This window comes from Phyllostomus hastatus, unplaced genomic scaffold (assembly GCF_019186645.2).
Source record: "Phyllostomus hastatus isolate PE091 unplaced genomic scaffold, TTU_PhHast_1.1 phas_scaffold_1066, whole genome shotgun sequence".
NCBI classification, from domain to species: Eukaryota; Metazoa; Chordata; class Mammalia; order Chiroptera; family Phyllostomidae; genus Phyllostomus; species Phyllostomus hastatus.
The window spans coordinates 10,591,400-10,871,362 of record NW_025334004.1 but is presented as its reverse complement, the minus strand read 5'-3'; the positions used below and the strand labels follow the sequence as shown (position 1 = coordinate 10,871,362).

The window sequence follows — 279,963 nt, the reverse complement described above, 5'->3', positions numbered from 1 at the left end:
AGAGAGGGAGAGAGGGAGAGAGGGAGAGAGGGAGAGAGAACGCGCACGTACGAATGCACTGGGTCCTTCATCTTAAAGGGTTTTATCTGTTCTCCAAAGGCAGGGGCTTTAGGGGAGGTTTCAGGAGAGGATCTCAACAGAACATTCACCAGCTTTCCAGGGGTGTCCTTTCAGGGTCGTGGTCTCCACTGATGGGCCAGTGCCAGGAGAGGGGGTCACTAGTCACGGCAGCTGGTTCTGATGTCCGCCATGGTGCTGGTCTGGTTGTGCTGCTTTCGCGGGGCTGGAAGTGAAACACAACTGAACCCTCGATGTTACCTCTAGTTTGGCCAAAGCTCCATCTCTGTGGTCAACAGCCCCAAGGCTTTGTTCCTGGGGTTATTTGATGCCAGTCAGGGCTCAATACTTAAGGGAGGGGTCGTGCAGGGGCTCGTACGGGAGTCCTCTGGGGCAGTTCTCCGGCCCCCTGCTCCTCCTCTAAGGGGAGGTTCCCCATGACTAGTGATGCGCCAGGTATGGAACAGCCAGCGGGGGTCTAAACTGCATGACCTGTGACATGAAATGGCAGGGGTCTGAACCTAACATGCTAGGGGAGGAAAGGTCAACCTGGGGGTGAGGTCTCACCGCACAGTACTTGTGTTCCCCATGTTTTCCGTTGCTGGGTACCCTGGGCTTCTGCCCTAGTGACCTTCTGCACCGGCCGATCGTTCCTACCCCGCTCGTGTCTGTCCAGTTGCCTGCTGTGCCCACACCCCTCGTGTGCACTGCCTCCCCCAATGGCACCGTCTTCTCTGGTGCTGGATGTGCCTCGTGCTGCTCTGCTCCTCACGGCCCCTGAGCACGGGCACGACTCTGAAACCAGCTGACAATGCGTTTATCAGAATGTGTCCCCCTTAAGCATCTCGCAGGACAGGAAGCCCGCAGGCAGGGTTCTTCCAGACGATGTTAATTTAGAGGCTGGAGAACATCAGGGCTCTGGATCAGCTTCCCTTGGCCTCCCGGCTCCACCCCTCGCAGCCCTGGGGCCGGCTGCACTGACAGACCCTGCTCCCACACAGGTGACACCCAGAGACAGGAAGGCATCCCTGTATCCTGTCTTCAGGGACGTTAGAACTTCCCCAGGTCCCCCGTGATATCATGGGGCACAATAAGAAATACATGTTTGGTCTTTGTCCCTATTCCTGGCAGAGAGCGCAAAAAAAACCCTGGAACTTTCTACGTGATGAGAGCCATAAAGGGAAAAGGGGAATCTTTTGCTATTTGTAATAACGCCCTTTCAGCCCCACCTGCGTTTGTCAGTAAGGTGATTTTTGGAAAGCCCCTAGATTACCAACCACAAAATGGGGGCTTGTTGCGGGGGGAAGCAACCGTGGGATCAGAGAGGTGACACTGTCAGTCCCACCAACCACCCTCCTGGAGGGGAAAGGGCCTGGAAATTGAGGGCAATCACTAGCTGCTAACGAGTCAGTCGTGCCTACAGAGGAAGCCCTCCTTTAAAACAAGAAAAAAAACAGTCCAACCGGCGGGGTTCAGGGAGCTCCCAGGGAGCATGCAGCCGTGCCAGGAGGGTGGCTGGTGCTCGCCAGCCCTGCCCTCCACCTGCTGCTCCTGAGTTGTTGCCTCTTATAGCAAACTGGTAACCTACACAGGAACGTTTCCTGAGTTCTGAGTCATTGTAACAAATTAATCGAACCCAACGAGGGCGTGTGAGAACTTCCAGTTTATAGCCTATAGGCGAGAAGCATAGGTAACACCCTGGATTTAAGATCAGTGTCCACAGTGGGGGTGGAGGGGAGCCTCGTTGGACTTAGCCCTCTACCAGCGGAATCTGAGACGGACTCCAGGTAGACGCAGTCCGAACCGAACTGCACTATAGACTGCAGGAAAGGCGCGTGAGGCCTATGTAAATAAACTGCAGTCCAATGAAGCCCAGTCGGTGGCCGGCACGTGGGACCTGGCTGATCGGAGATGCAAGCCGACCATGAGGATCTTCCAGACAAAGAAAATTCCTGCAATACCTTGTAAAGGGCAAAGTTCATCCTAACGTTTTTCCCCACTCTCTATTTCCCCATGCCAGCAATTTTCCACAGAAACTATGAGCAGAAATAAGTTTAACCTCTTGAGACAGCTGGGGGCAGGGAGGTCTCTCTCCCCTCTCTTGTGAGGAGTCTGCCACTCTGCAGACTGGCTCTTCTTGCCTGGCCCCTCTGCTTAATAAGTTTGCTTCCCCTTTAACCTCTTGTCTGGCTTGAGTCTTGAATTCTTTCCTGCGTGAAGCCAAGAACCCTATCTGCTCAGGGCCCAGGTCCCCCTTAGAGACTTGCCCCCCTGCCCCCTGGCATCCGCAGGACACCCAGCTGGTGCCACGGAACCGCTGGTGTGGGAAAGCCACCGCAGAGGAGCGAAGTGTCGAGAGTGGAGCGCTCAGAACGGAAACGAAGAGGCGTTCCCTTTATATTCCCTACACGCTCGTCTCCTGATGCCTCATTGGCCCGCACTGCATCACGTGCCCGGACGTAAGGCGACCGCTAGCAAGAAGACCAGAATTCTTACAGTTTAACCTGCCCTGGGTGCACATTAGAATCACCTGCCTCTCCCCACTCGCACCTTGAAAATGTCTGATTTAATTGCTCCCAGTGCCTCTCCTTATATCACACGTATAAAACCTCCCTGTGTGAGGCTGTAGCAGTGGGAAACTGTAACCCACCCCACCCTTCTTCTGACATTGCTTCTTTAAGTGGGGACTCTGGCTAATATGGAGCTTGTAGATGAACGGCCTGTTTGTATAAGAATCCTAGGAACTAACTCCACAAGATACGGACTCGGACCTTCAGACGCCCCTGCTCCGGGAGGTCTGCTGACCTCCGACAGCGGAGCCAGGGTGACCGTGAAGCCAGGATGACGCACAGGGACCGTCACTGTCCTTATCGGAACACGCTGTGCTGATAAGGGGGGCACAGAACTTCCCAACCCCTGCCTTGATCTCTCTGTTCTGCCCCCTCTCCCTCCGTGCAAAAACCTCTGGCTCCACTGAGAAGGGGAGACGGCCTTTGAGATGTGAGTCCCCCATCTTTCATGTGACTTGCACCTGAAAATAAACCACTTTCCTTTACATCAGCACCTATTTTAGCAGTAGGCAGGCAGCCAGACCTGCTCCCAGTTAAAATGCTAATTTGCAATCAGGGGTGAGAGATTGGGATAATTAACATCTGGCCTTCGTTAATGAGGAAGGGGTCACGAAGCCCATGGCCACCCAATACCTGCAGGAAATCGAGTCTGTAAGGAAGGGGGGTTCACAACGAGCAGCCGGTGGTAGGATCAGACCCAGGGGCCCTCTTCTGAGTGTGCGGTAAGCTCTCAACAAACACCAGGGGCATTGAATGGCGCCAGCCATCCCCTCCCCAGCAACAGCAATTTCAGTTATCTTATATTTCAAGTTTGCAAATGTATTATCTTTGGTATAATGGGTATATTTTTCCATAAATGTATGTGCGACTACGTGCATTTCACATTAGGTAGGAGCAATGTCAGTTCTAAGAATAATATCGGTGATAATATTAACCTATGTTTCTTGTGGCTGCTTACCCTGTGCCTGCCAGCCCCAGTATTAGGCAACAGAGGTTCTGATATCAGCATGACTATTATATGGGAAGGCAGTATTGGTCAAAAAGATTAAGATGACAGGCTCTGAGCCCTGGCCAGGTGGCTCAGTCGCTCAGTTGGTTAGAGCACCGCCCTGACACGCCAAGGCTGCCAGTTCGATCCCCAGTCAGGGCACATGAGAAGCAGTAAATGTATAAATAAGTGGAACAACAAATCAAGGTTTCTTTCTCTCTCATCAATATATTTTTAAAATTTTTTTTAAAATACAGTCTCTGAGGTCATATCCCAGCTCTACCACTTGATGTTGTGTATTATAGGTAGGTTCTAGACTTCTCTAAGCCTCAGTTTCTCCATCTGTAAAATGGGAATTTTACTATAGCTCTGGCTTTGGTGTCCTAGCCAAACTTGGTTTCAAATCCCAGCTCTGGCACAAACTAGTCATGTAACATTAGAAAAGTCTCTTCACCTCTTGGGGCCCATATTTCCTCACCTGTAAACTGGGGATAATAAAGCCAACCTAAGGTGAATGCTGGGAGGAGCAAATGAGGAAGCAGCGCAAGCTCACAGCAGAGTCAGCGTTCAAGAGAGCGCAGTGAGCAGAGATCATAACACAGGGTCCCGCAGGAGCAACACCTGTGTGAGTGTGGTTGGGAGGGTGACGATACGGCTGTAGTAATTTATAGTTTTAATTTGAACATTTCACCTAAAATGTCATATGGTGTGCTTGAATGTGATATTGTTATGTCACAGAATTACATGCTAATGATTTTGTAATGAGACAGTTTGAAATTAAAAAAAGGGGGTGTTATTTGTGCCAGACCCTATAGATAAAGACCAGTCAAAACATTCAAGGATCCTGATGCGGCCGCGGTCTTCAGACGTGTGAAGAATGGTATCAGGAAGAACCAGGGCCCTAGGGCAGGAAGCCCGGGAAGGAAACGTAGCCTTAAATGGGAGGGACTCGCCCTGTCCACCAGGAACTCCAGCCTCATGGTAGTGACCATAGAGATGGTGCCACCAGCCGGCAGAACCAAGGTTCCACTCCCCTTGGGTGCTAAATGCATAAAGTCCAATCAAGAAAAGCTCACCCCAGGTACCCAAAATATTAAGGGGCTTCTGTTTCATGCAGTGGTCCTCACAATTTTACATACAGAAGAACCGCTGCAGAGATGGGTGTGCCCAGAAGGCCCCACTCTTGGAGATTCAAATTCAGGAATCTGAGATGCAGTCTGCATTGATTTTCAATAGGATGATGCCCGGGCCAAGGACCAAACTTGAGGACACCTGGTCACATTCCCACCTGCTGCAGTGTCAGAGCCCCCAGCGCTGGGGCTGAGCTCACCGTTAGAAACACTGTATACAGAGAATGACCTTGAGGAGGAGAAAGAGGGGCCCAGGGAATTGTCCAGGCTCTTGAAGATGCCCAGAGAGAGAACAAAGCAGGTGCTAATGAATTCTGGTCCTAAATCAGGAGGTGTGGTGTGTAGGCACCTAGGAAGGGGAGAAGTTTATTCAGTGTGATCGACAGAAAGGTTGGAGATGAGACAGCTTGTCAGGGCACCCCCCACGGCCACCACCGGCACAGCCACCAATGGAGAGACAGGAAGGACCATAAACCAGGGGACGAGAACAGTGGCAAGACACACCTGTAGAGGGCGCCACTCACCTTGACATCTTTGTGAATGGCTTCCCCTTGGTTGCTCACTACTGGGGTCGCCGAAAATGAGGCTATAAATGCCTCATTTACAGTCCAAAATCCTCTGCGCAGCATTCAAAGTCCTTTGGTGGCCCCAGCTCACCCTACAGGTGCCCTTTTCCCTGAGTGACTCCTCCTGGAGCTGATCTATTTGCAAAAAAACCTGGGGAGTCTGTTCCTCAACCCTGCCCCTGTGAGCCTTGGCGACTCCCAGTCAGCATCTGAGACCCCAGCAGATGTCTTTTCCCATACGAAGCCTTTCCCAGAGCACAGCGATCTGTCCTTCCACCTCTGGGTCCCCCAGCACTGCACCGTATTCCAGAGCAGAATTTAACCCTCTCGCACGGAGCAGCGGTCTTTTTCTGATTTGCTCGCTGGTGTATGCCAAGTGCTGCCAGCCACTTCCACCTGGTGAACCAGCAAATCACTTTGGGACCAATGTTCTCAGCAGGGGAGAAGGGGAAGACTCTCGGAACCCCTCTTGGTTACTCGAAGGTGAGGCGAGTAGACATTCACTGTCCCGGACTTCCTGTGGCCTGACTGAGACCGTGGCTCCCAGTCTCCCTGGGTATGCAGAAGGGCTTACTGAGCAGCAGGGGAGTAAATCTGCAAAGGAGGCAAAAAGCCTCCTGCCCAAGCCCTGCACCGTCCAAGAGGGCTTGTGGAAAGGAGTTCCCCAGTGAAGAGGTTTGATGCTGGCCAAGATCGGCCTGCTAGAAATCTCACCAAAGGCACCAAAAGGAGGGGGTAGAGGCATGCCCGGAGTCTAGACCTAACCCTGGGCCCTGGAGTCTCAAGAAAGAGGCACAGCCTGGGGCCGAAGCTGACTCTTACTTAGGATCCAGGCCCTTGGGCGCTGAGAGGATTAGAACTTCAAGAGCCTTGCAACCTGCAGGAGAACCAGGCCACAGCATCCCGGTGGCAGCAGGCAAGGACACACAGGGCCACCCTGGGGGAGGCCAACTGTTAAGGCCCAAAAGCTGGGGCCCCTGAGGGGACAGGTCACGCCCCACAGACACCCTCCCTCTCAGCACGACTCAGCTTGTCGGGTGGCGCGAGTGCCAAGGCTTCCTGGGTAATTGAGGAGCCGAGAGGAGGCCTCGCTAGGGAGATACCAGCAAATGGATTTTGTTTTGCATGATTAATTGGAAAAATAAGAGCCACAACTGCATTTTAGCAAGTCGGTAATTTAGCACCCATTCAAACCATTGTTTTAAACTATTTACATAACACATCTCTAGGGAGGGTGAGGAGAAACTGATCTTCCCTTGTAAAACTTCAATACCTTTCCTTGGGTTCCAAATAATGGATTTATTGCGTGCATTTATTATGGGCAATTTTCTAAACCAGACATCTTCCTGGGAAGCAAAGACACCATTTAAAATTTAGATGCTGGAATAAATCACTTGTTCCTGGTAAACAGCGCTGCTGTGACATTAATCAATTCACAGTCTCAACTGACTGGGGCTGGTAGCCCCCGTGGCCCCGCAGAGGGAGCTCGGCGGGTGGCGTGGAGTTGTACCCTGTGCCCAGCACATACCCACGGGGGGAGGGGGCACCAAGGCCGGCCAGCTGTGCAGCTGTGGCGGGAGGGATTTGGTTGGGTTTTGTCTCATTTCCACGTGAGCACACTTCTTCAGTCCGAGCCAACCCAATTAATTTAGGCGAGGGGTCGGCAAACTTTTTCTGTGAAGGGCCAGATAGTAAATATTTTAGGTTCCCCCAGCCAAGAGGAAAAACTGAACAACTGTTCTAGCTAAAAGGCTACATGGTCTCTTTTCACATTTACATTTAAAACTGTGAAAACTATTCTCAGCTCTCAGGCTGTGTGAGACCAGGTGGTGGGCTGGATTTGGTGCCGGGCCGCGGTCTGCAACTTCCGACTTAAATCGGGCACTTACCGAAGGGGAAGGGGCGCGGAAGCTGTGCTCCCAGGCCCCAGACGCACGGGCTATTAAAGGGAGGTTTCCGTCCCTTTATTAGGGCAATTCCATGGCTGATAACTCCTTACAACAATTATGAATAAAATAATGATACTACCTACTGTTTGCAGAGCCCTTTACGACTTCCTCGTCTTAATAAACGCCGTCACCAAGAAGCAGAAAAACCCAGGAGTCATTTTTACTTCGATTCCTGCCTTTCCTTCCTACTCTCGGCAAGTTCCGATGGTCCTCCTCCACATCACCTCCGAGCCCGCTGCTGGACGCAGACGGATACTTGCACACCCACGTTCATAGCAATTTTCACACCAGCCAGAAGGTGGAAACAACCCGAACGTCCCCGGACACATGAGAGCGTGAACAAAATGTGGTCTACACACGCAGTGGAACACTATTCAGCCTGCAAAGGGAAGAAGGTTCCCATGCTACAGTGTGGATGAACCTCGAAGGCGTGATGCAAAGTGAAAGACGCCAGACCCAAAGTGACATGTATTGTGTGACACTCCTCACGTGAGGAACCTGGAAAGGTCAAGTTCACAGAGACAAAAAGTAGGTTAGAGGTTATCAGAGGCTGAGTGGCGAGGGGGAGTTAGGGATTTATTATTTCATGGGCACAGAGTTTCTGTTTGGGATGCTGAAAAAGTTCTGGACACGGATGGTTGTCATACTTGCACAGCATTGTGGATGTACTTAATGCCATTGAATTCTAACATCAAAAATGGTTTAAACAATAATTTTATGTATGTTTTAACACAATTTTTTAATAAAAATTTTAAAACCACCCACCATGACCTAACTGGTGTAGCTCAGTGAATTGAGGGTGGGCCAGTGAACCAAAGGGTCACCGGTTCGATTCCCAGTCAGGGCACATGCCTGGGATGTGGGCCAGGCCCCCAGTAGGGGGCATGTGAGAGGCCACCACACACTGATGTTTCTCTCCCTCTCTTTCTCCTTCCCTTCCCCTTTCTCTAAAATTAAATAAATAAAATCCCAAAAAGAAAAAAGAAAACCACCCACTGGTACCATCTCCCTTGCTACCACCCTAACCCAAGGGACCGTGATTTCTGGGCCTTTAACTGGCCTCCCTGTGTCTCTTCTTGTCCCATAGAAATAAGGTAACTGTTTTCTTACCTAAAACTCTCCAGTGGCATCTGTGTTCCTCAAAGCGTGGGTGACAGAGTACCACATCAGCCTCTCTGGAGGGCAGCATCTCAGGCCCCACCTGGACCACGCTGTGCCCGTCGGTGACTGAGATGCAGCAGACACCGGCTGGCTCGCCCACACCCAACCTCCAGCCCCAGCTCTCCTTCCCGCCTCCCCTGCCTCCCCTCCGGGGCCACAGAAGCATATTCCCAAACTTGACTTCCTTGTCCAGTCCCCCTTGCAGCTAAGAATGGTTCTGGTTACTGAGAAGTGAGAAGAACCTCCCTCATATGGAGATACGATGCCTACAGCAGCCACACCCACTCACAACCAGCCGGGCCAGGCTGAAGAGTGGGACGGTGTCAGTCCTGACACCGCCAAGCCGTTGAACCGGCATCTATAGCCATCTGCCTGCAGGCTCCTCTACCACTAAGAACGATAAACTTCTATTTGTTTAAGCCATTGCCGGTCTAGTTTTCCACAACACGTGTTTCTGACTGATACAACCGGATTCGCATTGCCTCGAGAATAACATCCAGACTGCCCGCCAACGCCCACAGACTCTGCCTGACACTGTCTCCCTCCAGTCCCATTCTCCCCTCCTCCTCCAGTCTCTAGCCTCAGGCTGGAACTTTCTCACATCAGCAGGCTCCAACTCCGAGCGCAGCTTGCTCAGATGGCTCCTCCTACCAGCCCTGAAGTAGGGTGTGTCCCATCACGTGTCTCACTTTGTTCGGAGCACGGAGCACCATGAGAAATCACCACAGTTCTTCATCATCGACTGGTTTGTTTATGCCTCCCTACCCCACCCACGGGGGCACACAGACAGGAGCTTGCCTCTCCTGTTCACTGCTGTATCTTGGGTCCCTAGAAGAGCAGCCAGCACAAGAAAGGAACTCAGTAAATCACCATTGATTGAATAATGGAGGAACTTACAAATACTCATCACATCCCTTGTTCAATCAGTTCTAACCACTACCCTGTGATGTAATCAGGTGAAAGTATATTTAAAATCCTTTTGCCGATGAGCAAAAGGAAGTTCAGGGAGGTAAAGAGGTTCACATCTCACAAATGGCATGAACGTCCAGCCCGTGACCCACAGAGTGTGCACAGCAGGATCCAGGCCCAGCCTCTACCCTTCGCCTGCTGTGTGACCTTGAACAAGTCGCATAAGCCCTCACAGAGCTCCTCTTTGAGAACAGAACTGATGGTACTTTCTTTCCTCCGAAGACCAAGAGGATTAAAGAAGGGAGTTCATAGAGAGCATTTGGCATAGTGCCCAGCACGCAGTAAGCACTAAAAACAGTTATTCTCATGGTTAGTTCATATTCATTAGTCATTGGCATCTGTAATGAGTGCCATAATTATTGTTTGCTTAAGTGTTATACTCAGTACTAGTGAATGCAAGACCAGAACTGACCCTCTGATCTCTGACCTCAGACCCAGCACATCTGCCTCAACCCCTGCTGTCCCCCAGCCACCATCCTCACTCTCCCTCTCCACACCCCAGAGACAGTGAGCTGAGGGCAGGCAGGAGCAGGTGCTGTGAAGGGGGGTGAGAGGTGCACCAAATGGCATCTCTGTCAGCCTCGCTGAGTGCCAGCCTGGCCTGCTGGCCATCCAGACCCTCTCCACACTGTGAGCAACCTTCCCCAGGAACAAGCAAGTCAGGCCCTGAGCTGCCAGCTAACTCAGGGGAGCTCATTTATGGGCTCCTTGAAACCTCCTGCCTATGGCTTGGGCAGCTCCAAGAACCTTTTCCTTCCTTTCACTGAACTAGCTCCTCCCTGGGGTTCCAGGCGCATGATCTGAGACGCAGCTGAAGACAATACTGTAACACTGCGTGCAAGCCTCCTGAGTCTCTCTGTGCTTGGGAGCAGGTGGCCTTCTCTGTCTACATGGGAGCAGGTGGCATGAAGGTGGTTCTCTGAGCTCCTGACCTTTGATGGGGACAGCTGAGGGCAGCTGGGATTCAGGTGCCCACTCTGAGTGGCACCCAGACTGGCCTGCTTGCTATGTGGCCTCACCTGTCCACTCCCCACTCTCTCCCAGAACACTGCTATCCAGCAAGGAGTGGTGAAGAGCACAAGCTTTGGCTAACTGTGGAAATTTTAGACAATTGCTTAAACTCTAGAAGCCATACAGTATGCATCAGAGTCACTTGGCCAGAACAGAGAGAGGCGGGGCTCCACCCAGAAGACAAGGGCTGAGACTTACCAAGTGCCCACTCTGTGCCAGGCACTATTCTCCGTGCTCTACTCATATTGGGCAGCCCTGTGAGATGTGCACTGTTATTACCTCCACTGTGCAGAGGAGGGAACAAACAAGGTAGGATGGTCTTGTCCAATGTCACACTTCCTCCCGCTGCCTCCCTCAGAACCCACTGGGGTGAGCATACCATGATGCACCTAACTGCCACCCCTGGCAGGAGCTAGGGCCTGGCCCCCAGGTTCTTTGATCAGCCCTGCCAGAGGTAGCATCTGCTGCCCCAAAGGTCAGTGGGGCCCCACTTATGAGGTCCTGCCAATGGACATGGGAGCCACTAATGAGGGCATCATGACAGATGGAGACTAGCATGCCAGCTTCTCAGAAGATGGCTCTCCCTCCATCTCTAATGCCACAGGGGTAGGATAAAGGGCTTTTGGAAGGGGCAGGGGGCCCTGATTGGGACTAAATGTTCTGGGTTTCTGCCTCCCCTTCCTCTCATTCTTTGGAAGGTTCTGTCCTGGCTCCTTCTTTCTTTCTGTCCTTTCTCTTTTGCTGACCACCTGGAGGCCATGACCTTGACTCTAGTTATATAATGATTCCTGTCTCCCCACACAGTTGGAGAGGATTGAAGTAGGCATTTGCATTCCCACCTTGCCCATTCCACAGGTGAAGTTTGCCCATTCCACAGGTGAAGTTCCTGAGACCCAAGCATTATAGAAGCACAGGCTCTCACAGAATGTCACTCTCTGAAGGACTTCAGACTTGTCTGGTCTAGGGATTCTCAGCAAGGAGTAAGTACACTGTCCCCTGGGGCAGTTAGAAAAGAGTGGGAGCTGTTTGGTGGTCTCCATGCCTAGGGCACTTCTGACAGCAACAGACATGATAGCAACAGAAAACAGGGATGCTCAGTGCCCTGTGTGGCATCAGAGCAGTTCTGCACAGAAGAGAATTGTGCCACCCAAAATGCCTACAGTGCCACCACCATCAATTTCTATAGAAGAGGAAGCTGAAGTTCAAGGAGGAAAAGTCAAAGTCACTGTGGCAGGAACTGCCAGTTGCCTACCAACTTCTCTTTTCCTTGTCTCCTTAGAAAAAGAACCCCCCAAATAGCTGAGTGCTAAAGGCTCTGCTGCCCCACTTCCTGACCCGTGTGAGCCGTGTGCAAGGCCCCATCCATGAGATTAAGCCGGTGCATTGTGCAAAACTGCCAAGGGGTCTCCTTGAATAGGAGGGTGCCCTTTTCCTGCCCTTCTTCTGCTGCTGCCTGAAACACAGATGGAGCCTGAGCAGCCTCTTGGGATGGAGGAGCTGCAAGATGGAAGGCGTCCAAGGCCCTGACAAATGTGGACTTGCTACCCCAGCACCGAACTGTCTGCCTCTCGATGTCTGTTCATGGAAGAGAAATAAACTCTTTTTTTAAAGCTATTGTTACTTAGGAGATATTTCTAACATATGCAACTAAATTGATATAGTCACACACCAAGTTAAGATTAATATTCATCAAACATTTTTTGGCATCTACATGTGTCAAGCAGGATGTTGGGCATTTTGACAGGCATTATATCTAATTTTTAATCTCATGTTGCAGAGAAATCATTTAAAAAGCGAAAGGGGACTTCCTATCAAGATGGCAGCAAAGGCACACATGGCTTGCCTCTTTGCAAAACCACATCAAAATTACAACTAAAATATAAAACAACCATCACCTAGAACCATTAAAATTTAGTTGAAAAAAAAATTGAGTTGAATGGAAGTCTGACAACTATGGAATTAAAGAAACCACATCCATTCAAACTGGTAGGAGGGGCACAGACATGGAGTGGGCTGGTCCCTCACCCATGTGTGGTGGATAAAAATTCAGGAGGAATATCTTAGGAGTGAGGAGTCCCAGCCCCACACCAGGATCCCCAGGCCAGGGTTTCAATTCCGGGAAGATAAGTTCCCACAACTTCTGGCTGAAAAAAACAGTGGAGACTGAGTCAATAGAAGAAACTTCTGGAGCCCCAAGTAGTTCTTCTTAAAGAATCTGCACAGGCTCGCCTACTCAGACTCACTCCCGCTGAGCTCCAGCACCAGGGTAGCAGCTTGAATTGCACCAGCGACATATAGGGAGGAACTGAAGTGTCTAGCATCAAGGCGAGCAGAGGCTGTTGTCCCTTTTCTAAACCTTCCCACCACAGAGCTGGCAAGCTGGTGCCATATTTGAGAGTCCATCAACCTGGCTAATACTGTTTGATCCACCTTGGAGATCCCTAGAGACTCTGCCCCACCCAACTTTTGGGCCCATCCGAGCTGCTTTTCCAAATGAATGACTGATCTTGACTCAAGTTTCACAACTTACTAAACCCTCTCAAACAAGCAACAGCCGGCCTCAGTGAGCCCCAGGCCTAGCACTATCAGCGGCCAGCTTAGATTCGCAGCTTGGCTTCACCTGGGAATCTCCAAGCCCAGCACATGTAGCACCATCTCAGATTGCTTTACAGCTCAGGCAGGGTGGCCCTGGGCAAAACACAGGTAGGGACTGACCTTGGCCTGCACCACCCAGGAAAGCCCAGGACCAGCGAATCCAGGGGACAACTACAGACCACATCAGAGCACCACCACCCTGCTCCTGCATAGCTGATACGCCACAAAGGGCAAAGGTTGGTGGTCAGTGGTCACAGCCAATTCTTGCAGCTGACTGGCCTAGGTAAATCCCTCCTGCCAACTGTAGGAGCAGCAACCAACCTCAATAAGAGGACGGTGTACTCAGCCCACATGAAGGGCATACCTTGAGTACCCAGCTTGGATGATAGGGGAGGCTGTGCCACTGGACCCTACAGGTCACCTACTACATTAGGCCACACTACCAAAACTCAGAGTCAAGGTAACTCTACCTAATACATAGAAACAAACACAGGGAGGCTGCCAAAATTAGGAGATAAAAAAACACGGCCCAAATGCAAGAACACATCAAAACTCAAGAAAAAGCACTGAGTGAAATGGAGACAAGCAATCTATCAGATGCAGAACACTGGTTATAAGGATGTTCAAGGAACTTAGTGAGGACCTCAACAGCATAAAAAAGGTCCAGTCAGAAACGAAAGATACACTAATTGAAAAAAAAGAACAATTTACAGGGAAACAACAGTAGAGTGGATGAAGCTGAAAATCAAATCAATGATTTGGAACATATGGAACCAAAAAATAGCCAATCAGAACAACAAGAAGAAAAAACAACCCCCCAAAATGAGGATAGTATAAGCAGTCTCTGGGACAACTTCAAGTGTTCCAACATTTGCATCATAGGGGCACCTGGAGAAGAGAAAGCAAGAAATTAGAAATCTATTTGAAAAAAATAGTGAAAGAAAACTTCCCTAATTTGGCAAAGGAAATAGACCAGGAAGCACAGAGTCTCAATTATGAAGAACACAAAGAGGCCCACTCCAAGACACATCATGGTTAAAATGCCAAAGTTAAAGATAAAGAGAGAACCTTAAAAGCAGCAAGAGAAAAGAAATTAGTTACCTACAGTTTTACCTGTAAGACTGTCAGCTAATTTCTCAAAAGAAACTTTGCAGGCTAGACGGGATTGGCAAGAAATATTCAAGGTCTTGAAAAGTGGGGCCCTACAGCCAAGAGAAGGTTGTGGGGCAATGGGAGAAGAGGTAAGGGAATTAAGAAGTGCAAACAAACAGGTAGTTACAGAATAGCCATGGGGATGTAAAGTCCAGTACAGGGAATGGAGTAGCCAGAGAACTTATACTGATGACCCATGGACATGAACAATGGTGGGGGGATTGCCTGAGGGGTTGAGATGTGCTGGGTGGAGGGAGCAAAAGGGGAAATATCAAGACAACTGTAATAGCATAATCAATACAATATAATTTTTAAAAAAGAGACAGGGAAAGAGAAGAAACAAATAAAAAGCAGATGGGAAGTTACCTCCTTAACCATGGCAGGGAATGAGCGAGTGGCAAAGCCAGGACTGAAATCACGTCTCCTGACTCCTTGGCTATTGCTGCTTCTGCGTGTGGCAAGAGAAAAGTTTGGGCCAGGAAAGGAACTACTTGAGGCTGGTACTCATCCTGCATGACTAAGGCAGATGTGTTCATGGCCAGTATGGGTCTCTTTGTGATGAGCTAAGCCCATGAAGGCAGCAAAGCCTCCTCTAGTGAATAAAGCCATGGCTGTTATTTGTGAAGCAGTAAGGTCACAGTCACTCATTCATCAAGTGAAGTCCTGGTCACAGCAAACAAGATAATTCAGACGGGTCCTCCACTGAGGACAATAAAAGAAAGTTGGGCCAAAAGTTGGAAAAATACCTTTTGAAAATACCAAAGATACAAACTACCAAGGAATTGCTGGGTTAAGCTCTGGGAGAAGACAAGAATCCGGAGACTTAAGCCCAGTCTACAAAGCTGCTTTTGTCTGAGGACATTTGCTTACACAGGAGACACGGGGACTAAAGCAGGAGCTGGGCTTTGAGTACCCTCGAGGCTGCAAGAAAAGAAGTAAAAACCCAGAGCTAACTTCACTTGAGTTAATTGGGAACCCTGAAAACTCATGCCTACCCTGGAGGGGGAACTACACCCCCCGGATGGGGTGCAGAGGAGGGAGGGGATGAACCTGGCATAAACCAGTCCTTGCTTGGACCCTGGTTTCTTACCACGAAATAGCAAGTCTTAAAATTGAATTGTTAATCCCAGAAAGGTAATACCCCCTAGCATTTGGCTGAAGCAAATAAACATATTTTCTGGATTTTCAATCCAAGTCTTCAATATATTATTCCAACATTCATGAGAAGAACCAAGGAGACAGCAGACAATAGAAACAAATGCAAAGGTATATAAAATATCAATATTATCAGTGTAAACAAAAAAATAACTGTGCTAACCCTGTATTAAGAAATAAAAAGCTAAACTTGAAAAAATCTGGCAGGAAACTAGAAGCAATAATATGTGACATAGCAGATTTGAAAAGAATCAAACAGAAATTCTAGCTCTAGGGAAAAGAAAAATGAAATTGGGATTTCAAATGATGGGACTAACAGCAATTAGACACAGCTGTAAAGAGAATTAGTGAACTGGAAGTTAGGTCTAAGAAAACTATCCAGAATGCAGCCCAGAGATTAAAGGTGGAAAAATACAAAAGCAAGAGAAAGAGACAGAAAAGAGTAAGAAGTTTTATTGTATTTTTAGTAGAAGTACCAAAAGGAGAGGATAAAAGCATGTGAAAAGGCATTCCTCATGTGATCCTACCCTGTGGGTGTGTTGTTTTTCTGCTTTGTTTTGTGTGCAGTAATAAGATGTGTTGCCCTTAAGTAAGTAAAACTCTGGTCACAGCCCTGGGGGAGCAAGTCTGAACGTTTCCTCCTTGCATGCGTGTACAATGTACCCACCATTCCAGAATCACATATAATAGTTTCACTGCCCCCAAATACCCTGCGCTCTGCCTATTCATCCCTCCCTGAGCCCCTGGCAGCCACTGATTTTTTCAGTGTCTCAACAGTTTTGACTTTTCCAGAATGTCATCTAGTTTGAATGTAGCCTTTCCAGATTGGCTCCTTCCCTTTAGCAGTGCACACTGACGGTGCCTCAGTGTCTCTTCACGGTGTGATAGCTCATTTCTTTTTCTCACCGAACGTTATTCCACTGTCTGGATGCGCCACCGCCTATCCATTCGCCTGCTGAAGCACACCTCGCTCGCTTCCCACCTGTGTGTATCCGGAATAACTTCCCATTCCCGACTGTTCAGAACCATTCAAGCTCACTTCAGGTGCAGCTTGTGTTCCCCAAACCTTATGGGACCGCACATTTCTGCATTTTAACAGTTGATTCAAATTTTTTAAAAAATGAAAGCCCACTGAGTGTGAAAACAAAAAAACAGAACTTGAGTTCTTTCGACCTGTCATTCTATAGGATCACGTGGAGGTTTGTCTTGGGTTTAGAACTGAAAACTGATGCAGTGTGTGCCGAGAACGGGGGTGCTTTTGTTCGGTGAGCACATTTTCGTGAAATATTTAAATGAATTGGACACCTTTAAAATTGAAATTTCTTCTGTGTTTTCTCAAAACTAAAGAACAATTTAAAGTAATTATTACTGCCCTAACTGATGTGGCTCAGTGGGTTGGACATTGTCCCAGAAAGCTAAAGTTTGCCAGTTCGATCCCCAGTTGGGGAACATGCCTGGGTTATGGTTTCAGTCCCCAGTTGGGGGGGGCCTATGGGAGGCAATCAATCAATGTTTCTCTCTCTTTCTTTCTTCCTCCCTTCCCCTCTCTAAAAATAAATTAATTAAATCTTTAATAAAAAATAAATATTACATGATTACCATATTTTGCCATGTATAATATGCATTTTTTGCCCAATTTTTTGAGGAAAAAATAAGGATATGCACTATACATGGGTAGTGCTAACTCTGTAATATAAATGTTTATAATTCTTTTATTTATGCTTATGCATTAAAAGTATAACCCTAAAGAGCAATAATGATATCCGTATGCAAAATAATACCCTAGAATACAAGAATCGGTTCTGTTTCTAAATATAAACAGATACAAAATTGAGTTAAAAAATTAAAATGGAAGTTGAAACTTTGGGCCAAAAACATGGGTGCACATTATACATGGCAAAATACAGTATTATTTTAAAACATTTTTGTCATACTGATAATTCTAAGATGGCCTCCAAGATGCCAGCCCCTTGGTATGCATGGCCTGAATAAATGCCCTTCCCTTGTGTGTGGGCGGGACCAGCAAATAGAATAGAATATTTAATCAGTTCATCTAAAGGGATATTTCCTCAGTGGGCCCGGCCTAATCAGCTGAGCCTTTTCACAGAAGGGGACATGGCAGAGTTGGAGATGCAGCCCCCATGAGTTCCAGAGCTGCAAAGAAATTAATTCTGCCAAAACTCACAGGAGTTTGGAGAACCTCGAGCCTCAAATGACCCGAACTCCCGGTTGCTACCCTGATTGCAGCTTCATGAGACCCTGTGCAGAGAACCCCCCTAACCTGTGCCTGGCCTCCTGGCCCACAGAGCTGTCACAGAATGCATACTTGTTGTTTCAAGTGCTAAGTTTGTGGAAATCTGTTATAGCAGCAATAGAAAAATAATACACATGCCCAAGGCCACACAGCTGCCGGAGGCCGAGCCAGGACACCCACATCCCAGCCCTCACACCGTGCAGGAATCGTTACCGCTGCTCGGCAGCTGCCGAAACAGAGAAGTGCGGTGTCTTAGCCAGTCTCAGGGTGGGGAAGTGGCCAAGGCAGACTGGAAGCCAGGCCTGTCTGACTCCAGGCCTCCAGGTGGTTCACTCAAGGACTAAATGCCCCCCTGCTGTCATGGCCAGGCCCTTAGGGTGACCTGTGCTGATCTCTGGTGCGGTCAGGGGCTCGTGGCGCAGAAAGGCCTTGCGGAGGAGGCCGTTCCCACTCAGACTCACAGACTGGCCATCTAGGTGAGCAAGTGGGGGCACAGGCCCCAGCCATGGCCTGTCCGGCCCTCTCTCTGTTCCTCTATGTCCCACGGACAATTACTCCACCTGCGTATCTTGCCTGTCCTAGCCCTCGTCCCCCTGCCCCACACTCGAAGGTCAGCCATTTGAGAGTCCACCTCTGGCATGGGCTCCCGGTGCCTACCAGGGTGCCGGGTGCACAATAGGTACTCAGTGGCACTTGCTGAATGGATTACGGAGTGAAACTCGATGGTTTCAGTTCTTCCTCTGGATCCCAAGGGCAATGGGGTCTGAGATCTGAAATCTCAGGCCCAGGAAACACCATCCTTTCTCTTCCTTTTCCCTGGCCTCTGGGTCTCTTGGGCTCCAGAGATTACTTCCTTTGCAGGGTGGAGTGTACAAAGACCTCAACATTGCCAGCTCTGCTCCAAATCACCCCACTCCACCCAACTGCCAGGCCACCCCCTGTCAGAGCACCCCCTGCCAGGCCTCCTGGAGCTTCCCAGGTTCCCGGACACAGCACTTGCTCCCTCTGCTGGTGGAAGTGGGCAAGTGCATGAAGATCTCTCCAGGCTGGAGACCCTGGACACGCTGGGAAGGCTCAGAGGAGCTCTCAGCCTTGCCCCAGTGAGGGCGCCCTGCCCTGAGCCTTGCACACCCTGGCCTCAGCCCCTCCCCACAGGGCTGGCAAAGCAACAACATGCTTCAGAAACTCTGCCTTTGCCAAGCAAGGACTGAAAGGAGATCTCCAGACCAGGAAGGGGGCTATGGAGTGTGGCTGAAGCTGGTGGTGGCTACAGTGGGGAATGGCCGGGCCCAGGAGCAGACAGCACTATGGGCACCTCCTGGCTGGACGTTCTGGGCAAGTCACTTACCTCTCTGAACCACTGTATTCTCGACCACAGAAGAAACGTGATTCCTGATTCAGAAGGTAATTGCGGGGATCAGCCCCCACGGGTATCACGTTCCCAGCTCAGAGCACCAAGGCACAGGAGAGCTGCCACTGTTTGTGGTTACTGTCATGTCATTGCACATGCTGTCTCTGACGTCCCTCCATGTGGGCCGGCCTCAGTGACTCCTTCTCACGACTACAGTGGAAGTGCTGGTGTGTGGCTTCCGAGAGCAGGCGATGAGGTGCTGTATTTCCTCCAGGGCCACTTCGAAGTCACTGCCCCCGGGGAAGCCAGCTACCCTGTCACGCGGACACTCAAGCAGCCTGCACGACCTCTGGCCAGCAGCCCCGAGAGTGAACAGGGAGCAGGTCATCCGGCCCCAGGCAAGCCTTCTCATAGGCAGCCCCCACCAACACCTCCCCTGCAGCCTCCTGAGGCCGAGTTAGAGCCGCCCATCTAAGCCACTCCTGAGTTCCTGACCCGCAGAAACTGTGGGGTTAGTGAATGGTTGCTGTTTTAAATGTGTGGTGTATTATGTATAAAAATGTGACTCATACCCTTTTTCATCAGCACCCTTGGACCAGCAATTCCTCTGGGGTCCCGTTGCCCACACCTGGTCCACCTCTGGGGCCACACAGACCGACTGCGGTAAGGCTGGCCTCGGAGGAAGGAATAATGACTCACACTTACTGAGCACAGGGCCCTGCCCGGCACCGAGCTAAGCACTCTGCTTCCCTAACAAAACGGGGGTCAGTGACTAACACTGGTTCTGGGGCAAATCCTGTTGTCCCTTAGCCAAGTCAGGGCCTCTGCCCCTCCCTGCTGGCAGGTGAGCCCACCCCTCACCTGCCCCGGTGACTGGTCACTAAGCACATTCGTGGTGAGAGGGTCCTCTGGGTAATCCGGGCCAATCCACCCCGCCACTCGTTTGGGCGTAGAGCCTGGCCCAGAGCGGTACGGTGGCTTCTCTAAGCCCACAGAGGCAGCGGAGGGAGCACTGCAGCCTGAACCCAGGGTCGCGGCTCCTCTCAATCTGGCCTGCACACAGGGGCAGCCTGTGCCAGCGCTGCTGGCCTCAGTGCCCCCTGCAGGCTCCGCCCACCCGCCAGATACCTGGGATTGGAACTCCAGGCCAAATTTCCCAGCATCCTCCACAGCCCGGCCCCCGAGGGAGCCAGGAGGAGGGGACTTATCTCCACCTGGGAGGTGGTGTTGTCTCACCCCACCCCGGGCCTCCCCGCCAGGCAGCCTTGATTAATGGGCTGGTGCTATCTTATCTCCCAGCTGCAGCGGTTAGGGATTAATGGGTGGTGGCAGGGCACACTCAGCCCCCAGATCAGCCCCAGAGCTCCCCAGGAGGGCGGGTCACAGGGGGAGAGGGGAGCAAAGGGGCCGTGTTCCAGCTGCCGTCTTGCTCTCCTACTTAAACGGAACTGGCTGAGTCACCACAAAATGTGTGGAGCACCAAGACAGCGCCTGGCAGGGGTTGGATAAATGGCAGCCACGGTTATATTGTTGGCCCCTGGATCCCAGGCCCATGCCTGCCGCACTTCGGTGGCCAAAGCCTCCACCACTGGACGGCCCAGGGGCTAACCCGAAAGTCGCCTCCCCACTCCAGCCTCAGGTGCTCCACCCATATCATGGGCACAGATTTGGGGCTTGGAAGCAGGGTTGCAGGTCTGGCACCATGTTTCTGAGTGATTTGAGAGTGGGTTTAGGGATTTACTGATCCAGTTGTGAGGGTTTAACAAACAGCCTCAACTTCCACATCTTTGGAAAGGATATGACAATCTCTGCTTTGCCCCCCACATAGCAGTGATAGAGTGAAACAGTGTCTGCAAAGCCCCATCGGGACTGTCCCGGGGGATCCTGGGGTCCTGGAGGGGGTCAGACCCCAAACTCCGACCGATGGGTCCATGTTGATGTATGTGGCTGCTGCAAATCCAACCCCAGACGCAGGCTCAGCTCTGGGAGAAAAAAACACTGCCTGAGCTGCAGGTCACGGGTGAGGGCCATGGAGGGGGGCTAGATGTTCCACCCTCCCTCAGGGACAGAGTGACTCGGTCCAGCCCCGAGTGAGTGGCCAGCATGTCTGAAGCCCGGCGATCGCTGCACCAGGGCCTCGAAGGGGCCCAGACTCAACGCGTGAGGACTCCTCAATCTCAGACGGCCTGGGCTCAGGGGACTCCCGCCAGTCTCCTCCCCAGCTTTCTCAAGAAACACGTGGTCACAATCTCTGTGGCGGGAGGAAAGATAAGATGAATGAGGGATGGGCAGGGAGAGAGGAAAGGAGGGAGGGTGGAGTTTCAGAAGAGCAGGTAGGACTAGGGAAGAATGGATGAATGAAATGAGAAAGGAGGAGAGGAAAACCAGTGGATAAAAGGGGAGTGGGTGAATGGAAGAGAGGGAGGTCGTTGAGAGGGAGGGGTGCAGAGATGGATGGACAAGCGAGGGGATGGCAGGAGGTGAATGTCAGAGTCTCACCCCACCCCCATCCCTCTGGCAGGGCACAGCAAGCAGGCCACCTGGCACGGGACTCTTTCCAGAGGGACACACACAGATCGACTCTCTGGGGCCCCGGGAGGCCAGTCCTCCCTCCCCCACTCCAAGACATTCCTCGGACCACTCCTTCCCCTTCCCACTCTGCCTCTTCCCACTACCCCTTCCCAGAGGGCAAAGGGCAGCACACCGAGGAAAGCTATCAGCTATCAGCCCCGTTTACCCTCGCCTATTTACTCTGGGTCTGCAATTAACAGAGTCTCCTTCCCAGATCAATTAATAGTGGGGGGCCCGAGGAGGGCCCGGGAGCCCCGACAGGCCAGGTTCCTCGTTGATAAATGATGGGAAATTAACGGAGGCTACTCTCTAACACTGTTCGGGGGTAACCCGTCAGCCACCCTTTCCTGACTGCCGAAGAGGCACCCAGGTCCCAGGCGGTTCTTAGCTCAGAACGGGCTGCCGTGGGAAGGCACTGGGACACCCTGCCTCCGGGTGTGCGGGTCTGTGCGGGTGCAGCTGGGTCCCAGATCTACCACCTTCACCTGGGCAGCTGCTGGACCAGGCTGCGAAGACTGTGTAGCCTAGTGGTAGAGACCACGGGCCCTAGGAAGGGACCAGCCCAAGCCCACCTACCCATCCCTTCCCATTCGCCACCTGTGTGACCTTGAGCAAGCGACTTAATCACTCTGTGCCTCGGTCTTTCCCTCTGTAACGCAGGGGAGACGGTAGGACAGACCGACATCAAAGGCTGCTGCGAGGGTGGAATGAGTCCGAGTACAAGACACAAGCAGCATGGCCGTCACCGGCCAGAGCGTCGGGCCCCTTCGGGGAACCTGGGGCACTCCCTCAGCCTTCTCACCTTCCAGGCGCCGCACTCTCCCGCCGCGTACCCTCAGCCACCCGCGGGCACTTGGAGGTCCTGTTTCCTCCCTGGAGGGGCTCCAGGGGTGCTGGTTGTCCAGTACGGTGGTCACCAGCCATATGAGGCTACTTAAATTTAAGTTAACTGAAATTAACAGTACTCAGCCATTGGCAAGGAATGCAGTGCTGACACGTGATACAATGTGGGTGGACCTTGAAAACACCCTGTTAAGTGAAAGAAGCCAGACACAGAAGGCCACATACTATGCGAGTGCATTTGTGTGAAATGTCTGAGAGGCAAATCCACGGAGACGGAAAGTGGCGTGGTGGTTTCTAGGTACCGGGGGGGCAGGGGAAGAACGGGGAGAAACTGCCGGATGTGCGCAGTCCCCTGTTGGGGGGGCCGAGAGTGTTTTGTGGCCAGACAGAAGTGCTGGTTGCATAACACCGAGAATGCACCAAATGCCACTGAATCGTTCCCTTTAAAATGGTTAATCTTACGGTATGTGAATTTTATCTCACTAAAAATAATGTTAATTAAATAAAAAATTCGGCCCCTCAGTAGCACTAGCCACAGTTCAAGTGCTCAGTAGCCGCACGTGGCTAGCAACCAAGTTGGAGAGCACACGCATAGAGCATTTCCATCACTGCAGAATTGTATTAAACGAACTTGACCTTCGGGTCATCAAAGAATAATAGTGATCGAAACCTCTTCATCTACATGATCTCGTCTGACGCTCTCAACAGGATGGCGTTATGGTTTTCCTCCAAGAGACGGGGAAACTGGGACCCAGAGAGGCGAGGGCAGCCCCAAGGCTGCACAGGAAGCAGCCGGCAGGAACTGGCCCTGGGTCGTTAGGCGTCCTTTCTGCCTCCCTCGCACAGGAGCCTGGGCCCCGGAAGTAACCGCCAAACCTTCTGTCTGGCCGTCCTGCGCGCACACCTGACTCCCGGTTTCCTCTCGGACCGCTTCCTCCTAAAGTGGCCCGGCCCGAGTGGACAGCAGGGAAGGGCGTGAACGTGTGCGGTCTGGAAGCTGAAGGGCCCTCGGCTTTCTGTTTGTTTGCAAAATCTGTGGGGAAGAGGACTTATTGCCAAGTGATTTGGAATTTTCACAAAAATTCCAGGAAGCCAGAGGCTGGGTAATGTGAGTGGGGGGGAAAGAATGCACCTTTTTCTAACCCAGAGTGGCCCAGCCACACAACTAGGTCAAGAGGGCAGGGGCCTCTTTGTCTCCAGCTGGCCCGGAGCTGTCTGCAAAGCCCTCCAGGCCGGGCCGGGAGGGACATACCTTGGGCTGAAAAGACCGGAAACTCTTCCTGACCTTGGCACAGTCCTGGTTATGGGGCAGGGGAAAGCATGGGATGTGGGGAGAGTCAGAGCCCGTTCAACTCCCGCTCCACCACTGACTGCCTGGGTGACCTTGGGTAAGCTACCTAACCTCGCTGAGCCTCAGTTTCCTCATCTGTAAAATGGGGGCTGATTGTGCATGAATCCCTCAGTGGCTCTAAGGATGGAACAAAACACCTGATGTGACTCCCAAACACCCTGTACAGGTGGATTATTCCCATCAGGAGCCTAGTTCTCAACTACATGAGGATCTCTCCTTAAGCACGAGGCCCTGGGAAGTCTTAAGGCTCAAGTCCTCATCAATAGTAACACAAATAATGGCACCACGTCAAACCGACTGAAGCGTGATTAGGAAATCCCAGACGGACAGATGGGCTGGCTGCCCTGCCCATATTCAGAATGCGTGCAGTGGAGTCAAATCCATCTGGAAGAGCCCCAGCTATGTGAGTCCTCGATCACCTCTGATTTCTCATCTGTAAGTGGGGATGACAATAACAGCCAACTCTCAACATTGTGGAGACATTTAAATGAGATAATAAATCACTTAGCACGGTGCCCGGACATGCAAATGGCTGCTAACATCATTATCAATCAGAGCCCTGAGCTGGGTGCTGGGCGAGGTAACCACGGACTAACCAGATGCCCAGGCGGACAGGGCAGGCTGTGCGGAGATTCCAAAAGGGAAAGAGTTCTCCTTTCAGCCTCCAGGAGGCCCGTGAGCCTTGGGGAGAGGCTGTGCCTGGCCGGGGAGAGCTGGCGGAGGGAGGCAGGCTCAGCGCCCTCCGGAGCCAGCACTTCCCACCCTGGGCCCAGGACTGCATCAGAACCCTCTGGGAGAGACACGTGTTGACCTGGAGCCCGCAGCTGGCCCAGCAACCTGACATGTGATGGGTTCACACTGCAAATTTGGGGACATCTCTCCTCTCCTGGCAGTGGGGTGCACCCTGTGATACCCAAGTCAGCCAGCCTACTCCAGGTAGGCCCAGAAGGCCAGGGACAATTTACAGCCACAGGATGCTAACCCCAGGCCTCATCTGCCCGCCACACCTCCAACAAGTAAACAACGAAGAGCCATGGGGTGTGTGTGGGGGTGAGGAGTAACGACAGGCAGAACACAGCCACTGACCATTTTCAGCAGATGTCCACTAGAATGGGACAGATGCGTCTGACCCATCAGGACAGCCAGAACAGCCTGACAGGGCGCTGCCTGAGGCCCTGGAGTGAGTTCACCCGGCTCGGGGGCCACCAGAGGGCCACAAGAATGCTCCAGGGTAGGGCTCCCGCCTCAGCCTAACCACACTCACTCCCCTCTCATCTGTTTTATCGGCTCAGTTCCCACAAGCCACATCCTTTGAAAACAGGATCATCTTACTTTAAAAACACCAGTGGTGAAAAGCGTTGATCTATGAGCGCTTCTCCACAGGGGCGCAGTTTTTTCAAAGTTGGCCATGAGGACAGGACAACTCGGCCGTGCAGGGCTGAGCTGGACATGCAGGCAGCTGGCACCCCTGGCCACTGCCTACTTAATGCCGGTAGCAGCCCTGTCTGTCATCCTGATGACAGATGCCCAGCGATGAAGCTCTTCTAGCTCAACTCTGCTCATTGTATGGGTGGAGCAGCTGAGACCCAAGACACCAAGCCCCTGGCCCAGGGCCACAGCCCAGCAGGGCGAGTGGAGACTCAGACAGCCAAAAAAAAAAAAAAAAGGTGAGCCGAGCTCCAGTCTCAGACCAACCTCACCAGGGCCTCAATTTCCCAGAAGTGGGCAGGAGGCAAGTAGGGGCCCCTTTTCAGAGGACCTCTTGTGGGCACCCACACCCTGAACCACCATTCGGAAAAGCTGGGACCAGGTAGCCCCCCTGCTGTGGCCTAAACCCCAGCATGGGTCACAGAGGAGCCATTCTGGGACCAGGCACAGAGGCAGCGACCATCGACCATCGGGGTGTCCCTCAGGGCAAGAGCCCAGCAGTTCCCAGGCCGATGCCTCAGCGCCCTCCCAACAGAGGACAATTGGTCCATTGGCTGGGGAGAGGGAGAGCAGATTCACTGGCTGCTGCCCTGCCCAGCCCCTCCCCATCCACACCCTCTCCTTAATGAGGCCATTGTTTGCCAGAGTTGTCCGACAGCTGGCCCTCACCCCTACCACTCCTGCCCCGGGTTTCCCCTCCAGAACCCTGCCCTCGGGAACCTCCTGGGGGCTTCCTGACTTCCTCCCCTGGGGCCTCTCTGACCTACCCTTCCCCTTGCCCGGCCACTCACTTTTCTCTCCCAGCCTCTGTTTTTCAAATTAATCAACGATGCATGGACTGCCAATCGACTTCTGTGCAGCATGAGAGAACAAGAGTGTGTAATTCCAGCCAAAAGCAAAGAAATCTGCTGTTTTATTTAAGGGCAAATGAACCATTCTGTGTTGATTTGGAGAAACATGGGGAATAGTTTATGAACCTTTAGTAGCGCCTCCAGAGACCCTGGTTGGTCGGGAACCACCCGGATACAGGATAACTTTCAGCTGAAACATTTGATAAATCTGGGGCCTCGAGGGGCCCAGCCGCAGCCAGGGCTGAGCTGGGGGTGCGCACGGGCTGTCCCCCGTGATCACACAGAGCTGCGTGAACACTGACGCTACGGCACATTCGGGCCCCTTCAGGCACTTCTCATTCCGGCTTACCCACAAATCTGAGAAAGAAAGTCCCTGTTTTGCAGATGGGGAAACCGAGGCACATGGAGCTGTGTGTACCGTTCTAAGTGTCATCTGAGTTATCATGGCTCATAAGTTGTAGAGGCAAAACCCCGATGACAGGACCCTTTGACTCTGTATTCTGGGCTCATTGTCCTTTCCACCAAGAGGAGGCTTCAGGCACCTCTCGACCCGTAACTGGGAAGAAACTGTAATTGTGATCACAAACTGTGTATTTGCCCTCTAGACCTTGAGCTCCTGGTTGGCAGTGGCCCTGGTTGGCAGGGTCAGACCTGCTGCAGCCTCAGTTACTGGCGTCCCACAAATGTGTCTGCTCTGGCCTAGCTCCCTCCTCCCCTGCAAGGCAGTTTGAGTCAGTCTTGACGGGGTGGAACTGCCCCCACCCGCTTCTCACAGCTAGGCAGGAATCCTGGGTCTCAGTTTTCTCCTACGAAATGAGAGTGACAACGCCTCCCTCACAGTGCTATTGGGATAACCAGAGGAGATGGTGCATGGGCAAGCAAACGTAATGCCAGGCACTGAGGTCACCCTAAACAAGAGTGCAAAGATGAAGGGGAAGGAAGGAGGCAAGTCAACAGGAGCTCAGGGGCGCAGCCATCACCCCCAGCCTCTCGGCAGGCAGGATATACCCTTCAGCTTACTCCCGTCCCCACCAGCTTTCCCCACAGTCACCCGGTAACCACCCTGATCTTCCCTCGGCCTCCCAAGAATTCCAACAGAGCCTGAAAAAGGAGAAAAAAAGCTGGCGTCAGCCTGAACCCATCTGGCTCCAAAGACTCCCTTCTTCTGCTGCTTCCTTCCACTAAGTATTCATTCGCCGTCCACCCAGTCACTCATTCATGCGGCGTGCATTGGACATCCAACGACGTGCTGAGGGACTGCAGTGCACTTGGAGTGCGGGAAACAGGGCAAACGAGACCCCAGTGCCCTTGCAGCACTCAGTCCACCGGAAAGCCAGAAATCAGGGAAATAAACCTGGTGACAGGCCGACCAGTATGACAAGGGCTGCAAAGAGTGGTTCGGAGTTCTGTGGGCTTGCCCGGCAGTGAGGCATCCTGGCCCACCTGAGCCTGGCTGAGAACTGGATGCTGAAAGCGATCAGAGGGTCTCAAGCTGCAGGGCGAGGCTATCAAGTTAGCAGTCTGAAACAACCGCTTCGCTCCTGCAGAATGGGAAACAGTGAGACCAGAGGGCTGCCCGGAGCGGCGAGGAAGGACGGGAGTGAGGAGGGAGAGCACAGGGAGACTGAAGAGAACTTTAGGAGTGAGGAGCCACAGAACTTGGTGACAGTCCCTAGAGACCATGGTCGAGCCGATCTTTGATAGTAATAACTAACAATGATATGAATAGCTGCTCCTGTGTCGGCAATTTTAAATGAACTCCGATGCTCTCAACAACCGGGTAATGAATTATTGCTACTCTCCTCATTTCACAGATGGGAACACTGAGCACAGAGAGCTCAAACAGCTTGCCAAGGTCAAGCAGCATTGCTGGAATTAGAATCCAGTCTTGCTCTAGAGTTCACGTTCTTAACCAAAACACGGGACTGCTTCTCCTACATGCTTTTAGCTGGGGTTGCCCACTAGCCACAGCCTCAGACTCCCCGGTGCGCTGGGCACGCAACAGGGGGGCACTACTCAGCCTCCACTCCGTCCCCAGGCCTGTCCAGGGACTACCAGCAGTACCCACCCCCCATCCAACCTGTTTTTCCGTGCTTCAGACAGGCACGGTTAGAGCTAGACCAAGCCCCAGGCCCCGTATAAGTGGGTCTCTGCTTTTGTTCCAGAGCCTCCAGAGCTACGTAAGATCCAGTGTCCAGGCTCGTAGAAGGGATGACTAAAACGTGCCTTCTGGCCATTTGATTCAGGGACAGTGAGCCAGGCCCCACGGCTACCAGAGCACCCAGAGACCCCAAGCAGGCCTCCTAAAACAGCTGCCCAGAGCACAGCACACAGGGGGCCTCGGAGTCAGATGTCGGCTTCGTAATCAACAAAGCTAAAGCCCTGGGGAGTACAGCACTGTGCAGGTGTGATGGGAGGAGCACTGAACCAGGAGCCAGGAAGGCCGAGCTCCAGTTTCCTCTCCCAGAGAGTGGGGGCGGGGCGGGCCCCCCCCCCCACCCCCGGCTCTGACAGCTCCACGCGGGCCCCTCACCTGGGCCATTTAAAACAACGACAAACCCGGAAGACGTTGACATAACACATTTCGTGAAAAATAATTATATTTTATAAAACAAACAAAAGAGTGAGAAAAGGGCATTGTTTTACATGTTTGCAAATCCCTTTCATGTCTGGCTTAACAGAAAACAGATTCTCCTATCTCCTTCTGCATTCTGTGTGCTGTTACATGTTGTTCTGGTTATCAAGTGTATGAAGAAAATTTGGCCTCCTCGAGAAATGCAGTTAAAAAGGAGAGCATTTTAATAGGCTTCCGGACACTGTGGATATCCTTCTTTGATACCACCGAAAAAACTGACCCGTAGCCGTTCCTTGAACACCGGTTGTGATGTAGACCCTGAATCCATATCAACAAACTTTTCTTGCTCTGTTACCTTAAAACCCATCGGTCTATCCTGTACTTTGAGTAGATCTTGGGATTAGGCACCATTTTGTCCTTGTAGACGCCCCGAAAGGGACTCGCAGCCCCTCAGGAGAATCCGGATCACACGTGGAGAGCCACCGAAGCAGGCAATAAAAAAGAAAGCTGCAGAGTTTGATAACATAATTAACAAGCCCGGACGACGAGGTATCTATGCAGGACTTTGCTCACAACAAACCACGAATCAACATTCTTTTAAACAAACGGCCCCTCTATCGGTTGGGGGAACTGTGTGCCTGGACAGACTGCAGACACTCCGAGATGGACAGACGCCAGCACGCCAGGTGTTCCACCCGGCTGCCCGGGCCCTGGAACAGCTCCATCAGGAAGGGGCACTGCAGCGGAGGCAGCCTCCTCCCTGCTTGGGCTGCAGGGCTGGGATAACGGAATGGCCTGTCCCCAGAGGGAGAGCGTCCCTGAATAAGTACCCCGAGATGCAGCCACCACCTGGGCACCATTCTTGTGAAGAGTCTCCCTCCTCAGTCTCCTCAGGATCCTGCCGAGGGTCCCCAAGGCAGAGCTGGGTAAACACCGCCCACCCTCCTCTTGCAGGAGGCTTCCCGCCTGGCCCCTCTGCCACTCAGAGCCCCTGAAGCTGCCAGGTACAGGCTCACTCTGCTCTCGGAGCATCTGCAGTTCTTACACAGCCAGCAGCAGGAACAAAGCCTCCCTCTGTCCAGGCCAGGCACTGGAACTCCAATAGCAGCACAGGCGATCAGCTGCCCAGGGAGCCAGCACCTTGCAGAACCACCTGGGGAGCTTCAGCACCCCTCCCCCCACTGCAGTGCCCAAGGCCACCCCTCCCCTGGAGTGCAGAAGCCTGACCGAGGCGGAGCGGGGCTGAGGGACGAGCAGGAGTGCAGAGAGCAGAGCCCCAAGCCAGAGCCAGGCCAAGGGGTCTGAGAGAGCTTTCAGAACACACGCCACATCTTTACCCTAAAATCACACATCCCTTGAAGACCCACATTCCTCAGTGCCTCTTATGAGCTGGCACTGCACAGGGGGCTTTCTCACCATGCATGATTTTGTTTGCCCCTCACAATAACCGCTGAGGAGGTTCCAGCTCACGAACAAGGAAATGGAGTGTCAGAATGGCTAAGTACTTGCCCAAGGTCACTCAGTGAGTATGCATTTGGGTTTGAACCTGACTCTTTCTGTGTGCGGAGTCCGGACGCTTGCACCATTACTACACTATGCTGACTGACCCTGTGGGGACCTCGGTGGTCATCCACAGGACCCCTTCGTGCTGGAGGGTGGCAGAAGAGGGAAAAGGGGGAGAAAAATACCCTCAGCTTGTTGTACCTGGACCCAACTGGGCCATCCTGGACATCAGAAGATATTCTGCCCAGCCCCGGGTTCTGTCTGCTGAAATTTCTTCTACCTCCTCCACCGTGTGTCTTCTCACAACTAGACCAGAGGAAGCAGAGACTCCGTCTTTTGCATTTCTGTATCCCCTTCTGCATGTGTAGATGCTCCGTGTGTGGTGAACATCTGGAGGAGTGGCCCTTCTCCTCTCTCCACTAGCACATCACTGCAAGGACAGACCCCTGGGAAGCCAGGAGCCTTGGGAATGTGCAGGAGGACTGACAGGGGTCAGGGTGGGGGGTGGTGGTGGAGGTGGGGAAGGGCAGGAGTGGAAAGGGGCAAGTGTCCCAGCACCTCTGCCTCCCGGTGAAACCAGCCCCCAGAGCGCCCCAAGCCCTTCCACAAGACACCTCCCTAGGGTACCCTCCCCAGCCAAGACTGGGAGATCAGTCTGAGTCACCCCACCCACAAGCCTCTTATCCAAAGCTCCTCCCACAGGAAAGCCAGCAGAAGGCAAGACCCAGACAGAAGGAAAAGACCCCAGACCAAGGCTCCTGAGGTTGCCCCCTCGCTGATGCCTCTCTGCATCTCCTCCTCAAGTCCTTCCTCCTCCCAGCTCCCAAGGCAGGCGCACTCTCCTTCCACTGCACCGCATACCCTGGGTCAGAATTTATTTTAGGGCAGAGTCGTTAAGCCCTGGCCTTTGGAGCCCGACCCCTGGGTTCGAATCCCGGTTCCTTCACCTATCAGCTATGTGACCAAGGACCAGTTACCTCACCAGTGTCCCCCGTAGTCACCAAGCCAACAGGCTCAGGATCCAGGGGCTGGTTGTGCCTGGGCTCTGACTCTGGAACCAGACTACCTGGGTTCAAGCCCCGGCACCAGTGGTTACTTAACGAACTCTCTTAACCCCTTTCAAGTGCTTGTATCTGTAAAGTGGGGGTATGGATAGTGCCCACCCACCTTACAGCACTCCTGTGTGACCTGAATGAGCTAATGTATGCAGGGTGCTTAGAACGGACTCGGCACTCCGCGAGCACCCAGCAAGTATTGGCTATCATTAGAGATAGCAGGTGATACTGTTGTGAAGTGCTGTGCAGTGTCTCCGGCACTTAGGAGGAACTCGCTAAACAGTAGTTATGGCTATCTTCCCCCCCCCACGAGGTCACGATGTCCCTGGAGGTGGGGTTTGGGTCACATCCATCTCTGACTCCCCAGCAGCCAGCACGGTGCCCAGCACCAACCAGTAGCTCAAAAGATGCTTGAGGACTGAGGGGTAGAGAACTGCCCTCCACCGCACCCGCCTGAACCAGCAGGTCCTGGGCAGCCAGGAGCCTCCTGCTGGGAGAAGGGAGCACGGAGGTGTCAGGGAAGAGAAAGCAGAGTGGAGGGGGAAAGGTCCAGACGGAGAGATAAGCAATCGGAGTGAGTGAGAAGAGGAACAGGAGAGGCTGTAGCGGAGTGAGATAAGGAGGAAGGATGGAGAAGGCAAGGGGCTTGGGAAATGTGGAGAGAGGTGAGGGAAGCTCAAGGGGAGGCCTGAGGCGAGACCTGGCCTGTGGCCACGGAGGTTGTGATATGGCGAGGGGTGCTTGAACTGGCCCAGGGCAGGAGGCGCAGGAGTTGGGTGGGAGGGCCGCTGGGGCTCCACCCTGCCTCCCTGCAGCCATGGGACAGCAGGGGGGTGGGGGGTGGCGGCCGGAGATTGGCTGGGGCAGCGTTGAGGCCCGGGCTGGAGTCCCGAGGTGGGAGGCGCCAGGATCACTCAGTGAGCCGGGGAGGCGAGCGGAGTCTGCCAATCACTAGGAATACTTCGGCAGTAGCAGCTGGAAGGGAGCATCGTGACGGCAGGAGCACGAGGGGCAGTTGGGGGCGCCGCGCACCGCACCGAGCAGCGGGGACTGTGCAGCCATGCGAGCAGCGGCGGGGGGCGCTGGGGCGGTTGCGCTGGCGCTGCTGCTGGGGGCGCTGCTGCTGGGGGCGCTGCATTGGGTGCCGGCGCATGGCCAGGAGTACGACTACTACGGCTGGCAGACCGAGCCGCTGCACGGGCGCTCTTACTCCAAGCCGCCCAAGTGCCTCGACATCCCCGCCGACCTGCCGCTCTGCCACACCGTGGGCTACAAGCGCATGCGGCTGCCCAACCTGCTGGAGCATGAGAGCCTGGCCGAGGTGAAGCAGCAGGCGAGCAGCTGGCTGCCGCTGCTGGCCAAGCGCTGCCACTCCGATACGCAGGTCTTCCTCTGCTCGCTCTTCGCGCCCGTCTGCCTCGACCAGCCCATCTACCCGTGCCGCTCGCTGTGCGAGGCCGTGCGCGCCGGGTGCGCGCCGCTCATGGAGGCCTACGGCTTCCCCTGGCCGGAGATGCTGCACTGCCACAAGTTCCCCCTGGACAACGACCTGTGCATCGCTGTGCAGTTCGGGCACCTGCCCGCCACCGCGCCTCCAGGTAGTGCCACCACCACCGTCCCCGCGTGCTCCAATGGCCCTGGGTGCTGGGCCCAGGACAGATGCCGCTTCCCCATTCCCTTAGCACAGCTCTGCGGGCCTCCCCCCACCGCCCGGGGTGTCAGCTCTTGTACGCGCGCGCACGCGCACACACCCCCAATTCGCTTAGCCTGAAGCACCCCGGGTACTGTCCCCCACAGCCTTCCCGCCTCCCCGTGGACTGCCAAAGTAGCGCCTCCCTGCGGCTCTGGACATTCCCTGTGGTTCTCCGCATCCCAACTCCGCCCTGAAAAACCCCCAGGTTTCCCTCCAGTGCCCACCTTCCCGAGCTGCTGGAATCCCTGGAGTGGTCCCAATACTGTCCCCTCATCCTAGGGCACCCTGATGAATACCTTATTGCCTCCCTCAGCTGACAATCGCTAAACAGTGCCTTTTACCTCCCTCCCCCCCAGCCCCGGACCCCAAGACACTGAGACAAGAATCCCTACCCCGTTTGGGGACCTGGGGAGGGGAGGAGGGCGGAAGGAGAGGGTACAGTGAAACAGTTGGGGCTAAGTGTACACCTGGGCGGTGATCCACATCTCCCCATTTTCTGTTCCTGGGAACCCTCCACCTCCTCACCCCCTCCCCGGGGCCTCCAGACTGGGAGACCCTGGGCAGGTTTCAGTGCGGGAGGAAGAGCAGACTGCCAGGCTCTGCCCCTCGGAGGAGCTGCGGCTTGAACAGCGGCTTCCCCATCTGTAAAGCAGAGGGACCTCAGGCTCCTGAACCCTACGGCATCCTAAGTGCTGCTCCCCACCCCACCCCCCAAGTCCTGTTACCCCGAATTCCTCCCCGGTCTCAGCCTCCCTCCTCCGTGCGTCCCTGTCCCCTTCTCTCGCTGTCTGCCCAGCCCCTTCCAGACAGAGTCACCCCCCCACTGGCACCAGGCAGAAGGACACGCCGAGCGCTGAGCAGGAGGGCGCTGCCTGGGCGGTCACCGGGAGGGTCCCAGGAGCCCCCAACACCTGGACTTCCCTAGAGGACAGGACTGACCCGCCCTCACCATCCCCGGTCCTGCATGTAGGGCCTCTCCTGAGAGTCAAGGTTGGGCGGGGGCCCTGTGACTAGAGCGTGTAGAGAGAAGGCAAGCCCACCCCACCCACAGGTTGAAGGTGGGAGAAGCCAGCTTGAGCAGAGGCCGCGTCGTCCCCAGCAGCGTCCTGGCTGGTTCCTTTTCCAGTTTTCTTAGAGCCCCACCATCGACCACCTGGAAGGCGGGGAGGCCCCAGGCTCCTGCGCCCTCCTTGAGCCCCTTTCCCCTGTGTTGGGGCGCCCACCTGGAGACGCACATAGGGGAGCAGGGGTCGGGTGCTGTGCTGTGGCCTCGGGACCCGAAGCAGCCTGAGTGTGTGGCCAATAGGCAAAACTTCAGAATATTTCATATAAAAAGTAAGAGTTTTGGCTTCCTCTGAAGAATCTGAAATTCTGGCAGTGCTAAGGCTGCCCCTGTCAGAGGGTTGGCACTCTGCTGGCACAGTGCTTGCCCTGCTAGTGTCGCCCCCACGCCTGGACCTTCTGCTCCTGGAGGACCCCCCACCCCCACCCCACCCCAGCCTGGGGGGTCACGCAGCCTGAGTGCTCCACTCAGTTCCCACAGCTCTGCAGACTTGGGCAGCAGCTCCGGGCCTCGGTTTCCTTCTCTCTAAAGTAAAGAAACACCCACCTCACAGGCTGAGGACTGAACGAGAGCAAAGTCAGAACACAGGGCATGTCCTGGCCGCAGCTTCCAGGGTCCTGGGCAGCCGTGCCCACCCAGGCAGCTCTGGCCCCACACAACCTCACCTCTGCAGGTTCGCAGCCACTGGGCAAGCAGGTGGCGTTACCACTGCCGCCTTCCCATTTCCTGGCGAGGAGGTGGAGGCTGGGCAGGGGGAGGTGGCTCGTCAGTGGGCGAGCCTGCACCTTCAGTGGCTCCTTGGACTCTGGTCCCCACGCCAGCCGCCCTTGACCCCACCCCTGCTTCTCTCTCCAGTGACCAAGATCTGCGCCCAGTGTGAGATGGAACACAGCGCCGACGGCCTCATGGAGCAGATGTGCTCCAGTGACTTTGGTGAGTGTGGGGCCCACGCAGCCACCCCCAGCCCCTCCTTCGAGACACACACACGTGTGAACACATAAGCTCACACCCTTCACTGGGAGCTCCAGCAGTTCTTGTCTTATGGACCCCCCAGGGAAATGCATCTCCTTTTCAACATCATCTCGAGGGCTTCAGACCACAGTCCACAGGCCTCAGAAACCATCCTGGCCAGGTTCCTGCAGCCCTCCTCTGGTACTTGTGCCCGAGGGGCCACAGAGGGGCCGCCAGGGCTGGGCTCTTGTGGGGGCAGAGCAGGCTTAGCCCCAATGGATGGGGGCAGCTGGAGGGGAGAGATGGAGCTCCTTCGTCCCTGGGCACCCCTGCCAAGCTCCCCATATGCTCTGGCCGGGGGAGCTGTGGTCACCTGCCCCACAGCTTCATCCCGGAGCCCCCCTTTCCCTGGGGCAGCTGAGCCAAGTCTGGTGGGGCCCTGGCTCCTGCATGGACCACACAGCCCAGCTTGTGATCTCTGCCAAGTCGGCTCCTGTTTTGTGTCTCGGCCTCCCTGTCTATAAAAGAGGGAGAGCAATGGAATCCTTGCTTCGGCAAGGCTTTCATGTCGCTGGTCTGTTTGTAGTAAGGTGTGTGTGTGCACCCGAAACAGAAAATGAGAGGAGGTAGGGGAAAAGGGAGAAAGAGAAGGGAAGAGATTTTATAACAACTTCCTCCCCTGGATGGAAAAGTTATTCTCTGGCTTCTCCCTGGATGCGCTCAGAGATGGGGCCCAGAGGCTTGGAGATGGGGACTGGCCCAAGTGACTCCTCTCCAAGCTCCGGACTTGCTGTCCCCACCTGTATCAGGCTCTCTGTGGTCACCCTGGAGTGCCCCGGACAGTCACTCTCTGACCAGTCTCGATCTTCAACCACTCCCCCCACCCACACACCACAAACCCACCCTCATACAGAAAACACAGAGCGCCACACACACACGCTCCCACCCACACCGCACGGTCTCCCACAGATTACAGTGGTGTGTTCACACCGGCAACAACAGGTTGTGGGTGCGAGTCTGGGCCTCTCGCTCCGCAAGGCAGGGCGTCATAGTGGGGTATTCACCCCAAGGAAACCAGCACAGACTACAGAGAGGCTGCCTCTGCAGAGCCGGCTGCCAGACACTCACCAGTCCGCATTCACACCATGTGTGCATGCACACACACAGACTCACACCCGCCCATACACACTCCACACCATATACACACGCAGCCAGAATCCCCACAACATCCCCAGAGACCATGGAGTCCAGCCTCCCTCCACCTCCAGGACTCCTCCCCACCAAACCCTCCAGCTGACCACCTCACCTCCAATACGCCCTCCCTGGAGGGCCAACACCCTGCTCCCCACCGAGAGTTCTCCACCATGTGCTTCGTGTTAGGAAAGGCGTGGACTCTGAAGTCAGCCAGACCCCCCTTCCCCCAAGCCAGGCTCTAGAATTCAGCTACCTCCCCAAACCTCATTTCCCACCACCACCTGTACCTCCAGGAAGAAATGTGACACTCCCATGGAAGTCCAACACATGATGGGAGCTTCGTAAACACTAAAATGTGCAGGTGTAAGCCCCATCTCGCCCAGCCCCAGGCTGGGAGCCTTGGGCACAAGCACTAGCTGTGGGCCACCAGCATCCTGAGCGAACCTGACCATTCTCGTGCTGTCCTCTGTCCACCGCCCTCCCCCCACACAGTGGTCAAGATGCGCATCAAGGAGATCAAGATAGAGAATGGGGACCGGAAGCTGATTGGAGCCCAGAAGAAGAAGAAGCTGCTGAAGGCGGGCCCCCTGAAGCGCAAGGACACCAAGAGGCTGGTGCTGCACATGAAGAGCGGTGCGGGCTGCCCCTGCCCGCAGCTGGACAGCCTGGCCGGCAGCTTCCTGGTCATGGGCCGCAAGGTGGACGGGCAGCTGCTGCTCATGGCTGTCTACCGCTGGGACAAGAAGAACAAGGAGATGAAGTTTGCTGTCAAATTCATGTTCTCCTACCCCTGCTCCCTCTACTACCCCTTCTTCTACGGGGCAGCCGAGCCCCACTGAAGGGCACCCAGCCCTGCCCCACCAGCTGGCTGTGCCTTGCCCTCTGTCCCCACCCCTGGGGGCGCATCGACACCTCCGGCCCCCGGGCCTGGCCCTGAGTCCCAGCACAGGCGCTAGGGGGTGGGCATGGAGCCTGGGGCTGTCCTTGACCGAGGGGTCCTGGGGTGTCTGGGAGCTTCCTTTCTTTGAAGCAAGGCTTTCCCTTTTGGGTGAACAGCCCCAGGGTCTCAGAAAGTAGGCAGAGCGGGAGAGAGGGAGGGAAGCATGAAGGGGCCGTGAGCAGCCCAGGTGGTTTCTGAGTGGACTCTGGTGTCAACCCCCCTCTGCTGGGGGCGGGGCCTCGCCTGGGAGAGGGAAGTCTGGGCATGAGGCCGCGCTGCTTGGAGGAGAGTCTGCACCCCACCACCCCCTCACATGTCCTCTTGTAGCCCCCAAGGGAAAGGCATTAGGGTCACCGTGCCCTCCAGCCACACCTCCCCACGGTCCCCATCTCCTGCCGGTTCCCTCCCCCCAGACTGGAGAGAAGCCCAGCCCAGACCCCTCCCATAGGCTCGCTCTTGGGGTTCATCCGCAGCCCCTGCATGTCCCTTTCACCTTGACGAGTAAATTATTGCTACTGCTACAAGGCAACAGGCACTAAACTGACGCAGGTCGGCTTTGGTTTTTCATTGTTTTTTAAGTTTTTAATTAAATTGATGAAAACAGTTGGTTTTGACCAGGTGATTTCTTTGTCAGGCGGTCCCCGAGAGGCGGGGAGGGGGGTTCTGAAAGGACTTTTAGAAAGAGACCCTCGTCACCACCCCGGCCTGTCCACAGAGACACTCAGAATGCCTGAAGAGCCATGTCCATGTGTGTGCAGGGTCCACCAAGAGCACACGACAAGGGTCACCTTACGATCCCCACCACCAGGGAAGGATGGAGAGGACCACCTTTTGTCCCCGAGGCAGGACAGAGGTGCCAGGCTCCCCAGCCTACTCTCACAGTCAGGAGGCGCCCATGTCCTGCAGAGACTCCCCAGCCCGGGCACTGCCTGCGCCGAGGAGCCGGAGAAGGCCGGGCCACGGCACTGCTCAGGAGAGCCCGAGGCCTGAGCGTGCCGCACCCACACTTTCGCGCTCACACCCGCCTGCACGGGTCCTGACCTGCAGGGATGATGAGGTGGAACGGTGGTCTCTCAGTGAAGCTCGGGCTCCACCCCACACCCGCAGGGTCGGAACCCAGAGTGTAACACACAAACCTTCCAGTCACCTGAGGAGCTGCTCGGGAACACTGGGCCCTGGCTGCACCCCGAGGCAATCGGGTCCGAGCCTCTGAAGGGTGCTCAGAGATCAGCGCTCGTAGGTGCCCCCTGGGGTGGCCCGCAGCCCCGCCTGAGAACCCCCATCCAGGTCACCTGGATGAGCCGGTGTCGGAGGCAGGAGGCGGCCGAGGGGCTGAGGTTTCCTCAGGCTGGGTGGGGGCTGGATCTGCGTGCAGGGAGGGGACCAGCTCTAATGCCTGAGGGGCGTCTTCAGGGAGCTCAGAGCAGATGCAGGCTGCTGTCCTGTGCTAGAGGAGACAGGGAGGGGACAGGCCTTGAAACGGGGACAACAGGCTGTTGCCAGTCAAATGTCTGGCATTTGAAAGAGGTGGTGTCCGGGGAGAATCCTGGTGCAGAGTGTCTGTTAGCAGATGCTGAGGGACGGGGCAGATGGGCCCAGAGCAGGGAGCTGGGGACACCCCCAGAGGGGCTTCCCTCCCCAGAGAGGGTTCAGCTCCAGTCCAGGCCAGCTGCTCCTCCAAGACAATGGGGCCCGGTGCTCCTGAGGTGGGAAAAGCCTCGGCTTCCGCAGCTCCCAGGGGCGCACGTTGCCCCAGAGACACGCGGAGACCAGAGGCAGCCTGGACGCTGCAGTGGGGCCGGCTGGGCTAACAGGTGGTCTGACGGCCGGCCCATAAATCACCTCCCTGGGCCATCAGGTGGCCTCACCACAGGTCAGGAGTAGCAGAGGCTGCTTGTTCCTCCTCGCCTCTGAGGAAGCCGCTGCCACCCACCCTCGCCCCAAGCGTGCCCAGCCCACCTGGCTCCCTGAATCCACCCCTTGTCTCCCAGCCTCCTACCCTGACCAAATGTTTACGGACACTTCTATGGTCAACCAGGACCAGGGATTATTTTTCCACTGAACACACAGGCCTGGGCCTCTTCTGGCTGGAGCACAATGCTGACCTCTGTCAGGTGCTGGCAGGCAGCGAGCAGGGCAGGCGGGGAGAGGCTCCCTCGGGCCGGCCCAGCCCGGGGAAGCGCTTTTCACCCACCCCCCACGAAGGGGTCAGGCCTGCTCTGCACGCCAGCTCTGCCCCCCAACATCTGCTGCCAAACCCCCAGCAGTCTCTCCATGGGACCCAGGAAAAGTCCTCCCAGAGACTGGGAGGCCCCGGAGCCCAGCCTTCAGTCCCTTCAGTCCCAAAGGCTGCCCCTGGCTGGTCTGGAGACAGGCGACTGCTGCCACCAGCCAGCCTCTGGGCCGTGTGTCTGAATGACTGCAACTGACTGTGTGGAACCGCAGCTCCAAGCAACAGTGGGGCTTCTCCACGCGAGGGGGCTGGAGATGGGCAGCGGGAAGGTCCGTGTGCCAGACTCCTGCTGTCTTTCTGCTCTGCCGGGGGTGGCTCTTGTGCTCACAGTTACAAGACGGTGCCTCCTCCTCCCAGCTTCTCAGCCGCACTCAGGCAGCGAGGCCGGGAAGGGCTGACGGCAAAAGCAGCGTGTCAGCTGCCCCTGGCCTCTCTGAGCAGGAAAACAGTCATTTGCCAACAAGTCCCACCTGGTGGGGTCCCACTTCCGGCTCACCAGCCAGAACGAAGTCACGCAGCCACCGCTGGCGGCCAGGAAGCAGAGGCAGTCAAGCGTTGCAGCCTGTGCAAAATCAGGTTCTCATGACAAACTGACAGGCTTTGGGGTAGGCTGCTGAACACTCATAATCAGGGGAGAGGAGGCAGTAAAGCCCAGTTCTGGGCTCCAACCCTGTGCCGCAGTGGCCAGGTGACACTGGGAACACGGCCCAGCTGTAAAATACAGCGGTGACGTCTACTTCACAAGGGAGCTGAGTGTCAAGTGGGAAAACGTAGGCACAGTACCCGGAAACACTGCCCAACACTTGGAAGATGTCCACCAACTGGCAGTTAGTGCTTTTATCAAGCAAAGGTCTTTGCCTAGGACTATGTCTGCACATAATATGTGCTCAGTAAATCCCTAATGGACTCCTTAATCAGCTAAGAAACCAACACTGACAGGAAGGCAGGAGAAAGACAGAAATAGCTTATCTAAAAGACAGAATTGTCACTTTCAGAAGGGGAATGGAATTGACATCTGGAGCTTTGCTTCAGAAAATACATCCCCAGGGGGTGTATAGGCCAGTACAGTGGAGAAGATACATAACACCAGTGATCGGTAAGTGTCAAGCCTATGCTGGGTGGCAGGCACCACTCAAAGCATTTTAACATTCTAATTTAAACTTCCCAGCAGCCCTTTGAGCTAGGCACTGTCATATTACCCCCATGTTAATGACGAGGGAGCTGAGGCTCAGAGAGGTGTAGGAACTTGTTGAAGGTCACACAGCATGTACGTGGTGGCAGTGCTAGGATCGAAGCCCAGGACAGGCCAGAGGGGTGTGGGCAGCCAGGTTTCTGCCGACCCCCCGCCTCCCAGGAAGATCTTGGGGAGCTCTGTTCCAATCCCACTGGGAGAGCCCAGACAGCAGCCAAGAAGCCGTCTCAGACTGTGGCTTTTCTCCCGATTCCCAGCGCAGCCCACCCTGACCCCCACTCCCCTCTCAGCAGCATCAGCACTCAGCCCCTTGGGTCCCACAAAGGAAACTCACATCCCACAACTGTTTAGTCGGCTGTAATCCTAGCTAAAGTTCACTCCTTGGGAAACACAACGTGGGGGGTGGTTGCTGCTGGAATGTGTGTGGCTGGGACCCAGTGTCCCGGCCCAGATGGCAGGCTCGACCGGGGCTGTGCGGGGAGCAGGCAGCCGGGGAATCCGGAGTCCCCAGCCCCCAGCTGTGCCAGAGAATGGAATGTGCTGCTCTGGGTGTTAAAACAGACCCAGCCAAGGAAGGGGGTGTTGCTGGGAGCTGGCAGGGTGCGGGGAGCTCCTGCCACAAGGCTTCCTCTGTTCCCCTGGAGGCTGAGCCCACTTCGTTGGGGCCAGGGGTGGGCAGGCCCCTCCTGCTCGCTCTGTGGCTCAGAAGCTCTGCTCTGGGAGCCGGTGGGGGCAAGGCAGACCGGGGGAAGGTGACAGTCAGGAGTGCTGTGTTCTCCCAAAGTTTCTCTTACGAGGCAGCTATGAGGACCCTGGCACAATTCACATTCCGGCCCAGCGGCCTACTAGCTATGTGACCTGCAGCAGGTTACTCCACACCCATCCCCCTTGGGTCTCTATTCACCCATCGGTTAAGTGGAATAAATAACAGAACCTTGCCTCAGGGACTCTCATAAGATTTCAGTAACATGCTCAGCTAGTCGCCTGGCACGAGTGCTCAGTAAACATAGGCATCACCTTTGCCTTAGGGCCTCCAGCAGCAGGACCGAGAGTTCCGTGGAGACCAGGGGACGAACACGGAGCCTCGTTTGGCTTCAGCATCGAAGATGATCACCGAGGACCACAAAGGTCCTAGACAGCACGGCCAGGCCAAGGCCTGCCAGGGCTCTACAGGCTGCTCCCACCGCTACCAAACCACGAAAAGATGCGCAGAACCCTCGGCCCACGCCGAGCGGTGGGAGCTGGCGGCCTGTCCTGGGGCTGCCCCGGCAGACACCAGGCTGTCTCCGAGCCTGGCTCCTGCCCCCTCCTCCTGGGTGCTTGAGAACCGGAGGGACTTTTGAGCAGGCACCCAGCTCTGCCAAGGGCAGTCTGTCTTCCAGGCCATCGCACATTCAGCCTTCTCCATGCTGCTGACCCCAGCCAGCCAACTGTGGGGCACCATCCGTCCTGATAAACCCCTCCATAGTTCCCTTTCCCTGCTGGTACCTGCCCTCCAAAGGTGTCCCTCCCCAGCCTGCTGTCCCTGAGGCCCTCACCTACACCGCATGCGAGACAGGGAGGTGGCCCCCAAGCTTCCCTTCTGTGGGGCTGCTGACCTCCGAGGATGGGAACCGCGTTTCTCATGCCTCTGTGTCCCGTGCCCTGCAGGCTACTTGCACTACAGTCGGCGTTTCACCAACATGAAGCAATTCCATTTTCCCAAAATAAAATGATATTGACTCTGCTTATTCCAACTATACTCTGACCTCTCTCCGAGATTCCTTCCTGAATGACAATCTAAGATTATTCTCTGGTATAAAAAAAAAATTCATTGTTCGAGGCTGTCCCGGGCAGAGCTGTTTGTTCCTCCTCTGAGGACGGCCAGGATGGTGGTGATGCGCCTGTGTGCCCTGAGCGCTCACCCTGCACCAGGCACCGAGCTCCAGCCTCATGTGGCCTCTCTCATCCGAGCCTCACGGCAGCCCAGCAAGGCCGGCATCACTCTCACGCCCATTCTACAGATAAGTATACCAGTGTCGGGGGGCAATGCCCCTATTGCAACGCCCATGGCGTCCCTACAGCTGACCAAGGAAGGACCAAGGAAGGAGCCGGCCCATAGCAAACGCCCACCTCCACCATCACAAGGACACTCCCTGGCTAACGCAGGCTCTATGTCCCCTGCTCCGTCGAACGCCGTGGGGAACACACCTCCTCAAATGGACGCAGTGTCACTTCCGCAGTGAGGCCGGGCTGGATGGTACCTGAGCACCCTTCGACTGACCCACTGTGATGCGCCCTCCACAAGCCCCAGCCTGTGCGATATCATCACTCTGGTTCCCTTTGGCTCCAAGGCCCCGTTTTCCTTCCTACTCCATCCTCACCGTTCCTCTGGCCCACCAGGCTGTTAAGGCTGCCTTATACTTTCTATCTATCTATCTATCTATCTATCTATTTATTTATTTAATTAATTATACTTTTTAAAGTTAACGTGCTCATCTGTAAAAACTGCCAGGACAAGGTCCCAGCTGCTTCCCTGCATCTCAGGGCCCCTGAGGAGCTGCTGGGGTTCCCCAACACTAGAGGAAGTTCCTGAGCTTTGCAGAACCCAACCTGGACGAGACCAAGACCGCAAGGACACCCTGGCACCTCAGTCCGAGGTGCACATGCACGGGGGCCGCCACCTGGCCGCAGCTCCCTAGGGCAGGGTCTCACACTCCCTCCCTCACTGCCCCAGGCCTGCTGTCCGGAAGGCAGAGCTCATCCCCAGCCCTAGCCTACAAAGTGCCACGCTGAGCCTTTCAAGACCACCACTTAACTTCCCTGGATCCCGATTTCCTTGTCTGTAGAACATGGGAAGGAGTATAGCACCTGCCTCCTAGGTGCTATACTAGGTGCTATGCTCCATTGTGAGGACTAAATTAAATACTGTTGCAAAGCACTCACCACAGTGCTTGGCAGCCAGGGGACACCCCACACCCCAGCTTTCAGAGAACTGCTCACACCCCCATCTCACAGCCAATCCTCTTTCTGGCTGCCTCTCAGCTTATGGAGGGCTGATCCTTTTTTGCTTTCTCAGAGAAATTAGCTAAAGTCCTTCCGTTCTAAAGCCTGCATTGCTTAAGAGTTTACCAAACTCTGGTCCCAACCAACCCCAGCCCCCACAATTTGGTCACAAGACAGAGCCTCACGCCAATCCAACAAACACGTGCTGAGCCGTCCTGTGCAAGGCACGGCTTTCCTCCCCTGGCCCTGCTCACTCCCAGCCTTGAGCCTCCTCGCCCCGCCAGCACCCTGTCCTGCAGGCACAGCTCAGGCCCACATACTCAGCCGGCACTGGCGGGATCTGGCTTGCCAGCTTTGGGGAGAAGGTGAGCACAAGGACCAAACCGAAAACATAAGAAGCATGAGGCCTTTTTATTGGTAATTCTCCATGTACACAGAAGTCCTTTAGTTCCTCTCCAGTGTAAATAAAGCACAGGGTACTTAACTCTCACCTCTGAACAGGACAAAGGAGCCTGAGGAAGGGGGTACGCCAAGGCCTCCCTGGCTCCCCACGGACTTGCACCTCACTGGCCTGGAGCAGGCCTCTGTCTCCCCAGCCCTCGGCAGACTGGTCGGCCTGACGATAAAGCTGGCCTAGGACGGTCTTTGTCTCCCCAACCTCCCTCCTGGCTCCCTCCTTAGGGTGTGGAAACATCTCCCTCTCCTATGGGCTCAGAGTGCCAGGCAGCTCAGGACTCCAGGGAAGTATCCTAGGGCGGGAGAAGGTCCCATCTTCCTCAGCTCATCCCCTGTGCTACATGTTCCCAGGAACCATGCAATAAATAAATAAATACTTCAAAAAGGCAGGGCAGCTCCAGGGGAAGGAAGGAGTGCCTGGGCCCGCTCACGGCTTAAAGACACAGCACCCCGGAAGCACAGAAGCGAATGAGAGAGGAAGGGGACCCCAATGGCCTTATCCCATAACTGAGACTGTCCTGCTGGAGAACAGCCCTGGAATCTACAACCCAGCCTGGCGAGATCATATACTTCCCAGGCCCCCAAGGGTCAAGGGCTTCGGGACCTCTGCTCTGCTCGCCTGGTCTCACACTCTGTGAGACTCAGCACTGGGGAGGGGATGCGGCTCGGAGCCAGAGGACGGGTGCCCGAGGCACAGGGCAGGGTGAAGCAGAAGTGATCCAAGTACCTGGCATCTACCCAGCAGGGCTGAGGACACCAGGGCAGCACGTGGCCTGTGATTCTGCAAGTCAAGGTCTCTGCAAGGTGGGGCTGAGGTCCTTTGAACTGCTGTAGCTCCCTACGTTTTGCACCGGCTCTGCCAGGCCCTCCTAGACATGTCTTCCCCTGGGGGAACTTGGGAACTTTAACCCTGTTTCTAGAAACATTTTTGGTCTTGTTAGCCTAGGCCATACCATCTGGTGGGGAATAATGAGATCTCAGTGCCGCAGGGACATTCGAACAGCAATCGGGGCATGGCACTCCCAAGCCCTTCCACAGACTCTCAGAGGCAAAGGGCTTGGTCCAGCACCCAGCAGGAGGAAGAATCTCTTTTCCCAGTTTCTCATCTTCGTTTTCAGAGTATTCCCGGCCTCGGAGAGACGCCCTGACCCTCAGAGAAACCAATCAAGACCAGGCGTGGCTCTCTGCTGCCCTCTAGCTTATACTGCCTGCCCAGCCCCGAGTCAACTAACAGCTTAGGACAGAGCAAGACAAACACACCAGGCCCTCCAGGCTCCCCTCTGGGGTGTGAGCAGCCACCATGGCCGCCTGCAGGAGTGGGGAACAGCTGCAGAGCCTGGCTGGAGACAGCGAGGGCAGGAAGGGGAAGCCTACCTGGCGTCTGGGCCACATCTGCCCAGCACACGCCACAGGAGGCTAGGGATGGGGAGAGTGGGGTCTACTGCTGGCCAGGAACCGGCACCTGCTTGGACCCTGTCCCTCTTCTCACTTGCTCAAGGTCTGGTTACACGAGGCGCACACAAACACAGTCTCTCTCTGGGCTTCGGGGGCTGAAAAGGAGGAAGAACTTAGTGAGATGCTTCCTTGTGCCCCTTGGTTCATGGCCCCAGCTACTAGGGCCACCTCCCCAGCCCCCAGAGCCCCACAGACCACCCACTGCCCAGCCCACACCCTCGCTGGCCCAGCTCGCTAGCCCGCCCTCGGAGACTCCTCTTTTCACACGGGAACCAGGGACTCGGGGGTGGCCGTGCCAACAGCAGGCTTCTCCCAGGTGTTCTGTGCATCAGAAATGACTTCGCCACCAACTCGACACCCTTAAAAATGTTTTTTAAATAAAGTACCAAAAGAAAAACTTCCAAAATGTTTTAACAGTGGCTTTCTCTGGGTGGTGAGGTCATAGGATTATTTTTCTCCCCCTACCTCTTCTACATAGTCATTCCCAAGATTCTAGTATAAGCACGTGCTACTTGCATGACCAGAAGTAAAAACAAAAAAAAAACACATTGCTTTCTCGCTGTAACACACAATAAGGAACCACGTAAAACGTGTTCCTTTTTCATGCATGTATCCTTTGGGTGTGCAGGTGCTCTGCCTTTTGCTCACCTGTGTGTTTTGTTTGGGTTACAGCGAGTGTGTACTGTATGTACAGCTTTTATAGAAGGCAAAGACATTCTTCTTTATTTGTTAAAAGTACTGCCAAGGCAATAAAAAGGACGAAACTCAGGGTGGCGGTCTCCTCGGGGAAGGCGGGTGTGGCGCTGGGGAGCCCCGGTGGTGCGGCTAACGCTGCTCAATTTGTTAACTTTAGCGAGGCAGTCACAGGCACTCGTCATTATGCTTCGTAATTCACACACGGCGTAAATACTCTTTTGCATGCGAGTATTTCAGCATTTTGTTTGTTAAAGGGTGATGGAGGAAATGCCACTACAGGCCAGACTAGGACCCCAAGCTCCCCTGGCCTCTCTCTCACTGACCCCTCACTCCTATCCCATGGGGCAGCACCTCCTCGGAGGAGGCGGGAACCAGCCAAGCCCTCCCACCGCCCTGACCCCTAGCCGCCGGCCCCACGCACCTGTGGCCCCCATGGAAGACTTGGGCACCTTGAAAGAACAGCACCGGGAGCAGAAGCTGTTTCCACAGTTACTGCAGCTCCGCTGCAGACATGAGCCAAGGTCAGTGTCAGATGCATCCCCAGGCCCAGGCACCTGGAGCCCCCAGCACCCCCCTCCTCTGCACCCACTGATCCACCCAAGGGACCGGGGACTACTGTGGGACTGGGGAGGTGTGAAGTGGGGCAGGACTGAGACCCAACGGGACCCCCTCAAGGAGACTTACCCTCTTCTTCAGCACTGAGAAGGTGGCCGAGCAGCCCGTACAGCTCCCTGAGAAAGAGACAGCAGTTCAGCCTTGACCCAGCCTGGGCCTCTCTCAACGGTCACCCATTCCTGGGTCTTCTAAATAGGGACACTCAGGACACCAGCCTGGCCCAGACTCCTTGGCGGGGAGCAGTGAGCAAGGGAGCCAAGTCCAGATCCAAAGACAGAGGAAGGAACCGAGTCTCCAGACTACACAGAGTGCCAGCCCTGTTCCCTCCTGGGGCTCAGACGCCCCAGCTGCAGGTCCCGCCGAAACCGGCGCACCCAGCAGAGTCTGCGCCCCGGAAGCCACGCCAAGCTGGCGGGCACCTGACGACAGGCATCCCTCAGAGGAGGCAGCCCCAACAGCCTCAGATGAAACCTGTCTGATGCAACCCCTTCCCAAGTGTGTCCTTACAAATACTCCACCCACAGCTAAGGAGAGAAACGCCTCCTAAAACCCAGGCCCTGCCTTCTGTCATCTGAACATTGCAGGAGAGGATCTCAGAAGCAGGAGCCTCCCAAGAAGACGTTCAGGGTGAGAGATGCCAGTGCCGTGAGTGGCGGGCACAATGGGACGAGACAGCGCTGGGGGAGAGGTGCTGCCCCAACCCCCAGAGATGACGAGATGACAAAGCTTCAGACAAAGACAGAGGGGTCGATGGCAGCTTAGGAAATGGCTGGGAGGAGGCAAGGAGGGTGTAAGAAGAGATGGAGGATGGGAAGGAGGGGACAACTCGTTCTTTTAGAGGCCATTTCAGAGCCAGCAGGCCTACTGCGGGTGCTCCCCTCCCACCCGTGTCCAGGAAGGTCAGAGACAGAAAAGGTGGACGGCAACAATAGCAGGGTCTGAGGAAGGGCATGCCCGAGGGTGGATGGAGAGGATCAAAAGGGTGGCAGTAAACTGATCTGGGAGGAGAGCAAAGGCCACACTGGGCCCTATGACTTCAACCAGCTCCAGGGGCAAAAGCAAACTCTGACAAGGACCAAGAAAGACCCAAGGGCTGCCCCAGGAGTACTGACTATGGCTTAGCACAGACATGCCCACACAGGCAGGGGGACCGAGTCAGGGGAGAAGAGGCAGGGTCCGCAGGAGGCACGAGGGTGTTCCCAACAGAAGACCAGAGAGCCCTGTGGGCCCAGAAGGAAACTGACTTGGGCCCTAGAAAAACTTGAGAAAGGGTAAGGCTACCAGAAGAGGTTTCCAGAACTTGGGACCCAAAGGCCTCCAGTAATCCAGCCAGACTTACTATCAGCTTCAGGGAGCATAGCTGTGCCTTCTGAACCACCTGTCTGGCCAGGTGCGGGCACCAGGCCTCACCTTCCCACGAAGCCCCAAAGCTGTATCGGCAGCTACGCGCGGCCCCTTCCTCTGTCTCACCAGAATCCACTACAGCCCTCGCTGTGGTCACCCGCTGTGTGCAAGGGAAGGCGGACTCGGCTAGGGCAAGGAGGAACCTGAAGCCAAGGTGCTTAAGGTAATTGTGCAGCTGTCAGTCAGGTCGTGGCCCCTGCCGAGGACGGAGAGAAACAGCGCAGCAGGTGTTGCTGGCTGGTGGTGCCAATCCAGGAAACAGGCTGCCCCAGGACCCTGTCCCCGACACTACGAATGTGGGCAAGGCAGCCTGCCTCTGCTTCTCCTCAGCAAGGGGGTGGGCGCACTGGGCTGCGGAAAGAGCTGCTCCAAGACTGACACCCCAACCTGTGTCTGGGGAGTCCTCTCTACTGGACAGAGTGCCAGGACCAGGTACTCCACGGCAGCCACATGGTCCAGTGAAAGACACATGTAGCCAAGCACGGGCCTGGGGCCGGGGTGGGGCTCCGGGCGCTGACACCAGCTCAGACAGGCATATGGAGGAGGGCAGCACCCTGCTCCCTTCCAGCCTCTACCAACTCCTTCTGCCCCCGTTCTCAGAAAGGTCCCGACTCGCCCCGTGAAGATGCCATGGGGTGACACAGCAGGGGGGAGCGCACGGGGGCTGCAGGGTGGCAGCGACGACGGCACCTCCAGGACAAGGGGGCCCTTCCATCAGGACTCGCCCACTCGGAGGCCAGAGGGAAGCTCCTGTGCAGCCGGTCCTCATCACTCCCAGGAGCCCCCTGCGTCCACTGGCAGCCGGAAGGGAACGGCCCCCAGAGGTGCTCGCTTCCCCTTGGCCAGCAGGAGCCAGACCCAGGCACAGAGCAGGTACACCTGCCCTCCCAGCCGGAAAGCCTCTCAGGGAAGGGGTAGCAAGAGGTCTAGAAGAATGGGGAACTAGGAGGATTAGGAACAGAAGCACTGTCTGCCCTGGCCATCCCCACAGGGCCCTGAATGGGCCTTCACCCAAGCCAGCAGAGATCACCTGAACAGAAACCAAACGTAGAAGCGAGCAGACATCATGCCGGGGGCAAGGGGAGGAAGATGGGTGAGAAAGAACACAGGAGCCAGATCAGGTGGCCTGGGTTTGAATCACAAACTCAACCCTTAACTGGCTGAAGACTTCGGGTGAATCACTCTTTCCACCTCAGGTTACTCAGCCTGTAAAATGGGAACATCTAAGGACAGGCCTTTACTTAAAATCCATAAAAATAAGCAAATCATTTGCCAGAGCTAAAGCACCAATTCTAACGTAGTGTCACTCGGGACTCTGGAGCCTGGCTGCTCTAAGCCCACGTGAACTGCCTCCCCTGTCACATCTGCCACCGGGACTACACACAACGGTGCGCTGAGCACAGGGTGCGCCGGAGAGTCGGCGATCGCCAGAAACAGAAAGAAGGGATCTCGAACAACAGGGGGCAGTCGCACAGCAGAAAGAAACAGCGATCCCAGATGTCTAGTCCTGAAGACACGGCTGCCCCAGCTGCCGCAGGAACAGGAAGGCAGCCCAGGATGTCCTGGGTCAGACTCCTCAGGACAAGCCCAGGGGCTTCTCCCTGGTCACAGACCCTAGAGGTCACCGCCACCAGAACACAGAGTACAGCCCCCTTGTCCTCCTCCCTGGCCACTGACACCACACGGAAGCAAGGCTCTTCAGGACCAGGGTGACCCGAGCCACCCGCTCCCTGGGCTTCAGACACAACTCCGCCTCGCTTCGCTCCCGCTCCCCTGACCTGAGCCAGGGCTCCACGCTGGGCTGCCAGTCGAGTCCACCCTTCCCCACATCTGCCCTCGTTGACCCACCGCCTTCCCCACAACTGCCCTCCTCGACCCACTGCCAGCCCCACAACTGCCCTCCTCGACCCACTGCCAACCCCACAACTGCCCTCCTCGACCCACTGCCTTCTCCACAACTGCCCTCCTCGACCCACTGCCAACCCCACAACTGTCCTCCTTGACCCACTGCCAGCCCCACAACTGCCCTCCTCGACCCACTGCCAACCCCACAACTGCCCTCCTCGACCCACTGCCTTCTCCACAACTGCCCTCCTCGACCCACTGCCAGCCCCACAACTGCCCTCCTCGACCCACTGCCAGCCCCACAACTGCCCTCCTCGACCCACTGCCAGCCCCACAACTGCCCTCCTTGACCCACTGCCAGCCCCACAACTGCCCTCCTTGACCCACTGCCTTCTCCACAACTGCCCTCCTCGACCCACTGCCAACCCCACAACTGCCCTCCTTGACCCACTGCCAGCCCCCAGTAAAAGAGGACTGGACAATCTATGACCTTGGCTAGGGACCTCAGGGCTCTGTGATGCCCGAAGGAAGATACTGTTTGCTTTACTTGCTCCCACCTGGATAGGAAAGATCTAGACAGGCTCCACAGTACCTGCAGGAGGGACCAGGGCGTCTCGTATTAACAGTGCCCCTTGTTAAGCACTTACTATGAAGCAGCCAGCACTGCACAAGCACTTACTAAGCAGTATCTCACTTGAGTCCCAAAACAACCCTGTAAGAACTATTATTACCCTCCTTGTACAGAAGGGGAAACTAAGGCACAGAGAAGTTAAATAATTTGCTCCAGGACACCCAGTGGAGCTGGGAGCTACACAAGGCAGTGAGGCTCCACACTCTGTACTCAGCCATTAGGCCATACCGCCTCCTGAGATCCTGCCTGTCTCAGGGTTACACCTCTCTCTCTGCGGTCCAGGGGCGGCACTTCTGAAGCCGAACTCCTTATCTTCCCACAAGCTCCTGCTCAGTAAGGACAGAGGACAGAAGGAGCAAACCCACACTCACTCTCTCAATGATCCCACTATGTGTTTAATACCTTCCCAGGGTCCCATGGACGGCACTGCACTCCTCGCTCTTGTTGCAAAGCAGTACCCACAATTCTAAAGCTTCCGCCCTGTGGCCTGGCCCCTCCCCATCCCTGGGCGCTGGCCATACCGAAGTTGTTGGTGGGGTACCGCTTGCGGAGCCGCTCTGTGAGCCGCGACACCTTGCTACGCAGCACTTCATTCTTGCTCAGGAACCCGTTGTCCTGCAGGGCCAGCTCGTCCTCTGCCGGGCACGGGGCACCCTCCTCATCCTCCTGCGGGAACAGCTGCTTCCAGTCCTGCCCACCGTGTGGTAGGGCTCCGTCGCCTACATGCCGAGGCACCCCAGCACGGCCGACCCCATCATGTGCGGGGACAGCTGGCTCAGCCACCCTCCCCCCACCCAGCCCTTGCCCACCTCACCAAGGCTCCTACTCACCAGGACCACCAAGTGGGTCTCCTGCCTCCCGAGGCGCGGGGAAGAGAAGAACACAGAGAGAGATAGCAAGACGAAGGGAGCTGCTAGGAGGGGCGCCCCAAGCAAAAGGAAACGCTGGGGTGCTGCTCTGAGCCCTGAGCATGCCCCAAAGGGTGACGTTAACCGAGGCCCCTATAGAAGGATCCCAACATCAAGTAAGCTTGGGAGATGCCATGTACTGTTTTTTCAAACTGGGTGAAATTTATTAAGTGGGTCATTATTTTAATAGAAGAGAACAGAATAGGAAAGAAAACATCTTTACGATGTATATTTAGAAAGCTTGTTTCAGTGAAGCTTCACACACAGTACAGGCGTTAAGTGTGGCGTGGGCCGAGACGCGTGTGTGCTCCTCACCGTGGGCTGTGGGAAAAGGCTGGAAAGCCCCTTCTGTATGAACGCCCTCCCACCACCCCCACCGAAAGTCAGAGGCCACACTCGCATGTTCAGGTCTCAGAGAACTCCCTCAGCAGTTGGAAATATAAATGCCTATATGGATCAGCTGGTGTGGAAGTGAACACACCAGGTGTGAATCACAGGCCCGGTGAGAACTCACACACCCCATTCCTTCTATCTCAGTTTCCCCCTTTACAAGGAAACACAAAGAGTAATGATTTCCTACTGTAAGAAAATAGCGCGAATGTGACAAAATGATAACTGCCACTAGGAGTCCGTGACCAGGAAAGACAGGGAGTGGTGGGGACTCTGTGCCTTTTCTAAGAGGGACAGTTACTCCTCAGCTACACCAACCACTGCAGACTTGGGGCTACCCAGAGCTTCTGATTTTTCAGGGAAAAAAATGAAATCCAGAGTTTTCACAGAAATCTCCGTTTTTAAATATTAGCTCAAAAAAATGTCTAAGGTTTATATGCCAAATAAAATACTGCAAACTTTCAGTTTGAACTACTGTCTTCAAGTCAGAAGGACTAACTTGCTCTGACCCAGCACGTGGCCTTGCAACCACTTTCTCCAGCCTCCCCACCCTGCCCCCACAAAGGGGCATCTTTCAGACCTCAAGTCTGCCTTCTCCACAGCAAAGGTGCCAAGTCCACAGTCTGCAGCCATGGTGGCAAACGACCCACCTCCCCACGCAGGGCATTCATTCCCCAGAGGCTACCAGAGCCATCCCTGCCCTGGGCACCCAGGACAGATCACTAGACCAGCAGCAGGACAGGTGGAAATCCAGTAGCACCCTGTCCTCCAGTGAGATCTAGCTCAGAGCAAGTTTCAGCTTCTTGCTGGATACAGAGAATTTTAAATTCCAAGTCTCACATCCAGACTTAGGATGTGAGAAGCCACACAGCTCCAGGACCACCCAACTTCTGGCCTGGTCAGTAGAGGGTGCTGGGGAAGGGCCACCCACCTCGATCGCATCTTTGAACTCCTCATCAGGCTCAGCCTCCTCGGCCTCCTCCACACTGCCTGGCGTGAGGTCCTGAGAAGAGAGACTTCGTTACAGGAAAGGGAAAGCAGCGCTGGCCCCTGAAGCACAGGCCCCCTCCCCTGAGCCAGCATCTGGGTTTCCCAAAATGTTTGTTCCTGCCCCAGAGGAAATGGCACAATTGCAAGAAAGGACGTCATGGGAAAGAGGTACTCTCTGACCCAGCAGGGACAGGAGAGGGACCAAGGCCAAGAGGGATGGCAGGTCTGCACAGCACAGTGGTCGAGGCTCTGGTCTGGGCCCTGGCCACATCGCCCACCAGCAGCTGCTCTGTGCCTCAGCCTTCTCATCGTCAGAAATGACCTATGTGCCTCATGGGGCTGATATATGTAAAGTGGAACAGCAGAGTAACTGCTCGATAAAGCACAGAGTGGCTATTATTATTACAATTACTAAGCACTTCAGAGGGGATGAGGCCTGGGAAGAAACAGGAACTACACTGAGGCCAGCCCAAGAGCTACGTGGTACAAACCAGCTGGTAACAGGAAGGCGCTGGAACCTGCCCACAGCAGGCTCTGCCCTGGCAGTGGGGGTGCTCACCTCTGTGGGCGTGGGCGCAGGCGTGCAGTCTAGCAGAACACCCTTTTCCCCAGCATCTGGGGGCGGTGGGCTCTGGAAGGCACCCTCTTCTTGGGTGGGTTGCATCCGCCGCTGCAGAGATGCCCTGTACTCGGACACCACTACCCAGGGAAAGGAGTGGGGTGGAAGGCAGAAACGGGAGGGCATGAGTGGTGTTTTGGGGGTATCCACTTCCGCTGCTGGCTGCCTCTTCCTCTAGCACCCCATCCTCTGCTGCAGGAAAGAGTCACCCTCCTAAATCTGAACAGGTCACCTTACCTAAGCCTCGTAAACAAAACAGAGATATCACTACCTACACTATGAGATCTCTATAGAGAGATTCAATGTAGTCAGCACTCAATAAATTAGGGATTCTGTAACTAACTGCTCAACCACAGCAAAGAAAACAAATATAGCAATCAGCCAAACATATGCAGAGGGCCAAGTGTCTGTGACTCAGGGCTTCTCCAGGCGGCCTCACTGCTTTAGAAGCCAGATGGCAGACGGGGACTCTAGGATCACACAGAGATGTGGCAGCAACTTCAGGGGACTGCATCCTGGGAGTCAGGTGGCAGAACTGGGAAATCCGCCCCCCACCCCACCCCCCACCTCAGAAAGGCAGAGGGACCCCTTGGGTAGCAGCCTAGCAGCCTCCAGTTTCCCAACTAACATCTCAGAGAGACAGAGCCCAGGAGAGCCCTCCTGTGTGGTGCTGCCCCCTAGTGGAAGATACAGCAAACAGATGACTAGCTGCAGAGACAGATGAACAAAGAGCTCATCCCTCAGGTTCTCCAGGGCTTACCTCGGAAGAACTCCACATTCCCTAGAAAGAGCGTGCTGTTTAAAAGGGCAAAGACCCAGCACAGCGGCAGCAGATACAGCACACAAACTGTGCCCAGAAGAGCCCCGTAGAACCTGGATGGACAAAGGAACCACCGGGTCAGAAATTCATAAGGCAACAATTTGGAGCACACCCACCTAGGGGGCGGGCAAGAAATAGCTCCGGGCAGGTCATAAACTGACAAGATCTGCTGACCAAACAGGTGGACACCAGAGAGGAGGCAGGCTTTACAAGTCACTGGTTGTCAACGACGGGTCCCGGAGAGACCGCCACGGTGGCTGACGCCCTGTAAACTGGCTCAACATGCATCGCTCCTCAGGCTCCAGACTCAAGTCTAGAAAAAGACCAACTTGGCTGCGAATCCAGCTGTGCTGCTTCTCTCGCTGTTAGAAAAGTCCTTTGGTTCTCTGAGCATTACTTCCTTCACAGGTAAAGTAGGGATTATACCAGCGCCCACCTCCCGGAGCGGCTCTGAAGGTGAGAGAGTACACAGGAAGTGCTGAGCTCCGGGCCTGACACAAAAGGCCAACTGAATATTATCTTACAGATAAAGGGCCGAAAGAACATTCCTTCCGCGTGATCCAGTAGTTCCATCTTTGAATTTATTCTAAAAACTTTTTGCCAAAAGATTACAGCTAAACCCATAAAAATGTTCACTATAAGGTTAGTAATAAAAGTAAAAACTGACTAAATGTATAATAGAATGGTTCCACAAATCCCAGTATATTCACCATAAATATTAATGTGGCATTACAATAATTCCGAAAGCCTTGCAGCAGCAAAGAAAGCCATTTACAATATGGAATGGGGAGGGGAAAAGGAAGCAAACAGAATCACGTACACTACAAGGCTATAGTGTACACGCGTGTGACGAACTCTAGCAGTCATCTAAACAGGAGATCAGCTGCTGTATCAGACAGGAGTCAATATTACTGAAATATTTTTACCATGGCTAAAAGGCATCTGTCTACAGAAAAGCAGTGCGTTCCCACCTACAAACCTATGTGCAGGGCCTTTCTCCCCCTCAGCTAGAGGCAGCTGGCTCTGCCTGGGGCTCAATGTGCAAATTCCTCCAGGGCAGTGGTGGTGGGGGCAGAGGGGCCACTCACTGTGAGGACACGGTGGGGTTCTCCCAGTGCAGCACTCGGTAGACAGCCTCACACGTGCAGCACAGGCGACTCAGGAAGGCCTCCAGCTGGATCAAGCTGCAGACGCAAGGGGCTTCTGTGAGCCGCACACCCCACCCCACTCACCCAAGGGGCTTGACAGAGTTGTGGGGCAGCAAAGCCTAGGACTTCACAGGCACAGCTGGCTAGGGATGGCCAGTCTCTTCAAACCCTCTGGAGGGGCCAGAGAGCTCAGGAGAAAGTGCCTACATTTCAGTCCCTTTGTGGAGCCCCTGTTGAAGTGGACAAAACAGGGCAAAGGCTCCTGCTTTGGTCTCTTTCTAGCTATTGCTGAGGCCAGTTACTTACCTTTACTTAACTGAGCTGCTGTTTTCCTCTATAAAATGAGGAGAGGGTACCCACCTCACAGGTACACGAGAACTGTGAGGATAAATGGCAGGAGGCAGATAGGTCAGTGTGTCTCCACCTGTGCATAAGGCAGGCTCACTTGGAGTGGGTCTTTTTTTAATGGATGTACCCTAGAAGCAATGCGCACAAGCTTGCACAATGAGCACCCAAATTTTGGTTTCTGGAGGGATCTTGGCTGATTCTACAGCTAGGGCAGGGGAAGTATAAGATCAATTTGAGCATCCTATTGTACCCTAAAGTAAGGAAGCACTCAGCCCTGACTGGTGTGACTCAGTGGACTGAATGCCGGCCTGCGAGCCAAAGGGTCACTGGTTCCATTCCCAGTCTAGGGCACATACCTGGGTCAAGAGCCAGGTCCCCAGTAGGGGGTGCACAAGAAGCAACCACACTTGATGTTTCTCACCCTCTCTTCTCGCTCCCTTCCCCTCTCCAAAAATAAATAAATAAATAAAAATCTTAAATAAAAAATGAAAGTAAGGAAGCACTCAAAAATGATGGGGGCATATCGAATGAACACAGGATCCAGTTCAAAAGATACCTTACTGGCCAAAAATCTTTGACAATTTGAAACAAAATAAATAATAACACTAATGGATTATAACACTTTGAATTAAATTTTAAAATGTTGAGTTCATACAGATAATAAGTAAGAATTATAGTCGAACGACAGCTAACAATGACAGTTAGAAAAATCACCTTTACCACCATCACAGGAATACACTGGTGAAGGCAAGACCCACCAATGGACTTGAAAGGAGAAGGTAAGCCCGGTCTGGCCCGGGTCAGTCGGACAAGGGGAAATTTACATAAAAGCCTCATTAATGCAACTGGTAACATTTCATTCTGAACTCTGGATTAGATAATAATACTAATGTTAATGTTGTCAATGTAAATTTTCCTACTTTTGACTACAGGGCTGTGGCTATATAAAACAATGGCCTTGTTCTTCGGAAACACACGCTGAGGCATCGGGAGTAAACAGGTGCAAGGACTGCAACTTACTTTCAAATGGTTCAGGAAGATAAGAGACAGATACAAAATGTAGCAAAGTGTTAATAATGGTCCTATCTGAGTAAAGGACTTGTGAGAGTTCTTTGTGTCATTCTTGCAACTCTTCTGTAAGTTTTTGGGTTTTTTGTTTTTGTACTTTCACAACTTTACTAAGTCATGTATGGGTTTACTAACTATGATTAGGCATTATGCCATCTATATACCCTAATAAAGATTGAAACTGTGTATTCCAGTTGACTTTAGCTTAAAATCATTCCAAAGTAAAAAGTGTTTTGTTTTTAAACCCAGATACCCAGGACCCTCTCCAGATAACTGACAGATTTTCGGCGGGGGGGGGGGGCCAGGCCTCTGTTTATAGCTTTTTTTTAAAAAAAAAGCTCCACAGATGCCACTGCTGTGCGGGGAGGGAGGGATGAGAACCCCGCTGTAGCTCAAGAAAGCCCAGTTCGGGGAGGGCTCACTATATGACAGCTGCCACTGAAGTCATGTTAATATTATTCAACAGTCTTAAGGTGCTTCCTCTCTGGCCCTGGCTGGGTAGCTCTCTTGGTTAGAACAGCATCCCAGTACACCAAGGTTGCAGGTTTGATCCCTGGTCAGGACACATACAAGAATCAGCCAATGAATGCATAAAAGAGTGGAACAACAAATCACTGTTTCTCTCTCTCTTTCTCTCTCTCTCTTTCCCTCTCCCTCTGTCCCTCCCCGCTTCCTGTCTCTAAAATAAAATTTTTTAGAAGTATTAACTGTCATATTTAAGAAGTTTCTCCAGCCCTGGCTGGCATAGCTCAGTGGATTGAGTGTGGGCTGCGAACCAAAGCATCACAGGTTCAATTCCCAGTCAGGTCACATGTCTGGGTTGCAGGCCATGGCCCCCAGCAACCACATATTGATGTTTCTCTCTCTCTTTCTCCCTCCTTTCCCTCTCTAAAAATAAATAAATAAAATCTTTTTTTAAAAAAAGAAGTTTCTCCACAGTGCAGTGACAATGATTGATATTTACTGAATACTTCCTGGGTACTAGATACTCATTTAATCTTCACAACTACCTATGAGATAAGCCCATTATTACCTCATTTAACAAATGAACCTGAGGCACAGGAAAGCTGAGCAACTTGCTTAATGCTACACAGCAAGTAAATGTAAGAGCTGGGATTGGAACCCAGGCAGTGGCTCACGCAAGCACATGGTAAGTCAAGACCCTAAACTGTCTCTCCAGTGAAAAGAACACAAGCTGTGAAACCACCTGGACCTGGATTCTCACCCCAGCTCGGTCAACCTCTGGCTGCGTAAGCCCTTCTCCTCATCTATAAATGCAGGATAATAACAGTAGCTACCTCCCAGAACTGTGAAAAAGATGAAAGGAAGTGCCATCTGTGGTTTGCCCAACACAATGCCTGGTGCGCCCAGCGTGGCAGGAGGCATTACTGTGACTGCCCCTGCCCTCCCCAGCCCCTTCCATACTCACAAGCTCTTCACCTCAGCCACAGCTTCGGGGCGAGAAAGGCGCACTCTCTGTAGGTCCTCCTGCCTCACACTGTGATACTTCCTGCGCATCAGCTCAGACTCCGGCAGCCGCGCCCGGCACACCTCCTGCAGGTAGCCCAGAAGGGCGGGCACCGAAATCACCAGGGCACCCACCGAGTACCACGCACCTGTGGGATCAACACCGCTGTGGGTAGGTAAACGGGCAGCAAGGGTTGGGGGCCTCACCCCCCCAGAAGTCCACACGCTGACTCCCTCACCCCCTCCAGGGCTCTCGGTAGGAAACAGTGTCTCCCCCTCACTCTCCAGTCCCGAGCCCCAGCTTTATTTCCCCTCACAACTTATCACATGACAGACTGTAGGTATGGCTGTGCCTCATCCACAAATGCAGATTCTTTAGGGCTGGGACTCTGTCCGTGTGGTCGCCCCAGAGCCATGTTTTGAAAATTAAAAACCTTCACTAGCACACAGTTGGTGGTTCATGCCCGGAGTCTGGCCAGGGGGCCTCCCGATGGCTGGCAGTCTGGCCTTTGGGCCCCTGGAGCCGACTGGAAACCCCTCCTTTGGTGCTCAGGATATCCCAGACCACCATGAAGTAAACACGGCGAGGCTGAGAGAGAACCCCAGGAAACTCTGGTGCGCCTGAGGCAGGCTAACAGAGCACTGGGCACAGAGCAAATGCTCGTAAAATATCTGTCATGTAAACTGATTTACTTTGGAAATATGTTCAGAGAAACTTAACAGCCTAGGAATGATACTTGAGTTTCAATGAAGCAAAGAGCCCTACTGAGAAACAATGGGCAGTCTTATGTGAAATGGGTTTGTGTTCAACCCACTGGGTCCATATATCTCCCCAGGAAACAAAGGAGGCACTTGAGAAGCGTGGGTCCAACAGAAGAATGAATACATGAGGAAAGGGCCCAGCTCCTCAGAACATTTGGTCCGAGTCCTCCAGTCAGTTCCCCTGAGGGGTTCGGCTTTTTTCACAGCCTTCTGCGAACGTAAGTGACAGGCAGCGTGCACACACTGTGGACACACTGAAGGAAGGGACGACTCCTGTCCTAGGAGGGACAGAGCAGTATGGCGAGAGACTCCAGCAGGCTACTCAAATCGGCACTCAATTTAAAACTCACAAATTGCTTATTTCTGGAATTTTCCACTTAATAATTTTGAAAATATTTTTAAATCCTGTGCTAGCACACAGTAGGCTGACACCATGGAAAGCAAAACCGTGAATTACCGCACTATATTGGCAGCTTAGTCTGTGTTGGGCATCGAGCATCTATCTCACTTCTTCCAACCGCCCTCTGAGGAAGCACTTACTGTCCTCCCTTCGGAGATCAGAACAGTTAGGCCTTAGGTCACAACACCAGTCCTGCCAGCATTCTAGCCCAGAGCGTGTCTCTCGAACCCATGTTCTGACATCCCACAGACACAGAGGGAGGCCAACTTTAGGGCCAGACCAGTGGCTCCTTCACACAGGGCTGCTTCCTCCCCACATTCACTCACAAAGAAAGAAAAAGGAAGAAAAAAACCCCAGCCCCTGGAAGCAGGTCTTACCCTCGTTCAAAGTGAGGAACAAGACGTTGAGGCCCAGGCAGGTCAGCAAGGAACACAAAGGTGTCTGCCACCTACAACACAGAGCGTTCTAGTCACCAAAAATGAGCCAGCCATTCCTCCACGTGGGAAGAGGAAGATGAGCCAGCACAGGTAAGCCATTAAAACTGGGAGCAAGGGGACCCGCCCTGTTCATGTGGCTTGGCACGTTGAGCGCCAGCCTACACACTGAGAGGCTGACCTGGTCAGGGCACATGCCAGGTCCCCAGCTGGGAACTGCAAGAGGGAACTGATTGATGTTTCTCTCCCTCTTGTTCTCCCTCCCTTCCCCTCTCTCAAATAAATAAATAAAGTCTTTTTAAAAAAGAGAGAAGCCTTGACACCCTGGAGCTCAGGGTGTCAAGGAGAAATGAAAAGGGGGTCTCTCACTTGGACAGGCAACTGGGAGAGGAGTTCAAGTTACATTATTAGGCCCTGGGGGGAGAAAAGGTGTCCTCTCAGAACTAGAAGACCTGCAGAACTTTCTCCAAGGAGAAAAATATCCATAACATTGTCTATTAAGAAACCTAGTTAGGAGTGCACTTCCCCTTTCTACCTGAGACTGTCTTTCCCTGGCTGGAGCTGAAACAGCGAAGGTGTCTTGCTGGAGCGCAGTGGAGCAGACCAACGCAGGCCGGCGCAGAAGGCGCAGAGCGGAGCTGAGCAGACCGCAGTGGAGCGGACCAGCACCGAGCGGGCAGAGCAGGCAGCGAGGGCCAGGCAGAGCTGTCTGGCCAGAGAGGGGACGGGCCCCAGAGCCACCTCACAGCCTGCTGTTGTCACAGCCCGTATCACAACTGAGCTCTTCGGCACTGAAAAGTTTCCTTCTTCACTGCGCCCCGAAATCGGGGAGCCCTGCTGGTGCTCAGCTGGTGCCCACAGCCCGCCACCCGCGCCCCCGCCACTTAACAGTTAGGCCCACCCAGCACTAGGGCGCGCAAACAGAACCTACTTAACATCAGTTAGCCTGTGTTTCGTAAGGTTCTATTCTCTTTGGAAGGTGACAGTGACAAAGATTCTTCTTTACGATTTTCTTTTATTTTCTTATTGAGATGTAATTTACACACAGCATTGTTTTTTACAATTTCATAAGAACATATATTCATTGCTCAAGATTCTTTTCTTGCTTCTGCAATTTTGAGTTTCTTTTAAACATACATTAATTCAAAAAGAGAAAAACATTTTAATATATTAAAAAATGAAAACAAAACCAGGGTGTGGCATTCTCTCAGCAAACACACCCTACGTAAACGGGGACTGACAAGAGCAAACACAGACCCACCTCTCACTGCCACCACCCAAGGGCAAAGCAGAAGCCCCCACAAGGAAAGAAAGACCAAAGACTGCGGAGCCCCAGCTGCTGAGGACAAGCAAACACTGCTGGCTTCGTGTCCCTAATAAAAGACATTTAACAGGGACAAAGGAGCACAGATGTAGCCACCAAGCCCCTGACACCTATGGTCTAAAGAGCAGCGTCAGTATATTTAAGGTCAGCCATCAGAGGAGAAAAACATATAGAAAAAGAAACGGGTAAGTTGCTGGTAATCAATATATTCAGAACTTAAATGTATTTTTCTTTTGCTCTAGTTGGGGTATTTCAGAGTTATTAAATGAGGTTAACTAATTTATATGCTGCTTTTATTTCTTAACAGTTATAGCAAGGGAATGAAATGACCTCTCTCTGCCTTTCTCTTAAAATTCAACACACTCCAACTGTACCACCCTAATTAGGCCTCCAAACCAGCTAGTGGCAGCTACCAGGGTAAAAGCAAATTAAAAGTCAGGTCTAAGGCCAATCCCATTTCTGAAATAAGAGCATCACACAGCCACTGAAGTCACCTTCGTTTTAAAGCATCTCCCATTCTATCTGTCTTCACTGACACTGCGGACAGGGAGACCTACCTACCCGAGTAGCTGATCCCAAAAGAGAGACGTCTCTTAAAAAAATCTGCTGCAGCCCTAGGTTTCAGACCTAACGGCCAGAGCTCAAGATTAGGTCCCTCTTCAAAGCCAAATCCTCTTTACTAAGAAAAGAACAATCAAACGCACAAACTAATCTGACAGCCACTTTCACAGACCAGTGCTCTGCCTCCCAGTGGCACAGAGAAGCTCCTGACAGCTTCTCCTCCACCCAGCTTCAATCAATCCCACCACCTCCTCAGATTTCTAATTTCATAAAAGGAAAAAACCTAACACATGAGTGCCAAGAAGGTTTATAGACCAGTGGCAGAAAAAGAGAAAGGCAGGATATATTTAACTTTTATGTTTTGCCCCAAAAAACCAACACACACACACTCATGTACATACACATATACATCTGCACTCATCCATGTACACACCTGCACACAAAGCAGAAAACATCAGCACGCACAGCCCCGTGCTCTCCAGAGCCCACCCCTCTCCTAGAGAAGACTAAAATTCATTTCTGAGAGCTGGTTACGGTGGGATTATAAAATGAGCCTCTCCTCATACTATCTTACTACCCCACGCACTAAAAGTACGGCATCTAACAGTAGAGAACATTGCTCTGGAACACTGCCCAGCTCATCTCCAGAGATAATGCCATAAATTAAATGGGTTCCGGGAAGAATGAGAAAAATTAGGGCCTTGGTTAGAAAGTTAAAAAGAAACCTCCCACTATGTCCACGCTGAGGCGAGAATGATTAATCAACAGTAAGCACCCTTGGAGGCTAACCTGACTCCACTCACTCTGCCTCCTACCTGCCTCTCTTGAGCGTCTTGGAGGGTTGAAGGTCTTTTAGGAGAATACGATAAAACTGGAAGCTTCTCTCTAAAAATATACACATGTGCCCACATATAATTTTTCATTCAGGTTCAGGAGCTTCATATGCCCCTGAAGCCAATTGCACAGGCTTCAGGGTAAGAATGCCTGCTCTTTAGGAAAACCAGGTTTTATGTATTCCCACTGAGATGCAATATTAAGAACACATAACCTGCCCTGGCTGGGATAGCTAAGTAGATTGAGCGTGAGCCTGTGAACCAAAGGGTTGCTGGTTCAATTCCCAGTCAGGGCACATGCCTGGGCTGCAGGCCAGGTCCTCGGTTTGGGGCATGCGAGAGACAACCACACATTGATGTTTCTCTCCCTCTTTCTCCTTCCCTTCCTCTCTCTAAAAATAAATAAATAAAATCTTAAAAAGGAAAAAAAAAAAGAATACATAACCTTTGCCCTGACTGGATGGCTCACTTGGTTGGAGCATTGTCCCATGAACCAAAAGGCTGCAGGTTCAATTCTCGGTCAGGGCACATATCTAGGTTGCAGGTTTGATCCCTGGTTGGGCACATAAGGGAGGCAAGCAATCGATGTTTTTCTCTTTCTCTCTCTCTCTTCCTCTCTCTCTAAAATCAAAAAACATATCCTCAGATGAGGATTTTTTTTAAAAGAACTCTTAAATTTTAAAAAAAAATTTTTTTAATTTGAATCTAATCCAACCTTTAGAACTAACTTGCAGTTTGCACCATGAGGAAGGAACCAGATACATCTAGGTGGGAAGTTCTCCAGAATAGTAAGCTCAGTGTTTTCAACAAGTCACTGTCATAAAAGAAGAAACCATTTTAGGCTGAGAAAGACTTAAGAGACAGAGTAACCACAGAGAATGTATAATCTTGGCCTGGAACTTGATTTGGCCAAAAAAAAAAAATTGTAAATGATATTCTTGGAACAACTGAGGAAATCTGAATATGAACTGGGTGTAAGAAGATATCATAGAATTATTATTAATTTTTATTAGCTATGATGTTAATTTGCTTATGAAAAAAAGTCCTCATTTAGAAATAAACAGAAATATTTACAGCTTGGGGTGGAACATATCTATAATTTAAAATACTTTAACATAAGATATAAAATGAGCTGAAAGGAGAAAAAAAAAATTACGGATGCAAATCAAAATAGGACAAAAAAATTTGATACCCATAATCCTAAAGGATTAGTGAAAATAGTACCTCCTTCCTCATAGCATTTCTAATTCTTTAACTTATGCTCAAAATTATATCCCAATTTTAATATTAATTAAGCTAATATTGGATGGGGGAAAACAGCCTGCTCCAGATACAGAAGGCCCAATGCTCAAGGTTAGCTCGCAGTCCTGAGGTGTGAGCTTATTCAACCACCAAGAAGCCCTGGTGAGAGGCCAGATGGTTTCCAGTGCCTGCCTCTCCTGGGCCGGGCCTGAGACACATGGTGGGCCTGGAATAAGCCCAGGGGCCTAATGGACCTCCCAGAACCTCTTTTCAACAGGGCAGAAAGGACAGCCCAACCACCGCCTAAATGGCCAGCGCAACCACAGAGCGGGAAGGCAGCAAGTCAGAGCAATTCTTCCAAGTCTGTACCTGAGCAAGTACCGGACACCATCACCTGCGTCCTTCAGGGGTTCCAGGTAGATCTCCAGCCTCTTGTAGGACAGAACCAAGTTGAAAAGATCAAACGCAGGAGACTTGGCAGGGGCAGGTGGAGACTCCAGGGGAGCCTCGGGCATCATGCTGGGACTGGCCTCAGACCCACACCCCTCGCACTCCGAGGACTGCATCCTGCAAGCATAATAATGCCTGACATTTGCATCCCATGCCCAAGGCCCACCACACTTCTACTTGGTTGTTTCACCTGGTGCCCACAATCAGCCTCTGAGATAGGTGGGGCTACACAGGTGGCATGTCCAACTCCCAGAGAAGGACACTAACACTAAGCAAGCTGAAGTGAAATATCCACATATAAAACGCTGCTCTTCTGACTCTCCATCGAATGTTCTTTCCCCCACAGACCCAAAACGAGCACAAACTGTAAAGACCAAGCACACTTGGTTGGTTGCTGGAGGAGGAAGCCTGGGGTCTCAAAAGAACTGATGTACTGAAATACTTTTCTCCCACTCTTCATCTGGTTGAGTCCTACTTCTTCTTCGGGTGTTTGCCTTAAATAAAACTCCCTTGCTCTGAGAAGCTTTTGCCAACACCTCCAGTCCTGACTAGGCGACCCTTCCCAATGCTGCAGGATCATGTGTTCACCCTAACAGCATTTACCACACCAAAATAACACTTCCCGCTTTCTTCCCAAGCTGCCCGTTAACTTTGAGCTCCACCAAGTCAAGGACTACGTCTTCCATCCACGAATGTTGCAGCTCGCAGCGGGCGCAGTGGGTGAGAGAACTGCCCACCCTCCAGGGCCCCCGCGCGTGCCCCCGCGCGTTCTCCCGCGCCGCCCCATTCTCTAACCCTTCCCTCTCCCTCCGGTTCCCAACAACTTCCTGGACCATCCCTGCCCACTACCCTCCCTTTTCCCCCCTTGAGCCCGACGGAGCAGTCACCACCTTCCATAACGCCCCATCTCCCTTCTCTGATGAAGAGAACCACAGGAAACTCGAACCCTCTTGCCTAATTTCAAAGTCCCACCCAAACGCTAAGCAGAAAACAAGGGGGCGGAACCTCGGCGCCCAGCAACATTAACCAGTCCCAGGCAATGGGGTGCAATCTAACGGCGGGGGACGAGGGGGAGGGTGAGAAAAGGGCCACCGGGGGCCCGAAATCCCCGCAGGCCGAGTTAGGACTAAAGGACCCAGGGCGGGCGCGAGGCAGGAGCGCAGGAGGGGGTGAAGCAGGTCCGCGCCGGCGGGCTTGGACCACCTGGGCGGCAGCCGGCGGAGCCTGACGGGGCCCGGCGGCCCGGACCAAGGAAGGCCACGCCCGGGGTCGCCAGGCCAGCAGGTGGCAGCCCCCAACTCCCCACAGTGCACTGAGACCAGAGAGTGGGGAGGGGGCGGCACCAAGACCTACCCGGTCGCTGGGTTGGTAGAGGGAGGGGCGGGGACGGCCGGGGGCACTGATAGGGCCGCTAGGCCCCGGAGCTTTTCCTCAGGCCCGCCCCACCCCGACAGCGAGCCTCTCTCCGTTGCCACTCAGAAGCCGCCAGCCCGGGAACCTCCTCCACCACCCCCGCCGCCGCCGCCGCCGCCGCCGCCGCCGCTTCCTCTAAGAGCTCTGCGACGGCGTGCCCGTGACGCCAGCGCGCTCGCCCCGCCCCCAGCCCTGCTCCCGGGTTTAGCTCCGCCCGCTCCAGCACAGGTAACCTCTCTCGCCAGCACTGCGCCTGCGCGCTTTTCTCTCTTCGCCCCGGCCCTGGCTCCACTCTCTCTTGCGCCACAAGATTCGCAAAATCCTGCTGAGCCCTGAAAGCAGGCGCTTCCGGACCACACTGCCTCCGCCTCGTTCTGAAAGACTCCAGCAGGGAACAGTTGGAAAGACGCTAAACTGAACAATTTACGTCTGCATCCTTCTCCCCCAACTTTGGCACTTACTTCCCATCCTGGGGACCATGAATCCACGACAGGCAGAAACCTGTGTGTCGCGGAGGCCTAGCAGAGTATACAGTTCCTTTCAGTGTTTCCCGAGCATATTGTGCACAGGTGCTTGTGCAAGCCTTTCTCAACTCAGTCCGCGTCTCACCATGTTGGCCAGTTAATCGCCCTTAAAGCACACACCTGATGGCTTTGCTTTGATAATAACGCTGACACTTCCTGAGGGTTTACCTGCCACCAGGCACTGGACTAAGCTCTCTACAGGCAGTATCTTAGCTACCCCTCCTCCAACAACCCTATCAGGGTTATCTCCACTTACGGATGAGAAATCAGAGGCATGTTAAAGAACTTCATCAATGTCACTCAGCCAACATGCAACCTGAAGCTTGATTTGAACCGCATGTGTCCACGGACTCTGGTGCACCCAGTCATACCACCACCCATCTTAGTCTTAATTTACTGGCCTCATTCCCAGCTACTCCCCTTCAAGAGTCTCTTAACTTTAGTCAACTAAACCCCTCCATTGTTTGGGCATGGCTTTGTTTGTGCTGTGAGGTTGGAGAAAAATATCGTTCCCTCCTGCTTTGGTCCAAATCCAATCCATTCATCTAAGCCGGAGTCAAATATCTACCCCTTCCTTCCCTGCTTGCCCCAGCTGGAAGCAATCATTTCCCCCTCCCAACAGCCAGAATGTAGACAGACAGAATCCCACATGGAGTAGTCCCCATTACAGGGGGTGACGGGGGGATCTGTTCCAAGACCCCCAGTGGATGCCTGAAACCCCAGCAGATAGTACCAAAACTTACATACAGTTTTTTCCCTATACATACCTACTTATGATAAAGTTTCGTTTATAAATTAGGCACAGTAAGAGGTTAACAATAATATCTAATAATAAAATAGAAATATTATAGCAATATAATAAAAAGGTGAATATGGTCTCTCTCAAAAATATCTTACTGTATTGCACTCACCTTTTCATTTAAAGGAAGTGTTTTACAGCTTCTCGTTGGCATACTTGAATCACCAGCATCATTATTCTTGCATTTTAGGGCCATTATTAAGTAAAATAATGATTATGTGTAATATCACAACAGTTGATCTGATAACAAAGATGGTTAAGTGACCAATGGGCCAGCAGCACATGCAGCGTGGACACACCAGACAAAGGGATGAGTCACATCCCTGGCAGGACAGAGCAAAACAGCACAAGATTTCATCACACTACTTAGAACAGCACACAATTTAAAACTTACAAATTGTTTATTTCTGTAATTTATTTTATTTTATTTATTTACTTCCAGAGAGAGGAGAAGAAGAAAGAAAGAAAGGGAGAGAAACATCAATCCGTTGCCTCTCACACACACCCCAACTGGGGACCAGCCCATAACCCAGGCATGCACCCAGACCGGGAATTGAACCAGAGACCCCTTGCCTTTCGGGATGATGCTCAACCAACTGAGCCACACCAGTCAGGGCTATTTCTGTAATTTTTCATTTAACTTTTTGGACCGTGGTTGACTAAGCATAAGTGAAACAGTGGAAAGTAAAACAGCAGATAAGGAAGGCTACTGTGTACCACTAACTATATTCAAAAATATCCATACTCACTAAAGGAATGGGCCTGGCTTTGTGACTAGCCCAGGCTGGTCGGTTGGCCTCTGCCTCTTCTCTATGATGTGTCTAGAGGAAGTAGAGAAGAAGAATTTTTTCTTCAATACCTTAACTACCTGAAATACCACCATCAGTAATTTACTCCAAAGGTAAATTCAGTTTCTCCTCCTTGGGTCTGTCTGGACCTTTGGCCTCAGGCTGACTGTGATTAGTAGTATTGTTTGTTCTCTCTTCTGGCAACTATGGAATTGAGAGATATTATTCAAGAACTCTTAGACAATTGGCAGGAGCTGGGGAGGTAATCATTGGAAGATACAAGAAGCCTCCAAAAACGAGGACGAACCCTGGCCAGTGTGGCTCATTTGGTTGGAGCATTGCCCCATAAACTGAAAGGTGGCGGGTTTGATTCCTGGTCAGGGCACGTGCCTAGGTTGTGGGTTTGGTCCCGGGTTCTGGGCATGGTGAAAGACAACAGATGGATGTTCCTCTCTCATGATGATGTTTTTCTCCCTCTCTCTCTCCCTCCATTCCCCTCTCTCAAATATCAATAAGCATGTCCTAGGGTGAGAATTAAAAAAAAAAAAAAAAGGCCAGAAAGGAATAACAGTCATGGCCAATATCACTGAGCAAAGGCTCCCTGGTACTTAGAGACTGACTGGCCAGCTTTCTGAAGTCTGACTCTGATTTTTTATAATCAATTTCTCTTAGCTCCTCCTCTCCCTCCTCCAGCACTCTCAGTCTTCATTCTTTGCCTCAAATCCTGGTGCCACTGATGCTTTCCCCTGGATAGCAAATAGGTGGAAGAAACTAAGGGAGAAAATAAAATAGTAGAAGAGGATGGTTAATACCTTAAACTGACATTTTTCAGAGGTCAGTCTTGATATCTATAAGTGACAGTGTACACGGCCCACATATTGACCATAAACCTCACTGTGGCTCTTGGAGAAATTCTAGAAGGAAACACTGGGTAAAACAAGCTAGAGAAAAAGGAGTGGGAAGCGAAGGGAATAGCTAAGCACACCTTCCTCCACCAGATGGCTCCCTTGCGCACTCTTACACAGACTTGGCGTTTCAAAAGCAGCTCTAAACTCCGAGCCCCTGGCTGTGGTCCGTCTCTCACAACATTTCACAGTACAGGCATACCATTATGCTTAGCTTTATTGCGCTTAACAGATTTTTTTTAATAAATGGAAAGCAAGACCCTCCACTGGCAAAAACATTACAGCCCACTTTATTGCAGTGGTCTGGGACTAAACCTTAAACATCTCCGAGGTATTGCCCAAGTACCAGATCTTTTAACGCTTTCGCTGTATAAGTCACCACTTGCTGTGTCAAACTTATTTCAAAATTTAGTGGCTTCACACAATAATAAATATATATTATCTCACACTGAGTTTTGGCTTTTGGGTGGTTTTGGTCAGGAAATCACGAGCGATTTGGTGGGCAGTTTTGGCTCAGGGACTTCAGGCAGTTGGGTCAGACGTCTGGAAGGGCTGCGATCTGTCCTCCATGATGGCCTCCTCACAGGGCAGACGAGCGGCTGTTGGTGCTCTCATGCTGACTGGAGGGCAAGAGGTTTTAGTTCCTTCTCCCTTAGGACTCTCCAGAAGGCATCTGGAGGGACTTCATGCCATGGTGGTTGACCTCCCCCAAAGCGAGAGGTCCAAGAGGGTGCAAGGCAGGCAGCCACAGGTCTTCTATGATACATCCTCAGAAGTCACACTGTCATTTTCACAAGATCCTATTGGTTTCATGAGTCAGACCCATCCACTGTCCCATTGCATGATGGGAGGAGTATACAAAAGAGCATGACTACCTGGGGCTACCCTGCAGGCTTAGAATACCCTTCCCTTCCACCTGACCTCCTCCCGCTCACCTGTTAATATCCAGCTTGAATGTCGGGGCTTTGTGAGGCCTACCCCAACTAACTCCTCCACTTATTTATGCACTCACTGCTTGATTCTTATACGTGCCCGGATCAGGGATCAAACTTCCAGCTTTGACATATGGGGAGCTCTCTAACCAGCTGAGATATCCTGCCACCTCCCATGTAACTGCCCATGTAAATCTCTCTCTTGAATGTGATCGTTTCCCCCACTGTACTCTGAGTTCCTGAGAGCAGGGAGACTGAGACTTAACATCTTGGCAGCCTCAGTTTCTGCCAAGTATAGAGCCTTGGCGTAGTGGGTACTCAGTGAATGCTTGCTTTAAAATAAATGGGTGAATCATCAAATAACAAATGTTGGTGAGGGATGGGGAGAAACTGGAACCCTTGTGCACTGTTGGTGGGAATGTAAATGATGCAGCCTCTACAGAAACAATATGGCAGTTCCTAAAAAAATTAAACATATTAATTAAAAATAAACATTACCATGTGATCTTGCAATGCCGCCTCTGGGTGTACACACAAACGAATTGAAAGCAGGGCCTGGAAGGTATATTTGCACACCTGTGTTCATGGCAGCATTATTCACAACAGCCAAAGGGAGGAAGCAACGCAAGTTTCCATTAATAAATGAATGGATTAACAAAATGTGGTATGTACCTATGTACAATGTACTCTTATTAGTCAGCCTTAAAAAGTTAGTAAATTCTGACACATGCTACACCATGAATGAAACTTGAGGATATTAACTGTAAATGAAATAAGCCAGTCACAAGAAGACAAATATTGTATGACTTTGCTTTCATGAGTTACCTAGACTAGTCAAATTCACGGAGACAGAAAGTTAATGATTGCCAGGGCCTAGAGGGAGGGGGAATGGGGAGCTAGTGTTTAAGGGGACAGAGCTTCAGTTTTGCAAGATGAGAAGGGTTTCGGCAGTGGACAATGGTAATGGTTGCAAAATAATGTAAACATACTTAATACCAATGAGCTGTGTGCTTAAAAAATGGTCCAAGACAGCAAATTTTGCCACAATTAAGTTTTTTAAATAAGAGAAGGATGGATAAACGAAGTGTAATATATCTATTCAGTGGAATATTATTCACCATAAAAAAGCAAAGTATTGCGGCGCGCCACGCCATGGATGAACTCTGGAAACATTATGCTGTGTGAAAGAAAGCAGACACAAGGCCACATACTGTGTGACTCCAGTCACATGAAATGAATGTCCAGAATGGGCAAATCTATAGAGGCAGAAGCAGACTAGTGGCTGCCGGGGTCTGGCGGGAGGGAAGGATGGGAGTGATTGCTCAGCCATACAGGCGTTCTTTGTGGGTTGGTGGAAATTTTCTGGGATGGCACAGTCGTACAGTTGCACAGCTTTGTGAATACACTAAAACCATTCAATTGTACATTTTAAACCTGAGAGTGTTTATGCTTATGCTGTGTTAAATTTTATGTTTACATGAATTATGTTCAATTTTTAAAATAAATGATTAGTGAAAGAAATACTTGACTGTTATGTGTTTTTAGATCCTCTTTAATATCTGGATTTTTTTCTAGTGTTTGAACTTAGTGTTTGAGTATATTTGGAGATTAAATAGCTCACTGCCTTTGCTCTGAAAAGTGTTCAGTAAATACAGCTCTATGTTCTTGTACCTGGAAAAGAAGTACTCATGAGTAATGAGTTTCCCAGCTGTGAGACACCGAGTTGTCCGACAAACACAGCAAGGAAATGAATGCCTGCAGTTACATTCTTACTCAACAGCTCTTGGCAGCCATGAAAACAACCATTCATCAAACATCGGGCAGAGAAAAAAGTCATGCAGAGCAAGGCAATGAAAACCTTGTGGCCTCCCATAAAAGAGAGTTAGCTGTCTACCAGAAAGTCCTGTTTCCCCTTCCATGGTATAAAGATGTAGCTGGGTAGCAGATGTCCAGCCAGAAACTACATTGCCCAGCATCCCCCCACCCACTGCCTATAGATCGGGTCATGTGACCCTCCAAAAGAAATGAGTGGAAGTGATGTCACTTCTGGAACAAGGCATTAAAAATTAGAAATCTGCTCCTCTCACCCTTCTCCAAAATGGCAGCTCAGCGCAGAGGGGGTGGCTGGACTACAGAGTCAAAGCAGCCCGAGTCCCTGAGACATCACGCAATGGAAAGCCTTCCACTAACCTGAAACACACAATGCACAGTCAGGCAAGGGAGAAGCAGATTGTATGCGAACAAAAATGGATTTTTCTTATACTAAGCTGCTGAAAAGTTGGGGTGTATCTGCTGTAGCAGCTAAACATCAATTTTATTCATTCCACTAAATGACTATTTATTATATGCCTTTCATAGAAATATAGAGGTGATTTCTGGAATTCTTTCCAAGAAAGGTTCTAATTCTAATTTGGAGAACTAGATGAGAGAACTAATGGGAAAAAAAACTTGAATAAATGTGCCACCAGTGGAAGGACAGTAGGTAACCCACAAAAAAAAAATGAATAGACAAATTACCCCTGAAGAAATGGAAAGAATTAACAACAAACTTCCTAAAAAGCTTCAGGCCCAGATTATTTGGGGAACAAATTTTTATCAAATCCATCAATAAAATTATATAATTAATCTATTCCAAAGAATAGAACAAAATAGAAAAACTTCCAATTAATTCTATGAGTCCAGAATTACCATCCCTGATACAAATCCTGGGCAAGAGCACACACACACACACACACACAGAAAGAAATTTCATCTGGACCATAGCCAGTTTAAAGACAATAAAAAGAGCACGCCTACCGTGCAACTGAGCCATTCCTCTACTAGGCATTTACCCAGGAGAAATGAGAGCACACGTCCACACAGAGACTTGTACATGCATGTTCATAGCAGGTTTATTTGCAAAACACCAACAACCTGAAACAATACAATGTCCATCAATGGTGAATGGATAAACAAATTACAATATGCCCTCGCTGGTGTGGCTCAGCAGACTGAGCGCCAGCCTGCGACTGAAGGCTTGACAATTTGATTCCTGGTCAGGTCACGTGCCTGGGTTGCGGGCCAGGCCCCTGGTTGGGAGCGAGTGAGAGGCAACTGATTGATGTTTCTCTTGCACATTGATGTTTCTCTCCCTCTCTTTCTCCTTTGCTCCTCTCTCTAAAAGTAAATAAGGTCTTTTTAAAAAGTATAGTACATGCATACAATGGAATAATACTCAATGATAAAAATGGATAAACTATTGTCACCAAAATATCACGAACGGATCTCAAAATAATTAAGTAAAAGGAGGATAGACACTACCCACTTCCCTGGGGGGAAAAACACATGCAGTACATTCCACTTATACAGACTAATCTACAGCCACAGGAGGAAGATTAGTGGCTGCCTGGGGTGGGAAGATGACAGGGGAAAGGAGAGAACTCACGAAGGGGCACAAGGAAGCTCTGGGGTATTGCAGACATGTTCACTGTCCTAACTGTGGCGACAGCTCTACTAGTGTATGCACATGTCAAAGCTCGTCAAAGTGTGAGTTTAAACTCTGTGCATTTAACATACATCGAGTGCACCCTAACAACTGTTTGTTTAAAAACAAGGACTATCTAGGCAACCACTTCACCTTCCCGAAACTCATCTACGTTATGTACACTGTGTTATCTGTTCCTATGAGGATAACATAAATAATGAATATAAAAAATATTTTGCAAGCTGCAAATACAGGAGGTAGGGGCATTGTGTCATCTTTATTACTATTAATGCCACTATCAACAATAATTTAGTCATTATTATCATCACTATCACAGTCACTACGAAAAGACCCCACCACCTTGGTCTTCTGGCAGCCTACGTTACCATCACTGAGGCAGTTCATCAATTTAACTTAAAGGAAAAAACAAACCCAGCAGGATCACTAGTTCCCAGGGACAACTGGGAGGAGAAGGCTGATACGTACAACACGGTCTACCAGGGAAGTGAGGAAAGACATGTTGTGAAATGCCCAGATACGCAACAGTTAGGTCAGGAGCTAAGCACACAGCTGTTCCTGTAAATGCCCCCCGTGCCTGAACACATTTTTACTTGGATACAATCATAAAAGAGCCTACAAACACAGAATGAGGGGAGACTGCGAAGGTGCCACTGCTGACGCCTGAGAACTTCGGGCCGGTTCACCTCTCCAGACGGACTGGCTGCCCAGGGAACAGAGCACAGGGAGTCCCCCCAGGCTGAGAGGAGGCAGAGCTGCCTGGAGCCCAGAGGCATCGCCCCGGGGGGCCGCAAGAGGGAAGAAAAAGGAGCCTGAAGAAGGACCTCGGAGTCTGTAGAGAAAAAGTCTCGACCTTCAGGTAGGTAACAATAATTTTTAACACTTCTAGGCCACGTTTTCAAGAGAGCTCAAATCCGGACACACGACAGAACAGTAGAGGGATCAATCCGCGGTGAGACTGCCACTCCTCAGGTAGGGGGAGAGCCAGGGCAGAGTGGGAGAGCAGGGAACGAACAACTATGAGCACTTACTGTGGCTCAGGCTCGCATTTCACAACCACTGCCTGAGGTACAAAGTGCTCCCAGCAGGCTGTGCTGCTGAGAGCTGGTCTCTCTGCACTGGCTGACTGCCAGGCACTCTGCTCTAGGCCCATGACCTCCTTACGCCCTTTCAACCGCCCAGCGAGGCAGGTACAGTGTTGTCCCCATTTAGTGTGTGAAGAAGCTGAGATGCAAAGAGCTTCAGAAAGTTGCTTAAGGCCACCAGACAACAAGAAAGAGACTAGGCTGACCTGTGAAGTAGCAGGCTGAGCTCACCTAACAATGAGAGCCAGTCACGCTAACTGCCCAGGGGGCACAGAAGGAGACAGCAGAGCACAGGGCAAGATTGCAACAGGCTGAGAGGTTCCGTGTCCAAAAGTTCAGGTCAACTCAGGTGGCCATACCTACAGCACCGGGCCTTGAGAGGGAGGAGTGCTGGGGGGAGGGGTAGTCCTACACACCCTTCTAACACCAGACAGGGGGAGGGGGACTGTCTCCAGGGCCCAGGAGAATAACCTCAGCACAGTGGGCTGATGAAACAAAGATAACTGTCCAATTTCACTACAAACTGGGAAGAAAGAAGCTGACATAATTCAGATTTGTAATAGCTTTCTCTACAGTCTTCTGTTGTTGCCTTAGCTCAAGCTATAACTATTACAAAGCCTAGCATAGATCTGGGTGGAGTCTTTGGATGGCTGGGAGAAACAGTTTGTCTGCTGAGAAATCCTCAGAAACAGCGTGGCATGAATAACAGAGATCTGAGTTTAAATCTCGTTTCTGCAGTCAAGTGTCCTGGGCAGATCCATGCCCGAGCCTGTCTCCCCACGTCAGTTAAATGCGGGTATTTAATACTCCAGAGGCTTGTGTGGAGAATCAGAGATGCCACATGAAGTATTCAACACGTTCTTGGCTCACTGCAGACACTCATGAGGTTGATTCCCTTTCTCCCCTCTTCCCGACCTTGACTCAGAAGAGCTGTCGGCCAGGATGTCAGAGCACCTCCTGAGGACAGCAGTAAGGAGAACCAGTGTCCTGCCGGAGGGGGAGACAGGTATGAAGCTAGAGGGGCTGCCTCTGGGAACTTTCTCTCCCTCACCTCCCTGCTGGGGAAGGAACCTCACAGCCCTGGTGCCTGCAAGATTCCAAATAGCCACCCAATTCAAAGGAAGGATCATGGAACAGGGAGGACAAAGGGGCTTTCAGATGAGAAACCAGACTGTAGTTTCCACAGGCTGATGAGGTTGGTGTGGTCGTTTATACCCTCTTGCTGGCTATGCCCAGGTACTCTCCTTGGATTCTGGCTACCTCACCAGCATCCCTGTCTTTTGCCCCACAGGGCCCTGAGGTCTCCAGCTCTCCTCCCCTCTTTCCAGCTGCCGCCACTAACTCTACTCCTCAAGACTACGAAGTGGATATGACCGCCCAGCAGTCCCTCCCTTTCTCCTGGCTGTGTGGGAGTAGAAAGAGCCAAGGAAGTAACAAAGTCAACCAATGCGAGAAAGGTAGAATGGTTCCAGAAAAGCCACAAAATTCGTGCAGCCCCACATAATTCATATGGACATTTAGAAAGGGTAAACTACATCATTACATTTATCTAACACGTAGACAGGGTCAGAACTATATCATTCTTCATAGTAAGGAGCAAGTGGTAGAAGAGTTTGAATACACATACACAAATGTGTGTGCACATCCACGCACATTTAACTAGTTATAAAAATTAAGGAAGGAGAGTTCATGGTTAACAGTGGTTTGTCTCTAGAGCATGAAATTAGGATGATCAAGTGCCTTCTCTTTTCACTTTGTACACTTCTGAACAGTTTATTTTTTTAATGAGCATGTATTGCTATTCTATTTTAATGGACACATACTGGCATTTATTTTACATACAACTGCTATAACAAAACAAAATGATAAAAATGTAGTGTTAACTGGACCTTTCTCTATTGCATCCCTGCCCTTTCCTCGTCTCCCTGAATACACTAATAATGTCTATTAGTGTTAGAGCTCTCCTTTCTCACCATCGACCACCCCACACCCACCCCTGGAAAAGCAGGAAAAGTACTAGACATAAATGAGCAAATCATTTGGATTCCCCAGACTAGAATGGGCTCAAGCATGTCCCAGAGGAGGAGGAGCTTACTTCCACGAGCCCCCAGCATGAAACAGGAAATGTCAGATTAGACCATTCCTGAACACTTGCTCTCCAGGTGGGAAAACCAAACTCCACCTTAACTTCACAGAGGCCACAGGGGTGAGCAACCGGCAGCAGAGGGCAGTGAGAGAACATCTACCTTCCATTCCCAGTCCTGCTACTGCCTGTGTGGCCATGAATAAGGCCCTTCTCTCCGGAGCTCCACCTTCCCCATTGAATGGGGAATGTCAATGCCAACCTCTGAGACTGCTGACAAGACCATACAAGGTAGTACAAGTAGAAACACATTTCCAACTGCAAAATATTCCACTGAGCTGAAGTAGGGCCAGGGACTTACTAGCCTCTGCACAAAGGGAGGCCACTTTTCATTTTGAGTGAAATTCATGAATAGACGCGGAGAGAAAAAGGGAGTAAGGGAGGTGTTCGGCAGCTGGCGGCATTTTCCTCCACCCTGAAAATCCAAAGCATGAAGAGGAGTGGGGGGTGCATGCGTGTGTGCGTGTTTGGGGAAGAGAGTGGGTGTGGAGCACACACAGCCTCGGATTCCTGCCTGCAGCTGTTTAAAGTGGGTTTTGAGATCTGTCGGTAGAATCCTCTGTCCGGGCTGCAGGCTTCAGGCCCAGGCCACAGGAGGGAGGAGCCAGCAAGGACATCTATTAACTCCCCTCCCACCTTTTCCAGGTCCTTCATCAGCAGGCTGTGGCTAGAAGCAGGGGGAAGCCGGGTGGGGTGTGTCCTGGAGCCAACCCCAGAGCAGGCTCAGTGCTCTGCAGAAGAGACCCAGAGCCTGGGCTCCAGAGGACCCCCTTCTGCCACTCCCCCGCTCTGTTGCCACTCCACCCGGGGGTTGTCTTCCCTGCCACGAAATGATGGGGTTGAACAGCAGGGCCCTTCTGGCTCCGTGACCACGGTCATTCTGTGTCTGACCATCAGGCAATGGAACTTCCCAAACAGAGGGCCCATTGGAAGCTGGGAAGGAAGTGTCTGGGATTCCCTCTGGCTTCAGTTAGGGACAGACACAGGCAGGTTCCTCCCCCTGCCCCCACCATCTGGTTCCTGTGCCCTGCCCTAAATGCCCTGGAAATCTGTGAACTCATTTTTTTTGAAGATTTTATTTATTTGTTTTCAGAGAGAGGGGAAGGGAGAAAGAGAGGAAGAGAAACATCAGTGTGAGAGAAACATTGATCAGTTGCCTCTCCCACACCCCCCACTGGCGACCCGGCCCAAAACCCAGGCATGTGTCCTGAGTGGGAATCAAACGGGCGATCCTTCGTTTGCAGAATGACGCCCAACCTGCTGAGCCACACCGGTCAGGCCTGGGAACTCATTTTCCTTTCCCTCCAAGAAGGAAAGGGGAGACCAGGGAGGCAGACGGCAGAGCCGCGTGGCACAGTGAGAAGACGGAGGGAGACTGAGGCACCTGGCACAGAGGCTCCCCGCTGGGGCCAGCAGAGACGGCACATTCACAGAGGTCATACAGACCAAACTTTATTCAGAAAAGCATGTTAGTAATCACCACCTAACTCTTAAATGAGGCACTTTGGTCCCCTCTCCATACCACCCATCACCCCTCCCATGCCCATCCTTTCTTTTGGCCTCTGTAGAATGCTGGAAAAAGCCTCCCCTGGGTCCGCATGTGATCCCAGACTCTGCGCTGGGAGCAGCCCACTGTGGGCTGGGCTGGACAGTCCTGCAGTCCAGAGAGAAAGGCCAGTGAAATTGCCTCCAGTATCCAAAAGTTCTGGGCCAGGTCAGGTGGCTGTTCCTCTGGCACAGGGCCTCCAGGGGGAGGAGGGGATGGGTGCAGGGCCATCTCACATACCCTTCTCCCATCTGGAGAAGCAGCTGGAGGCCAAGCAGAAGGCACATCTAGAAGAGCCAGTAAGCACTGGAATGTGTCAGGCACATCTGGATGAATAAGGTACCAAGAAGGCCAAGGAAAGATCTGCTCCTGAGTAAGGTCACCTGACCACAGACAAAGCACCATGGGCTGGGGGCGCTCAGAAGACATCCTCCGGGGCCTGGATCTGAGCTGAGGATGTAGCTTACACCGTGTCTAACAAAAGAGAAAAGGAACAAAAGCTGGAGCCAAAACCCATTGTTTAGGGCACAGAGGCACCCGGCTCAGTTCCAGGTGTTTGGAATCTTGTGTCCAAGTCACAGCACAAAGAGAACCAGGGTTTTTCTTATGCTGAGGCAAAACAAATCTTCACCCATCTTGGCTCCTCAACTGGATGGTGTTGATGAGAAACCAATCCTTCCCTCTCCCCACTGCAAAACCTGTGCTGATACATGCCAGAATGGTATTGCCCGTCCAAGGAAGCAACCCTGGGAATCTCCATGGCACCTGCAACACGGAAACCTGCAACAGAAGAACCAAAGTCACTGGGTTGGTGAGGCGCCCCCAGGTATCCCAGCAAAATGCATCCCCAGGCTCCGGGCACAGCAGTGGGAGCTGAGGGACTGGTTGCCCTGCCTGGAGTACAGCAGCAGTGGGCCAGCCTAACTGAGACACTGAAGGGCTCGGTGTTCTGGGATTTCCCAGAGCAGAGCAAACAAAGACAACCACAGTTTTAATGGGCGCAAAGTTCAGTTTTGCGAGAAAAGTTCTGGAGATGGATGGTGTGATGGCTGTACAACAATGTGGATGTACTTAGTGCCGCTGAACTATACACTCAAAAATGATTAATATAAGTATATCTTGCCACAATTTAAATTATTTTTTTAATAACCATGTTAACAGTATCTAACATTACTGGCCCCCTGCTACTATGAGGAGGGACCTAAATAAAACCAAAATTATATTCTGGAGGGCAGGCCCCTTGTACTACAGGCTTCTCACTAGGTGAGTGTTCTAGGAACCCATCCGTATCAGTGTGCCAGCTGGCGTTGTTGTGAGAGGCTACATTCAGCTTCAGGGAATTTTTTTTGAAGACTCTTTGAACGCGTTTGCCCATGTCATGATGGGTGATTTACCAGCACACCTGCCCACACTGTGGTGAGTGTTTGGCAGCGTTTGACCAAAACCAGCATGACCCTTGTGCCACACCCTCCCTATTCACCAGATCTCGCCCTGAGTGACATTTTTTTTGTTGTTTCCAATTTCCCTAGATGAAAAAAAGCCCTCAAAGGTAAACATTTTGCCAATGTGGAAGAGGTGAAACAAAAAATGTCAGAAGCACTAAAAGGCATCAAAATCGACACGTTCAAAAACTGCTTTGAGCAGTGGGGAAAAAAAAATCTCGATAGGTGCATTGCATCAAATAAAGGATACTTTGAAGATGACTGAAATTTAAACTTCACAATTTTTTAAATAAATAAATTGGTTTGCCCCCCCCCCGCCCCCGGTATATTTGTATAGTATAGCCTGGTCCTGAAGAGGCCAGACTGCCAGGGTCCCCATCCTAGCTCCACCCTCCACCAGCCGTGAGACTCTGCTCAAGTTCCCCGACCTTCTGTGACTCCTTTTCCTCAGATGGAACAAGGGCACTACCATCCAGCCCACCTCCGCAGGGGCGGCTGGAGAACGCAGAGAGGAGGTCCAAGCGCCCTGCGCGGTGCTGGGCACACAGAGGGCCAGGGAAGTGCTGTGGTGAGCGTGGACCTCACAGAAGAAGCCTACCCCACCCACATCTTCAACCCTACAACGGAGAAATCTAACACTTCTGCACCTAAACCTTAAAAACGTGCTCACAAAGGCACGTTCCGGCCTCCCCTATTCTAGTTTCCAGCCCAAAGAGGGGAGTTTTTTTTTTTCCCCAAAGAGCAGAACTTTGAAGGATTTAGCAAAACAGGTTGAACAGTCACAACTCTTCAAACATTGTGGTGATTAATGGCACCCCACCAACTTGCTCTCTGGATAAAAGCCGGTAACTTTTAGAAAAGGCGGAGCACTGTATTTTTATTCACAGGCTCATGACCCCTCCAGAAAACCAAGAAGTGTCATACCTTGCAGCGGCGGGGCCAGCTGCTCACCCCAGCTCCAGAGAGCTTTCTTCTGCCCTCGGTGAGTGTGACCAGCGGTCAGCGCCAGGATCTCTTACAGGTAACGTGCCTTTTGACTGGGAAACCAGCTGGAGAACTTGGGCTTTGTTTCCCCAACGATGTGAAGGAACGTCCGAACCCACCAGTCCCTGGGGCCTCGCACTGGCCTGTCAGCAGCAGCTGTTTTCCCCATCGGATGGGCCCTCCCTCCGCTGGAGAAAGTCCCCGGGAAAGAGTGAGCACCAGGAATCTTCCAGCAGACCAGAGCCTGTGGGTGGGGCCGCTTGCACGTTCCGCCAGATACCCTAAAGTGGCAAAATCTGATCCAGGCCCAGAGGCAGTAAACACTACTCTGTCTTGTTTTACAGCAGGGCTTCTCAGCGCCTTTGCTGCGCTAGTGACTCTTCAAGAAGGAGGAGCAGCACCTTTGACAAACCCATTTGGCCCGGAAACCCTCTTTTAGAGGGTAGCTCCTGGGCCAGGATCCCAAGGAACGTGGCTGCTTTCACGTAAACAGCACCGGACTGGGAGCTGGGAGATGGGGTTCTCATGTTCTTCTGGCTTTTCTTCCGAGCCAGCTCTAGGGCTCCATCTGTAAAACTGAATGGGGCTCACCCTAACATTCCCTGGCCATCGGGTGGGATCCCTAATGCAAAACAGTTACTGGGAGGTGGGAATGGAGCTGGAAGCCTGTGAGAGGAAGGCTGGGAAGCTAGTGTGTATTTGGGCCTGGCCTCAGCGAACCTCGAGGACGAAGGTGGAGCAGGCAGACGCCAGAATAGAGCCCACAGGCCCTCACCATCCATCCTCACCTTTGGAGATAGGCCCCACCTCAAGACATCAAAGTACGGAGGCATGGGCCAGAAAGGGCTGCGCAGGTTGACCGCAAAATCCCAAACTAAAACCAAACTCATTCCGGAACTAGTGGAGGCCTGTCCCCAGCTCCACTCGCGGCTGCCTGCTGTCTTTTACAGCACTCAGGGCTGGAAGAGGGGCCGTGGAAAGGGAGTGTTCTTCCCACCGCGGGGCGGCAGGGAGGAGGCAGGGGCGCAGCCAGAAGACTGCTAACAATTTGGGAGCCTCCCCGGATCTACGCGGCGCCTGTCCACGTCTCGATCTTAGCAGGAAAGGGGAAGAGGAATCGCGAGGTCTCGCCTCCGTTAGGCCAGTCTGAGTGCGCGTCGGTCCTGCGGGTGTAGCCCTGCCCGGGTTCCTGGAGACGGCGCATCCTGCACAGTGGTCTGGACCCGGGGCGGTGGCGCTGCCCTCTGGCAGGAACTGCGTGTCAGGGGTCCGGGGCGCCGGAGGCGGCGGGAAGGCAGAGCAAGGGAGGGCGCCAGAGCGTATAGGCGCGGGGCGGCAGGAAGGGCTGGGGCGCTGGTCTCTTCACGGTCCCCCGCCCCGCGGCGGGGCGTCCTCACGCCACCTCCTGCTCGCCTTGGCAGCGGCGGCAGCAGCCGTAAAGCGCCGAGAGCAGGTAAAGGCCCAGGCAGAGGCTGCCGCAGACGGAGGCCGCCAGGAAGGCGTGGTAGGCGCAGGGCATCTGGTAATCCTTGAGGTTGCAGTAGCTGTGCTTCTGGGTCTGGTCGATCATGATGGCTGTCGCGGCGCCATAGAGCGCAGCTGCCAGCAGGTCGTGAGCCACGTTGACCACGAGCCAGCGTGAGCCCAGCACGGGCACCAGCTCGTGCTTGCCCAGCAGCGTGAGAAAGTAGAGGCCCAGGGTCAACAGCCAGAAGAGCACGGACACGAAGAGCGCGAAGTGCACAGGACCCTGGTACCTGCTGGTGGCGATGGTGATCCAGAAGGAGGCGCCGGCCACCAGCTGCAACAGCCGGAGCACGCCCAGTGGGCCGCGCAGGAAGGCCCGCTGCAGGCGCACCGCACCGCGGGCCGCGCGCGCCTGGGGCGGCGGCTGGCGCGGGGGTGGCGGGAGCATGGCCCGCGGGCGCGGTGGTGGCGGCGGCGGCGCCCCGAGGAGCGGAATGGCTGCGCCTTGCTCGCGGGGGCGGCCCGGCCAAAGTGCCTGCTGCGCCCGCCGCGGCCTCCTCGCTCCGTCCTAGTCCTCCGCTCTTTCTCCTGCTCCCACCCTTCCTCCCCTCTCTCCTTCCCTCAGGCCTCCTCTCTTTCTCTCGCCCTCTCTCCACCCCTCCTACCCGCCCTTTCCCTTCCCCTCGTCGGTCTCCACCCCCACTCGCTCTTCCCGGCTTCCTGCCATCTCTGTTTCTGTCTCGCTCACCACCCTGGGGCCACCCTATCCCGTCAGCGCCAGACTCCCAGCTCGGATTCTTTACTCCCCGGGGCAAGGCGGAAGGCGCCCCCACACCTCAGCCAACCGCGGGCCTTCCGCTACATCCAGCCTGGGTGAAGGTTGCCACATCTGGGGCCGCCCTGCGCACCCTGCCTCCCCGGCTTCGGTCCAGCCTTGGAGGGGGAAACTGTCTTCTGGAGCATTCCTCCAGTATCTGACTTGGCCCCGTTTTTCCTCTTTCCTCCAGTATTAGCGCCCACCGAGACCCTAGAGGAGAGCTGTGCTGGCCTTGAGCTGACATGTGTTCTCACCTGGTCATCTGGAGTGTCCTGCCAGGGTCTACCGCACACTCATCCGGTCGAAAGCTGGGTTCAGACTTTGTCTCAGCCCTCCGAGTTCTTCATGTCAGAGAATGGGACCATCCATCCATCAGGGGCCCCACTGACCCTCCCACACACCACAAAACAGAGTCCAATCACTGTTTTCCAACCCTCCTTGACAAGAAATCTTGCCTAGATTAAAAATATGCTACCCGACACAGCCAGGACACAAACCCAGGTCCCAAGAGACAGCAAAGCCCATGTCCTTCACCACAAGGCAAAACAGCCTGTAATGGGGTCTACTGATGCTGTACATCAGAGGTCCCCAAACTCAGGCAGTGGACCAGTACCTTCCGGGCCTGTTAGGAACCGGGTGCACAGCAGGAGGTGAGCTTGGATGTAATGCACTTGAGTCATCCGGGGAAACCATCCTCCCCACCCCCATCGGTGGAAAAATTGTCTTCCACGAAACCGGTCCCTGTTGCCAAAAAGTCAGGGACCACTGCTTACACCATTGTTATTGCTATGCTTTACATATATTCTCATTTGAGCCTCAAAACAACCCAGGTGATATCTACAATTAGTTTCCTCCTTTACTGAGGAAGAAAACGAAGCCTAGATGGGTTAAGACCACAAAACTGGTCTTTCCAGCTGGTCTTCTCTCTCCTTTGAGCCGACTTTCTGTGCTGTGGCATCTTCCTAAAACAGACCTGGTTGTTTATTGCACAGCCTCCCCCACAGGGTCGGGTTCTATCTCTTCTCTAGGCATATTTCACAACTTGGCCCCAGCCGACAGAGTTTCCTGATTTTTCACTTCTTTTCTTAACCTGTGATTCCACCCAGCATGTCAATCCTATCAAATGTCTTAAATTTCCTAAATAAGCTTGGAATGCAGCTCATTCCTAGACCCCACTTGGCAGCAGTTCTGAGTCGGCTACCTTGTGACCACTGGTGCTTTTGTAACCATTGTAACCAAAGATGCTTTTCCATCTTTGTCTGTGCCTGGCACACAGGACTCAGTAAATGTCAGTGGAGTGGATGGCTGAGTGACTGCAGAAATAGCAATGGACCTGAGAGGACCCTCTTACCCTGGGGAGTGGGCATGCGTCAGAGCCCCAGCTAACCCTGTCCTACAGAATTTGACCCTCATCTCCTGGCATAGGGTCAGTTTATGACCTCTGACCTGGCTAAGCAGCTCCCGGTTCCGGCATCCAGACTCCCCTGGAGTTGGGGGAGAAAAATCTGTGTGGCTTCTCAGAGGACTAATGCCTCTCATTGCCAATACAGCCCCACCTGCAGGTACTGAACAAGCTCTGAATGCGTATTTTATTTTATTTTTTTAAACATTTATTTATTTATTTTTAGAGGGGGGAAGGGAGAAATAGGGAGAGAAACATCAGTGTGTTGTTGCCTCTTGCGCGCCCCCAACTGAGGACCTGGCCCACAACCCAGGCTTGTGTCCTGACCGGAAATAGGCGACCTTTTGGTTCAGAGCTCCCCCCACCCAACCCACCGAGCCACACCAGCCAAGACCGGGTGTCAATCTTGAGAAAGGCTGGGGCTAGGACGGGCAAATGGGTTCTTAATCTGGGTGCTGGACTGAAGACAAACTATCACTTTGAGTGAAGAACCAAACCGAATAAACATTTAGAGAATCCTCTCTTCTTAAAACAAAACAAAAAAAAAAATCTGCAAAGTTGAGGGTGGGGCGCCACCTAGTGGGCATAGGCCTTCAGTCTCACCAGCCAAGTCCTACGCCGTACAAGGAAGGAAGTTAACACAGTGGCTTTGGGAGATATTTTTAGCCTCTGGAATCCTGAAGACAGTCCAAGGGGCGGGCGCAGACTGCAAAAGTGTAACCATGGCCCAAAATCTTGATTCCTCCAACTCAACAAACATGATCTAAGCACCTGCTGGATGCAAACAATCTGGCAGTGGAATGCAGGAAGAGAAACAACTGCTCTCAAAGTGTTTGCACTTAGCTGATAGGGGAGGGACGGTTGCGGACACCAAAGAGAGCTAGATGAGAATGATAAGAAAAAATGCAAAAGGGAAGGAGAAAGTATGTGTGATAGGAGGGCTGTGGAAAGCTGCAAGATAAAGTGTCATTTGAGGGTGGAATGGATTTTGACAAGCAGAGATGGGGGAGAGGTGTTACTGAGCCAGGCGATCCTCCCAGCATTCCGGTCTTCCCCGGACATTATTACTGGGAACGCCAAGCATGCAAAACCATGGCTGCTCTCCCCCCCCCCCACCCCCCTTCTCAGTGTTGTGTTTGCAGCCAACAGCTTTGAGTGGGACATCTTGTCCCAGACAAACAGCAGGTTTGCTTGCTGCTTACTACAAAAGTGGTTTTGGCCCTAGCGGGTGTGGCTCAGTTGATTGAGAATTGTTCCATAAAGTGAAAAGTCACCAGTTCGATTCCCCGTCAGGGAAAATGCCTGGGTTGCAGGTTTGGTACCCCATTGGGGTGCATAAGAGAGGCAACCAATTGATGTTTCTTTCTCACATTGATGTCCCCCACCTTATTTTCTCACTCCTTTTTCCTCGCTCTAAAAATAAATAATTTTTTTTTTTTTTTTTTTTTTTGCTCTGACCAGCATGGCTCAGTTGGTTGAGCATCATCCCACAAAATGAAAGGTCATTTATTCGATTCATGGTCAGGGCACATGTCTGGGACCAGTCCTTGGTTGGGGTGTGTGTGAAAGGCAGCCAATTGCTGTTTCTCTCACACTGATGTTTCTCTCACACTGATGTTTCTCTCCCTCTCCTTCTCCCTCCTTTCCCCTCTCTCTAAAAATAAATTTAAAATTTTTTTTAAAAACAAATAAGCTTGGCTGGTGTGGCTCCGTGGATTAAGTGCCAGCCTGCAAACCAAAAGGTCTTCAGTTTGATTCCCAGTCAGGGCACATGCCTGGATCGTAGGCCAGGTCCATGGTTGGGGGTGTGTGAGAGGCAACCACACATTGATGTTTCTCTCCCTCTCTTCTTCCCTTCCCCTCTGTCTAAAAATAAATAAATAAAATCTTTAAAAAATAAAATAAAATATTTTAAAAAATAAATAAATAAAAATAAAAGTGGTTTTGGTAAGAGAGGACAATGGTGGGTTTCCCAAGCTTGGTGTTCCTTGGCTATGATGCAAACCACCTGCATGTATAACATCCCCCTGGACCCCTCTGTGTTTCTCCCATGGAACTTGGGAACAAGAGAAAGAGATGTAACAATGATACTCATCCTGCTTGCTGTGCCAGGAGTGGTCAGTCTTTTGTCCCTGGCTCAGCGACCCTGTGTCCTCTGCCAGCATGTACAAAACAAGAGCAGGCTAGCTTCTTAGCTTGGGAGCAGTGTAAACACCAGGCCCTCACAGGTGTTCTAAGGAGCGGGAACAGTGTGAGCGAAAGCAGGGCCTCGGTTTTTGAGGGAACGAGGAACAGTGATGCTTGGTGGGGACTCCAATGTCCAGAGGAGAAGGCAACTTGTAACAAGGAGGGACGTTTGCCAATCCTAAAATAACCATGGCCCAGCTCTTACTGTTCAGTCAACTCTGTTCTCTCTTCTGTCTCTGGGCTACTATAAACGTACTGCATATATGGATTCAACTCACACTGGTTTAACATCTGTTATGTGCCAGGCCTTGAGCTGGCACTCGACACAAATCAATTAACAGCACAGGCAAAGTGCACAGTGAGAAAGATGGGTGTCTTAATCTTGCCTTGAATCTTATTGTTAAATTACTAAATAAGAATTTCCTGAATTCCTGCTATGTACCTGACACCTACTATGTGCATACAATTATGTGCCTGAGCTGGAAGGGGCCTTGAAGATCACTTGTTCCAGGCTTCTCGTTTTATGAAGGAGGTAACTGAGGCCCAGAGAAGGTAAGCGACTTGTTCCAGGTCACACAGCTAGTTGGTGATGTGAGTGCCAAGTTTACAATCAAGGCCTCCTGATTCAATCCAGTGTTCACTCCGTGACACCACTGGGACAGCACCCAGACAGAAAGTTCCCTGCAGCTACAGGGCCAAGGGCTCTGAGCAGGAGCTCTGCGGGCCAGGCCAGCACACGCACTCTCATCTGTGGGCCGAGTGGCTCATGCCTCCAGGCCTGTTCCCGAGGCGGCTCCCACCAGGCTGTAGACATAGGGGCCCTTGGGGTGTCTGGGGGAGTTGGGTAAGACTTTGGATTGCTCCTGAGTTTGTTAATCCAGTCCCCAAGGAATACCTGGCCTTTGCTGGAGCCATAAAACCTTTGGGCAAAGGCCAGAGGTCATGTGATGGGCCTGGGCAAGGGGTGAAGGCATTCAACTCTGGCAAAGGTCAGCCCTCGCTCCCCAGGGGAGGCTGGCCAGGACCAGACCAGGAGCCACAGGTACCTCCTGAGGCTTATCTTCAGGCGTGAAGCTGCCTAGCACACTGGCTGGCAAGGCTGTGTCCCTAAGACTAAGTAACTCACCGTGGATGACCAAGGCAGGCGGCGGCCCTGAGGCCAGGCCATCAAGCAGTTGTCTGTGAGGTGCTCAAAGCTCCCTCCCGATGGGACCTGTGGTGGGACGTGCAGACCCCAACAGACCACACTCCTGGGGGGAAGGGAGGGGCCTCCCCTGTGAGGATGGACACCCTGGGCCAGGATGGATGGAGTCGGTCCCAGCGCTCTGCCAGTCAGCCTTGGGTACAAGAGGCAGTGGCTCCACAGGGATGACTAACATTTGCAGAGTGCCCACCATGTGCCTGGCACCACGCTAAGTACTCTCCACACTTGTTTTATTTACTTTTCGTAACAGCCTTATGAGAGATAGGGGCTGTTAAACCACCTCCGCTTTCAAGTGAGGACACTGAGACACAGGGAGCTTATGCGACTTATCTAATGGCCCATAACTATTGGAGAATGTAGTTCAAATATTTGATTTCCAAATCCAGGCTTCTCATCACTGTACATATCCGGCACTTCGGCTTTGGTCCAGGAGGCAAGGCATCAGAGGGCTGTGCTTTAGTGGTGACAAAGACAAGGGTCCCAATTTTGTGGAGATGGTCAGTGGCTGGGGGTCTGGGCGAGGGGCCACTGCAGTGGGCAGAGTTGTCACAGGCCTCAGGATCTGCGCCTGGAGAGCCGGGCCGTGTGCACTGTTTCCATTGCTCATCCTGCCATGCGGGAGGTGGGGGGCAGGAAAGGGGAATTTGCTCCCTTTAACTCACCACCCCACCCACGGCTGGAGCTTTACAGCAATCGAAGCAGACCTCAGGGACCTGGAGGAGCCCAGGTTTCCCATCTAATGGTGTTCTGTGCTGGGTGTTTAACCTGCATCACCTTCTCAGCCCTCGCTGCAACCTTGTGAGGTAGGTAATTCATTACCTGCACTTGACAGTCGAGGAATATGCGATTCAGACGGATTCAGCTAGCAACTAAATTTAGATTTCCAGACCACTAGAGTGCTGTGTTAGTGTCCCTGAGTCTGCTTTAACAGTGAACACTCCTCAAAAGTCCAGTCTCACAATACACTCTTTGTGAGACATTACCCCCTCAGACCACACAGCAAAGCAAATGTGGTCTCCTCTCCACTACGACTTGGGTTTCCAAACTCCCATTACCAGTGGGGCCTCTTAAAGATGCGGTGAGTGGTGGAGACTTCCCCAACTCCGGTTTTCTCTCTACGGCCAAGAAACAACCCCTCCCCGACCTAGACAGGGAGGAGTAGAACACTGCTGCCGTGGTGCAAAGAGATTGAAGGTCACAGAAGTCCCTAGAGACTTAAGAGGACTTTGCCCTGACCCATCAGAAAAATGCCAAAATAGCCAGCATCGTGGCATTTGGGGATCAAGAGAGGCAACAAGAATCTTCAATGCGGGTGAAACGCTTTGGGAGGCCTGCCTCTCCCGTGGTGACCTTCTCCCCAACCCACATTCCCTGTGGGAGTGGTGGCTCTAGATATAGATGGTGTATTTATGCTTTAAGGCCCTGTCCCTACCCCTGCTCCACTGCAGAGCCATGCTGGGCCTGTCTGATTCCTCCTTCTGGAGCCTGGCTGAGTGTTTGGTCGTTCCTGAATGGAGCTAGCACTGGCAGATTTGTGGGGAGCAGAGATTCTGCGTAGGCAGAGGAAGCTGGTCTGAGGAGAAAAGAAAGAGGCAGACTGGAAGTAAGAGAAGAGAATTAGGCAGAGGAAGCTGGTCTGCACAAAAGAGTCTGGTCTCTTCACCCTGACCAGTGTGGCTCGGTTGGTTGGGCATTGCTCTGCAAAACAAAAGGTCACTGGTTCAGTTCCCCATCAGGGCATGTGCCTGGGTTGTGGGTTCCGTTCCCGGGTTGGGGCACATACAAGAGACAGCCAATTGATGTTTCTCTCCCTTTCTTCCTCCCTCCTTTCCCCTCTCTCTAAAAATAAATAAATAAAATCTTTTAAAATAATTTTAAAAAAACCACTCTGGGTTCTCCAGAGAAACAGAATAAGTAGGCAGATAGATAGAATAGGTTTATTATAAGATGCATTGGCTCGTGCCTTTATGGAGGCCGGCAAGTCCCAAGATCTGCAGCCAGCAAGCAGGAGACCCAGGAGAGCCAATGGCATAGTTTAGTCTTAAGGAAGCAGGCTCGAGATGTGAGAAGATTCAGTGTTTTAGTTTGGGTCTGAAGGCAGGAAAACAGCAACAACAACAAAAACCAAGGTCCAGGCTCAGTCAGGCAGGAGGGGTCCCCTCTTACTGGGGGGTGGGTCAGCTTTTTGTCCTGTGTCTGTCTTCCCCTGATTTGATGAGATCCACCCACATGAGGGAGGACAATCTGATTTTCGTGGTCTACCAATTCAGATATAAATCCCATCCAAAAACACCCTCATAGACACACCCAGAATTATGTTTAACCATCCATTTGGGCACCCCATGGCCAAGTCAAGTTGACATATAAAATTAACTGTCATAGGCCTGGCTGGTATGGCTCCGTTGGTTGGAGCATCGTTCCATAACGGAAAGGTTGTAGGTTCGATTCCCGGTCGGCATATGCCTGGATTGAAGGTTTGATCACCCGTCTGGACGCACACTCTCTCTCATATCACTGTTCCTCTGTCTCCCTTTCTCTGTAAAAAAAAAAATCAATGAAAAAAAAATGTTCTCAGGTGAGGATTAAAAAAAAAATAACCATCACAGCTGGTTATAGAGAGACAAAAGAGGATAAGAGCCACCTAGACTTGCTCCATGTTTTTAACTGGGCTTCTTTTCCCTGAACTCACTGTAGCTTTAGGGTTACCCCCTCCCCACTTCTTTACTTCAGCTAACTTAAACAGATTTCTGTTTATTATAATGGCACCATAATGAATCAAGTAGGGTTTGGAACCTAACTATTAGGATCTGAATCCTGGTTTCCTTCTTTAAAAACAAAACAAAACAAAACAAAACAAAACAAAACCTTATTTATTTTTAGAGAGAGGAGAAGGGAGAGAGAGGGAGAGAAACATCAATGTGTGGTTGCCTCTTACATGCCCCTCACTGGGGACCTGGCCTGCAAACCAGGCATGTGCCGTGACTGGGAATCGAACCAGAGACTCTTTGATTCACAAGCTGGCACTCAATCCCCTGAGCCACACCTGCCAGGGCTGAACCCTAGTTTCACTTTGTGGGTTTGGTTTTTTTTTTAATGACTACAAAGTCTTTGACTCCTCTTCCATCAAGAAGTCTAGTCTATGTCCCCTTTCCTTGAATCTGGGCAAGTTGTGAGTTGATTGTAACTAACAGACTGGCAGAAACAACACTGTATAACATCTAAGTTCTGTCAAAAAGGGCACTCTAGCTTCTGCCTTGTTCCCTGGAGCTCACGCTTGCAGCCTTGAGCCACCATGGAAGAAGTCTGGCTCCCCGGAGGCCACATTGAGGAGCCACTGAAGCACTCCCGTCAGCAGTTCCAGCCTTCACATTTTCCCAGGCTAGGCACCAGGCATATCGGAAATCAGCTTTCGCTTGATTCCAGCCCCTGGCTGGCCTGTCAACCTCAGCGTTCAAGACCTCCAGCTGAAGTCCTGACACTGTGGAACAGAGACAAGCCGCTCCCCCTGTGCTCTGAATTTGTGTTATCAATCATGTGTTTTATGTTATGATGTTTTGATATCTTGGGACCTTGCAGATCCAGGGAGGGACTGCCCCTCGTAGGGTTAGCTAATTCCTGGAGAGAGCAAATACCTTGCCTGCAAACACACTGCAGGAGCCTGGCACCTGGGAAGCCGCCTGTGCTCCCCGAGTGGGCACTGGAGAAGCAAGCTGAAGGAGCCTGGTGAGAGAACAGCACAACCAAAGGGAGAAACTCTTTCCTCCTATAGTGTCTTACTGGCTCCATCTGCTGACAAAGCTGAGTGTAGTGCCAGCTGGAAGAGGAGAAATATTTAAAGGACTGCTCCATTGCGGAAGAGATAACGGCACAGCCCACCCCTTCAGAGACTCAACTTCCATATGCAACCTCCTGTCTACATTTAGACTCCCATACAACCAGGAAACAACTCCACATTTTCACCTAATCAGGTACAGCTATCTTTCTAGTGGAGAAGCTCTCACCCCATCACCTAAATGAGGAGATACACAGTCCCAACAGTCTTTAGTAAACACTTCTCAGGTTCTGGCTGGTGTAGCTCAGTGGATTGAGCGCCAGCCTGCGGACCAAAAGGTTGCCGGTTTGATTCCCGGTTAGGGAACATGCCTGTGTTGTGGGCCAGGTCCCCGTCTGGGGACATGTGAGAGGCAACCAATCAATGTTTCTCTCACACTCGCATATGGGTGTTTCTCTCTCTTTCTTTCTCCCTCCTTTCCCCCTCTCTCTAAAATCTTAAAAGAAATAAAAAATACTTCTCAGGTTTTGACATAGTGCCATGGACTATGTTGTTACCTAAAGACTAAGTTGTAACATTAACTTCCCAAAACTTACATACAAAACTAAAGTGGAGAGAGGAAAAGTTTAGTATGTACAAAGATGCCATGCATACATAACAGACAGAGAAAAAATATGCAAAACTACCACAGTTCCTGTTTTTATACTGGCCCCAAAGCTGTTTTAGTAGTCACTAGTGGCTTTCTAACACCCTCATTTCTTCTACATTTATTAGTTGGCATTCTACTATAAGAAGACCTTTCTTGTCTCCTGTTTCATTTATTTATTTACTTTTTTATTTATATTACTCTGGACTTAGGTACTCTTATTTTACTCATTGGGTTATAATGTGTCACTGTCGTGGTTTCTCTGGTGCTCTGCGGCTGACTACCGGCAGCTCTCACACACCGACTCCTGTGTTTTCACAGGCTCCCATCGTCCTTGGGGTACTTCCTGACACTCCAGCACAAGACGTTCTGGGACCGCCTTGAACTTCCTCAACCCCAGCGGTAGAGGCGGCTATTTTTCCAAGAAGCTGTGGCTCCTTTTGTGGAGAGTGGTAGTGAGCAATCAATATTTAGGTGCTCCGTGTGCTTATTCCTTTTGAAATGTCCCTGCTTCTAGGCCCTCTTACCAGACACAGCTGGAGAATGTGTGTGTTTGTATGTGTTCCTATGTACATGTACACACGTATACATTTATACATACAAACATACATATATAGCTAGATTTATTTCTATATCTCCTTCTATATGTATGAAATACCATGAGTTCATACTTGCTAGGAACTGAACTGTGTCCCCCAAAATGCATCCATTGAAGCTCTAACTTCCAATGTGACCACATTTGGGTTAAGAAAGTGAGGTTAAATGAGGGCATCCATAGGGTGGAGCCCTGATCTGATAGGGTTTGTGTCCTTATACGAAGAGACACCAGAGAGCTCTCTCTTCCTCTGCCATGTGGGGACACAGTGAGCATGTGGCCGTCTGCAAGCCAGAAAGAGAACCCTCACCAGAAACTGACTGCGCTGGCACCTTGATCTTGGCCTCCCAGCCTCCAGAGCTGTGAGGAAATACATTACTGTTGCTAAGCCACCAGTCTGTGGTATTTTGTTATGGCAGCCCAAACTGACTAATACAAAACTGACCTTTCACATCCACGATTGGTAATTTTGTTTGTTTGCTTTTAGTGTTTCAGTAATGTACCTTTGCCTGTAGGACTTTGCTATTTTTAGACTGTTCAGGTTTTAAGTTCAGAGAAGAGGGCTGTAGTAAGTTGCCATGTGTAATGTCCTAAGCAGAAGGGCACTTAAAAAAAGTTTAGAATAACCAGTATCATTTATCAAGAAAAACAGAGCTGACTACTAAGTCACACTGTTGCTTTTCGTCAGAGCGTGAAAGTTCCCTCTCTTCTCCCTAGAAGTGGACAGATGCAACAACAAACCCAAGGGAACAAGTCTCGGCCCCACTGGGGGACCGTTTGCAACTGACTGTCCAGCTACTTGAACACCTTCTGCAGGTAGAGAGGGAAGGAGTGGAATGAGAGCTGGCTTGGTGTCTGTAGCAAGGTGTGTGTTAAGCAGGCACGGTGCCTTGAGCATATCACTTCACTCTCATGGCAGCACTGAGACGTGGGTATGATTATTCCCATTTTATAGATGAGGTAAGAAAGAGGCAGAGAGTTTAAGTAATTTGCTTAAAGGCGAACAACTGGACCCCTTTCCTAGATTCCTCCCCTAAAAACCAACACCTTGCTTAGCTACCAATAGCTTTCGGCAAAATGAGAAATGTGAGCTCCTGTATGTACTTACCAAAATATTCTTCATATTTTGAACCAAACAGAAAAAGAGGATAAGAGCTCTAAAATAAGAAAAGTGTGACCATATATAAGGTTTTGTGTTGCCCAGTTTGTTCCCACACTATCGTCAGCTCTCATGAAGCCAATCGGCGAGGGACTCAATGGCGACCTGCGTGGGAACTGTGGGTTGATGAGAAATGACTGTTTCCATTGCAAAATGATGCAGGATCATAAAACAGGCAACCGCCTGTCTTTATTTTAAATGTTGATTTTTTTTTCATTGTGGATGTTTTGCATTAATTTTTTTAAGATTAGTTACTTTTGGACTTCCGGCAAGATGGAGGCATAAGTGGATGCACCGTACCTCCACGTACAACCAAGATTAGAACAACAACAATTTAGAGATAGAATAACACCCAGAACTGATAGAAAATTTATCTGAATGTAAGTTGGACAGCCAAGAAGTTGAAGTAGACCTGTTCATCCAGACCAGTAGGAGGGGCAGAGAGGAGCAGCAGGGCGTGGGTCGTGGTGCACGGAGAACAGGGAGGACTGAGCGCATAAGGCAACCGGGAGCGCATAAGGCATCTGGGACACGCAAGATCGCAGCAGGTGGACCCTGAGTACGCAATCGGCAGCTGGTAGACCCAGTGAGGTGGCGATTGTGGACCAGGGCAGAGAGCGCAACCCAGGATCCCAGAGAAGGGACTGAGGTCCCAGGAGAACGGAGCTACTGCCATTGTTCCCTCCTGCTCCCGCCCCCGCCCCCACCCCCGCCCCCACATACAATGTCACAATCTAGTGACTGGGGTGCCCAGCCCCAGTGGACACCTAAGGCTCTGCCCCTCACCATAACAGGAGTGACCAGACCAAAAAGGAGAGAGAGAGAGAGACATGTCTCAAACAGAAAAACAGATCAATGCCCCAGGACTCATCCTTCTGAGTGACCAAGAGATAGCCAATCTATCAGATGCACAGTCCAAAACACTGGTGATCAGGAAGCTCACAGAATTACTTGATTTTGGGCACAAATTAGATGAAAAAATGCAGGTTACCATAAAAGAGATGAAGGAAGATGCACTGAGAACCAATAGTGATGGGAAGGAAACTGGAACTCAAAACAATAGAGTGGACCAGAAGGAAGAAAAAAACAACCAAACAGGAAAGAATGGAGAAATAAGAATTAAAAAAAACGAGAAGCTTAGGAACCTCCAGGACATCTTTAAACGTTCCAACATCCGAATTATAGGGGTACCAGAAGGGGAAGAGGAAAAGCAACAGATTGAACACATATTTGAACAAATAATAAAGGAGACCTTCCCCATTTTGGCAAAGGAAATAGACTTCCAGGAAATCCAGGAAGCTCAGAGAGCCCCAAAGAAGTTGGACCCAAGAAGAAACACACCAAGGCACATCATAATTACATTAGCCAAGGTAAAAATGAAGAAGAGAATCCTAGAAGTAGCAAGAGATAAGGGGACAGTCACCTACAAAGGAGTTCCCATCAGACTGTCAGCTGATTTCTCAAAAGAGACCTTGCAGGCAAGAAGGGGCTGGAAAGAAGTATTCCAAGTCATGAAAGACAAGGACCTATATCCCAGCTTACTCTATCCAGCAAAGCTTTCATTTAGAATGGAAGGGCAGATAAAGTGCTTCTCAGATAAGGTCAAGTTAAAGAAGTTCATCATCACCAAGCCCTTATTTTATGAAATTTAAAGGGACTTATCTAAGAAAAGAAGATAAAGAAAAAACACACATAGTAAAAGGACAGCAAACTCACAATTATTAACAGCCACACCTAAAGCAAAACCAAAAGAAACTAAGCAAACAACTAGAACAGGAACAGAACCACAGAAATGGAGATCACATGGAGGGTTAGCAACACGGGAGTGGGAGGAGGAGAGAGCGGGAAAAGGTACAGAGAATAAGTAGCATAGATTGTAGGTTGAAAATAGATAGGGGGAGGGTAAGAATAGTATGGGAAATGTAGAAGCTACATAACTTATAAGTATGACACATGGACATGACTAAAGGGGGGGATATGGGTGGGAGGGTGTACAGGGTGGAGGGGAGTGAAGGGGGGAATGGGACAACTGTAATAGAATAATCAATAAAATATATTTTAAAAAGATTAGTTACTTTTTAAAAAGATTTTATTTATTTATTTGTTTGTTTGTAAAGATTTTTATTTATTTTTAGAGAGGGAAGGGAGGAAGAGAGAGAGAGAGAGAGAGAGAGAAACATCAATGTGCGGTTGCTGGGGGTCATGGCCTGCAACCCAGGCATGTACCCTGACTGGGAATCGAACCTGCAACACTTTGGTTCACAGCCCACGTTCAATCCACTGAGCTACGCCAGCCAGGGCTAATTTTATTTTTTAAAATATTACTTTAAAATATTGATCTTGATAATTGAGTTTTTTGGGGGGGGCCTCCTCAGATACTGTGCCCAAGGAATGTTTCTCATTCCCCTCACCTTAACCAGATTCCTAGTAAAACCAAGGCTCGGCTTGAATGACTCCAGGGTTCTGTCCCCAGAGTTGACCTTCTCTAAAAAGGGCCCTGTTAGGGAGTGGATTCCAGGTCCCCATGTCCTGCATGGCCCACACAACTGTGGAAGTGCCTCATCTTCTCTTCAGAAATACTGAACCACAGAGCTGCAACAACAGAAATGGTTCCATTGTGTGGTAAGTACATGGTCACATGCCTGCAAAAATGTTTGGAGACATCAGATAATCTCCACCCAGGCTTAGTCACATATGACCCAGAAGCTACAAGTTCCCAATTCCTATGCTGGTATGTTCGTCTGAACTCATGGTGTCAGAATTCCTAGGCTCTCCAAGCACTGATTTACTGAGTTTGGCCTTCCTGTTGCTTAGAATGAGGTAGACAGAGTCTCTGATTCAGAAGCCCAGCCTCCCAGTTTACAAGTCTGCACAGTCCCCTCCTTAGCCAAGCAGTTGGCGGATAGGGTTCTAAGCACTACTTTCTATTGGACAAGAACATTGCTGATTTTTGCTCTTTTCAATCTTTCCCTGGGGCTTCAGGAAAAGCAAAGAGAAGCCACTGTTCAAACCCTTTGAACTACAGCAATGCACATGCTGATGTAGTTTTTGTGTAGGACAGAAGGAGGAACTGGAGACAGGGATAAGGAAGAATAGCTCCCAAACATCCCTTCTACCTTGCAAAAAGGGATCCACAAATCCTGGCATGTTGGCTCCTATTCTTTTCCTCTCAGAAATTTTACAGAAGAAAAATCAAATGACCATGAAGTTCAGCTCTGTAGTGAAAAAGGAGTCAGGAATACCTAACTGCCTATTCCCAGACACCCTTCCTGACTATTTTAGAACCAGTGCACAAAAAAGCCCTCATTTTCCAAGGAAGTAATCAAGTATTTATCAAGACCCATACTGGATAAACTACATTCACTCCTGCCGCCTCTAATCCAAGCTCTTGCCAAAGGGACCTTCTAAAAACACAAGTGTGATGAAATAACAAATACTGATAAAGTGCTGACTGGCATTACTTGCACATATAGTAAGTGCTATTAAATGTCTATGAAATAAATACATATAATTCTATTCTACTCAGAGGATTGTCAGAAGAAGAAATGAAAATTTCTTCACTGTCTGCCTCTGTCTTCTGCTTCTTCACCACTCTCTCTCCTTTGCTAGCTTTACCTTAGGCCTCATTTCAAGTCTTTAGTCGGGGTACCTGCTGGCCTTAACACATGTTTTTTTCCTTCCTTCCTTCCTTCCTCCTTTTTTTATCCTCACCCGAGGACATGTTTATTGATTTTAGAGAGGGTGAAAGGGAGGGAGAGAGGAAGAGAAACACGGATCGGTTGCCTCTCCTATGCGCCCCAACCAGGACTGCAACCTAGGCACCTTCCCCAAAGGCGAGCCCACGGCGTTTTTGTTTACTGGATGACGCTCCAACGGGGCCACACTGGCCGGGGCCTATTCTCTCTTTCTTAAGCACTCTTCCCATACCCATTTTTCATGTGACCAACCTCGTATCTCAGCTTAAATGTTACTTCTTCCTTCAAGGAGCTCCCAGAGAATCCTTAGGTTCCTCCATTTTACCCTCTTATAGCTATAGTGTTTATCACAATTGTAATCACAACTAAATGTTTTAGGTTTTTTTCCTTACTAGATCACTAATATATTATAAAACAATATAACTCAGGAACAGCCAGATGGAAGAGATGCATAGGACGGAGCATGGGAAAAGGGCCCTGAGCTTCCATGCCCTTTCAGGCACGCCTCTCTCCCAGCACCTCCACAGGTTCACCAGTCCGGAAGTTCCTAGGCTTGTTTAACGTCTGCTTCCCACTAAGCTGTAAACTTCCCCAGAAGGGCTTATAGGTGTTTCCTGTTCACTGCCTATCTAGAAGCTCTCACAGGGTGGGTCCCTAGTGAACCACTGTCCAATGAATGAATAAAAACCTTTTTAATACTGTTTCATTTAGGTAACTGCCCAAAGGTAGCACAGCTGATCCAAGATTCGAATCAAGACATTCTGGCTTTGAAGCCCAAGGTTTGACCACCGCACTGACTGTCCCTTCCCGTCCCCCAAAGCTGGAGCCAGAACGTAAGTGCTCTGGAAAGTGAGTTTAAGGAGCTGCAGGTCTTCTCGCGTAGGGCCGCAAGCTGCAAGGAACCGGCGCCGGGTCCACAGGCCTCGGGCCCAGGGAAAGGGGCACCCATCACGTGTATGCTGCAGGGCCAGCCGCTGCCGCACCCCAGGGCAGGAATGCAGCCTCGCCCCAGTCCCGCGCCAGCAAAACCGCGTTCACCCAGGGGACTGACGTCAATGAAGGCGGGGCGCCTCCCTGAGAGAAGCGGGGGCGGCCGGGGGCTCCGGGTAGGAACCCGGACGGACACGCCCCTCGTCGCTGTTCCAGCGCTGATTGGACCCGGGAATCTTCGCACTCGGGTTTCGAGGCCGGCGGAGGGAAGGGGGAGGAGCCATAACACGCCCCTCGCTCTCTGTAGTTGCTGATTGGCCCACGGAGTCTCCGCGTTCGATTTTGGAAGGCTCCTTTTGGAGCTCACATCTAGGCTCGGCTGAGGATTGGCTGTTCCTGCGCTGAGGAGCGCTTTCTCCGGGGAGCCGTGGCTGTAACCGAGGTGGCCGGCCTCGGATAGCCAGGTACGTAGGTCCGTGACCCAGCTCCTGCTGCGCTGAGAGCGGGCGGGCGAGCTAGTCGTCAGAGCCCGGGTGCCGCCAGGACCCAAACCCCCAGATCCACCTAGGGCCCGGTTGTTGTGCGGAGCGCCACGTCTGATTCCCGGGGTCCGACCTGTTCTGGGGATGTCGCTGTGTAATCTCGGCCAGGATACCCCTTCCGAAGCTCTCGACCTGTCGGTAAATGCCGCCTGGTCCTTGTGAACACCTTCGCGGCAGAAGCAAGCCCAGAGCTGCGTCCTCCTTTTCGAAAGGCCGGGTAAGGGTAGGGTTTGGGGTAGGCTCATCTTATCTTGCCCCATCCCGATTTGAGGTCTGTCGGCGCAGCCCTTCAGCGCGGTGAGTAATCGCTCTAATTACTCGCGGGGCCATGGAGTGCAAATGGCACAGAGGCTGGCTGGGGAGACCTGACTTTCGATCCCTGTACCTTCCAAAACCTGCAGAAGCAGAGAACAGCCTCCCAGAGGTTTCAGAGCCTCCTGGGTCCTTCCTCTGAAGACCTCTGCAGCCATCTGGCGGGAACAAAAATAACACTGGTTGAGAGCCCAGATGCTGGGGTCAGACTACCTGGGTTTTCATATCTTAGCCTTATCACCTACTACCTGTGTGACTTTGGGAAAGTTAATTAACCTTCCTGAACTTAGCTTTCTCATCTGTAAAATGGGTATAGCATAGTACCTCCTCATAGGAGTGTCATAAGGAGTAAAGAGATTACCTCTCTGAAAGTGCTGTTCTGTTTTTGACTTGTAGCAAGGTGCCTCGATGGCAGTGATGATTTTAAAGCCCCCAGAGGACTCCATCTCCCTTTACCATCTTCTCCCAAGAGTGAAGGCCCCTTTTGAGGGAGTGTCATGATAGTGGTGGTGACAAAAATGGGTAGTTGAACAGCCTTTCCCTTACACCATGCTTTCATAAAGTAATGTACTGGGATGGATGCCTCCAGTACACTTTATCACCCTTATCTCTTTAGGGGTTGTGTATTCTCACCATTCTGACAATGAGCACATTGAGGCAGGGGACAACTGGGGCTTGCCAAAATCACCCCGTTATCAGTGGCACAGCCAGAATTCAGGGTTCTTGAACTGTTGAAAAAAGATATGCCTGGATCTAGTAGGACTTATTTTTTTCCAGGTCATATCTGAGAATTGGCCTGGGGGAAGGGCCCATTTCCTTCCTTCGCCTCCTGGGACACAGATTTGGAGGCCAGGGTATGTCCACTTCCCTCAGGCATGCCTGGCTGAGGCTAGGCCCTTTCGGATGGGGGTGGAACATGCATCCCTTTGCACTGGGCCTCCCATTTGAGGATCCACAGATTTTGGCTGCTGTCCAGTGGCATGTCTGTGCAGGGAACCAGGCCAGGGCCACAAGTGTTGATTTGGGCCTTGGGCCAGAGCCTCCAGTTCTTTTCCTAAGAGGCCCTTGGCCTCCGCTTACAGATTATTACCACCAACAGGGTTATCTAAAGGTGGTGAACCAAGGGAGGCGCCAGTTGCTGTGTAGCTCACAAAGGTATGTTCTGCCTCTCACCGTTACACCTCCCTGAGAGCACAGTGAGCATAGATAGATGTCTTAACTGAGCTTCGTACATTACCAAGAGTGTTCAGTCGTGTACCATATTTATAAATTGCAAGTTCGTTGCATGGTGAGTCACTTTTTAAATATATTTCTTTGTTAGAGCTATGTAGTTCCTTAACTGCCTGTTTCAAAGGTGAACTTTGTCAGCTTTTGACATTTTGGTATTTACTTGGGGGGTTCATTTTTAACCTAGTTTGTGTCAAATTGATTTTGCAATTAGTCTTTACTTATTCACTTACGGACTTAATCTTTTTTGTCAGTTCTGAAATGGAAGATTCATTTGTAATCTTTTAATAGCCCTGTCATTTCATCTTCCAGTTTAAAAAGTGCCATTGTTCAAGTATTTACTGACTTCCCTGGATTCAAGTCTTGTCCAGGAAATGAGGAGGAAAGTAACTATTGAACACATTGAAGAGACAGAAGTTTCTTCTGATAATAAAAGTGCTCTGATTCATTTTCCCCCAAGTTTAAAGTCTAATCCTACCTGATATGACTGATTTTTATTATCCTAACTCTGCTGTCTGAACCTTGGGGTGGGAGGCAGAACCTAGAGTAGGGGCCTCAAAATCTGGAGGTGCCACCCCCGATCGTGAGGCTTACAGAGGGTGTAGCTGGAGGCTCAGACTCTCCCAAGTGGTTTCTCATTAGTGCATTTGTAACTCTCTGAGAGGCTGGAGGTAGGGCCTTGCGGGGCCTTTGCAGCCCTGGTAGAGGCAGCTGGGACTATCTGGGAAGTCGGGCTCCAAGCCATTTCCTCCCTGAGGCAGCTGCCATTCTCGTGAGGGGAGGGTGAGATTGACTGAGTTTGAGAGAGAAGACATCACCCCTTCTCCCACCACCCAGATCCCCCTAGGAGTGTCCCAGGCTTGGCCATAGCCAGCCTGGGTCACTAGAGTGCTTTAGAACAGTGAGTTCCCTGTCTTCCACCAGACCCTAACACCATCGCCCACAGCAGCAGAGCAATGCCTGGCCTCCAGGGGAGATTGAGAAGAGGAGCTACTGGTTGGGGTGTCTTAATTAGGTGGGGTGACACCTAATTAGCCAGACCTGTCCACACATGTTGCTCCTAGGCCCTGGCAGACAAGCAAACCATCTCTTCGTTCAGACCTAGCCTTTCATGGAATTGTTGACTCACCACCCGCACAGGCCGTTGGAGACCTTCAGCATCTACATGTTCTTCTTACAGATGTAAGAGGAAGGCAGGCCCACAGAAACATGCGAAGTACCTGAGGCCTCTCGATCACTGAGTGGCTGAACTGGGGCTCAAACCCAAGGCCTTGGATTCATAAGCCAGTGCTCTGTGCCCTGGGTTGGGTTGTGTTCCAGATTTCTTTTGTGGGAGCTAGAGATCTTCCTCTTCATGCCGCCACAAGTTCAAAACTGGGGCTGCTTGTCACCCAGGGAATAGTCCTGACATTAGAGAAAAGACTTCAGATAAATTCCACACCTCACCCCTGCCTCCAGTGTGGGATATTCAGTGTTCTTTCCCTGCTACTGATGTGTTTTCCCCTTTGTGAATTAGCGCTCCTTACAGAAATCATGGGAAGAAGTGTGCTTTCAGCTGCTTGGCTATGGACAAGCAGGTTGTTTAAAAGTGTGGGCTAGCCCTGGCTGCAGTGGCTCAGTGGATGGAGCGCCAGCTTGCAAACCAAAAGGTCACCGCTTTGAGTCCCAGTCAGGGCACATGCCTGAGTTGCGGGCCAGGTGCCCTGTGGGGGGCGTACTGGGGGGCCTGTAAGAGGCAACCACACATTGATGTTTTTCTCCCTCCCTTCCCCTCTCTCTAAAAATAAATTTTAAGAAATCTTTTTAAAAAGCCTGGACTGCAGTGAGACTAGGTTTTGGCCTTGGCTGAGCCCCTGGTGCTTATGTCTAAGTCTCAGCTTCCCTTTGCTTGCCTGTGAACCAGGGTGAAGATAACAGCGCCTGGCTCCTAGACTTCTTTTCAGGATGCGATGGTACTGTGCATACTGCGTGACGCAGAATAAACGCCCCATAGTTAGCTTTGATTTCTCTTGATCAACCTGAAAGTGCTACTTGGTGACTGTTGTTTTATGGCCATAGTATATTTATATAATTCAGCTTTGGGGTTTAATTATCACGTTAGGTTTTAACCGGATTCCCATTATTGTGCCTAAGGTTTTAAAATTCTCATTTTCCAGATAAAACATATACTTTTTATGAAGGTAATTTATCTGAAACTCTTGTGCAGATTTATTTCAGTTATTAAATCTTTTGAAAAAAGAGTGAGTTCTTATGATAGGAGGCCTAGAAACTGGGACAGAGGAGTGTAGAAATTACCGGAATCGGGAGGGTGGCTATTGAGGTGAGGAGGAGAGAGGCCAGGGTAAGGGGGGACCGTCATCATCTGGGAAGTCAGAATGGCACTGAGAGATGGAGACTTCATTATCCAACGTGAACTCTCTAGACCTGAGGGAGACGGCTTAATTTTCATATCCTGGATACGGGGGTGGGGCACTGACATGAGCTAACTTTTATTGAATTTTCTTGTAAATTTCAGCCTCTGCCCTGTGATAAGAGTATCCTAACCCTGTGTTAGCCTTTTCTCCCCCCCCGCCCCCCCCCCACTTTTTTCTTCTATATGTATCCTTTTCTGCCCCTTTCTCTCTACAGTCCTTTGGACTCTAGTTAGATGGTTGGTCTATTTCACACTCTTTGCTAAATTATACACGGTGGGGCAAAAGTAGGTTTACAGCTGGGAGTACATGAAACAGTTTATTCTTGTATTGTTATTTCCCATACAAACAACTGTAAACCTGTCTTTGCCCCACTTTGTATGGACTTGGTGGTTCATCCCCAGGGTCTTGAAGCTAGAAGGTGGGACGACTCTTGTCAATTTTATGGACGGAAAAGCAGAAGAGTAGAACACTGAGCACTGTGTCTTCACTTGTTCTCACAGCAACCCAGCGAAGCTAATGGGCTTACACAGGAGTGGATGCAGCACGGTCAGCAGCAAGTGGGGGAGGCAGCCTGGGATTCCAACCCTGGTAGCCAGCTCCACAGCCCCCCTTTCGCTTCTGCGCTGTAGAGCCTGGGCCTCAGTGCCAGAAACCTGGATTCTGTTCCTCAGCTTCTTCATCTGTGAGATGAGGCGGATGAAAGCACCTCACAGGGCTGCTGTGCTCACGTCACATTCCGACGGTGTGAGGTGAACACGGCTCTTCCAGGGGTGCCTGACACATGCAAAGTGCTCGCCACGTTTCAGCTCTGCTGCTGGTGTCATTAAGTCCTGCGTTCTGCCTGGACTCGAGCCAGACAAGCCGGGTTCTCCTGGCCCTGCACTTACACAGTGCTTTGGACTGTGGGAGAGTCACTGAACCAGAGCCACACTTTTTCGTTGGTAAAGGGGAGATAAACCAGTCTTACCTCCCAGGTTTCTGTGACTCTTAACACACGTGTCAGACACACAGGCACTCGATCATAAAGTGTGGCTGTCATCAACAACATTATTTCCCCACGGTGCCCTGGGAAACCAGTGATCTCAAGTCAGGACTTACTCCACTTTGCCTCTGACAACAGTGACACCAGAAGTCCTTGCATTAGTTGGGACCCCCAGGTTTGGGAGGGGCCTATAGAACTAATGATGTTCGTCTGTCTTTCCTTCCCCAGAGCACCCAGGATGGGCACCCCAGCCTCTGTGGTGAGCGAGCCGCTCCCCGGGCAGGCCCCGCCTGAGGCCCGGGGCCGCAAGCAGGCGTCAGCCAACATCTTCCAGGACGCTGAGCTGCTGCAAATCCAGGGCCTGTTTCAGCGCAGCGGGGACCAGCTGGCTGAGGAACGGGCACAGATCATCTGGGAGTGTGCTGGGGACCCCCGTATGGCAGAGGCTTTGAGGAGGCTGCGCAGGAAGAGGCCCCCAAGGCAGAAACCCCTGGGCCACTCACTACACCACTGCAGCCGGCTCAGGTAGGTCCCTGGGACTAGAGGGCTGAGGGAGGGAGGGCACTCATGGTGCCCGTCCCACCAGTTCCTGGCTGTGGGACCTGGGGCTGCTGACCTGGCCTCACCGTGAAGTGCCTACCATTGGGGTTGTCATAAGGTCTACGCAGTGCCTGCCACACGGAAGCACTTAAAAGGTTGCTATTCTGTTGGAGTCATACATGACCCTGTGAACTCGCGTGGGAAGGGGCGCCAGGATCCTATCAGTGCCACCTCACTTCACAGTGGTTCTTAACAGGTAGGAAGGACTAGTGTTTGGAAGGAAAAAAAAATCCTATTTCCCTATTAAAGAGGAGGTAACATTTGATAGTCAGCCTGGTGAGAATCTTGGCTGTGTAATTAGAGAGAATACAGCATAGGGAAGTACTGTAGAGGCATCAAAGATTAAAACTGAGAAACTTTACCCTAAACTTTCCCTAGTCAACCACCTCTTTGCTTAGGCCACTGCCAGCTCAGGAACAGGGGACCCCCCAGAGATCAAGCTGAATCACACGGCCTAACCAACCACTACGGCTACATGCTTGGCCGTAGCTCATTCCTTCCCTGGGGCCCACAATCAAAATTAGACCTTAACAAGCCTTCTGAGATCATCAGATCCGTATTAATTCCAATTGGTCAGTAATCCCTACTTAATGTATGTTGGTAAGGATGCTCATATGACTTACTAATGTCTGCCACGAGTACAGGAAGAGGAAGTTGGAGAAATGCTGAGTGGGGCACGCCCTGACCTAGTCCCACTCTGCATAGAAATCTGAAAGCTTTTGCCTCTCATGTAGCTCTCTGGGGGCAGAGACGAGACCAGAGCCCTGGTCTCCTTTTGCCCCAGTGTTTCAATAGTTTGCATGATCAAAATCCTTAGTCCCTTTTCTGTCCTTCCTGTTGATGTTGGCCTATCATACACTTGTTTCCTGCAGAATCCCAGAGCCCCACAATCCACTGGCCGACGCACAGAGCAGTGCTTCCAGCGATCAGTACCTGAACACTAGGAGGACAAGTGCCAGGATCCGTCGGAACTGGAGGAAGCCAGGCCCCACAAGCTACCTCCATCAGATCAGACACTGATCCAGGGAAGGGGCTGGGAGCAGCAGTGTCTTCCCCAGGAATCATAGGGACTTTTGCCAAAGGGCCCGGGAAGATGAAGGAGGAAAAGAGACTTGAGGCAGATGGCCCCACACGCTGCTGCTGGCCTGCTCAATTCAGAACAGGATTGGAGGTGTCCACTGAGCTCTCCATTGTGTGGGACCCTTTCCTCACCAGGAGAAACAGCGACCGTTTTCGCCTTGACCCTTCCCCATCTAACACTATACTTGGACTGCATGACATTCCCCCCGGGATTCAAGTGATGGGCACTCAAACTAAAGCATCTCACCACTCCTGCTACTAACCTTCCTGCTATTATGACCGATGGTCCAGCAGACTGTCCTGCACCCCTGCCCCTGTCAGGTCACACGAGGAAACTGGTTTAAATGGCAAAATAAAAACATTTGCATCAAGAGCAATGTGAGTCTCTCACAGAAGGGAGGACCCCACAATGGATACTCTGGGGCTGGTAGGTGATGGGTTGGGCACATTGCAGGGAAGTGTGTGTGTTCCCAGGAAGAAAAGAGGCCTCGTATCCTTCGCTTTCTCCCTACCATCCTGTAGAGCCCCTGTGTGGAAGCCTCCTTTTTCAGAGGTGGTCAGATAGAGAGATGGACACATCTCTGCAGTCAGTCCTGATGCACAGGAGAGAAGAGGGTTCTTGGCCCCTGGCCAGGTCTAGAAGAAGGCAGGCTATTACCACTAGCACCGCAGAGTGGGTGGTGAGCCCACAGTCACATGAATGGGCACCAGCTCCTCAGCTGGCTTCTTCGCCCCACGGACCAGACATCCAGAAGTGGGTCAACAGCTGAACCAGGCATTCTTGCGCCTCCTGCATTATCCGAGGTTCCCAGCCTGAAAGCCCTTGAGGTGAGCCTCAACAGAAGCATACCATGTGCTCATTTGCCTTCAGCTCCCCTCCCACTATCTGCTTGATTATCCATCACTTTATTATCATTATTCTGATTATCCTTCACTGTAAAGGAACCAGGGTTCCAAGTGCTCCAAGCACACGCAGAGGAGGGCTGCCCTGTGGTCATGAAGAGAAGCCCATATTCCTTATTCCAAATCCCTGGGGCTAGATGCTTTTGGAATTCAGAATTTTGTTCAGCTGTTTGGAAGTGATAAGTGTAAATACTGTATAATCCCTAGTAGGAAAATATCTCATAACAAAACATTTCTGCAACAAATATTCACACTAAGGAATATGATGATGGTCATAAATAGCCTCAGTGTACGTTCAGGTCAGTTTCAGAGTCAGGTTATGAAAATATTTTTGGTTTTCAGAGCACTGGGACTTAGGAAAGGAGGATCTGTATTTCCCCTACTGGAGGAAAATAGACTCAAGAGCCACGTCTCAGCCAACTCACGGAAACACAAGATTGTCCTTAAAATTGCACTCTACCTTGTCTTTCACAAAAAGAAAAAAAGACAAAAAAGGTCAGAATCAGACTTGTTATTCATACATTTGCATTGATTTAAATACATTACATACAATTTCTACAGTGCATTAGAACAATACAGAGGCGGCAGGACTCGCACAGCCCAGCCCCCGCTCCCTGCCGCTGAGGGACGGGGCCTATGGCTGGCAGAGGGCTGGGCCATTCCATGAGTGCCACCCAGAAGCACTCTGGGCCCCTGGCTTTACCCAAGTCCACATTCAAGGCAACCTGAGTACAGGCTTCAAGGAGAACAGACAGAGGCCAGAAAAGGATCCCCCCGCCATCGCCACTCTTTTGCCTGCCAGGACTGGGACCAGCCCCTTTGTCATTGGACCCAGTTTCCTTCTCACAGAGCTGGTCTGGATGAGGGCAACGTGCAGATCTGCTTGGCTGGGGGCAGCAACCAGGCTCCTCGTCAGACTCCTCAGGTTCCAGGTGGGGAGCTTCACCACAAGTCTGTATCAAGCTGTCTATGGAGAGCTAAGCACACCTGGGTCCCCTTCTGGCCTCTGGGAGCCCTGCTGCTCCTGCGGGCTGAGGGCAGGCCTCCTCACAAACGTGGTCCCCAAGGCTAGTGTCCAGGTCAACTGACTGGGATTGTCAGGGCTGGGGCAGGCTGGGGAGTTGCGCCTTCGTCCACGGGGCACGCGCATCCGGCTTTTACACAAGCTTCCTGTCAGCTGGATGGAAGCCCAGGAGAGGCTGGCTCCCGGGGGCTGGAGTGGAAGGGGCAGCCTGGCCCAGCTGACAAGGAGGCTGCACATCTCTGCTTGATGGCAGGAGCTGGGCAAGCAGAGGGCAGCCACAGTCCTCGCTCCCTTTCTTTGGTTGTTTTTCAAACCTTCAAGATAGTTTCTTTCCAAGGCTGATTGACCAATCCGCAGCGTTCCAGAAACTTGAGTGTCCAGTGACATGGGGCTGCCCCTGAGCCACAGATGGCACCCTCTTTACTCCCTCACGAAGCCACTCTTTGCTTTGGTGTAGAAAGGGTTTGGACACCTGGCAAGGGGACAGCTGAGGGAAGGAGACGTGGAAGCAGGAAGCACACTGAGCTGAACAGCGTTGGGGAACAGCTTGAAGGCCTCTGTCCTTCGGGCCCTACCATTCTTAAGAAGCCATGGAAAAACTGCCCTGGAACAAGAGGTCAGGGAGCAAAGGGCGGCTACCAATTAAGAGGCAGAATACAAGTCCTGTTTCCTCCACCAAGCAGCAGTGGTAGCTTAAAAAGAAGTCGGAGGACCTAATATCCTGTCCTCTTATAAATTGAGACCCACTCCAGAACCCAAACTGAACCCCTAAGTCCAGAGTTGAGAAAAGAAACATCTAAAATAACATAAACAAATGAAAGGAGTGGGAGAGTTTATCACTTGTGGGCAGGGCAAAGGACTCAGAAAGCAAGGCTGGGGTAAGTTTGCCCACAGACCTATCACAGCTCCCAGCACACACTCAGGGTACACGAATCCTTTGTACATGCTGGGGGAGTCCACATCCTACCTCCTGCTTTTGCCCGAGTGACAGGCAAACTACAGGCCCGAACTAGAGTGTTTGGGTCCCTAGCAGGGCAGAGCACAGAGCTGATCGATAGGATCATATACAGAACTGCTGGGAGGTCTGGAGCGAAAGCACCCCCACCGTGGGAATCACATCTGAAGGTTTTCTGCAGCCTGCTGCACTGGTAGGGGGAGGAGAGGACTTGGCGAAATCTCAAAGGACAGGTGTGGCTTCTGCCTGCCCCAGCACTGAGGGTCACCCAGCTGCCTTGGCCCCCGGGAGTGAGGAACTGTGAGGCACCTGAATATCTGGGCCCATGTTAATCTAGGTCTAGATTTGAAGTTTCTGATGATGAAAGGATCTGGGATTCTGCCTGGGTTTTTCTAATAATTTAAATTAGTTTTTGTTGTTCGTTTCTGATGCAGAATATAATGAGGAATTGCAACAGAGCAAGATGTAGGGGAGGAAAGGGAATTTCCCAGCCTGCCCTCCAGAGACGCTGGAGGCAGATGCTCCCTCCCAGACACCTGGACTCCTTACACAGAGCTCCAGTCCTCCCTGGCACCCAGGAGGGCCCACCAGCACTCACTGCCCCTCTGTCTGCGCTTCTCCCTGTGCATGGGAAAGCCCTGAGGGGGTGGTGAGCAGAGAGGGAGGGCTCTCAAGGGCACTGCTCTCTACAGGCTTCTCTGGCTTTTCCTGAAACCCGCTCCCCAGGCTTCCTCCCAGCCTAAGTCGCAGACAACACGCCCTTGTCTCCCGCTTGGGCTACCACCACGAAAAGAAGGGTTTCCGACTCTGAAAGCTCTGTGTGTAGGACTCGCTAGCAGACCGCTGGTGGGAACGGGCCGTCTCAACAATCACGGGTGGCATCTGGACCAGGTGCAAGGGACTCTTGTTGTCTTTCAAGGCCTGAGTCAGATTTAGGATCTGCAGTGGGAAAATGAGATAAATTAAGGAAAGGCCTAGAGGCATCCAGGTCTGCCTCTGAAGGGAGACTGGCAGATAGAGTGTTCCTAGAAATAAAAAAAAAAACAAAAAAACAAAACCCAGCCCTGCTGGTGTAGCTCAATGGACTGAGTGCTGGCCCGCAAACCAAAAGGTCACTGGTTTGATTCACAATCAGGGCATATGCCTGGATTGCAGGCCAGGTCCCCAGTTGGGGGCATGCGAGAGGCAACTGATAGATGTTTCGCTCCCTCTCTTTCTCTCTCCACTCCCCTCTCTCTAAAAATAAATAAATAAAATCTAAATAAAGTATCCCATCTTGAAAACTAAAAACTAAAAACAAAACAAAACAAAACATGCTAATGGAAAATTGTACAAATAGTTACTTATAAGAGTAGGACTATAAGTGGGCAATATAGAGAAAATGAAAACCTTTCTAGCCATTTTAAAAATAAAAATTACAACAAATCTCTCTGATATTTTGCCCTTCCAGTTCGTAAAGATATGGAAGGTGGTGACTCAGAGCTGGGGAGAGTCTGGAGACAGGACACAGGGTTAGATGGCGGGACCGTCTTCCTGAAAGGCCGGTGGACAATGAAGACTGAGATGTGCACAGACCAGGCCCTCTGACTCAGCAATTCCATTTTTAGGACTAAGATACAAACAACTGTGAACATGCACAAGACAGTTTTAGCCAATACAATGCAGTATTGTTTATAAAGTGAAAATAATATAAATGCTCAAGAGTATGGGATCAGTTAATAATTTGAGGGATAAGAAACAATTAAAATAGATATTTCTTTGGCATGGAAAGCTGATCACAATATTATTTGAGTCAAAAAAAAAAAAGAAGATAAGGAATCAGTATCATAATGTGACTTCACTTTTATTTTCTAAACTCCTTTCTATCTACCCACCTGCAGAGATAAAAGTCTGGTAGTTGGCAGGGATTATATGTGGGTCAAGGAATTACAGGTGATTTTTATTTGTTTTTTTTTACTGTTTACCCTTATTTTGATTTTCCTATAAAGATCATGTATCTTAAAAAGCCAACATTTCAGCTGGATTCTTCCTCTAATGCTGCCTGTTCATCATCTTTTTATTTAAATAGAATTTATACTTTGGAATAATTCTGTATCAACATAAAATTTGCAATGATAGTGCAAAAAGTTCCTGTGTATGATTGACCACATTTTCTCCTTATTTTAACATCTTACATAACCATGGTATATTTAGCGAAACTAGGAAGTTAACGCTAGAACATTACTATTAACTGAAGTCCAGACTTAGTTCAGACTTCATTAGCTTTTCCAGTACTGTGCTTTTTCTGTTCCAGGATCACATCCAGGACACCACACTGCACTTAGTTCCCTACCAACTTTTGTCTGTATTTCAGAACTATTTCAGATATGCACCAATGAGAACATATTTTCTCTCCCTTGTCAAAATTAGAATCACCACCATTTATGTTCTCTGGTAGGACAGGACAAAAGCTAAAGTTTTCCTATGATAGCCTTCTAAACCACTAGATGTTGAAGATTTTCACATCCAGGCCAGACACATGGGAGGGTAAGCTAGGCTGCACCCTCAAATCACAGTCATACAGCTCTCAAGCCAAATACCCTTGGCTTATAAATGTTACCCATAAAGAGGCAGAGATTCACCTGGAACAGGTGTCAGAAGTGGATCCTACCAGTAATTCATTCCTCTTTCACTTTTGTTTAGGTATTTATCAGCATCCTACACTGCTTCAAAGAGCCTTGAGCACAAGATCAATGTAGAGAACTAAAAGGAGCTTCAAATGGAATTGGAGTGAATTGTGCAAAAGATCACCCAACTTAAAGAGACAGAGGATTTTAAACCTGCCCTAGCTGGGTCTTCCTGGGTTTCCTTAGGTCTTTGAGTTAGGAGTGCCCTTCAGGTATGCTAAAGCATTTAGGGTAAAATGTCAATTGTGTATGGCTTTCCAAAGATTTGCCAAAATAAATCTATATATAGAAGAGATAAACTTTATATATATATGTATGTAGGTCAATAATATAATATATATGTATGTAGGTCAATAATAATAATATGCAGGTATGTAGGTCAATAATACCTGTATGTAGGTATTATTGAGATACATAATATACACAGATATGAGATAAAGCAAGTGTGGCTAACTATCAATGGTGAATCTAGAAGAAAATCACATTGCTGAGGTTTGAAATTTTTCAAATTAAAAAGTTGAAGAGAAATTTAGAGCAGACACATAACTCTAGAGAACGTGCTATTTAAAGAGGATTTCTAGCCCTGGCTGGTGTGGCTCAGTAGATCAAGTGCTGGCCTTCGAACCAAAGGGTCTCCAGTTGGATTTCCAGTCTAGGGCACATGCTTGGGTTGTGGCCCAGGTCCCCAGTAGGGGGTGTGAGAGAGGCAATCATGCAGTGATGTTTCTCTCCCTCTCTTTGTTCCTCCATTCCCCTCTCTAAATAAATAAAATCTTTAAAAAATAAGTGAATGAATAAATAAATAAATAAATAGGATTTCCCTCACATCCTGAAATCTTTTTTTTATTTTTATTTTTTAAAGATTTTTATTATTTACTTTTAGAGAGAGTGGAAGAGAAGGAGAAGGAGAAAGAGAGGGAGAGAAACATCAATGTGTGGCTGCTTCTCGTGTGCCCCCTACTGGGGACCTGGGCCGCAACCCAGGCATGTGCCCTGACTGGTAATAGAACCGGAGACCCTTTGGTTCACAGGCCCCAGCTCAATCCACTGAGCTAGGCCAGCCAGGCTAAATTCTTTATCTAACTCCCGGTTAGAAGCTTTTATAGTGAGTAACAACTACCACTCAGATCATTTCTCTGGGGCTTCTTCACTCTTCCCTTTCAGTTCACTGTGATTACGAGTCATGTAGGTAGAAGGTTGTAACCTCCTTTCCCTGTGGTATGTCAGATCTCTGTAGGGCACAGGCCCATTTTGTTTCAATGTGTGATTGGTAAGCAAGTAAAGATATAACTAATATACTGGCCACCTACATGCTGTGAGGAGCCGGATGCTCAAAGAACTTTATGGTGTTCAACATAGCTAACACATATCGAGTATTTAATACGTCATGCACTACTCTGTTTTAAATCCCTTATATCATACTAAACCTGTGAGGTAGATGCTATTATTACTCCCACATTACAAATGAAGACAGTAAAAGAAGAAATTAAGTAACTTGTGCAAGATTTCACAGCTAGTAAATGGCAGAGCCAGGACTTAAGCCCAGGCACTGTGACCAGTTTGTGCCCTTAACCATTAGGCCATTCCAACTCTCTTTAAGACTTCAACATTACTGGTAGAATGTCAGTGTCCTACAGAGTTTTTAAACAAATTTTCAAGCATATTCTTTACTGTATTTTGGAAGATCAGTAATGCCCTGGGTGTCTCCTTAGCTCTCTTTGAAGGTAAAATGGAAAGAGTAGAAATAATATAACATAAAACCAAAGCCTATATCTGAGTGCTTAGCATGTGCCAGGCATTGTTTTTACTAAATATTTGATGTGCATTATCTCACGTAATCCTCTGGCCAACTCTGAAAAGCATTATCACTGTCCCATTTTCTAAACAAAGAAGCAGCAGCTCTTGTCCAAGTCCATAAAGCATGTAAGTGGTAAAGCAGTTTGACTCTAGAGACTAACTCTTAACCAGCAAGGTATATATATGGTCTGCCTCCAGCAACCTGAGGACAAGGGATCACTGGGTAAACTTACCAGTGATGTATCCAGCAAGTAGCACAGAAGTAAGCATGCAGTAAGTGCATTCACCAACCACCAGATACCCTGGGAGAGGTGGGAGACTGGGGAAGGCCACCTTTCCTCTCATGTGTTAATGCAGAATCACAAATATGTATGACATAGACTGAAATATGTATGACATATACTGAAATATGTATGACATATGTATAACAATCTTTACCCATTAACTCAACACAAGCCCATAACCCTCCCAGAGAGATCCCAGGGATGACACCAGGAGATGTCCCAGGCTTACCTGTCCCCGCATGACAGCAATCTGCTTATGGAACTGGCCCCTGTCAAAACCAGGATCTTTCTGCAAAGGAAGGGCAGACAGAAGGAGATGGAACCTGTGTGAATCCCTCAGAAGAACCCATTTTCCTACCCTAATTAGAAACTTGCTAATAAAGAAAACCTACATGAGGCTTATAAGGCTCAGTGAAGTTACCTATCACCCCAAGAACTCCGTTTCACAGTCAGGAAAACAGAACAAGTACCTTGTCCTGAGTCTCATTATTAACTAAAGAACTCCAGGCTCCAGTGTGCACTGGAAAGTGAAAGCTCTGCAGATTCACACGACACACAGGATACACACAGTGTGATCCATCAGAGCTACCAATTTCCTTCAAACCAATCCAAACGAGCTCCTGCTGTCCACATGTGGGAATCTTGCTCTTTACTGGCTAAGAGGTCAGAAGGGTGCCAGAAGGGTGTTAGCCACACTCTCTTGGCTTTTATTAGGACCAATTAGGAAAACCTTTAAGAATTACTTCTTTTATACGGTTATAAGGTGGATGTTTCCAGGGCTAACCTTGAAAAGTTCATACAGGTCCTCCTCCAAGTCCTTGACAAAGTTTGGGTCCGATATCTTTGGAAGAATCAGATCTTTGATCTCCTGAGAGAATGGAACTTTTGCTTGGGGCAACCAAGCCCAGTAAAAAGGATCTGAAAAGAGGGAATGTCGAAACCAAAGCTGTTATTGAAAAAAAATCCCTGCCCATCTAGGTCCTCCCCCTCTTCCTTGACAGACAACAGGTAAGTTGCAAGAGCTGTGAACCCTGAAAGTTACACAGTAAATGGAGGAACTAGCATTCAAACGCAGGTCTGCCTTATCCCAGAGCTTGAGCTCTTTCCCAGATATTACAAGACTCTTCAAGACACCAGCCTATCTAGAAGGGTTAATGACTTGCTCCTGTGACACTGAGATACTCTTTCTGAAAAGACAAACTAGTGCTGCAAAGGGGCTGGTGATCCCCTACCTGTATCTCTTCCTCTTTCTACATGATTCTTGGTAATAACAGGGCAGGAGCTGGCTTCCAGGATGTCAACAAGGAAGACAGGACACTGAGAACAGCTTATATTTAAATGCAAATAGAATACATGTTTTTAAAAGATAGTCCTCAGAAAGAATAAGAAAAACTCAAAGCAGAGATGAGAAAACTCAACTCTATGCTTCTAATGGGAATGCTATAAGGTAAAAATGATAAAACTAACTTACGTTATCGAATTGTTGCCACATGGCAGCTACTGCACTAAAGTGCATGAGCTGCATTATTTCATATCATTAATTCTTAGAACAATCCTACGATACAGGTATTATCATCTACCTTGAACAGCTGAGAAAACAGACCTAGCAAGAGAAGAGCCAGACCAAAGTGGTCTTAAAACGTACATGCCCTCCAGGAGTCAGGATGCTTCAGGGGGAAAGCCAGCCCATTGTCAATGGCAGCCACCTTGATAACAGGTTCCTTCACCACCACCCAGTCTGTGTCCTGAAGAACAAGGAAACACTGAATACTTAGGGTCCCAGGTGCCTCAGGCCCCTTAAAGCAGTAGTAATCATCTCCTCTCATCCTCCTGAGGCATCAATCCTTATTCAACCTCTGAACTGGTTTCTACATTGTTACCTGAGTTTAGCACATTTATGGTACCTCTGACTTGGCTTGTTCAAGGTTCTCAGAGTCCCTTTCTCATCTTACAAAAGGTGCACTTCCCAGGAGTTGCCACAGTCATTGGTAATAACAGAAATGACAATACCAAAAGAATACTATAAGCCATTCCTGCTAGGGAAAGACAATGAAATTCCTTAGGGTATGAAAAACAAAAACAAAAAAAACAAATCATTATCAACTGGTCAAAATCCCTCTGTGTGGACCCTGACTCAGATGCCAGTTCACTGGTGGTGACCCCGGATTTCCAGTGAAGAACAGAACCGTGGAAGGTAACAGGTGGCTGCTCTCGCACAAGGAAGTTTGCTCCCCTGCCTCACTGATATACAAAAAGGAAAAGGACAAGAGCTGAATGCAAAAAGAGTGGGGCAGGCTACCCACTGTGACTGCCCATGTCAGACACGCTCATAACTGTTTACTTGGCTCCGTGCTTTAGGTTCACTGGTGTCATCAGAAAAACAGGGGACATGGGGCCAGGACACCTGCATCAGAATCCCCTGGGGTCCCTCAGTCAAAGTACAGAGTCCTGAGTTTTACCCAACATAATGGGGAGAAAGGCTTGATGACTTTGTACCATTTTTAATAAGTACTTCAGGTAATTCTAGAGCACAAAATTTGGGAAAGATTATTAAAGAAGGAAGTAAAAAACACTGAGGATGTGTTAACTAATCTTACTGTGGTACGCATTTCACAATATGTACCTGTATCAAATCATCATATTGTACACCTTAAACTCACACAATGCTCTGTTATTGTATCTCAGTAAAGCTAGAAGGAAAAAAAAAAAAAAAAACATGAGGAAGAAACACCAACCTCTGACCTTCTGCAGGTAGCCTTCCCATTAATGTTTTAAAATGTGCAGACTGAGCGGGGCGGGTGGGTATGTGTGGCGAGGCACACAAGGACTGAGAGAGTGAAGAGAGCTGCAGGAAGCAGCTTCTCTAAACTGACGTTCCGTGGAATTGTGGTCTGTTGTGAAAAAAGTGCTCCATGGTCAAAAAAGTTTGGAAATCATGGGGCCAATCACAACTAAATGGGTTCATTTAATGTATAACTTTTCAGACCTTTACTATATGCTACTGTGCAACGTGAATCTCTAAAAAAGGCATAAAGGATGTACCAAACTCATTTGAACTTCTCTTTATTCTGTTCCTATTAACATCATTTAGTAGCATATTCCTTAAAAAACAGAGGAAAACTTTACCAAATATTAACCTATCAATTTTAAACACACATGCTATCATAATTCTGCTGAATGCATATACTGCACTTTACCCCCTTCTTCAAGGTATAGATGAACCTCTTACCCGAGAGCCAGAACTATCCATTGGATATTCATATTTAATCAGCCAGTTGTCATTGCCGCGATCTGCAAACAGAAACACAAAAGTTACAAAGTTAGGGGGAAAAAAACACAAACCCGAGGTGATTTTTGTTTCCATGGTAGGTTAGGTATTTTGGACACTTGGACCAATCATTCTACTGAGAACAACTACAAAATATGGAAAAAATACTTTTAAATCTCTTGAAGGCTTTGGAGATTTTAACATGATGATGAAGAGTTAAAATGTCAACATCTGGGAGAAAGGAAATCCAGAGAGGGAGTCCAGCACCTGTGGCCCCATCTCCCTTAGAGCACCGGCCGATCTGAGAAGAGGCCAAGAGGTAGGATGACTGGCTCATTATTCTGCTTACCTGGGTATGTCCAAAAGTCTCCATCATTATTATTAACGACAACAGTATTATCTTACAGTTTTATATATAAATGTGCTTATATATATGTATATATGTATACACAAACACATATATAATTTAAACACATAACGTTAATAATACAAAAGTCTAGAGAAGGGTAAATGGAGCTAAGGAGATCTAAGATCTTTGTATTGTCCAAGAAAATAGTAAAAGTACCAATAACATTAGATTTGGAAAATCAAATGTCCACAAGGTAATCTTTAGGGTAACCACCAAAAGAAAAGACAAAGAGTACACGACTTCTAAACTATAAGAGGAGGGAAAGGAAATAATTATAAAGTGATTCAAAAGAAAAGAGAAGGGAATAAAAAGATAAAGAAAAAGGGAGAATAAAAGATAGGCATAAAATACAGAAAGCAAATAAGATGGTAAGTGAAAATCCAATCATATGTATATAGACGTTATAGATAAATGAACTAAATCTCTAAAATTAAAATAGTTGTTTCAGTGGATAAATAAAATTGACAAACTTTAGCTATAGAGACTAAGGGGGGAAAAGAAGGCTCAAATTACTAAATCGGAAATTAAAGTGGGGACATTATTACAAAAAAAAATGATGAGAGTACTGTGAGCACTTTATGCCAATAAGCAGAATAACCTGGATGAAATGAACAGAGTCCTAGAAACACAAAACCTACTAAGCATAAGCCATGAAAAAACAGAAAATCTGAGTGGACCTATAACTAGTAAGGAAATTGAATCAGTAATCAAAAATCTCTCAATAAATAATAACCTTGGACCTAATGGCTTCATTGGTGAATTCTACCAAGCATTTAAAGAATTAACATGAGCCCTGGCTGGTGTGGTTCAGTGGACTGAGCGCCGGCCTACAAACCAAAGGGCTGCTGGTTTGACTCCCAGTCAGGGCACATGCCTGGGTTACGGGCCAAGTTCCCAGTGGGGGGCATGTGAGAGGCAACCATACATCAAAGTTTCTCTCCCTCTCTTTCTCCCTTCCTCTCTGTCTAAAAGTAAATAAATAAGTTAAAAAATAAAAATAAAAAAAATAAAGAACTAACACGAATTCCCCTCAAACTATTCCAAAAAATTGAAGAGGGAACACTTCATAATTCATTCTAGGAGGCCAGCATTACTTTGATACCAAAATCAGACAAAGACACAATGAGAAAACTATAGGCCACTATCTCTTACGAATATTGATGCAAAAATCCTCAACAAAATACTAGCAAACTGAATTCGGCAGCATATTGCAAAGATTACACACCACAACCAGTATCATTACTGGAAAGTGAGAAAGGTTCAACTTAGGAAAATGGATCAAAGCAAAACATCATATTAGTAGACTGATGATCTCAAAAAGCATTCGACAAAATTCAACATACATTCATGATAAAAACACTCAACAAAACAGAAACAGAAGGAAACTCCTACCACATAATAGAAGTCATATATGAAAAACCCACAGCAAACATTATACTCAATGGTGAAAGACCAAAAGCCTTCCCCCTAAGATTTAGAACAAGACACGGATGCCCATTTAGGTAGCTTCCATTCAACATACTACTGGAACACCAGAGCAATTACGTAAGAAAAAGATAAAAGTCATCCAAGTAAGAAAGAAAGAGGTAAAATGATTTCTGTTTGCAGGTGATACAATTGTTTATGTAGAAAACCCTAAAGATTCCACACAAAAACTGTTAGAACTGATACATTCAGCAATGCATCAGAATACAAAGACAACACGGAACAACCAGCTGCATTTCTATACATTAACAAAGAACAAGCTAAAAAAGAAAAGTAAGAAAACTCCTTCATTTATAATAGAATCGAGAAGAATAAAATACTTAGGAATTAACTTATCCAAGAAGGTTAAAGACCTGTTCAATGAAAATTATAAAACATTGCTGAAAAAAATTACAGAAGACATAAATAAGTGGAAAGATATCACATGTTAATAGACTAGAAGACAATATTGTTAAGACATCAATAATACTCAAAGCAATCTACAGACTGAATGCAATTTCTAGCAAAACCTTAATAATTTCATTTGCAGAAACAGAAAAACCCACCCTAAAATCCATATGGCATCTCCAGAGACCCTGAATAGCTGAAACAATCCAGAAAAAGAACAAAGCTAGAGGACTCACACTTCCTGATTTCCAAACAGTACAGTACGGAACACACTGCACAGACATGCAGACCCATGAATAGAGTCCAGAAATAAACCTTCACAAATACTGATCAAATATCCTTGACAAGGGTGGCAAGGCCATTAAATGGGGAAAAGACAGGTACTTCAACAAAGGTGTTGAGAAAACTGCATATCCACATACAAAAGAATGAGGCTGACCCTTCCTAATACCATGTACAAAAATTAACTCAAATGGATCCATGACCTACATCCAAGTCCTAAAACTATAAGATTCTTAAAAGAAAACATAGGGCAAAAGCTTTATGATAGTGGATTTGGCAATGATTTCTTAGATATAATACCAAAGGCACAAAAAAAAAAAAAAGGAAAAAATAAACTGGACTTCATGAAAATAAAAATAATCACATCAAAAGACACTATCAACAGAATAAAAAATCAACCCACAGAATGGAAGGAAGTATTTGCAAGTCAGATACGTGTATATGGTACAGGATTGATATTCAGAATATACAAAGAACTCCTATAATTCAACAACAATAAAACAAACAAAACTGATTTGAAGACGGGGAAAGAACATGAATAGACATTTCTCCAAAAGATATATAAATAGCCAAAAAGCACTTGAAGAGATGTTCAACATAACTAAACATTAGGGAAATGCAAACCAAAACTACAATGAGATACCACTTCACACCCATTAGGACAGCTACTATCAAAAAAAAAAAAAAACAAAAAACAAGAAAATAACCAGTGGTGATAAGGATGTGGAGAAATTGGAACTCTTCTGCAGTGTTGATGGGAATGTAAAATGGTATAGCCACTGTGGAATACAGTGAGGCAATTCCTCAAAAATTAAGGATAGAATTACCACATGATCCAGCAATCCTACTTCTTGGTATACACTCAAAAGAATTGAAAGCAGTGTCTCAAAGAGTTATTTGTTCAACCATGTTCATAGCAGCATTATTCATAATAACTAAAATGTGGAAGCAACCCAAGTGTCCATCAACAGATGAACAGAGAAGCAAATTGTGGCATATACATACAATGGGCTATTATTCAGCCTTAAAAAGGAAAGAAATTTTGACATATGCTACAACATAAATGAACCTTGAGGACTTTACACTAAATGAAATAAGCCAGTCACAAAATGACAAATACTGCAAGAATCCACTTACAGAAGGTACTTAAAGACAAAACGGTCCTATGACAGGCTTTGCTGTTATAAGAATGACTAGGGACCAAGTATAAAAGTACTCTTAGAACCCTCATGTTGCTTTGGAAGGCCAAGGGTCTTCTGTCTGGGACCAGGAAACAGGCCCAGACAGAATGTAAATATTAGCTCCAGGCCTTGCCACCTCTATAAATGCACATAATGCACCTGGACAAAGCTTGTCTTGGAAAAACATGTTCTGAGAACTTCCCCAAATGTGCATAATCCTTTTGACTTGATAAAACTCATCCTGACAAGGCTGTCTGATACCAAGCTCTGCAAGGCCGCAGGCCTCACCCTGCGCCTCACTGGTCAGTCTGGCACAGGGAGAGGACCGCCCACAGCTGCTCACCAGTGTTGCGAATGATGTAGTCCAGCACGACCAACCGCTCAAACTGCAGCAGTAGCTGCCGATTAGTGTTCTCCGGGAGAGGTTCTGCTTCAAAACGCCGTAGCCAGTAATCTGCATCTTTGTAGCCTTCAACAAAGAGCTGGAATGAACCAACCTGCAACCAAGACAGAGGAAGAAAGCTATTTCCCTGCAGCCCAAGTTCAAAGATCCCAAGAGTAAGCCAGGGACCAACTATGGCCTTGTGGATTTTATATCAGAGTAGGAAAACGTTTCCAAGATGTTTAATTCACCTCCCTTGCAAGGAGAAAAGGGTTGTGATGGTGACTGCCCATCCAAATTCAAGAAGCCCATCCAAATGGTCAAGAGAAGTGAGAAAGTTAGGGTCTTAGGCCTTTGACAGAAATGAGGAAAAAAGGTGCCTCAGGGCAGGCTATTCAGGTGCCCATATGCCAGTCCATAGGCACCTTGCTTCACCACTTGGACGACTAGGCCACTATAAAGTAATCACCTTTAGTAAGTCATATAAGCCCTGACCTGTGTGGGTCAGTTGGTTGGGCATCGTCCCACAAAGTGAAAAGTTGCCAGTTTGATTCTCCGCAGAGCACATGCCTGGGTTGCAGGCCCGGTTCCTGGTTTGGGCATGTGCAGGAGGCAACCAATAGATGTTTCTCTCCCTCTCTTTGTCCCTCCCTCCTCCCTCTCTAAAAATAAGTAAAATCTTTTAAAAAATCCTAACTTTAAAAAAAATAAGAAGTCACATAAGTGTAGTCTATACCTTTGGCGGTAGCCCGATGCGGTTAAACCGCTGCCCAACTTTTGGCACTTTCTCTAGCGCAAGCCGCTTGCCCCTGGACTTCACTCGGTCAATGGCACTGTAGTTGAAGGTCTCACTGGCCATGTGTACTACCTACATAGAGTAAAGAGAAGAGATAACTATGTTAGAGTCAAGTTTAAGGAAGTATCCCACTATGGCATGAAATAGCTCAATGCTCACCAATACTGTTCCTCTTCCAGGACACACAGAAAGCATACATTTCTCAGCCTTCCTAGCAGCTAAGATAGAGTATACAACTAGTCTGGGCCAATGGAATGTTGACAAAGTGATACATGTACATCACCTCCAGGCCTGGTCCCTAAAATCTCCCATGATCTGTATCCTATTCCCCAATCTCTGCAGCTGAATTGAAATGAAGGGCTCTGAGATGGCAGACCCACATCACAGAGGGACCCTAGAGCCCTTGTCACTACATGGAATGACACAGGATCTAAGAGCTGACTTATGACACGCACCTACGATGTAAACAAAAAAATACTCCTATTATGTTAAACCACTGTGACTCAGGGGTTGTTACAGCAGCTGACATGAATTTCACTGACTAATACAGCTACCTCCTGGGTTAGGAAAAGATGTCCCAATGCCTGTTTTCTCTCCAAATAAAAACAAACTGCAATTTACTCTACATCCTTTTATTTCCTTCTCAATATTGTATGATGGACAACTATTCACACTCAAAAAATAAAGTTGGTTTTAATTTTTAGTGAATTATTATTTATATGCATACTTATGCAGACTATGTGTGGAACATTACGTAAGAAATTAGTAATAACAGCTGCCTCTGAGGAAGGAAATTGAATGGCTGAAAGACAGGGGTGGGAAGGAGGCTGAATTACTCTTCTCCACTTACACTCCTGTGCCTTCTGATTTTAGCACTAAATGCATGCATTACCTATTCAAAAAAATTTTTAGTGGACTATCAATATTATATTTGATCATTAAATTGTGGTAACATCAATATAATCCATAATCCATATGTATAACTACTGTCACACTTATCAAACTGCCCTGTGGGCATCTATTTGTGTATCTAAATTACCTCTAACCCTAATGAAATTAAAGGGGGAAAAGAACATTTTGCTCACATTAGCATTCCTAGTACCTAACACAGCAGCTGGCACATGCTCAAAAATATTAAGTGAATGAATGAATGAGTTACAAGTTTCTTTCAGAGACAGCAACAAGTGAATTTTCACATATAAATATGTGAAATGAAATTTATAAGCAAATTTTTTCTTTTCTTAAACCTTGCAAAATTCATTACAAATAACTATTTTGTCCATGAACAATAGAGATAGAAAGGGGAAAAATAATTGCCTCCCTCCCTGCTTTATCGTGTCCATCCAGCATTAAAGGAGGACCTAAAATGTGTGTACAAGGTACTGAGGGATGGCACTGTCGGCCCTACAAATCGGGACACTTAAGCACAGGAATAAAGGGGAAAAGGACTTGCTTAAGACTATCCTACCAGTTTCCATGGTGAAACCCTGGTTCTCTTAGACCGTAAACTACCTTTTCCCACATCAAACTTATTTGTGATCACGCTTTGTAACAGCCCCCTTTCCCCTTATGACTAATGAACTTTCATAACCTGAAACCGCATAGGAACAGAGAGCAGAGACAACTACTGAGTGAGAATCAGAGCCTCACTGGTTGAGGCTCCACTGCAATGTGAGCCCCATTTCCTCAGTGACAGATGCTCTAATAAACTGGATAGAACCCTACCACACGGTGGGGAGGCAAGGTGGGGAGAGGCTTCCTCTGACTATTCTCCAGCAGCTGTATGTTACAAGTGTACCTAGTTCTGTTTCATCTTGTTCTCATAAAAGACAAGTATTTTTGTTGTTGCTGATTTTTTGATGCAAAAGTTCCTCAGGCCTCATTAAGGTGCTCTAATAGGGAGAGAAGGCCAGAGATGGGGGAGAAAGGGATTGTGTGGGGGGTGGTGACACTGATGATTAAAATAGTCATAAAAATACCACAGGCTAGGATGTATGGAGTGTTATATTGTGCCAGGCACTGGGCTATGTGTTTTACATAGGTTATTCTGCATAATTTTAATAGCCACCTTATAAAATAGGAACTATTTATATCCCTATTTTTATAGTGAGGAAACTGAGTGGAGGTGGTAGGGGGCGACTCGTAAGCAACTTGCCCAAGGGTCACCCAACTAAAAAGCTGCAGAGCCAGAATTCAAACTTAAGCCCTCTGATTCTTAGGCACTGCACAGGCAAAGGAGGCAGGCACAGGGGCTGGGGGCACTCTGCTATTTACCTAGTGAAGAAAGGAAATTAAAGAGTAACAAGCAAGGAGTATTTATTTAAAAGCGTCTCCAGACTTTAGGAGGGGCTTAGTAGAAGAATTTCCAGTTAGGCAGGAGATCACAGGAGCATTAACTATTATGTAAGATGGTCAGAGTGCCTACGTAATCACAGGCACACCGAGAGGACTGACGCATGAAGGGACAGAGTGAGCTGCGCCAGGCCAGGCAGTGAATTAGATGTTAGGTGGTGGCTACAAACCCAGAATTGCCATCAGTCTCTCCTAGACCTGAGGACGCAGGATCTCTGGTATTGTTTCTCATAGTTTGATATTCACTCACTGATTCAGTTGGTCCTTACAGAACGCTTACTGTAGGTACAGTACTTTCCTAGGCACTGAGAATAGGAGAAGGATATTTCAGGAAGTGTTCCTTGACTACTATGGCCTTACAAACTAGTTGGCTTACTGTTTGGAGTTTGGTGGCAAAGGAGCTGACACAGTTAAATGCCCACAACAAACACCTTTTCTTCCAAAATACCCTGGGAAGACATCAAAACAGGTTTGAAGGGAAGGTCCTGTCTCCTGATCAGTCTCTTTGCATACAGTCAGCTAACTAAACCTGTGAAGAAAACTCCAAGCAGGAATTTTTAATCCAGAAGCATGGTTTCTACAAGGTCAATGCATAGACTTCACCTGGGCTACAAAGCATTTCCTGAAACTATATGTAAAACAATAATTGCAAATATATGTGCTTTGGGGGGGAATAAGATGAATAGCTTTCCTTAGATTCTCCAAGACAATTAAGACCCAGAGCCACAAACACACCTCTAAAGCCTTAGGGCATCACATCAGAGTTCCACCTTAAGTTGTTACTAAACCTCGGATAGCCACATACCCAATGGGTGATGACATTCTGAAGTGGTCATATGCTGACTAGCAGATGCCTTCCCCTCATAATCCCTGGAAAGTTTCATGGAACACCCTATAGTTGCAGGGGTTCTTAACCTGGCCTCAATACATTTCCTGATATGGTACGCGATCAATTCTGTATTTACGCATTTTTGGGGGGTAAAGGAGTATGATCCAGACCCTTCATTAGAATCACAACTAAGTCTATACCACATATAATGTGTGTGCAAATCCATTCTAAGCGTGGATTTGCTTCCTGGGACACCAATTTTGTTATGTTTAGACAAGTACCAGATTTCCATAGCATGAAGAAAAGTGAGAATTCCATGTTAGTTCCCTGTAGGGCAGGGGTGTCAAACTCATTTTCACCAGGGGGCCACATCAGCCTCACAGTTGCCTTCAAAGGGCTGAATGTAACTTTAGGACTGCATAAATGTTAACTACTCCCTAACAGTTAAGCAAGAACTCGGTGCTGCCGCCAGGTAGAAACAAGGTGCCAGGCTGGATAAAACAAGGTGGAGGGCCAAATTTGGCCCTCGGGCCTTGTGTTTGCCACCCCTATAGGGGTTCTGGCCAAATCTTTACTCTAACCCTCAGCCCATTCTAGTCCTCCTTGCATAAGTGACTATGCAAGTGCTTAGCTGACATCAGTAAGTCAATCCTAAACTGTATCTAAATCCTGGAATGGCTTGCAAATCCAAGAGACTGGGCCGCAGCAGTAGCTACGTTTCTAACCAGTTTGGGGTTATCTGGAATCCAAAGATGCAGGGAGCCCATAAATGTGCATCAAAGGAAGTCGGTAAACTTCCTAAAATTATACGCAAAAATTTATGTGTATCCTTCTCAGGACAGCTTTCCTCAGATGATCAAATCAGGAGCCTAAACCTACCTCCCCACAACACTCCCCTGTAAAAAAACGTCTGAGAACCCTAAGCTCAGGGCACAAAGAGCCCTCACTGGACGAATGGTCTCACTAACACGTAGCAGGGCTTAGGCCCAGGAAAATCTGGTCAGGCAGTAAGACCCCCTGGATACAGATCACTGACCTTTGTACGCGGTACAATGTTGAGTTCCAGTTTTTGGTCCACCAGGCTGGCCCCTGCCTCTGAGAGATAGCCCTGGTTTAGGACAAGGCAATCACGGCCAAAGCAGCAGGGACAGCACAGCTTCTGTAGCCACTTGGTCCACTTAGGATTAAGGTGCCCATATGGCTCTTCATTTTTGGGTTTGAAGACAGCGATGATCTTCTACACGGGCAAAAGAAAAAGAAGGTATTAAAGGCAAGTTGACTGAAGTAGCTCCCAGACCAGGTCAGCAGGAATACAGAAAGAGGGCATGGGCAGACCACCTGTACTTACTGTCAGGCACTGGTGTCCCCCCAGTATACAAGGAGAACACACCAGCTCCTGTATGCAGCTGAGAGATCCACTGATAGAAAGGGCTGTGGCCAAAGAAGGTGCCAAGTCCAGTATATGTGATATGAAAACATTTTTTTAAGATTTTATTTATGTATTTTTAGAGGGAGGGGAAGGGAGGGAGAGAAACATCGATGTGCGAGAGATACAAGGATCCTCTCACATGCCCCCAACTGGGGACTTGGCCCACAACCCAGGCATGTGCCCTGACTGGGACTCAAAACAGCAACCTTTCAGTTCACAGGCCAGCACTCAATCCACTGAGCCACACCAGCCAGGGCTACGGTACAACAAGTTTTAATACCATGAAACCCCAACTTCCAAGGTACATACATACACACTATTGCTCCACATTGATTTGTAAAGACTCAAAAAGTATTATGAAATGAGGATAAGAAAATTCCTTCATCAATGGTTGATTTCCTCTATCAGCCTTACTATCCCACCCCCTGGAAGTTAATGAAACCTTACAGTAAAAAGTTTACAAATGACAAAATAAACAACAGAAAAGAAAATCACAGCAGAAAAAAGAATGTTAACTGATTAGAATGGGATTCTCTTAAGTCATTCTGATAGGCAAGAGACCAGGACATGAGAGGCCACGAAGATTAAATTCATCTTCTCTGGAAGACAGTAACTTAATGCTCAAAGGTCCTTGGAAATATGGGATGCTGCTGCAACCTAGAAACTTCCCCAGACCAGTCAGCTCTCTGAGGTGGTTTTTCATTTTTCTCGTTCCCTGCAGTCTCCAAACTGGTCATTTCAAAGGAAGAGAAGTAAATATGCTATCCGAGTGATTCATCTTCATATGACTCGCCCTCTCCCCTCAGCCCACAACCAACTCAAGCTACTCTGGGTCATAAGGCATTTTCCTGTGTCACTTCCTGAATGGCAGGTCACAGCAGAAAACATACAGCCATCTGTCTGCAATAAGTAAGTATTCATATTAGGGACTGGTCAGGCACCCACATGTCTCCAACAATATTTGGTCGATCATGAGGCCAGTTCCTTCAAGAAGCCTTGTAAGGATTGAGAGGGCTAGAAAAAGACAAAATTCTCTTTCTCCCTCCAAAAGAATCAATTTAGTCTTAAAGGTAAACAAAGTTACTTATCCACTTGGAGAAAGTCAGAAAGTCAAATGCATACATTTATATCGTAAATCAGAATTACATTCTTATTCAAAGTGGCTAGCAAGAGGCCTACATTAGCAATATTCCTTTGTCTCTACTCCCATGGAATCCTGGGCTCTGAATTGCACACTATCTTGCCCTTCAGACAATGCCTGATCAGTCCACGGACTCTACAGATTCTGGACAGTGAACCACAGGAGAATGTGAGGCATGTCCCAGAACCCAACAGCCAGTTCAACGTGGCACCACGTGGAGTTCAGCAAGCTGGTCCCCAAAAGGGAAAACAAGACACTCCGACTACCAGTGAGGCTGAAAAACGCCAGGGCTAAGGCTTAAACACTTCCACTGAAAGGAAGCAGAACCTGAAGGCCAAGAGTGCAGCCAAGCATCATTATAGACTAACCTTTCAAAACCTTCACATCTTCCATAATATTAAATCTGTTTCAATATCATACATCATGTAGCCTCTGGAAATCCCCACTGTACACTCATAAGGAAACTAGAATGAAAAAGGCAAAGTCTTAAAATTACTATGAAAAGTTTTGATTTGTGGACCCCAAAAGGGACTCCTAAGGGGTCCTTGGGCCGCACTCAGAGAATTTCTATATTCTGTATTAGAGGTTGGAGGGAAAACAGCACCCCCTGACTTAGCTATTTAGTTAGAGAAGCTGTATTTACAAATTAACTCTTACAAAAGAAAGGGAGGGGTTAGTCCAAATACAGGAGACCCTGCAAGAAGAGGCGATCCAAACAGAATATAGTGAAGAGATTTAGCCTGTATTTATTTTCATATCCACTGCCTTCAACCCCACCTGCCTTGTCTGTTACAACTTGTGGCCTGGTTGATGATACCTACAAATCTCAAGAACTACATTTATATGTGATAATCAAAGTTGACTGCCTCTTAATATTTTAGTAAAAAATGATTCTATTTGATCTTATTCTTTATTTGGCTATCAGTGTGGGTCTCAACCAAATGTGCAAACATTCAAATTTCTTGGAAGGCACAGGTAGCTAGAAGATGCACATTCAATGTTATAACATTTTTACATTTGAAAAATGGAAAAATATACTGTACTGTTATCATGACAAAGTCTTGGTGAATAAAATATTTTAAAAGGTTGAAAATTATAATATAAGCCAAATTGCTAGAGTAAGTGAGTAGTATATGCAAAATTTTGAACCAAATACCAATGAAGGTTATCTAATGAATTACTATTCTCAGTAGTCAGGAAAGCATCTTCTCAAAATCACGTGACTTCTGTCTCAATGCTAATGTATTCAAGAAAGCCAACTCTAGAGGTCAATGGGCACATAACTTAAAAACAAAACACTCTGATTGACTAAGCAGGAACCATGCCAGGGGCTTTCAGATGTGGTATCTCATATAATCTTCTCAACAAACTAGGGAATCACATGCTATTATATGATCCTTGGCAATATGACGATATAATATTATTAGACTCACAAAGCAGAAAACGCTCAAAAAATACTTTTGTAGGTGAGTGTGAGACCTGAAGTACAAGGATGCAACTGAGGAGAGTAATAGGAGTACTCTCCACCATGACTTCTGATCCAGCATTTTCCATCTTATTGTTCCAGGTCCCCACCGGCTTACCCTGAGGGAGAAACCATTCTAAACTGAGAATCAGTGTCAGGGCTGTTATCATCAAAAAATGTTCAGACTCGCTCTCTCTCACTAAATGTAACTGTCACATAAACTGCTGTTCCCCCAATCTCTGTTCCTCGGACACAGGACCCCTGACTTTTAGCTGGGTAAAACGTAGACTACAGTTCCCAGACACTACTGCCGCTGAATTCTGAACAGTGGGCTGTAAGAGATGAACCTGGGGCCATGTCTAGGAAATGAATGGCCTAAAGGGATGGAGCAGATGCTCCCTGTTTTCTTTCTGAGGGCCAGAAGAGCAGGTAAGATGCCTGCAGTCTGAGGAGCCATCTTGGGTCATGAGTGGAAGCCACAGGCTGAGGATGGCTCATCAGCTGGATGGGAGGAGCTTGCATCCTGATGAAGTGAAATGCCTGCCAGCCCCGAGTGGCCTACAGACTTCTTCTGTGAGAGTTCAATGTACTTTTACTTGAGTCATTATGAATTTAAATTATCTGCCACACTCAGCCAACTTTAATTCTCACCAAAATGGTAACTGAAAAGAGAAATCAGAAAGTCGGATGACTAAGTCTAAGGCAGCAGATCACAGTGCTCAGGAGCACGGCCTCTGGAGCCTGTCCTCCTGGACGGCCTGGGCCTGCCTCCCACTCACCGGCTGTGAAACCCTGGGCCAATTACTCACACTGGGTGCCTCGGTAGCATCCGTGGGGATGCTAATAGTACCTACTTCTGAGGGTATTGAGAATTAAGGAAGTTATTACTTGTAAAGCATTGAAACGAGGACCTGGCACATATTAAGTGCTATCTAAGTATTTGTTAAGTAAAATAAACACTTTTGGAGCAGGGCCAAAGATGACAAGACCATCTGCAGTGAGTCTGTGGGCCAGTGTGACACCACAATATTTAGAAAGTGGGCCTCTGCTCTAAACCACATTTTCCTCAGTGGGAGCAGGACTCCCACATTAAGAAGTTTTGTCAGGCCATATGTGTTTCAACATCCCCTCTAAGAAAGGACAGTGGCCAGGAAATTATAGAGACTGGGATCCTGCAAATCATCAAGAAACATCCCCGTAGCCTGTCATTCTCTGTGGCCTATATACCGAGGCAGTAGTACTTTACCTGCTAGGTAGGACTGAGAGATCATATTGCTCTGATCTGTCAGAGCACCTGATCACTTCTCGGCTGATTTGACACACTTCCAACAGAGCTGTAACAGTGTCACGAAGAAAAACAAAAACCTTCCTCTGGCTCCTATACCTAGCAAAGTCAGTCAACAAGCTAAAATAAAAACCACTCATATCTTTGGTGTCATTCTGGTTCCCCAATAAAAAAAACGAAAGCATCTGACTAACATTTAGACCTCGGGACACCCAGCTTTCTTTTCTTCCAAAGTGATGGTTCCCCTCTGAGCTTTCTGTTTAACTCACTGCTCCCTTATTTGAGGGATCTATAAAGACCTGTTACTCTCAAAGCTTTCCCCAACTCAGTCTATATTAACTGGGTTGATGGCAAAATTGCTCTCTGGTTCTTTCTTTTTTTTCCTAAAGACTTACCATCCTTGCCACTCAGCAATCCTATCAAAACAGCATATCACCCACTGAAAAAATTCACACAAGAGAGATGCAGAGAAAATCTGACAGAGCTTTGACACCATCGTTCTAATAAGTAAAACAATAATACATTTTTTCACTATCGGGGTGTGCAAACTCTTGGTGTCTCTGGGCCACAATGGAAGAAGAGTCGTATTGGGCAACATATTAAATACATGGGGACACGTAATCACAAAAAAGAAAAAAATCTCATAATGTTTTAAGTAAATTCAGGATTTTGTGTTAGGCCTCATTCACAGCCATCCTGGGCTGCATATGGCCTGTGGGCTGCAGGTTGGACACCCTGGCACTAAACCATTCTGGCCCACCTGGCAAAGAAGACTTGATATTTTTTGACCCTCTGATATCCCAGTGACACCTCTGCAGTTCTCAAAACAGAGGTAGGCAGGCCACTGCCCTAACCCATGTCACTCGGTTGGTGGGCGTCATCCACAAAGCGAACGGGCATGGGTTTGATTCCCACTCAGGGTACATGCCTGGGTTGTGGGTTTGTACAAAAGGCAACCAATGGATTTTTCTCTCCCTTACTTTCTCTCTCCCTTCTCCTCCCTCTAAAAATAAGTAAATAAAATCTTAAAAAAAAAAAAGGTAGGCCACTCAAATATAACCAGAAACATCTATCATGTTGCTACTGCCGGCCCTCACTCCAACTGCTTCAAGCTGGGTATTTAGAAATCTCAGCTGGCTGCCTTCAGAACTCAGGAACTGGGACTATAGTCTGTTCCAATCATTAACCTTTGTTTTTCTTTTGTTTCCATAGAACTGTCTCTTATTAAGTAAATTACTGTGCAATAATAAGCCTAACTTTGAGAGCCCACCTGCACACTGCCTCCTGAAATGCAGCAACTTTAACTAAACTGACCTATTCTCAAGACTAAGAGGCTGGTTCAATAAGATGGCACAATCTACCAACTCAACTTCTTGAGCTGTACTTCTTAGGGAAGCAGGTTAGGTGGACTGTTTGAAGCTGAAAGCAATCAAGACCTAGCAGGAAAAACTTTTACCTCCCTTATTGCCTACAAGAACTTAGGTAGGGGGCCTGGCCCAGAAAAAGAGCTATTACCAGAGAGAACTTTTTTACCTGAAAGACGTACTGCATGGCAAGTGAAACATCTGATTATCAAACAGCTGCTCTTCTTGAACTTCCCCCAAAACTGCCCTCCTCCACTTTGAAGCCCTGGGCCCCTATCCCTTAGCTGAGGATGGCATATAAACCTCAACTGCCTGACTGCCCTTGGATCTCCTATGTTTATGGGGGTCCTGTGACCTAGGAAATCAAATTTGTTTTTCTCATGTTAAGAAAAAAAAAAAGGATAAAGGTCACTTCTCAGCTGTCCTGATCAATCACTCCATGCCCCATCCCATCCCCCTTTAATCAAATGCAAGGGACAAAATAAAGGTCAGCAAACACTGCCCTAGCTGAAAACCAAACCATCTATATGATAGTCTTGGGAGAGAAATGAAAGTGAAAGGGCAGCTGATAGTCCCATGATTCTGAAACTCCATCCTAAGTTGAGGAACCATAACAAAGGATTTGAGCAATTTCCCAAAAGAAATCCTAGATGAAAACTAGTGATTCCATCTACTCAATCACCACCGTCTGCCAATAAGAAACCTGGGACGGTGGCAGAGATATCCCCACAGCACAGAAGGCTGGAACTGAACTCTCAGGAGTCCCTGCTGTGTTACACGTCCTCCTCAATTAGCAGTGACAACATTGGTCTGGTCCAAAAAGAGAGAAAAATGAGCCCAAAGCTCAAGTCTGTAGTTTAAAGCTACAGACTACTAGAAAGCAGCATCTCCCCGCGCGTCTCTGTCCAGAAGCAGATTGCCTCACCAAACCGCTGGGCCCCTAGCCTGTATCTGGTCAATTTCCTCTTTTAATTTCTCGCTCACTCCTCCCCCACCAAACAGGTTCTGATTTATTTCTTCATTCCGCAGAGCCTCTCCATCTCCAGTCCTCCGTGGCACTCCAACATCCTGGAAAGGGGGCTCCCCACAGTAAAGTTTCTCCTTTTTGCAGCTTTTCTTTCGGACCCCCTTTTCCCTCTGGCTGTGCGAAGCCCCAAACTCCCCTGGACAGGCCCATCCTCCCCGCAGTCGGCGGCCGCGATCCCTACCCCGCTCTCACCCCCTGAGGGTCCTTGACGAAGTAACTGCCGCTGGAGCCTTGGTAGATGCGCTCAGGGAAGATGCAGCGCTCGATGGCCACCTCGGCCTGTCGCACCACCGCCTCGAACTCCGGGTCCTCGGGAAACTCGTTTCGTTCGCGGTGGGCCTGCGCGGCGTGAGCAGCTGCTGCGGCCTGGGCGGCCAAGGCTTGGGCCTGGGCGGCCACGGTTTGGTTCTGGCCCTGGGCCGCCGCACCCCGGGCCCGATCCAGCAGTGGCTGCCGCTCCCGGTCGTGGCCTGGCGAACCAGGCGGAGAGAGGGCCGGGCCGGCCGCCGCCGCCACTCGCACGGCGCCCCCCGGTACCTGCGGAAAGTGAGCGCCTGAGCCGGACGGAAAGGTGTAGTCCGGGGGTTGGCCCCGCTCCGGGGACACTAATGGGCTCGTCTCGTCCATTCCTTAGGCCGCCGGCTCCGGGACCCGGCGCGTTCCACACAGCTGAGCTCCGGGAGGGGACCAATCCGCAACACCCCCTACCCCCTCTTGGCCAACCAGGTCGCGGTGCCTCTGTGGCCCCGCCCCCACCTTCCCTGTTTACTAGGCGACGAGTAGGCACGACCCCTCGCGCGCCAACCGTAGCCAATCAGAATCAGCGCCTACGCAATCACGCCCTCAGTGGTTTTTGCTCGTCACCTTTTGTGTGGACTGCGCATGCTCCAGGAGCCAAGCTCAAATTAGACACTCCCTGAGCTCTTAGCTTTCAATTGCTGATCAATGTTTAGGAGTTTTCAATAAAGTAAGCCTGCCTAGTCAGTCACTAATTGAGTGCCTACTGTGAGCCAGCTGTAAGACTAGAGAAATCTGATCTTTGTATCAGAATTCATTCAATCTGGCACTCAGTCATTACATATTTGTTGAGCATCAACTATATTCTAGATGCTAGAGAGACAGCAGTGAAGCAAAGAAACAAAAATCCCTACTCTATCTAAATAAAAAGGTTTTTTCAAAATCCCAGCCCTCATGCAACTTACACAGTGCCTGGCACAAAGCTCAATGTTTATTTGTTAATCGAGGAAAGATATAGTCCCATTAGACTAAAAAAATTTGAGGTAAAAGTCCCTGACTGTTTTATTTATCACTGTAAAACCTCGTGCTCTACATTTTTATTAGTGGTAAAGAGAAGAATGAGTCCCTGCCCTCAAGCTGAAGACATACAAGTCTCTGAGGCACTGGGAGGGGAAGAGCCAGCAATCAGAGCTGAAAACTCCTTAACAGAAGTTCAGTGACTTAGGGATAGGCTGGAGAGTCAGTAAAAGCCTTAAGTGGGGCATGTCCTATGAGCTAAGTGTTGAAGAATGTACTCAATTAAATCACTGGTTTGTGGGGGAGTGGAGAGAAGAGGGAATCAGAGACATTTGAATTTGGAGTTTGAACCCTGGCCTCACACTTATTAGTGATTTTGTATGAGTTACTTAACTCTCTAAGCCTCAGTTTTCTCATCTATAAAATGGGAATAATCATCTTTTTAAATTGATTAAATAAGAATCATGATAAGTATGTAAAGAATTTAGCATAGTGCTTAGTACATAAAAAGCAATCAACAAATGATAGATTTTTTTAATCACTGCTGTGGTTATCATTGATGTTGTTTTTGTTTTTTTTGTACTTAAAGTAACCAGCAGAGAGAGTGTGGGTTTTCACAAGAGGTGACTGGCTACATTACATAGTAACCAATATTTCATAATCATTCTGAAGAAGGCTAGGGAAATAAAATGGAGTCAATATACTCAAACTGCTAAATTACTAAAAATCAAGTCAGTTGAGGCATGAGGAAATTATTCTAGTCTTGTTTCAACTAGCCTGGAAACTTAAACTTTTGAACTTTCCAGTCCTGCATCAATGCCTGGACATACACCAGATCTCCTAAGAATGCCTGAAGGACTCATGTATCCAGACTATGTGGCATAGATCTGACATCTATTATCCAGGCCACGGATGTGACCAGGGCTCCTGGCGCCCATCTTCTAGACCAGCTAGCATCCTCATCTGTATCTCCTGACATCTAACTGAATACTAACTACCTTGAGCCAATCCTAGGGTTAAGAATGCAAAATTGATTATTCTGAAGAATGTATTTTTCACTATAAAAACTTTTAACTTTTCTTAATTGTTTGGAAAGTCCTTCTGGGTTTTTGCCTAGTTATGGTTCTGGTTTGCAAACTCTAAACCTTTGAATAAATCTTTATCATTTATTTCTAGCCACAGCCTCCAAATTCTCTTTAAGCTCTCTTGACACATCTCTATTAAATCAAATTATTGCCACAGCTAACTAGAAGTACTGAATTGTTTAATTACATGTATGGGGATATCTTAAACATTTATTTTACCAAATAAACCATTCAACAAGGTCCATACAGATGATTCAATTACCCCTTTCAGTTACAAGACATATGTTTCCCTTTACTACCCAAACATCAAATAATTAAGTAATACTTGCTTCTTGTGTGCTGGGGGCCATAGCCACAGAGATGATCTCCTGGTATTACTCATCTTATTTAGCTCCTGAGCTTCAAGCTGTGGTCAAGGAGAGCTCCAGGATTTAGAGTTCTCCCCTGAATTCTGAGTTTTCTCTACGTAAAACCTTCAGAATTTGTTTCTGAATCCACCTCTTAGAACTTGACTTTCCTCTTATTGCAAAGAGTATCAATACATTATTTTAAGTGCATTACATGGATTAAGTCATGTAATCAGCATTACAGTTCCTATGATGTTGGAAACTAAGTAAAGTAACTTGCCTATCGTCATGAAGTAGGTAAGTGGCACAGCTGGATCCAAATCCAGGCAGACTAGTTCCATGCTTGTAACACTATATTGCTTCTTATTAAATACCTCTATGAAGCATTTCTTCTGTTTACCCTCTTTCTTTCCATCTGCACTGATGCCACATTGCAGGATGTCTTAGCTACGTTATTACTATGGCTTCTGAGTTTGTTTTTCTTCTTCCAATTTCTCTCTGATTATCTCTGGGTATGACTGCCATATTCACTTTATTAAAACACCAGTTTCATTGTGTCACTGTTTTGATCAAGATACTGCATTTTTACTGTTGTAAAATGTACATATTATCATTTTAACCATTCATAAGTGTACAATTCAGTAACATTAAATACATTCACAATTCTGTGAATGTATCACCACTATCTCTACCCAAAACTTTTTCATCATCCCAACAAAAACTCTGTACGCATTAACAAATAACTCCCTCTTCGTCTAGATCCTGGTAACCTCTATTCTAATTTCTGTGACTCTGAATTTGTCTATCCAAGAAACTACATTTTGCACACCACATCTTCCTTCTAATTCTCCTGGTCTTCCCATAATTTGATAATATATGAACCTTATTCATTTTTTCTAATATTCTCCAACCGAATAAAATCTATTTTCTCGACACTCTATTCTCTCAACTACTATAATTATAACTCTAGTCATTACCATACAGTTTATCATATTTAACATTGAGTGTTAGAGCCAGATCGAATCTCGTAGGTCTGCTAGTCCAATCTCATTTTACAGACTAGAAAGCTTAATAGCTTGCTTGAAGCCACACATAGTTGGTGGCAGAGATGGTATTTGAACACAGAATCCAAGCCTTATGAAAACTATTTAAAACTACCATTTATTGAGCATTCACAATGTCTCAGACACAGTACTGGGCATTTGACATTGTATTCTCAAACAAGTCCTGGGCAGCCTTTGTCACCATCATCATTCTAATTTTCTATCCTACAGATGAAGAAAAATCCCAGTTCAGAGAGGCAATTTCTTTCTTCATGCGTTTGCTTTCTCTCAATAATTAAATATAGTCGGATTTTTCCACGTGCATAAATCTTTCCATCTCCACACCTAGGCAGTAAGTCCCATGAGGGAAGTGATCATGTCTTTTCTAGCCTAGCAGAACCTTAGCATCATGCTGCATTCCCATTGTTCAGTAAATAAACAAATGGATAAACTGGTGTGCGTGGTATTTGAGAGGGTTTGCTTCAGTCTAGGGATCTGTGTCACGGCAATGACAACACATCCCTACAGTGAATGTAAAATTGTTTCGATATCACAGTGCCGGCAGAAGGTTGATACTAATTAAACTGCAAGTGCCCTCTCCAGCGCCATACAATTTACAAAGCTGCCCTTCAAGGGTCTGTCCTTAAACTCCGCAGCCGGACCATGCACAGCTGTAGAGATCGGAGCGGAATCCGAGCCACTGGAGTTGGTGGTCACTGCTTCACTGTTGCGTCTGACGCAGGTTTTGTTTTGTTCTGTTTGGGGTTGACGTTTCGGTTTTACTACCACCGGCTGGGGGAGGCCTGAGTGCTCCATCAGGATTGCCACGGTGGGATCGAGGGCTCAGCCCCATCTCTCTATCGGATATTCAGCCAGGAGCTCTAGAGACCCTGATCCCCGCACAAAGATGGTGCTGAGCCCGAGCTGAGCCAATGGGAAGTGGCGTTGCTCCTGGTTGCCTAGGTAACAACCAATGGGCAGCGGGAATTGTGCCCAGTGTCGCTGCCAAGGATGGCGGCGTTAAGTGGGACAGGAGCTGGTGGAGGTGGTGGAGAGGCAGGTGGCCTGGACTAGCCCGACGGATCTAAGGTCCCGGGCGCTGGAACCCCTCGCCAGGGCGTGACGGTCATCTCAAAAGACGGAGCCCAGGTTGTTTGGTGGTACTAGTGGAAGGGGGGCCGGAAGGGTGTGGCCAGTGAGGAAGGGGCTGAGGAGCCCAGCCCGAGATTACGGGCTGGGGACCGTGGCTACAAGACCGACTCGCTGACGGGAGGGTGGCTACCTGGGGTCCCAAACTCGGGTCTCTCGTTGCCAGCGCTACGGGCTGAGGCCTGGGAGAGCAGGCGGCACCCGGGTTAGTGAGCAGGGTGGGTGGGGATGGCAGAACTGTGCGAGCAGAAAGTCCCGCCCGGGCGGGAGAGCGTACTCGGGTAGAGGGCAGGAACAGTTGTAGAAGGCAAGAACGGGTGACTGAAGGAAAGGGGAGGTCGACAAGGAATTGCTGCCTTTTGCCACCTAGGGCTTTGTTTGCTTTGGGCCCGCCTCTCTCTCGCTGCGGTAGAGAGTCGTTCCACACCTCAAGGTTTGGGGAAATTGGGTGCCCTGGTTAGTTGATGGTAGTAGTAGCATCCCTGTAATCTAGAATGTCCAAAATGCTTTGGTATCAGCAGGAGTAATTGGGCTATATTAGAACCCGGACCAGGCATTTTCCTTAACCATGAAATGGATTAGTATCCTGGCAGTCCCCATCACCCCCAAGTCGTCTTTTTATTTTTATTTTTTTACCTTCTTACTTGGGTCAGGATTTTCTTTCTAGGTTCTTCAATCTAACTATCCCACAGGCGTCCTAACAGACGTTTTAACAAGTAGCAATACATTTGTTTACTTTTCTAGTAGAAGAGAGACTTACCGGGAAAAAAAAAAGACATAATAAAAAGTAATTTCAAGCCCATTTAAAACACTTTAAAAAGAACGTTTGAATTTTTTGTTCTAGGTTTCATCTTTGTTCATCAAAGCTTTCGTTTTCTTTTCTTTAGGATTCTAAAAGCCTAAGAACTGATTTTTTTAGACTTTTTAAAAAGATTTTATTCATTTATTTTTAGAGAGAGGGAAGGGGAGGGAGAAAAGAGAGGGAGAGAAAACATCAGTGTGTGGTTGACTCTCACTTGGCCCCTGCTGGGGACCTGGCCCCCAACCCAAGCATGTGCCCTGATTGGGAATTGAACCTGCAACTCTTTGGTTTGCAGCCTGCACTCAGTCCACTGAGCTACACCAGCCAGGGCAGAACTGCTTTCTTTATAACTGAAGAAATTTTGACAAGACTTAGGGGAGGGTAGCTCAGGAGAGGGGCAGTGTTGAAGGTATATGTGGGTAATTGAGGTTGCTGCCTCCCAGCAATGTTCCTAAACTGAAAATTTATTCCTCTTCATGTCAGTTTTTTTTTAATTCTCTGCCTTTGGACACAAGTTACTATGAATGCATACATATTTTTTAAACAAGTTTGAGTTCTAAAATTAAAAAAGACAAACAGAATGGAAATAACAATTATTCCTGTCTCTTACTTCTATTTGGAAATGTCTGGGTCAGACAAAAAGAAACAGCAAGGATATAGTCTGTTGTGCAGACCAGTGGTGTATTAGTTTACAGGGACAAAGTAGTTATTTCCTTTTAGGTGAAAGTTTGGATTGATTCTTTACAACCCATCCAACAAGAGAGCAGAAAGGGGAGGTATCTGTTTAGAAGAAGCATGAATTATCTTGACTTTGTGACTAGATTCCATATGTATAGCTGAAATCTAAACTGGTAGGCCATCTATTTTCTTTAGAAAGATTTTTTGAGTAACTGATAAAAATACTGATTTGCATTCTTTAAGTATTGGGTGTTCAGTCTTCATTAGCACTGACTGTACTTTATAAAACTAGATTTGTCCCAGTGACCATGGTAACTGGCGAAATTTTTTTCTGGGTCATTGGCTGTGCAGCTGAGTATTACTTAGCATAGCTATTTACAGAGGTCATAAATAAAAATCCTGGTACTGTCCCAAGCAGTGACAATATCAATTATTTGGATATAGGTAAAGCTTCTAGTCAAATGTGTTTAACCGTGGCCTTAGCCCAATAGAGTTGATGTGTATTGTCTTTAATAAGCACTTCTGACTGTCTTGGGAATGGATTTTATTTTGATAAGCAAGTATTGAATGAGGTTTGCTGTATCTCCCTAGATGAAAACAAGGAGGGGAAATTTGTAGTACAGTGTGTACTTTTGAAAACAGATGGCAGAGGGTGGTGGCAGGGTTAGGTCGAGAGTTGATGTTCTCTTTCTTTCCGGGACCTTCTCCCTCTGAAACAAGGTGGGATGCCACTATTTGGGAGTCTCATCGGGCCTTGAGAAAAAGTAAACCAGAGGCTTCTCCCCCCGCACTCCCTGTAGTCAGTCTGACGCCTCAGATTGCACTGCAGTGACTCCTTCCAAAGTTCTGGGTGAGGATAAGTTAGCTGCTGCCTGACACTGAAAGGAAATGCCCTTCTGTATAAGTAAGGATTTTGTGTTTATGTTTTGGAATGGTTGTTTAGTCATGAGATTTAGTAGAAGATACAATCTTTCAGATTCTTACTTGTTTTGAAGGAAGGAGATAGTTCAGATTTGTACCATAAGCTGACTTTTAGTACCTTGACTTAATTTGTTCCAGGGGGAGCTGAAGACGACCTCTAGCTATCACAGTTCCTCTCCAGCCTGGAAAGAGTTTTCTCCAGCAGTTTTTATGGAAAACGGTTTCTCTTCCTCTCATTAATGTTGTATTTGCACTGTCTGATGCCAGGCTGACGATAAGAGGATTGTGCACCTGAAATTGGATGCAGACCTTGTGGAGCATTGATGGAACAGAGGTGGCATCACCGCTCTGAGAGAATAGCCTCAGAGGTGTTTGAGGAGCTTTAAGACAAAAGAAGATGATCCTTTCCCCAGGCTGCCTTCTGTATGTGAGAGATGAAGTTTCTGAGTAATTAGACAAGTGAGAAAGTCCCTGATGGACCTGTGGGATGGACTCCCAAACATCTCTAGAGGCGCCTCCACAGAGCTGGCCTTCATTACGGGGGTAGGAATGACTGTTCCTCCGTGTTTGGGTGAAACCGCAGGGGTCTCAGAACTTGAACATCCTCTTGGCTGCAGAACCCATCTGTCCTCATAGCTGGGGTGAAACTAGAGCTCTGAGACACAGCCAGGGCCTGGAAGACGTGACTGGGCCCTGCTCCATTCAGGCCAGGCCGATTTCACGTCAGACCGTGTCTGGGCATGTGGCATCAGTGTCAGAAATTATCGTGACATAGGCCAAAATTAAAATATCCCATAGGGTATTGATAAAGAACAGATGGGTGGCGACTGTAGTTTGTGTTTTCTCTACCTAGTATTGACCTCATGAGTCAACATTGCTGACTTTTTTTTAATGCTATTCCAATTATGGGGGGTAGCATTTTTTTACTGAGACTTTAGAGAAATGTCCATTATAATAAGGGCGTGAGTTGATGTGTCTCTTTGAAGAGGAAAAGAACAACATTTAAAGGACTGGGCTAGATGATGTTCTAGGTGCTTTCATGTATGTTACTTCATTTAATCCACATGCCAACTCTGTGTAGTAGGTATATATCATCTCCACTTAATAGAGGAGGTTTATATAGACTGAAATTTAGAGACACTTAAATAAGTTGCCCGAGGTTACACAGTGAGCCAGGCTCTGGATCCGGGTCTTGGTGCTACCGAGGTCCACAGCAGCACCGTATTACGGTAGGAGGCAGCACAGGATAGGATAGTGTGGAAGAATGTGGACCCGAGAGCCAGCTGCCAGGGCTCTGATTCTAGCTTACACACGTTAGCTGCATGACCTTAGTTAACTTACCCTTGCTGCAACTCAGTTTCCTCATCTGTAAAGTGGAAATAATAATAATAGTGCCCACATTGTCAAGTTGTGAGATAAAATTAGATAATGTATTTTAAAAACAATTATGGTGCACACTAAATAGTCACTAAACGTTAGTTGCTGTTATGAAGATGTTTCAAATAGCTTTTCTGGGGCTAGCTCAGTTGATTGTAAAGGGTTGCGTTGGCTGACGAGGAGTATATATCTTAGCACTGTCCACCACCACCATTTAGAGAAAACAATGTATATCTTGTTTTAATTGAATGCTTAAACGTCATTTTTTAAAAGATTTTATTTATTTTTTAGGGAAAGGGGAAGAGAGGGAGAGAAACTTCAATGTGTGCTCGCCTCTTGAACACCCCCAACTGGGGGCCTAGCTGGCAATCCAGGCATGTGCCCTGACTGGGACTTGAACCAGTGACCCTTTGGTTTGCAGGTCAGCGCTCAATCCACTGGGCCACACCAGCCAGGGCTAAAGCATCATTTTTGTATAAAATATGCCAGATCCCTCTTGTACTGTCTAATCCATGCTTTCTAAGCTCATCTTGATTTTCCATAATGGACACATCAATATAAGACTTAACAGTGTGTGTGGTTTGGGCTTCTCTGGGACGTGAAGGAAAAGGAAGCTAGCTGGTGGCACCAGGCCCACAGGGATTTTTTAAAAAATTGTCCTCCAGGTTTAGCCTCTGAGTTCTGAATAAGAGGTACTCTTGTCCTGTTGGAACTCAGGTGCCTAAGGGTCAGACTCTGGGTTAATTATTAATAACGGGACCTTTCAGTGGTGATTTCTAGGTCAGAGAGCTCTTCACACACAGCATTTCCATATATTGGAGTAGGAGTCCACAGGCTTTCATGTGTGCAAGGATCTAATGATGTGCTGGTCAACACTGCAGACTGCCAGGCTCTAACCACACAGAATCTGATTCAGTAGGTCTGAGTGTGGGCCTAGCACTATGCATTGTCACAGTCACTTGAGGAGACATTGTATCATTTTGATCTGGAAAAGTAGCGAGGGGGAGTAAAAACGACCTAGGGGATTTAAAAAAGGAAATAGGGATTGCATTTTTTAAATATATCAAATGATTCTGTTTATCTCTATTTATATTTAATGATATTGTGGGTGTCTTAAATCCCTTTTTATAGTATACCCTTGAATACACACATTCTTTTACCACTCATCTGAAGCCGTACATCGTCAGTCTTCAAAACTACTGAGTGGAAGTGATGCTTCTTTTCTCCTATGATGTACCTGTCATCGTCATCCCCTCTGCTCCCTTTACTCTGCTGCCCCTCTAGCTCAGGTCTCAGGATCCCATATCTGGGAGTATCAGTTAGCTTTTGCTGGGTAATACATCACCCCAAAACACAGTGGCTTAAAACAGCTACCATTTCTTTAGTCTGTGAGTCTGTGGGCTAGTAATTTGGGGCTGGGCTCAGAAGGGCAGCTCCTCTGGTCCTGCCCGAGCTCACCAGGGCATCTGCGGTGAGCTCCGGCAGCTGCTGAGCTGGGGCAGCTGTGCCACGTGGCCTCTCCTCCTCTGGCAGACTGGCCTAGGTACGTGCACGTGGGCACAGCACAGCTCCACGTGCAGCAGGAGGGCAGCCCAATGTACGTACGAGTGCTTGTCTAACCTCTGCTGCATCACCTTTGCTGACGCGCCATTAGTTATATAACCCAGCCAGATCCAGTGGGTGGCGGAGTAAACAAACTGCCTCCTAACGGGAGGATGTGCCATGACACAGTGCAAAGGCTGAATGGGGGGAGAATAATTTATGCCGATTTTCACAGCCTGCTGAATTGTCACATCTGCCTTGCAAGCGTCTCTGGCTGTAGGTTTTTGCTGCTCCAACCCATTCTGCTTCCTGCTGCCAATTTCATTTTCCTTAAACTTTGCTTTCATCATATCACATCACTCTTCACTCCCCTTCACCCCCCTGAAGCTTTCTCTTTACTCACCTTATCAGCTATAAACTCTTCTGCTTAGCTGTCAAAGGTCTCTTATGCTTGCCTGACCCTAAAGTAGAGGGCATAGTACCTGGGAGAAAAGAGCCAGCAGGGCCGGGGAGGCCAGGGCACCAGCTCCAGCTTGGCCACTGACTAGCTTTTCACTTTCCGGGCTTCTGTTTCTCTGTCTATAACAAGAGGGAGTTTGGATTGAACCTGAGAGGTTCTTTTCAAACTTAAGATTTAGGCTGCGTGTACCTAGACAAATTTATTCCCTATTACTCCGTAAATATCCCTTCCACTCCAGGCAGACCCGGCTTCTTATTTTCCTCCTGCACATCTCGTGTTTACGTTGCTCTTTGCGCCTTCGTCCCTGTGTCTTCTCAGCCTGGGATTGCCCCTGCCTCTGCACTGCTGGTTTTCAGCCCAGCCAGCTTGGCACTTGACTGGTAGTCGTGCCAACTAGATTATAAACTCACTGAGGGAAGAGACCGCATTTTACACTGTGGTTAAGTGTATAGTAGGTGTCAAGCAAATGTTTGTAGATTAATCCTAAATTTCCATCTCAGGTCATAGAAAACTGGAACTGGCTGAAAATGTTAAAGACAAGTAGGAGGATAAGACTGCTTGGGCAGAGGTGGTGATGGTGATGGTGTTGGTTGGAGAGGTGGGTAGTTTCGTTAAATGTACTCAAGGTAGCACGCACGTAACTGAGCTGGACGCCTTTAGAATGTATCTACAGAGCTGCTCCGCAGGCCTGTCCTCCAGCCATCCCGTGACGCTGGTTCTCCTCTGCTTGTGTCCTGCAGTTTTCATCCTTCTGTACGCTGTCGCCATGACCCTGACAAAAGGTTCCTTCACCTACTCCAGTGGGGAGGAATATCGTGGCGAGTGGAAGGAGGGTGAGAGGACCCCGGGGGGTGCCCAGTGATGAACACTTCATTTGGCTGAAGGACAAATAAGCCAGCTTGATTCATCTTCAGGTCTAACTCCAAGCTTTAATCTGATAGTGCCTTTCCTTTATTTAATGTTAGGAGTATAAGTAAAAGAATTAAAAAATACTGTTGTTAATCTAACCTCCAGAAGTAAGTTAAATCTTTGTACTTCTTTTTTTTTATATTTATTTGTTTATTTTTAGAGAGAGTGGGGGAGGGAGGGGGAGAGAGAGAGAGAGACAAACAGAAACATCAATGTGTGGTTGCCTCTCACGTGCCCTTTACTGGGGACTTGACTTGGCCCGTAACCCAGGCATGTGCCCTGACAGGGAATCAAACCAGCAACCCTTTGGTTTGCAGGCTGGCACTCAATCCACTGAGCCACACCAGCCAGGGCAAATGTGCTTCTAAATTGTGTTTTAACCCTTTTATTCTTGAGTCATAGCATTTGGGAATTGTTTTTCTGAATGCTAATGTATCTGCAGAGTAAAATGAATTTAGTGTCCCTAAATCAGGAAATACAGAATTTATCGCAATGACTTGATTCCAGTGAGCCTTAAGAACTTAAGGAAATTAGGCCAGACACTCAAAAGCAAGTGACATCCATTGCCTTGAATTTCCTGTGGCAGTTCATTACATTTAGAAGTATCTATTCTTTGGAAGTTACATTTTTTCAGAGCCTGAGACTATACAGGAATTAGCTTAATGATGTTCAATTTGGAAACAGTCTGGCTACTTAAAAGTCCCGTGGGTCCAGTCCTAGCAAGCCAGGAACTACCCCAAAGAGACTCCACTCTACAGCTGTGCCAACGAAGAATAAGAACACCTCACGCTGTTCCCAGGCATGTGCAGCTGAAGAGTTCTGAGCCTTGAGAGGAGAGACTGCAGATGGGACGGGACCTTGCCTCTGTACATCTCCAGCCTTTTCTTCTGCCTCCCAAACCCCTGCTGTCCCCTCTAATATGACCTTCAGAGGAGAGACCTCCTGAGGCTATCTGCTGGGGAGGCTCTGTCCACCAAAGAACTGCCTCTGCTCTGCTGGAGGAGCATCACTGCCCCTCCTGTACCTCGCTGTTCATCTCGCTGTTTTCTGGTCAGTTCACTGGGTTAGCTCAGCTCTGCTCACATAACAGAGCTCAAGCCAGTGTCCCAGTGAGGCTGGTGGGTTTGCACAGGAGCTGCACGGTGCTAAGACGTGTGCTTTCATTCTTCTCAGAGTGGCAGTGTGGTTAAGAGTGGAGGGCTGTAAGGTCAGGCTGCCTGCTGTGTTTGCCTTCCTGCTCTACCACTTAATTGCTCTGAGATCTTGTGTAGTTGTTTAGCTTTATTTTGCCTTGGTTTCCACATCTGTTAAATGGGAATAATCATAGTACCGTGCCTTCCTCATAAGGCTGCCACAAGGGTTAAATAAGATGATAAATACAAAGTGCTTAGGAGAGTGCCTGGCACATGATAAAAGCACTACATGCTGTTTTAAAGTACGGTCCTGTCCTTCATACTGGAGATCTGCTCCAGATCTGACGGTTGTGCCTTGGGGTGGGAAGGTCGCAGGAGCCAGGCTGCTACTCTGGGTATTAGTTCTCTGCCCTGACAATGTCACCACTTCTCGTCTTTCCTTTGTGGGGGGTGATGGGAGGCAAGGGGTGTCGGACAGTGAGCGAGGACCCTGAAGCTGCCCCACTCCAGCTGAAACCTGTCCTTCTCTTCACTCAGGCCGCAGACATGGCTTTGGTCAACTGATATTTGCAGACGGCGGCACCTACCTGGGTCATTTTGAGAATGGGCTCTTCAATGGCTTTGGGGTGCTGACCTTCTCAGACGGCTCAAGGTGGGTACGGGGGCACTCTTTTCTCAGCCTTCAACTAGGGAGATTCTGATCCAAAAATGATCGTGATAGATCTCTGGTCAAACCAGAGCTTGTCCCAGGCCCTCTGAAAACAGGCAAGGGTTAAGCATTAGTTTTTTGTTGGTTATTTTATAAATAGATCTCAAATTTGAAGTGGCAAGCGATGAGTGAGCTTCTACTCCACCACTGCTCTGTTACCTCCTTGAGGTTAGGGCCTCACATCATACACACCCTCTGACCTCTGCTGGTTGGGCGTGGGGCGGGTGGGGCTCTGAGATACGGTAAGTGACGCCAGCTTTGCTCCTTGGCATTAGAAAATAACTCGAATTGGTAGCTGCTTGACTCAGTTATCCGTGACAGCTCATACTCCCCTAAGGGCTAACATCTTGTGTCTCTGCAGGTATGAGGGGGAGTTTGCCCAGGGCAAGTTCAATGGCGTCGGAGTGTTCATTCGACATGACAACATGACCTTTGAGGGTGAATTTAAAAATGGCAGAGTAGATGGTTTTGGTAAGTTGCACCCCAGCAGGATGGGAGACTCAGGCGAGGGTAGTGTGGGCGGAAGTACACCTTGTTAGCTTTAATCCTTGTACGGGTGCCCAGCAATCCATAGTGACCGTGCCCTATGGCTGCCTAGTCACTGACCTTACAGAGTACTCCTGACGGGGGCTGCGAGGTTTTCTCTTCCTCAGCCTCTAACTTCCAAGGTGATCTTTTCTGAGTCACTGATGCCACTGTCACTCCCATATGTCCTCTCCGCCCCTCAAAGGCCTGCTGACTTTCCCCGATGGGTCCCATGGAATACCCCGCAACGAAGGCCTGTTTGAGAACAACAAACTGCTGCGGCGGGAGAAGTGCTCTGGGGTTGTTCAGCGGGCGCAGAGCGCCTCCAAGTCGGCCAGGAATCTCACCGCCTGACGGGCGGGCGCTGCGGTGCACCAGCTGACAAGGGTTGGGTAGAGCCGCAGCCCTGTCATTCCCTCGGGGTGAACGGATGAACCCGATGTGAGAGGAGCTGGGATGACCTTGGAGCAGAAGCCGCGTGCTATGCCCTGCACCCGCCAGTCAGGGAGGGACGCGACCGCAGAGGAGTTCTGAGGACTCGGGCCGGGCCCGGGCCCTGCAGCGGTGGTGGTGCCAGGTCCGTCTCTCCCTCGTCTCACTTGTTGGTGTTCTCTGTCCAGCGATGACACCCTGGGTTACCCAGCGCAGACTTGCTGCTGCCTTCTACTCCCTTCTCTGCCAAGTGATGCAGAATCTCTCCATTCTGCTGATATTTGGGGCAGACGGTCCTAGCCCCAGACGAGGGCCAGGGCTTTGGGCTACCCTGGAGAAATACAGAAAAAAGTAGAGACTGCGTAGACAGTGCAGCCACCCTGTGAAAGTCCAGACCGGAGCTTTTCCGTCTTGCTCCCTCGTTTGCTGCTGACGGGCGTCGTGGCTCCAGGCTGCACTTGGACCAGATGGGTGTTGGTGTCTGCCTGTTCCCCCTGTGAGGGGTTAGGTGAAAGTGCCATTTTCCTTTCCCCGACTTTACAGGCTGTCTTCCTTACCTGAGTTCTAGCAGATACTCCCCATTGTGCCTCTCTCATTAGTTATGGGACAGGATCCCTTTATGGGATAGTCAAGGAAGAAACCAATGCAAACAGTTATCTTAAAAGTTGTATTTATTACTTATTCCAGGGCAAAAGGCAGGCCTGTTGGGGCTATCTGAGGCCCCGTCGTGGGGTGAACTGAATCCTTAGGGCTGACTCGGCTCCGTCCCAGTGGACCAGTAGTTTAGGTGCAAGTGGACCCGCCCGAAAACCCGTGCGAACTGAGCGAGCGCTGGCTCCTGGCATTTGGGTCACTGTAACTCTTCCACCATGAGCCTTGGCCATCTGGTGGGGGTCAGATCTTGACGGATAGGATCCTGCACAGGTCATCACAGAGGCCATCAGTTACCCTGTGATCCAGTCCCGCCCCGCCCCCAACCCCTTCCCCTCACACTGAATGTCTCCTCAACAGCAGATTGTGGTGGAAATTATAGCCTTGTGCCTCTGTTTATTCTCTGAATTGTACTGTAGAAACAAGTGTTTATGAGGAATAAACAAATCACCAGAACTGCCCATAGCTAGTTTTCTTGACTTCTTTGCTCTGGGTCTTCGTGGTTGTTAACCCATTTGCTGTTTCTAAAAATTAATAATAGAGGGGGCTTGGAGCTGACACTGTACATTTTACTACATATATCATCTGAGTCTCAAACCTCTGCACGGTAGGAGCATTTAAAAAAATCAGGTTTAACCAGTCAATGCCACCCTAGTATATTCAATTAAAGAAGAGTCAGGCTCAGGTTGCCCAGCCTGGTGGCAGAGCCGGGCGGGATTTGTTTCCAGGTCTCCCTGATTCTGAAGCACTTTCCCTTCTACCCGCCTCACCCCGTGCATCAGAGCACCCCTGTCCTGAGACCAGTCCCTGCCACACCTGCTGGCTTACCTCAGGCAAGTCACTCCTGCCTGGGTTTCCCTTTCTCTACACGCTCCCCTGCCACACTAACCCTGTCACGTGCCTGGTCTTCTGTAGTCCTGGGAGGATGGTGCTGTTACCATCCCTGTGTCACAGCTGAGGCTCGTGGCAGTTAAGGAGTTTCCCCAGCAGCGTCCTGTGGAGACTAAGGGGCAGATCCAAGAATGTCTGTGCCGCCTGTGTGAGCCCAGGGGCCGAGCACTCCACCAGTGCACTAGCCTGCCTCCCTCGCCCTAGCTTTTTGGCCCGTCCCTGAACTTGATTCTCCTCTGAGCTCAGATCCTCTAGAAGTTGCCTGTAAGGCGAGTCTAGGTGTGAAGCACCAAGCTTTGGTGCCGGCCAAGGATGCCAGTTTCAGTTGAAGATTGATACTTTTTATATTCTCTCCTAGCCTTTTTCCTAAGCAAGAAATCCATTTACCTTTCTTTTAACCAGAGAGATTCTTAAAAATTTCATCTCAGGTTTTCTGCTACTTGTCAGATATCACTGAGTAAGCTTAAACATTTTGGAGAAAGCAGCCGTGTTTCTCAATTGTCAGTAGAACATTTTTACCTCTCCCATGTAAACTGAAATAAGGCTTACCCTGAGGCTGTCACCAGTTTAATGCCTGTGTTTGCTCAGGGTTGTGCGGGTCTCTCTCAGAGCTGGGGAAAGGCTGGGGCCCGGAGTGCTAAATTTCTCGTAGGTACTTTCTTGACATCTGCGCAGGAAACCTAAGAACTGCGTAACAGTGAAGTATTGATCTCTACACAGCCACACTAGTTTAGCTTATTAAACTTTATTGCAATAACAAAGTAATTATTTTTAACAATAAAAGCACAGTGCCCATAGGCAAGAGGATGGATGGTCCTGTCTCAGACCAACCCCCTTCCCTAAGGTTTCAGACCTGGGTTGATGGCAACAGTCTTCCAGAATGTAACATTTATCCACTAGGTGTCATTATTTACCAAGCCTGGCTTGTCTGTGCACTTGATGGTTGAGATCAAATCCAGAGACAAGAATGTGAAATGAATCAAAATGGATTCAGAAAAGGGCACTGTGGCTGGAACACATCTTGGGGGGGTGCCTTTCAAAGACAAGTGACATTTTTCTGATCACATCCCCTGGAAAGGGTCAGAACTGGGTTCTTCGAGGAGCCCTGCCTCGCCCTGCAGTGTGCTAGAGTCAGGTTTGCACCCCCGAGTCTAGGTGGTCCTCCCTTCAAACACGCAGCCCTCCTGTGCCCGGCTGCCCCTGCCCTTCCCCTCTGGCTCCCGGCTCACGTGTCTTAGGCCGTGGGAATCCACGGTGGAGAGGCAAGTAAACAATTGCCCCTGCCCAGACTGAGGTCTCTGGAGACCCAGAGTTTAAGGCACAAATTCAAGGAGCCGTGGGGCTGTGGGAACAGGGAATGAGCGCATGTGGCTCCTGGTCCATGGCACATGGAGGACTGACTGCAGCAGGAAAGGGGCCTCTAGCTCTCGTGTCCCCTTGTTCCTCTTCGGGCCGCAGGTGCCAGTCAGGGGCTGAGGATGGGCTCCTGCCTGTCCCATCCTTGCCCTCAGAGCCAGCCATTGTTGGTGAAATCCATGCGCAGCTCCTCCTCTTCGTCAGGGCTCAGCTCCTGCAAGGGGGCCCTGCAGGGGCCTCCATAGTAGCCAAACCAGTCCATGGTTTTCTTCAGCCCCGGGATCCCGAAGCGCCGTGTCACCTGAGAAGCAGGGCCTGTTAGAAGAGCCTGGGGAACCCCTGCACAGAAGTACCCAGGACTCAGACATGGGTCACTCTCAGGAAGTTGGGGCTCTTGCCCTTCTCCCCCATTGAAATAACTCTGCCAAGACCACGACACCCAGAGTAGACTGGGAATCCAGAGTAGAGACCAGAAGGCAGGCCGGCTGCAGAGAACACAATGCTGAAACCTCAAATTAAGAGAGGTAGATGCCTTTTTTGGTTTTAGGAGAAAAATCCATCCCACATGGAGGAGAGAAAGCAACACTACAGGCTGGGTGCTGGAATGTGACCTGTCTATGGCCCATTCCCTGGAACCTGACTCAGCACGGCAGGCCTGGGAAGTCAGGCACAGCCAGACCGGCACTCCCTGCGGCAGGGTCCTCCCTGGCCCAACTCTAACTGCTCTCACGGGAAAAATAATGCATCTTTGTCCACAGAAATTTCATTGTATAAACTTTTATCATTAACTTACAAGCTCTGAACAAGTTCTCTTGCCTAAAACAATGAGAGGGCTGGGCACGGTCCCTGAGGTCTTTTCCATTGTCACAACGGACCTAAGGCTACTGTTGACTTAAAATCACGCTCAGAGTTTTACAGAAGATGTTGCATCAAGTGTCTGTGCTTTTAGCATAGCAACTGGTTATTTCATGCCGATCAGAAGTGATAGATGAATCTTTGAGTCCCTAAAAACTAGGAAAGTACTCATTACTTACTGACAGTTTTATTTGGAGGGAAGGGAAAGCCTTAGAAGTATGGGCTTCTGAAGGGTAAACAAACAAACAAACAAACAAACAAACAAACAAACAAAAGGTTGTCTGGGGCAAAAATGTTGGCAGCCTGATGGAGGAGTGGCTGATAACTATTCAGCACTAGAGGCCAGGAGGCCTTAGCAAGCCCCTTTTCTTCCCAGGCCTGGCCCCACCCAGCCATGATGTTCTAATAACCCAAGCATTTCACCCAACACCTGAGTAGAGTGGGAAAGACCTAGGGGACAGTGTGGACACAAGAAAGACCTAGAGAAAAGCTTTCTCCCACCATAGCAGCCTGGAGATCTCTGATCTGCCCCTGTTTAGACACTGAGACAGGGTTGGATGCTTTGGTGGTAAAGACTATGCAAAGTCCTAAATATAGCCAGGGCAGGAGCCTGGCTGGTGGGAAGGCGAGGAAGGACATTGTGTTCGAGCAGGGCTGGGAAATAAGGTGACATCAAGCTGCTCTTGGGGTGGCTGAGCCCACAGCCCAGGCAGCAGGAAGGTGTTCCAGGAATTCCTGAGCCTGTGCCCAGAGCTGGCAGAGGAGGGGCAGAACGCAGGGTGGGGCAGGATGGCACGTAGTGCGTCGGATGGCAGCAAGCATCCTCTCTTCCCAAGGGGCAGCCCAAGCTGCTTCCTCTATAAGATGACTTGGTGGCAACACCTGTCCCATGTCACCAGAATTGAATGAGAAAAATGTCACTCTTAGATCAGACCCCAAAAGTCCCGTCAAAGTGGTATACAGGTTCTGGGACCTTCTCTCTTGCAGGTGGATGGAAGTGGGAAAGCAGAGGTCCCACCCCGTGGACTGGCCAGTAGGTACGGTACAGCTGTGCCCGCTGGGACAGCGCCGAAAGGTCCTCATTTCTGTAGCTCTTACTTCCTATTTGCAGAGCATCCTATCCCAGAAGAACCTTCACATCCAGGTGACTCATGCTTGCCTCCTCAGCTGTCCTGTCTCTAAATCTGAGTTAATCTGCCCCTTGGAGGCAAAGACATAAACTGTGAGGAGAGCTGGAGCCTCCCATCGGTGTACTCAAATGAAAAACACAGCCTCGCTCAGCCTGGGACTCTGGTCTCAGATGCAAAACCTAAGGGGTAGGGATGCCAGAAAACGCAGTTGTCAAGGTAGTTAATGCAAGTTTTAAAAAATCAAAATCAATGCAAAAATATCCATAATGAATAAAGTGTCAAAGTTTTAAATGAAGACAGGACCCAACAGAACATGCCCTGCCATACATACTGTAGCCCAAGGCAAAATAAAACAACAAGGTTCCTGTATACCCTTCATTTTTAAAAAAGATTTCATTTACTTAAAAGGTTTTATTTGTTTGTTTGTTTGTTTTTAGAGGGAGGGGAAGGGAGGGAGAAAGAGAGGGAGAGAAACATCGATGTGCAAGAGAAACATGGATCGGTTGCCTCTTGCATGCCCTCAACTTAGGACCTGCTCCGCAACCCAGAATGTGCCCTGACCGGGAATGGAACTGGCGACCTTTCAGTTGGCAAGCCAGTGCTCACTCCACTGAGCCACACCAGCCAGGGCTTGTGCATTTTTTTAAAATTGATTTTAGAGAGAGAGGGGAAGAGGGGAGAGTGAGAGAGAAACATCTATTTGTTTTGTTCCACTTATTTATGCATTCTTTGGTTGCTGCTTTTTTGTGCTCTGCCTGGAGGTCAAACCCACAACCTGTGTATTTTTTAATGGTTAATTTTTTTCTAGATTTGGGGAAAAGTTGTTTTCATAACTTTGTTTCCATTCAAGCCAGGGAAGTAAAATTATAACAAATTATGTTTGGAGTGTAGATAAAATATTTAAAACTAAAAGAATGCTGTGTATGAGCTTTAACATACCTCCTTTTAAATTTTTCAATATTTTTAATGTTCTGGGGGTTGAAAAAAATCACCATTTAGAAAGTACTTAGAGCTTCTACTTCTAAGAAGATGGAATAGATGTACTTTTCCCCGTTCTTCCCAGTACATACAACTAAAAGTCCTTGCACGTTATATAAAAACAAGCACAACGAGACTCAGAAGTAGAGAGAAGGAGGACCGACTGGGGACCTCAGGACCCAGGAGCCATACAGTGGGGGGTCAGCCGGCCCAGCCGTGGAGCTGCAGGAGCCAGCGGCCCTGAAAGGCCAAGAAAGGCCCCAACAAAAGGCTATTCTCTCCAGTCAAGGAAAGGAGCAGCCTAGCAAGACGGAAAACTTTCAGACAACAACTACTCTACTCCAGCCACACTCCACCCCTCAAAAAATCTGCGTCCCCACCATCACCCAGGCCAGCAAGGCTGAATGGGGAGCCAGGTCTTCTGTCCCACAGCCCAGCAGAAGAGAGTGTCCCTCCCCATCTGTGAAGGGTAGTCTCAGAGGAGGCCTGGCGGGGAGTCCTAGCTTCCCCCACGGTCCACCCTTAAGGAGGCCAGACTCTGCAGACCCACCCATGGCGTCCGCAGAGGCCGCGCTGGAGCGGTGAGGAAGCACATTCCCCAGCCCAGGCTGCCTCAGTGGAGGCCCAGTTCAGAGCTGAAAAAAATGTTAAAGCTCCCCCTAAAACAATCTCCTGGCCTAGATGGTTTCACAGGAGAATTCCAAAAACTGTGTACAAAAAGATTTGATATCAATTCTACAGAACCTCTTCCAGAAAACAGAAGAGGAGGGAATACTTTTGCATGGATTTATGAAGCTACTTTTATCCTAATACCAAAATCAGACAAAGGTAGTACTAGAGAGAGAGAGAGAAGAAAACTACATACCAGTATCCCTCATGAATAGAGACAGAAAATTCCTTAATAAAGTATCAGCAAATGGAATTCAGCAGTATATAAAAAGGGTTACACACCATGACTAAGTGGGGTCTATTCCAGGGAAGTGGGGTCTATTCCAGGGATGCAATTCTGGCTCAATATTTGAAAATTATTAATGTCATCCACCATATTAACAGGCTAAAAAGGAAAAAAAATCACATGATCATATCAGTCAATGCAGGAAAACATTTGACCAAATTCAACACCCATTTACAACTTTAAAAAAACTCTCTGAAAACTAGAATGGAGGGGGAACTTCCTCAACTTGATAGTGAGCAGCTACAGAAGGCGACAGCTAACACCAGGCTTCATGGAGAAAGGCTGAGCGTTTTCCCTTAAGATCAGGAACAAGGCAAGGGTGTCTGCCATCACCAGGCTCATTCAACATTGTTCAGGAAGTCCTTGCGGGCGCAATAAGGCGAGAAAGGCACTAGAAGACATAGCCCCCCTATTTATAGAGGATATGATTGTCTGTAGAAAACCCCAAGGAATCTACCAAAAAAATCCTAGGACTAATAAGTGAGTTCAGCAAAGTCCTAAGATACAAGACAAACATGCAAAACTCAATGGTGTTTCTATACACTAACCATGACCTCATGAAAAGTGCAATTTAAAATACAGTACCATTTATAATAATTTAAAAAATATGAGCCACTTAGGTGTAAATCTCTCAAAACTAGTACAGGATTTGTTTGCCAAAAACTACAAAATGCTGATGAAATAAATCAAAGGAAGTCTACATAGATGGAGAGACATAGCACATTCAAGAATTCAAAGACAATATAGGTAACATATCAATTGCCTCGAAACTGGTACAGGTTCAACACAATTCCTATCAGAATCCCAGCAAGAATATTTGTAGATGTGGACCAGATTACTCTAAAATTTATATGGAAAGACAAAGGAATTTGACCGCCTAAAACAATATTGAAAAAACAAAGTGCGAAGAATCAGTCTGCCTGATTTGAAGATTTATGATGCACTACAGTAATCAAGACTGCAGGGCATCGCAGACGGTGGATCGATGGAAAGAGTAGCAAACCCGCCCAACTGATTTCTGACAGAAGCACAAAAGTCACTCAATGGAGGAGAGATCACCTTTTCAGCCTTGCTGCTGGAGCAAGTGAGTCTCTATAGGCAAAAAACAAAAGTAAAAAATAAAATAAAATAGAACCTTGATCTAAGTCTCCCACTTTACACAAAAATTAACTCAAAATACCAGTAGTTCAAAAACTTGTAAAATATAAAATTAGAAAGCTTTTAAGAAAAAAAATTGGAGAAAATCTTCACAATTTGATGGTAGGCAAACGGTTCTTAGACTTAACATCCAAAGCATAAACATAAAAAAATATTGATAAACTGAACATTATCAAAATCAAAAACTTTTGCTCTTCAAGAGACATTTTAAGAGAATGACAAGCTACCGATTGGGAGAAAATATTTGCAAACCACATATTTAACAAAGGCCTAGTATCTAGGAGATGTAATGAACTCCCAGAACTTATAAAATAATCATCATCATCCAATTAGAAAATGGGCAAGTGACATAAAATGGCATTTCATCTACGAGCATATACAGATGACAAGTATATACATGGAAACAAGTTCAATAGCATTAGCCGTAAGACATGTGCAAATGAAAACCACAGTGAAATAGCACCACACACCTATCACAATGACCAAAATAGAAGATGGCCACGAGATCAAATGCTGGTAAGGATGCAGAAAAATTGGATCACTCATACACTTACACCGATGAAAATGTAAAATTTTTCCAGCCACTCTGGAAAACAGTTTGGCAGTTTCTTAAAACACTAAATATGCAATCATCACATGACCCAGCAATTATATGTTTTTCCCAGAAAAATGAAAAACATGTAAGTGCATGTTCCTAGCAGCTTTGAATAGCCAAATCTGGAAACACCTAGCTGTTCTTCTCCAGGAGAATGGCCAAACAAGTGGTGGTGTGGCCATACCATGAAATACTAGTCGTCAATAAAAAGGAACCACCTGGGTAGGAGGTGGGGGTGGAGAGAGCAGTGGGGGAAAAAGGGAGACAAGTGTACGTGAACAAAAAAAAAAAAAGGGACCACCTATTGACCCATGCAACACGTGGATGAATCTCCAGAAAATTATACCAAGTGGGGAAAAAAAGCCAGTCTCAAAAGGTTCTAGACTATATTATTTCATTTACATAACAGCCTTGAACTGACAAAATTAAAACTGGTGACCATATTTGTGGTTGCCACAGGCTAAAGAGGGGGCAGCGGCAGGAGGTGAGCATGTGTGGCTGTAAGGAGCAGCGTGGAGGGGCTCTGTGCTGATGGAAGTGCTGTGTGTCTTGACTGTCTCGGTGTCTGGATCCTGGCTGGGATGCAGTTGCCACTGGGGAGACTGGGAAGTGGGTGCACGTGCTCTCCCTGTACTGTGTTCATCTAAAACATGCAGAAAAACATGTCTCTAGGGGCACACATTTTGGGGGGCAGGGGCACCTCAGGCTCCACACAGCATTGCCTGGCACTCAACAGCTTTCTGCCTTGGCTCTTCCTGACTTGCCCAGCACAGACTTGGGGTACATGATCTGGCTGCAGAATAGATTATCTGAAGACAGAACTCTCCTGGGGAATCTGGGCTCTAAACACCTCCACCATTCCAATAGTTCCCGCAGTAATTCTGGCTTGGTTTTTGCTTGTTTTGTTGTTTGTTTTCAAGGATCTGGCCCCTTATGAAGCTGGCATAAAGGCCGTGGCCCCTACGTAAGGTCCCAGGATGACTTATGTCACAATCACTTATCATCCTTGACTCAGTGCCTATGCCTGGGCCTAAAGGATCATAGTTTTAACCAGATTCCCTAAATGAATTCTAACGCACACTTAAGTTAGGGCTCAACTTCGTCTGAAGTCAAGATTTTCTGGGGAGGCACAAGGCGTTGCCACACTGGGGTGTTCTCTGACAGGACCTTCTGATAGGAAAGAGGCTGAGTGGGGATGCTGGTGGCCACCCTGGCTCCCACCCGAGGGAGGACATCCCCACCCCCAACCCTCTGCTGCCATTGGCGGGGAGCTCACCGCAGTGTTTGGCTCGATGAGGCGGTGCTGTAGCTTCTGGGCATCTTCCCATTGTCCTGTGAGGCAGAGTCGCTCCAGCTGGCACACCTGAGCCCCCAGGACGTTGGCCAGGGCACACACGCCGCCCACGCCTCCTGCCCCAGAGTGAGATGCAGAACATCAGCCAGAGCCTCTTCTCTCAGAGAATTACAAACTCTAGCCCCCAGGACCTCTTTGTTCTGGGGAGCTAGGACGTGGATTTCTGTGCCACTGGGTGGCCATGTGAAAGGCTTGCTCTGCGAGTCCGCAGGGTGTGGAGAGAAAAGCTGCCAGCATGATTGAAGCAGAACCCCGAAGGCTGAGGGTCAGGGAGAAGAGCTTGAATACCAGCTCAAGGACAGTTGCTTCCCTGCACTCCCCTCCTCCGCAAAAAGTCAAGTCCCACCTAAAGGTTGACACCTCCACACTCCTCCACTAGCCCCCTGACTCACAGGTCCTGGGAGGGGGTGAAGTGGATGGGAAGCCTTTGTCCTGAAATCTTACCCCCCCACCATGTGAATTCAGCTGGGAACAGAGGTGGGGGAGTGGAAAGCACTCTGGACACAGGACACTGGGAATTTCCTCCCATTGGCTGCATGAACTTGGACAAGTCACAGACCCGCTGGTCCTCTTTGTCCTCACCTGGCAATGAATATGGGCTGGCTATGATCGCAGAGGGCCCTGCCACTTCTGCCAGCCTGTGAGTGTGATGCTAAGGCTAGTGAGGCGTGACCCTAAGCAGAGGGGCTTCAAAACTGGAGAAAGCGGGCAATTAGGAATGGGCTAATATAGCTGCCATTTATTGAATCCCTATTACGTGCCAAGCACAAGGGCAGACAGAGAGCCAGCGCTCTCTCTCACAACACCTTCCCTGCTTTACCGTGTAGGAACTCAGGCCTAGAGAGGTTGAGTATCTTGCCCACCGATACTCAGTGAATAAATGCCAGAGCTGAGATTCCAGTCAGATTCCTCCAGCCTCCAGAGCCTGTGCTTTTTCCACCTGCCCCACTCTCAGGAACGAGGCATAGCTGAGTGCCCCCTTCTTCCTCTGTAACGTTAGCAACGGTGATATGCAGAGGGGATGTGCAAGGACCTAGGCGATGAGCCCAAGTCTACACAGACCAGAGAGGAGAGGAGCCTGCAGCTTTGGAAAAGTAACTTACGTCTGTGTAGCTGAAGGAGCAGATGCTCTTCCCCCACCCACCCCGACCCCCCACAGCTCCCTCTGTCTCAAACCCAACCCGAACCCAAGGACCTTGACCCCAAATGGACAAGAACAGTTGCTCTAATGGTGACATTCCTAGTATCCTGGACTGGGACAGAGTCTGATCAGGCAGCTGAAGATCCATGGCCCAGCCTTGCAGGTCTGAGCATTCATTCTAGCCTGGAACCGGAGAGAGAAGAAAATCGACTCTGGAATACAGAGGAGGACTTCAAGGCCTCCGTGAGATTAGAGGAACTAAATTTGTCACCGAAGCAGGGAGCTTGGGACTTAGAGCAAATTTCAGGCATCTCTATGATAGGCCAGGGTTTATACATGGCTACCCTCCTCCGCCAAAAACGAGGTCACTCACAAGCTCCCAGTGTCCAGACAAGCAGTGCGCTGGACTTCTGAGATTTCAGAGCAAGCAAGCTGACAGGGGCCCTCTGCAGACCCAGCCCTTGCCCTCACGGTCTTTTCCAGCTGTCTGGGTGCATCTGGGTCACCCTTCACAGTGCGGGATCAGTGGGGGGCCTACCCATGGCATAGCTGGCCAGCAGGAAGCCAGCCGATCCAGCCAGCACCTGGAAATCCTGCCTCCTGGTCTTGTGAATCATCAGCCCAATTCTGGTCACCTGTAACAGCAAACCTGGTGTAAATGGGGCCCAGAGCCTCAGGCCAGCCTGGGTGGGGGCTGGACCAGTGTAGGCAGATGAGAACCCAGGCCCCTGTGAGGAGCTCCCAAGTTCAGACGAGGCTCCCTGGGAAAGCCCAGACGACTGACCGATCAACCGAGAGAACCCAAACTGAAGCAGGTCCCAGAGCTGCAGGGACGAGCTGGGAGCAAAAGAGAAGTGGGTGGTCCCTCAGCCAGGAGCTGCTGCCACTCACATCACCACCACTGTCCTTGATGCCGATGATATTCGGGTGCTGGGAAAGTGTGACCACTGTGTCCACAGGCAGGTCCAGCCCTGTGTTGGCTGGGACAGTGTATAGCACCACAGGAATTGGAGAGAGGTCAGCGACCTTAGGGACAAAAAGAAGAGGGGAGAGAGCAGCTGCCTGGGCCCAACAAGTCCAGGCCAGAGAGCCCCGGCCAGGCCCACCTCCTGGACTAGAAGTCACAGTGCTCCATGCCCTGCTTGTAAGCAGTGATAGTGGATAATAATTAGCGAGTGCTTTCCATGTGCCAAGCACATAGTCCTAAGTTCTTTGTGATTTGATAGAATTTAGTCCTAACAACAACCCTGTGAAAAAGGCACCTCAATTCCTCCCATTTGAGAAGGGAGGAAACAGCAACAGCATGGCTAGGGCAGTCAGCCAGCATCACACAGCTGGCACCTGGTGGCGCTTCTCCCCTTCCCAGGCTTGCCACTCCCTTCCTAGCTTCTCAGCCTCCTCTTCTCAGGCAGAGACTCCCCCTCACTCAGCCTCCTCTTGGACCCAGACCTCAACCTTCTGCCCACCCCTCACACCCACCTTGGTGTAGTGGTGAATGAGGGCAGCGCTGTTCATGTGGCCGCGATAGTAGTAAGGGGTCACCACCATGGCGGCGTCAGCCCCTACCTGGGCCATGCTCACGGTCATCTCCACTGTGGCTTGAGTAGCTGCGGGAGGAAAGAGGGAGTCTTCCATCCAGGCCATGGAGGGAGAGAACAGGAGGAGGAAGAAAGGCTGGGCTAGGACCCTGGGGCAAGCAAGGGGTGCAGAAGAGACAGACAAGTAGACTGGACCCAGCTCCTGGGCCAAGGAGCCTGGCCTCCCACACCCAGCCACCCCCAGGGCCCAGGGCATTATGGCCTCACACTCGCAGCCAGAGCCAGCTAGCAGAAGCTTGTCCTTGGGCATGGCCTGGCGCACGCGGCTCACCACCTCCAGGCGCTCACTGCTGGTCAGGAAGGGGAATTCACCGTTGGAGCCCTGGACCACAAAGCCTGCAGGAGACATCACATCACATCAAAAGCCACCTTCCCATCCTCTTATGAACAACAGGGACATTCGTGTTACCTTCACCAGGGTTCCAACCTCCTGAAAATCATAGTTTTTCACACATTTCCTTCCCATCTTTGTCCTGATGCAGCCAGAATGTTTACCCAGTTGCAGTAACAGTGTTCACACCATTTGCTTTAATGAACTGTTTTAGCCAGGCCCCAAAGAAGAAGTAATAACAGAATCCAAATGTTTATATTCAGCACCCACGGCAACCCTCCCCTGATCCCCTTGTCCTTCCTCCTCTTGCTGTCCTGACTCAGGGGTTATTATTCCCATTCATGTCTTTATACCCTTGAGACACAAACAAGACATAACAGGTTTTGCCACTTTAAACTTTGTAGAAATGGAAGCAAACATATATATCTCCCGCAGTTTGCCATTTTTGCCCGACACTGGGTTTCGAGCTTTGTCCACAGCGGGACAGGCAACTCTGAGTCATTCGTTTTTCATTGTTATATAATATTCTATTGTGAGCTCAGACCACGATTCACTTTTCACTCTCCCCTTGAGGACATTTAGAATGTTTTCTTGTTTTTATTTATTTATTTATTTGTAGAGAGAGGGGAAGGGAGGGAGAAAGAGTGGGAGAGAAACATTGATGTGTAAGAGATACATTGATCGGTTGCCTCTCACATGCCCCCACCTGGGGACCTGGCCCGCAACCCAGGCATGTGCCCTGACTGAGAATGGAACCAGCAACATCTCAGTCCACAGGCTAACACTCAAGCCACTGAGCCATACCAGCCAGGGCTTGTTTTATTTATTTAGTTAAAATACTTTAAAAAAAATTTTTAGAGACAGGGAAAGGAGTGAAAAAGAGAGGGAGAGAAACGTTGATGTGAGAGAGAAATATTGATCAGCTTCTTTCCACATGTGGCCTGAGTGGGAATGGAACCTGCAACCCAGACGTGTGCCTACACTGGGAATCAAACCTGCAACCGTCTGGTTTATGTCACGGCACCCAACCAACAGCTACATTGGCCAGGGCGGAATGTTCCTCATTTTTCCTAGCAATGCTGAAACAAACATTTTCTGTGAAGTCTTCGGTGCCCATGCCCAAGACTTGCCCTACAGTTCACTGAGGTGCGTAGCTGCCGAGTCGAACATGAATGCGCCCCTGCCCACGCCGTGCGTCTCTCTGATCAGCCAGCTCACATCCCATCAGCGCAGAGGAGAGTCTGTCAGTGTCAGCCCTGGGGATGGTCGGCACTAATTGTTGCCGATTTTCTGGGTGAAAAGTGACATTTCATTCTTTTATTTTTTTCATTTTCTATCTATCACTGAAATGGCTTCTCACATTACCAGTTAAAGGTGTCAACCCTTTTATATCCATGAGAGAGCAGCAGAATTGCCACTGTTCAGCTAAATCTGAAAGGAGTGTTAGTAAAACCATTTGCCTCCTTTTTTAAAAAAAAAACTTTCTCTTTCCTCTTCTTTCTCCTCTCTACACAACTGTATTCCAAAATATATTTTTCTTCAATAGTTGGCAAATACAGTATAAAGTACCACAAGATCATTAATAAATAGAAGTGTTTGGGAGAGAATAAATTCGGGAACAATATAGATTTCAAACCCCCTGCCATACGGCTGTGAGCGATGGGCCACGAATTGGCCTTGGAGCTGCCCGACGATCAAAGCTAAAAGGGAACTGTGGTCAGCCGACAGATATGCAGGACTCGAGACCAAAGCAAGCAGCTGCCCTGGAGAAGCACAGAGCTTCCCGGCACTGGGACCAAGAGAGACTGTTCCCATGAGTCATCTTCAGGGGACACAGTGTGATGTAGAGTCCGGGTTACACCACAAAGCTTTTCCGTGCTGCTCACTAGGCCGTTAGAGTCCACTGGATAGATTGCCAGGATAGCTCTGCATACTTTACATTTTTTCCAGGATTTTGTTTTGTTTTGTTTTGTCTTGCTAACATTGCAGGGAACATCTTGAAGCAAATAGCTTTTGGCTTCTGTTGGATTGCCTCCTTAGGAGCAATTCCTCCGTGTCAGGCCAATTCCTCTGTGTCAGGCTGGCAGCTGATCGTAGGAGCCTCCTCCTGTCTCGTTACATAAGGGCCCAGGGCTTTCCCAGTGGGTCATCCCCACTCGTAGAGCTGCCAGCCCTGGAGAGGGCCCCAGGGCAACCGTGGCCGGCCCAGCACCCTCTGATTTAGAGATCAAAGACAGAGATCAAGCTTCTGCTACTCCCTTTAGCTAAATGGAAGAACATTTCTCCCCCTAACTGTACCTACCGTCTCTCCTCGTCCCTCCTTGGAGGTGTTTGAGGTGAGTTCTTGCTCCAGCCACTTCTTCAGCCATAGCCACTCACCCCCAAGTATCCCTTCATTGTGGGCGGTCAGTCCCAGAGGCCCCTGGGACTCTGGAGCCCAGTGGGGCCTCAACAGCAGAACAGCTGGGTCTAACACTCTGGGAGGTGAAGGAAGGCCCTGTGCTCCAGACTGCCAGTGGCCTCTTCCTTGTGTCATTTAAGGGAGCATCTGACCCAGTCCTGACTCCTAAGAGGGAAGGAATAACAGGCTGGGAGGAGAGAGTGGCAGAGTCAGGGAAGCACTGGATGCAAGTCACCTGGCCATTGAGCCAGTCACATCACGCCTCTGAGTCTCTATTTCCTTTTAAAAAAAATTATTTAATTATTTTCAGAGAGAGAGGGAGGGAGGGAGAAAGAAAGGAAGAGAAACATCAGTGTGTGGTTGCCTCTTGCACACCCCCTATTGGAGACCAGGCCTGCAACCCAGGCTTGTGCCCTGACTGGAATCGAACCGGCAACATACTGGTTCACAGCCCGGCACTAATTCTACTGAGCCACACCACCTAAGGCATCCACTTCCTTCCCTATGGGATGACAATAAAAATCATTTCGATCCTACCTTAGAGGGCTACCCCTAAAGGCACAAAGAAGGAAATGTACACGAAAGCCCTTTGAAATCTATGAACTGCTGCCCCAAGAGCATTCTCCACTTGGCTGTCCAGTTTCAGCCCCCATGTGTCTCTGCTGTTGTAGAGAGGGGACTAGAGAGGAGGAAAAGGCCAGTGTCCCAGTGGGAACAGGGAAAATGAGAGGTGGACCAGGGCAGTAGAGTGCCCCTTTTCCAGCTATGAGATCTTGGGCCAATGGCTTGACCAAAGCTCAGCGTCATCAAATGAAAAATGGGGATAACATGAGCACCCTGTTCGAAGAGTTGTTATGGAGCTTAAATGAGATAGTTTGTGAAGTGCTTAGAATGGAACCTGGCACTCGGTGTTAGCTGTAATTATTTCAGAGTCAGGAGAAAGTGCTCAAGCTTCAATCCTGAGGGCGGCCTCGGTCGACCTGAGGATGACGGCCAGTGTGGGAGGGGAGGCTGCCCCTGGACCTCCCAGGCCCCTCCAGCTATAAGACAAAAACACCCACTTGGAAAGCCTCTCCCTCTTGGTTATGCTGACTGTTCTGGGCAGCCAGAGTGGCCTGGGAAGAGTAGTGGGTGTCTGGGGCTGGGGATGCACAAGCAACCTAGAGACTCACTGTGGCCAAAAGGAATCACAGGCTCTTTCACTGTTGTGTCCCCTTAGCCCATAATCTTTGCCACCTCCTCTGAGAAGTCTTCCTGGGATCTCTCCCCTGGATGTGTCCTCTCTGAACTTCTTCTACTACACGTTCCTTACCTTTCCCTGTTGCCTACTCAAAAATTCACAAAGGTCCTTGAACGCTTTATTCTCCTCCACCCCACCTATGGGGTTAGGCAAAATTTCTCAAGCGAGGAAATGTAGTGGGGGGCCTCCTAAATCCTCCTGGGCTCTAGGCCCTATAGTCCCTTTTCTGGCGTTTCTCCTACCTTTTGTTTGTCTCTAAATGTTGCCCTGCAGCCAAACCGACTGTCAAAATCACCCAGACCACTGCCTCCTCCCTGCCTCTACACCTTTGCTCACGCTGTCTGTTCCCTTCTGCCTGGACCCCCCTCCTGGTCTCAGCTCCTCTGGGGCTGCGAGGGCCACAGGGCCTTTCCTCCCCGCCCCCCGCCCCCCTTGTGTTCTCCACACACTGTTCTCCTCACGTGGCACCTGTCCTACTCTGCCCAGAATCATCAAGGTCAGGGATGGTGTCCCCCTCACTCTGGCTTCCTCTGTGACATCTTCGCACGCTGACAGTTGAGGGCATGCTGACAGTGTGTTGTGTGAAAGAAGAGGTGTCCTGCACCTGGTCTGGGGCAGAGCTCCTTTGTGATGTGGTTCGTAACCTCCCACAGGGAAGACATGAAGGTTCCTGACAAAACGCTGAAGCAATTTCTTGAGAAAGCTTTAATGGAATTGAGCCTTGGTCTGGGAAACCGGCCACTCCCCGCCCCAGCTGACTTTCGGGCAAGAGTCTAGTGACTGTTGACTGCCCTTCTTGTAGCTAGTCCAACAATGATTTAACCGTTCTCTTTTCTTACAGAAACATCCTGACCAGAGTGTATTTTTGAGTTGGCTGTTTAGTAGCCATTTTCCTTACAGTGCAACTGTAATGAAACTTTAATACGCACTCACAGCTAAGTGGTCTGAAAATTTTTTTTAATTTAATTTTGAACTGCTTTTAAGTTTATAGAAAATGTGCAAAAAATCGTATAGGAGATTTCTGAAGATCACTCCCGAAGCCCACATCAGTGATAGCGTCTTTCTTACCTGACTGCAGTACAATGTCAGAACCGGGGAATTGACCTTGGTGCCACACTAGCTACAGATTTTATTTGAATTTTGCCAGTTGGAAACTTTTTAAAAGTGAAGATTCTGAAGTCACAATTAGCTAATCTTAAATTTTGTGTATAAGCATTTGTTTTAATCCGCACCTGAGGACATTATTTTCATTTCTTCTACAAAAAGGCAAAGAGAGAGAGAGAGAGAGAGACATTGATGGGAGAGAGAAGAACCAACTGGTTGCTTCCTGTATGCACCCAGACCGGGATCTGTGCTCAGATGAGGGTTGTACAACCCAGGTATGTGCCTGGACTGGGAATTGAACCCACAACCTTTTAGTTATGGGACAACATTTCAACCAACTGAGCCACACTGACGAGAGTTAGCTCGTAAGCCAGAGCTTTGAAGCCAAACCTCACTACTCTTGCCTTTTGTCTAATTAAGCAGCCTCCAACATTTGCCCGTGTGATTGACCCCATTTTTTCCAATTTAAGTTTTTACTAGAAAGTATTTTAAATATACAAACATATATATCAGCATTCATATAAAGTCACTTATTAGTAATGTCAAAAATATTTAAATATTCCCAACTCTACACCAAAACTCATAGACAAGATTTGGGATGTTGATAGATTTATCCATTCTTTGCAATGATTCTGTGTACCTTCTCCCTGGAGTTTCAGGCCCACGGGTTGGAAACCACTGGCAAACCCATAACAGATAGAAATAGGAAGAAATTTCTACATGAAGGGCTCACTGGGGGTTAGCCAGTGCCATGCTGCCGACTTCTCTCAGTTCCCGGGGGGAGACAACTGCCTCCCTTTAACTGCCTCACTGGGGGTCACCTGTTGCCTTAGAAATGGCTTCCTGGGACCCTGGAAGAGGAAGCAGGAGGCTTGTCAGGGGGCACAGACAGTGTCAGGACATGCGGGAAGAGGACAGGGATAAGCGTGAGAGAGGGGGACTCAGCTGGGGACCGTGAGCAAGGGACTGGGGTAGGAACAGGGCAGGGGCCTGGGTTGGGGCTTCCGGGTCAGCCGAAGCAGGGTCTAATCCCAGTGACACCGAGGATGGTCTGAGCCATCTCAGGCAGATTACGTCTCTGAGCCTCAGGAGCCTGGTCTGCAACACGGAGAGAATGTGAGGGTCTCCTTCATGGGTCTGTGCCATAACACCTAACAGAGAAGTGGCACCCACCAGGGACACACAGACCAACCCTCAAAAAGAAGGGGCTGCTGGTCGTGCTAGCAGAAGCGACAGTCCCAGCCTGGCCATGCTAATGTAAACAAGGAGAGAATACAGAGCACAGTAGCCCTAAGGGTGACGGGGGAGCACCAGGGGGACCCCCCGGGGGCCCGAGGGAGCAGGCGGGCAGACAGGGCACTGCAGGGGGGATGCTGTGTGACTGGAGAAGGGGTAGACCCGGTGAGGAAGGCACCCATAGGACAGGGGCCTAGAGCCCACCCCACTTACTCCCTTGCTTCTGGAAGTCTATCTCACCCCCCCCCCCCAATTCCTGGCTGCTCCCTCTTTCCCTGGCAACAGCAGGTTGGTGGATGTGCAGCCCTCTGGAGATATTCCAGCCCCAGAACCTGAGACCAGGGAAGCCATTTTATGGTGTCTGAAATCAGCCCAGTGAAAAGGCCCCAGGGCAGGGCCCACACCGAGAGGACCCTCTCCCCATATCCTGCCAGCACTGAAGCTGGCCACAGAGCCCCCAGACTCAGAGTGAGGGTGTACAAGGCTTTATTGGCTCAGTTCCAGGCTTGTGGCGTCAGCGCAGGGCTCTCAGCTGCTCCTGGGATCTGCCTCATCTGTCTTCTCTCAGTGGGTGAGCACAGGGGGTGGGTGCAGGGGCCTGTGAGTCTGTTTCAGTTGCTGTGCTTCTTCCCAGCTCTCCCTCCACGAGGGCTGTCCTCTGTGGCAGACCCTGCTCATGAAGTCAGAGGGGCCCAGGACCCCCGAGGGGGCCGAAGGTGGAAGGGATCAGGGTGGAGCATCTTACTCTGGGCCACACAGGTTGTCCCACGGGAGAGAAAACAGGCCTGTGGTTGTGTACCAACCCTGTTGGGGGAAGGGGCCGCTCCATCTGTGGTTAGGTGGCTTCAAAGGGGTGATAGGGCTGATGGCTGCGGTTGGGCAGGCTGTGGCTCTGGTGGCTCGGGTGGCCTGGATGATCCTGGTGGCCATGGTGACCGTGGCCATGGAAGGTGTGTGTGTGGTTCATACCAGTTACAGTGGTTTCCCGCTGGGTGAGGAAATTACTTTTCAGCTTTATCTCCACTTCCCCGAGGGCCTTCAGCTCCTCCTGGTTGATGTCCTTGGGTTCCACGTGGCCTGAATTCTGGTAAACCATGGCCCGCTGCATCATGGAGTTAGCCAGCTGCCGTCCCTTGGCGTCAATGTCCTTAGTGCTACTAGCCACGGCGGACCACGTAGCCTCATCTGTTGATGAGGACCCCTTGTGGGTCTCTTTGACCACTGAGGGCCCAAAAACCTTCTGCTTGTTCAGGAAGGGCCCCTGGTGGCGAGCAGTGCCTGCTTCTCCTTGCCTCGAGGGGGCGGTCTCCATGAGCATCATGGTGCTGGCCTCTCTGTGGCCACTATTAGGCTGTGGAGGGGCGGTACCGCCGTGGGTGGCCAGCTTCTCTTCGGAAAGGCGGCTAAAGTGAGACTTGATCCAGTTGTCATTCTGTGCTTTGTGGCGCTGTGTGCTTTGTGGCTCGTGCTCGTCTTGTGGAGACTCAGAAGCTATCTTCCTTCTCCTCTTCCTCTGAAGCCACAGCATGAGGCCTCCACCTCCGAGTAAGAGGACTGTCCCCAGCACCACCTTGCATGATGGCTGCTGGATGAGCTCCAAGAAGTTCTCCAGGACCCTACGCCAGGCAGGCAGACCTAAGAGCACACTGGGAGTGGGGGAGCCCAGATGGTATGTTTCATGCTTGAAAGGGCAAGCTCCCTGTGGGTGTCTGGCCAGCAGGCCCCCCGCTGCACCCTTCCTAGGATGCCCCTCCCGCCTCAGCAATGAACCCCATTATGAGGTTCATTGGTGTGGGGGCGGGGTGGGGAGAGGCCACAGCGTCCCTCTTGTTCAGTTTGGCAGACATTGCCTGAGGGTCCAGGTTCTGTCTCCCACCCTGACAGCTGTCCCCAAGGTCAGTGGAAGGCCAGCTTCCTCAACTCTGAGTCCCTTCCGTCTTCTGCTTGTGACCCGTTCTGCAACTCAGTCCTCCTTATCAGTTCTCAGTCTCTGGATTCTCTCTTCCTCCATCCAGCACCCACAGCTGCCAACTCAGCATTCCATCCCCACCATCAACTCCCAGCCCCATTATGGAGCAAGGTCCAGAAGGAAAAGGGGCCCAGCAAGGAGCTCATTCTGGAATAACATGAGGTCACAAATGGGTGGGTGGGGGTCAGCAGGACTGAGAAAGCAGAACAGACAGGACAAAAGATGTCACCAGGCCCCAGATCCCTGGGGCCATTCCGGGATGGGGCTGCTGCCTATTGCCCTAGTGATGAACCTGCAACCCGGAACTTTCCACCACCACCCAGCCTACCCCCAAAAACGGGCTCAGGGACGTTGTAAGCGGGTTGGCCCGTCAGCCATACATACAGGCTCTCCATATGTACAGACAACCAACAGCCTGGCCGACAGTCCCCCGTTATGCCCAGGCCTCTGCGGGAGGAAACAGGCCAGGACCACGCTATTTTCCCACCCAGAGACATCATACACATTTTTAAAAATGAAAAAAATGCCAAAAGGGGTTTGTAAAAAAAACTGTAATATTTTAAACAAAACATTGTATTTAACACAGTAGGGGCTTTAATATACACGAACATATTCTATCCCATCACGAGAAGCCAGGGTCCAGCCCACACACTAAGGGAGTAAGATGGCAGTGTAAGTGCTGCAGGAGGTCCGCTCCCCAGGCGGGCCGGAGGAGTGCTGCGCTTGTCTGGCGACCTCATTTGGAAACAACAACTCAAAGTTCATCTCTGAGGTGGTTTGTGGGAGTGAGTTCAGGACCAAATGTCCCCTACACAGCAACTCCGCCGCTAGTCTGTGGCTATAACTGTTACCTAAAAGAATACTCTTTATTCAAATAATCAGTTCAAATTAACAGTGAAAAAATAAAAAGAGCTACAATAGTCAATAATATTGAATAACTACATGTGGTGTTATATGGGTACTAGATTTATTGGGGTGATCATTTTGTAAGTTATATAAATGTCTAATCACTGCATAATATTGTACATCAACTGTAATTAAAAATAAAAAAGAAAAGAGCTACAGAGTTTAAGCAATGCCTTCCCTAACTGTCTCTAGCTGCTCGCTGATTCATCAAGGGCAGGTTCCCCTCTTTGGAGGACCTTTGACTTTGGAGACCTTGGCAATGTGAAAGGGGACGGTTCTCTCCTCGGTCCAGGAGTGCCGAACTGCAACGTGGGGCAGGGATCAGGGAAGTGACGCACAGACCTTGCAGCTACAGTGGCTCCCTGCTCCCTTCCTGGGCATCTGGCTGTGTCCTGGGAGCAGTGATGGGACCCGGTGGTTTCGTGTGTTTTGTGCCAGGGCCTCATGCTTGAGCTCCTTGGGAGGAGAAATGCATTGAACCCTATGTCTCAATTCCCATTCTAAAATGAGGAAACTTCATTAGGGAGGTTTCGTAATTTCTCCAAAGTTGCTGTGATTGGTGGAACCAGAATTCTTTCCTAGTCATCTAACTCCAGATGCTGGGCTCTTCCTACACAGCCCATTGCCTCTCCCCTCACCCCCACACAGAGACAAGGCTGGAGCAGGCGCCTGCGTGGGCTGCAGGGGAGATAGTCCAGCATCCTGCCAAGTCTACCGCTGCCTGTGTCCCCCCGGGCACCACCGTCCCCTCTGCAGGAGTTGTGGGGCGGTGGGGGGGGGGGAGTCCAAAGAACCTGGGGGTCTCTGTGGAGCAGCCATACTCCCCATTGCTGCCTATTCTCTGGGCAGCAGCCATACATCAGATGCAAAGTCTACCCTGCCCACCCCCTGCACTAAGGTGCCCTCGAACCTGGAAGGTGAAGCAGAATCTTTTCTCCTCTTAGAGATTCAAGGAGCTCTTCACTTTGCTTCAAGAGAATACAGCCTCAGCTCAGACCTTCAGGCCCCAAAGCCCTGAGCCCCAGCAGAAATTTACTTAACAGTTTGTGCCACAGCTCAGCATGGGGGTGGCCACAAGACATTCATTGTCCCCTAGGGAAGGATCACATCACTTCAGCACCAAGAGACGAACGGGGTCTCAGCCAGGCCAGCAGTCACTGTCCCAAAGCAGCTTTGCCCACAGTTCCAACAGTACTGCCATTCTAATAACTGTTACTATTGGAATCAGTACCTTTCAGTGTATCACTCTACAACTCACAGCATGCTTTCACTTGCATTCTCCCAGATTTTTCTCCCAACCATCGTATGAGACGCACATGATTACTCCCGGGTGTCAGATGGGGTGCTGAAGTTTAGAGGTGCTAGCCCACAGCTAAGTCAGTGGCAGAGCTGTGATTTGAATCTAGAACCCACATTCCTTTTTAAAAAAATCCTCACCCGAGGGTGTTTACTGATTTTAGAGAGAAAGGAAGGAAGGAAGGGAGAGAGAGTGCGAGCCCCAATGGGGAATCAAACCTGCAACATAGGTATGTACCCTGGCCAGGAATGAAATCTGTAACCTTTTGGTGTTCGGGATGACATTCCAACCAACTGAGCCACCCAGCTGGGCTGGAGTCCACGTTCTTAACTGCTCCACTCACCGCCTTCAATGGAGCCACTCCATTCCCAAAGCTGGCGCTGCCCAGGCGCTGCAGAAATCACCTGAGCTCCGGCAGTCAGTGCGGTGGGGTGAAACTCAGCATGGCTGTGCAGTGAGACCTGGGTTCAAAGCCCAGCCCAGCCATGTAGTAGTAAGCAACTTTGGGCGAGTGACCGTGTCACTCTGAGCCTCATCTTCCCATCTGTGAAGTGGGGCTCTTGAGAGTACTGTCTCGGGGAGTTCTCACGAGTGATGGATGAGGGTGGGCAGGGCAGGACGGGAGGGCTTTCCCACTTCTTCTGCCCTCACTCATTGCACTTGTGGCTGGGTGACGAGCTGAGTGCCACAGATAAGATCTGGGCCCTGGCCTCAGCGAGGGAAAACTAATGTGCTGGGGGGGAAGTGAGTCAGAGGACCCAGAACAGGAATTAATTCAGCTAAGGGAGGCTTTGCCCGGAAGAGTGTAAACAAGGCTTTGAGGGAAATGAGCCTGCTGGCTGGGCTGCCACCTGGCACCTGGCCGCCCCTGCACCTGCACGGAGTGCCTGCTGGACAAGGACATTCACGCCCATTATCTGGTCTGATCCCCGCGCTAATGCTGAGAGCTAGGACGGTGCTTTAGCAGTTTACAGCTGCGGGAACTGAGGCAGGAGAGGTTCAGTCAAGGTCCCAGGCCAGCTTCCCACCTATCTCCTGACTTCAGACCAGTGCTCTCTGCCCCTGTCCCATAATAAAGTGACCCCAGGGTAGTCCACTGTTCCTGAGCGGCTTGACAGTCTGTGTGCCTTCCTCTGGCGTCTGGCTGAAGAGAGCAGTGTCATTCACACCTCCCCTGAGCCCCACGGTGGACAGGCCCACTTACCTCTGAAGGGGAAGGTGCCCAGTTTGTGCAGATTCTCCTCCAGTTTCCCATAGTCCACCTCTGCAGTGGCGGTGAAGGGGGTGGTCACAGGGGGGTAGATGCCTGCAATGTCCACTTTCTTCCCCTCCCCTGAAGTTCGGACCCCCACATTCCTAGATAAGCCCCTGCTCAGCCCCTGCCTCACGGAGGACAAGACTCGGGGGCCCAGCATCTCCACAGGAGGCCTGGGGTCCAGCTAGCCTCTGCCCTTATGGGAGGCTGTTTGGACTCCTTGTTATCCCTGTTAATGATCAATGTGTCTAGTTAAAAATTTGCTGCCCCCTGACTTCTCAGCCCTGGGGCAGTCTGGGCTGGGTGTCCCCAGGGTCAAAGACTAGGCCTGTAGGTCCCAGGGGGGTCTTCTTGTCTCTGGAGAGCAGCTAGAGAAATGTCACAACCCCACATCCCTCTACTAGCTAGAGGGCTGGCTCCTGGGGTCCTGACACTAAAGGGTGTCTCTAGTAGGGCCTAGGCCCTCCTTCTACAATTCCCAGCCCCGAAGCCAGGAGCCCTGCCAGCTTCCTCTTGGCAGTTCCGTGGTTGGTTGGAGGAGCCAATTGGCTGAGCCTGTGGGAGGTGTGGCAGGCCTGGGTGATCCACAGTCCCTTGGCTGCCCCACTTGCCAACCAGGCTCCTCCTGTCAAGGCTGCCACGTGACAGGCCTGTGCTGGCTATACACAGCCCCACAGTCACAAGGTGGGGGGCGGGCCAGGACGAGTGCACAGCGAAGCTGATCCATGCTGGGACTTGGGAAGGGGGTGACAGGGTAAAGAGAGGAGGAGAAGAGGAGATGCAGCAGGGCTGGCTCAAGTGGCCAAAAAGGTCCCAGTCCCCTCCTCCCCAGCTCATTCTTGCATGCCTAACTATTTCAGACACAAAAAGAAACAAATGTCACACATAGCAAAATTACTTTTTTTTATTTCAGTAGGTTGTGTGTGCTCCTGGGTCTTCCCCAGAAGAATGGCTCAGGTCCGGGGCCATTCAGGTGTTTACTGGGCTGGCACAGGCTGGGGGGTCTCTCGCCCACTCTCAGCAGCCCCCTCCAGCCCGTTCTGCTCTGACCCCAGCTCACGGTGCACCAGAGCATTCCGGGTGTCAGCTTGCCACAGCTGCACCAGGTCCGTGGGAGTCTTTCCTGCCTGGGGGCACCAAGAGGAGATCGGGTCACTGCTCAGAAGGCTGTACCAGAAGGTGCCCTCATCCATACCAGCGAGTCCCAACAGGGAGCAGGTGGCAATGTCTGAGGACCTTTTGGTTATCACAGCTGGGGGGTGGAAGTGGGGGTGGGTGGTGGATGGGTACTACTGGCATCTTGAGTAGAGGCCAGGTACACTGCTTAAACCTCCCTCAATGCACAGGACAGACCCCACAACAAAGAATTAATTATCCAGCCCCAAATGTGAATAATGTCGAGGTGGAAAAGTCCTCATTTACACCCTTCCCATAGTTTCCCGACTTGCCCATATTCCCTCAGGCTTTCTTGATTTAGGGGGACCCCCCACCATTCTCCTGTCTTTCATGATTATTCTGCATCCCAAAGAAGAGCTTGGACTAGGGGACATGGGCTCCCAAGAGAACTCAAGGACCAGCAGGAACAAACACGGTGTGCCAAGAATGGCCACGCCCACCAGGTGCTTAGGTTCCTTCCAGCTCTGTCCCTCCATGATTTTGGCCTCCCTGGGGCTGGACATCAGGACCCCTCTGGTCTGTTTGGGGGCCTCTGGGAAGTTCCCTAACCACCCCTCCAGGCTGTTTCTCTGCACTTGCTCTCTGGACATGGATGAGCATAGAGAGGATTGAACAGCTGGGTGGGCCTGACAACCCCAGGGTCCTGGAGAGACTCTCCCCTGTGACAGTGCTCCAAGGGCAGGCAGGCTGGGCCCTGCTCAGCTCTGTGTTTCCTCGGAGTGCCCAGCACAGGGCCTGGCAGTGCCGTGCACGCTGATGACTGAGTTGGGAAAGGAGTGAACTTACCAGGTTCTTGGCCATCATGTCAGCCCCATGCAGGAGCAGCAGTTTGATGATTTGGTAGCGGTTGAGTCTCACAGCATCATGCAGAGCACTGTCTCCTTCCTAGAGCCAGTGCAACACTCAGCATGGCCCACACATGCACATGGGAGCCCTCAGGCTGCCCTACCCCTATGGTGGGGCTGGGCAAGAGACAACTCAGACACTCACTCTGTCTTTGGCATTGATGTCCAGGCCCAGGGACAGAAAGTACTCCACGATCTCCGCGTGTCCCGTTCGCACGGCCACATGCAGGGGGGTGCTCAGCAGCTGGGTAGGGAGGAAGCAGGAAATGGCTGGCTGAAGGGCCTGGACTGTGTACCTTTGGGAGGGGGGCTGTCTCGATTCTAGAGTTATCCCTCCCCCGTGTCCTAGTTCCAAGTCCTGATCCCTGAAGGGGCAAGGAATACTACCGTTCTCCCCATCCTATCCAATGGCCTAACTCTGAAGCCTCCTCTGGGAAGCCTTCCATGATTCCCCTCTCACCCAGCTATGAGCAACTGCTCCCTACTCTGCCCTGCTTTTAATAATTATAATAGATATCATTTATTGAGAGATGACTATGTGATGGGCATGGCAAAAGCGTATAAAACATTAGTCTTATGTTGAATAAATAATTAATTTGCATACTTTTTTTCACCTAATCTATACAAGAACTCTGCAAGACACTTTACAGATGAGCGACAGAGGCTCAGAGGCTGTCACTTCTCAAGGTCACATACGAAGGAATAAATAAATAAAAGATGAGTGAATGAATAAATAAGTGAATGGATGGATAAATGGATAGATAGACAGGATGACAAAGGATTGCATGGATGAACAAATCCTGCGTCTTTTGGGTGGCCCCAAAGCCCCCAAGATAGTGAATCTCTTCTTCTCCCCCCTCGGCTGCTCTTCCTGCTCCCATCCCAGATGATGGTTTCCAGGGGCCTGCAGTTGATGGACGTGATCCAGCAACCAGGCTCATTCACTGCCTTCCCGCCTTCCCTGGCTTTTCCACCCTCTGCTTCCCACTCCCCGCCTGCAGCTACCCCGATAACTGTAAGCATATTGCCCCACCTTGTCCCTCATATTGGTGTCTGCCCCTCGGCTTTGCAGGAGCTTCACCACCTCCAAGTGGCCCCCACGGCAGGCCCAGTGCAAGGCTGTGCAGTCCAGCTGGAAGGGAGGGATGGAGCCCAGTTGCAGAGCTTCAGGGGAAAAAAGTGCCCTGGGGGAAAGGGCCCCATCCAAAAGGGGAGGGAGAAATCTAGGAGAAGGGTACAGGGAAGGGATGGGGCACCTCAGTGCCTCGCCAATGGGTCAAGAGGAACATAAGAACCCTGGGGACCCATCTAGTTTAAGCCGGATTCACAGAGGAGGAGAAGGGGACTGCCCAAGGTCATCCAACGCACTAGAGGTGGGGCCCGGCCCCTGAGGCAGCCATTCTGTGTCTCAGGCTGTCATACAGAGAGGGAGTCCAGACCCACCTCCCGCCTGCCACACAATACCTGCCCTCTTGCTCACCCGATCCTGAAAGTCCACAGTGGCTCCACTCTCCAGAAGCTTCTCCAGGATTTCCATGTGGCCCTCCAGGGAAGCTCTGTGCAGTGCAGTCCTTCGAAACTGTTCCCATAGTGACTGTCAAGGCCCGACCTGCTGCCCCAGGCCTGAACCCGTCTCCCACATAGACTGAGGCCAAGGCCTCACCCCAGCTTGATTCTGGACCCTGCACTGGGTCTCCACCTCTTCTGTGTTCCACCAGCTCCTCATGCTCTATCCAGGCCAGCCTTGGATTCCTTCTATGTCCTGGAGACTCCGACCTTCTCACTACCTCCAAGTACATCAAGCCAGGCCTTCGCACAGGCTGCTCCCTGTGTCCCAGAATGCCCATCTGGCCCTCACTCCCTTGAGTGCTTGATGAATTCTTGCTGATCCTTCAAGATGCAGCTCAAGTGCTATTAACCTCTTGAAACCTCTAGGCAAGAGCTAACCCAGGTGCCCAGACAACCCTTCAGCGTGAGAGAGTGTTTGAGGGCAGGCTGAGTCTCACTTGACTCTATATCCCGTGTGCCTAGCCCAGGGCCAGGGTGGGCAGGTGCACCCGGATTACTGATTCAAGAAAAGACTGAACTTCCTCCCTTCCCAATAGCTTTCTGCTTTGGCCTCTTGAAACATCAGGTTCCCAGCTACTTTTAACCCTTGTCTTTTTCTTTCTCGTACTCCCAATAACTCACACAGTGCTCAGAGGTGGAGATGCTTAGATAGAGCAAGAATATTAAGACTCTGGAGTTTGAAAAATAGAGACATGTAGTCTAAATCTATGGTAATGCAGACTGCAGGGGGTGCCGGTTAATTTGCTCAACCCCAGTTTACGAGCTCGGGAGAGCACCCTGCACACTGAGTAAGAGGCTGTTTCAAGGAAACAACAACAACAACAAAAAGTAGGACAGGTGATGGAAACATTTTGAAAATAGTGCTGATAGTTGCACATTATAAATGTAATCAAGGCTATTGAATTGTACACTTAAAGTGGCTAAAATGGCATAGTCCATGCCATATATATTTTATCACAACAAAATTTTAAAAAGTTAAAGGACTTTGATATACATACAACACAAAACTATCATGTCCTAGCACGTGCTTTACAGTTTTTTCATTCATTCAACACTTATCAAAGCACTGTTATGCCATTTGATCTCCATAATACGCCCCGAAGGAGGAGGCAGGCTGTTGTACAAAGGGGGAGACTGAGGTGAAGAGAGCTGATGGGCCTAACGATAGCTCACGTGGCTAGGGAGTGCACGAGATGGAATGCAAGCCCTGAACTCCTGGTCTTGGGCTCTTTTTATTTGATTCCATTCTTCTTTCTTTCCTAAGATAACCACGTGACCTGGGACTCCAAATGGGGTTCATGTTGAAAGGGTTTAAGGATTTAGACAAATTCCTTCGAGGGGAAGGAGGCATTCCAAATCTGAGGACACCCCTCCCGAAGCACACTCAACACCTGTTCTCACAGAAGTGCACAGGTGGGTGGGGCGGGGGGCAACTCCGAAAGGGAGGCCAGCATGCATGAAGGGGTGGGTGAGAACATCACCTGATCACAGGTGTCCGGGGAACCCCCCTCGGCCAGGAACTTCTCAATGACCTTCATTTTCCCTTCCACCGCTGCTTTCAGGAATGTCTCCTCCTCCACAGGGCCAGTCTGGAGGGCATAAATGCCATCACGGAGGGCCGCTGTGTGGGGATGCAGGCCCTCCAGGGCTCCCCTGCCCACACAGGTGTCCTCCCAGGACGCTTACTATCTCCTCAGGCTCTGGAGGCGGCTCCGGGGTGGCCAGGGCGGCCAGCTTCTTCTGCTTCCGTTTTTTCCGCAGCTCGATGAGGTTCTGGATCCCGCCCACGTCGATGATTTCCCGCCGCAGGTCTAGGGATGTCTTGCGCACACGTTCTTGGCCCTGCATGGGCGTGGCCCATCAACCCCCACAGTGGGAACATGGGGACCACTGAGCTTAGCCTGGCGGGGGCAGGGGCAGATGGGAGAACTTTCTAGAGAGAAAGAACCTAAATCTAGCTTTCCTTCCCAGGACCAGGAGATGCAGATGAGACCCAGATCCAGGTGCCTGCATCGCTAACATGCTTCCGGGGCGCTGAGCTGCTGCTGCAAGGACCACACTAGGCAGAGCAAGGCCACAGCTGCCTGTCCTGCACCCTGAGCTCCATACGACGTTGGATTCGCCCACTTACCTTAACCTTTTGTAAGGCCAGGCTGGGAGCTGCCCCCTGGTTCTTCTCATCCTCCAGCACCAGCATGTCCATGGGCAGCTTCTGCTGGGCGGCTTGCCGGAGTTTCTGATAAGCCAAGGAGAGGGCGCGCTCCAGGGTCTGTCTGCAGAGCCTGGGGAGGCAGGTAGCCTCTCCCCTAACCACTCGGAGGACAGCTCCGAGGACCTTCTCCTGTGTGGCCTCAGAGCCCTTCCTCCGCCCCACTCCTCACTGGTCCTGGAGGGACCCCCCAAAACAGGGCAAGTTTCAGGTCCCCACCTCAACCCCAAGCCCAACTCCAGTTCAAACACCTGCCCACTGATGTCTGTGTCCCCAACCAAACAAAATTAAATGCTACTGGAATAAGTTTGCATGAAATTACATATATTCACTTTTTGAAGCACCAAGATTATTTTAAAAACTTTTTTGGCCTTAAAAATTTACTTCGATGAAATAATTGTGATAAGAGATGATAGTTACTTTTTAAAATGGCTTACTTGGCAATATAAACATTTGCAAATCAATGTCAGATACCCATTTTTTTCCTCTCAGATTTCACTGACCTGTGAAATCCTAACGTGTAAAGAACCATTGCTCTTGGGGAACCGAAGAGATGGGCACCCCAAGTGCCCGGCTTCCAGCCTCAGTGGACTCTTCTACCCCCTTCTCACTGTAAAACTACAGGTGGGACTCCTCCCACTCGCCTCTCCGAGGGTGGCTCTCACTTGCCCGGACTACTACCTGCTCTGTCTTCTAAAGGAAACTGCCCTTTGTGAAGAGCTGGTGCCCACTCTCTGAGGTTCCAGTGCACCCAGAACATTTGCCGGGTTGGAGGGCACTGATCAAGAGGGCGGCTGGGGAGGCACGGCCACCCTTACAGAGCTCTCAGCTGACTTTTCAGCATTTCCCACTGAGCTCCGGGGTTATACTCTTCAAGGGTTGTTTTGAGGGATGATTTCCCAGGCCTTTATTGGGTAGGTCCTATTGTCCACTGGTCTCTCCCCTGTGTCGGGCTTATATGGTTTGAAGTCTCCCCAGCGCTGGCCTCTCCTGAAACACTGCACCTTCTCCCAGGGGCAAGAGATGACCTAGGGCTGCAGCCACTACTGTGTGCGGGACCCTGGCTGGGCTCCTTGTGGAGCAGTGGAAGGGTGGGCGTGGACTTGAATCATCTTGGTATCCTTGGCACCTGTGACAGGGCCTGCCTAACACATGGTAGGTGCTCAGTGAAGGTTTGGAGAATACGTGAACGAGTGAATGGATGGTTGCAGGTAGGCCCAGCATCTCTGCCCACCCCTAAGTCCTCAGGGATGACCCGACCTGATAAATGCTTCACGACAGTCTCATTCCCTGGGCTGGTCTCCAGGATCATCTTTCCCTTCCCACCCCAAGAAGAAGGCACAGGCCGGACAGAGGCTTTCTTCTGAGGACCCTGCTGGGCTTGGGGCTGGTGGGAACAACTGGGGACTCTAATGCCCATCAGGTCTTACCCAGACTCTATGGCCCCCAGCTTCATATTTGTCTTTGTGGGCTGGCACAGTAGATGCTCAGTACATGCTTATTGCATTGGCTGCTAGGTAGTAAAACACAACAAAACCTCCACCTTACTTCACAGACGATGTCCAGAGTGAACAGAAGAATGCCTGTACAATACCTAGCACAGTGCCTGGCCCCGGGATGTACTCAATGGGAAGGCTGGCTCTGGCACCTGGAGTCCTGAGAGCCCTGCTGCTATATTTGTTGTATGAATGAATGGATGAGGACTGCTCCGTCCCCGTGCTAAAGGTCTCTGTGTCCAGCACTCCAAAGATGTCACCGTGGCATGACTCACCTGCCCAGCGCTGATGCACATGCCCTGGGGGAGTGGGAAGTGGCATTCCTGGACACGCAGGGATGCCCGGGCCAGGGTCCAGCGGGCTCAGTCCACACTCTTCCCCCACGGGCCTGCCGTCCCTCCCTGAGTCCTCGTCTCTTCCTCCGCTGCAGTCCTGCCGCTTCCTTCTCCCTCGCCCCAGTCAGCCCCTCTTCTCTTTTGCATGGAGTCTACCTCAAAGCTGACTTATCTTCTCCCTCCCATTCCTGTTACGGCCAGTCTTCCCCCCTCCAACAAGTCCTTCTCAGGGCTATGGAAGCTGCCTTCCTAAAATAGGTCAGACGGCACCACCTTCCCTCCCTCAACAATATTTAGTGGCTCCCACTACCCACAGAATACGTATCTTTCACATGGCCCTCTCTGGTTTTCGTCCTGCCTCCTTTCCCAGCCTTGGCCCCTACTCCCGGACTTTCTCCTAAGTCACGCTTCCCTGCACCCAAACTTTAACGCCTGTCTTTTCTCCAGTCTGGAATACTGCCCCCCGTCCTGATCCCCACTCACCGTTCTCAAAGACCCAGCTCCAATGCCACCCTGTCCACAGGGAAGTGCTTGAGGGCCACCGTCGGAAGGACTCACCCACCCCTGGTGCTCCCTCTCTTCTGATTAACACTCCATCTCCCCATTCCCTCCCTCTGCTGTCTCTCAGATGACTGTGCACCTGGCAGGTGCTGGCTGAACTGAATGCTGGCTGGTAAAAAGGAGGCAGGGGCTGGCTTGCTGGTCCTGCCGTTCTTCACGACACTGGGCCCTTGGCAGAGCAGACTCTAGGTTGAGTATGAGTTAAAGTAAAATGAAGAGTAGGACGAGCTTGCATGCTCCTCTCCTATTTCTTTATTCCAGAGAAAATGCAATTGCCCAGAGCCCCATGCTTCAAAGGCCTTCCCAAGTGTGGCTACAGTCCTGGGGAAACCCACACTTCCTTTCCCAGCACCCCTCCCTTCTTCCCTTTGCTCCCAGTCTTTATTCTTCTTCAGTGACCCAACAGTGAGTTTCTCCTGTCCCAGTCTCCCATGCAGAAATCGGGGGATCTCAGGGACCCACATTCCCAGGCAGCTCCCTAGCTGTCTTACTGTGCAGCCTGGCACGTCTCAAGGTCCAGGTGGGAGGGCAGAGTCTCAGGGGGAGCCCAGTGTAGCCTACTGTCCCTCCATTCTTGAAGCTGACACCTCAGTTTCCCACTGCCAGCAACCCTCTTCTCCACCAGGAGCACCCTATGGCTGGAATGGAGCCCCAGGGACACCTGTCCTTCCTGCCACAGGTGTGGCAGCCAGCCTCTTCCTTCCCTTGGCAGCAGAGCCGGATCCCCTCTGCACCACCTCAGGCATCCACACCCCTGCCCATACCTCATTCTCCTCCTCCTGCGCCAGCCGCTGCTCGATAAGCGCCGTGGCCCTCTGCACCGCCTCGGAGCCCGCCATGGTGCCGTCCATAACCCGCTTCTGCTGGCCCAAGAGCCACGGGGGCTTTATAGACCAGGGCACCCACCCCCGCCCTGCCGGGCGCCTTTGCCATGAGCTCACCGGCTCAATTCTCCACCTGCCTCCCCCACCTGTCACCTTCACCCTGTGCAGCCCCAGGGAGCAGGAGGAGGCAAGGACAGTTGCCCCCCACAATCTCCAGCCTATTGGAGCCAGAGGGCACAGAACCCTGAGAGCAGGGACTAATAGGAAGGAGCCTGCCCAGCCGGTCTTGAGTGCTTGGGCCCAGCTGGTCCTTTGCCAGGGCAGCTGGGCCACACAAAGGACCCGCTCATTGCCCCTAGCCCTGCTGGCAGTGCCACCTGCTGGACGCCTGGAAACTATACCCAGGCAGTGCTAGTAAGGGGGCCTGAGAGTCAAATGTGGGGACCCAAGACAGTTCTATGTCCCCAGGCTGTCCTGTGAACAGGCCCTGCTGGCTCTGAGAAGGGGCAGACTGTTTCATCCCGGCCAAAGTGCCAGGGCGGGGGGTGGGGGCAAGGGCAGCTGCCTCCCTCTGTGCTCCAGCTCACGCAGGCGTTTGCCTCTGTGGGATTCCACAGTGCCCCCTAGCAAAGCATTCCTGCCTTTTGTTCGATGTCCTTTAGTCCCTGACAAAGCCGGCCACCTGTCTCAGGGGGCCTCTGCAGGAGGCACAGGGTCTTGCTTCAAGAGGGGCCTCAGGGAACCGGTGGAAGGGCCAGGGTGCAGTGCCAAGCCTAGATGATGACACCAGCTCCGATGATTGCCCTTTTCTCCTGTTTCCCGGTCAAGCCACTCTGACTGGGAACCAGCCGTGCTCACTGAGAAAGAAAAATAATCCCCACTGGAGAAGCAGACCTGAACTTGCTCAGCCCCGCACCTGGAACTGTGGGAGCCAGCCCTGGGTCACCATGACCAGTGTTTAACCTGCCTGTCAACCTCGGCCACCACAGCCCTGTGGTTCTGCAACACTCACGGGGCCTGCCCTTGGTTGAACCACCTTATCTAAGGTCTCCCTCTCTGCATATGTGCACACTTTTCCCTAAGGACACGCAGGAACCACTCCTTTTTTTCTCTGAGCAAGCCAACACATGCTCTAAATTTGCCAGAGATTTCGCTTTAACATCACCAAGTGCACAGTGTGTCCAGGATATGCGCACACATCTCAGTCCTGGGGGCCTGGCTCAGGCTGCAGCGGGAAGCCAGAGCCCTCCTGTTGCAGAAACAGACCAGCAGGCAGCTAACATGACCTTTCTGAGATGCTGCCTTCTTCACATCTGTCAGCCCACTTAATCCTCCCAGCAACTGAGGGGGAGGAGGAGGCAGGGCAGGGGGTATCCCACCCACTTCAAAAATAAGCAAAGCGGGTTTGGAGGTTAAGTGGTTTATCCTGAGGACCCACGAGAACAGGGAGCCCAGGCACTAGCAGTGCCAGGCTTGCTCCACTGTACTCTCTGCTGCACCCAGAGCAGCTGGGGGAGCGTGCACACACCTGCTCCCCCACCAGAACTGGCTCCCACGGCTCCAGAGAGCTGCAGCGGAGCCTAAAGTCAAAGCCAGACGAGAGAAGGAGCAAAAGGCTTTATTGATAAATATGCAGATATGTCTGTACACAGGGACCTGCTGTGGGGCCATAACTGGCTGCAGACCCCCCACCACTTGGATGACAGCCAGGGGATGGCCCTGTGCAGACCCCTGGCACAGCAGCCCAGCTGTCCAGCCACCCGCCTCATCTCTGCCAATTGTGCTGGGGGCAGGAGAGACAGAAGCTGGCCTCCGGCACCCTGCCCCTGGGGCGCACAAGTGGTACCCTCCCCTCCAGGGGACTGGCACTGCGCCCAGGGCAGAGTCAGGAGGTGAGGGCAAGGGAGGGAGACAGCAGCTGCTTCAGACCCTGAGTGAGCACAGCTGGCAGCACCAGATGACAGATCTGGGCTTCATGGACCTCCAGGCTAGCCCCCATGGCTCGAACCTGCCGTGGGTGAGAGGCAGGGTGAAGGCCCCAGTTTTCCTTTTCTCCGACAAGGTTGGCAAGGCCTGTGTGGCAGCACTGCTTCCTGGGTGCTGGGCACTGTGGCGCACGGTGTCCCTGGGAGGCAGGGTCCTTTCGCGGCTCGCCCAGCAGCCATACGGCGGGGAGGTGCCCCTGAAGAAAATACCAGCACTCGAAGGCAGCAGAAGGGTGGGGGGCCTGGTGTTCCAGCCTGGGGGACTCTCAGCCCCGCAGAGGCCCTCCCTGGCCTCTCTTACCAGGGGTCTGTGGGCTCCTCAGTCCTGGGGTGGTGGGGGCTGGTTGATGATGACCTGGATGACAAAATCTTTCTGGATCTTGGTCTCCTGGAGCCGTGTGCGGTCTGTGAGCAGCTTCCCAGAGAAGAACCATCGCTGCCAGGACGGCTCAATGCCCTCCTGGGTGTGCAGCTGCCTCTTGAGCTGCCCCACTGTGTCAGGCAGGCTGGCGCTGAGCCTCACGTCCTTGCCTGTGGAGAGGCGCACCTTCAGTGGGAACTCACGGCGCACACCGGGTGTGGGCTCCGGCGGCTCCGTGCTCTCCTCCTCGGTGTGTTCCAGCAGCAGGTTCACGGGCGGTGACAGGCAGTAGATGGGCAGCTGGTAGCGATTGCCCAGCTCATCGTAGCATTCACAGAGGGTGCCTGTGGGAAAGACAGGACTGTCCGAGTCTGCTCGGGGCTGCTTTTGTCCCCATAAAATCCCTACATCAAAGCCCTAACCCCCAGTGGCACTGTTTTGGGAGACAGGGGCCTATCTATGTGAGAGTAATTAAAGTGAAAAGAGATCATTTCGGGTGGGACCCTGACCTGACAGAATTAGTGTCCTGATGAGGGACTCCAGACAGTTATGGAACAGTCATAAGGATGTAAAGGGCAGCACAGGGATAGCCAACAACATTGCAGTAACTCTGTATGGTGCCAGAGGGGAACTACATTTATTGGGGTGATCACATCCCAAGTTAATGTAAATGTCTAATCACGAGTGTGTACACCCACAACTAATGTAATATTGTATGTCAACTGTAAACCCACACTGTTATAGTCAATTAATATTCGACAGAGGAAGCAAGCACATACAATGGGCTAAAGATAGTTTATTCAATAAATGGTGTTGGGAAAATTGGATGGATACATGCAAAAAAATGAAACTAGACCACCTTCTTACACCACACACAAGAACAAACTCAAAATAAACCTAAGACTTAAATGTTAGACCTGAAACCATAAAAATCCTAGAAGAAAACATAGGCAGCAAAATCTCAGACTTTTTAAAATCGTGTATATATCTCCCTAGGCAAGGGAAACAAAAGAAAAAATAAACAAATGGGACTACATCAAACTAAAAAATTTCTGCATATCAAAGCAAATCATTGACAAAAAAGGACAACCCACAGAATGAGAGGACATATTCGCCCATACGCCTGATAAGGGGTTAATATCCAAAATTTATAAAGTACTTACAAACCTCAACACCAAAAAAACAAACATCCCAATTAAAAAATGCGCAAAGGACCTGAATAGACACTTCTCTGAAGAGGACATACAGATGGCCAATAGACATATGAAAAGATGCTCAATGTCAAAAATTATCAGAGAAATGCACATTAAAACCACAATGAGATATCACCTCATACCTGTCAGAATGGGTGTCATCAATAAATCAAGAAACAAAAAGTGCTGGAGAGGATGTGGAGAAAGGGGAACCCTTTTGCACTGTCAGTGGGAATGCAGACTGGTGCATCTACTGTGGAAAGCAGTATGGACATATCTCACAAAATTAAAAGTGGCCCTGGCTGGTGTGGCTTAGTGGACTGAGTGCCAGCCTGTGAACCAAAGGGTTGCCGGTTCAATCCCTAGTCAGGGCACAGGCCTGGGTTGTAGGCCTGGTCCCCAGTGGGGTGCACGTGAGAGGCAACCACATGTTGTTTCTCCCTCTCTTTCTTACTCCCTTCTCTCTCTCTAAAAATAAATAATAAATAAAATCCTTAAAAAAATTAAAAAATGGATCTGCCTTTCGACCCAGCAATCCCACTTCTGGGAATATATCCAAAGGAACCCAAAACACTAATTTGAAAGAACATAAGCACCCCTATCTATGTTCACTGCGGCATTATTGACAATCGCCAAGATATGGAAGCAGCCCAGGTGTCCATCATTAGATGAGTGGATAAAACAACTAGGGAACATTTGCACAATGGAACACTACTTGGCTGTAAAAAAAGAAGAAAATTTTACTCTTTGCAACAGTATGAGTGGGCCTGGAGAACATTATGCTAAATGAAATGAGCCAGTCAGAGAAAGACAAATACCATATGATCTCACTCATATGTGGAATCTAACGAACTGAACATGAACAAACAAGGAAAATGGGGGCAGACCATAGATGGAGAGCAGATGACAGCTAGAGAGGTGGGGGTAGGTTAGGGGTCTGAGCAAAAAAGAAAAAGGACTCGTGGATATGGACCACAGTGTGGTGATTGCTGCGGGGGAAGGGGGGGCAGTATAATGGAGCAAAAACAATTTAAAAATTAAAAAATAAATAAATTAAAAGTTTAAAAAAACAGTCACCAGAGTGCTCACTCTTTCTGCATAGCAGCAGGTGGCCGTCTGCAAGCTGGAGAGAGCCCCGCCAGGCACTGCTTCAGCCGGCACCTTGGCGGTGCGCTGTCCAGCCTCCGGAAGTATGAGAGATAGCTCCTGCTGTTGAATAAGCCACCCAGCCTGTGGTCCTTTGTCACAGCAGCCCACGCAGTCTAATATACCTGTCGTGGAGACCCCATAGTCCCAAACCAACCCTTGCAGTCATGTGTTCTGGATGAGCGGGGAGGAGCTCAAGGCAGAGTCAGGAAGACGTGGGCTGGCACTCTGGCTCTGCCAGGTACCGGCTTGTACAGCCCTGGCAAATTATGTAACTTTCCGTTTGCTCATTCAACAGCTCTTTCCTCACCATATGTACTGGGTGCTGGGGTTGCAGGGACAAATGAAACAACACAGGCCCTGCTGATCATGTCTGACCTGGGGGGGTGCACCTAGTGGGCCTCAGTTTCCTTACCCCTACAACGCACTGCATGTAGAAATACACTCACTGTGCCTTGAGCAGCTACTAAGGGCCAGGACTACACCAAATGATATTGTAGTTTCTCACTGAATCCCAACAATCAGCCTGTGAGGTAGGTGTCCCCACCTGAAGTAATGTACTGAGACTTTAAATTCGAGAAGCTCCCAGCTCAGGATCACAAAGCAGGGAAACAGAGACACTCATGTTACACCTTAAACCTAGGTCTCAGACTCTATAGAATTCTACTGTTACCCCCTCTTTACACGGCCCCACAGGCTGTTACGAATGTAAATCACATAATGCAGAAGCTTTTAGATCAGTGCCCAGCACATAAGCCCCAACAGCAGGTTCGTACCTCAGATGTTCGGGGATCCCAAAGCGCCCTGAGTAACCCTTCACCTGTCCTCATCACACTGCTCTGAGGCCTGCTGGCACCTCTCCTTCCCCTCACTGGGCAAACAGGGGCTGTATCTCATTTTCCTCCGTGAGCTCACTCCTGGTCCACCCTCCTAAGGGCTGCCGAGTGAACCAGTGACTAGCCACACCTGCCACCCACCAGCTTGGATGGCAACTCCTGGTGTGCCTGCCACCGGCTTCTCCCCGACCCTAAAGGGCACTGATGGCCCCCACTGTGCCCACTCACCATGCGGCAGGGTGATGCTGGCTCCATCCAGGATGGCCTGCGCCAGCTCATGGTCGTTGGCCTCAGCCGCATAGGCAGCGGCCTTGAGGGCATCCCAGATCTCCTTGCGGCCCTCGAAGGCAGGTGCTGTGTCCCAGAACTCATCCCGCTTGCTCCGCAGCTGCCCGTCCGTCATGGGGTAGTCGCTCTTCCACTTCAGCCGCTCCTTCTTCAGGGGCTCGTTGCGTCCTGGGCAGGAGGGAAGGGAGAAGCTCAGCTTATCTAAAGCCAGGTCTGTGGTTCACCGTCTTCCCAGCCTCTCCCTCCCCTAGGCCAGGACCAAGACCCACCGCCCGGCCCACCCTAACCCCAGTGCAGTGGATCCCAACTATTAAGATCTCTGGCCCCATCCTTGGAGTTAGGGACGAGTCTGGAACCTCACCCAACCTGGGAACATAAAATACTTGGTCAGCCAAGCACAGACTGTCTTTGCTGTTGTTGTGGCTATTAAGTTTTAATTGATTATAAGGTAGTACACATTCAGATTTTAAAGATCTAGAGAGAATACAGCTGTGTAAAAATAGCCATCGCCACCACTCACGGAGCCAGCCCGTGCCTGATCGCAGGCGAGGCGCTTTGGACCCATTGTCCCTTTGGTCCTCAGAACAGCCCAACAGTGGGGCAACCGAGGCCCGGAGAGCTTGTCGTCTGTCTAAGGCCGCACAGGCACCCACCTAACGCAAGACTTTCTGACCCCAGTGGCCACCCTCTGACTACCGTCTGTACCATTCTGCCATCAGGGGAAAACATCACTCGAGAATTCCACCACTCGGAAGCGACCACTACTGACACCTTGATGTATTTCCACCTAGCTTGCTTTTCCCCATTTTTCTCAATGTAGTTGATTCATATTATTAAACATTTTATATTCCTTATTGTACAAAGAATTTAAAATATTTTCATGCCAACATACAACTTTCTGTTTATTTCACATTTCTATTACTGTCAATACATATTCCCATGACTGAGATTATAAACAATTTTAATGTTATTCATATTTCACCATATAATTTCAAAGAGTATTTTTTTAAGAAAACCATAACCAATGAACCAAAAAATCCTGCAGCATCTGAAGCAGAAAGCGAGCCTGTTAAATGTCATTTTTCTTGTTACCTAGCTCCACGTGGCCTCCTAGACAACTCTGGACCTCGGTCAAGGCTGAAGCCCGAGTGTCTCTCAGAGGCCTTAGGAGACGCAGTTGTCTCAACGCTTCGAGCAGAATGAGCCTCAGGAGCCTGGTCTAAAGCACTTGGCCCCCACCCTCACTTAGACCCTCCAGGAGCGGGACGGGACTGAAGCTGGGGGCTCCCACTAGGACACCCCCACTGGCTGGGCAGGAAAGGGGGGCTCCTCTGGGGAAGAGAATGACATTCACTGCTTACCAACTGTGTGAAAGAACGCCACGCAAGCACTTTATTTATACACATTACCATTACCCCATTTCATCCTGGCCATAGCCTTAGGTGGCAGGGGTTATTATCGCTATTTCACAGATGATAGGACAGGCGGGGAGAATAAACGACTTGCCTGAGGTCACACAGTAATTGACAGCGTTGAGGTTCCCCCTCAGGTCAGACTGAATGTACAACCCCCCTCCTGTGGGTTTGCTGGTACCTGTACAGGCAGAAAACTCTTGGGCCAGACATTTAATTTAAAGTGTCCCCGGGTTAGCAGAAGGAAATGCAGGTCCAAATCTCTGTAGGAAGAAAACATCTTCAAACCAGGCTTCAAAGAATTTCTGAGACAAAGTTCCAAGGAAAACAAATAATAAGGTCATAGTTTTTGTTTTTTTAAAATAACGTCCACAGAAACAAGACAACATGAGCTAGGGCCAGCAAAAACAGCAAACGGAAGAATCAGACTCACAAAAATTTCAGATATGAGAGTTATCAGACACGGATTATGAAATACCAAGTTTAAGAAATAAGAGAGCCTTAAAAATGTGAAGAAGAGATTATAAAGAAATCCAAGCAGAAATTAAAAGAACCATGTAGGCTTTTAGAAGTAACTGGAATTCAGACGGCCTGACGTTTGTCACCAGACTTTCCAGGAGGATGCAACAGGAAGAGTGGGACCAAGCAACATTCAACAACTGGTCTTAGAGTGTAACAGAATTCCATCAAGTTCCCAACTGGGAGGTTTTCTGCAAGGAACTAGGCAAGCTGATTCTGAAGTTTCTACAGAAGAATAATGATAATCCTGGAAAAGAATAGGGTGGGAAAACTCGCACTACAGTTGTCCACGCCAATTATAAAGCCGTGGTCAGTGTGGGACTGGAATGGGAACAGACCAGAGGGCCAGCGGAATGCAACAGCCCAGAAACAGACCCAGCCCTGCACAGAAATGTGCTTCAAGTAAGAAGGAACACTGCAGACAGGGTGTGTGTGTGTGTATGTGTGTGCACACGTGTGTGTGAGATGGATGTGAAATGACATTAGAAATACATGTATCGGCTCTGCCCCCAGGTCTTCTACTATTTTATCTTTGACCTGGTTCTTAACACCGAGCTCCTAAAACCCTTGTAACTTCCTGAGTGATAGCAATGTCTGATACAGAGTTCCTAAATTGCTTGGAATTTCCTGCGTGACACAAGTGTCTTTTGTTTTAACGAGGAGACTCTTGCCGGGATCCTGGGTGAGGGCTGGGCACCAGAAAGATTAGGCCATGATATTCTGGGAATTCCAGCTGTGCCCCCCATTCTCTGGAGTGGGCAGAGGGGCTGGGCCGTAGATTGAGTTTAATAACTGATCATGCCTATGTGATGAATCCTCCAAGGAAGGGCCCAAACCATGGGGTGTGGGGAGAGCTTCCAGGCTGCTGAACACATCCCCGTGCCGGGAGGGTGGTGCCATTCAAGTCCAGGCACAGAAGCTCGTGTGTTCAAGACCCTTCTAGACCTCACCCCTGTATCTCTTCACCCGGCTGTTCATTGGTATCCTTTAAAATATCCTTTGCAATAAATTGGCAATAGTAAGTAAACTGCTCTTCTGGGTCCTGAGAGGCACTCCAGCAAATTATGAAACCCAAGCAGGGGGTCATGGGAATCTCCAATTTGCAGCCAAGTTGAACAGAAGCCGAGGGTAGCCTGGGGTGGGGGCCAGGCTAGTGGGACTGAGCCCTTCTTCTGTGGGCTCTGTGCTAATTCTGGGTAGGATGAGAATTGGAGAATTGCTTGGTGTGGGAAAAACCCATGGAACTAGCATCAGAAGTAGTCTGTGGAGCAGCAGAGGAGAAACATGAAAGATTTTTCTTTAAACGGGCCACTGATGAATGGTGCCGGGACAGAGGGTCTCCATGCAGGAATGAACGCATCAAACAAGATCCCTGCCTCACACCAGCCACCAAAGACAAAACCAGACCAAATGAAAGGCTGAAGTGTGATGGACAGAAAGAAGGCATTGGAGGAACAGAAGATCAGCTCTGTCCGTGCATTTCTGGCGGAGGTTGGGCCCAGAGGTATTCCTGCCTGGACCCTGCTGCACGATTTCTCACCCCTTCTCCCTTTGACCCTTCAGCAGTGATGACTCTCTGATAAGAGCTTTGGTCCAGCAGGATTCATGGTCTCTGTGCAGTGACACCTTCAGGGACCTCTAGGGTGTGGAATATCTGCCCCTCTACTCAATGACCCCAACCTTGGGGGCTTTTTAACTTCCTGAGCTGATTTGTAGCTTTCCTTCCTCTGTGCCAGAGGTCACTCCTTACTGGTCTTCATCTGTGTCTACCTGCTGCTCCTGTGGATGGAAGTTAGGTCCAGCTAACGGGCCACTCCTCATCCACTGAGGGTGTAGAAAGCTTGTCAGCGCTGTGAAACAAGAGTGTTCAGTTGTCAGGAAGAGGCTCCTAACGAAGAAAGAGTCTAGGCTTCGGGACCTCTGTTGTTCCTGCTTGGATTCCTCCCCTTCTAGTGGTCACGTGTAGGTTCTTTCCTAACAACTTAGGGTGCTGGGCTGATGAGCCCTGGACACCTGAAGTGTAACTGTGTCTACACGCATCTCGCTCTCTTCAAAATGAACACAGTCCCGTGGCGTCACCTTTCAAAGTCACCATCTCAGGAGGCCACGGGCACCTGAGGATGCTTTGCTTGGATACCTCATCTCCAGACCCCCCCCACCGCAACACAGACAGCAGCACACTTTCCTGTTAGAGGCACACTTCTCACCCGTGGATGGACACAATGCCAGTGAGCCTCTCCCGGTATGAACAGCATCTGCCACTACCCAGTACACCACGATTAAAAAATTCCTCACTCTGCACTCTGGCCTTCTCAGGCTGAAAATACTAGAAAATATTGGAATGGGTTGGTGATAGCGGGAAGGGGGAGGGGCTGATGCTATCAGAAAAGGGCAGCATGGCCCCGGCTGCCGAACGGTTGGATCTTCATCCCAAAACACCAAGAGCGCAAGTCAGATCCCTGGTCAGGGCACGTACAAGAATCAACCAGTGAATGAATAAGTAAGTGGAACAACAAACTGATGTTTCTCATTCTCTCCCTTCCTTTCACTCTACAGTCAGTAAATTTTCAGTAAAATTTTTTAAACGTTTTTTTTTTTTGGTTTAAAAGAAAGGGCAGCGGGAGTCCAGCCATACTTCCTCAGACGGCACTACACATCACAGCCAGCAGGGGGCAGCTGCAGCATCTCTAGGCCAGGTTCTGGCTTCCTTCATCAGTGAGTCAAAATAGCACCAAAATATCCAGAAAAGTTTTGCAGGCCCAAGGCAAACATGTATGAGAAACATGCTAAAATGTATGAATCCCTATGCAATGATGCCAACAATCTTAGACACAGATACAAAGAAAAGCAAGTTTTTTTGTCCAAACATAAAAGCAAATTGATGATGAATATTTTTAATTCCATAAACTTAAAAAAAACTCCAATGTCTTATAATTAGTTGAGTCAAAAATATGGGCATGGGAAAGGGTGTGAATATTCTTATATGCTGAACAAACTGGTGCAAACATTCTGAAGGGCATTTGGTATGTACCCAAAAACTTAAAAATGTACATCCCTTTGGCTCAGCTATTTGGTTCTAAGAATGTATTCTAAGAAAATAATCACAAGTGTGTGGGGAAGGTTCATCTACAGCGCCGTTTAACTCAGCGCAGTTTTACACAGGGGGAAGCTGGAAACTGGCACTGCACACATCCAGGGGAAGGCTACAGAAACCCCGTGCACCCACGGCAGACATTCAGTGACGGGCGGGAGGGTGCTGAGTGACACGGGAGATGTCCAGAGCATACCGAGAAAAGGTTACAGAACAGCAAGTGCTCTGCGCTCCAGCTTCTGTTTCTAAGAGAGAATGTAAATCATGTATCAAAAAGACTGGAAGGACTTACACCAACATGTTAACTGGTTATACCTGTTACAAGTTTTGGCAGTTACAAGTTTTTGGTTTTTTGGCTTATGTTTTCCAAGTTTTCTACAATAGGAATTTGTTACTAATAAGAATAATACAAGGAAAGCTGCTAACAAGGAAAAGTACACACAGTCCTGGGGAGCAGCTTCAACAAAGTAGGAGGAGCTTCAGAGCCAAGTAAGGGGTGTGAGGGTGCTGATGATCCGGAAAGCTCAAGGTCAACAACCTCTAAGATTTCAGTAGCTGGCAGCTAGCTCTGAGTGACTCTGTCCAGGGCCAGGACAGGCTCTGCTGGTTTCAGCAGCAGGAGCATCTAGTGGCCTCTACTTATGTCTCCACCTGTCCTAGATAAGTTCCAGGTCAGAGACAGAATAACAGAAATGGTCCTTATCCCTAACGAAGTTGACAAAAGAGAGATTAGAAAAAAACAACAACAAAAGACCATTCTGTAGTCAAGGTACACACCTGTACAGGGAGGTACAAAACACCCACAAAAATCGTGGGTTTCTGTGATTGTGATGGCAGGGAACAGCAAAGATATTTGTGACTGAGAACAGAATGTATGTTTCTGAGCACAGAGGCACAAGCTGTGGTATTGAAGGGTTGTCCAAAATGCCACCTGCACTGGGATCTCCTGGAGTGCTGGTTAAAAAGGCAGACTCCCTGGGCCCACCTCAGACTCATTAAACTGGAGTGGTAGGGGCTAAGCTGGGGTATATAGAGATTCTGATAGAAAAAGCCCCTAGGTAAACACAGCAAAACAGAAGTGGAAATGGCAGGCTCATCTATGTGTTAACATAAGTTTGTTCAACAGATCATCTGCAAAGTTGCTGCTGAGAGCAGATTTGGACAGCAAGAGGGCACGCCGTCTGGGTCGGGGGAGGATAATGATGGTGGACGCTGTGGGTTGGCTTCGATAATGAATGGTGTCTGGCCATGCCACCCCCAAGGGAGGCCACTGAAAGAAGAGTGGGAGACAGAACACTAACTATCCTTTCTAACTTGCCTGGAGCTGGTGTGTGTCTGAGAGTGTGCGCATGCACGCGTACATGAGTGTGTACATGTGCTCCCATTACCTGATTCACCCTGCTGAATTCAGAATGGCTACACAAAAGAGGGGATCCTCAAGAACCCCCAGAGAATGACAGGCCCTGGCTGCTTCCCTCTGATTACCTCCAGGCCTCACAGCACGCTGGTCCAGGGCAGGTTTTCAGGAAGCTGTCTGCTGAACTGAAAATGGGACTGACAGAGGTGCTGTGAGACAGGGTGGAGCGCATGGCGGAGGAATGACAACTAAGAGCACAAGAGGCAGGCAGGGAAAGCAGAAAAGTCTGTGTGAGGGAGAAGTCAGGCAGTTCCTTCACTTCTTGATCTCGGACCCAAGGGATCCTTATGGTGGCTTCAGGGACTGGCACAACTGAGCCACTGGGATGTGACACTAATTCTGAGACCAGCCAAGGGAACCAGAGATTTCCCAGGACAATCAGTCCACCTGAGCCAGGAGATGGCCCTATTTATACCTGCAACAGTCCCTAAACTCTATTTCCACACTGTTAACAAGCTTCATCCCCAGGCCCTTACTTACTCCAGGGATAGGGCCAACAGTGTCCTCCCCAGAAGTACTGGTTCTGTGACAAGTCTGGGCTTGTTCTGGCTGGTATGAGAGATGAGGTTCCTGGAAGGAGAAAGCAGGGACAAGGGCCTGCCCATTCCAACAGCCTGAGCTGCACGGGCCTGTTGACCAAGACGCAGACTCGATTCATTCCTCTTCCCCTCGCACCCTGGTAGTCTCAGCTGGCACGCAGCAGGCTGGAGAGGTATGACTAAGGGAAGGCACCTGACGGAGGGGATAAGGGGTCAGGAGGAACAGCAGGCCCCAAGGAGGATCAGCTTGGCTGAGGAGAATCAGCCAAGGGAAGTGAAGCCCAGGTAATCCCTTCAGGAAGTGTGGTATTTATAGTCGGACTTAGCCCAGGATGACCCTCAGAGCCTGGGTAACCTTCGGAGGGAAAAGTGCTGGCCCAGCTCTGCTCAGCTGGGGCCTCCCCACGTCGCCTCTTTACAGTGCACAGGCCCTTCTTTCCCATTCATTCCCTCCAGCCCAGCTCCAGAGTTCCCAGCTCCAAAGTTCTGGGAGGGAGAAAGGTGGAGCCAGTTGCTAAGTGACAAGCCAGGCTTCCTATACCACATCCCCTCATGGGGCACACTGGGTCCCAGGTGGTCCAGGGCAGGTTGAAGGACTCGACTCCAGGCTCCTCTGGGAGCTCTACACGGCTCTGGGATGACACCCAGCCCAGGGCAAGTGCAGTTCTGTGCAATGACCTTGTTTTCCCCCCTGAGGCTGGGACCACCCCCAGTTCATTTCTGGGATCCTGGAGACAGGCTCAGGGTCTGGCACACAGGAGAACTCAAAAACTGTTTGTGGAATGAGTGAGTGAATGGAGGGAGCAGGAGGTTTAGGAAAAGCGGGAAGAGCTGGCTGGAGAGGGGAGAGGGGAGATCAGGGGTTGGGGGAGCCCAGCTGGGGCTCCCTGTAAGAAATCCCTGTGAGGAAGGGAGAGAGGAGGAAAGGGGGTGGCCGCGGTGGGAGTCTGGGGGGACAGAAGTGGTCCCTGAGCTGCACAGTCAAACTGCCTGTGGACGACGAGGGGCTGGATGTCAGCAACCACACCCAGTGGAAGCCTGGAACCTTCGTGGCAACCAGAGAGGCGAGAGTGCAGCCAAGAAAAATAAACCTAGCCAGAGGCCCCCTGCTCGGGTGGTTGTGGGTGTGGACAAGGGGCACTCTTACCGTGGAGACAGTGTGCACTTTCTCTGCGCTTGCACACAACGCATGCATTTACTGGGGGGAGCAGGGACTTCCTCTGCCCTCTGTCTTCTGCCCAAGGGCCAGGCCGTGTGTGGCCGGGCAGGGTGAAAAGTGGCATGCATGCCAGGCTGGGCACTGACCAGCTCTTCCCTTGACCTGAGCTGACTTCGCCAAGCTGCCCCCTGCTTGAAAACTGGCTTATCTGGTCTTGACTGCCAACAGAACCCCCAAACCCTCAGGGTCGACTTGGGGATCTAACCTGCCATACAACCAACAGCTCCTTTTTAAGGCTGGCTGGGAGAGAACACTGCACTCCACAGGCAGAATTCAAACTTTAGCTGCTTGGGAAATCCCTCGTTTCAAGATCATATGATATTAAAAAAAAATACAGCCCATTCCTTACTTGTAATGAGTATCTCCCACCTTCACCATGTACTGGTGTGTTTGTTCCCAGGTGCAGCAAAGGCCTGGCCTGCATGTGATCAGTTCCGGGACTACCGGCTCTAGAGGGAACCTTGATTACATGCAGTTTCACAGACAATTATGAGTTCGGAGACACAGTAGCATAGCCTCTCTCTCCAATCTGGCTACTCACGTACATATGGGACTCGGAGATGGACTGGAGGGGCTGGGGTGGGGCGGGGAATGCGGTTTACTTCAACCACCTGTGTGAGTACGGGTAGATGCAGTCAGATGACCTAAACATTCTAAACCTGTGTTCCCACCTGTAAAGAGGACACTAAGTCCATGAGGACTGCCGTAAGGATTACAGAGACCACTCTGCTCAATGCTTAAAAAAAAAAAACAACAACAAAAACCAGTAGCTACTGTAATTAGCAATAATTAGTAATTGTGCAATTAAAAGAATTAAAGGTGATTGTCTTTTTTTTTTTCCTTAAAACTGCTGTGATTTGGGGAAATTCTGAAAAATCCTGCTGTGGGGAACTCTTCATCGCTGCCTCACAGTGCAGGAGGATGTAGGGGTTAAATGAGGTTAAATCTGACAGGGACAAGAGCAAGCTTGATGGATGCCCACTTTCCTGTGCGGCTGCACGGCACAGGGTCAGCACTTTTCCTGGGGCAGCAGGGGGAGGGTGGCAGCTCATAAATAAAACAGGAACTCTCCAGAGGTTGCTAGAAAGGTCTATGGTATCTGGCCAGCTCCTCTTGCTACCTCAGGAGTCGAGGGAGGAGAGCCAGGCCATCGCTACCACTGTGCTTTCCTCAGGCCTGTTGTCAAGGGGGCTCCCCGTGGGCAAGATCCGGGCTAGTCCCAGCCTGGCAGCCAGGTGCCTGGCGGCCAGGTGTCCGGTGGTCAAATGGCACAGCCTGACTTCTGACACCCGCTGGGTGTCAACGGACACAGCGACTCACTCGGACATAGGCGACCACATCAGGGCAGGTGCCCCCAAGTATGGCAGCATCCTAAAGCCAGGAGTGACATTGAAGTCACTTACCCTTAGCCTCTCTGTTTTACAGACGAGAAAACAAGGTCCTGAGAGAGGATGCGGCCTGCCCCAAACCCCCAGCTCGGGCCCGCTGTGTGTGCGCATGTGTGTGTAGTGGGGGTGGGAGGTAAATGCTACCAAACCACTCCTTGGCCAGTGAAAGCTGAATTATAACTAGAACATTATTTTTTAAAAGCATCCCCCTCATAAGGATGTGATGAGTTAGTGAGGTGCAGTCAGCCACTTACAGATTTACAGATTGATCGACTGATTGATTTAGAGGGGAAGGGAGGGAGAAAGAGAAGGTTCAGGAAACTTCAATCAGCTGCCTCTCATAAGCACCCTGACTGGGGACTGAACACACAACCCAGGCACGTGCCCTCACCAGGAATCAACCAGGCGACCTTTTGCTTTGTGGGACGATGCCCAACCAAGCCACACTAGTTAGGGCATTTAACTAGAATATTAAACGTTAGGAGTTTGACACAGAGATGACAAATACATCAGTGGGAAAAGCAGCAAGCAGAACACATACTGCAATCAAGAGTGGAGCAGGTACGAGTTTGCCTGACCTTCCAGTTCCCACAGGGACACAGAGGGCCTAGCAGTGGGGGCCTCCCAGGATGCTTGGGGGCCCGATCATGTGCCCAGGTCTCCTGTGGGCTGGACAGAAACACAGACATGGGCACTAGTCCGAAACTCTAATTCCACACGGCTGGTTTGGGGTTCAGTGATGGAGACCAACTTCCCACCCCAATTCAGCCTCTCTGGGCACTTCTGGGGATGGCGCACTTGCTATGCCATGAGAAGAAGCTTATTTTGTTGTTAGATGGACCAGGTGGCTAGAAAGTTAACACACTTACAGTCACCACTTACTGAGCACTAACTATGTAGCAGGGAGTAGAACAAAGAAGCGGATCTGGAGGCAGACAGATCTGGGTTTGAACATCAGCTTCATCATAAATCAGCTAAGTGACCTTGGGTAAACGCCTTAAGCCTTCTAGTCTCCTCCTCTGGGAAGTACTGAGTATTAACAGCCCACATCCTAGGGAGGTTGGGAGAATTGAAGATATCTACATACATACTAAACTGACTAATAGAATCAAGAAGACTATATAAATTCAAGAAACCTAACACCCCAGGTGTGATCTGTCTAGCACCACGCCTCACCTGGTCCTTGTTTCCTCAATCTAAACACACTACACACCCAAGAACCATACTTGCTACAGAGTAGGCACTTATTACTGTCACTGAAACTGTTTTTGCCATTGTTATTATTAACATTATTAACATTACTATTTTGACCTAGAATCCACTGGCTCTGCTGTCTGGAATGACCCAACTGCTACCACAGGGTTGACACTTTGCTCTTCTCCAGACTGAAGATCCCTATCCCCCACTATTGTTTTTATTTCACCCACCCTCCTCCCAACTCACCTAACTCACCCCCCAAGCCCAGGTGGGGTCTGCCCAGCACCAAGACCTCACTTTCTGAATCTGAGTGAGCACCGACCCCTCTGACTCCACAGCAACTAGGACAGCAAGTTTGCCAGAACTTTTTGGGCTGGAGTTAGAGAAGGCCTATGACCCTCTCGCTGGCTGTGGCTCCCCATTCTTTCAGTCCTAGTGTTCATTTATAGTCCACACCCCAGCAGCTGGCCCTCAGTTACTGTCATTCAGGTCTGTGCCTTGAGTGGGGTAAACTTGGGAATCGGAAGGCCTGGGTCTGGTGCCATTGTGACTCCTGCTGTGTGACCCGGGGCATGGCACTTAACCTCTCCAAGCACATCTGCCAAACACAAATGCCCCTCTTTGCAGCTTACAGAGATGCTGAAATGCCCCAGGAGTTTCTGTGAGAGATGCCTTGGTCAAGTGCGTGCACACAGATGCCCAACACCCCGAGATCTGGAACCCCAATCTTTTCAAGGCTCACTCACTTCTTCATGTGGCACAGCCTAGGACCCACATCTGGTCTGCGCATCAACAAAGAAATCCTCGTTAGAGCACGTTCATTATCCTCCAAAGCCAGGCTCTGGCCTCACAGGCAGCTGTGCCTGACTCATTCCTTCCCCTTCCTTCTTACACCCCGTGAATCACAGCCCTGTCAGGCCAGTGGCCTCACTGGTTTCCTTCCCAAGCACTGCCTGGTCCCCACCTCCATCTGTCAGGATGCAGGGGCCCACACCTCTCTCCTGGGGGGCGTGAGCATCCCACACCAGCCTGAGTTACATGTGCGTGTTCCCTTCGGACTGCGTTGTCCTTGCAACTTGGCTGTCAACTCCTGGAGGGCAGGCTCTCAAGAGACCACGCAGAGTGGTGTATCAAACAACACAGTTGCCTGGCACCTACCCCAGGGATTCTGACTTAATTGCTCTGGGGTATGGCCTGAGCATCAGAGGGGTGTAAAAGCTCTCTGGATGACTCTAACGTGTGGCCGGGGCTAAGATGCACTGATCTGGAACTAGGCTGCCCGGCCTAGCTGGCTGCTTCAACTGTGTTTAATTAGGCCTCTGAGATCACATAGCAGGGGGTTGCTCAGGGAGAACCCCAGGCCTGCCTGAGGTTGGCCATCTGGACAGTTCTTTCAAGGCTCCCAGCCAGGCCAGTCATAAGGCAAGAGGCAGATAGCTCAGGGGAGCTATGCCTGGGGAAATCTGGCTGCACTGTCCAGAGGATACAAGGTTAAGCCCCTCTTTGCAGAAAGAAGAAAAAAGGGCCGAGCCAAGAGGCCAAGAGCAGGGGCTCTGGAGTCAGACAGCCCTGGACTAGCCATCTTACCCTCTTTAATAACAAGGAGGGCCCTTCCCACCCAACTCTGCTCAGCCTAAAGCCCCATGTCTTGAGCCTGTGTGGCCAGCACCCAGACACCCACCCTTTTCTGTAAGGACACAGAGGACTTTTTCTCCAGGGATGAGCCACAGACTTATGGATAGAAGATGAGCAGTTCCAAGGCAAGGGGGGTGGTGGGAGAGAGGAGCGAGGGAGGTCCTATTTCCTAAGAAAACCCTCCCACCCCCTCCCCAGCTGTTCTGGGCAAGAAGAAGGGAAAAACCTGACTCATCACAGCCGTGTGACTCACAGGCAGACAAAACTTACTTGCCAGACTGGCAGGGAGGAAAGCCTGCTGCTCCCACCACAACTGGGGGCAATGGGCAGGTAGAGCCCATCCCGCCATCCCTGCCTCCCCTCAGCTGCCAGGCCTGGGTGGCTGGCCTGGCAGGAGTGCCTCACTCAGCTTGGCCCCTTGACAGCTGGGGCTGGTCCAGTAACTTTGTAGTGAGGAGTGAAGCTGGGAGGGAGACATAACTCAGAAGGTTTGGAACACAGAGAGGTGGCTTTGGAATGAGAGAGGATCTGGGTGTGACGTTCAACTCCACCCCTCACAGGTGTGACCCCAGGCTGCTGAGCCTCTCTGGACTTCAGTTTATACCTCCGTAAAATGGGAGCAATCACACCATCTGGAAGGACTATTGTGGTGATTATATGAGGTGCATTACTGTATATGACTGCCTAGTAATGTGTGAGGCATGAAGTAGGAGCTCAGAAATGGTGACACTTATTACCATTTCGTATAAGTAAGAGAATTAGCATTATAAAGAGTTTTTCTTTTACATAATTTCAGTTCATTCTTACAACAGCCCTGCATGGCAAGTACTACTACTCTCACTGTACAGACGAGGACACTGGGATTCAGGGATCTGGGTGCAGGCGCAGGAGTCTAGTGAGTGCTTTTAGGTCCTCTCACTTCCAGCCCAGGGCTTGCCTTGTTCCAGCTACTGTCCTGCATGCCACCTCCCCAAGGTCGTGAGAAGAACCACACGGCTGGGGCTGGGGAGGTGGGGAAAGAAAGTGGTGACCCCTCCCCACCCACACACATACATGCAGCTGACAGGCACAGAACCAGTTCTGCTTCCAGCCCAGGAGGGAAGGCCGGGCTGGCAAAGCTACTGACCAGCCCTTCATGTGGCACAGCATTGCTGCCAGCCCTACCCTGCCTCCTACCCAGCCCGGCCTGACTCTAATAATCCATGTGGTAACTCCAGAGATTCACTCCCTGATGCCTGTATGTGTGGGCCTCCACACCAGGCTGTAAGTTTCTCAAGGCAGCGCCTGGTCTTTTTAGTGATGGCATCCGGATGCCTGACCCCTAGCCGGGAGCCAGATAAGCAGTGCAGGTAGGCTGCCCAAAACCGCAGATTCCAGACCTGAGATGGAACCCTGGCGCTGCCACCTGCATGACGGGCAGCTTATTTAACCTCCAAGAACCTCAGTTTCCTCACCTGGAAAATGGGGATAACCATTACATTAACAATCATGGCTAACATTCATTAAGTTCTTATATGCCAGACACTGTCCTACGCCCTTTATTGTATAAGCCACCCAATAGGAAGGCCACATGGCTAGGTGGTGGCCTGGCTCTGAAACTCCCACAGGATACCACCTCTCCTGAGTGCCAAGTGCCTGGTAGGTTGTGAGCGCTCAGTACATGGGAGCTGGTCTAAGGGATACTCAGGAAGCACTTCTGAGATGAACCAATGGATGAGCCTCTTTTGGTCTAATTTCATTTCCATCCACAAGCACTTATTACTGAGTCTTATTCTGTGTATAGCCTAGCTGAGTTATTTGAAGTTCCCATGAAATATAAAGTAAAGAGAAAAAAAATTTTTAAAAAGTGAGGCTTCCTCACCCTTCCACAGGAGGCTAACAGAATCCAGATTGCTGGAGCAAGAGGCTGTGGCCCCAACCCTGCAAGTTCCACGCCCTTCCCCCTTCCACAGAGAAGGTTCCAGATGTAGGCGCCAGCCCCTGAGAAGAGGGGGCTGAACTGGCCCAGGGTGCTGGCTGTGCATGGCCCCCCAGCGTGCCACTGGGGGTGGTGGTGTGAAAGGGCCTCAGCTGCCCAGGCACCTCCTCCTGAGCGGTTTGCTTTGGCTGCGCCCGAGGTGAACGTGGTGGTGGACAGGAAGGGCAGGGAGTTCACAGGGCCCGCGCAGCCTCTAGGTGCTGGCCCTGGCAGCTGCATGCAGGGCAGGAAAGGCAGGGCCCCCTAGTCCTCCCACACAGCACATTCCCACCCTCCAGAGGCCACAAGGGCTGGCCCCCAAACTAAACAAGGAGAGGGTCTCCAGAGCCAGGGGAGCTCTTTTCTAAGCAAAAACCTTCTTTCAAAGAAAACAGTGAATGCCTTTCAGAGAAACCCACTTACCATGTAAGGCAGGTAAAGTGATTCTGCCGGGGGAGGGGGAGAGGCAACACCCACATGCCCACTCCTCTGGATACCTTCCTGACGGCTCCCAGGGACCCCAGGCTCCGAAGGTGCAAGTGGGCTTAAGCTCCCACGCACCCTGCCCGCCCGGGGTCTCTCAGGGACAGGCACCCTTCACCTCCAGGGCAGCTCCCAACTCAGCCATGAAGGCTGGACGTTTTGGCCCAAGGTTGGCTGGCTCAGCCCTACGACCTGGGGCATACCGGTCATCTCTCTCAGGGCCCCCATCTGGGCACCCGTCTATAAAATGCAGAGGTTAAACTAATGGATTCAGAGCCCCTTCTGGCTTTAAGGCTCCATTCAAATCCACGCACGGGAAGACCCGTGTGGAGCTCATAAAAGGCACAAAGACAGCTAAGGCAAGATCCTTGTCCCGCCACCCCCAAGGCTTACTACTCCTGCACGAAACTGTAAGGCAAAGCACATGGGATAACACAAACAACAGACACACATGAGATTCTATGCAAAACAAAAATGCTGTGAGAACCCATGGACAGAGACCTCAAACAGCCATGGGGGCCTGTTCAAGTGGGAGCTGCTCAGGCTCACACAGTCAGGCACCAGTGCCAGGCACCGCGGACGTCCGGACGAGCACGACAAGTCCCTGGCCGGATGAGCACCTATCATTGTCTGGGCCTGGCCTGAATCACGCAAGTGACGCACAGGAGTCCTTTTTGGTTTTGTGATATATTATGTTCATACTCCTATTTTGATAATACTTGAATGCATAATTTAGGAAACCCTTGTAATGTGTTACTCTGTAGCATATTTTTAAAAGTAAGTAAAGTGCATAATAAATGATACACACAAATTTTGTTCAAAGAACCCCCCCACCAACACACACACATATAGGCAGGCAAACTGCTGTACCCCAGAGCAGAGGTATGTGGAAAGGCCTTACAGATATCGCAGGTTCGGTTCCAGACCACTGCAATAAGACAAATATTGCGATAAAGCAAGTCACACAAACCTTTTTGGTTGTCCAGTGCATATAAAAGTTATGTTTACACTATACTATAGTCTCATTGAATATTAAGTGTGCATTATGTCTAAAAATACTTTATTGCACCCTGGCTGGTGTGGCTCAGTGGATTGAGTGCCAGACTGTAAAGCAAAGGGTCATTGGTTCGATTCCCAGTCAGGGCACATGCCTGGGTTGCAGGCCAGGTCCCCAGTGAGGGGTGTGCAAGGGGCAACCGCACACTGACGTTTCTTTCCCTCTCTTTCTTCCTTCCTTCCTCTCCCTAAAAATAAATAAAATCTTTAAAAAAATAAAAATAAAAATATTTTATTGTTATGAAATGTTAACCATCACTTGAGCCCATTGGGAAAATGGTGCTGATGGCTTGCCTTCAGTTTGTGAAAAAGCCAGTAGCTGAGCAGCACAATAAAACGAGGTAAGCCTATATTGGGAGCTTACACCCCGACCAACCAGGCCTTGTTTATGCATCTGCCAAAGGGGTGGGCAGGAGCCGGACTGGATTACCTTTACAGCTGCCACTTCCAGCTCTGACCCTGTGTGACAAGGACTCTGGAAACAAGCAGACTCCAGCAGGCTCAGAGGGCAAGCGGAGGCAAGCCCCGCACTCATCCCCACACCCAGCGACCTGCCCACTGCTAGGGGAAGAGGCAGCTTCCAAGCTCTGGCCTCAGGTTACCCTGGAATAATGGTGGGCCAGGGGAGGTAAAACATCCCTGACGGAGGGTCCAGATGCAAGAGGACAAGTCACATGCAGAGCCTCCAGGCTTTTGGAGGTCACGAGCCCCTCGTCTCATCCTCTATTAAGCACCTGATGCTCTCGGGCTTGTCCTAGGAGCAGTCCTGCTGGTCCACACCCACGTTCACAGGACCCTGCCACCCCATCCCAAAGGTAACCCAATTCTTCACGGTCAAATGACAGCTGGAGGTGGGGCTAGGGAGCTCTAAGGCGGGAGAGGACAACGATTACTGGCTCCCAGGGTGCTGAGGCCCAGACAAAGAGGTCATGGCCCAGATTCATGTCAACACAATTCCTGAGCACCCACTGTCTTCAAGATCCTGCCAAGCGCTCCGGGGGCCTGAGAAAATGAGGATGATATTTTAATTACCTTAAGTGTGTCTCAGGGTTTAAAGAGTACCTCCTCAGAAGCCTTCCCCGACAACCTACCTAAAGTAGGCTCCCCCATTCCCCACCCTAGTCCCTTTTCTCCTACGTAACATCAATCCCAACTCTGTTGTGGTTTTTTGGTTCACTTTTCTGTCTGTCTCCCCCATAGAATGTTAGTCGCTAACAGGCAGGGAGGACCCTGGTCTCTCCTTCACAGTGGCACTGGTGCCTTACACAGAGAAGGTTCTCAGTATTAACTAAATGAATGCATGAATGCATGAACGAACAAATGAATGACTGACTACACCACCAGACAAAGCAGGAAGTGGCATAAAAGATTCAGAAGATTGTGGGGAAGTAGAGGGAATGAGCACATTTGTGAGGCCTCACGGAGGAGGTAAAACATTGTGAGCTGGGCCTTAAAGGAGGGTAAGGGAGGAGGCGGCATTCCAGGTGGAAGGCACAGAAGCAGCAAAGGCCTGGACTCGGGATGGGAGAGCGAGTGCAGCCTGCAAGACCAGCTGAGGCCCAATGAGTCCACCCGGACCCCGAGGGGCCTAATGAGTGCCCACGGCCCTGGCCTATGGGCTTCCTACTAAACACTGGGCTTCACTCCTCATTGACAAAGTCAGGACTACATAAATATTTGGACACAAGTCTGAAATGTGGTGAGCAGAGTCATTTCTAAATCAAACCGTGGTCCCCACACGATTGCCCCGCTTTCTCCTTTTCGATGTTCCTTCGCCCTGGCTGACTAGCTCTGAATCTAAACATCTGTGCCACCACTGGGGGACTGCAGGGCAACTCCCCACCTTGCCATGACAAAGACCTCTTATTACCTTCTCCCCTCTCCCATGTCTCAAAAGATTCCTCTCCAACTACAGTTAGATTAAAATTTTTTCAAATGGAAATGCTAAGGCATATCTGTCAATTAAAGCTTCTGATCAGCATATGGAAACCAGTGGTTCGCACTGAGCTGACAGAATGCCAGCCCGGAAAACATGTTTCAGTCAACCTGAAAGGTCTGGACGCGCTGTGACTCATCATCTGGAGGCCAGGAACAAAGGAGCTGAGAGATATGGCCAGAGCAGGAAGAATGGGTAGGAAACCCCGGAGGGTCCCCAATCTCGATACCCAGGGGGGTTCGCCCACTGCCTGCACAGTCCTCCTGCATGAGGGAAGAGGAGCCTGGGGCACAAGGGCGGAGGAGAGTGGTGGGAGGCAGCTGAAATCCTGGCCGATCAACGGTTCAACACAGGGCTTTAAGGTGCTGACTTGGCGCAACGTGGGCGGTAAGGAGAGAAAGGAGGACTGTGAACTTGACACCGTTTCTGTTCTGGGCCGAGGTCTATGGCTGGAGTAACTGTCACAAGTAAGATGGTAGCCCTCTGAAGACAAGTGCTTCCCAAGAAAACAGGCAGCTCCACACGAACCCAGGTTTATAGCATCTGCAGGTACAAAGACTGAGGGAATACATGCCAGTCTTTGCACGGGAAGGGTGTGGTGATGGGCCTTTTACTTTCTAGGATATATATTTATATATGCATTGACTTTTATTTTTAAGGGACTCGGTGTGTGTGTTCCTTAAGCTTTTGTTTAAATGTGGTTTCATAGAAAATTTTATGAGCCTTACAGGGGAAGACCATAAAAGATCCGTGTCATGATGAGGCTGAGACAGCTCACCTGGGGCTCTGGGTGCCTTCTACCCATAAGGCGTCTCTAAGGAAAGAGCCTTTCTAATTGTCCTGGACCCAGTAAAGCTCCCATTTGAGTCACTTTTTCTGAGTTGAACCACAAACAGCTATAAGGGAAAGGCTGGACCTTACCCATCTCAGGAGCCTGAGGGCTCAGGCTGGTCAGTGCCTGGCACACAATAGGTGCTCAATAAATGCTAAGAGAAGGAACCAAGGAAAAGCTTACATGGGGGGATGATGAGAACTCGGGTCTTCTGGTTAAGAATTGGAAAGAAAGCAATGGAGAGGACCTGCCCAAAAGCAGATGCCAGCTGACCTCCTGGTGGTGCCATCCTTAGGTCTCTGAGTCAGGGGAAGGCAGACAGCTGAGTGGCCAGGAAAGTTGCAGCTGGCCCTGTCTGCAGGGTCTTCCAGTGTAGAAGGCTGCAGGGCCTGCCATCTGGGGCAGCTGGGCCATGGCCCACATCACCTGCCTTCCCTGAGACCAGTTTGACAAGGGCTTAAAATCTGTGTCAAGCAAGAGCTGAGTCAGATTTGGAAGGAGGAGGCTGCAAGGGGACAGGGCAGACAGGTCAGTTCTCATTCTCTCAGGTGTACTCCGCCGGCTGGAGACCAGGTGGGAGCGGCCTCCTCATCCTCTCCCACCCTCCCCACCCATAGAGCACAGGAGAAAGGTAAGCTCCCGAGTGCTGAGACCTAGGAGAAAGCAAAGCAAGGCCCTGGAAGGCTCCGTTGCAGACAGGATGCAGCTGGTAGCTTTGTGCTAGGAGGAGACCACCTGTTTTGCCCCAAGCCCCCTCCCCACCATGAATCCACACAGACTGTGGCAGTAGGGTGATGGGGAAGAGGAAGGGGCGGTAAACCCGGGGCAGTGGAAGGTATCTGTTTTCAGCACATCCACCAAAGGGACAGGGAGGCAGCTCTGTGGGCTCAGCTCCCTGCTGCTGGAAAAGGCATCCTCTCAGTTTCATCTCAGCTGGAGGTCAAGAATTGCTGAGGTTGAAAGCCCTGTGCCAGGATGCGATCTGCTTGCAGTGAGCATCTCATCACCTTGGTGACCCAGGGAAGCACCAGGCAGAGGCCACCCACAAGGCCAGGAGCAGAGCCTTCCCCGCTCTAGCACTGGCCTTGATCTTTCCGGCTAGGAAAGCAGATGCGAAGCACTCTGTCACCTTCCCTAGGCTTAACCATGGCCCATGAAGACCGGAAAGATGCAAAAGTCCCCATCCTGCCTTGGGAGGGCCCAAGACACACCTGGAAACAAGAACACAAAAATTGAAAAGTGATGAAGGCCATAAAAGGCATGAACAAAGACCAATGGGGCTTTAAGGAGAGAAAGAACTCACCACCTTGGTAGGAAATACAATGGGAAAAAGACTCATAAATGCTTTTTTGGGAGGAAGATGGTGCTCAACAATAAACAAGGAAGCACGCACATACACCCCCAACTCCCACCCCGACAACTCTAGCTGTTTGGTTAGCTCCAGAGCCAAGAGATCGCAAACCAAGAACACCTTGGTTCCGACGCTCCCTCTGGCTGGCTGCTTCCAACCTGGTCGGTCCCCTGCCACCTGCTCCCCACCTACCTTTCTAATCCTCCCTGTCCTACTGGGCTGCCCCTCCTGACCTCCTGCCTGCCAGCTGACTTGGTGTCGCAATGCCCCTCTGGCCTTGGCCCCCTGGTCTGTGGCCCCACCCCTCATCCCACCCAGCTCAGCTTTTCTATTCTGGACCCATTGTGAGACTACCTTATAGTGGCAAATTCTCACTAAAATCTCATCACATTCCTCACCTGGGGACTTGGAAACCACAGAGCAGCCTACTCAGAGCCTAGGAATAGTCTACAGCAGTTTGCAAGGTACCCCAGTCACCAGGCAATCTGCTGGTGCTCAGAAAGGGCTAAAAGGTCAAGTTCTAGACTCAATGCCAGAGTCATCCCCAGGAGCCAGCTGGAAGCTGCAGCCTAGGGCGCGGCCCCAGGGCCTGCTGTGCTGGGCACAGTCAGGGCTCCCTTGTCCAGCTGCCTTTCTTTTCATTTTTTAAGCTGTTTAAAAGTTGCCATATGCTAAATGGAGAAAAAATACATAATACAAACATAAAAAGAAAAAATGTTAAGCCACCCAAATCCTATCACCCAAAATAGCCGACAATTTGATCTGTTGGGAGATTTTTCTCTCTGTTCTTCTCCATGCACACACATACTGCTGGGGAACATGGCGTGTACCGTCCAAGCTGTCATCAGTAGTATGTCCGTGATCCTGGTTTTCTTTTAATCTGATGCTCAATGCTAGAAAGGCAATTTGCAACCCTTGTTGCTCATCAGTCACCTGGAGAAGCTCCACAGAAATGCAGAGGCCCAGGTTCCACCCCTAGAGATTGGCTCAGGGATCGGTCTTGAATCAAGAATCAAACCAGGGCCTTGACTGGCGTAGCTCAGTGGATTGAGTGCGGGCTGTGAACCAAAGTGTCGCAGGTTCGATTCCCTGTCAGGGTACATGCCTGGGTTGCAGGCCATGACCCCCAGCAACCGCACATCGATGTTTCTCTCTCCCTTTCCTCTCTAAAAAATAAATAAATAAAATCTTTAAAAAAAAATCAAACCAGGAATCACTCAGTGCTGGGCACAGTACAGGATGCATTTCTCTGTAACAAAACACTCGCCTCACTCTCCATTCACGCATTCATCTATTCAAGACACACGTTTCGAGCTTCTCCTATGCATCAGGCCCTGTGCTGTGGAACAGGGACATGAAGTCAGTAAGATGGGCCACCCCATGGTCAGAGGTATGAGGGAGACAGACGTGTCAGGAGGTGATGGAAGCCAGTGTACACATGTGAGGACTGCAATGTGTACAGATCATGGGAATGCGGGAGAGGGAGTCTCACCCGGCCTGCGGAAGGTCCTGACGTCTGCTCAGAGTCTGGGGGAAGAGTGGGGATTAGCCCAGCAGAGGAAACAGTGTTAACAAGGTGTGCAGACTTCAGGAGTGACAGCAGTGCTGCCCGAGCATAGTTTGCAAGGCAGGAAGTGGCCGGAAACAAAGCCAAAGAGGAGGTGGGAACAGGTCATGGAGGCCTGTTAGCCCAGTGCAACGGTGGGGACACCACCCCCCCCAGAGACGGGAGACCCCCCGAAAAGGTGAAACAAGGGAAGAACGTGCATTTTTGACAGCTCGCTCTGGAATCGTGTATAGGGTGGGTTTAACGGGCCTAGACTAGAGGCAGGAAGACCAGTTAGACTGCTGTGTTCACAAAGGAGACCAAATACGGGCCCGGACTCAGGTTTTATGGAGTGTCTATTACATGGCAGGCAGAGTTTTAGTGGAGACGGATTTGAGAGGCACTTGAGTCACACATTTAGATTATTTCTAATTTTTTGCACTGGGATGAAAGTCTTTGTACACAAAGCTTTGCACATTTTGGCTCATTTACCTATGATAAAGTCCTGGTTGTGAAATTTCTAGGTCAAAGGTAGGGGTATTTTTAAGGTTCTTGGTACCTTTCCCAAACTGCTTTCCAGAAAGACTGCATCAATTTTCACTTCCACCGGCAGTGCCCAGGAGTGCTCGTCAGACACTCTTTGGCCCCCAGAAGAAAGGCAGAGGTCGGCTCACATCCACCCCACTGCCAGGGACAGACTCGCCAGAGACTGAGTCCTCTGCTTGGCCCCAAACAGAATGACTATGCCCAGGAATAGGTTTCAAGGCTGCACAAGAGGGCACCAGGCCGAAGGTTATGTTGCTTTGGAGCTGAGCTGGGGCCAGGGAAAGGGCACGCTCACTCTCATCTTCCTGTGTTGCCAGTAACCTTAACTAATTATGTCACTCCCCTGCTCAAAAACTCTCCATGGCTCCCCACTGCTTGTAACATAAAAGCCAAACTCCTTAGCACGGAAATCAAGGTTTTGCAAAACTATAATCTTCAATGCACATCTCTATTCACACACTTATTCGTTCCACAAGTATTGAAGCACCTGCTATTTGCCAGTTACTGTCAAAGCAAAGTCCTTGCTCTCGTGGAGCTTACACTCTAGTGGAAGAGGTAGATGATGCACACTCAAGACAGATGTGCCAGCTTATGCATTATGCTAAAAATGAAGCAGAAAAATAAAGCGGCAAGAGAGGGCAGAATTTTAGACAGTGTGCAGGAAGGCAAGGTGCAAAAAGACAGATGCGGAGGCCAGAAGAGAGCAAGAAGGGAGCCAGGCAGACATCTCTCTCACTCTCCCCCACTATGCTCACCCAAGCCCCCAACCTACCAAGGACCTCCAAGTCTCCACGCCTTTGTTATTGGTCCTCCTACTCCACCTGTTGAAACTGAACCCTTCTGCACCCAGCTTGAACATCACCTCTTCTGTGACGCCCTCCTAATTCCCCAAGCCAACCCTGTTCCCACCACTTCACTTCCATCTCCTAGTCCACGTGACCGCAAGCACATCGAGGGCACAGGTGGCCTTTTAGTTCCACACCTGCAGTGCCTCGCATACAAGAATGAAGGAATCTCTATGCTGGACTCTGAAAGGCTGTCTGGTCTCCATGCTGGCCCTCCCCAGACTACACTGAGTTGCTACAAGGCAGGAATTGCCTTACTCAGCCTCTGGTTCACCCAGTTCGTGCTGCACTGAATCTGGCCTGCAGATGTTTGCCCAAGAGGGAGGCATGTATTCAAGTTATCATAGACAGGGGGAGTATTATTGGCAGGAAAACATTCTCCATCTCTCAGTACGCACAAAGAAAAACACTGTCTATTCTTTTATGGTGAGACTGTTAGTTGTTTACCCAAATCCATTCTCCACTCCTTCCTGGTAAGCAGCAGCCTAGCTAGACTACCTTTCCCAGTCTTCCTTACACTCAGGGTGGCCATGTGATTATGTTCTTGCCAATGAAACGTAAGCTTTAGGGGACAAAAGCCATAGAAGACCTGACCCTAAGGACAGCAGGAATGCCTCCTCTACATTCTCTTGTCCCTTCCACTGGTGGGTATCCAAGCCTGGTGGCAATCCAGCTTCAACCATGCAGACAACAATGTCCTGTATGGACTAATGTCTCCAAAGGAACTGGATCCCCGAATGACTGCAAACAGCAGAGATGCCCCTCTTGCCTGGTCTGTTCACATCAGGGATATATCAGGGCCGTTACATGAGACAGAACAATAAACTTCCCATTCTTTAAGCCCCTGGATCACTACACCCCCCCCCCCCCGCCCCGGCACGACTCTGGGTCTGCTGCTGGACGAATGCACTTGCCTTCATGGGGTGAGCTGAGCACCAATGGGACCTAAGTCTTCATGGTCCTCAAATATCTGTCTCAGGGCCAACCGGAGAAGGGTGGGTCCTGACATCCCCCACCAACTCAGTAAGAGCTAGGAGTGCCAGCAGAGGAGGCGGGATAAAGGGGTGCACAAGTCAGGGCACTCGCTTTGTGAGGAACTCGTAAGGAGTCACCACAGAAACGGGTGGAAGACCACTGTGGTAATGGTGGGAAAAGGCAGCATCAGGGCCGATGGAAGGAACCAGAAAGACAAATCTGGCCCCCAAAGTTTTAAAAGCCTGAATCCCATTGGTAAAAAAAAAATGGAAATGGTTAGGGGATACAAAACCAAATGCACACAAACATTTATTTTGGCCCTTCTCTGGGTCTCCTCACATTCAGCCTGCTCACTGTCATGCAGTGGAAGGGGAGAACCAGAGAAATGGGGAAGGAGTTGGCCCAGGAAGTGGCTATGTCTTCACGAGGCTCAGAAGCCCGTAGAGATAACAGTCCTGGCACGACTCTGGGCCTGCTGCTTCATTCCACTTCTGGATCGCTCCACTCTGAGCTCGGGTGCCCACCCAGTCATACCCAACCAGAAGGTACAAGGACAGAGGATGGCCACTGCCTTCCCTAGCTCCTGGTGCCTGAATCACGTGCCCAGCCACCCAGCTCTACTCGGGGACCTGCCCGCCAGCCCTGTCCCACCTTCCATAGCCGTTGCCACACGTCCATGCCAGGTGTGGGCTCGGCACCAGTGAGGAAACAGTGAAGAAGACATACCCGCAGGAGGCCGCAGAGACCAGAGCAACAAGCCCGTGCTCTGAAGCCAAGCAGGAGAGGATTCACATTCTGACCCCACCCATTAACTGGCCTTGTGACCCCAGGCAAGCCTGAGTTCTCAAATCTGTAAAACAGTTCTCAGATCTGTAAAAATCTGTTCCCACCTCACAGGAATGCTGGCACTCGGAAGGTACTCCACAAATGCTCATTTCCGCCCATTGCCCCCAAGTGGCCTCCTTGTTGGCCTGCCACGGTTCATAAAATTCCTACTACAGGACCTGTCCTTCAGGATTAAGGCACTGTCATGAAGCATCCCTGCGGAGTAAGATCTCACCTCCTGCAAGAGCCAATTAAGTGTTCTGGGCAGGCTAGCATGCAGGCGTCCAGAATGTCTGGTTACGGTGCTGATGTTAAAGCTCCCAGGTGCAGACAGGAGTTGCTCGGAAGTAGCAGGCATGGCTGCAGAACACTGAGGAGAAGGTATCAGAAAAAATATGGTGTGTCAAGGATGCCAAATCTGAAGATCTGGGAATCTCCAGGAGGGCAGAGAAGATGTTAAAGAGCTGAAAGGCAGAATAGCTCAGGGGTGCCTCACAAGAAGAGAAAAAAGAAAAAAGGGAAAAAAGAGAGAAGGCAGTAAGGTGAAAGGCCTCTGAAGGAGAAACAGGAGGGAGTCACCAGGATGGCCCTAGCCTGCAGCGATGGTGGCCCTTCTCCAAGGTGCTTGGCCATCACACCCTGGCCCTCTCCAAGTCCCTCCTCCCAGCTGTTATGTCCTGTCCCTGGCACCATATGGCTCCTATGTTTCCATCCACACTCTCGGCCTACTAGCCAGGTACATTTTAAAGAGGAAGGAAACCAAAAGCTTTGACCTTGTTGTTTGGAAAGGACTTTTAGATCTTACCCATTAAACATGCGGAGGTCAAGAGGAGGCAGACCACACCTGGGCAGCAAAAGACAAGATTGAGCATCTCCGGGGAGGTCTTTCCTGCCTGGCCACACATTTGGGATGACCCGGGCATGGCCCATGCCCTCTCTTCACCCTCACCATGCTATAAGGTCACCAATGCTCACCCTGACTAAATTCCCAGGGGTGGGAAAACGAAAAGTTCACCAAAGGGAAGCAGATTTGCTCATGCAGAACCAGCGAGTGGGAGACCAAAGAAGGCCAGGCCAGGCTCATTCAAGCTCAGTGAGTACAGACCCCCCACCACCAGGCCACGGTGAGGAGCAAAGAGGCAGCATACAGGAACACATTGCGTACAGGGCCAGGCCAACACAAGAAAGGACTTTCTCCTCATTAGAGTCATCAAAAGCTAGCCTTGCTCAAGGAAAGCCTAGCTGACCAGACTCAGCAAGGGTGCCAAGTGGAACAACTCCACATTGGGTGGGCAGCTAGACAACATCAGGTTCAGGCTTTTCCAGCTCTCTTGTCCTGCCATAACGCTCTGGAGTTGAAGAGGCGATCTCATCTGAGTCTTGCAGGACTCAATTTCAATCAGCTGTCACCTGCTCCTGCAGCATCCTGGGGTTTACAGAAGGGCTCTCACAACAACTCACTGGAGGCTGTGGCAGGGGCTCGAGAACTACACCACACCCCTGTGCATTCGGGAGCCAGACATATGGCCATAGGAAGTCAGTGAGGCAGAGCAAAAGTCAGAGGACAATCAGTGCCATCGTGCAAACATCTGTAGCCCTATGGAACCCAGAAGAGGTCTGCGCAGCCAGTCTGCCCTCCCCTGAATGCCATCCCAAAGTGGGCCAGGTACACACTGCTGCCCACCTCCTGTTGGAGGAAAAATGGGCCCAGCCCTGCAGCTGGGCTTCAGAAAGAACAAGAGAATGGAACGCAGAGATCAGGGCTGGGATGATACAGGAAGTCCGGTGCTTGTGCCTGGCTCAGGTGGCCTGCACAGCTTGATTCAGAAAAAGCCTCTATCAGGCCAGGGCAGGCGAGTTCCAGCTTTTGCTGAACCAGATCCCATTGGAGCCAGGAGGTCCTGCAGTAGAAGCTGGGCTCTTGGATGGCAGTTCCTTCTAACTTCAGACTACTCTCCTTCAGGAAGAGAAACCACCCTTATGGGGAAGAGAAAACTACGTTCCTGGAACTTGTGCCTATGAGTTCCAGCTCTGTTTTCTGAAACAACTTGACAAAATCTCTAGGCAGCTCTGTGTGGAGGTTAAAATCTCTTAGCAATTATGAGCTTGGGAGTCAAAGATCAGTTCCAAATCCCAGGTGGATGATCCTGGGTGGATCAACTAATCCAAACCCCGGTTCCCTCCCGGATTAAGTAGAGACAATAATATGCTCCTCTTCGGGTTATTGTGAGGATTTAATGAATGTGGGTACATGAAGCCCTTCGCCCAATGCCTGGCACATAGGAAGGGTTCAGTAAGTGGTAATAATAACACAACAACAGTTCTTTCAGGATTTCAGGACCACCTTCCTGATCTCCCTGTGCCTTTGCATTTTTTTGCTAAGCAGCCCCAGTTCCTCAAGTCCTGATTTCAAGTTCCCCGAACATCCTTTGGTTGCTCTGTCACTAGCAGCCATGGCACAAACGCAGGTGTTGGGCAAGGAGACTGAAAACCTGGATTAGAATGTGGACAGCCCTCCTGAAGAGATGCTGGAGGAGACAATTCAATCTCCAAATCATGCTGTGCACCTCTGACCTCTGATGAGCCCAGCATCATGCAAAGCACTGTAGACTCACCGGTCAATAAAATATGACCCCTTCCCCAAGGGCTTAGAGTTTATTCTACTCCATAAATTAATGGTCCATGTATGTCCAAGCATCTAGAACTGATCTGGGAGTGCCACTCCCTCAAGCATGCCCTGGCACCTTTCCCAATATGAGCAGAGCTCTCCGCCCAGCAGCGTCTTCTTCCTTACCAGACATCATTTGCATGTGAGGCCATTATCCTTGTCTGTGGGAAGAAAGTGTGCTCCAGGTGAGAAGACAAAGAAGAAGGTTCAAGGTTCATGATATTCCAAAGTAACAAGACTAGCACAGAACTCAGCACAAAGTAAGCACTTGTCTTGGGGGGCTGAACAAAAGCTCACAGGCCCCGGGCCTCAGTCTCTGGCACAGCTTCCCCAGAACTCGCTCCTAATGGCACTTTTCTCTTCCTAGGACACTGTGGAAGGGACATCTGCTATGGCAAGAAGGTTGGAGCTGAAGTTCACCAACTGTGGCCCCACTGAAGGCAGACTCTGAGTGCTCGCTGGCCAGCCTGGTAGCTCTAGACAGTGCTCCACACTTGGCGTCCCCCTCCTTTCTCCTTGAAAGGGAAAATAAATCCTCACTATGGAGAGAAAAGATGAGGCGGCCACTTGCTTCTTCCAATGTTTTCCTTTCCTTCTTGGAAGGCATCACGTTCTTTGCTGACCAAAGGCCTTCACTCATACAGTTCCTCATACCCAGCTCGGATGAGGGCCCCCCACCCCAGGGCTGTGCCTAGCATATGACCGCCAGGAGCAGGGGCCAGCAGAGGTTGAAACCTAGCTCATGTTCATTCGCCAGCAGTGGGCCCTGGGAGGACTGCCTCTGCCCAGAGCTGGCATCTCATGGGCCAGCAAGTAGCCCTGGCCAGCGGTGAGGCCACATGAGACAAACATGGCTACCTCAGGCTCAGCCTTCAGGTGTTAATTTAGGTATCTTTTTCCAGGAAAGTCTTCTTGATCTTCCACTCCAAACAATTCATTCCTCCTACCCCGTAATTCCTTCCCAACATCCTCTTCTGTCCTTTGTAGCACACGTTACATTTTGATTATTTGGGCATAATCTGTTTCCCACTACTCTGTGGGTAACATGAGGACAGGGCATATCTGTGTAGTTCAGCTCCATACCCAGGGCCAAGCATGGAGCCTGGCATGTAGAAACTCAATGTGCACCTGAGCTTCTATGGATGTACATGCTTCAGATTAGCCTTTAACTCTTCAGGACTGGGCCTCTACACTAGGTATTGCCTTCATCCGGTATACAGCAGGAAGTAAATGGCAAAGCCATCAGGCAGGCTCCCCAGAGTGCCAAGAGGGTTTGGTCCAACTGAGACAAGGCAGGCAGGATGCCTTCACATAGCGAGCACCATTCTCGGACCCTCCGGTCAAAGGGCCGCAGGACACGAAATGACAGGACACTATGTTCTCCTGTTGGAAGACCGTGTATCTCAGCCTTTTAAAGCACACATGCCCTCTTTTGATACACACAGACCTCACACACATGACCCCACCCAAAACTGTGTCAGGCCCCACTGGAGAGCGACTCTACCATCAGGCAAGATTTCTGTTAAACTCCACTTTCAATGGTTTACTTTTAAAAAACAATATATGTATTTTTCCAAACCCCAAAAGTGATTATGATACTGAATATACTTTTTTAAACTTCATATATGTCCTATCCCCAGAGATTTTTATATTTTCTCATTCTCTTCCTCTCTCCCATTGACAATCATCGGTCACAGACAAGAACAGAACACCAAGGGCCTACCGCAAAGAGTGTAATGTTCTAAGTCAATGCAGAATGTGTAGAAGAGGCACATCAGGGAGTGCTTCTAGCACTGAGATAGAATGGCGACATGATCTGAGTGGGAAGACCACCAGATGGAAATTCAAGAGATTAGGTTATTATTTCTAGTTCTGAAGTTCCTTTGTCAGGGTAATGTCTAGTAAGTTTTTAAGAGTAGGAGGACATAGAAAAAGAAGGAGGTCACAACTATGAACAGTACAAAGACAACAAACTCACAACTATCTACAACTGAACCTAAAAGACAAAAACGTAAACAAACTAAGCAAACAACTAGAACAGAAACAGAATCACAGAAATGGAGATCACATGGAGGGTTATCTGTGGGGATGGGGAAAGGGGAGAATGGGGGAAAAGGTACAGAAAATAAGTAGCATAAATGGTAGGTACAAAACAGACAGGGGGAGGTTAAGAATAGTATGGGAAATGGAGAAGCCAAAGAAATTATATGTATGACCCATGGACATGAACTAAAGGGGGGATATGCTGGTGGGAGGGGGTTGCAGGGTGGAGGGGGAGAAAGGGGGAGAAAAAAATGGGACAACTGTAATAGCATAATCAATAAAATATACTTAAAAGAGAGTAGGAGGACATTTTCCCCCAGCTGTAAAATGGGACACTGGTATGGGGGAGTCAAAGGCACAGAAAAATACCATGACCTCTGGCACCCAAAGGTCTTCTCGTTGTTTGGGGTGTGGAGAAAAAAGAGAAAACAGCACGGCTCTGAGAATGACACTGCAAGGCTTCTTTATCTGGACTAGTTCTTACTTGCAACAGGCAACTGGCAGGGAAGGAGAAGTTGAAGTTTACGTGGGATGTGGGATGTCAGGCCACGACTCTCTTCCTCCAGCAGGAGGAAGAGGCATTGCCACAGTTGGGAGATGGGCATGGGAGTCAGACCCACACAAGTTCTAGTCTTATTCTACCACTTGACTTGCTGGTGATGTCAGATAAATTACATAATCTCTCTGAGTCTCAGTTTCCCTCAGCTGTGAGAGCATAGTCATAAAGCTCGTCTCATGGCATTATTATGAAGGTTAATGTAAAATGTTTAGTACAGCATCTAGAAAATGGTAAGTGAACACAAAGTATTTATAAGTGTTAGCTTTATTATGTTTATTACTATTACTGTTTCTTAGTAGGAATGCAGGCAGCTGGATGGGCAGTGCAGAGGCACCTGGCAACTCACTCTCATTTCCTATCTATTGTCACAGATGACATGACCTCTGTGACTGAGAACGAGAACAGCTGGGCAGGCCAGTGAAATGCACAGCTGCTGTGTTTTAGGAAAAGTAATACTCCAAGAGGCCCAAGTTTGGAACCAAGCTGGCAGGAGAATACAAAGTCTTGCTTGCGGGGGGGCGGGGGGCAGGCACTCCAAAGGAGGCCAAAGGGGCTGTAGGAGAAGGAAGCAGCAGCGAAAAGGAAAAGACCCAAGCTGAAGACTTTGTGGGCACAGGAAGCTGGCCTTCCAGGAGAGAGGCAGGTTGCAGGTGAGCAACAAGGAGGCCAGGGAGAGCAGGATATGGGCGGCAGGGGAAAGCTGGGCCACATCCTGAGGAAGGGGCAGCTGGGTAGAAAGAACCAGGATGCCGGGCACTGATGGATGGAGAAAAGTTAGGACAGAATGAGGAGTGCCACCAGCTCTCCTGCTGGTAGACCTCGGGTCCCCTCCTCACGCCCTCTCTGTTACCCCGACTCCATGAGCCCCAGGATTTCACCAGTATTCCCATCACTGCCCCCATTTACTGTCCCTGTCCAAGTCCTCGTCTAGGCTGGTGGCAAAACAGGATGCAAGTTTCATCATTTCCCCTTTTCCTGGGAACTTGGGAACAAGCGCTCCACGGCTTTCTCCATGGGGAACAAGCCAAGGAGGCCCACGTGGAGCAGAAATCACCTTCCTGTTCCAGTCTGAAATGTACATGGGGTAAGCAGCTCCCCCAGCTGCTCTCTTCTCTCTCTTAGAGGACAGCTCAGCCTCAGTCCTGGCCACTGGGCTCTCCCCACCCACAGCACCATCAGGGGAATGCTGGAGGTCGGTGGTGGGGTGAACTAATCCTAGACCTAATCATTCATTCAGGTGCCCCCAGATTCAAGTTCTAGACAGGCGCTGTTATTGACATAACCCCGGCTGACATGGAGTCAGCAGCAATGTCACCCACCCGGGGGGTGGGGCTGGCTGCAGAGAGCGAGTGTCAGGTCACATAGTGGCAGGTCTAGGAAGAAAGGCTCCCTGACCCCGAAGAGGGGTCACCATGCAGGCTGTCCCACAGGCAGCAACAACAAGCCTGCCGGCATCTGCACAAGCCATTGTGCACAAAGCACATTGTGCACTGTGCACAAAGCATTGTCGTGCACATAACCTCTGACCTCCCCACATCTGTAGGAGGGGACTAGGCAGACTTTGAGGATGCAGAAGCTGAGGTGACTTGGGCAGAGTCACAGTTCCTGAGAAGCAGAGCTGGTGGGCCCACGACCCATCTCCAGCAGCCTCCTCCCTTACCCCAGAACTTCCCTTTCTGCTCTAAACATACAGTTCCCCCATTTGAGAACAATGACAAGCACTCCAGCAGCCTCACTGCTCTGGAGGCTAACAATCTCTCTCCTTTGAAGAGCTTCCCTTCCCCAAGTCCCCAGTGCTCCTATCCCTGCCTGCCCCATCTCCAGCCCCCACTCTGCTTTGGCCAACCCGTCACCCAATCCTGTGGACCCCTTCTAAGGGGCTTCCACACCTTTTGCACGTCCACTCTGTACATATCTACACAGACCCTTTCCCTCCAGTCTGTGCACGCTACCAGCCTTCTGCTTGGCCTCCCTGTCTTCTGTCCTGCTCTGTCCCTTCCCTAGCCATCCTTTGAGTCCAGTAGCACCCCCTCAAGTCTCCAGCATTCTCCTGGTCACGTGTTTCCAGTGGCTCACCATCACCTCCACACCCCTGCTCCATAAGTCAGCTTTAGAGGCGCCTTTCAGGCTGACTGCCCCGTCCCTGAAAAGCACACCTGCCGCCGGCCCCTCCCTGCACCCTTGCTTTAGCTCAGGCTCATCCACTTCCTGAGCCCCCTCCTTTATTCCACCCTTCAAGGCTCTGCTCCCCTACGTCCACAAGCATCCCGACTGTAGAAAATATGAGGAGACTGTTTCTTAATGTCTGTCCCACCCCAAGATCTGAAAAGGACAACCTCACATCCCACATGATCAGTGCCCCCCCGCCCCACCACTACCTACTTGAGCTACCTGTACTTGGATGGTCCTGTGACCTAGATTATCGAATCCACTGGATGCCAGAATTTGGCGTTGGTGTGCTCACTATGGAACAAACCAAAGAATAAGAGGAGCAGGCTGGGTCTACCTAGAGGGAAGCCAAGGCAGAGGCTCAGATTAAAGCAGAGAGGCCACCAGTCCCCAAAAAGACAGCCCCCAAAAGACAGTGCTGCCTCCATTCCTGACTGCTCTCCAGCCCCAGCTCCCGTGAAGCTGGGATGACTTGCGGTAATCCTGCCAACAAGCCTTCTTTCCCTGAGCTAACCTGGAGGGCCCTCTGTTCTCTGTGTGGAGTGCTGCCCACACCAGGTTGGGGAGCCTGGTGCCCTCCATCTCACCATCCCAAATGGAAGAGCTGTGTACTCGTCAACAAACAGGCTCTGCCAAAGGTCACACTGCTTTTCCTGTCTTCCCTGTACAGCTAGTGAGTGTTTCCTCCTTGGACTAGAGCTCCTCATGTAGGGCTGGAGGAACAGAAAGCTTTGGGGCTGTCTGTGGGGCTCACAAGTTCTTTTCTAAAGCTGTTCCGAATTTGCACAGGGTCAGTAGTGGTCTCTGCCAGGCATGTCTTGTTGCGTGTGACCCCATCCCAACCAGGGCGGAGAGGACCAAGGGTAGAGACATGACCTGAGCTGGGCCCATGGAACTCACTCCCCCGAGAATCTAGACTTTGCACTAGGAGATCGGAGTCCCTGTGAGTGTGGCTGGAACTGTAACAGGAACACTTGGGACCCTGTGGGCTGAGGAAGCAGGAAGCCAGGCTGCAATGACAAGAGACAAAGGGAAAATCTAACAAGGTTTTTCTAATCCCTGCTTAAAGCAGGGCAGCAATCCTGCCATGGGGTCCTGAAACCCTCTAACAAATCACCTTTTTTGTTTAAGCTCGGTTTGGATGGTTTCTGTTACTTGCAATCAAGAGGTCTTAACACAGCTGGGATCTCCCTTATGCTCCTCCAGGAATACAAAGCAGGGGCTCGACAAACAAACTTGCTGAATGAAGGAAAACTGGCCCCAGATTTTGGCTTTCTGATGTCTGCCAAAGGCACCGCTGTGCTCTACAAATACTCCACATATAAAATGTGTAACTCAGCCCCAGGCAACTTAAATTAAATGTACTTTCCTTGTCTAAAATGCATTATATCTTCATTTTCATCTCTTCTTTGGGAAAAACCAGCACTAAAAGGAAAAGCAGGTAGGAGAAGGCCAGAAGAAACAGCCGATGGCAATGCAGGCTAGCAAGTGAGATCGGATCTGCAAACTCTGTGCTACCCCCTGCATGCCCCACTACAAAAAAATCTGCCACAAGATCTCTGTCCTATGCCACACCTCCAACCTCCCCAAATTGACCATCACAAGGCCAGATCCACAAATCCCTAGGCTGGAAGAAATCTCAGAGAGTCGTCTTGACCACGGTTTTCAATCTGTGTGCTCTGCAGGACCCCAAGACTTCAGTGGACCCTCTTGTGGCTCCAGTCTCCCTGGCTTCAACCAGTGCAGCATCTACTTGGTTGTATATATTAAGCTACCCTGTAAGCTTGCATCTGAAGGGGTTCTGTTCTATTGGCTTAAACAATTAGCACAGAATTCCTGTTGCAGACCAACTCCTTCATCATTCACACAAGGAATCGGGGAATCAGGGGTGTATAGCCATACATACAGGTATCAAGTGGTAGAACTGGAAGAGAACTTTGACCGCCTGACTCTCCCTAATGCCTCTCTCCTGAGGCTGCTCCTTTAAAAGCTCATTTGGACCTGAGTGGGGCCAGAACCCGGGTCTGATGTGGGTGAGCACTGGCTGGGGAACACAGAGAGGACACTGAAGATACAATGCAGCACCCACCGTCGGGCACGGAGTCTGCAGTGACCCTGGCTGCATCAGCGGAAGGGCAATGCGAAACAGCCCGAACAATATGGAGCTGTCCCGATGCTAGTCGTCCGCTATATATAGTTTCTCCCCTGAAATGACCTCACACAGCAGCAAAGCTTGTGATGTGGCAAAACTGGCTAAGTGTCCCCAACTTCGGAGACGGAGAGCTCTGCTGAAGAACCCAGGTGGTAGATGGGAAAGAAAGGGGTCTGTACGATGGGTGGGGGTAGGGAAGCCAGCTTCTGAGACAAGTAAGGAGAAATTCTTTCCCTCAACCCTTGGGGCAGCAGCAGAGGGGAGCAAACCTGAGACACTTGGGTAGTGGATGATGAAATGTGAGTCCCAAGTCTGAGGTGCTGGAGCCCCTCCTTCCTCACAGGCTCTAGTCCTCACTGCTCACAGATGTTGGGTGTCTCTTCCCAAACAATATCAGTCATCTGCACCCCATTTGTAGGAACCAGCAGAGGCTCCCTTTGACGTAAACCCTATTTACTCTCAGGACCATCTCTACCTTGGTAAATATAGCCAATGTGATTCTACTGTCAGAAAAAGAAGGAAGGAAGGCAGGAAGGAAAGCAGGAAGGCAGGGAGGGAGGGAAGGAAGGAGGGAGGGAGAGAGGCTAAGAAGGTAAACACCAAATGGGGAATGGGGGACTCTTTCTGTGTGGTGGGAATATAAAATTTTCTTCTTTGGGTCTTCTGGTATTATTTATATTTTTTACATGAACACGTAGTACTTCTACAATAAACATTACTTGCTCCTCTCCAACCTTACCCTCCAAACTCCTCTCATTCACCCCCAATACCTGCCCTATGCCACCTCGACTCTTTCCTGTCTACACCTGTCATCTCCACTTGTCTGCACACTGTCTTGCTTAAAATGGTATCACACCTTTGTCTTTGCTTCCTCCCCTAGATAGGTGGAAAACCATCATGGATGATGAGACATACATGTTATCATATGTGCACACGTTTGAAGGAATGAAGTAGGATATAGTAGAAAGGGCACAGGAAATGGAGTCAGATTTCCTGGGTCAAATACCAGTTATCTCTGACTTCACAGTAGCTAGACCTCCCTGAACCAGTTCCTTCAGCTGAATTCCTTATAATTGCCAATTCCCTTTTCCTAAACGGTAAGGATGGGTTCTGAGGAAGCTTGCCCACCTCACAGCTTTTGAAGGGATTGTTTTACCTCTAACACTAAGGCCCCAGACCCAGCCTACAAAAGGGGCCTCCAGCTCTAGCCAGTGTGGCTCAATTGGTTGGAGTGACACCCCAAACTCCGAAGGTGTCGAGTCTGACTCCTACTGGGGGCACATGCCTGGACTGTAGGTTCAGTCGCCAGTTGGGGCACGTACAAGAGGTAAACAATTGATGTTTCCCTCTCACGTTGAGGTTTCTTTCCCTCTCACTCCCTTCTCCTCTTTCTAAAACCAACAAGCATGTCCTCGGGTGGAAAAAAAGGGGGAGCCTCCAACCATCCACACCCAAACCAGCACCGGGTGGTGGGCTGCACTCAGGTAGGACAGGATCTGCAGACTGAAGTCTCTCTTTGGACACTTCCTCTGGCCCAGGGCCCTGGCACAGACAAGTGCCCAAGGAATGGAGCTGTCAGAAGTAGCAGGCTGAGCATCTCTGTCCAGAGCTGCAGGAAGTGTTTGATGATCAACAACAGGCCACCCTGGATCTTCCATGGGACACGTGTCACAGGACAGAGCTAGGCTCAGCTTCAAGCAGGTGGGGTCGGCTGCAGATTAAAGGGCCTGATGAAACTTTCGTTCTGCCTGTTGACTCCAAAAACTAGCCCATCCTGCTTCCGAGGGAGAGAGTACAAATGACAGTGCATACAGCATGTGGTGGTTTTAAAGTTTCATTTGGGGCCTTATAAAAAGCCATAGCAACAGTAAGTTTCAAGCCAAATAAGGCCCCCTTTCCTCTCAGCAGCCAGCCCTGGACTGGGCCATAAACAAGAATATTATACTGGGCCAGACCGGGATGAGCCCAGACTGGGTTCTATGAACCTGATGTGAAAGCACAGAGCAAAGAAGGGCAAACAGCAACCAGAGAAGTCAGCCTGGGGCGTAAACATGGCATTGAGGTCATTGCCAGCCCCCCAGGACTGTCCCCTTAGCTCACCCTGGACCCTTGGCACTGCGTCATGGGTCTGCCCATCAGGGGTGCCCGGGCAGAAATGGGTTTGGAAAAAAGGAAAGCAAATCACAGAAGCTCCAGTATTATTCAGTCCATCACACCGTAAGCTCCTTGAGGAGAAGAATGGACTCTCCTCGACGTGCCCCGCACACTGCACAGTGCCCGGGATAAAGCAGATGCAGGAAATGTTTAGAGGCAGTTTCCCACAGTAATGAAGGTACAGGCCTTGGGATACAACTACCAGGATTCGAACAGCAGTTCCTCAGCTTTCACGGGCAAGTGGTTTCCCTGGGTCCCGGTTTCCTCATGTGTAAAGTGAAGGCAATTATGTCTCCCTCACAGGGCTGATGTGAAAGTTGAAAACAATGAAGCCAAACACCCAGTAGGGTGACTAACACACAGGTGGCGGAAAATTAGTACGTCGTACAGATTCCAGGGATGATGATTCCTGGAGCTGCTGTGAGGCCTCAGGAAATTAAATGCTCGGGTCACATGACTGTCTATTTGGGGGGAACACAGTGCATTCTCTAAGTAAATAACCAATATCATGTGTGATATCCCACATTACAGAGGACAGAGTGGTCTGTTTCTCAGACACAGCATGGGGGGTGGGGAGAGGCAGAGGAAGGGACAGATCCGTGAAGGTTGTCACCAAGCGCACTTGCTGGCATACTCAGGATGTGTAGTGTGAAAACTGGCAGAAGTGGACTATTTGCTAGGCATGGGTAGCAATGACGTCAATAAACCGGATGTACCTGTTTAGAGCCCAGTGAACCTTTAAGTTGAAGTTGACAGTGAGGTAGATGTTTCATGGAAGGAACCCAGGGCTGAGAACCGAAAACAGTGGTCTGGAATCCAGAACCTTCCATTTCCCACGGTGTTATCCTGCACATGATAGTTAACATCACTGAGCCTCTCCCCTTCAATGAGGACGATCGCACCCTCAGGGAATCACGAAGGGGATTCGGTGGGATGTGTATGAAGTGCCCACTGAACCACCTGCCGCACAGTCCCGGCTCAATAAATAGCAGTATATAATAATTATAAAACAAATGTTTTTTATTCTAGTTGCAGAGGGCTATATATCAAGTGTGGGAAAGTGGTTCTGCTGTGGATGTCTGTCACCAGTTTCCTGGAAGTTTATGGAGGAGGTGTTTGCAGCTGACAAAGAGAAATGTGGGAGAACCTAGGAAGGGATGCCCGGTGGACCCAGAGATGTCTGCCAAGCTGAAGATGGGCCACAGCGGACTGAGGGCACTCGAGAGCCTTGACCTACCAGGCAAGTAATGTTTGCATCGGTAAGGAGATAGCCCAGAATAGTAGCCACTGGTTGTTGCTGGAATCAGCAAGAATGTGTGGGTGTTGTGAGAGATTTGTTACTGACAAGAACTGAAGTTCTCAAGTTTTTGTGAATGATTCATATTTTTAAAAATGAAGCTGGATTCAAGGCTATTTCTATAATAACATCACTCTTGGGCAACTTGCTTCCAATTTGCTTTCCTGAATGAATGACTGTAATGACAAGAAAGATAGATAACCAGTCAGTATACTCGGGTGGAAATTAGGTTTTGTATGTAAACTTCACCGGCCATGCTTCTCAACTTGAGGGGCAGAGGAAGGCTGGAGACAGGTAGCTTAAATACAGTGACAAGCATGGTGATAATAGTAAAAAATAATAACTACCATTTATTGGGTATCTTACTATGTCCCAGGCACATTCTAAGGACTTTATGTGTATTTAATCATTTAGTTCTCACACCAACCCTATGCAGTAGGTACTGTTATCTGCACTTTACAGATGAGGAGTGGAAGGCCCCCAAAATCCAAAACAACCTGCCCAAGGCTAATGAGCTGGAGGAGCTGGGATAATAAAATGCAAACAGACACTTCATGAATAAAATACTTGTCAAAACTGTTATAATTACCAGCTACAAAAAGAAAACTGCACCTTATAAACATGCTCTATGAAGGATCTCAGATTTTGTGAATCAAAAGAAATGCTTTCTGTACACTGACTCCAGGGGAAGGGCCAGAGGGTGGCCAAAATCAGATTTCCCAGGTAGGGCAGGGGAGGCTGCACTCTGCTCCTCCCATCACTCTAGGCTGAACGAGAGTCAGTAGAATACAAGTCCTGAAGGAACACTGGATTTGCCCTTGGTTGTCATTGACAGCCCGCTGCCACTGTTCACTAAGCGTCTGCTGTGTGTGGGTGTTCCTGTTGATCACTTCATACACAGCATCCCATATAATCCTTGATTGCACTGGTCTTGCCCCCATTTTACAGATGAGGAAACTGAGGCTCTGACCTGAGCCTTTCTTACTACAGTAAGAAAGCAGCGGAGCCACTGCCTTCCATGTTCTGCCTGTCTGTCACTTATTTGTCAATAACTTTGGGTAGCTTAACATCCTAAGTCTCAGTACCCTCATCCATAAACCAGGAAAAATGATTCCTGCCCTGCCTACCTTACAGGATGGCTATGACAATCAAATGATATACTATACTTGAGAAAGCACTTTGGAAACTGTAAAATGCTGAGCATAGCAAAGGATTGTTAGTCTTATTAATTACAAAGAGTGACACCTGATCCTGCAAGCACTTTGCTAATGTGACTCTGTTGCCTCTTTTCCCTTAGGAATTTGGGAGTAATTCCAAGTCCGCAGAGCCAGGGCACTCTTTTCAAGTCCCTGGCATCTGGGAGTTGGAAAGTAGAGGTTCATTCTGGGAGAAGGAGGAGAAAACAACAATGTTTGAATTCTACTTGTGTTTCTCTTTAGGAACACAATCTTGGCTGAGATTCTACCACTCCTAGGACACTCAGCCTTCAAACAACATTCAATGCATATTTATTGAGCGCCTACTATGTGCCAGGTATATGTGGCCCCTAGAGGTGCAGGCTGGGATCTAGGGGCTGGGAAATTAAAGGGGGAGGTGACAGCAATGGGAGGGGAGCAGAGTGCTTACTGTCCTTGAAGCTCTCTCTACGGACTTCACAGTTGACCCCCCACATTCTTTTCATGGGAGGTGGAGGAGGGAGCTCACAGCACAATGGGATCATCACAGGAATTGAGTCAAAGTACTTAAGCTGAGTTCCAGCTCTGTATCTTCTCAGCATCAAAACCACTAGCTTTCCCAAATGGGAAATGGGTAAAAATGTTCCTATAGGCAACAAGATGATTGTTGGAATAGATCTAGCATGTTGCACGATGGTATTCAATAATACACTCCTATTTAAAAAACATTTAAATCCTAGCAAAAATAAACTACAGTGGCCACTAGCTCTGAAATCAAACCACCTGGGTTCCAGTCCTGGCTCTGTCGTTTACAGCGGTGTGACCTTGGGCAGAAGATGTCACCTGTCTAAGGTTTGACTTCTTCATCTGTAAAATGGTAACAGTAGTATTCACCTATAGGGTGGTTATGAGGACTGACGAAGATACTGCATTGTGATGTTCCTGGCACCTGGTACACACCCAGCAAAGGAGAGCTGTTGCTATTGCATCTCTTCAAGCCCTAATCACAAAACTCCAGGTCCACAGGCTTGACTAGATCCAGGCTGCCTGGGGACTGGCTGGCTGCCTACGTAGGTTTGGGTTCTGGTGCCAGCCTCCCAGGGAAGACAGGTAAAAATGAGGCCATCCCTGTCCCCCACTCTCCCCCCCCCCACTACCCTGCAGAAAGAAGGTGCTCCAGACTCTTTTCCTGGCAGGTTCCTCTTACCAAGGGTGGTAGATACAGGCATTGAGGAGGTGGGGCTGGTCAGAGGTGTGGGTACACACTGAGCTCAGTCCCCCTTCCTTGTGGCTTCAGAAAGCAGAGAGCTCTTGTCCCCAACAGCTCAGAATGAAGCACATGGCCTCATGCAGCAGACAAGCGCCGTGCTGGCGCATCACTGTCACATGCTGTGCCTTGCACAGCACTCACCCCACATCCTCCGGATGAACCACAGTCCTGCAACTCTCATGTGCAAAAGGGAGCTGAAACAGGGGCGCTCAGACTAAGAGAGCATTAACCTTCTTTGGGAGCCAGATAAATGGTAATATAGAAATGCTTTGCTCAACTGGAGACATTCATCCATCTGTCTGTCTGTCCATCCGCCCATCCCAACCACTGACCATACAGTTAGAAACCAAATTCTGACTGGCCAGAAAAATGTCACAGATTCTTGCAGCCAAACTCCTGTATCTGCCTCAGTGGGGCACCCCTCGGGCTTCCCTCTGAGCTCATCTACTCTTTCTCTAGGCATGGTTCTAACAAGCTCAAGAAATTAGAGGGGCTGCTCTTTGAGCCCAGCAGATAGGATCTCAAGAAGTAATTACTTTGTTGATACCACCTCACACCCACTAAAATGGCTACTATAAAAAACAACAACAAACAAACAAACAAACAAAAAACCCCACAGAAAATAATAAGTATCGGCAAGGATGTGAAGAAATTGGTACCTTGGTGTACTGCTGGTGAGAATATAAAGTGGTGCAGCTGCTGAAGAAAACAGCTTACTGTTTTCCTCAGAAATTAAGATATGATCCAGCATTCCACTTGGAAGCATACACACAAAAGAACAGAAAGCAAGGTCTCAAAAAGATATTTGTATATTCATGTTCATAGCAGCATCATTCACAATAGCCAAAAAGAGGGAACAACCTAGTGTCCTATGATGGATGACGGATAAGCAAAACATAGTATATACACACAATGGAGTATTATTCAGTCCCAAAAAAGGACATGCTACATGTCCTTTCTGACACATGCTACAACATGCATGAAACTTGAAGACATCATACTGAGTGAAATAAGCCAGTCACACAAGAACAAATACTGTATGATTCCAGCTACACAAGGTACCTAAAGTAGTCATACTCATAAAGACAGAAAGCTGACTGATGGCTGCCAAGAGCTGAGAGAAGAGGAGAATGGAGAGGTACTGTTTAGTGGGTACAAAGGTTCAGTTTGGGAAAATGAAACCAGTTCTGGAGATGGATGGTGGTGATAGTTACACAACAGTACTTAATGCACTTAATGTTACAGAAGTGTACACTTACAAGTGATTAAAACAGTAAATTTTATGGTATGTATATTTAAACACAATTATTTAATGGGGGAGGGAGTGACCAGGGAGAAAACAGCAACAAGTATAGGTGGAAACATGAACCCGAAAAGCATAGCAGCAGGGAACCACTTGGTTTGGGGCCGGCTGCCCTAGAGTCTCAGAAGCTCAAAGGCCTCACGCTGCCACAAGCACAACACCTGATCAGGCAGGACCCGCTCTTCTCCTTCAGAGCCGGGAACAGGGTTCAAGGGTCTCCTCACACCAATGCTGCTGCCTCGGACCTGGAGGTAGGCCTTCTGAACAGGCTCTATCCAGGCAGTTCCCTTCTGCCTGCCACCAGTTCACCCCTCCTCCCCACTTCTTTCAGAGATAAAGACTTCTGAGAGAAAAAAGCTCTTGTAGTCCCCAACTACACCAAGCGAGTGCTTTGTACATACAGGTGCGAACCCAACACTGTCAGGTTGCAAAGAGAAATCATTCGTGCTCAGCATACTTTGCTTGGAAGCATATCATCCATCTCAGAAGATTCCCATCCAAAATAGTTTTTAAACATTTATAGTTTTGCCCTTTAAAAAACAGTAAGCTTCAGTGATATGGTGTGTGTGGGGCGGGGGGGGTTAGAAATCAATGGCTATGGTTTTGTGTGTAAAAATCCTATAGCTTCCAGTACTAGAAACTTTATAAGTTCACAAAGTCTCTTTTCATCCAGGATCTCACTTGATTCTTACAACCTCTCTGGGAGGTCACAGCAGGGTCACAGTCATCCACTGTACAAATGGGGAAACTGAGTTCACAGAGAGATCAAAAGGCTTGTCCAAAGTCACACCACTGGGAAGGAGCAGAGAACAAAGGCCTTATTTCCCATCAATGCCAGATGAGGTTCCGGGTTGGGACCTCATATACCAGTGACCGTGCAGCCCTGAAAGGAATTCCTAAAACAGTGTCAGCCTATTTTATCCCCATAACATCTCTCTGAAGTCGACTGAAGATACTATCATCTTTTTAGTTATTAAACAGAGCATCACCTGAGCACAAACAAATGACTGGCCCAAGATCACCACCCAAACAAGTGGCAAAGAGACTAGACCTCCTCCCTTTTCAGTACATTTGACCTTGACCACTTCCCTACAACGTCTTGGCCTCAGCACACTTGAAACTTAAAGGAGCCCAGGCGGTTTTTATATAGGTTGTACCACATTTTTGTGAACTCGGCAGGGAGTAGAGATACCTTTATTCTCTCTTTTTTTTAATAGCTGGAAAAGAAAAAAGAGGTTAAAGAAATCTTTACGTTCCTTTTCAGTTCTAAAATTCTATGATTCTAAAAATTCCCCAACAAGTCAATGGGGTAGAACGGTCTGGAATCCACATCACCCTCCTCCCTGCCTCAGTCTGTTAGACCACCCCACCCCTTCCCCTTGAGTTCATGACTACAAATACCATGCACAGCTGGGAGGGGTGACGCTCTTACGTAGGCACACACATAAAATGACTAGCAAGTGCTACTCCCTCCCTCGCTAGGACCCTACTAGAGGGCTTCGTTCTGCTTGCCTGCTTCAGCCTTGGTATCTTCTAGCAGGAGGCTCTCAAGCCACAGGGAATTATATCCCAGGCATTTGAGACCTTCCCCAGGCCTTGGGTGAGAGAGAAACCAGCCCCAGGAACAAAACACCACTCTAAAGTTGCAGTTTAGTCTCTTCATCAGATACCTGCCCTAACACCCATCTAAGATGGGAACACAATCAGGTCTTCTCATTCCTGCTTTTCTGTAAACCTCACCAACTCTGTCAGACACACTAATTTCACCCAACAATATTAGGCACCCACTATATGCCAGGCACTGCTCTAGGTACAAGAGAGAGAGTAAATAAAAATCTCTGGCCACACGCAGTAGGGGACATAGCCAATGTCAGATGATGGTAAGTGCCATAAAGAAAAATAGGGAAGGGTGGTAGATAATGCTGAGAAGAGGTGGCGGAGGGAAAGGGGTCCATTTCAAAAAGGATGGCCTGCAAGGACTTAACTGAAAAGAAATGTTTGAGCAGACCTGAAGGAGGAGAGGGAGGGAGGGACCCAATCGGATATCAGGGGCTGGGATGGAATGAAGAGCAAGAAATGGCTCAAGACAGTTACACTGTTGGAAGGCACATCACGTCTTGTAGACCAACACAAGGACTTTGAGATGAGGAGCAAAGGAGTAGCAAAATCTGATGTACAATTTACAGTATCACTTGCTGCTGTGCTGAAAATAGTCTGTCGGGAGACAAGGGAGGAAGTAGCAAGGTCAGCTAAGAGGCCGATGGTAGCTTAGACCAGGGTGAAAGTGGTGAAGATGGTGAGATGCAGGTTCTGGATATATTTAAGGCGAAGACAACAGAATCTATTGATTCAGCGGATGTGGGATGTGAGAGAAAGGCAGAAGTCAGGGCTTAGACACCTGGAAAGATGAAATCACTAGTAACTGAGATCGGCAAGTCTGGAAAGGGCAAGGGTGGGAAGGAGAGCTCATTTCGTTTTGAGCATGTTAAACTGAGAAGCCTTTTAGATACTGGATGTGTTGAGTAGGCAGCAGAATATGTAGAGACAGGATGGGCTGAAATTATAAATGTGAGCATCTCCAGCATATATAATAACACATAATTGTAAATATAATCATACAGAATTTCCATGTATGAACACACTTAATCTGCATGACTATATGTTTATTATCTGTCCCCCTAAACTATAAGCTCCATGTGGACAAGGACCAGGTCTGCTCACAGCCAGCAAGATGCCTGGCACTCAGTAAATATTTACTGAGCAAATGGAGAGATTGCCCAATGATTCTCTCAAGAATAGCCACAGCAGCCCACTCAATGAGGGGCTGACTTGTTGCCAAGCCCAACTAACCCAAAACAGGACCCTGGGCCTGTCCACCCCAAGCCTGAGATTCCAGAGTGTAAGTGGATATGCCTGGCACCTCAGAGAGTCAGATACTTGGGTTTCAGCCCTGCCACATTCTCAAAGGGTGGAGCTGGGCAAGAGACTGGCCTGTTCTACCACCTCTATTTCATCCTGGGGTGGCCAAAGGAGAGGCAGCCGCACCCCCTCACTTCTTGGTCAGAGATATTGATCTACTTAGAATATACATATGGGGTAGCAGGAACCCCCCCAAAAAAAGAGTAAATCCCCAGGAACCCCCCCAAAAAAGAGTAAATCCCCAAGTATTCTCTGAAGAATGTAAGGGCCACTTGACATCTAAAGGGGAGAACAAAGATCACTAGGTTTCCATTAACAGTTGAAAAAAAAGTGACAACCACAAAACTTGATGAGATGAGAAGACCACCTAATTCTTCTAGGTAATCCAACACTGCCTGACCAGTGGGTGTTATGTCTCTGTTTCACCCATCAAGTGACTGGGAAGAGAGAACTAAAGCCAAAGGGTGACAAGGCATAAGATTTCAACTCAATAACTTTCCAGTTTTAAATACTTGCCTTTGTGAAGATGATTCCAATGGCTCTAAAGATGTAGTATAAACCCTTCCCTTTCTAAGATGTTGAAAGTGTGACCCAGTGAGGTTTGATGATTTGCCCAGGGTCACCCAACCATAGGCCTAGGACTAGAGCATAGATGCTAGCTCTCTGTGAGGCTTTCTGCCATTATACCAGTGACCAAGGAAATGTAGGAGTTACAGTGGGCGCTAGGGGAGTTTTAGACGTTAGCATTAAATGTAAAATTGTGTCCTTGTCAAAGGGTGAGCGGCAGATGTTACAGGAATGCCAGGTGCACACTGAGTTAAGAAGGATTTCTTCCCTTATACTACACTTGTCATTTTACAGAGTTCCCCTTGGCTTTGGATATTATTAATAAAGCTACTCATAGTGAGACCCACAGAATCGCAAAAAAAATGATACACTATGAGGTAAAAATGCAGATATATAACTCAGCAAAATGTTTACATGAAAAATTTAGATGGTAAGATAAAGTCGGGTCAGCTTTCTAAAATCAACAAATATAGAGTGCTTCCTCTGTACAAGCCACTGTGCCTAGTGCTGAGCATATGTATGTGTGTGCATGGATGGTTATATGAGTGAGAAAGACACACACACACGTGGAAAAGAGAACACAGGTCTTCAAGGCTTGCAATGTAATTGCTGATATAAGACTGTAAACATCAAAGAAATGACTAATAATATGGAGTAGATCATTGTTAATTAAGTGGTGCAAAGTGTCTGAAGAAATTCTCAGAAGAAACTATCAGCCCTGGGTGGTGTGGCTCGGTAGATTAAGCACCCGCCTGTGAACCAAAGGGTCACCTGTTCAATTCCCAGTCAGGGCACATGCCTGGGTTGCAGGCCAGGTCCCCAGTGGGGGGGGTGTCAGAGGAAACCAGACATTGATGTTTCTCTCCCTCTCTTTCTCCCTCCCTCCCTGTCTCTAAAAATAAATAAAATCTTTAAAAAAAAAAAAGAAAAGAAAAAAGAAGCAGCAATCAAGTCCACTGGGGTGGGGGCGAAATTGTCAGGCAAGGTTCTTTTTAAAAAATATTGGATTTGAGGTGGACCTTGAAGGGAAGAAAGGCTCTTGATATGCAGGGGGAAATAACATGAGCAAACACTGGTGGCCTACTGGCAGGGAAGAGAAAGAAAGCGTGCCTTAAAAAGGATTAGACCCAACTTGAACAGTCTGGAGAGTTCAACTTCTTGTAGACATAGGGAAGGACTTTTTGCAGAAAATTTTCCTGAACATAAAACTATATGGTTTAGAGCAGGTTAATTTAACAAATGTCTTTTGAGAGGCCTACTGTGTATAGGCACTGAATGAATGACTGAAGATGAACTTGCCTTTGGTGGGGAGCTAACTTCAGCCTGAGAGATGAGTTGCACTTGAGGTGACAAGGACATGAAGTAGAGTGGAGAGGGGCAGGTTTATAAGACCTGCTGAAGGAAGAAACAGTAGGTCCCAGTGACTTACTGGCTGGAAGGCAGAGGCCAGGAAGCAGAGAGAGTCAGCAGAGAGAAGTCTTCAAAGTATGAAGTTAGGCAGCTGCAAGAATGGAAGAGCAGACGGAAACTGGCTGAAGGGGAGAGATGCAGAGCTGGATTTTAGAAGTGCTGAATCTGAGGATAACTACATCAGCGTGTTCAGTGGGTATTTTAGAGATATGAGTCTAATGTTTGAAAGAAAATAGTTGAAGATCCAGCATAGGGGTCTTCCCAATGGACAAAGAGTTGTGGAACTGAGTAAGATCTCTCTGGGAGGGAGTGTAATGAGAGAAAAAAAACAGAATGTCAAACTGACCCAGAGTGTGTCCACACACAGGAGTGATCTGAGCAAAAGACCAAGATAGTCTAATGCTAAAAAGGGAAGGGGAGAGAGTTTCAAGTAGGAGATGGCTGTCAACAGTGATAAATGTGACAAAATCATTTATGTGAACTGAGTACATAAATAATAAATATTTGTGGAATGAATATATGAATGAATGGAAGAAAGCCCTTGGCTTTGAAAAATCAACTTTCCTCAGTCAGAATGGCCAGGGTTGCCAAGAGGATTTCAATGTTAAATTTTGCCCACCCCCCTATAAAAACACATTTCTTCTTCCACAAGTCATCCTGTCCACCATACAGACATCCTTCCCTGTTTCCCTCATCCTCCTTCCCAGTTTCCGCCAGCCCCCAACACACCTTTGGTGTTAAAGGAGACAGGAAACTCCAACTAGAGTTTCCACTTCATTAACTTCTCTGCCTGTGGCTCCTCTTACACAAAGGGATATGTGGCAATTGGGTGGAAAAGGAGACTGTGTTCTAGCTCCAGTTGTACTACCTTCTAGCTGTGTGGGTTTGGGCAAGTTGCTCAACCTCTCTGGATATGGGCTTTTTCATAGATAGGAGGAGGTAGGTTCTATTCGGACTCTAGACAAGTTTAAAGGTGTCTTTCAGCTCTAAAGGCCACGATTTTATCATTCTCAGAAGGTCCTTGCAACATCCTCAGAGAAGGAAGTAAGTACTAGACCTGGAGAAACGATCGTCAGCCCTCTTCCCAGGGCGAAGTGCCAGGACAGGAGTGTACCAAGAAAGTGAGAAGGCGCTGCCCGGCCCTCGCCGATCACCAGTGAGCAGATCCCATTCCCATGGCTGGGAAAGATCCCAAAAACCCGAGGGCGATTCCCACCCCACACCCCACTTTTCCGAGACTCCCAGAAGGCAAGGAGGCTCTAAAAAGCCCTGCGGGAAAAATAAAGATTTCTTTCCCAGAGTCCTGCGGTGCTTCAGCAAGTCGGATTCCGGCAGACACGATCTGCAGTCGGATAATGACACAGACAGTCTTTTGGAAGAAGCGACTGTTCTCGCCTCATTCGCTCCGAGTTCTGGGGACGCCCGGACGCCCGCGCTGTGCCCCAACCGGCCGGCATCCGACCCCGGCCCCGCTGCCAGGCCAGCGGCGCCCTCGCCCCGGCCCTCCTCCACTCCGCCGGCCCGCTGCGGTCTGCAAACATTTCCTGCCCCCGCCCCCACTCCCACCCGGAGCTTCCCAGTTGGAGCGAGTTGAGCTCCAAGCCGGGTCAGCGCTCGCAGTTGCCTCAACTCGGCTTCCCCAGCCACCAGGGATAGGGAGGGGGCCCCTGGTCTGGCTCGGAAGCAACCTTCGGGCAAAGCCAGGCGCCAGGAGCCGTGGGAGGTCGTTCGGGAAACCTAGGGCTCGGGCAAGGAGGGGGACAACTGGCAGGGTGCCCGTAGCCCCGCTCCCTTCCCGGTTGTTACCTGCTCGCTTGCGGGGGTGTCCCGGGGCGACCGGCCTCTCCCGGCGCTGTCTCCCCACGCAGTTGCCCATGCTGGCTCCTCAGCCGGCCCCCATGCACCGGAGACGGCGGGCTGGTCAACTGCTCCGCGCTCCTTCCCCGGACGGCGGCGTCCGGGGTCAACGGCTCCTGTCGCCCCTCATCGATTGCTCCCCGATCTCCCCCGGGGGCTCGCTCTACCCTAGCGCCGGCTTCGCCACAAACTTTGCGGTTGCGGGTGACGGGAGAGAGGGAGGTGGCCGACTCCCCAGCACAGTCCCAGGTGGCCGGGCCAGGGGGGCCCGCGACGGTGCCCGGCCAGAGAACAGCTCCGCTGAAGGGGCGGAGAGAGGGGGCGGGCACCGCCGCAGCTACACCCGGCTAGCTCAGGACTCCTAGCTGGGGCCGGCCCCCCGGAGCCTGTCACTCACCTGCCTAACCCCGCCCCAGCCCAGCCCCGCTTGTAGCCGCCGGCTCGCGGTGCCCGCGCCGCCACCGCCCGCCGCAGGTGCGCATGTGACCGACGGCACCGCCCCCTCGGGCAGAGCCTGATTTTTTCATTGGTTTCCCCCAGGGTGCGTACCGCCCCTCGGCCCCACCCAGCCAGGTGCCCGCCCCACCGTCGGTTTCCGGGGTAGCAGGGCCGGGAATTACTTGCACTCAATGGCCCCCGGCTGCTTGCCCAGAAGCGGCCTGCCTTCCCCTCGCCACAACGCTGACTCCAGGCCCCGCCCCTCGGGGAAGGACTGTCCCACCCCTCCCTGAAACTGCCTAGCCGGCACAGCACGTGATCCAAGGAGCGCCCCGCCCCCTCAGCCTTCGCCAGATGATTGGTTCAGTAGGCGCGTGCGCGGAGAGGCCGGTCCCGCGCCACAGCCCACTTCCCCTCCCACGGTCTCTAGTTCGCGTCATGGCGGCCTCCGCCGATCTGGAGGCGGTGGCGCCCACGGGCGCCCTGTGGGGCCTCGTGCACGACTTCGTCATGGGTCAGCAGGAAGGACCCGCTGACCAGGTGGCTGCAGGTACGCCAGACGTCGCCGCGGGGCTTCCTCTTGGGGGCCGACCGAAGGGAGCGGCCTCAGCACTGTGGCCGGGCGGGAAGGGAGTGAGGGACAGCGGTGACTTTGAGAGATTGGTCTGAGACAGGTTGTGAGCATCTTGTACTTAAGAGCTGTAACAAACTGATAGTCGCTTGCATCTTCCCTAAAGTGCCTTTACTCCCCTAATCTTTTATAGCCACCCTGTGCGCCGGCCCGAGTTAGGAGAGTTATTACTATTTCATACTTAAGAAAACAGGCCCAGAGACTCGCAGATCAGGCAGGCGAGGGAACCCGGACTCGGACCCAGATTCTCCAGTTTAGACTCTGGTGCTGACGCCGCGAAAGCGCGTCATTTCTGGGAGGTTGACGTGAGAAGAAGCATAGTAAGGAGCTTCAGCTCCAGTCGCGTGGCATGTTGGGAGTGGCCCGGCGGCCAGACCCCTGGCTGTAATTGGAGAGAGGAGAGAAGCCGCCTGGGGGAGTTTGAGATGTACTGCGTATCCTCCTTAAGGCTTTTCTTCCGTTTCTTGGTGAAGTTCTTGATTAATTTGCTTCATGGCTTTTTTTATGTGGTATTTGTTTTTATCCTTTCCCCGGATTTCCAGTTTCCTGCTTTTGACCAGTTCAAGGATCTCTTAGTTCTGACAACTTAGCCTAAGATTTGAATAAAAGAAATTCCAGATTTCCTTGGAATTCTGAGACTTCACTCTAAGTTTTTGAATGTTAGGAGGCCTTCATATCTCTTGTTAAGTAATAGAATACGAAATAATCTCATGAAAACAGATGAGTTTTGTCTATTTTTGGAAATTTCTCATGCTTGGGGAAAAGTAAAGTGCATGTTTCTCTTCAAAATTGAACATAGTAACTTTTAGAATGTAATGAATTAATATAGTGAATCTGCAGGAAGTATAATACTTTGGTCCTTAGCAATTCCACTTTTATTAATTTCATAATTATTGAACATGTAGTCTCTCCAAACAGATGCAGAGCAATAGGAATATAAATACAAATTAGACTAGATATGTGCCCATCGCTACACCATGAAAAGGACTATGAGAGGTCCGTGCAAAGTGGCATGGAAGCATCAAGGAGCAGATGCCTGATGCGGCCATTCCACTAAGTTTAACTGCTTACAGCATTAGGAAGTATAGTGTATTATCAGTGCTTACAGTGATCAAGTACAGTGCATTACCGATGTCATTCTCCCCAGTGTTTTATGAAAATTTTCAGACGTACTGCAAAGTCTAACGACTTTCATAAGAAACCCACATACACTCACTATCTAGATCCTGCCATTAACATTTTAGTATCACTTGCTGTATCACATATTTATCCATCCATTTAAATTGTGGATGTCAATAAACTTCCCCCTAAATATTTTGGTAGGCATGTTATTAACTAGAGTTTGTTTACATATTATTTTGGTGTAAAATTTATATCCCATTAAGTGTACAAATTTTAAGTGTATGTTTGCTGATTTTTAAAAAATGCACACACCTACCCCTACCAAGATAAAGAACATTGCTATATCAGCGTTATTTGTAACTATTCTTTCATGTTTATATATTATGAACACAATAATTTTGAATTTTTCAAATTCAGAACACACTTGAGAGTCGTGAATAAGGAATGCCAATTCTTATAAATATCTTTGTAAAATTTATATTTGTATGCCTGAAATAAATGGCCTATATTATTGTCTAGTTTAAATTTAACTCAGCTCAGGTAAAACTGTAACACCAGCCCTGTTGTAATTTAACCCTTCCAAAAAGGAGGTTGGTAGTAACAGATGAGTAACGGGTAATAACATGAGGTTGAAAAGGTTTGGTGGGGCTGGATTATGCATAACCTTGGATTCCAGGCAGAGGGATGTAAATGACCTATTGTAGGTAATAGGAGTCATTGTAGATCCTTGAGTAAGGGAGTCACATAATGAAAGTGAATTTGAGAAGGATTAAATTGATATTCTCAGTCTTAGATCACAGCTTCAGTTAAGGTTGTTGAAGGCTGACAGTTTTGAAGTGTCCTGAGAATCAAATGTGCTTTCTTATCCTCTATCCCAAATCAAGCTTTGTCAGTGCTGAAGAAACCAGCATCTATTCAGCCACTCCTACAGCAGCAGCCTCGCCAACAAGTTATAAATGCAGAAGGAACACGCTCTAATCACAAAGGCAGCTACCACCAACTTTGCTCTTTACCTGGGTTCTGATGAAAGTGTCAGATGCAGAGGTATAAGTAATAGAAGAGAAATGTTCTGGCAGTCTAAGGGTTAAAGGCATCGCATTCTGGCCCCAGCCGTTACTCTCACCAGTCCTCTCCTGGACCTTTAGTTCCACGCATCCACCTTGATTTGCTATTTTCCCTGAGTGCTTTCCTTCCCAGTTCCCCCCACTAGCTCTGTCTAATCAAAGTCAGACCTAGGAGTGGAGGCCCAGTTTGAGTGCTCACTGACTACCCCCTAAGAGTTTCCTGATTACTCCAGCCAGACATCATCTCACACTTCATAATCTCTGTGGTACTTATTTCTCAACCACTCATATGTTTATTAGCAGACTTGCTTAGTAGCTATTTCTGTACACATCTCCACATCTTACCCTCCTATTCCTACCACCAGAGTTACCTGGAGACCAGCATTTGAGGGAGGATGCCCCAAAAACAGAGTTTGTTTATAAAAATTGTGTATTTATTCTTACATGTTTAAACTTAAGTCACCTTCAAAGTACTCTCCGTTTGATTCAATACACCCATCAAGAGTTTTTTTTCCACTGCTCCAAACAGTTTTAGAACTCATCAGTTTTGATGCCTTTTAGTGCTTCTGCCGTTCCACCTCTTCCACATCAGTAACTGATTTCCTTTGAGGACTTTTTTCATAGGGAGAGAAGAGTCACTTGCTGGGGGGTGAGATTAGGTGATAGGGAGGGTGGAGCATGGGGGTCATGCCATTTTGGGTCAAAAACTGCTGAACACTCAAAGCACTGTGGGCAGATATATTATCATGAAATGGATGAATACATTGAAAGAGTCTTCAAAAAAATTTTACTGAAGCCAAATGCAGCCTCTCACAGCAACGCCAGCTGGTACACTGATACAGATGGGTTCCTAGAACACTCACCTAGCAGGGGAAACCTGTACTATGAGGGGCCTGCCTTTTAGAAGATAATTCCAGGGTCTTGTTTTTTTGGCGGGGGGGTCCTCCCTCATAAGTAGGTGTGCTGTAAAAAAAACCCACCTAAGTTCATGGAAATAAGAAAAGGGAGAATCTGTGGAATTTGAGGCCTAACTAGTTATAGGGTTTGAAGGAGAGGGAGAAGTCTTAAGATGACCTAAAGTTTTTAAGCCTGAGAATGAGCAAAAGAGAAGTATTTGTTCAAAAAAACAGAGTTGGGAATGGAGCTGGTTTTGAAGAGTGATTTTTGGACATGTTGAATTTACAGGTGATGGATATAAATTTTCTTTCCTTATTTGGATTTTCCTTAATTTCAGTCTTTATTATATTGTATTGTCCCACATTTGTGATTCCTTGAGGAGACCAGTATTCCTGAATCCAAAAGATTGTTAGATTATTAAAAAACAGTAAAAATAGTTCCGAGAAGTGTGTGACAACCTCAGCAGAAAGGACAGTTGGAGAGCTTAATTGGAACTGCGTCCTGATTGGGATTTTTCTTTCTCCTGCTCCTTCACATACCAGCCCTGCCCCCACCACCCCCATCCCTTGGCTGCCACTCCAGATTCTCAAGTGGCTGCAACTCCATCAGACAGAGGTCTGATTGTGCATTCTATGTCAGTCCATATAAACACTCCTTTGACAACATTCCCCACACAAACTGGTGTCCTGCTGAGGAAAGTGTGGGTAGTTAGGAGGTGCTAATAGGTCCATTTTTAGAGAGCAAATCTTGGACTCATTGGAAAAACTTAGGGAAAGGAACTTTGACTTATTTTCCTTAATGCCAGTGAGGGTACCCTAGTTAAATTAACTGTTTATTAGCTTCTTTCATCCCAGGAGTCTAAGTACGTAATTAACAGTACTTCCAGATATTTTTCATTTGGGAGAATTTATAGCTTTAAGAGAATTGACTCAGTTAATTGCTCAGTTAGTGAGCAATGGTCCATAAACCCAAGAATTTTTTACTCCTTTCTTATGTTAACCCAGTCTCTGTTTGTATCACTATGGTAATACTGAACTTGTTACACTGTGGTTGCTTTAGATGTCTTTCTGCTCTAAAAGACTGGGCTCTTTATTAAAAGCTCTGTCTATATTTCTATCTCCATTGACTAACACAGTACCTGATTTTATAATTGATGTTCAATAAATGCCTTATAAATAAATGGAAACAAACACGCACAACAATTATGGAGAAAACAAAAGAGGGAGTAATTCTGTTTTGGGAATCAAGGAAGGTTTCACAAGAGTTGACATTGGAGCTGGATCTGAAAGAGTTGAAGTTCCTCTGATTGACAAAGGCAGGAAAGAGGCAGTCCAAATTCAGGGAATATTTACAGGACTGAGGATACGGAAGAACTTGACATATTGGGATTTCATGTGACTGAATGGTGGGAGTCATGGTGAAAGGTAAGGCTAGAAGAGATTTGGGGACCACACTGCGAAGGACTTCAAGTCCCAAGGAGTTAAGTCTTAGGCAGTAGGAGCAAAGGAATGGTACATGTTTGGGATAGGGAGGTGATTCTAGATAGAATACAGATGGATTAGAAGGCTTTTTCATTTTAACTGAGGTGAAATTCACCGCTTTAATCATTGTAAGTGCACAACTAACTAGCTTTTAGTATATTCACAGTATTCTGCCTCCATCACCACTATCTACAAATTCCAGAACATTTTCATCACACAAAAAAAGCGGAGGGCTATTTTGAAATCTGTTGCTATATAGTCTGGTCATAGGGATGAAAAGGAGTCATATTTGAAAGACATTTCTGAGGTAGACTCAGCAGAACTAGAATAAAGTGTTAAATTTAGTCACCTTTGTTGAAAACATCCTCAAAATCTGTTCTAGTTTTTTGCCACCTTACTCATGGTTTTCCTTACTCTTATTTATTATGGTGTGATAGCTGTAAAGCTAATGTAAATAATATCTTTATCTTTTCCTAATTCTGTATTACTTTTGTACTTCACTTTTTTATGTTGGTTTTGCGTGTAATTCAAGATGGGATCCTTGTGAAAGGTATGAAGACTACCGGGATCTGCCAGGAGAGTTCACTCAAGTACTGAGATTCAAGGAACCACAGACAAATGGATGGCTCTTTGTAATGATAAAGCTGCTTCTTTTTTTCTTCTTCTTCTTCTTACTGCCTTTGATTTGTTTTGTTTTGTTTTCAAAAATAAGCTGTCCAGAGTGATTTGACCTTTATGGAATGAACACATTGAAGCTTATGTCACAGGCTTCTTCTGTGGTAGTTTTCTTCTGCGGGCTTCTTCCCAACTACTGGTGTCTTGGTAACTGCAGCCTTTTTACCCACCAAAGGCATCTTCTGCTTCTTAAGGCCAACAGCCTTCTTTCCTTTCTTACCTACCACAGGCTTCTTGCCTGGAATCCCCTTCTCATCTAATTTGGCTTCTAGCGCTACTGCTTTTTTATACATTCTGGAGCTGTGGTTCTTGGCCTGGCAAAGAATGGTGTTTCGGCACGCAGTCTTTGCATGTGGATGTAACTTCAACAAGATTCTCAGGCTTTTCAGTGGCTTCTCCTTCAGGACTGTGTGATGAATCTTCTTGCGTGGAACTGGAGAGCTCTTTGGATCTCTGGGCTTTTCATTGTGCTCAGGTCTGTATCGAGTGTCTTGTGCATGGGGAGTTGTAGGTACGTTTAAGGGAAGCAGCTCTATGCCAAGTGCCATACAGATCATCCAACTTACGGAAAGCACTTTGGGTACAAATGCAGAAACAGCCCATGTGCCCACCGGGAACAAATTTCAAAATGTTCAGTTTGCTTCCATTGCGCAGAGTAATTCCCAGAATGTTTCTGAAGGCTTTGATGATACGACTGTCCTCGTTATAGATGATGCAAGGTCCCCTGTGCTAGATACCACGGTGGTTTCTTATTGTACCCTTGCCATCTCTCATTCGCTGAGAGGCATAGACCTTCTTGATGCTATTCCAGGCCTTAGGTTTCTTAAGAAGCAAAACAGCCTCCTTTTTGTTTTTGTAGCCTTCAACTGTATCTTCACACCGAAAGAATTTCAAGAACCTCCTCAGTGCAATGACCTTTAGACAGGACCAGCCCTGGTAAGGCGGAGGCAGCCAGGACAGAGCTGGTGGCACATCACTTCTGTGATGCAAAGGGCACCAGTATTTGGTTGGAGCAGACATGTAGCCCTCAACCCATATTTCCAAAAGCATCCTGGCCAGAACAATGAGCCCCACCACCTCAGACTCTGGGAATTCAAGCCCCAGCTCTGCCAGCATCCCAAGACTCAGCTCTGATTTGATGACCTGCCAGTTCACAGGCAATATTGGTCTGTCTCTTGTTTTTGCTCAAGTTGGTGTGAACAAAGTTCACAATATCTGGTTGAATGGGGGTCTTGAACACAGCAGGCAAAGCAACGTTTTTGCCAGATGACTCCCCTTTTTGAAGCACACTGGTATCAGTGGATGAGCACACACCATGGTGGGGAGAGGAGAAGGCCACACTCCTCTCAACCTGGTGGCTCCCACAGGAAAATCAGCAGCAAGTTTCTTAAATGATGTATGCTGAATGCTGAAGAAACTTTTTTCATTTATTAAATTTGAGGCAACCTATAGAAATGGAAATTAATGAATAGGGGGCATGAGGGAACTTTCTCAGGCGATAGAAATATTCTGTATCTTCACTGGGGTGTTGGTTACTCAAGGTATGTTTTTTTTGTTTTCTTTAAAGATTTTTTTTGCTTTTTTAGTAAAGATTTTATTTATTTATTTATTTATTTATTTATTTATTTATTTTTAGAAAGGAGAAGGGAGGGAGAAAGAGGGAGAGAAACATCAGTGTGTGGTTGCCTCTCCTGCACCCCCTACTAGGGACCTGACCTGCAACCCAGGCACATGTCCTGACCAGGAAACAAACTGGTGACCTTTTGTTTGTGGGAGGACACCCAACCTACTGAGGCACACTGATCAGGGCACTTTCTGGACTCTATTTCTGTACCATTGATTTCTTTGAATATGAACTCATATTACACTGGTTAGGGTTTTTTTGTTTTTGTTTTTTTTTTACTTCTGTATGGAAATTTACCAGTATATTCAAAAGTATAACAATCTTTTAGTATCTTGAAGGTCTTACTTCCCTTCCTTCCCCATTACTTGTTTTCAGAATTTGCCTACTTCTGGTATGTGTATTTATTTATTTATTTGTACTTTTTACTTGAGTTTTCTTTTGTGGTCCTCAGTGGTGCTTTAAAGTTTTCACCATTAGTTTTCGCATTTTTTAAGTTTATATCCAGATATTTTTCTTTATTTTTTTTGGGGGGGGGGAACTATTGTAAGTAGTATCTTTTTTTCCTTTAAATTATTTTACAGGCTTGTGTGTGTGTGTATGTGAAGGTTCTTAATTTCATAATATTAATTTTCTACCCAGCCACCATAACAAATTATTTGTAGTATTTTTTCAGTTTTTCTCTTCTATTTTCTATATATAATCATGTACATGTATAATCTACAAATGGTATAGTTACTTTTCAATTTTTATACTTGAAGCTGCATGTGTGAAGTGTTAGAGTAATGCTTCTCGAGGGGTGAGGATGTGCTCTTGGGAAACACAGTGGGCCTCACAGTGCAAACCTAGAGTAGGCAGGCAACATCGCTGAGAGAGCCATTGAGCCCTGGGATGGGGTTTTATTTTTTGCTTTTTCATGTTTCTTTTCCTTTGTTTCCTCTAGATGTGAAATCTGGAAGCTATACAGTGTTACAAGTGGTGGAAGCCCTTGGGTAAGAAAGAGCCTCTGCTCTAGACTGCACTTCTCTAGCCCAGCCTCAAAAAGTCATTTTGTAGACTGCTGCTCTCCTAGAACTAATTGGGATTGACTTTCTACTACTGTAGCCCACCCCCTCAGCAGTACCTCAGGCTAAGCCTATGTTTCTCCTGAAAACAGTTTTGTGCCACCTAAGTAAGACTCTTAAGGAAGTATTGGGAACACACAATGTGTGGGCCATACCAGCTCCTGGATCAGCCCACAGATTTGGAGTGAGGTGTGTGGTTGAAGACCATCAACTATCATTTAATTAGAGCTGGGTTTCCTCCTGTGCTTCTTCAGACCCACCTGCCCCAAATGGGATTCTAGACATCCTGGATCTGAGTCAGACCTGCCTTGGGTCCTGCCTGGGGAGTTGCCAGGGCCTTGCACCAGACCCCCACTATAGGAAAAAGTTTGGGAAAACAGCTGGAAGACCAGTATTACAACAAGATATTCCAAGCACCAGAGGAAGTCTGTGCTTATAGCCTGCTTTCCTCATATTTCATACTTGGTAGACCAAATAATTGACAAGTCTTAGCAAAGATTGTTAATAGTCATGGCCATGTCTTCTAAAACAGAAACGTAGAAAATGGTGGGGGGAATAAGTCATCATTATGCATTTCTCCTGCATAAGCAACCATTTGACCTTCCTGCTCATTATTCTGGCCTTCGTCCATTTTTTTTTAATAGCACCTTTATTGAGAGATAATTCGCTTTTAACATTCACCACTTAAAAACATGTATTCGCATATTTGTGCAACCCTTACCACAGTTAATTTTAGAACATCTCATTACCCCCAAAAAGAAACCCCATGCCCATTAGCAGTCATGTCTCATCCCCATCCCCTCCCAGCCCCTGGCAACCACTAGTCTGTTTTCTGCCTCTATGGATTTGCCTGTTCTACATTTCACATTAGATGGAATCATATCACATATGGCCTTTTTTTGTCTGGTTTCTTTCACATAGTGTAGTGCTTTCACGAAGAGTTCACCCCTGCTGTAGCATGTGTCAGGCTTTCACTTCTTGCTGAATAATGTTCTGTTGTGTAGATATACCACATTTTGTTTAGCTATTTGTCTTTTGATGGATATTTAGGTGTTTCCACATTTTGGGTATTCTGATTAATGCTTCTCTGAGCATTGGTGTGCCTCGGTTTATTTTTAAATGCACAATTTTCTACTACTTAGCAGGGACCTTTCTATAAGTTCCTATCCTAGGGATCCTGTTAAGGGGGATGTCATTTTTTCCCCTTAACCCCCAGGTACAGATACCCTCGTCCTTGAGGTCTCACTGAAATATCCTGGCCAGGTCTTCGTCAGAAATCCTCTACTTCCTATAATTTCTGGCTTCGATTCCTTCCTTCTAGTATATTTAAATGTAACCTCTGTAGAGCTATATTGACAATAAATCACTTCCTCGTGACCTCAGTTCAGGTCCTTTCATGTTAGTAATCTTAAATAGTTAAAACCTTTATTTTGGCCATTACCTTTTAAACTTCCAGTTACAAAGTTGTTGGGGGGTTTCCCCCCTAAGATCTTGGTGGGTGCTCTCAGCTTTTTTTCTTGAGCAATAATATATTTATTCTCCCCCTGTTTTGATAACTGCAGCTGCCAGTCATCTCCTGAGCCCTGTGGATAGCTGCTAAGCTGTATTTCAGGGGAATGTCACAATTGTACCACTGGGGAGAAAGTAAGCCCAATGCCCAGTCACTGCCTGTAGAGGGACACTTCTGGTGGCTGTGGTGTCACATGTCCCTCTAATGATGCCAGATCATCTGGGGATTGGCCCTTTAGGCTCTGGCCTTACTGTTATTTGTCATACTAAGCACCTCCAGAATACCTTCCTCTGCTGGCTTCCATGCCCAGAGGGTGAGTGTAACTAATTACAAAATATTCACTTCCTTAGAAGTTTGAACTGGGTAATATCAGGCTCTCTCTGTCCTACTTCCTCCCAGGTCTTCTCTAGAGAATCCAGAACCCCGAACTCGGGCACGAGGAATCCAGCTTCTGTCAGAGGTGCTACTCCAGTGTCACCCCTTGCTCCTGGAGAAGGAAGGTACTGGCATCACTAGGAGGGGTGTCCCTGGATTGCTGAGCCAAGCAAGGCCTTGCTTGTCTGTTCAAGCCAACCTGACAGGGAGGGAGGGAGGGAGGGAGGAAGGGTGTGAGGTATTTGTGAACTACTAATTCAGGGTCTTCATTCCTCACTGGTATATGTCACAGAAATTATAAGAATTGAAACAAAAGATGAGACAGTCTTGGATTTTAGACAGGTTTTTTTTTTCTTCAGTACCCTCCCCTCTCTATAAAATGTACTAAGTAATGTCTCATAGATGGAGTGGAAAAGTAATGAAATATCAAAGTGCTTTGAAGTCGTAAGGAAAAAAGCCAGCAACTTACTTATCTTCTATAGCAAGTGTAGACAAACTGCAGCTTGTTTTTATAAATAGTTATTTATTAGCATATAACCACACCCATTTATTTACCTGTTATTTGTGCTGCATTTAGTAGCAGTGGCCAAGTTGAGCAGAGTTGAGTAGTAGTGACAGATACTATGTCCTGCAAGCCTGAGTTATTTACTACATAGCCATTTGAGAAAGTTTGCCGGCCTCAGTTCTATGGAAAGACAGTTCTGGGGTTGAGAGTGGGTTTGACGTTGGACCTATGTGAGAATGGATAATAAAAGATGTTCACCTATTTTCCTGTCTAATCAAGGCATCCTCAAATGGGAGGGCATGAGACATACTTCTTGGTGAAGGAGAAAATTTGTAGTGAAGCCAAGCAGTATCAGCCCTCAGAAACTCTAGGAGGGAATGAAGCTGGTGAGCCCTCCTCCAGCCTGTGTGAACTAATGGCTGAATTTCTGGTTTGTGCAGTGGTACACCTGATCCTATTCTATGAGAACAGGCTGAAGGACCATCATCTTGTGATCCCATCTGTCCTGCGGGGTTTGAGGGCACTCGTGAGTCCTTTTTTTTTTTTTTTCCCCCCCCCATTACACACCATGTTTGCAGGAGCCCCTTTCCAGTGAATTCTCCCTTTGCCCTTTGGGGGTGAGGCTTCGAGTGCTGAGGAGCAGATGCCCCAAATGTGTGACTAAGCTGTGTCAGCCGGCTTCATTTGTGTTTTCAGTCCGTTTTACTTTAGAAAGTAAAAGTATCCTTTGGGGACTAGAACTCAGAGCCAGCCTGGAAGGTGTGGCAAAGAACTAACCAACTTGAGAAAAGGGACCATGCTTTTCACTTCTTGCTGAACATGGATGTTGTGATTCTCATTGTAGCTAATTAGGCCTGTCTTAGGGTTATGTCTTGAAGGCTGTGCTAGAATTCCCTTGGTTCTTACTTGTCTCCTCTTCTCCCCCCAGAGCCTGTGTGTGGCCCTGCCCCCAGGGCTGGCTGTCTCTGTGCTGAAAGCCATCTTTCAGGAAGTCCATGTACAGGTGAGTGATAACAGTCACTTCAGTATTTTCTCTCTCTCAGCCTTTCACATAACCAGAATTAGATAGCCAAAAAAAAAAAAAATTGCCTTTCAAGTTCTTACTATTTCAGGTCTCTGACCATGTTTGCACGCTGTTCCTCAGTGCTATGTAAGAAGAGGGAGGCAAGCCATTCGGTCTGGCCTGTGTCTTCTTACACCTGCAGGAAGTAAGGCAGACAACATACTGGTTTTGGTTATTGGCCCCACTCCTGCAGTGCTGGGCTATAGCCATGTCTTCTCTCTGCCTTTCCTCAGGTTCATCTTATACTGGTATAAAGAGCACTGCCTTCTTAGAGATTGTAAAGCAGGAGGTAGTTTTGTCAGCTGAGTTATTCTTTGAGCACTCTCTTTACTTCTCGTCTCTCCCACCTCCAAGTCCTTGCCACAGGTGGACCGGCACACAGTCTACAGTATTATCACCAACTTCATGCAAACTCGGGAAGAAGGTAAGAGGCAGGTCTCCAGGAAATCTGAAGATTGAGCAAATCCTTTTATGTCCTCCAATACCAGGATGCATTTGAACCTGGGGGGTTATATAGAAAAGCTGATACGCTGACAGGATGATAACAGGAAACTGGGGTCTACTCACTCTCTGATAAAGTAAAGGAAGGGTAGAATTTGGGCTGATGTTTAAATTCTTACCTCTGTAACAGTTATATATTGTTGCACATCTCTTCTTCGCTGAGTAGGGGGGAAAGGGTCCTCTCTGGGAGGTAGGAAAGGGGAGGCAGTGATAAGGGGAGAACACCGGCCAGAAGAAAGCCCAACTTCCTACTGCATGGGACAGCAGTGACCTTGTTCTCTCTTCCCCAGAGCTGAAGGGTCTAGGAGCTGACTTCACCTTTGGCTTCATCCAAGTGATGGATGGTGAAAAGGATCCCCGGAATCTTCTGGTGGCCTTCCGCATTGTCCATGACCTAATCTCCAGGGACTATAACCTGGGTATATCCTGTAGCCTTCAATTAGTTGGTTGAGGCTTGTCAAATGAGTGAAGCTTATTAAGTCAACCTCATTCTCTCTCTGTTGCTTTAGGACCCTTTGTGGAGGAGTTGTTTGAAGTGACATCCTGTTATTTCCCTATTGATTTTACCCCTGTAAGTAGCACCTTTTATTTGTTTGTTCATTCACTCATTTATTTAAATATTCATTGAGCACCTGCTCTCTGCCAGTCCCATTTCTAGGCATTGAGGGTATAACAATGAACAAAGGAGAAAAATCCCCGTCTTTAGGAACTTAAACTTTAGTAAACTGGGAAGTGGAGAAGCATTTGCCGTCAGAGAAACGATTCAATCCAGCAGGTGTTTAGGGGGATCCTTAAGACCTTTACCATTGTACTTAGTGCTGAGGGCTACAGGATTGTAAAACATGGTTCTTGCCCTTGAAGGTTGAAACAGTTAAGTAACAATATGAGATTATGGACCAAAACAAGTACTGCTGTAGTTTTTCAGAGAAGATAGAATTCGGTGTGAGCTAGAGTAGGCAAGAACTGACTTCACAGATAAGATAGATAGGATTTCAGTTGATTTCTGAGGGATGCTTAGGATATGATCCTGGAGTTCAACAGGGCATCTCAGGCCATAGAAACAAATTGACAAAACAAGACACATTTGAGCACAGTATGTACCAGAGGTGGTTGCTCTGACCCCCTTGGACCTTCTCATTCCGCATCTTGATTTCCCTTCTATTTCCATACACTCAGGGTCTCATTACTGCAAGCATTAGTAGCTTGGAAGAAATGAAATGAGTTATGTCACAGCATACCAAACAATATCTGAGTATTGACGCTCATTGCCTTTATAAGTACACAGCCATCTTTGCCATAGGGAATTTCTTACCAGGTTATTCCAGTTGACATTGTGTTGCTTGGAACTACCTCTCTCCTGAAATTCTTTTCATTTCTTTTATAATCAGTATCACTATTTCTAACTCAGAGCTTACATCTTTGAAATCTTGAAAGCTTTTTGTTAGGTTGCCAGGCTTCTCTGGTTTTGCTTTATTTTATTTTGTCTTGGTTCTGAGAAGGTAAAACATTCACATGATTCAAAATCCAAAAGGTGAAAAAAATCTACCTATCAAGTTTCTTTCTTTGTCAGCTACTTTTATCAGTTATGTCTGTACAGAGCCTTTTTCATTCACATATAAGCAACTGATTTATGTCTCCCCCCCAAAATGGAGCACATATATATACTTTTTTCCTGTACTTTGCCTTTTTCACTTAAAAGTATATCTTGGAAAGTGTTCTGTATCAGTATATAAATTAGCTCTTTATTCTCTGTGGCTGTGTGATATTCCTTTGCACGGAAATACCTAATGAATTTCACTAGTCCTCTGTGGGATTGAGGTTGGTTGCCAATCTTTTGCTGTTACAAGCAATGCTGCAATTTACATACCCTGTACATATATCATTTCACACATATATATGGGTCTGACAACAGGATAAATTCATAAAAGTGGACTTGTTGAAATATATGCATTTATAATTTGAAGGCAAGGAAGAGTATGTCATTTATTTTTTTGAAAGGTAATACAAATAAGCATGATTCAACATGTAAAGGATAAAGAATTAAGCTTCCGTATACTCCTTTACAGCCACCACACATTTTCCCTTTGGAGATAATCACTGCTCCCGACAGGTTATGTATTTTCTCTGAGATATTCTAGGCAAAACAAGGTTATAGATAATGATAAGAGAATCTCTCTTCTAGCAGATTTATGTGTGTTCTGCACTACAGTCTGTAGGGAGCAGAAAGCTCTTGTCAATTGAAATAAAGATACCTTGCCCTGGCCAGTGTGGCTTAGTTGATTGGAGTATTGTCTCATAGCCAAAAGGGTCACTGGTTCGATTCCTGGTCAGGACACATACCCAGGTTATGGGTTTGATCCCCGGTCAGGGCGTGTACAAGAGGCAACCCATTGATGTTTCTCTCTCACATTGATACTTCTCTCTGTCTCTCTCTCTCTGCTCCCCTTGCCCCCTTTCCACTCTCTCTAAAAGTAACAAAAATAATGTCCTCTGGTGTGGATTAAAAAAAAAAATAGAGACACCTGGCTTTTAGTGTCGAACTGTTTGTGTTAGAAATATTTTTTATGGTTTTATCAATCCATTTTGGCCATATGCCATCATCCTAGTGGATCACGTTGGTATAAGTGATGGTTCCTTGACTTTCACTCTACCTGTATGTTCCCTCTAGAGCAGGGGATGCAAACTTCTTCTGTAAAGGGACAGATTATATTCATTTTAGGCTTTGCATGCCATCTGGTCTCTCTTGCAGCTCCTTAATTCTGTTGTTCTAGCACAAAAACAGCCTAGACACTGGAATATGGTACAGTGGCTTTATTGCAATAAAACTTAACTTATGGAGTCAATAATATTGTGACAACAATATATATTGCCAGGTGGGTACTGGAAATATCGGGGGTACACTTTGTAAAGTATGTAATTGTCTAACCACTGTGCTATACACCTAAAACCAATAAAAATAATATTGAAAGTAAACTGTAATTAGAGAATAAAAATTTTTTAAACTTAATTTATGGACATACGAATTTCCATTTCATATAATTTCATGTCACAAGTATTATTCTTCTTTTGATTTTTTTTAACCATTTAAAAATGTAAAAACTATTCTTAACTTGGCCGTACAGTCTCAACTGGCCACTTCCTACTCCTGTGGCAGAGTAGATACTGACTCACCCTTCACTGTCATCCTAGAGATTCCTTTATCCTTTCTCTTGGATCAGATTTTCTATTTCCTGTGTTCACATATGTCTTATTTTATGAGTAATTTTGGTGGTGTGCATCTTTTGTTAGCCTCCTGAGAGAGTATACATGAAGGTGAAAGGTTTTCAGATTTTGTGAATCTAAAGTGTTTTCATTCTTTCCTCTCACTTATTAATAATATCGGTATAAAATTCAAGAGTGGAAATTCTTTTCCTCCAAGATTTTGAAGGCATTTCTTCATTTACCTCTAGTTTGCACTTCCATGGAGAAGTCTAAATTCCTCCTGATTCGTACATCTTTGTATTGACTTTTCCCCCTCCTTTCTGGGAGCTTTTAAGTTTGATTTTTGCCCCCATATACTGAAATATAAGGCACAGTGATGTGCCTTACTGTGGGTCTGTTTTTGTGCATTGTATTTGATACTTGGTAGGCCCTATCAAGCTAAAAATTTGTGTCCTTTAGCCCTGAGGAATTTTCTTGCATTTCTTCCTTTCTATTTCTTCTACTCCTTTATTTTATTTGAAACTCCTATTAATCTTTGTTAGACCTCTGAATCTCTTACCTTTTCTTTCATATTTTCTGTGTCTATTTTTTTGTCATTTTATGAGAGAATTGTACAATTTTATATTTTTTATCGGCCAAGCCATAAACAGAAACCACTTTGGTATTTAAAACAGAAATAATGCAAGAAATTGTTTATGCAAGTGATGAAAGAACTGAGGAGCCAAAAATGAGGCTACCCAGAGATTATCAATAGCAGGAAGAAGTTACCACCCCTCAGCTGGAGAGACAAAGGGAAGAGTTGATGTTACTGGATCCCAGGGGCTGAGCGTATTTAACAAAAGCTGAAAGTAGAGTGGGCCTATTAGTGAGAGGTGCAGCCATGAAGGAGATAACTGTCAATGCTGCAGGTGTCAACACAATCAGAGGGATGGGAAGAAATACCCTGACTCTTCCCTTCTGCGCTGCATTCTTCTCCAAAGTGTCTCACATTGGCTGAACCCAAGCCCGTATGGGAGCCTGGGAAATTCGGCCTGCAGTGGTCAGCCCGAGGAATGGACCTGAGGACAGAAGAAGCACATCTCTCTGCAGTCCCTTCTATTGACTTTTTTTTTTTTTTTTCCATTTCTGCCTTCATGCTTTGGATTTCCAAGATCCTTTTGTTGTTGTTGATAATCTCTGAATGTGCTTTTTTCTGGGGGGGAGAAGGGGCATTAAAATGTTCTGTTCTTATTTAATTCATAGATGAGTTATTTTATCTTTTTTGAAAATATTGATATATTGTTTTTAAATATTTCTTCTCCCCACATATGTGGTCTTTGTTTCCTCCAAGTTTTCTTCAATTTATTTTGGTCTCTATTTCCAGGTTAGAGGCTTTCCTCAGGTAACTGGTAATCCTTGGGAGTTTGCACATGTTTCAAAGCACAGGTTATAAAAAGATCAAAGGGGGAGCTCAGAGCACGTGGAATGGGCTTGTCGAGTGTGAGCTTCACTGTAGAAGGGCTTACGTGGACAGTCTGGAGAACCCCCAGTGTGTTCTCCTTTTTTGGGCTAGTCAGGTTCTTCTAAAAAAAGACCTTAGATTTACCTAGAAGAGACATCTGGCTACAAGCAGATGGGGTGTAAAGGCTAGAAAACTTCAGCACTCAGTACCACATTACTTGGACCTCTTTTTTTGGTACAGCACCTAGGCTCTCAACTACACTTATATTTCCAAGACTGGAAACCTGTCCTACCCTCTCCAGATAATGAAACCTTCAGATGCTGCAGTTAGGGGGGCGTTGGGAGGCGATATAGGAGGTCGGTTCGCTTCTCTAACCCCACTCCCAATTCGAGAGGTACCCGGTGCTGCCAGTTGTTAAGCTTTCCAAGGACTGTATACAGGTGGTTATTCAGCTTGCCCCACGCCTGCTACGGATTCTGGGTTTTGGCTGTCCTAAGTTATTTTCTTCTTACCCATCTGCTTTTCAGCTTCTAAAATTTTGTTGCTAATATCTCTTATCCTGTTTTCTTCAACCTTTAACTTGATATCTTTTAAAAAGAAAAGAAAATCCCTTTAACTGCATTTTTCATGCGGTTTCTAAAAAGGAAAAAGAAACTCTGGTGCACATTTTCAATCTGCCATCTTGATGCAAAAACCATCAATGCTTTTTTATATTGGTAGAATTACAGCTTTTTGTATGAGTTAAAAAAATAATAAAAATGTCCATCAAAGGGGGGGGGTGGTTTAAAATAAATTGTGGCTGAACCACACAATGGAATAGTATCAACTACTAAAACTAATATTACGAAAAATTAATACCATGGAAAAATGTTCCTGATGTGTTAAGTGAAAAAATAAATTATAAACGATATGTACAAAGCAGTCACATTTTCTAAAAATATGTGTTAAAGGGAAACAGTGTCCACTAACGCATAGTGGTAATATATATATATATACAGAGAAGAAAGCAATGCACCAGAAAATTAATGGTGCTTATCTCTGACAAGACAGATCAGATAGAAACTGTGATCATATAGAAAATAAATACTCCAAAGACAAACATTCCCAAGGAATGCATAAGAGTGAGATGTCTTCCTGCTGGAGCCTTATGTCATACTATTCTGCCAGACTGGGTATAAATATCACCCTGTTCTTTGGGTTGTCAGGTTCAAGCCTGTGTCCAAAGAGCTATACAAACCCATTGCCCTTCTCCTTTTTCCAGCCACCTAACGATCCCTATGGTATTCAGAGAGAAGATCTCATCCTGAGTCTCCGAGCTGTGCTGGCTTCCACACCACGATTTGCTGAGGTAGGTCTAGCCGTGGTTATGGTATGTAGCCTCAGCTCGAAGAAGGTCCTGAATAAAGAACAGTAAAAGCATGTGGGAAAAGAAAGATGGAATATACACTTTAAGGTATGACATCCTGCCAGTGTCTTCAGGTTTGTGTGGCAAGTATCTTCAGACCTTCAATGTAGAAAACTTTTCCATCTCTTCTTTGAAATAGTAATCCAATCCCTATTTAGAGCTATCTTTTAAAGTCTATAGATTTGCCAACCATTTTTCAGGTAACTGGGAGTCTGGCCTCATCTTGGTAGGAAGGTTGGCTTAAAGTCACAACTCCTGAATCAAGAATAGCCCCTTGGCATAGCACCTGCCCCTGGGGACAGGTGGCAGTAAGACTGTGGTTGGCCTTGTTGAGGCTGCAGCACTGCCTATCTCAGACATCAGTTCTCCTGTCTCCCCCGCAGTTCCTGCTGCCTCTGCTGATTGAGAAGGTGGATTCCGACATTCTGAGTGCCAAGCTGGATTCTCTGCAGACTCTGGTGAGTGGTTTTTCTTCTTCTAGGGTCCCCCTGCCTTGAGACAAACTCAGGTTGCTAAGGGATTGTAGATTTTTGGAAAGCCAGGACACAGGTCAGTGGGCCTCAAAAGAGGGATACCAGGATCTGGACCTACATGTTGACCTAAAGGCCCCAGCTGAATACTGTGTTGTCCTATAGTAGCTGAGTTGCAGCCAAGGAAAGGCTGACCAGGGCTCCCTCTTGGTGCTTATTTTTCATCAGCGAGGACGAGCACCTATTTTTCTTGCCCTGGGTATTACAATTATAAAATCTTGCTGATTTTTCTGCTGAGAGCCAGGCTTCAGTTGCCATTATGCTGAGGTACCTGCATATCTGAGGAAGTCTGAGTGTGTAGATAGTTGATACCTGCACTTTTTTGGCAGAATGCTTGCTGTACTGTGTATGGACAGAAGGAACTGAAGGACTTCCTCCCCAGCCTTTGGGTTTCTATCCGCAGAGAGGTGAGTGTTACTTAGATAAATCCACTATTGTTAACTCCCAGTTGTCAGGTGTTAGGGGAAATAATACACTCTCTTGAGCTGTGCCTGGTTATTCAACAAGCAAGCAATGGGCATACTTCTAGTCGAATGACAAGGGAGAGAGTCACTATGTGAGGGTCAGCTGCCTGGTGATGGCCCTTAATCACCTTTGCACAGTGCCCACTTCCTGTCCATCCATGGTAAGGAGCATAGTCATGGTGCCTATGGCACCATGCTGAATAGAGGGAGAGAGGAAGATACCCAAGATAAGAAGTCCCAGTGGTGGCTCAACAATGGCATTCTGTTTCTCAAAAAGTATGTGTATGAATCCCAGTGGGACTAAGGACTTGGTGAGAATACACCAATTCAGAAGAAACTCATTTGAGGTATTAGTTTTTATTGCTGTGCCTTAAAGGTTCTTAATCTCCCCGCTGCCCAAGAAAATAGGTAGTGGGTGGGCAGGGTCCCACTTGGTGCAGGCTCACCTCAGTAGCCATGGGATCCCTCCCTGACAGGTGTTCCAGACGGCAAGTGAGCGGGTGGAGGCCGAGGGCCTGGCGGCCCTCCACTCCCTGACTGCGTGTTTGTCTCGCTCTGTGCTGAGGGCTGATGCTGAGGACCTCCTTGACTTCTTCCTTAGCAACATTCTACAGGGTAATGGGGCCATGGAAGTCAGAAAAGGGAGCGAACAGAACAGAGAGAAATTCCTTAAAGGCCAATGACCTTTCATGTGTAGCCCTACCTTTCAGTGATTTGGGATCTGGAACCCTACTTTGAGTTAAAAAAAAAAATTCAGTGGTAACTGCTAGCAAACTCTCAGGTCTCAGCCTCCAGGCTTTATGGACTGCATGGAAAGTAGGCAACATTCAGCCTACTCCCCGGTATGTGATGCGCTGCCTCTCTAGACTGCAGGCACCATCTGTGTGAACCGGACATGAAACTGGTGTGGCCCAGTGCCAAACTGTTGCAGGCAGCTGCAGGTGCATCTGCCCGGGCCTGCGACCACATCACCGGCAACGTACTGCCTTTGCTGCTGGAACAGTTCCACAAACACAGTCAGGTAAGGGAGCGCGGTCTTTTGAGAAAACTATGGGACCTTTGCTAGGATCCCTTTCTCACAGAGAGAACTAAGATTTGCGCTTAGGCCTAGATAGTATATTTTGGATTTGCTCCTATTAGCTGCTGCTGGTTTCCTTGTTTACTCTTCCCGACACTTAGTGAAAGAATAATTCACCCTACTTCCAAAGTAGCATGACTAAAATCCTTTAACATAGAGGGTGGGGCAAAAGTAGGTTTACAGCCTGGACTAGTGTGGCTCAGTGCGTTGAACATTGTCCCATGAACCAAAAGGATGACAGTTCGATTCCCTGTCAGGTCACAGGCCTGGGTTGCGGGCCAGGTTCCCAGTTGGGGGCGTGCAAGAGGCAACCAATTAGTATTTCTCTCATACATCCGTGTTTCTCCCCCTCTCTTTCTCCCTCCCTGCCCCCTCTAAAAATAAATAAAATCTTTTTTTGAAGTAGATTTATAATTGTTCGTATAGAATACAATAATTAATAAATAATAATACAAGAATGAACTGTCATGTGTACTCACAACTGTAAATCTACTTTTGCCCCGCCCTGTATTCTTTGATTCTAACATCCCTTAAAACATTACAGAGCAACCAGCGGCGGACCATCCTTGAAATGATCCTGGGTTTCTTGAAGCTACAACAGAAATGGAGCTATGAAGACAAGGGTGAGGTCACCTTCCAGAGCAGGCAAAGAGTACCATGGATAAGTGGTCTAGAACAATGGTCCTGTCGTTCTGAGGTTTTAGCATTAAAACAACAACAACAACAACACTTAATGGATGGTCCTGTTTATTTTCGTCCCAGTGTACTTCTTGGACATTCAATGGATTAAGCTTTTTAAATCTGCCCTGAATTGTCTTTAACATCACTGCTGAGTCTGGGCTTCTCTCTGACCTGGACTGTCTCTTCCCAGGTGAAAAGCCTCTGAGTGGCTTGAAGGACCAGCTATGCTCACTGGTGTTCACGGCCCTGACAGACCCCAACGCCCAGCTTCAGCTTGTTGGCATCCGTACTCTCACTGTCTTGGGTGCCCAGCCAGGTACACTTAAGAGAGAGACAAAAGAGAAGGTCCCTTTCTTGTGATTTTCTGTCTTAAGTGAAAAGAAGTCTTAATTCCCTTGTTCTCACTAAAACCCTGGTTGACTTGGGATGTCTAGTGGAACTTCTGGAAAGTTGTGGGTCTGTAGGGAAAAAAAGATGTGGTTCGTGTTCCCTTCTGACACAGGTCTCCTGTCTCCTGGGGACTTGGAGCTGGCAGTGGGGCACCTCTACAGACTGAGCTTCCTAGAGGAGGATTCCCAGAGTTGGTGAGAATCCAAAGAGCGAGACTTCCGACCCGTGGCTTTCCCTGGGGGCAGTGGGCCTTGTGCTTGGCTCTGGCTGCCAGGTGCTTGGAGATGTGGGACTGTTCTCTTTTCCTGGGCATTAAGAAGCCCTGTCCAGGTACTTGAGCCCTGCTCTTCAGCAAGGTGGGCTCAGCTAAATGTTCATCTGCCCTGTGCTCCCAGCAGGGCAGCAGCACTGGAAGCATCAGGAACCCTGGCCACTCTTTACCCTATGGCCTTCAGCAGCCACCTAGTGCCCAAGCTTGCTGAAGAGCTGTGCGTGGGTATGTGTCTCTCATCTTCTATGACCCACCTCTTCCCAAGGAGGCTTAAGGTCCTTCATGCTTGTCATCACCCAGTGAAATCTTGTCTCCTGGGTTGCTTTCAGGGGAGTTGGATTTGGCTAAAGGGGATGGGCCCACCAAATGCTCCCGGCACCTGCGCTGTCTACAAGCCTTGTCAGCTGTATCAACCCATCCCAGCATTGTCAAGAAGACCCTGCCGCTGCTGCTGCAGCATCTGTGCCAGATGAACAAAGGTAACTACCAGGACTGGACGTCGAGGAGCTGGGCTGAATGGGGAGCTGTGGTCAAGTTTGGAGTTGATGCCTCTAAGGCAGTAATTCTAGTGGTGGCTGCACAGAAGAATCATGTGGGAACTCTCAAAATAAAATACTGCCTGGGCCTCATTCCATCCAACTAAATCAGTCTGTAAAGAAGGATGGGACTTGGGCAACAGTAATTATTAAGAGTGCCCAGTGATTTTCATGTGGAGCCAGATTTGAAAAGTACCACTCTAAGGCCATGCTTCTCAAAATGTAGTCCATGAACCAACAGCATGGGCATCATTTGAGAGCTTGTTAGATGTGCAGAATCTTGGGCCTTACTGATGAGAATCTGCATTTTAACAGGATCTCTGGGTAACTCATACACACTCTCTAGTTTGAGACTGTCATATGTTCCAAGGCATAAGTGACTGCGGCAATTGTCACTACAAACCTACACATGCTTACCATGGGCCCTCCCTAGTTCCTGTGCTCCCTGCTTTGCATTGCCCAGTCTTTGTGGTAGGCCTAGTCAACAGTGGATGATCTACTGTCCACAGTGGAAGAACATGACTCAGTGTGTGGCCTGGGTTACATTCCTGGCTTTGCACTTTCTGTGACCCTGGAAATACCACTGGTAGTTTTGTTGAGTCTCCAGATCCTCTATAAAATGGGGGAAATGATCTTTCTTGAGTAATGAAAAATGCAAAAATGTGTGTGAATGCTTCTGCTGCAGGGCCTGGCATAGAGCAGGTCTTAGCTCCAAAAGATAGATGACAAACACCCTCCAAAATAAAATGAATTGGTTCTTTAATAAGATGCTCTTGGTCACTCACTTTTATTCTTTCCATCTGCTCTATCTGAAATACCTAGAAGTACTTTTAGGAAAACTTTACAGAGAATACTTTCTCACCGCACAGGGAATGTGGTTGCAGAACCAAGTGAAGTTATTGCTGTCTGTCAGAGCCTCCAGCAGGTGGCAGAAAAATGCCAGCTGGACCCAGAAAGCTGCTGGTATTTCCATCAGACAACTATACCTTGCCTGCTTGCCTTGGCTGTGCAGGCTTCCATGCCAGGTAACTTTCTCCACCTTACCTCCTGTCCTTCTCTAGACTTCAGCCTTCCACTAGTGTTGAACAGCACTGCCACCCTTGGGGTTTTGCTGGTACTGCATTTTGTACCACCAGGGGCTTAAGATTTCACTTCAAGCAATGGGTGCTAACTGACCAAAATCTATCAGTGTTAGCAATGCTCAAAAGGATGCACACCTTTTTCCTGTTTAATTGCTATGTAATTAGTTTAGTTAGAATAAATCTCTGGAGTTAAGTAGACCTGGTTGGGTTTCATCTTCAACTCTACCACTCACTAACTTGGGTGAAGATATTTAGCCTTTCTCAGCTCTGTTTCCTCCTTATAAGAGGGAGATAAAGAGAAATACCTATGTCACAGGGTAGTTGCTAATGAATAAGTAAGATAACACATAGTAGCCGGCCACATGGTAACGTGTAGGTATCATAGTTCGATATATTGTAGCTGCTGTAATAATGAGGACATGAGAAGATAAGCCCATGTTATCTTTTAGGGGTCTGAAAAGGCTAACGTAACTATTTCTGATGTTAAGAAGGTTCACATTAGCTGGCCTTATTTTCCATTATTGCCCAGTGTAAGGACTGTGCAGAGTCCTGGAGAGCTCTCTGTGGCCCATGTTAGACTGCTCCCACTCTGGTGCCTTGCTGGTTCTCTGGTCTGCAGCACTAGTACGTGACAGGGTAGGAACCACTGCTGTTGTGACTAGACTTGGGCTCTAGTCGTGGCGACAGGACCTGACCATCTCCCCCGTAGTCTTAGCTGTGTGCTTGTGTGCGTGTGCTTTGATTTTGCAGAGGAGCTCTCAGTTATGAGAAAAGTGCTGTTGGAGGATGAGGTCTTGGCTGCCATGGTGTCTGTCATTAGCACTGCCACCACCCACTTAAGCCCTGAGTGAGTATAATCATGGATGTAGCTTAATCCCGGTGAGGATAGCAGTCTTGGAAGAATCAGCAAGTAGCTGTCTTCTGAGCTGTCCTACCCAGAATCAAATGTGGAGGCAACTGTTTGTCTTGTCAGTTTTGCTGGCAAAGTAAGGGGTTTTTAGCACCATGGAGTGTGGGGGTGGGTGAGCCATGGACTGATGTGCGTAAGAATCACCTGTGGAGCATTTTTTAAATACACAGAGTTCTCTCACTAGATTGTGAGCTCCAGAACAAGGATTTGATCTGTGTGGCTTGCTACTCTATCACCAGGGCCTAGAATGGTTGCTGGCATCTAATATGCACTGAATTAATTGTTGAATGTGTGAAAGATCGTGCTCTGACCCATTGACTCGGTGACTCTAACTGGAACCCCAGAGCTGCTTTACAACCCTGGCTCCTTGGTGACACCTAGTCTTCTACCCCTAGTTTAGCTGGACAGAGTGTCGCCCACATTGTGCCCCTCTTCTTGGATGGCAACATCTCCTTTCTGCCTGAAAACAGCTTCCCTTGCAGATTCCAGCCATTCCAGGTGAGGGTCTGATGGATCAGATTGGGTAGAATCCTGGGATTTCTGTCTTTCAAATTTCTAGGGCTAATGTGGGATGGGTATCAGAGCAGATAAGCCCATTGCTGGCATGATAGGCTTGATAGTGCCCTTCTTCCTTCATAGGATGGCTCCTCAGGACAGAGGAGGCTGGTTGCACTGCTTATGGCCTTTGTCTGCTCCCTGCCTCGAAATGTAAGTGGACACGTGGGGAGAGTACCCTCATGTAACCCTGACAAGGGGCAGTGGATGCTGGACTGAAATTTGCCACAGACTTAAGTGTTGATCTGCTTTCCCCACTGGAGAATGTGGTTCTCATCCATCTGGTCCCTGCCGCTGTTCTCTACTGGGTATCTCTTTGAATTCCAGTGTTCTCTGGGCCCGTGACCTGACCATGTTTTCTGTAGGTGGAAATCCCTCAGCTGAATCAACTCATGCAGGAACTTTTAGGGCTGAGCTGCTGCCCTGGCTGCCCCTTCTCCTCCACCGCTGCTGCCAAGTGCTTTGCAGGACTCCTCAATAAGCACCCTGCAGGTACTGGAAGCCTCCCTGATGAAATCTTGAAATTCAGTCCTCATTGTGTTTTAAAAAGGAGCTTGTTAATAATACATATAATAGTGCTTCCCAGGGGACAACCCTTGGGACAAGAGTTAAGACCAGAGTTGGGTAAAGCACTGCAGGACATAAGATAAGGGGGTACAAGCAGAGTGCTCTGTCTAGTCCTGTCATCCTACTCCTTGTAGGGAGCTGTTAGCGGTCATTCTCTATTAGAAGTGGACAACTCTTTTCAACTGCCAGCACCCCTGTACCACAAAGATACCAGGCTCTTGTGCTCGTGTTTCCGGGTTGAGTGGGCAAAGCCCATAGCCAAATGATACTGTTCTTTTCTAATGGCTTCTCAGGGAGCTCTGCATTGAAATGATTTCTATCCTTTATTGTTAAAAAAGAAATATGTAGCCTTCACATCAGCATCTCCTTCCTCCTTTTTAGGGCAACAGCTGGATGAATTCCTACAGCTGGCTGTGGACAAAGTGGAGGCTGGGCTGGCCTCTGGGTCCTATCGTAGACAGGCCTTCACACTGCTGCTCTGGGTAAGGCGTTGGAATGGGTTCTGTGGAAACAGAGATAGTTATGTCTGGCTAAATAAAATTTCTCCACTTGACCTGGAACCATAAGCATGCTTCTCAGGGTTTTGGGGTTTGAGTGTCATTCCTTAACCATTCTCTTCTCTGATTACAGGTAACAAAGGCCCTAGTGCTCAGGTATCATCCTCTCAGCTCCTGCCTTACAGACCGGGTAAGTCCATTCTGGAGACAAGGGAATCTAGGACGTAGAAGAAACTTCCTGTTGATCCTATCCTCCCAGGAATGACTGCCATACTCTTCTTGGGTATTTAAGATCCTTCTCCCGATATACAAAGGCTCTCTTTTCTCCAGCTCATGGGCCTCCTGAGTGATCCAGAACTTGGCCCAACAGCAGCTGATGGCTTCTCTCTGCTCATGTCTGACTGCACTGACGTACTGACCCGTGCAGGCCATGCTGAAGTACGGATCATGTTCCGCCAGCGGTTCTTCACAGATAATGTGCCTGCTTTGGTCCAGGGCTTCCATGCGGCTCCCCAAGGTGAGGAGAGTCTAAGAGGCAGGCCCCACATTTATAGACCTCTCCTTTGCTCAGGTTTAGGACCTCATCAGTGCTTCTTCAGAGCAGTAGTGTGGTCTATACCTAAAGGGCTCAACCTCCAGATTCTTGCCCTGCTCTTTTTCTTTGGTTCAGATTGGAGTTGAATTCCCAAGCTGTCTGAGCCCAATTTCTCCCCTAAGCTTTTTCGTTTTTTACAGATGTGAAGCCAAATTACCTGAAAGGCCTGTCTCACGTACTTAACAGGCTGCCTAAGCCAGTGCTCTTGCCAGAGCTGCCCACGGTAAGCCTTGGAGTCACAGCCTCTAAGCAGTGGACCAAGCCACTGTCCCCTAGCTAGGCTAAAGAGGGGAGGAGAATCAGACTCATCGTTCATGTAGTCATCCCCACATTCCTGTGGCCCTGTAGCTGCTTTCCTTGCTGCTGGAGGCCCTGTCCTGCCCCGACTGTGTGGTCCAGCTCTCCACCCTCAGCTGCCTTCAGCCTCTTCTACTAGAAGCACCCCAAGTCATGAGTCTCCACGTTGACACCCTTGTTACCAAGTTCCTGAACCTCACCTCTAGCCCTTCCATGGTACGTTGACACCCAGCAACTTTTTTTTACTTTTTAAAACATTCATTGATTTTTAGAGAGAAAGGGAGGGAGAGCGAAACATTGACTTGTAGTTCCATTTATTTATGCATTCATTGGTTGATTCTTGTATGTGCCCTGACTGGGGATCAAACGCGCAACCTTGGCCTATAGGGACAACATTCTAACGGAGGTACCTGGCCAGGGCAAGCCCCAGCAACTTTGGCACCACAGCTCCCCTTCTCAGGTCTCCACTCACTTCCTTATGGTTATGTTCCAGGCTGTTCGGATTGCTGCACTACAGTGTATGCATGCGCTCACTCGCCTGCCTACCCCTGTGGTGAGTACCTCACACGTTCCTGTCTGGCCCAGAAACTTCTAAGAGCCAGAGAAGTACCTCTTTGCTTTAGTCAAGCATGACTGGCCACCGTGCTGTGTGACGGAGGTATGAACTACAAGGTACAGATAGGCAAGGATTTGCCTGAATACATTACAATAGAGTGGTCACCTGCCACCTAGCATCCTCTGGAATCCCTAAAGAATACAAAGATTATTAGTTGTAGAGGCAGACAAGAGGCTTTTTTTTTTTTTAACATTGTGTTTGGAGAAGGCTAAGATTAACCCCTTTTATTCCACAGCTGCTGCCGTACAAACCACAAGTGATCCGAGCCTTAGCTAAACCTCTGGATGACAAGAAGAGACTGGTGCGCAAGGAAGCAGTGTCAGCCAGGGGAGAATGGTGAGTTGCTAGGTCTTGGGGAGAGGGAATTGGAATGAGCCCCACCGCTAATGCTGCCAACATTATTGTTATCTGCAGGTTTCTGCTAGGAAGCCCTGGCAGCTGAGCCCTCAGTCCTGGCCTAGACTGGTCTGACAGTCTAACTGGAGTTACTAACTATTGAGCCATCTTGCCAAGGCAGGGAGACCACTGGCCTCTGACTGCCTTTCCCACAGATACAGCGTAAATGCTGAGCCCTTGCTGCACGGCTGTACGAGAAACAGGAGTCCTGATTTCTAATGGATTTGTGAAGTAACTGTGTGTGAGACTACTTGTGTTTGAAGAAGGATCTTAAAGCTCTTCCATATTTGTACGTCAGAAAAAGATGCTGCTGAGGGGTGAATGCAAGTGAGAGTGGCCCTGAGGACCAGGGATGTGCCTGTATGTATATCTGCTGGAGAATAAAGATTTCTTTTGATACTGGGGCTGTCAGATATTCCCTCCCCCACCCCTGCCCCCACTTAGGCCTCAGTAGCACATAACCAGAAGTGTCATGGTATAAGCTAGAAGAACAATAATGACAAGGATTAGCCAAAAATTCTTCAGGGCATCTGACCCCTCCAAGTAGGGCACAGATGCATGACCACAACACCTACCCACTAGGCCTTGACCCTGACTTTCCCCTCCCTGCCCTAAAGTAGTGGCAAAGAGTAAGCAGATATAGATCTTTAAAAATCAAATACCTTTATTTTTGCTCCCTTCAGCATGTGGGAAGTGGCAGTGACCTCAGCAGCAGGCCTGGTACCTTTGCCCTGTTAGGAAGGCAGAATCTCAGTTCGACCATTCAGGTATTGTCTCAGACAGCACGGGGAAGAGGTGGTGGCCAACTCCAGTGCTGTAAGCTGGAGGTTGGGGTCAGCACCCGGCAAGGTTGCTAGCTGCCTAATCTCCAGTCTGTGGCTGGAACTTCTGTTTGCCTGAGTAAAGGAACATCAGTCCTAGGATTTTTTCCACATCGTGCCTTGCTGCTGCAGTGGCCAGGAGATAGGTCCTTGAGATGTCCCTGCACGGTACCCTAAGGCAGGCCCACTGGCTCTTTTTGCTCAAGGATTCCAAGAAGCTATCCTTGGAGGCCTTGAGATAATGCAGAAAGCAGGGTGATGCTCAAGTTGTGGCTGACAGAATCCAGCTCACACCGCCATCACAGAGGCTGACTGAGCAGTCACCCAGGGAGGGGGGTCCCAGTTTATTCCATTTCCGTGGGGCAGGTGACTGGAAGGTAACAGCACCCGAGTAAGCCAGTGCCTACGAGAGAAGATAGAAATGTGTCTGAATTCCAAGAGTTCTAGGGATTCCTGATCCTCATTCCTCAGCAGGGCTACATCAGGTTACCCTGAAGCTACCTTGGCATTAATCTCAAAGGAACAAAAGTCTTAATTTTGTCCAATAAACAGGTTGTCTGGTGTCTTGAAGGCCTTTAGAGATGTTCAGCAAAACGTCTTAAGGGGGCCACAGCATGCACAGTGATAGCCAGGACTATAATGGGGATGGGAAAGGGAGGAGGGCAGGTACTTATGGTGACCTTATTACTGCCTGTCGTCGCAATTGGAAAAATGATTTTCCCACGTCTCTTGGGTGAAGGGAGCTAGCTTCATTTATTGTCTTAGGACCTTGGTCACAAATAGATTACTTTAGTCCCAGAAATTACTGGCCTGAACTCTAGACACTGCCATACAAATGAGAGGCCATTGGTGGCCACCTTCTCTACCTAGAAGTCCCTTCTTGAAAACCGCTTCCTTAGAATGTTATTATGTCATGTCTAAGCCACATCTGCTACTTACACCACATAGTGTCGGCCTTAACTCCGTTGGCTCAAATTAGCAAAGACCTCTACTCCTACAATCTAGATCTGTGCAGTCAGTATGGCAGCCACTAGCCACATGTGCCTTTTTAAATTAGTGAAAAAGAAAATCAGAAATACGGTTCATCGGTGTATTAGCCACATTTTAGGTGCTCAGTAGCCACATGTGGCTGGCTAGTGGCTAATGTCTTGGCACAGGTACAAAACACCTTTCTCGTCAGAGTGCAGCTGGACAGCACTGGCCTAGGCATTTCACTTTACCTTCCTGTGTCCACACCCAGGAATAACTTCCAGTTGTCCAAGCAGCCATAGTTGTAATGATTCCTAAAAACCTAGGACCAAAGGAAAACATGTTTCTACCGACCGCTTTTACTGAATCCCCTTCTGATTTTCAAGCCAAAGCTCGGCGAGGCAAGTTCAGGCCTTTTATGATGCCTGCCCTAGTTGGCACTGACCATGACCTGTTTACAGGATGGCGGGTTCATTTACCCACCCAGAGATCCACCCCCAGCCTTCAACCCTACTCACTCTGCCCTTGGCCTGCAGCCGACGTCTCTCCTTCTTGTTGATGTGCCTTTCGATGCTAGTCTCACCTCGACTGATGAGAACAGCATGCCATACAGTCAGGGCACCCAGGGCAAGTGCCACAGAACTAAGAAAAGCAGCAGAGATTGGTGAGTAGCTTAAAGAGGGTTAGAGGCTGTGTGTGACATTAAGCTGAGCGACTGATTAGCTGGGGACCTCTGCCTGTCTTCCTCATCTCCCAGCCTACACATCCCGGGTGAACTTTCCTCTCACTGTGTCTGGGGGGAAACCAACAGAAATGCTTCAGGGTGGGTTAAGAATAAATTGTGTGGAGAGCAGGGGGAATAAGTCTGTGTTACTAATAAAAATGTTCTGTATTTCTTACCCATACTTGGGAGACTGGAGAGGGTAGTGAAAGCACCAGGGATTGGAATGAGATGACACAAAATGCAGAGTCCAGCTCCACCATTCACTTCTAGCTCTGTGTTGTGGACCAAATCACTTCACCCTCTAATTTTCAGTGTTCCTCATTATAAAACGTGGTTCCCTACCATTTAGGTAGGAGTTGAACTTACCTTGGCACATAACAAACACTCAGTGCCAGTATCCTTAGTGTTCCCTGTACCAAAATGCTGAAGAAAATCAAATGCTGACTCTTTGCCAACCTAAGTTAGACTAAAGTTCACATGGGGGCACCTAAAAAGGTTTTTCTGAAGCTGCCCCTCCCTTATGCTGCCAAAAATGAGAGTCAGATACCTGCACAGGAACCAGAGGTAGACAAGACTCTTGTGAGTCACCCTTTCTCGGAAGGAGAAGGTGGGTGGTGGGGTCTGGTGATAAGTCTAGAAAAAGAAAACAAAGTCTGGCTCGTTTGCTGTGCTGGTCTCCACCAGAGCCCCCATCACCTGCAGGCAGGGAAGTGATCCAAGCCCAGGATGGAAAATAGGGGGTTAAGCCACAGAGGAGTCAGGGTAGCAGCCAGATGGGTGGACTGAGCCTGGGAGCACCATGTAGACAAACACTGGGAGGAGCGGGTCTGGACAGGATGGCGAAGCATAGGAAGAGCCGACCCTGGACCTATGGATTTGACAACACAAATGGGGCTCCAGGGGAAGCCACTCCACTCCCCAGCTAGCACTCCTTCACCTTGTGGCTGCAATCCCCAAGAGAGGGGACCAGACCCACACCCAGAATGGAATGACTGTGGGGGGAGAACTGAGCTCTGCTAAGGACTGAAAGGGCAGCAGAGGTACAATCATCTGTCCAAGATCTCAGAATAAGTCGTCCAAAAAGCCTGGGGAGAAGGGTTGATCCAGATGCAGATGCAGACAAACCAGGAGCAAAGGGTGACCAGACTGGCCCAGGCTCATCTCTGTCCCCTGGAGCCCCAGTACACAGACCAACATAGACTCCTCACTGCTCAGGCCATCACCAAGGCAGAGTCCTTGCTCAGCCCACAGAAGGTGATACTGGGATAGAGAGCCAAGATCTGTCATGTACCAGAGACTTCCAGCCTGCCCCAGGCCACTCGGTCTGCCCATGGCAGACAGCCTCCCAGAACACCCCGATCCAGCCTCCAGTGGCCCCTCAACCAGTCTCTACAACTCTACCAGGTGGGCCTCAGTTGCCTGAGCAACTCTATACCCCCTGGCCTGAGCAGCAGGAGGCTGTGGGGTGGGGACGGCCCACCTGGTTGGCAACCGCCTGTAGTTTGTTCTTGTCGAGCTGTTTCATTTTCTAAGGGGATGGAAAACAGTGCTGGTTATACTCTCAGGCCTCTAGCATGAAAGTGCTACCAGCCCCACTCCTTAGGGACAGATTCCATACCCCAAGTGCTCTCTACTGAGCTGCCCTGCTCCTAACTATGGGCTCACCTCGATGGCAGCATAAGCCTCCCGGAAAAGGTCCCAGCTTCCGTAGCTGCAGTAGACACAGCCCAGAGTCATGAAAAAGCAGAAAGAGAAGAAGTACCGATGGTTATAGTGGCCCACACAGTTGTTTAGCCAGGCTGGTGGGGGCAGAATTAAGGACAAGATCAAACACACAACTTCAGGGTGTGCCCAGACCTCTCTGGTTCATTCTCGCTTCATGGCGGCATGATCCAAGCCCAGGGTTTCCAGTCACTAAGAACTATTTTCCAAAGGCAGGAAAATATGGGACTTTCAGAGGTTGAGGTGAAAGTGTTAAAGCATTTCAGAGTCCTCGTAAGTCCCTCCAGGAAATCATGAAAATTGAAACCCTTCACTAAAATGAATCTGCCAATACGTCAACCTAGCTGGGGTTAACTGGGCATCTGTATAGGACAGCAAAGAGGGAACCCACGGTTCTATCTGGACACCCCACGGGCAACCCCTGAAGCCCAAACACCTCTTTCCATCCAGCAGATATTAGCATGACCGAGTCTACAAAAGAAAAGAAAGAGCAGCTGGAGTAGACGCGTTGCTCCAGGGAGATCTGTTCTAGAGCCTCTAAGCTTCCTGCTTCCCCCAGGGCACGGTCAGCCCCCACAACTCCTCTTCCACTAACTTCTCCTGAGCCTAATGTTCTCTGCAGGGTGATGCCAGGAGCCTCAGGTTTGTGGCCCTTAACCCTGTGCAGTGCTCTGAAGCTAAAGGAGGCAGCCTCAGGCAGAAAAGATAATAAAAGGATACGACAGTGATGATCCATCTTCAGCACACACCTGTGAGGGAGGGACACAGGCTCTGTTACGGTGGCCAAGGTTCTTGAGATGTCAGTGCCAATCCTTTCCTACAAGGACCAGCATCCTGCTGAGGTGGAAAAGGCACAGACTTTGAAGACAGCCAGGCCTTGCTTCAAACCCTGCTTCATTGGCTACATGATACTGAGTAACAACTCATGTCTCTGAACCTCAGTTTCTACAGGCAGTGATAATGCCTAACTCACAGGATATCCTGAGGACCAGGTGTCATGACAGAGAGGGCACACTGTCTGGCGCGTGATGTGGGCTTCATAAACACCAAACTCTAGGTCTAGGTTTTGCCCTAGGGCTACAGCCAAAGGGCCAGAGCTCGGGTTCACAGAGAAGGAAGCCAAGACCCACCTGTTGCAGACACTGCAGTGGTGTGTTCGGGCTGGCTTGGGGTAGATGCACTTCTTACAGATAGAGACTGTTGCGATGTCATTCCTGCCCTGTGCAAAGAGAGGAAAGCGTCTGACAACTGTAGCAGCACCAGCTTCACACCTCAAAAGATACCAAGGCACTCTCTCCCCACTCCTGAGACTGGCTCCCTGGCCAGCGGCCCTCTGCCTGCCCCCGGCAGCTGTGGAGACCCACCTGGGGTGGATATCCAGGTGGAGTGGTGATGGCCTGGTAGTAATGGAAGACGATGAGGATCAGATTCCAGTGACTATAGAAGAAATGCCAGCAGAGTCGTGGCACTGAGTAGGTTCGGAGGATGAGGGGTAGGACACATAGGTAGGCGATGGCCACAATAGAGCTGGTCAACACAATCACCAGCACCACGAACACCTGCCAACACCAGTGAGGTCAGGTAGATGCAGTGAGAGAGCTTGCCAACGCCCAGAGTAACTCAGGAATATCTCCAGGGTAGGGCTGGCGCGGGTCCCTCTGCTACCCCAAAACATCCCTCTTCCTGCTCCCTGGGCATCACTCACCACCCCGCACCAGCGGATCACGTTGTCCACCAGCCAGTAGATGGGCTCAAAGGCGGCATCGACAGCAGTGTCACTGCCCCCGAAGGAGTTGTAGAGCAGGGAGCGCAGGCAGACCTTGCCATAGCGCCAGCGCTGCACCAGGCCCCGGAGCAGAGGGGGACAGCGGCGCCTAGAGCCCAGGAGCAGAAGCAGGCGCAGGCAGAGGCGGGCGGGGCCCAACAGCAGGCTCCACTGGCCACGCATGGCTCCTAGGAGAGCACACCATTGTGAGGGGCTGGCCTGGGTTCTGTCCCTCCCTAGCCCACCAGTGGGGAGGCCTTGAGCACCCACTTAGAAGCAAAGACTTAAGACTGAGGCCTAGCTGGGCCAGTTAACAACTATGGGCAGTAGGGAAGTTACTTCAATTCTCTACGGAATGTGGGGTGCCAGTGTCCCAACCCAGACCATAGAGAATAGGGTCTGGAGGCTCTAATTGGGCAGAAATCTTATTACACCGCATGGTTACACAGCAAATCCAAGATGATGCACACCGAGAGTCAAGGGCCTCGGGAAAGGGGTGAAGGAGAGGCAGGCAGCTCCAAGACAAAGCAAGGTCAATGGAGTAGCCTGTGTAGCCAGATTACTGGGTGGTACACGGCCAACATGCACAAAGCTGCCTACTGCGTCTCTGTGAGTATGGCCTCTGAGGCAGAGGGTCTCCCACGTCCTTGCCTGCCCTGGCCCACTGACCTACCTCCTAACAACTACTCTTCACCAAGGGAAAGCCAGTGGTGGATGAGTGCACAGTATGTGGATCCTGCTGCACCTGGATCTTCCCTGGTGCCATCTGAATCTTGGCAAAGATACTCATCCTTCCTGCTCCCTCTGGGCTGAGGTTACAGGCCACCAGACCCAACCGGATAGCATGTGAGTCCCTGTCTCCTGTCAGTACAGTTCAGCTACCCCTTGCATGGCATAAGACACTTTGTCTCCAATTCCAGTCCCAGCGCAAGCCCCAGCCCCAGCCCAAGGATACAGAAGCCAAGACAACTTCGGGTATTCAGAGAACAGCCCCACAGGCAGGAAGACACTGGCAGTGGGCGGGGAACCTCCAGGCTGGTGACTCATGAAGACCAGAGGCCTGTCTTTCCGTTGAGTCTCCCCTGCCTGTTCTAGTTGAACACTCAGGAGCTTCCCAACCAGCCTTCCCAGCTCTTTAGCCCTTTTCATGGCTGCTCTGCAAGTGCCTTGGTCTCCTCTATGTGCTTTCTACCTCATCCAACAGCCATGGAAGGCCAGCTGCACAGGCAATGCCCGGAAGACACAGATTCCTTTGATTTGATGAGAGTCTCATCAATTCTATGGTAAAGTCCTCACCAGAGAAGAAATTATCTGATTTCCCCCTAGAGCCACTTTGTTCTCAGCAACTCCACTGACTTATTTAACAAGGCGGCTCAAAACCTAGCAGAAACTGGAGGAGGCTGCTCCACTGTAGACATGGTTTCAGTTCAGTAACTGAAGCAAGGTACTCCCCTTGCATCCTGGCTCATCACCACAAACAGCCCTTTCAAAGCAAACACTTAATTACCTCCTTCCACAAGCCCTATGACCTAAGGGAAAAAGAAATCCAGCAGACAAGGAGGCAGAGAAAGAGAAGAAAGACAACTCAGTAGGGACCTACTCTCTGCACCAGGATGAAGAAATGGCCATTCCCATGCCACCCCCTGGGAGCTAGAGAATTAAGAGGCAGCGTAGAAGAGAGAAAAAGAAAAGCTCAAACTTCCTACCTCCTTGGAGTTGGGCTCTCATTGCTTGGAACCATGATTTCGCTTAAAGCATCAATTTTCAAAATAGTATATATAGCCACCACAATCAAATATAAGAGTGGGACAAAGCATTTTATCCCATGACAAATCCAAGTGACTTACACTGTCCACATCACTGTTCATTCCCTTACTATGGCTAATGGAGAGTTTCCTATTTGCTAAAACACAACAGCAATAGCTTATAAATAAGATGCATTTCTCATCTTTATTAACATGAATTATATGCCATCTCCCCTATCTACAAAAAACTTCCTACTCGGATTCCCCACTTTTTGGCTTGTTCTCAACCACCTCCCAAATTCTTGAGCTCTACAGGCAATGCCTGCTTCGAGGACTAGATTCACCAACTCCAATCTGCCTCATAATTTGACTACTCAGGGTTCAATTCGGCCCTTGAGTGGTTCTGTGACCTTGGGCAAATCACTGGATCCTGCCTGAACTCCATTTTCCTGTATTCCCATTCAATGAGGAGGTAGGAGTAAATGCTAAGGTCTCTTCTAGCTATAACCCTTAATGATTCCATATACACATTTGGTAAGGTACAAATGAAATGTTTATAAAGTTCTTAGCACAATACCTGGCCCATGGAAGTGCTCAATAAATACTTGTTGAATGAATAACCTGGGATGCAGAAGTGGAGAGGCTGGTCAGATGTCTATCTGTCCTACAAATAACAGCAAGGGCATTCCTGCCAATGTGATAACACTGAATAAGTGTCTGCTGCTGTAATTCCTCGTTGTTAAAATCATAGCATTTAAGAGTTAGAAGGCATTTTAGAAAACAAATTCAACCAGAAATCAACCAAAACGTCAATAGAAAGCTTGTAGGTACAGAGAGCAACAGATCAGATTTACATGAACAAAGTCTGAAGCTGAGCCCCCACTCATTTTATCTAATGAGGTTTGAGCACTATGGGGAAGCCAGAGTAGAGCAAATGAACATACAGAGTTTTCATCTCAGGAAATTGAGGTAAAGCAGAACTCAAAAAATTGTGTTGGGCGGGGAGGGGACTGAGGAGTGGCTGGTCAGAGTGAACAGGGGAAGGAACAGAGCAAAACGTAACTTCACTATCCCCCGAGGGCAAGCCCTAAGTGCTCTGATCCCTCAGTATTAGACACTGACCATAGTGACAACTGCCACCAAGTTGGAGGGGATTGCAGGCCATGGCACTCCCCTTCCCCCCACCCCCACCAGGCTGTAAGTCACCGTCTGTTTCCCAGAGGGAAACTTTTAGGGGTGGGGAAAGATGGATTTCAAAGCTACCAGAAGGCAGAGGAAACTGATGAAAGTCTTGGCAAATCTCATCCGGACAAACCCCCTGCTCTCAGGATGTTTGCAATCTCCAGCAGCATGTGTCAATCATCAGTAAAAGCAGCATTTTATTCATGTGGAGATTTCCCTTCCAGACAAATACGATGGGAAGGGAAAAAGTTACAGGTGGCCTCACACGACTCCTTAGAGTATCCCATTGTGAGCTCTAGATCGCAAGTTACAGTTACAAAAACAAAAACCGGGAAAAGGCTTTGTTTCTCAGTGAGGGTGGCACGGTCAAAGTGCGATGGATTGGAAGTCAAAAAACCTGGGTTCCGGTTTGGGCTCTACCTTAAACTATCTTCGACACACCGGGAAAGTAAAAATCTTATCTCTGGATCTGAGTTTGCAAATCTGTGAAATGGGCGAGATGGGTTGGTTGGCCTCCTTCCAGCTTCGCGTGTTACGGCTGCCCGGAAGGTGCACTCCGCCTGGATAGAGGAGAGCACAGACAGACGTACAGGGCTCGGCGAGAAGAAACCTGGAAGCTGGGCTCACCATAAGGCCCCGAAACAGGGCCTGATCCTAGAAAAAAGGACAGAACTGAGAAGCAAAGGCCGCGGCTTCGCGCTTACCTGCCTCCTGCCGACTCCCCAATCAGTCAAATCGAGCCCGCAACCTCCGCTCACTGCCACCCCCTCCAGCTCAGCGCCCCAGGCCGGCGCAGCTCAATCCAACCAACCATGGCCCGCCGCCCACAGAACCAGCCTGCAGACCCGGACCCGCCGCCAGCCCATCCTCAAGCACAGGCGCAAGCGCAACTACAGGCTTTCAGGCGCTCCGCCCCTGGCTTCGCCGCGGGGCAACCTGGGACGTGTAGTTTACCTTCTCAGAAAGGCGCGGCGAGGGTCACGTAATAAGCGTACCAATGGGCGCGTTTTTTATTGAGAAACTGCATCCGGACTTTGGCCAATAAGAAGTTGGCTTCGTTTTCCTCCGGCTGGGGAAAGTAGCAGTCATGGCGCCACCCGTGAGGTACTGCATCCCGGGTGAGTTAGTAGTGGCCACAGCGGTCCTGTGTAGTGACAGGCAGGGAAGCTCGATGGCCAACACCTTCTGGCCACTCGTGGCTGATGCAGCGTTTTTTCCTGCAGGCGAACGTCTGTGTAACTTGGAGGAGGGCAGCCCAGGCAGCGGCACCTACACCCGGCACGGCTACATCTTTTCGTCGCTTGCTGGCTGCGTGACAAAGAGCAGCGAGAACGGCGCGGTAAAGGGGGCGGCCTCCACCACCTTTGTTTCTGCTCTGCTCTTAGGCTGTCTTTGATTTCGCGGTCCTTAGGCAAAGGGCACTGTGGGCGTGTCTTTAGTGCCTCATTAGGACGACTTGGTCTTTGAGCGTCTTCCAGCTGTCGCTGCTGCTGGGCAGTTAGCCAGCACAGACCAGTTGTGTTGCTGACAGTCAGGGAAGGGTGTTGGGGAAGAGCAGAGGCGAGCTCAGCCCTCCGTGAGCCGAATCCTGTCCGAATGTCGCCTACCTCTCTGCCTTCAGCCGTATCCCCACCTCTGGTCATGCAGGCTTCTTTCAGTGTCACTAATGTGCTAAGCTCTTCTCTCCTGCCACAGGGCCTTTATACGCACACCATCTTTCTGGAACACATCTTCCCCGCAGACCATTTAATTCCTACCTATCCTTCAGATAACCTAAGTATCACTTTCGCAGAAAAGCTCTCCTAGACCCACTAGTTGAGGAAAGGAGTTTTGGCTTCTGTTTGTTGTTTGGTTTGTTAAACACAAGGAACTGTGTTCTTTTCCTTCCAAGCACTTATCTTAGCATATAATTAAACGTTCACTTATATGCTCCCCTACTAGACTTTTAAGATTCATGAAAGCAGGCCTCACCACCAAACCTTTATTGCCTAGCACAAGGTAAATGCTCAAAAAACATTTGTTGAATGCACAAGTAATACTATGCTCCCTAGTTCCAGAGCCTAACACCGTGTTAACTGAGGATCAGACAAGCAGTCTTTGAAGGAGCAGCTTAAAGAGAGGTAGCATAGTAGAAAGAGGATTCAAGATTAGAACATTTAGGTACTGGCTAACTAGACCTTAATTCTGTTTTAGGTAAGAAACAATTTCTCTGGCTTTAGATTCTTCTTCATCCATAAAACGAGAAACTCTTTATTCAGTTTGGGAACGTCCTTAGCATTTGTAAGTTGTTCATTTCATAGATAGCTGTTGAGAATGTTTATATGCCTGACTCAGTGCTGACTTCTAGGGATATGGCAGTGAACCAAATACACATGGTCTCTGCTCTCAAGGGATGTAGACACAAACTGTAAATAAATTAATGTTCAAACAAATGTATGGTTACAAATGCAATGACTGCTTTAAAAGAATACCACAGGGTACTGTGAAAACACGTCATGGGTAAACCCACCTTGGTCAGCGGAAGAGACGTTTAACCAATCTAAAGGATAACTAAGGAGAGCTCAGTCCTGGAGAAAGAATAGTTTGAACAGAGCTGAGATGGGAAGAAATTTAGTGAGCTGGTGAAACCAAAAGACCAGGAGAGCTGCAGCATAGTGAACAAGGGAGAGATTAATAAAAGATGAGGTTCAAAAATACTGTCTTTTTTTTTTTAATACTATCTATCTCATACCAAGAGCCAATATCGTGCTCAAAGAAAACTGTAGGTATTCCCCTTCATCAGAAGTAAACAAGTCTGGCCACTGTTATGTAACATTTATTTGGATATTCTAGTCTGTACAATAAAATGAGAAATAGAAAGAAGCAGTATAACATTAGAGGAAAGAGTCAAATGATCCATGATTGTAGGTAAGAAATTGTATAGCAGGAAATTATAAGAAAATCACACACACAAAAAGCTTGTTAAAACTCATCTGAAATGGTTAGATTATTTCTTCTAGCAGCATTCTTCCTATGACCCTCCTATTTTCTAAAATTTCAAAGGCTTTGTGCTCTGGGCTGCAGTGAATCTGTAGTCCTCCTGGCCTCAACTGTGGACCATGGCATTCCTATATTACACTCAAGCCGCAAATACCTTTACCCAAGGCTTAGCCAGGATAGTCACGTTTTATTGTTTTCTTTGCAGCTTCCTGTCGTGTCTGTGATGAGAGAAACAGAGTCCCAGTTACTGCCAGATGTGGGAGCTATTGTAACCTGTAAGGTAAGTTGGTCTTAACCTCACTGCTTAGGATACCTACATCCAGTTCTGAAATCCACAATCATTGTAGAACTACACTGTTCAATATGGTAGCCACTAGTCACATGTAGTCATTTAAATTTAAGTAAATTAAAATTTAAAATTTATTTACCAGTTCCGCTAGCCATATTTCAAGTGCTTAACACCACATGTGGCTAGTAGTTGCCTTACTGGTTTATCACAGAAAGTTTCACTGGAATTCGCTGGTCTAGAGATTTCTAGAATAATGATCAAGGCAGCCAAATTCAGGTTTGTGTAGTTCTTTCACAGAACATACTTCCTGAATATGTAGTTTTACCCGTATCTAGGAAACGGGCCCCAAAGGGTGCTAAGTAGGCCCATATTTGAATATATATGAAGTGAGGCCTTTTTATACAGAGAAGTGAAAGATACTGTAGCAAGATATTGATTAGTATTAAATGTAGTCAATTAGGGTGTTTCATGGGAAATACAAATGAATGCTGTACTGATCAGTAGCTGTAACACATCACCCCACCCTCTGCCAGGTTACATTAACTTGGAGCTCTTAGTAATTGGAGAGGCAGTGATCCAGATATTATGCAGCAGCTGAAATGTAGACTTAAATTCCATCCACTCTATAGGCCTCCTTGTAGGATCTGTTAAAGGTCTAGATTTACTATAATGCCCTGTGTCTCTTTATGTTAGACATCTGTATTTTGCCAAAGCTGTATTGTGCTATTTCATTTGACTCCTGAAGTAACTCCATTGGCTACAATGGCTCTTAATTCCACTCTGCAGGGATAAGTAGGAGTTAACTTGTCTTAAATTCGGTACTTAGTAGGTTGCTTGGACTAAAGTCCTGGTAATTCCTAGTTCATTGCTGCCTCCTTGAGCTGACAACTGCTGATACTCTAATGCTGGTGTTTTCTCTGTTCTCTAGGTCTCTAGCATCAATTCACGCTTTGCCAAAGTGCACATCCTGTATGTGGGGTCCACACCACTTAAAAACTCTTTTCGAGGAACTATCCGGTAAGAAGTATTCTTGTCTTCTTCACATTTGCCTCGGCACCTGGAATAACTTTGAGATTTTTAGGAACAATTGCAATTCCCCTCTTGCTTATTTCTCTTCTCTTTGTACTTTGATTTGCCCGAGGTAGTGTCCTAAGAAAATACTGTAATATATAAGCTGGGACAAAAGGAAACTATTAATGAGATAGGGCTTAAGAATAGCAACAAGAATTGAGCTAACCTAGAGATGAGTGGTGTGGGATGATTCATATCAAAGTAGAAAGCATTTTAGGAAGGACCTTCCTTTCTTGAATTTGATATAGATTTAACCCACAGACTGTAGAACATTCCAAAGGTTAGTTGATAAAATGGTAGATTTTTTTTATGTGGATTCTTTGAGAAGGGACAGACAATTCCTGTGAGCCAGATTAATTTAACTTCTGAGGCCTTTTCTACCCTTAGGATTCTGTGTGGTTCTATCTTGCTTCTGTTCAAACTCTCCTAAGGCAGTAGAATTCCTTATCCTTTCTTGCCAAATCTTACCAGCGTTTCTCTAACCAGAGGTATTGATACTGCTGCTCTGTGTGATCCAAGAATATGAAACGTGGTGTTCTCCCCTCTGTGAGGCCTGTGGATGCTTCTCCACCTTGCTCCTCTGGGTGGCAGCTGAGTCCTAATTATGACCTGATCTCTGCTCTTATAGCTCGTATCTGGTAGGCATCTGCAGGATAATTCTTTCTCACAAATAATTAATCTTTCTGTTAATTTTTTTTATAGCAAGGAAGATGTTCGAGCTACTGAAAAAGACAAGGTTGTTGGTTGGTTCTTTTTTTCTTTTTTGGCTTTAGGATTCTTAATCCTTTTAAATTATTTCAATGAATTTTAAAGATTGGCAGGAATGTGGAGTCCAAAGAATTTGAAGGTGTTCTGTACTGGAATTTATTTATTATTATTTCCTCAGACTTATTCTGGACCTGTTCAGAGCCTCCTTTTGCCCAAGTCAGATTCCTGGTCAGGTTACTAGATTGAAAATCTTTCATTTAGCCCTGGCTGGAGTGGCTCAGTGGATTGAGCACAGGCTGCAAACCACAGGGTCGCTGGTACAGTTCCCAGTCAGGGCACATGCCTGGGTTGCAGGCCAGGTCCCCATTGTGGGGCACGTAGGAGGCAACTGCACATTGATATTTCTCCCCCTCTCTTTCTCCTTCTCTTCTCCTCTCTCTAAAAATAAATAAATTAAAATTTTAAAAAATATAATTTTTAAAAAATCTTTCATTTATATGATGATGCTGTAGAAGCATGAAAGTTGTTGGTTGACTTGAGTAATGTTGACTTCCACCCTCTGGGATTAGGAGGTAGACTGATTCCACCAGAGCAGTTCATAGTTTCCTGTAGACCTAATCGAAAGCTTTCATTTAACACTCCTGGTCTTTCTTTACAGGTTGAAATTTATAAGAGTTTTCGCCCAGGTGACATTGTCTTGGCCAAAGTGGTATCCTTTGTTCCCAGCAGACTTGTGACCCTTTGTTAAAAGGTGAAATGGAAGTGGAGAAACAACTCAAGTGGCTGTGGGAGGGACGACTTATAACCCTTCGTTTTCCTTCACCAGTGTTACGTGACTAGATCTCCCTAGGTGACGCACAGTCCAACTACCTCCTGACCACGGCCGAAAATGAGCTGGGCGTGGTGGTGGCTCACAGTGAATCGGGTGAGTTGGGCCATGCTTCCGATGCTTGCCTTTTCCCGAATTCTGTGGTTTGGAATTAATCCATTATTTTCCTTCATTTCCATTGTTTTGTAATTATTTAGGAAGCAATGTGAACATAGATATGTACTGCTGAGGTTAGAATGAGTCTCCTCACATAAATCTAAGGAAAAGGGAACAGCTCCTACTTACCTCCCTGTAAGTCAGTGGAATAAACAAGGTTTTTTCTGTATGAGCGGAGGTTCACTAGGTACCTTGGTGACACTTCAGTTCATACCCAGCGGAAAGAGAAGGATCTCCGGCAAATGTTTGAGGTACCAGTTCCAACACCAGCTTTTCCCTTTTAGGTGTGCAGATGGTTCCCATCAGCTGGTGTGAGATGCAGTGCCCCAAGACCCACACTAAAGAATTCCGGAAAGTGGCCCGAGTACAGCCCGAATTCTTGCAAACCTAAGAAGCCTCATTTTACCCCGAGGAGGGGGGTAAGCTGTTTCTAGAGTATGTGTATGAAAGTAGCAGTGAGGCGCCACTGTCTTTGTTGATACACCTGGGGTCAGCCAGCAACCAGCTCAAGAAAAGTCTGCCCGAAACTAACTCTGTGGGCAGAAAGTTTTTCTCATGAGCCCTTCAGTGGATTTCTTTCTCCTGAGTGATCAAGTTCTCTTGGGGGCTCCATAAACAAGTGGTATAATGTTGGAAATAGCCTATTCTTTCCGACAGTCTTATAAATACGTATTTTTGCTGTGACGGAGACAGTTTTATTAAAAAGATTCTATGGTTTCTGTTGTCTTGAGTAGGGAAAGGGGTCTAAACGGTGTCGTTGCGCTTGGAGCAGGGTTGGCTGGTGGCCTCCGTGAACTGACTCGTGTCAGGTGCGCGCTTGCTCTGCACAAAGCCTGGTCTCTAATGTTTTTAATATTTTTAATATCTTTTAAGTATTTCTGCTAATTCAGTACTTACTGTGTGCCAGGCACTGGGCCAAGTACTTTATATACATCCCCTGATTTAGAGAGATTGTGGTTTAGTGAAAATTACAGGATGCATGTGAGGATTCCGGTAGCATGTGAGCCGTTCTGAAAGTTACTTGGTAACCCTAGTGTTACTGCCAGAGTTAGTACTCCAGGGAAGGGGTGTGGCGCTGATGTGAGGAGGTCAGGAAAGGACTTGTGACGTGAGGCAAAAGGAATTAAAGAATTAGATAAGTGCAGTGAAGATACTCAAGGCAGAGAGAGGCCCTAGCAACATGCAGAAGCAGAAATGAAGACATAAGTTTGAGGGCGAAGAGACGTGAGGGTTAAGTGTGGAGTGGTTACAGAGGGAGTGGACGGACAGCGAACTATGGGATGCCGCCTGTTGGGCTGTTGTTCGAGGGTCCTGTGTTGTCCGTGTGCCGTGGCTGCGGTTGAAGGTGAGTTTGGAGTCCAGCCTCTAGTTCTAGACCTGAGCAGATTAGGTGGTCTTTTGTTGTGTTTTTTTAATTACAATTTTTACTCATATAGTGGTAGGTCCACATGAAGTTTTAAGAAATAAGACAGAGCCCTGGCCAGAGTGGTGCAGTTGGTTGGGTGTTTTCCTGCAACCAAAGGGTCTCGGGTTCATTTCCCATTCCAGGCACATGCCTGGGTTGTGGGTCTGGTCTCTGGTCAGGGCACATGCAAAAAAGCAGCCAGTCATTGTTTCTCACATGTATGTTTCTCTCCCTCTCTTTTTCCCTCCCTTCCCTTCTCTTTGGAATCAATAAAAAAGAGGAAGAGAACGAAGTAATACAGAGAGATCCCTTGTATACTTTGCCCTGTTTCCCACAATGGTAACATTTTGCAAAATTATAACAATCAGGATGTTGACATTGATATTTGAGCAAGTTACTTTTATTTCTTTAAGTCTGTTTCCTCACATGAAATAGCATGACCTCATAGGACTGTCATGAGGAAGAGATGCATAAAGTGCTCAGTACATGCCAGTAGCATTGTTACGTGTTGTTAGTGTACATCGTGTTGCCTTCTATGAGCGTCTACTAAATTCAGGCCATGTGCTGGACACTTAGAGTATAATTTAATCAGTACCTTACTAACAGGTATTTTAAAAACTTTATAATTTTTTTATATAATACTGCAGAGAAAACACTCATCTTTTTGTGTGTCTGATTCTTTTACAAAGCAGGTTTCTAGAAGTGCGTTGCTGGGTCAGAGAATATACACGTTTTTAAAGATTTTATTTATTTTTAGAGAGAGGGAAAGGGAAGGAGAAAGAGAGGGAGAGAAACATCGATGTGTGAGAGGAACATCGATCAGTTGCCTTTTGTATGGCCCCTGGCTGGGGACCCAGCCAGCAACCACAGGCATGTGCCCTGACAGAGAATTGAACTAGAGACCTTTCTCTTTGTAAGATGACACCCAGTCAACTAAGCCACACTGGTCAAGGTGAGAATGTGCACTTTTTCAGTTTTAGTTAGATTCTCCCTGTCACCTTGCAGAAAGATGCTGCCAATTGATTCTCTCATCAGTGTTAGCCGTTTTACTTACTGGGTTGGCCTATAAGTCCATTTAGTTTTTTCCATAAAATCAAACACATTTTTCATTTTCACCAGTAACTTTATTGATTTGGATATTTTGAGTATGTTGACTATCTCCCATTATTGGCCCCTAGTGAGTAGAAGCCAGGGGTGCTGCTAAACATTTTCCAATGCATAAGACAGCCCCACAGCAAAGAATTACTTGG

At 49.2% G+C, this 279,963-nt stretch overlaps 13 protein-coding genes, 1 long non-coding RNA gene and 1 pseudogene across 31 annotated transcripts; 6 read left to right on the top strand and 9 right to left on the bottom strand.

Moving 5' to 3' along the window:
- The first annotated feature begins 32,010 nt into the window (after positions 1 to 32,010).
- On the top strand, positions 32,011 to 37,529 carry SFRP5 (secreted frizzled related protein 5). The gene is made up of 3 exons (XM_045854262.1): positions 32,011 to 32,683; positions 34,697 to 34,774; positions 36,479 to 37,529. The coding sequence occupies exons 1-3, from the start codon at positions 32,146 to 32,148 to the stop codon at positions 36,823 to 36,825; spliced, it is 963 nt and encodes a 320-aa protein (XP_045710218.1). The 5' UTR covers positions 32,011 to 32,145; the 3' UTR covers positions 36,826 to 37,529.
- Positions 37,530 to 43,728: 6,199 nt separating this feature from the next.
- ZFYVE27 (zinc finger FYVE-type containing 27) lies at positions 43,729 to 65,756 on the bottom strand. 2 transcript variants are annotated; one of them, XM_045854222.1, is made up of 13 exons: positions 65,556 to 65,756; positions 64,122 to 64,319; positions 59,736 to 59,806; positions 58,159 to 58,345; positions 55,254 to 55,349; positions 54,106 to 54,218; positions 53,286 to 53,425; positions 52,668 to 52,739; positions 51,269 to 51,289; positions 50,960 to 51,104; positions 46,628 to 46,674; positions 46,365 to 46,446; positions 43,729 to 45,342 (listed from the first exon to the last, which is right to left on the bottom strand). In XM_045854222.1, exons 2-13 carry the CDS (start codon positions 64,316 to 64,318, stop codon positions 45,278 to 45,280), a joined length of 1,236 nt encoding a protein of 411 aa, XP_045710178.1. In that variant the 5' UTR covers position 64,319; positions 65,556 to 65,756; the 3' UTR covers positions 43,729 to 45,277. The 2 variants fall into 2 exon arrangements, with proteins under 2 accessions (XP_045710178.1, XP_045710179.1); XM_045854223.1 differs by lacking the exon at positions 51,269 to 51,289.
- A 7,814-nt stretch (positions 65,757 to 73,570) lies between these two features.
- LOC123828984 lies at positions 73,571 to 76,017 on the top strand. Its single transcript, XR_006787534.1, has 3 exons — positions 73,571 to 73,903; positions 75,055 to 75,135; positions 75,421 to 76,017. It is a non-coding gene; the product is annotated as an uncharacterized LOC123828984 (long non-coding RNA).
- Positions 76,018 to 77,708: 1,691 nt separating this feature from the next.
- Positions 77,709 to 82,670, bottom strand: MARVELD1 (MARVEL domain containing 1). 2 transcript variants are annotated; one of them, XM_045854574.1, is made up of 2 exons: positions 80,185 to 82,670; positions 77,709 to 78,598 (listed from the first exon to the last, which is right to left on the bottom strand). In XM_045854574.1, the coding sequence occupies exon 1, from the start codon at positions 82,157 to 82,159 to the stop codon at positions 81,638 to 81,640; it is 522 nt and encodes a 173-aa protein (XP_045710530.1). In that variant the 5' UTR covers positions 82,160 to 82,670; the 3' UTR covers positions 77,709 to 78,598; positions 80,185 to 81,637. The 2 variants fall into 2 exon arrangements, with proteins under 2 accessions (XP_045710530.1, XP_045710531.1); XM_045854575.1 differs by having other exon boundaries at positions 81,033 to 82,670.
- A 15,756-nt stretch (positions 82,671 to 98,426) lies between these two features.
- Positions 98,427 to 105,648, top strand: AVPI1 (arginine vasopressin induced 1). 4 transcript variants are annotated; one of them, XM_045854636.1, is made up of 4 exons: positions 98,484 to 98,582; positions 100,072 to 100,127; positions 103,824 to 104,120; positions 105,068 to 105,648. In XM_045854636.1, the coding sequence occupies exons 3-4, from the start codon at positions 103,834 to 103,836 to the stop codon at positions 105,213 to 105,215; spliced, it is 435 nt and encodes a 144-aa protein (XP_045710592.1). In that variant the 5' UTR covers positions 98,484 to 98,582; positions 100,072 to 100,127; positions 103,824 to 103,833; the 3' UTR covers positions 105,216 to 105,648. The 4 variants fall into 4 exon arrangements, with proteins under 4 accessions (XP_045710590.1, XP_045710592.1, XP_045710589.1 ...); XM_045854633.1 differs by lacking the exons at positions 98,484 to 98,582; positions 100,072 to 100,127 and adding exons at positions 98,592 to 98,877; positions 103,114 to 103,362; XM_045854634.1 differs by lacking the exon at positions 100,072 to 100,127 and having other exon boundaries at positions 98,427 to 98,582.
- Positions 105,649 to 106,674: 1,026 nt separating this feature from the next.
- Positions 106,675 to 132,661, bottom strand: PI4K2A (phosphatidylinositol 4-kinase type 2 alpha). Its single transcript, XM_045854334.1, has 9 exons — positions 132,179 to 132,661; positions 125,312 to 125,512; positions 121,035 to 121,166; positions 120,260 to 120,413; positions 116,134 to 116,195; positions 114,550 to 114,649; positions 113,689 to 113,822; positions 113,134 to 113,193; positions 106,675 to 109,096 (listed from the first exon to the last, which is right to left on the bottom strand). The coding sequence occupies exons 1-9, from the start codon at positions 132,611 to 132,613 to the stop codon at positions 108,935 to 108,937; spliced, it is 1,440 nt and encodes a 479-aa protein (XP_045710290.1). The 5' UTR covers positions 132,614 to 132,661; the 3' UTR covers positions 106,675 to 108,934.
- Positions 132,662 to 136,722: 4,061 nt separating this feature from the next.
- MORN4 (MORN repeat containing 4) lies at positions 136,723 to 147,464 on the top strand. Of its 2 annotated transcripts, XM_045854710.1 has the most exons (6): positions 136,723 to 136,864; positions 143,145 to 143,242; positions 143,385 to 143,477; positions 145,224 to 145,338; positions 145,757 to 145,866; positions 146,126 to 147,464. In XM_045854710.1, exons 3-6 carry the CDS (start codon positions 143,411 to 143,413, stop codon positions 146,272 to 146,274), a joined length of 441 nt encoding a protein of 146 aa, XP_045710666.1. In that variant the 5' UTR covers positions 136,723 to 136,864; positions 143,145 to 143,242; positions 143,385 to 143,410; the 3' UTR covers positions 146,275 to 147,464. The 2 variants fall into 2 exon arrangements, with proteins under 2 accessions (XP_045710666.1, XP_045710664.1); XM_045854708.1 differs by lacking the exon at positions 143,145 to 143,242.
- Positions 147,465 to 148,623: 1,159 nt separating this feature from the next.
- On the bottom strand, positions 148,624 to 171,212 carry HOGA1 (4-hydroxy-2-oxoglutarate aldolase 1). The gene is made up of 7 exons (XM_045854445.1): positions 170,703 to 171,212; positions 159,222 to 159,350; positions 158,896 to 159,023; positions 158,308 to 158,442; positions 157,955 to 158,051; positions 156,198 to 156,331; positions 148,624 to 149,551 (listed from the first exon to the last, which is right to left on the bottom strand). Exons 1-7 carry the CDS (start codon positions 170,911 to 170,913, stop codon positions 149,402 to 149,404), a joined length of 984 nt encoding a protein of 327 aa, XP_045710401.1. The 5' UTR covers positions 170,914 to 171,212; the 3' UTR covers positions 148,624 to 149,401.
- CUNH10orf62 (chromosome unknown C10orf62 homolog) lies at positions 165,805 to 166,875 on the bottom strand. The gene has a single exon (XM_045854446.1). It carries the CDS (start codon positions 166,852 to 166,854, stop codon positions 166,162 to 166,164), a length of 693 nt encoding a protein of 230 aa, XP_045710402.1. The 5' UTR covers positions 166,855 to 166,875; the 3' UTR covers positions 165,805 to 166,161.
- Positions 171,213 to 171,647: 435 nt separating the features above from the next.
- On the bottom strand, positions 171,648 to 179,920 carry ANKRD2 (ankyrin repeat domain 2). The gene is made up of 9 exons (XM_045854348.1): positions 179,709 to 179,920; positions 176,475 to 176,579; positions 176,030 to 176,185; positions 175,825 to 175,932; positions 174,255 to 174,353; positions 173,808 to 173,906; positions 172,920 to 173,018; positions 172,716 to 172,814; positions 171,648 to 171,880 (listed from the first exon to the last, which is right to left on the bottom strand). The coding sequence occupies exons 1-9, from the start codon at positions 179,793 to 179,795 to the stop codon at positions 171,731 to 171,733; spliced, it is 1,002 nt and encodes a 333-aa protein (XP_045710304.1). The 5' UTR covers positions 179,796 to 179,920; the 3' UTR covers positions 171,648 to 171,730.
- A 1,450-nt stretch (positions 179,921 to 181,370) lies between these two features.
- UBTD1 (ubiquitin domain containing 1) lies at positions 181,371 to 234,436 on the bottom strand. Its single transcript, XM_045854163.1, has 3 exons — positions 233,839 to 234,436; positions 185,518 to 185,745; positions 181,371 to 182,458 (listed from the first exon to the last, which is right to left on the bottom strand). The coding sequence occupies exons 1-3, from the start codon at positions 233,906 to 233,908 to the stop codon at positions 182,073 to 182,075; spliced, it is 684 nt and encodes a 227-aa protein (XP_045710119.1). The 5' UTR covers positions 233,909 to 234,436; the 3' UTR covers positions 181,371 to 182,072.
- A 300-nt stretch (positions 234,437 to 234,736) lies between these two features.
- Positions 234,737 to 262,747, top strand: MMS19 (MMS19 homolog, cytosolic iron-sulfur assembly component). 3 transcript variants are annotated; one of them, XM_045854660.1, is made up of 31 exons: positions 234,737 to 234,877; positions 242,762 to 242,810; positions 244,792 to 244,892; positions 245,713 to 245,798; positions 246,201 to 246,275; positions 246,690 to 246,759; positions 247,127 to 247,255; positions 247,346 to 247,407; positions 252,740 to 252,826; positions 253,267 to 253,341; positions 253,743 to 253,820; positions 254,354 to 254,492; positions 254,744 to 254,898; positions 255,500 to 255,578; positions 255,827 to 255,952; positions 256,139 to 256,220; positions 256,425 to 256,522; positions 256,627 to 256,776; positions 257,703 to 257,858; positions 258,666 to 258,762; positions 259,221 to 259,323; positions 259,465 to 259,533; positions 259,746 to 259,872; positions 260,329 to 260,429; positions 260,578 to 260,634; positions 260,775 to 260,961; positions 261,180 to 261,262; positions 261,388 to 261,552; positions 261,830 to 261,889; positions 262,188 to 262,288; positions 262,367 to 262,747. In XM_045854660.1, exons 1-31 carry the CDS (start codon positions 234,766 to 234,768, stop codon positions 262,392 to 262,394), a joined length of 3,087 nt encoding a protein of 1,028 aa, XP_045710616.1. In that variant the 5' UTR covers positions 234,737 to 234,765; the 3' UTR covers positions 262,395 to 262,747. The 3 variants fall into 3 exon arrangements, with proteins under 3 accessions (XP_045710616.1, XP_045710615.1, XP_045710617.1); XM_045854659.1 differs by having other exon boundaries at positions 256,422 to 256,522; XM_045854661.1 differs by lacking the exons at positions 234,737 to 234,877; positions 242,762 to 242,810; positions 244,792 to 244,892; ... (5 more) ...; positions 252,740 to 252,826; positions 254,354 to 254,492 and having other exon boundaries at positions 253,302 to 253,341; positions 256,422 to 256,522.
- On the bottom strand, positions 240,091 to 241,514 carry LOC123829118 (annotated as a pseudogene).
- ZDHHC16 (zinc finger DHHC-type palmitoyltransferase 16) lies at positions 260,317 to 272,174 on the bottom strand. 9 transcript variants are annotated; one of them, XM_045854663.1, is made up of 14 exons: positions 271,981 to 272,174; positions 271,697 to 271,836; positions 270,672 to 270,782; positions 268,290 to 268,537; positions 267,949 to 268,143; positions 267,715 to 267,803; positions 267,305 to 267,333; positions 266,528 to 266,661; positions 266,343 to 266,390; positions 265,410 to 265,495; positions 264,657 to 264,780; positions 264,390 to 264,460; positions 263,011 to 263,572; positions 260,317 to 260,449 (listed from the first exon to the last, which is right to left on the bottom strand). In XM_045854663.1, the coding sequence occupies exons 4-13, from the start codon at positions 268,530 to 268,532 to the stop codon at positions 263,458 to 263,460; spliced, it is 1,134 nt and encodes a 377-aa protein (XP_045710619.1). In that variant the 5' UTR covers positions 268,533 to 268,537; positions 270,672 to 270,782; positions 271,697 to 271,836; positions 271,981 to 272,174; the 3' UTR covers positions 260,317 to 260,449; positions 263,011 to 263,457. The 9 variants fall into 9 exon arrangements, with proteins under 9 accessions (XP_045710619.1, XP_045710625.1, XP_045710621.1 ...); XM_045854669.1 differs by having other exon boundaries at positions 271,697 to 271,930; positions 272,088 to 272,165; XM_045854665.1 differs by lacking the exon at positions 270,672 to 270,782.
- Positions 272,175 to 272,325: 151 nt separating this feature from the next.
- Positions 272,326 to 278,025, top strand: EXOSC1 (exosome component 1). 2 transcript variants are annotated; one of them, XM_045854673.1, is made up of 8 exons: positions 272,326 to 272,394; positions 272,500 to 272,615; positions 274,461 to 274,535; positions 275,473 to 275,561; positions 276,318 to 276,351; positions 276,982 to 277,032; positions 277,164 to 277,248; positions 277,593 to 278,025. In XM_045854673.1, exons 1-8 carry the CDS (start codon positions 272,364 to 272,366, stop codon positions 277,697 to 277,699), a joined length of 588 nt encoding a protein of 195 aa, XP_045710629.1. In that variant the 5' UTR covers positions 272,326 to 272,363; the 3' UTR covers positions 277,700 to 278,025. The 2 variants fall into 2 exon arrangements, with proteins under 2 accessions (XP_045710629.1, XP_045710630.1); XM_045854674.1 differs by lacking the exons at positions 272,326 to 272,394; positions 272,500 to 272,615; positions 274,461 to 274,535 and having other exon boundaries at positions 275,516 to 275,561; positions 276,318 to 276,358.
- The last annotated feature ends 1,938 nt before the right edge of the window (positions 278,026 to 279,963 follow it).

Bases quoted from the DNA above. Each gene is read 5' to 3' on its own strand.
- SFRP5 (XM_045854262.1), top strand. From the start codon at position 32,146: ATGCGAGCAGCGGCGGGGGGCGCTGGGGCGGTTGCGCTGGCGCTGCTG. The intron at 32,684-34,696 runs GTAGTGCCACCA...TTCTCTCTCCAG, and splicing joins GCCCGCCACCGCGCCTCCAG to TGACCAAGATCTGCGCCCAG. The intron at 34,775-36,478 runs GTGAGTGTGGGG...CCCCCCACACAG, and splicing joins GATGTGCTCCAGTGACTTTG to TGGTCAAGATGCGCATCAAG.
- ZFYVE27 (XM_045854222.1), bottom strand. From the start codon at position 64,318: ATGCAGTCCTCGGAGTGCGAGGGGTGTGGGTCTGAGGCCAGTCCCAGC. The intron at 51,105-51,268 runs GTGAGTAGGAGC...CTGTTCCCGCAG, and splicing joins AGACCCACTTGGTGGTCCTG to GAGGATGAGGAGGGTGCCCC. The intron at 46,675-50,959 runs GTATGGCCAGCG...TCTCTTTCTCAG, and splicing joins GTACCCCACCAACAACTTCG to GGAGCTGTACGGGCTGCTCG.
- MARVELD1 (XM_045854574.1), bottom strand. From the start codon at position 82,159: ATGCTCCCGCCACCCCCGCGCCAGCCGCCGCCCCAGGCGCGCGCGGCC.
- AVPI1 (XM_045854633.1), top strand. From the start codon at position 103,130: ATGGGCTTACACAGGAGTGGATGCAGCACGGTCAGCAGCAAGTGGGGG. The intron at 103,363-103,823 runs GTGAACACGGCT...TTCCTTCCCCAG, and splicing joins TCACATTCCGACGGTGTGAG to AGCACCCAGGATGGGCACCC. The intron at 104,121-105,067 runs GTAGGTCCCTGG...TGTTTCCTGCAG, and splicing joins CACCACTGCAGCCGGCTCAG to AATCCCAGAGCCCCACAATC.
- PI4K2A (XM_045854334.1), bottom strand. From the start codon at position 132,613: ATGGACGAGACGAGCCCATTAGTGTCCCCGGAGCGGGGCCAACCCCCG. The intron at 125,513-132,178 runs GTGAGAGCGGGG...TTGCCCGTGTAG, and splicing joins TCGTCAAGGACCCTCAGGGG to AAGATCATCGCTGTCTTCAA. The intron at 109,097-113,133 runs GTAAGCCTGGGA...TTCCCACTGCAG, and splicing joins TTGCTGTCATGCGGGGACAG to ATCCTAAATCTGACTCAGGC.
- MORN4 (XM_045854708.1), top strand. From the start codon at position 143,411: ATGACCCTGACAAAAGGTTCCTTCACCTACTCCAGTGGGGAGGAATAT. The intron at 145,339-145,756 runs GTGGGTACGGGG...GTGTCTCTGCAG, and splicing joins ACCTTCTCAGACGGCTCAAG to GTATGAGGGGGAGTTTGCCC. The intron at 145,867-146,125 runs GTAAGTTGCACC...CGCCCCTCAAAG, and splicing joins TGGCAGAGTAGATGGTTTTG to GCCTGCTGACTTTCCCCGAT.
- CUNH10orf62 (XM_045854446.1), bottom strand. From the start codon at position 166,854: ATGCTGTGGCTTCAGAGGAAGAGGAGAAGGAAGATAGCTTCTGAGTCT.
- HOGA1 (XM_045854445.1), bottom strand. From the start codon at position 170,913: ATGCTGGGCCCCCGAGTCTTGTCCTCCGTGAGGCAGGGGCTGAGCAGG. The intron at 158,443-158,895 runs GTGGGTGTGAGG...TTTGTCCCTAAG, and splicing joins TCATTCACCACTACACCAAG to GTCGCTGACCTCTCTCCAAT. The intron at 149,552-156,197 runs GTGAGCTCCCCG...CCTGCTTCTCAG, and splicing joins TCATCGAGCCAAACACTGCG to GTGACACGGCGCTTCGGGAT.
- ANKRD2 (XM_045854348.1), bottom strand. From the start codon at position 179,795: ATGGACGGCACCATGGCGGGCTCCGAGGCGGTGCAGAGGGCCACGGCG. The intron at 176,186-176,474 runs GTAAGTGGGCGA...ACGCCCATGCAG, and splicing joins TGGCCTTACAAAAGGTTAAG to GGCCAAGAACGTGTGCGCAA. The intron at 173,907-174,254 runs GTGAGCAAGAGG...CCTCCCTTCCAG, and splicing joins CTGTGGACTTTCAGGATCGG to CTGGACTGCACAGCCTTGCA.
- UBTD1 (XM_045854163.1), bottom strand. From the start codon at position 233,908: ATGGGCAACTGCGTGGGGAGACAGCGCCGGGAGAGGCCGGTCGCCCCG. The intron at 185,746-233,838 runs GTAACAACCGGG...CCTCCTGCCCAG, and splicing joins ACACCCCCGCAAGCGAGCAG to GACGCAACGAGCCCCTGAAG. The intron at 182,459-185,517 runs GTGAGTGGGCAC...TCTTTCCCACAG, and splicing joins CAGCATCACCCTGCCGCATG to GCACCCTCTGTGAATGCTAC.
- MMS19 (XM_045854659.1), top strand. From the start codon at position 234,766: ATGGCGGCCTCCGCCGATCTGGAGGCGGTGGCGCCCACGGGCGCCCTG. The intron at 255,953-256,138 runs GTACACTTAAGA...CTTCTGACACAG, and splicing joins TGTCTTGGGTGCCCAGCCAG to GTCTCCTGTCTCCTGGGGAC. The intron at 262,289-262,366 runs GTGAGTTGCTAG...TGTTATCTGCAG, and splicing joins GTGTCAGCCAGGGGAGAATG to GTTTCTGCTAGGAAGCCCTG.
- ZDHHC16 (XM_045854663.1), bottom strand. From the start codon at position 268,532: ATGCGTGGCCAGTGGAGCCTGCTGTTGGGCCCCGCCCGCCTCTGCCTG. The intron at 265,496-266,342 runs GTGGGCCGTCCC...TTCTTTTTCTAG, and splicing joins TACAGGCGGTTGCCAACCAG to ACTTATCACCAGACCCCACC. The intron at 264,461-264,656 runs GTGAGTAGGGTT...CTTTGGTCCTAG, and splicing joins GGCTGCAGGCCAAGGGCAGA to GTTTTTAGGAATCATTACAA.
- EXOSC1 (XM_045854673.1), top strand. From the start codon at position 272,364: ATGGCGCCACCCGTGAGGTACTGCATCCCGG. The intron at 272,395-272,499 runs GTGAGTTAGTAG...TTTTTCCTGCAG, and splicing joins CGTGAGGTACTGCATCCCGG to GCGAACGTCTGTGTAACTTG. The intron at 275,562-276,317 runs GTAAGAAGTATT...TTTTTTTTATAG, and splicing joins TCTTTTCGAGGAACTATCCG to CAAGGAAGATGTTCGAGCTA.